Below are 288,358 nucleotides of genomic sequence, written 5' to 3'. Positions count from 1 at the left end.
ATCGGGACTTCTCTTTTGTCTTTTTCATTCCCAATTCCTCATATTTAATTCTCTATATTGAAATAACTCATGAGATTTCTATTTTCCTAGCTTAATATGAGGTTTTGAATGCTAATATGCTCCCCTTGCTTTATTATCTCTCTGATTCTTTCTTTTTGTTTTGTAAATATTGGAGGGAGAAGGACCATCAGCCTTCAGGGCACTCAAGGGAAAGTTGATAAGCAAAATACACACACAAAAAAGGAGCGGATTCTTACTTTGAGACCTAGACCACATAATTATTTCCATAATTTATATAACACTTCTACTTAATTCATGTACTGGGTTGAATTGTGTCCCCCTAAAAACGTATGTTCAGATCCTAACTCTTGGTACCTGTGAATATAATACTATTTAGAAAAAGGATATTCGATGTGGAGAAAAAAACACTTCTGCACTGTTGGTGGAACTCTAAATTAGCACAACCACTATGGAAATCAGTATGGAGTTTCCTCAAAAGGCTAAGGAGTGGACCCACCCCATGGCCCACTACATGGGCCAGGCTACATGAACAATGACCAAACAGACTCCATTTTGCCCTGAGACTCCACGTCATGTAAGAAATGCTTCTCCCAGGGAAAGCTCCACCTCTGTACCCAGCAACAGTTGCTTAGCATCGCATGTTTGGCAACACAAAATGGCAATTCTTATACAATGTAGAAGTGTTCTCTCTTTGGTTCCCATTTTTCTTGGATACTGTACCTTGTCAGAGATTCATTGTCTACATGCTAGTGACCATTCTTTAACTTGTACACAACTAGGGACGTTTTGGCCCTCTCTCTTTTAGCTCTCATGACATTTGTTGATGGTTTTGAATCATTGCAACAGCCACTTATGCTTTAACATGTATAGCGATACAGGGTCGGCACAATCCCCAGGTCAAGGTGTACTCAAGGTGTACCCCAGGTAAAGGTGTTGTCAAACATCAGGAGGGGGTCTTGCAGCCTAGCCCTTGGCCCAGCAGCTGGTGAATATGGGCTTCCAGTTGGTGAACAAAGTTTCCATCTCTTGCTTTAAGATTGATTACGGTGATTTATTGCAATCTCACCTTAACAGTACGACTTCTCAGTATTTACCCTGAAGAATGAAAGTCATCTTATTGTTGTGATTCATGCATACCCATGTTTACAGCAGCACAATGTGCAATAGCCAAACCATGGAACTCGGCAGGTAACCATCAATGGAAGAATGGATAAAGAAAATGTGGTATATATACACGATGGAGTTTTATTCAGCCATAAATAAAAATGAAATTATGGCATTTGCAGGAAAATGCATGGAACTAGAGACCATCATGTTAAGTGAAGTAAGTCAAACTCAGAATGTTAAGGATCATACATTTTCTCTCATATGCAGAAGCTAGGTATGAAAAAGGAAAACCAAGGTGGGGTAGATCTCCTAAAAATTAAAGGGATGTCAATAGAGGAAAGGGACCAAGGAATGGGAGGCAGGGAGGGAGGGGGAAATGCTAAAAGTGAAACTGGCCAAATTATATTTTTACATTGTGTGCGTGTATGGATATGCAACAACAAATTCCATCAATACGTACAACTATAACGCACCAATTAATAATGAGGGGGAAAAAAGAAATAGAATTTTTGAAGATGAATTATGTTAAGATTAGGACATGCTGGATTAGCGTGGGTCCTGGTACAGTGATAAATGTCCTTATAACAAGAAGAAAAATTGAGGTGGCAATGAAGAATCTTCCATGAGAGTCTCCCGAGGGTACTGCACTGTTGAGAGCCTGATTTCAGACTTTTAGCATTCAAAACTGAGAGAGAATAAATTCTTTTGTTTTTAGCCACCAAGTTTGTGGCAATATGTTAGGTCAGCTCTGGGAAGCTAATACAATCTCAAATTTTTAAAAATCCATTAAAATATTTGTTTCTTACTTATGTGGATGGCTTCCACATTATCTGGGCAAATCCTCTTTGTTTCAGAAACAGTTTTTACTTTCACTAAAGTGACAGTGAAGCTAATATTAATGCCTACCTTTCCCCTGGTTCTGAATGAATGATTCCCAATCATTATAAAACTTAAATACAGGGTTTTTTGAACTAAGCTTTTTACAGCTGTGCATTAAATTCTTACACAATTCCTTAAGCATTCTGAAAATGCACATATTTATTTCTCTATTTACAGCCCACCCAAACAATGCAAAGTATTATCTAAACAAGGAAACAGAGACAAATAAACCATTTTTGACTTTGCCACTTACTTGTGCTTCATTTTAAATCAGTAACCTTCTATTAAGTTTGTTATTCTCTCTTATCTAATGGATCCTTTGGGTAATAATAAGAAAAGAAGAATTTCGACCTTAAGAGCCAGAGAAAAACATTGTCGCCAAAGTACTTTGCCATATTAGTTAATTGCAAAACTTGGGAGCTTCTATTGCTTGTCATTCAGCCGCACGACCAGCACGCTAGCTTTATACAAGAGGTTCGAAGCATAGAAGTCAACTAGTGAGATCAAAATAAACACACATAAACTCAAATTACCTTTTTCTTTGACCAGGTCTGAGACGGCTCTCCCTCTGGCTCCTGCCTCGAGCCACCCAGTGGGGCAGCGAGGTTACACAAGGGACTATCAGGAGAGAGAGAGAGAGCACGCCAGAGGATGGCCTTTTATTGGGGAACAAGAAATTCAGGGGAAAATTCCATCCAATGAAGGTCGAGGGGGACAGCATTCCAAGGTCAGGGTCAGCAATTGGTCTCAGGGTCAATGGTCAGTCACACCCCCACATGGATGGGCTCTCGCACCTGGAAAGGGTGGGGATTAGTTCTGACACAGTTTAGCCGGAACGCCTCACACCCAGTCAGGGAGGTGCCCAATCACATGCGAGAACGGCTTCCCACACTTGTCAGTCCAACCAAGTTCAAAGAACTGAAAGGCAGTTACTGCAGTCAGATACTCAATTAAACCAGGGCAAAGTGTGCTTCACTCAGTCCACTGAGGCTAGTTAGAGGCCAGATGTTTCTCCAGATGTACATCCCTGGACTTGGTCTGCAGCCCTTGTTATGAATTGCCTTTGTTCTTCCACTGGCCCATGGCAAGTCCATCGGTGTAGAGGAGACCAGTAGCCTGTCCATGAGAAGAGGGACAGAACGTCTTCATCTTTGATATTGAGTCATATTTGCATTTATTTAGACCTAAGTAGATTGTGGCAATCTTGTATTCCAGTGAGGCCTAAAACTCACTGGAATACTAAATTTTAGAGCAAATAAAAACCCCCATTTTTTTTTCACCCATTGATTATAGTATATCCACACAAGGGCACTGTCAGTATACAGGAAATGAATAATCTTTTTTTATACATGGAACAATAGGGAATTATAGTAGGTTAGATACCAGCTTTCAAAATACACTGTTTTTACACAAAAGACAAATGAGAGGAAAAATTTAAAATAAATATATTCAGTGAGATCCGTAGCCATCTTCTGCTCATCTTGGTTGTCAGTGTGCTTTTGATTTTGCTTTTATTTTTTTCTGCAGAACAGTAAGGATGTTGAATTTTGCTCTGGAAATTGAACCAAGAGAGGCAGAAATTGTTCTTTCTCCTCTGAGAAATATTGCATATTATTGTGTTCCATGAATAGTATAATTACTTCCACAATAACAGAAGACTGAGCAGTCACAGGTGTTGAGTTTTACATTGCAAACTGTGGGTGAAACCATCATTAAAAGCTTTGTTCTCTGTGTCACCAAAACCAGGCATCACTGTGTGCCTCACAGTTGCCAACACTTGAGTGTATTCATAGAGTCAGACTCTCTCAAATATCTCAAAACAACCTCTCCTGGAGGAGGAAACCCATTTTAGAATGCAACTTTGATCAAGCCTTTCTCTCCCTCATCCACAGACCTGACAAGAAAAGCAGGTGTCCAGAACTACAGGAGTCTTCTTGAAAGGCTCACTCATGATGAGTCTTAATGTCAAATACCTCCTCCGAGCACAGACTTTCTAAGGCTTCCTATGATCCTTCAATCTATGCATGTCCTCCATCCCCCTCCCACACCTCTGTCAGGCATCCTGTCCCCCTTGCAATGATTAGAGAAGCAGTAGAGTCAAGCATGACTCCAATAGCTTTGACCTAAGCAAATGAAGGATGGTGTTGTCATTAACTTAGATGGGGACGAAAGCACAACAAGCTGGTTTTAAGGGAAGGGTATGAAGTCTTTCAGAAAAGGAGTTTTAGTTATTAGGTTTGAAACATCAATTTTGTATTCATATGGAGAGATACGATAGTATATGAGTTCTTGAGAGAGGTAAGAGAAGGTGATATAAGTGTGACAGTTGCCAGTAATAGATGTTCCTTGAAGCCATGAGACCTGACGTAATGAGCGCTGAAGTTAGGAAAGATGGAAAAGAGAGAAGAACAAAGAAGTGAATGCGGTGAGCATTTAGCAATAGTAAGATATAAGAGAACTGAGAAGGAATAAGCAGTTACTGTAAGTCATTATACATTTCATTTTCTTCTCCAGGACAAATAATCCCAGGTTTTCCATTCATTCATTTGAGACACATTTGCCTGAACCCAGTACCACATTTCATTTCCCACATGAGAAGTAAATAAACCTCTTATAACTTTGCAAGCAGAATAGAATAATCAGATTGACCTCTATAGAGGAAGAAGAGATCAATAGGTTTCATGATCTGAATCCAAAATTTTATTAGACCATTGTTGTGGGTTTGGATCTCAGTAAATGTACCCCAAAAGGTCAAGTGCTGAGATATTGGTCCCCACTACTATGGGGTGGTGTTAGAAACTTCAGAAGATGGGGTCTGGTTGGAGGAAGTAGGTCAGCCAGTAGTGGTGTGCCTCTGATGTGTGTGTTTTGTCCAGTTTGCTGTTGATCATTTGTGTGTAAATTTTCTCTTTCTAGCCCTCTACTATCCAGCCTCCATGAGATAAGCAGTTCTGGGCTGGGGTTGTAGCTCAGTGGTAGAGCACTTACTTAGCATGTGTGAGGCACTGGGTTTGATTCTCAGCACTGCATATAAATAAATAAATTAAATAAAGGTCCATTCACAACTAAAAATTCTAAAAAATTTTTTTAAATAATTAGCAGTCCAGCTCCGCTACCTGCTCTCTGCCATGATGTTCTGTGTCACTGCAGTCCCAGAATCAACAGAGCCAAGTGGCCATGGCCTGAAATTTCTGAAACCATGAGCCCAAATAGATCTTTCTCTCTTTAAATTGATTTTCTCAGTTTTTTTGTCACAATAGCAGAAAACTGACTAACACAACCATGTTTCATTATTGTCTTTGGAAAACAAATCACTCTGTTTTAAGTGTCAGTATGATACTTAAAATCCTCTTTTTATACTTTGATCATTGCAACTTTATATCTCTTCAAAGAGGTACTTATCAGTGTAAATTCTTGACCTTATTTTTTAATTTTTCTTATTTTTTCTGTTTGCTAGTAATTTATTTTCTTTTGGTATTGAATCTCTTTAGTTATACACGATGGTAGAATCTGTTCAGACATAATATTAAAATCATGGAATATATCATGTTCTAGTTCAAAGCCTCTGCTTTCCCTTCCCTTTCCTCACCCTCAGCTTCCTTCCCTCTATTGCTATTTCTGCCATTTACCTATAGTTATCTTTTAAAATTAACTTATTGTGGATACACTCGATGGTGAGATTCACTGTGGTATATTCATGTGTGTGCTTAGGAAAGTTATTTCAAATTCATTCCATTCTTTTTCCTTTTCCCATAGCCGTCTTCCCTTCAATACCCATTGTCCATGCCACTGAACTTCTATCCCCCTTGACCCTTATTGTGGGTTAGCATCCACATATCAGTGAAAACATTTGTGAATTTTGGTTTTTGGGGATTGGCTTATTTTACTTAGCATGATAGTCTCCAGATCCATTCATTTATTGGCAAAAGTCACAAAGCCATTCTTTATGGCAGAGTAATACTCCATTGTGTATATATACAATATTTTCTTTATCCATTCATCTGTTGAAGGACACCTAGGTTGGTTACATAGCTTAGCTATTGTGAATTGTGTTGCTATAAACATTGATGTGACTATGTCACTCTAGTATGCTGATTTTAAATCCTTTGGATATATACTGAGGAATGGAATCACTGGGTCAAATGGTGGTTCCATTACTAGTTTTTTGAGGAATCTCATACTGCTTTCCAGAGAGGTTGAACCAATTTGCATTCCAACTGATAATGTACAATTGTACCCTTTTCCTCACATCCTTGTCAACATTTATTGTTACTTGTTTTTTTGATAAATGCCATTCTGACTGGAGTGAGATGAAATCTCAATGTAGTTTAAATTTGCATTTCCCTAATCACTAGAGATGTTGAACATTATTTTCATTTATTTGTTGACCATATTTCTTTTGAAAAGTGTCTGATTAGGTACTTTGCCTATTTGTCGATTGTTTTTTTTTTTTTTTTGGGGGGGGGGCGTTCTTTTGAGTTTTATGTATATCCTGGATATTAATGCCCTATCTGAGGTGCGGGTGGCAAAGATTTTTTTCCCATTCATTAGGCTCTCTCTTCATGTTCTTGATTGTTTCCTTTGCTGTGAAGAGACTTTTTAATTTGATGCTATCTCATTTATTGATTTTTGATTTTATTTCCTATGCTTTAGGAGTCTTGTTAAGGAAGTTAGTTCCTATGCTGATATGTTGGAGTGTTGGGCCTACATTTTCTTGTAGCAGGTACTGGGTTTCTGATTTAATTCCTAGGTCTTTGATCCACTTTTAATTGAGTTTTGTGCAGGGAAAGAGATAGGGGTTAAATTTCATCCCCCTACATATGGATATCCAGCTTTCTCAACACCATCTGTTTAAAAAATGCAGTCTTTTCTCCAATATATATATATATATATATATATATATATATATATATATATATATATATATTTAAATATTTATTTATTTAGTTTTCTGCGGACACAACATCTTTGTTTGTATGTGGTGCTGAGGATCGAACCCGGGCCACATGCATGCCAGGCGAGCGAGCTACTGCTTGAGCCACATCCCGCCCCTCCAACATATATTTTTGGCACCTTTGTCTAGTATGAGATAATTGTATTTATGTGGGTTCATCTCTTTGTCTTCAATTTTATTCCATTGGTGCCAATTCCCTGCTGTACTTGTTACTATCACCCTGTGCTATGATTTGAGGTCTGGAATTGTGATGGCTCCTGCTTTGTATTTCTTGCTAAGGTTTGTTTTTTGTTTCTGGGCCCCTTAATTTTCCAGATGAATTTCGTGACTGCTCTTTCTATTTCTATGAAGAACATCATTTGAATTTTGATGGTAATTGCATTGAATCTGTCTAGTGCTTTTAGTAGTATGATCATTTGACAATATTAATTCTGCCCTTCCAAGAACATAGGAGATCTTTCCATCTTCAGTCTTCTACAATTTTTGTCTTTAGCGTTCTGTAGTTTTCATTGTAGAAATTCTTCACCTCTTTTGTTAAATTGATTTCCAAGTATTTCATTTCTTTTGAGGCTATTGTGAATGGCACAGTTTTCCTAATTTCTCTTTCAGCAAATTCATCATTGGAGTATAAGAAATTGTTTTATGGGTGTTGATTTTATATCCTTACTTTGCTGAATTAGTTTATGAGTTCTAGAAGTTTCCTGTTGGAATTTTTTTCCCCTAAATATATGATCATGTTTTTGACAAACAGAGATAGTTTGAGTTTTTCTTTTTCTATTCATATCCCTTTAATTTCTTTCTTTTGCATAATTGCTTTGGTTAGAGTTTTAAGGACCAGATTGAATAGAAGTGGTGAAAGAGGATATCCTTGTCTTATTTCAGTTTTCAGAGGGAATACTTTTAGTTTATATCCATTCAGAATGATGTTGGCCTTAGGTTTGCCATATATAGCCTTTACATAATGTTTTAAACATTAATGGATGCCGTATTTTGTCAAATGCTTTTTTATCATCTTGAAATAATCATGTGACTCTTGTCTTTAAGTTTATTTAAGTGATGAATTACATTCATTGAGTTCTATATGTTGAACCATCCTTGAATTCCTGAAATAAAACCTACTTGGTCATGATGCACTGTCTTTTCAATGTGTTTTTGTATGCAATTTACCAGTATTTTGTTGAGAATTTTTGCATCTATGTTCATCCAAGATATTGGTCTGAAGCTTTCTTTTTTTGATGTGTGCTTGTCTGGTTTTGGTATCAAGGTGATACTGGCTTTATAAAATAAGTTTGAAAAATTTCTCTCCTTTTATATTTAATGGAATAATTCGAGGAGGATTGGTAGTACTTCTTCTTTAAGGGTCTAAAAGTACTTAGCTGAGAATCCACCTGGTCCTGAACTTTTCCTTGTTGGCAAGTTTTTTTTTTTTTCTTTTCTTTTTTTTTTTTTTGGTGTGTGTGTGTGTAGTACTGGGGATTGAAGCCAGGGCCTTGTGTGTGCAAGGCAAGCACTCTACCAACTGGGCTACATCACTAGCTGGTTGGTAGGCTTTTGATGGCTTCTTCAATTTCATTACTTGATATTAATCTGTTTAAATTTTCTATGCCCTCTTGATTCAATTTGGGTAGGACCTATGTCAGTAGAAATATGTTGATGTCTTCAAGATTTTCTAGCTCATTGGAGTATACATTTCCAAAATAGTTTCTGATAATCCTCTGGAATTCAGTAGTGTCTATGGTGATATTTCCTTTTTCATCACAGATTTTTTTCTGTCTTTTGGTTAGCTTGGCTAAGGGTTTATCAATTTTTTAATTTTTTCAAAATACCAACTTTTGTTTCATTAATCTTTTAAAATTTTTTAATCTCAAATTCATTAATTTTTGTCTCTGATTTTGATTATTTCTTGCCTTCTACTGACTTTGGTGTTGGTTTGGTCTTCTTTTTCTAAGGCCTTAAAGTGTAATGTTAGATTATTTATCAATTCTTTCAATGTATGAGCTCAATGCTATGAGCTTTCCTCATAGAACTGCCTTCATGGTGTCCCAGAGATTTTGATATAATGTATCATTATTCTCATTTATCTCTAAATGTTTTTAAATTTCTCTCCTGTTTTCTTCTGTTGTCCATTCATCATTCAAAAGTATATTATTTAGTCTTCAGTTGTTAGAGTGGTTTTTATTTTTTTAATCTTTTCATTGATTTGTAATTTCATTGCATTATGATTTGATAGAATGCAAGTGTCATCTCTACTTTTTGTATTTGCTAAGATTTGCTTTGTGGCTTAAAATATGGTCTATTTTAGAAAATGTTCCATGAAGCACTATATTTTTAATCTTAGAGCTAGATATTCACAGCATCAAATTTTCTTAGTTTTGTGTTACCATATATGAGAAAAATGACCTCTGTTTCTACTTATTTCTCTTCCTATATGGAACTTTATATTTGCCATTAGTATGCAGCAGGATATCATGTCATGTCCTAGGCTTCATGTTCAATTCCCAGCACCAATAAATAAATAAATAAATAAATAAAAAAGAAAGAATTCTACCATAAAAATTAATGTTATTACTGTCAACCAAAACTTTCTTACCTCTTTCTTATTCAAAGACATTACCCTTTGCTTTGTCTTGAACAACAAATAAGAACTATCAATAGTGAATAGACTGACTTGACAATAAAATTTTAACTAGAAGTGCCAGATGAAAATCTCAAAGTATCTACTCTATGGTAGGTTTCTTTTTTCTCTCTCAGTTAAGCTGTATACAAACAGTGTAATTTTTTTTTGTAATTACAACTTTTATTACTATGAAAAACAATCTCTTAGGAGAAAAATGCAATGTTGATATTTTCAGCATGAATCCTGAAAGGCAAAGTAACTTACTTCCATAGCAGATCAGAGACAGAGTTGTGAATCCCCTGCTGTTCATATAGTGCCTTATCTACTATTGGATCCCTCTGGTGCAAATTAAAGAGCCTAAATTTACTTAAATTATAAATATTTGTTCTCTTGTCTTGTACACCTGGATCTTCAGTTGGTAACAGAGTGAAACTAGGCCAAAAGAAAATTAGTGGTCAACAAGTTTCAAGATACCTGAAGCATAAAGTGAACATCAACTTCAGCAGCAGCACCATAATCACTATCTTTACAAGATAAATATCTGCCTTAATTATGTAGGGATGGTCCTAAAGGCTAAATGTATGAGTTAATAAGCAACAGCATGAAAGAAAAATTTTAATTTTCTTTCCAGATAAGCAGATAACACAGAGAAGTGTCTTTCTCTCTGTATTTACCCTGCTGAGTCATAACATGTGATAAAAAAATTGTTTATCTTTAGATTTTAATTTTGTAAAATGCAGTTGTTCATAGCAGATGATTTGCTTAGTGACCAACCTTGATGGCAAATGTCCACCTTCATTCACCCAGCATCTGACAAAGATTAAACAGTATGAATTAAGCAAGTATGAACACAAATTTAAAAGCTGAGGAAGTGTTTTTTAAAAGATATTTAAACAAGTCATGAGTTAGCAAAGACAATTGCTAATTTAACTAAGGCAGAATTAACTGAAGGTAGGGACTCTAGGATGTAGGCACAAGACAAAGCCAGTATTCTCTCTGAGAGTATCTGCTGAAACATGGAAGCTTTGCACTTCTGCTCTGAAGGACAATACGAATTCTTGGAAATGGAAATAAAGCTTATGGCTTTCTAATAAGATACCCAGACAAAGCTGGGTAAAAAATGCAATGCTGACTAAAAGATGCAATGCAAAGTTAAATAAAGGACTATATCTTCTGAATAGGATAAACAGGAAATAAGTCTCCTGTGCAGAAAAAGACAGCCAGGAAAGTTACCTCTCTTTATCTTGGTGTTGGATGGGAAAGGATAAACTATTCCTCAAGAATCTGCCAATGTATATGACTACATTCTCCTGTGTGGACTCCAGCAGGGAGAGGGGCAGGAAGAAACACTTAAGGTAAGAATGTAAAGTGGTCAAAGATGTAGAAAGGATTGGACTTAAAAGTCTCTCTAAAAAAAGGGGAAGTCCTGGGGGATGAAATTGACTAAATTATGGTATGTGCATGTGCAAATGTATAACAACGAATTCCACCATATGTATAATTATAATATAGCAATACCATTTTAAATGAAATTTCAATCAAGTTCTCAAGAGAATTCCCAAAGATTATATTCCTAAGATCTTGTGCTTATGGCCAAAATATACAAACAATAAACAGCAGATACTATATAAGAAATACCTCAATTATTGAAATCATCATACACCTGATATAAACTATTCACAGTTAATAGAGGTTTAGGACACACACACACACACACACACACACACACACACACACAAAGTCCTGAAGGTATAAGCAGGACACAGTGACTAAAAAATGCAATGCAAAGTTAAATAAGAACCAAACAAAATTTCAAGAAGTAAGGAACATAATGACTTGAATTAAAACCTCAAAGCATGGGGATAACAGCAAATTACATATAACCAAAGAAAAATTATAGAACTAAAAGAAAGATCTGAAAGAATTATTTACAATTCAACTTATAGAGATAAATATAGAAAATAAGAAAAGGAGGTTAAAATACATAGAAGCCAAAATAAAATAATTGAGGAAATGAAGAAAATCTAACATCTGAATGGACAACATCCTAGAATTTTCCAGAACTGTTGAAAAATATTAAGACAAAGAATTGTAAACACAAAAATTTTCATACCTACAAATATTATGGATAAACTACAGAACACCACAAAGAGGATCCTTAAATAAAAGCAGCCAAAAATTATCTAAACAAGGAATTGCAATTGGTGTAACAGCTCTGAACAAGCAATAAGAAGAACCAGAAAATGGTAAAATGATATATTTATAGGGCTAAAAATTCACTCACCTGGATGTCTATTTTGACAGTATATTTCATGAAATGCATCTCTCATGAATTAGAATGACACTACTTTTCAAAGATTAGGGTATATTTGATTAAAATAACTGTTTACTGAAAATAAAAATCCCTAAAGAAAATTTAAAATGTGTATTTCCATCAAAAAGAAAATAATTCTAGATGTTTATGTCAGGGTTATCTCAGAAAAAGAATCAATAGGGGACACATATGTATCAGGTGGGAGAGGGAGCAATATAAATATATAAGGAAGGATATATTAGAGGAATTGGCTCATACCATCAGAGAGGCTGAAAAGTTCCACAGAAAGTTGTTTATGTAAGCAGGAGACCCAAGGATGCCCATAGGGTGGCTGAGTTCAAGTCTGAAAACCTCAGAATAAAGGAAGCTGATGGTGTAATTTTCAATATGAGAACAAAGGCATGAAAATACGGGTTGGGGGTGGGGGTGAAGGGTGTTAGAGCAAGTTCTAGAGACCAAAAGCCAAAAAGCTCTGGGGGGGGGGCAGACAAAGCTGGGGATGGGGGGGTAGAGAGAGAGAGAGAGAGAGAGAGAGAGAATGAATTTGCCTTCTCCTCCCTTTTGTCTTATCCCTGCTCCATGCTTTCAGCTGACTGCCCACCTTGAGGGCGTAGTATCTTCCTCATTCAATCCAAAGTCTCACATGCCAATCTCCTCTGGGAATAAAATCCATAAATAATGCTTTACCACTTATCTAGGTGTGTCTTTATCCAGGCAAGTTGGCACCTAAATTTTTTTTTGTTGTTTTAAGCCTAAGTAGATTTTGGAAATCATCTGAGCTTCCACCTCTCCTTTCTCGAAAGTCTAGAGATATTTTCTTGTCTGCATGAAATCATGACCCTTTCCTGATTACACCCTGCTTTCACTTCTGGTGAATTTCCTCTTTGCCCTAGCAGGTACTTTGGTGTGGAAGAAGTCAAGGTGTCCTTCTCATTTCTATGAGACGGACCTGGGCCCAATTTGGGTGTTTCAGACACTTTCTTGTAGGATTTTGAATTTTGAAGGGAAGAAGACGTAGGGTGAATATCACAGTTTAGCCATTCATTGCCTGCTTACCTAAACTGCATGGTTAAGAAGATCCTGCTGCTTGTGCTCCAATGTTTTACCTGGTTTCTGATTTGGTTCTCTAGAGTCTGGCATATTCATAATTTACCTGAATTATGAATTAAAAATTCATAATTTTTACCTGAAGTAAAAAGATAGACGTTTAGGAGTGTCAAGTAAGAAATAACAGAATAATAGGTGAAATTATGTCCAAATACCCACTCTAACTTATAAGTTAGCTTTCTTGAAAGGGACGGAGAGTAAATATCTCAGGATTTGAGGGTGCTATGGTATGAATATTTGTGTCTCCCCAACTGCAATTTATATATTGACTACTAAGCCCCAAGGTGGTAGGGCTTTTGGGGTGACTAGATCATGAAAGTTCTGCTCAGTATGGGATTTGAGCTCTTAGGAAAGAGGCCTGAGGAAGTTTGGTTGCCCCTTGTATTACTTCCTACACAGCTAGAAAGAGACGTCTATGAGGAACAGGTTCTCACCAGACACCAAATCTGCTGGTGTCTTGATCTTGGACTTACCACCTCCAGAACTGTGAGAAGTAAATATTTGCTATTTTTTAGTATTTTTGTTATAGCAGCACAAACTGACAAACAATGAGGACCAGGCAGTCTTTGTCATAAAGTTTTCACTTCTAACATTAGGGTTCGAAAGCACTTATAGACAATATGAGCCAAAGAATGTGTCTCTTTTCTCTTGAATGCACTATGTTAACAACACAGACCATGATACTTGTATCAGTCCACAATGGCAGCATTTATTGAATATCAATAGCTTTACAAGCTACATAGTTTATAAACTTTACTTCACCTAGCACCTTGGTTTCCTTTGGAATCATGACCATGGCAGTCTCAAGTTCTTTGTTCCATTCTAATCTTAATTACTAATATCTATATTCATGTACACACACACACATATGTATGCATGTGTGTGAGTGTGTGTTTGTGTGTGTGTATGTAAACAGGCCATAGGATTTAAAGGAGCAGTACAGATGCAGAGTCTGCAGGTGGTCAGGTATTGTGCTAAAGAACTAATGGAGGAAATGTTGGAACAAAGGGTGTATGGACCACATTATAAAAGTGGGCGGGGCCGTCAGCAGGGAAGCTTATGCTGAGCTGAGCCCATGGACAGTCAGACAGTTAGATGTTTGTGGCCTGGCAATCTCGTGGCAGCAGCTGTGAAGAGTATACCAACTGGTACGTGGAAGAGGTGTGCTGTACTGCAGTCTAGGGTGTCTCTCCTTTTAAGTGTCTTGAATGAGGGAGTTTCCTCATTTATTGATCTGGTGTGTCTGATAAGCTCACAGGTAACTTTTTATTAGCAGTCTAGTTTATTAGTGGACTAGTCCATCACTTACCAGTTTGTGATTTGTGGTTGTATTGGGAAGACTGTGGTTGTTTACTTGTACAAACAAGATGCCCAATTATTCTACCTTAGCGTTTGTACCTACAATGGAGCCATTCAGGATAAGCTGCAACTCCATGCAGTTCTGCTCCAACAAAGCTTTATTTCCAAATATAGACAGCACATAGGATTTGGTCCATGAGCCACAATTTGCTGATGGTTGCTTTAGAGCTATGCTTGGCATATATGAGGTTTGAAATAAATATTCATTGGTCGACTGAATGAAAACAAGGTCTGTCTGTAGATGTGCTCCTTTCATGTCTGATGGCTTCTATTTTCTCTGAGTATTTGCAGTGTGAGTTCAGCTAGTAATGGTGGGAGAGAGTTGGGGCTTTGAGATCATTGGCAAAGTTCTGAAATAACTGCTTCTTAGGGACAATGTGTGAATCCAAAATGTAATTTCTAGACTTCATTAGTAACAGTTTACTGGAAGGAAAAGGAAAGGGAATTAGCATCCATTAAGAGGCTGATGTAGTGTGTGCTCTTTGGAAAATTTGAGTCCGAATTACCTGAGGTGTTCTGTTAATAGATATGTATTCTCGGGCATCTCCCTAAACCTTTTGAACTTCTTTTGGAACTTCTGATTGCACTGCTTTTTTTTTTTTAATCAAACTCTTAATGTGATTCTTAAGCAAATTAACATTTAAGACTCACTAGCTTAGTTGACATGAGGAGCTTAAAATATATTAAGTAATCTTCACAACAGACATATTTAATAGGCATTCACCCTCATTTTATAGAAGGAGATGCAAGAGCTTTAAGAGGCAAGGAGAATTGTCCAAAGTCACATAGACAGTAAATGAAAGCGTGGAATCTTATACCCACATTTGTCCTCATTAAAACATACATTTCCCCTTGATGCCATTTAATCTCTAGGAGCAACAATAAAAATGAATATATGAATTAAATTCTAGTACATTATCTAATTGGCACCACCTGTGAAAAAAGCTAAAATACAGCTGGTATATGATTTGAAAATGAAAGATCTGAAGCCAGACTATTTTGAACTGAGACTTTAATATTGTATAAGTTAAGCAGAGGCAAGAACATGCTACTCCGGAAGTCACTGGTGTTGGGGATGGATTTGGAATAAGGAGGAAAATATGTAATGATTTTCTTTTAAACAACCTTCTACAAAGGAAATATATACTAGAGAAAATTTTCAGAGGCCCTCACTGAAATCAATTTGATGTAACCTGTTTTTGATTTGTAAAACTTAAGTTTATTCATACTATGAACGAGATCCAAGTTGGCTTCTTTTATGTCATGTTTTATTTTATTTGAATGTAACATATTTATATGTGTATCACATAGACCATGTTTCAGTCCAAATAATTCACTTAATTTTCATTTGTTTCTAGATATATATTATATCACTTTGAACTGGGATTTCTGTTCTAGCTCTATGATACAGGCAGCTGGAAGCCACGATGTGGCTATGAACTTTCTTCTGTCCAGTGGGCGTCCCTAAGATGAACCTGGTGACGGCTCTACCTGAAGACAAAAGAAACCGCTATGCACTTTTATTGAACATGAGGTATATTGGGGGTCTTCATAAACCCCCTGTGTGTTTTCAACTCCCAGGCTAATTTTATTCTAGTGTTTTAAAAACTACTGTTTTTGCTCAATATGTGGGGAAATAAGCCAACAATGAGAATTCAGGGGCTGTTCCATGCTGTGGAGCATTAATGGCATGGTAGTCCACATTAACTCTGCAAGGAAAAGTACCTATTCTGAATATATGTGTGTGTGTGTATGTATATATATATATATATTTTTTTTCAAAGTAATGTATATCAAAAGCATGAACTTTATTGTCAAATTTTAAGAAAGCTTCAGAATAATGCTGATTATATGCAAATTTGGTTCATGGGATACTCATCTGAAAGTTGCCTTCCTATATGATGTGACTCCACTCTTTTAAAATGTTTGACATAGGCTGAATGGCACTTTAATTAAGTTACTTTATGTGTTGTTAGATCTAAAGCACAATCAGCACTTCATAAACTATATGAATTTTTCTCCACCAATTTGAAAAATCATAACTTGGGTTTTACTTGGCACCTCCCTGTTCCCCATAAAACTGCAGGCAGTGGCTGTGTGCTCATCGTAATACCACCTGGGGTAAAACATAGATGGAAAAAAATCATATCTATTTTAAAAATTGCCCATTATAATATGCTTCCAAATTCTCATCTGAGTAGTATATTGTAAACCAGGATTCAGCTCTTTTTTGCATGGAAAATGGAGAATGAACTAGATGAAAGTTACAATGTTTACAAAAGACAACTTTATGAGCCAGAAAGAAACTGCCCTAAATTCTTGCCAATGGCAGGAAAGAATGCCTTCCTCCACAGCCATAGGTTCCATCTGCCAGGTGATACCACAGTGCCAAGGAACAGATGACGCCACAGTCTGCTCTGATTCCCCACCTCTGCAGGGATCTAATGTATAGGATTTAACAGGAGGAAAGGGCGAGAGCTCAAATCCTGAATAAGACATGCCTGTCCAAAGATACTTCAAGGTCAGTATCCTGCTGATCAATGTCCTTTGAAAGAAGTAGAAGACACAAAGTATCTTTCCTAAGGGTAAGTACAAGAAAGCTGTCAGAGTTATAAGGAAGAGAAAAACTAGTGGCTGCAAACAAGTATTGGGACTCCTCCTGAACTTTTATCCTGAAGAATACAGGTCCTCCTGTCTTATGAACACTCATATAAAGAACAGATGACCTATTCTAGGTACAGGTTTCGGGAAAAAAAAGAGTTCTTTGCTCTCAATTGGAGGCAAAGTGAGCCAAATCATAATAGGGGCTTGGAAACAACAGACCCTAATCCATAGACGAAAGCAATATAGACAGTTTTGAGTGGTGAGGAGCCAAGCACCTCATCAATGTTTTTTAAGAAGTGACAAGAGTTAACACTGCTGGGGTGCCTAGAGTACGGGCAGGACTCCAGATTTCAGAATTGTGGGCAGAAAGATAAAAATTCCAGCTCCAAAAGGGCCAAGTTAGAGATCAGACTCAGGAAAATACAATATTGTTTTCAAGATCAGGAGGAGTGTCTTAATCATTTGAAGATCCTATTTTCTAGCTTCCTACCTGGCACACAGGAAGTGGGACGGATGCAGCTCACTATCCACATCAAAATCCAATGTTCTTCTGGTTCATTTTCAAAACTACTTTTTTTTTTTTTTTTAATGCTGATTGCAGTTGGGCCACCTCAATCTTTTGCTCTATATGACTACTAAATATTCTGGCTTCCAGTGCATTATTTCTATCATAGATAGGTGGATCTTTTAAACTCACAGGTCTAATCAAGGCTCTTCTTGCTTAAATATTTTGGTTCTCTATTGTTCTTGGGTTTACACATTAATAGTAAAGTCTCAATTCTTAAAATAATTATAAAGTTTTTCTTGATTTGCCTTCTGATTACTTCTCCAGTCTCCTCTTTCAACTACCTCTCCTTTCATGTGCCCTTCACCCTCTTCCAAATTTATTCTGGAACCTGTGACAATATGCTGTTAATAAAAATGTAAGTCCTCAGCAAATTTTAGGCTCTCTGCCTTTAATTCTCTTCTCTTTTTGATTGACTAGTTGTTATTCATTTTGCAGGTGATCCCTTCATGTCACCTCTTTTGGAACATGCTTCCTGTTCCAAACACCTCATCATAGAACTAGTCAGAGCATGGTAGTTGCTTTATACTTTCTTATTATTTTTCACCATATAATATGTATAAAAGAAAAAATGCCCATTTGCTTTGCTTACCTTTATTACCAGGGTCAGGCACTATCCTGACACATTATTTTCCCTAGGGAATAGTACATGACAAGTACTTATTGAACTCACTTGAAGAAATATAAGTATAAAAGTAGAGTTCGAACATTAAAAAAAAAAAAAGGCAAGATGCTAGAGTCATGACCATTTGGAGGGTGTGGCTCTGTGGAGACTCCTTTTGAGACACTAATGAATTGAGAACAGCAGCACACTCTTTGACACATCCCTCCCCCCGCCCCTACCGTCCCCATGGGAGGGTGAAGGCCTATTTCATCTCCCTTTAAAATCTGGGCTGGGCTCTATCAGTTTGATCATAGTATATGGTAGAACTGATGCTTTGCCAACTTGGACCTAGCTTTTGAGAAGGTTGGTATTTTCTACCTTATTCTCTTTGAGTCCTGACATGCCACATAAGAAGTCTGATTGCCCTACTAAGCAGACTATAAAGAAAGAGTGATGGGCCCAGCTGAGCCCAGCTCATAGTCATTCTTGCTGAACCTCCAGACATGTAAGCAAAGCCTTAAGGAACTGGACTACCATGTGCAAGTGGCCCCCATACACTTCTTTTTCTGAATGTGGTGTTGAAGATCAAACCCAGTGCCTCACACATGCTAGTTCTTCCTCTGAGCCACAATCCCAGCCCCTGCCAAAATTCTTGACTCTCATAATCATTATATAGAATACAATGATTTTATATGGTAACAAAGTTTTGGGGTGGTTAGCTACGGAGCTACAGATAACCAGTGCACACAGTGCTTCCTTTCTGCTGGCTATTAGAGACGCAAGGCAGAGGAGGGGATTTTTTTCATCTTGCTATGCTCTCTCTGCAGTTGCTGTGGCTTCATCCTTGAGGGTGGGAGGTATGTGCTTAGAGTCCTGAGGTCCGACTCACAGCACAGTTTCCTGTAGCAGCAACTTCCTTTGTGGCTGGGTTTCCAGACCAATTCATAAAACCTTACTAAACTCAGGTATATTTTAGATACCTCATGTGAGCAAATATTTTAAACCTGACCTGGTGAAAACAGGGAATTGGGCATAAAGAGCCTCTTCTTCGTTAAGGAGAAGCAAAAAGAGACGGCACACCTAACTCTCATTTGATATCAGGCCTACAGAAAAAAATAACAATTTTTGGAGAGGAAAATGGCAGAGGTTGTAGATACTTGTCTTTGCTACTTGTTCAGTTTCATACTAGATTCTGGGAACAATGGAATTCTTCAGTGGAGTGAATATAATAATTGAAAGAATCCATTATGATTGGTCTTTTGCTTGGTATTCTCCTAAATACTTGTGGCTCATTTTCCAGTGTCCTGTGGTTATCTATTAACCCATTTCCTTAAAGAAAATTTCCTTTTTTTTTTAACTGACTAAAATTCCAGGATTCCCAGTATCTCAAAGATCAGGTCTCTGACACCTACTGGCATATATCTCTGGTTGTTATCTTTTTTCTGTTAGGACCTCTGTAATTCCTCTCTAATACTTAGAAGCATTTCAACTTTCCCCCGTGATCCTTGAACTCAGATAATACCATAGCTCCCCTCCCGCATAAAAAGGATAAATCTCCAGTTGATTGCATGTGACAGAATGCCAAAGGCTTATGCTTGACTTGGTTCTCGGTATCCTACCCTTTGTATATTAGGATATTTCTGTTGTAAGACAGACAGACAGACACACACACACACACACACACACACACACATTCTGGTTTAATCTACAAGGGAGACTTTATTGTTATTTGGATTCAACAGGAAGAAGGGCTGTTCTGTAGGGCAGTCTAGGGAGTGATCCAAAGTTTTACTTATTGATCTCTGGCATGTGCTTTTCTCATTTCCTTTTTGTTATAAATGGGCAAGGAAGCACAGTTTGGGGCTGATATCATTTTAGTAGGAAACCAGAGAAAGCAGAAGAGGTTTTTTTCGTAGTGTGATTTCCTGTGCCAAAACTGAAAAAATACCTGTAGTGCAAAGCACACAGCTGTCTCTTCCTGGATGGTCTGTGTACCCTGCAACCTGAGGGCTCTGTTACCCATGAGGGGCTGCCCAAGAGCCAAGACTCAGAGGTGGCTGGTATGAGACCAGCAGACGCCCAGACCTTTATCCAAAACTCTTGCTGGGTTCTCTGTGTCAACTGGGGGTGATCTGGGGAGTAATCTGAAGAGGTATGGAGAGTGAGATTGTGGCAGACTGAGAAATGAACATGGGTTGTAAGGAAGAGCCATGTAGGAGTATCCCATCTGAACACGTGGCTGAATCTGGACCAAATGGGACAAAGGTAAAGAGGATCTCATTATAGAGATCCAGATCTTAACCATATCATCTAAATATTTGTGGCCCTCCTACCCCCAAGTCATATGTTGAAATCTTAACCCCAAAGATGATGTTATTAGGAGGTGGTACTTTTTGGGAGGTGATTAGGCATTTATTCTAATCCCTAATTGAAGAAGCCCCAAGAAACCCATGTTCTTTCTGTCATGTAAGGACATGGCAAGAAGGGGCCCTCTATATACCAACTTCATGACCTTTGGCTTCTCAGCCTCCTCAACCATGAGAAATGTATTTATATTGTTTATAAAACCTCTCAATTTATGACATTTTGTTAAAGTAACTTGAACAAATGAGCTAAAACAACCCTATGGACATTTGTAGAGATATTTATTGAGACAGAAACATCAAAAATAAGCATTAGAGGACGGGGTGAACTTGATGTTGAGCTATTTGTTGCTGGTACTAAACTATTTCCTGCAAGTAATTCTGTTGTTTTGAATTCTGTTTGTTTATTGATATTGTTCTCTAAAGATAATGGATGAACTTAATTTGAGCTCTTAGTGGATACAGAAGGAAGAACCTGACCTGAAATAGAGTATAAATACAGCTGAATATATATATTCTTTTCTGGGAAAATTAGCTAAAGAGATGATATGTGATTTTAAAATAGCTGTGTAAAATAATGAAGGGAAGGCAGGCAGGGTAAAGTTGTTTTTTTTTCCTCTTCAGAAGGAAATGAAATATTTTGAATGGATGGCCTGATTACATTGTTTAAGAATGTCTTTTAAACTAATAAAATAAACATATTTAAGTCAATTAGGAGTCAATAAGTCACACACACAAAAAAAGACTTTAAAAACAAAAGCAAGCCAGGAGCAGTGACAAATGTCTTTTATCCCAGCTACTCCAGAGGCTGAGGCAGGGGGAGCACAGTTCCAGACCCCACCCTGGACCTCTTAATGAGACCCTCATAAGAAAAAATAAAAAGATCTGAGAATATAGTCAAGGTAAAGCACCCTTGGGTAGTTCAAGCACTGTGCCAAAAAGCAAACGAACAACAAAAACCAAAACCAAAATCAAAACCAAAAGCAAAGGCATTGCATTTTGCGACAAATTAGAATACTTTTATCTAATTTGTTAATTTGTATATAGCATAACTGAATTGATTGTCTAGTATATCCTTCCCATTCTATTGATGAAAGCTTAAGTATTTTCACTAGCAAGGTGATTGATTTTGGAAATTAGCTCTTTTAGATCTTAGAATCTATGTCTGCATGTATTAAGTTAAATATTTGGATCTCATTCTACTAGAAGATAATCCTAAAACGGATGTACCTTTTCCATTATCTATCTTAATTTTGATTCTAAAGTTGTGTAAACAAAGTTTGAGTTTTGAGATGAAAGAATATTCTTTGTGTGGAAATACTTCTGTCTCCACAGAAGGGAAGGACATGGTAGTTGAATGTTTTTCACAAAACCTGTTCTGGTATTTATTGAGCACACCTATATTTATGACAAATTAAGTTTCCAGAGCAGTTTTGATTTCAAATGTAAAATTCCAGTGAATGCATTCATCCATGGTAGACTATGTGCCTGGGCTTAACATTTGGAAAATGTGGATGCTATATTCAGACAGTAAGAGTTGTGTAGATTTTACCAATTTTCCAATTTTTACTTAAGGCTTAGTTCAAATTGGCTGACAGGGGAAAGCTGTCACACAGTAAAAAAATGATTTATAGTACATCAGGAATATGCTTAAAATGGACACAGAAGTTAGTTCCTGAACCACATCTAGAATTCAGCTTATTAGATGCAGATTGGACTAGAGAAAAATGATTGCAAATAGCATTTCTCAATAGGCGTGAAACTCACCAATCAGCTAGCAGAAAGAAGCACAGGTTGAAAGGTAATTTAAGCTATCCAGTATGTGCTGGGTAGAATGCACATCTCAGACAGTCTCAGGGAAACAGTGAGAAAAGGCGGTAGGAAAGCAAAGGGTTTGAGGTGTATTTTGAGAGGCAGCTTCCATCTCAGGCTGTCAAGTGACAACTGGTAAGGTGATAATGCCATTGTGCAAAGCCACCATGCGAAACAGGCAACAAATAATACTCAGAGCAGTGTCCCAAGAAGGTATGCACCCCCTTGGCTTTTTTCTTCCCTTGTTGTGCTTCTATAAAGTTGCATATGGAGTTGTACAGTGCCTCCATCCTCCCAAATCTCATGTCCAACCAGGACCTCAGATGTGGCCTTATTTAGAAATGTGGTCTGAGCAGAAGTAATTAGTTAAGAACTTTGAAAGGAAATCATCCTGGATTTAGGGTAGGTCCTCAATTCAAAGACTGCCATCCTATAAAAAGAGAAGACACACAGATACACAGGGAAGGGGTCATGTGTAGACAGGCAGAGATTAGAGGTATGCTGTCACATACCAAGAAATGTGAGGTGCTAGAAAAGGTAAGGAAGCACTCTTCAGAGCAAGTGTGGCTCTGCTGACATCTTGATTTCAGGCTCCTGGCCTCCAGCGTGGGAGAGAATTAATTTCTGTTCTTTTAAACCACTAAATTTGTAGTAATTTGTTATAAAAACACCAGAAAGTTAATTCAAAGAGTAATCCTGTAAAAGTGCCCAAGACAACAGCAGGTCCCCATTAGGCCATAGCATCTTGATTACATATAAACAGACTTTCTCAGATTCATTGAAAATACTCATTTGTCAGTAGAGAGAGATCTAGAGCAGATAGATATTCCCTGCATGGGTGGTGTGAAGCTAGCAAAGTAAAAGTCTTGTACACAGTCTCATTTTTAAAAATTGCATGTATTGGGGGTGTAGTATGTGGGAAAGAATTCATAAGCAAATTTTGTATCAATTCCCAAGCGGTTTAGCATACAGATAAAATTTGGTTAAAATTGACAAATTTCAAGATATATCTGATTTCCCCATGTGTTACCGGGGTGGGGATCAGGCATTGAGAGTATCACTATAGCAAACCAGTGCAGTGAGAACAGTTAAGAGGAGCTAGAGGCTTCCAAGAGAGACAGCTTTGAAAGCAAGGTGCAGGAATCCAATATGAGTTTGGAGAAATGTAAGTGAAATATTTTAAAAATGCATGGAATATGATGGTTATGATAGATACAACAAATATAAATTCTCACCCTGCCTCCCTTCTTATATTTCTAAGAATGAATCAATCCTACAGAAGTATATGTCTTGCATATGAACTAATTTTAGAGCAGCACCATATCTAAACTAATCAGATTCCAACACAAATTCTAATCTTTACTTGCCTTTGTCTCTTAAGGAAGATCCAAATTCACAAAGGCAGCTCTTAAAATCTCCTGTTTCTAGTACCCTCTACCCCCAAATTGGCGGTATTTCCTTCTACCCTGAGCAACTTTGCTGTTCATGTTATCCAGCCCCTATTACCTTAATTCTAAGACCAACTCTTTTGTCTGTGCCATTTGTGGCCTTATGTCATACTTCTGATGTTTCAAGTTCCCAAGGTGTGGTCAGATCCATGGGGAAATATAGTGCTTCCTTTTGTACTATTTTCTCAAGAAACTACACATGGGGAAACGTCATCATTTTTTTTTTTTTTTCTTGAAGAAGGAAAAAAGAAAATAATCAGGCCAAAGGAGTCAGGGAAGTTCTGCAAATCTCTTTACATTAAATATTTTATTCAATTATATGCAATCTAGTAAAACAATATTTGACTGTCTTGAGTAGCCCATTTCTCTTTGCATTTCATCTGATTTATATGGATAGTGAACCTTCATTTGCAACCTATCAGCCAAAATTACTTGAGGGTATATGGTAGGTGACATATGCTATGCAAGGGAAACAAGACTGAACTTGCCTACAAAGGTATCACACCAAGAGAAAATGGAAATGTTACTACATTTTCATCTGCCCTGAAATATCATTGTTCCTGCTATACCTATTCAACTTCAGTTGATTCTTTAAAGCCCCCTTTCATATTGAGCGTCTGCTGTGAACTCCTTTCTATCTCCCCCAGGGATAATCTCTATCATTGTCACTCTACATCATTTATCACACAGTATTTCTGTGCTAATGCTTTGTAAATTCTTTGTAAATTGTTGATGTATCTATCTGTTGGCCCTTTGTGAGTGAGGACTTTTATCCTTATAGACAAGCACATATCTGGCAAATATAAATATTGGATATAGCTTGAATATTTCTGTATTTCAGCTGTATTAAGTTATCTGTGCTTTTCCATGTACTCCCAGCCACTTAATGAAGGCAATTGATCCTACCTAATTCCAATAAGGGTAATCACTTAACTCCCTGTAGTTTTTGCCTTTAGTGGGTTTCAACATTTGGCCTTCCATCACATGGTATGATTGAAGAAATGTCCTTTGTGTGGCTGTTAAATTTCATGGCCCGAATAACCAGATACTAATAATGAAGATTATTTTAGTAGGGATACTTAGTGACTGCTACCTGTAAATGAGTAGCTTTTCCCTAGGAGATAAGAGGAGCTCAGAGAGAAGAGGAGACTGCAGGTAACATACAATCCACGAAAATAAGACAACAAACCTGAAATGTGACTCTTGGAGAAAGCCATTCACCTGTGACACTGACACTCAGGCCTCTACCTTTTTCTTTTCAAGGACTATCCTCATCTTCAGAACAAACCAAGAGCTTCTTTTGCTTGGTCCCTGATGGTTTCTTTTACCCCACAGGCTTACTTTTAAGAGGTTCATGATTAAAATGGACTGAGATTAAAACTAACTCGAAGACTCTGAGACACAAGAGGGCAATATGGAAAAGTAGTGACCCGAGTTGAGAAATTTTTCTTTGTGAATGCGATGGGGTGGAAAGCTAAGCAAAATTTGAGACGGGGAAAACATCCTTAGGAAACATTGGAAATTGTGAAAATTGAGAAATTTATAGAAGAAGGACCTGTTTTATTGTGGAACAAAGGTTAGTTTGTTGTTAATACACAAAGTGTAAACATGACAATATCATATCAGAAAACCTAGAAGTTTGCTTCAAACTGCATCATCTTCTTTTTAAAATATTTCCTAAGTTGCCTGCCACTCTGCTATTAATTTTCATGAGGAATGCTCAGTACATAGGACTGAGTGGCCCAAAGTACTGCCTCATAGGGTAACACCCTGACTGTTCCCAGAGCAGTTAGTTTACAGATGTGTTCTTTCAGCTAAGAAGATACTTATAGTTTACAAAAATGTGGGTGTTTTCCAGGTGATTGAATCAAAGTGCAGCTGTTGTATTGCTGCCATATGATAATAGCAACAATTTCTTCTGTTAATTCCAGGCACCCCAGAAAGCTAAGAGGACTTTAAAAGTAAAATTCAGTTGAAGCTGAAATTGCAGGAAGAAAAATTAAGCTCATTTTCTTTGATATCCCCTTTAGTCCTCTTCTGAAAAGAGTAGAGGGGCAAACCTTCGGGTCAAACTGTTTTTTTTTTTTTTTTTTGTATGCAGTGGTTATACAGAAAGTACATCAAATGACTTACCTACCTTTTCCACAGACTACAAATCAGGGTGAAGCTTTTTTGGATGTTTTATCCCCTCAAAGAACCAGGTCCTCTATTGCCTACTAAGAACTTTTGGAATCCACAGCTTTGCAGAACAGATTAGCTTAAAAGAAAACATTATTATCTGGCTTTACAGAGACTTTCAGCTTTGCTTCAAGTCATGTGGATTTTTTTCCCTTAAAAAATAAATGCAAAGGGCAGAAAGGCAGATATGTAGAAGGTCAAATGCTTTGCTAAAGGTAAAGTGTGTGAACTTTCTCAGTATAACCTGCAAATTTCCTCAGCATCCTCTGTTGGCTTGAGGTATAGCTGGTAGGTGAGACACGGAACAGAAGTTCTGGAGGAGATGAGTATCGGAAGTGTGGGGAGTAATGGGAAATATTGTGAAGGAAGCTATTGTAGTCCATAAAAAGCTTCCAAGATGAGATAATATGTAAGAAGAAACCTGAAGGTTGACTTTGAATAAATGTTCCAAGGGAGAGGGCAAGGTGTACAAAGTATATCATCAGAGAAAGAGAAACAAAACCCACTTGGGCAGAATGTGTTGAGGGGAGAGAGATGAGAAAACGGTTTGAAGAGGTAAATTGACCTTAAAGGGAACTTGAATACATTTTAAATGTTTTGTACTTGGCCTATGGTAATGGAAAATGACTGAAGAGTTTTGCTTAGGGAAATTATGATCAGATAATTTATACTTTGAGAAGATCACTGTAAATAATTGGTATAGATGGTGACCATCAGTGAATGCTGTGATGGTTTTATGTGTCACCTGGGCTAGGTTAGAGGGCTCAGTTGAGTAAATTATCTTCCATAATACAAGTGGGTCTCATCCAGTCAGTCAAAGACTGAGATTTCCTGAAGAAGAAATTCTTTCTCAAGCCTGTAACAGAGTAAATCCACCTTAGTTTCCAACCTGCTGTCTTTCTGAATTTAGAATTAACATTACCACATCCTATCATGTTAGCCAGCCCTAGAGATTTCAAATATGGTCGCCTCCCACAGTCACATGAACCATTTTCTTAAAATCAACCTCTCTTGCTCTCTCTCTCTCTCTCTCTCTCTCTCTCTCTCTCAGTAATTGTGGGGAATAAGTTCCAGAAAGCCCTTCAGATACCCAAAAAATGTGAATACTTAAGTTCCTGTATCTTAACATAGCCCAGTTGTGCCTGGGCAGTATAGGTTGTGGGAAAGCCAATCAAAGTGCAGGGAGACAACATGGAGGATGTATGGTTTACAGGAGAATGCTTTTGACAGATCAGTGACTGCTCCAAGCAGAGTTCAGTGGTGATAGGCTGGCACATAGCACTCCATCCCTCACAGTACTTGGCCAAGCAGTGCCTCCTCCCACTCACAGTGTTCTGTCCAGTGGCAGCTGACTAGATAAGTAATGCTTATCCTTTCCACCATATCCTCTGTTCTGTGCCTGTCCCTCGGAGAGAGGGATTCTTATGTTAGGCTACAGAAGCAGTGACATCATCAGCATTAGCTTGCTCAGTTAGCCTGTATGACCAGCATCCCGAGGAGCAATTATCCTGGCATACATGCAAGAAAATGGCTTTTAATAGATAACACTAACTCATTCTGTTTCCCAGTGTGCATAAGAGAAGCCAGTGTCCTTCAAGATAATATATATCTGAACTTTCTAGCCCAGACTTGCTCTCATTGTTCCCTTGTCTTGACTGGGCTTTTGGGAACAGAAAGGGGGCTTTCAGGGACATGAGGTTTTACTGTTCTTTTCTTTAGGGATGATACACCCTTATATAAAATAATATAGTATTTGCATATGACCTACCTACATCCTCCCATGTACTTTAAATCCTTTTTAAATCATTTCTAATACTTAATACAATATAAATGATAAATAGTTATTATACTGTATTGTTTAGGGGATAATGATAAGAAAAACTATCTTCACAAGTTCAGTACAGATGTATTTTATCTCAAATAATCTCTGAGTTTGACTGAATCCATAAATGCGGAAACTACAGATACAGAGAGCCAATTGTGTGTGTGTGTGTGTGTGTGTGTACAATTTAATTTCCAGAAGCACAAATAAAAATATCAATATATAAGCATATATCAAAAGAGTAAAATAAAGCAAACATGAACAGTACTAAAAATTGTGGCATACAAATTAAAAGTATACACATGTTCATCATACATGGTAAAATTTCTTTGCAGATTTTCATAATTAAATGTGAATAATTGAATGAAGAAATGCTATGACTTGAGAGAAATTAACAAGTTAAGTATGGATGTGGAAGTCAATTAGATTATTGCAATAGTTCAGGTAAGACCTAGTGTGTAAACTTTTGGGGTGCTAGAGGAGCAGATTGCATAAATTTGATTACTATTTAGGCTGCAGAATGATTAAAAAGAAAAAGTAAGAAATGATTGTTTGGATTATACTTACCTCTTTAGACCTTCAGTTGTGTAAAGAAATAAAAGAATGGAAGCATAGCATAATATTAATCAAGCGAGAGAGGAGTAAGAATGCCTTCCAGATTCTTTGCTTTAAGAACTAGATACATGATAAGACCGTTAATTAGAATAAAAAAGAACAGGAGAAAGAGCACATTTTGGAAGAATTGTAGAAATTAGTTAGGTTTGAGGTTGCTCATAAAGCATCAGAATGGAAGCCTCAGGTTGACAGGTATGTAGAAAGCTCAGGAACTGTTGGTCAATAAAAGAAACTGAAGCTTTTGAAACAGCCAAAACTTGGCCAGGCAGAGTTTTTAGAGTGAGAGATAAATGAAAAATGGGCTAGGATAAAGCTCTAAAACATTAACAATTTGTGTTTAGATAGAGATGGGAAGCCAAGAAGATTGGGGAGAAAGTTGGAGAGAATTGAGAAAAAAATAGCCACAAGGAAACCAAGAGTATTTTCGGAAGAAGATAGAGTTAATGAGTGTCAAATGTTACTGGAAGTTAAAGCAAGATGGGAATGAAATGTGTATTAAAGGTCTAGGAGCCTTTGGTTATTGTCCTGAGACAACACTTTTGGAAAAAAATTAAGGGTAGGTATTAGACTACATTGGGTTGCAAAGTTGAGGAGAAGTAAGGAAATGGGGAGAGTGAGTGCCTTTAACTTCTTAAAGAAACTGGGCTGTGAGAAGAAATGTAGACTAGGATTTGGAGGAAGATATAGATAGAGGAAGGGATTTATTTTTAAAGGTGGAAGACATTTGAGTATATATAAATGCAAATTTTACAGAGTACATTGTGAGGCAAAATTGCAGCTACAGAAGAGAAAGGGAATAATTGATAGTTCTAGGTGTCTCAGAAGAATGGTAATTTAGAGATCCAGAGCAGAGGTGTGGAAGGAGACCTTGAAAAGGAGAGACAGCCCTTCTGTTCCCACAAGAGGAACAGAAAAGTATGGATGCAGAGGCTTGTTAATTGCGTAAGTTCTAGAACAGGAAAATCAGTGGCTCATTGGACACCTTCTATTTTCCCTGGATCATAGGAGGCAAGGCCATTTGCTAACAATGAAAAGGAAGTCCAGGAGTTGAAAGTTCATGGCAAGTATAAGCAGTTTCAGATAACCGCTGCTGAAGGGAGAATGAATTGGAAGAATAGCAGTGTTCAAGGTCTAGAGAGATGGGCGGGCCCAAACCTGGAGCTCGATGCCTGCTTTTGTTCTTAAAAAGCTTGATTCCAGTTGTCTGGGTGAGGTGCAGTGGCAGGAGATGGCTGAGTTCATCAGTGTTTGAGGTTTTCTTAGGAGCATCCAGGGTACATGAGCTCGGGACACTGAAAAGGATGGTTGATATGTTGCTGCTGAATTCTAAGCTTGAAAGGAGGGATTTGATGATAAAAGATTAATAATAATGAGAATATGAAGGTAACTGGTAAAATAAGAATTTGAATAAGTATGAAAAGAAGATATTGAAGCTAAAGAGAGTGACCATGGATAAATTATTTAACCATGTTGGGTTTCATGCTCTTCATTGGTGAAATGAGGGCATGAATTGAACGGTTTCCAGTCTCTTTCTAGCTCTAACAATGTGTATTTCTGAGTGTCTAGAGGGAGGTCAAAGACTTAGAAGATGGATCCTATTCCATTTCAAGGGGGTTTGAAGGTCACAGAATACTATTAAATCATAAGATCAGGAATGACCATCTTGGGGTGCTGGTGTTCCTGGGGTATCACCTCTACAGGGCTGACAGGAACGAATGAGCATCTGTAAAAAGCACTGTAAACCCTGACATGCTCATTGATACTATTCCCATCTAAACAATGTCAGAAAGAGACAGAAATAATTTATTTTATCTTTGGTTATTCTTGTGATGGTCAACTCTTTAGAGTCAGTTTGAAGATTTTTTCAACTGACAGCTGAATTTAAAATAGCTTCCTTCTAGGATGGTTCATATATGCAACTCTAGTAAAAGGTTGTGACCCTCCCAAACTTTTTTTTTTCCCCTGATCACTTCTCTGATGATTGTCTGATATAAAAATGTAGGAAAAAGTACACATTTGAATAAGGAAATGGTTAAAAGAAGGACTGGGGACCAAGGTATAAATGTCAATGTAGTAAACAGGATAAAATGGTGAGATGAGGAATTGCAAGGGTTGAAACTGATTATGGCTTCTGTAGGTATTCAAGAGTCAATTTTCATTAATGCTAATGTGAGTGACAATAAAAATAATTACCATGTATTGAGGACTTACAATAGGACAAGCACCCTGAAAACTAAACTGTTCACTGTCTCATGTAATTCTCAAAATAATCCTATGGGGGTACAATTATTGTTCTTGTTTTTAAAATCATCGTAAAATATACATGACATGTATTTACATAAATAAAATAATCATAAACTTTGCCATTTTAATCATGAAACAATAATATCCTGAAAAAAAAAAAAAACTAAAAAACTGTACTTTTCCTTATGATTTTAGTTTGGTTTTGATTTTTATGCCTTTCTGCTTCCTCTCTCTTAACCTCCTTCTATAAAGTCATTCTTACCTACAGAATATACATACATCAGTTGGAAGAACACTTTAAAATGTTGCTTGGATACAGATGTTTGGAAATATAGGAGCATAATTTGTATATGGTTCTGTTGCTAAGGAAACTGGGGAAACTTTGGGATTTTCCTTTGGGAATCAAACCCCAAAATGGAAAAAAAAAAAAAAAACATTAAGAGTTTTAGAAGAAGAAAAAATATTTCAGACATGGTTTAATTGTATTTCTACACTAGGAAGTTAATATTTATAAAGCTTCTGTAGCCTTTTTCTGCCTGTGGTATAAATATTGCTTCGTAAGTCTTTTTTAGTGAGTTTGATCACATTACATGGCATGTGGGGGTGGTCAGCATATTGAAATATAAACACAAACCACACTTGTAAAACATTTCCTAAGACAGGCTATAAATAAAGTCATTCGCACTTTAAGGGATAACACTTAAAAGGATATTATTTCTATAAACCTTCCCCTTCATAATCAGAGCATGGGATTTGCAGGAGAAATTCTTTCCTTAGGTGAACTCTACTGGAAAATCATCTCCAGGAAAAACAAACAAGAAGTTAATTTGCAGAATCTATTTTGTTTCTCCAGATACAAGGAAACATTATGCCTGTCTGAGAGTTCCTTCAAACCAAACCCTGACAGGCATCCTTAATATTATTGAGGTTGATGGTGTGAGAGGTCAGTTTAGCACAGCAGGGGAAGCTCCGCCCGCCCAGGCTAGCTGATTTGAACCTTTTAACAGGAAGATATTATGTGCTGAAACATAGCTTCTCACGAAAGTGAGAATGTTCTCTTCCAGACGGCGTCTTTAACAAAGCTCAGTGTTCTTGTTATAGCTCATTGTCTTCTAAAAACTGCTGCAGCCCGACGGTAGGAAGTACCTCGTCTCTTGTCTCTGCACACAGAGCCCAAACAGTCTAAAAAGGGAAATGGAACATATGGTAATACACTCTCCAAAGCTTCGATGCCGTGTTGTAATCAGCAACCAGGGTGAGAGAGACACTGGCAACCATGATCTCTTCCCCTAGGGCCTCATTAACCAGGCCAACTGTGCCGCAGTGGAGGAAAAGAGGATCACATCCTTGAAGGAGACTGCAGCCTTTCAGGGCAAACTCCAGCTTTCCCTTTAGCTGGGAGGGGGATGAACTGGGATGAGGGGAAACTAACAAGAAGCTGGAAGAAAACTACTTCCTCAGTGGCCCCTTTACGAGAAGAGTCTTTGTTCATTTGGAAACAACACTGATGGGCTTTTGAGAGTTTGTTGATGTCAGAGGTTGTCTGTAGCAACCTCTGAGGGGGCTCTAGATTGACACTCTAGCTCATCCCCGCTCTGGACATGTGGAGGTGGGAAGTCATTATTTTCTTCAGCTTTCCCATTGGTGGCAGGGGGATGTCAGTGTTGGACATTGGGTGAGTGTTATCTAGGCACCTCCAACACCCCCTTAAGATCCTCTTCCATGCAACAGCTCTGACTGGCAGACATTTTTTTCTCTGGGGATGAAAAGCGCAAAAGAGGATTTTATGGATGCTGCCAAGACCGTGTTTCTGCATTTCATTTTAAGTTTCAAAAGACTTATGTAAAGTTGTTCTGAGGTGTATGTATTTCTTTATCTACTGTGCACACCCACCACCTCTTGTTACTCCTCTTCCTCATCTTCTTTTAATTTGTTAAAGATAATTTCCAAAATTCTTGGTACTACGTGCTAAAGATAGTTCACCAAAACAGGGTATGAAATATTCAAAGTTGTATAATATCCCTGGTGTTGCCAATTATTTTAGGCACAGTAGTCTCTAATTACCCATTAACTATCATATTTACTTACCTTTTTTTATACAGGGCTGGTTTTTTTTTTTTTTAAACCTTTCAGTCTATAGTTATATTGTACCCTTTTGTTAGTTTGAGCGTTACTTCATTTTGCAGTTTCCTTTGATGATAATAAATAATCATTATTAACAGATGTTATTTGTTTTGTACTTTGTGCACTCTTTAAACATTTCATCAAAATTAATTATCAAAACAAGGCTCCCTGTTTCCCTGATTCTTTATCATCTATTTTCAACAGCAGAGAGGTCCTATTAAGATCAGGTCATATTAACCTCCGGTCAAAATGTTTCCAAGGATTTCATCTCGCTTCTTAAAGTTTTTACAATCTGATTTTCCCATTTTCAGAACTTATCTTCTCCTACTTTACTCCTTGTTCACACTGCTTCAAATATTTGAGCTTTCTTACAGTTCTTTGAACATGCATGATACATTCCACAGGGCCTTTGCATCTGCTCTCAACTAATTATCCCCTGGATGTCATCCTCATCTTCAGATCTTTACTTACAAGTCTCCCTTTTAGTCAGACTTCCTTTGGCAATTCTGTTTCATACTACATATCCCCTTTCTACCTCCACCTGCACACAGCCTCTTGAGTCTCTCTGCTTAATTTTTCTCATAGAATGTGTTATGAGCTGAATTGTTTCCGCAAAACAATATTTTGAAGTCTCAAGACCAATGCCTGTGAAAGTAGTCTTGTTTGGAAATAGAGGTTTAGAGATTTACCTCCAGTTCAGATGAAGTCATCAGGGAGGGTCCTGATCCAATGAGGCTTGTGTCTTTATAGGAAGAGAAAGGTACCAGGTGAGGACAGAGACCCACAGGGAGAACATCATGTGATGGCCGAAGCTGGCAGCTGCAGGCCAGGGAGTACCAAGGATTTATAGTTACCACCTAGAGCTCTAGTTTCTTTTTATTGTTTAAGTCACCTAGTTTGTGGTACTTTAATTTGGAGACCTAAGAAATGCATGTTTCTCACTACCTGAAATACTACATATTTTACTTATTGTGTTGGTTGTCTCCCCAACATTGTAATGAAAGCTCTAGGGGGACACATACCTTCTGGCTGTTGTCTCATACTTCCATGAAGTTTGCTGCATTCTGTCCAATGTGACGTCCACCTAAAGACTGGTCATAATGCTTCACGAGTGAATCTACAGAGCACTCTCCAGAGGATAAGGCCTGATCTCAAAACAAGAAGAGGCAGTTCTAGTTCCCTTCCAAGGATAATGGAAGAGGGATTTGGGATTAGATAGAACCTTGGAGACAGATAGACTATGGTGCTACCCCACAGAAAGTCATCCATCTGGGCTCCATCTAAAGCTGACTATGGGCCCAGAACAGGTGGTGAAGGAACAAGTGCCTGCAGATGAAGAAAATAATGGTGGATCCGAGGGTATCAGAATACACATGCCACAGAGAAATCAGGAGAATTACACAGATACCTTGTCAAAAATTTACTCATCTTTATTTCTTTCTCATGCTGTCAGTTTTAATGACTTTTATTTTTTTTCACAGTACTCAAAGTATCTCAATAACACTATGCCCCAAAGGAAAATGTATGATCTTTGTAACACAATATTCTATGTAGTATTGAATTCGGAAGCTAACCATGTTAGAAAAGCAATGCATGTTGTACAGAAAAAGTCTCTAGAATGCTTTAAAGAATTTAAAATGACAACAAAAGGAAATATCCCGCACCCAGGAGCTATTCCTATATCCTGCTCTAAGGCTATAAATATAAAAGGAAATGTTAAGGGAAGATAAGGTAAGGAACCCCAAAAGAAAGAAAACAAAGACTCTCAGGGTGATGCAGTATAGTGGTTGAGTGAATAGACATTGGACTTAGAGCTGAATTTGAATTATTGTCTGAAGACTCAGTAGCTGTGGATGGTCACTAACTACTTATTCTAACTTCCCAGCAATAATACCTATCTCCAAGTGTTGTCATGGTTTGTAAATGAAACACAAATAGCTCAGTTCTCAGCACAAGGTACCCAGTATCGATGTCTCCCAGTGCAGTTGCTACCCATTAGTGAGATGTATTTTAGCATGTTGACAAAGAGCAGCTAGTGATAGAAAGATAGTGCAGTGCTACAGAGCAGCTCAGACTCTCCTTTCAGGCAATGAACTGCGTGCGCTTGTCGACAGTAACTCTTATAATGGGAGAGGAATCATTCACAGCCTTCCTGATTAACAACTGTACCACTTCCCATCATTATCCTTTTCATCTTTCTTGAGTTTAAATATATAATCTTATGGTCCTTTTACTTAAATAGTTCCTTTGATGGTGGGACTTTCAAAGTGCTTTTCAGTCATCCATTAATTAGTCATCCACCCATTTTCTGGAGCTTATCACTGAGAAACTTGAAGAGTTGCAGGGGGAATAGAAAATTTTCTACTGGAGACAGAGAGATTTTCCAGAGGACACAGAGGCAGTCTTGCAAAATTCCATGTAGAAGAGAAAAAAAGTAATTCCAGGAGTTAAACATATCACTATTGCCTTACTGTTTTGTTTCTTTGTGAGTTCCCTTGTAAAACTTTTGCCAAATGCTTGAGTGACCAGGGTTCGTGACATGATATTTAATCTGTCTTGGAAGTTAACCCTCTCTATTTTAATTATCTTCCTCTTTAAGTTGTTATGAATTCCGATTTCTCAGCATTATCGTTACCTCTTTTATTTCACGCAACAGTAAACAATTATCCAGCAGAGCATTCAGTTCTCCCCTTAACTAGGTAAGAATGGCTACTGTATAACCGTGAATCTAAAATTACATGGCTAACGGAAAATACCAACTGTAAATGAACCAGGCACTTGATCGGGTCTGAGCTTTAGCTGTCAATATGAATGGGGAGCTTGGCTGTTCCTAATTGAGACACGGTTCCCATAAGGATTCTTGTGACATCATAACTAAGTGTGTGACAGAATAGTTCTGGAAGTTCTGTGCTAGTTACTTACATTGGCTGTCCCACTGAGAGGCTCCTTTTAGAATCAACTGTGACATTCTGGAAAATGATGAGAAAGAAAATGTGCTAACTTCCTCAACTTGCTCAGTGGTTAAGAAATAAGATTCTGTGAAATTGCCAATAAAGTGTCTCTCTTCAGAATGCTTGTTTTTAAGAAAAGGAGTCTGCAATTATTTCTATGGACCCCACAGGGAATATGCACCCCAAGAATGTGTGGCATGCTCCTTACTTTAAGTCTACATTGCAATGCTTCTTCTTTGTGGCATGTATCATGCATTTATTACTGCATTCCACATATTTTTAAGCCATTCATTGTCACTCTCCCCTACTAGAACCTGAACTCTGAGAGTGGGGATTGCAGATGGTCACTGCTCATTCCTAGTCAATGGCTGTTCAATGAAAGTTGACTGTGAAGGAGATGGTAGAAAGGCAAAGTCAAAGACAGATGGTATGAAATAATGAAATGAACATGACTAGTTGGTTTTAGTGTTATCGGGCCTGGTTTCATGGAATTTTAGAAAACAGACTTAAAAGAAGAGTCTAGTTTCTGCAACTGTGGTAATGAGCAGCAGGAATGATTACAATCTGCTGACAGTCCTGAATCCCTCTTGAATTTAGCCAATAGTTTAATTTCTCTGTCAGTTGACTTCTGTCTGATTTTCTGCATTGTGTTTTTTTTTTTTTTCCTCAGCTCAGGCAGGTAATAGAAAGAGCTGAGAAAAATGAATAGTAAAAGATGGGCATTGGGTTTTTGGGACTGGGAGGTGCTTTGTGAGTGGCAGGTGTTGAGGCTTGTTCTACCTCTAACGGTGGCTGGCAACAGCAGCTTGATACCGTGGCACGTGGATGGTTCTCCTGTCTCCATGATGTCTTGTTACACCTTGTGGGAATTTTCTGCCTTGGCTTTTCTTCTTTATCAGTGTTTTAGTCAGCCTTTTCATTGCTGTGACTTAAGGACCCAACCAGAACAGTTGTAAAGGAGGAAAAGTTTATTTGGGGGGTGTCTCATGGTTTCAGAGGTCTCAATCCCCTAGACAGCAGGCTCTATTCCTGGGGGCTTGAGGTGAGGCAGAAGTTCATGGCAGAAGAGTGTGGAAGAGGCAAGCAGCCTACATGATGACCAGGAAGCTGAGAGAGAGACTCCAATTGCCAGATACAAATATATAGCCCAAAGCCCCACACCCAACGTCCTACCCCGTCCAACCTTGGGTTAAGTCTCTTGTAACCCAATCATTTCTCCTGAAAAACCTTCTTGCATTGTCTCACACATGAGCTTTTGGGGGACATCTCACATTCATACCATAACAAACCATAACAATCAGTGTATTTCTTTCCATCTTGACTTTTCTTTTGGTACTGGGGATTGAATTCAGAGGCACTTAACCACTGAACCACACCCCCAGCCCTGTGTTGTATTTTAGTTACAGATAGGGTCTCACTGAGTTGCTTAGCATGTCACTTTTTCTGAGGCTGGCTTTGAGCTTGTGATCTTCTTGCCTCAGCCTTCTGAGCTGCTGGGATTATAGGCGTCAGTCACCACACCCAGCTCCACCCTGCCTTTATGAATGATGACTCAGTTTCTTCTGATAAAAGTCAAAGTGTAAGATTTGGAGCTAAGGGCAGAGAAACTAAAATATTATGCTCATGCTGGTGTTAGCTGAGATGCCTGGGTTCTGCAGTTGAGTGGTTGGTTATAAATCATTTTGATTTTTCCAGTAAGTTAAAGATGGAAAGATTTTCAAATTCCATATCAAAAAGCATATTTATGAGCATTATGTTTGCTTTTCATAAATTTATTGCTTACTGCAAGCTTTATTTAAAAAATATCAGATGGTTGGGCTGGGGATGTGGCTCAAGTGGTAGCATGCTTGCCTGGCATGCGCGGGGCACTGGGTTCCATACTCAGCACCACATAAAAATAAAGATGTTGTGTCCACTGAAAACTAAAAAATAAATATTAAAAAAATTCTCTCTCTCTTAAAAAAAATATCTGATGGTGATGATCATGGGGATGATGTTAATGACTACATTTAAATGTCGAGGCATAGTACTAAGTATTATATTTGCATAGTTTATTTAATATTTTCAATGATGAAGATAGATATCAGTATTGGCTCCACTTTGCAGAAAACTGAAATTTCAGCAAATTGTTTGAATTAGCTAATAATATATAGCTAATAAAAGCAAAATTGGTGGTTCAACATGGAAATTAATCAATGAAATATACCATTCAATAGGACAAAAATTAAAAGTATTTGATTATCTCAATTGATGCAGAAAAACATTTTTATTTATCCCATGATAAATAAAAAATAGAAGGGAACTATTTCAACAATCTGTAGACCACATGTGAAAAACCCATAGTTATGTTGTACTCAATGATAAAAGATTGAAAGCTTTTCTCCTGAGATCAGGAACAAGACAAAGATGCCTAATTTTACCATTTCTATTCAAAATTATTCAAATATCCTAGCCAGAGCAATTAGATAAGAAATAAAAACCATCAAAATTGGAATGGAAGAAATAATGTTATTTCCTTTCACAAATGATCTGATCTTGTATGTGGAAAACTCTAAAGCACACATGCACACATACAAACACTGTTATAACAAATAAAACTACATCAAAGTTGCATGATGCCGCAGTTCGGCTGCAGCAAAATAACGGGGGTGGGGGGGGGTGGGGGGATGGGTGACGAACAACTTGTGTAGATTGATACCGCAGGAGTGGAAGCCATTTATTGTAGGACAGGAGTGGTATTTATACATTCCACACAGCTTATCTTAATTAACATAAACTAGATACAGCAGTCAACCAATAAGGAATCTCCACACTTAATGGCTCGCTGGGGTTACTTCATAAACCACTCCCTCTGGCATTTTGCCAGGCGCCATCCAGACTTGTTTACAGACCTTAACAGCATGATACAAAATCAATACAAAAACAAGTTGTATATCTACACTTTGACATGAGTAATTGTTAAGAAGCGAAATAAAAATGCAATTTGATTTATAATTTCACAAAGAACAAAATGTTTAGGATTATAATTGACCAAGGTGACAAAGGTTTATTTACTGACAACTACAAAATATTGCTGAAATAGCATTATAGATAAGATACGAATAAATGAAAGAAATAATATTTTTGCATTGGAAGATTTAACATAATGTCCATACTACCCAAAATTATCTAAAGACTGAATGCAATCCCTATCAAAATCCCATGGATGGTTTTTGTAGAAATAATAATCCATCCTGAAGTTTGTATGAAATCTCAAGAGGCTTTGAATAACTCTATCATTCAGAGCAAGTTTTGAGGTCTTGCCCTTTCTTTTTTCAAAATTTATTACAAAATTATGTGTTCCTTACATAGAGCTAGAATAAAGAGCTATGATATAAACCTTAACATATGTGGGCAAATAATTTTTTATAAGGGTGCCAAGATGATTCAATGAGAAAAGGATTGCCTTTCAACAAAAGGTGTTGGGAAAACTGGACATGAATAAAGTTGGACCCTGAATTTATACCATGCACAAAAATTAAGTCAAATTGGGTCAGAGACCTAAACATAAGAGTTAAACCACAAAACTCTTAGAGTAAAACAGGAGAAAAACTTCATGACATTGAATTTGACAATGATTTCTTGGATGTGATATCAAAAGCACAGATAACCCAAAAATGATAAATTGGGCTACATCAAAATTAAAAATTTTGTCCTCAAAAGGCACTATCAACAGAGTTGAAATGGTGAACCACAGAATGGTAGCAAAACATAAAGAATGCCTACAACTCAACAAACACAAGTCACCCAGTTAAAAGATGGGCAAAGGACCTCAGTAGACATTTCTCTAAAGAAGATAGACAATAGCGCCACAAACACACAAAAATATGCTGAAAATGACTAATTATTAGGAAAATGCAACTGGAAACCACAATGAGAACGACTCCATATCTATTAGCATGACTATATTATCAAACATACAGAAAATAAAAATTGCTGATGAAGATTTGGAAAAATTGGAACTCAGGCATTGTTTACAGAAAGGCTGCAGTGAGAATACTAAGATGTTCTTAAAAAAACTAAAAATGGAATTACCATGTGGCCTAGTAAGGCTATTTATGAGCATATACTCTGCTATGTCTGAAATTTTTTCCCCAAACCTTCATGTTCTCCAGTGTGGCAGTGTTGGGAGATAGAAACTTTGGGAAAGTCTTCACCTTCCTAAATGGATTAATGCCTCTATAAATGGATTTGTGGGAGTGGGTTCTCTCTCATTCACAAAATTTCACTTTTCACCATGTAAAAGTAAGAAGGTGTACATCAGTTGCTGGTGTGCAGATCTTAGACTTCCAGCCTCCAGAACTGTGAGAAAAGAAATTTCTGTTCTTTTTGAATCACTCAGTCCTAGATATTCTGTTAGGGCAGCACAAGACAGACTTAAGACATACCCCAAAAATCTGAAATCACAGACTTGAAATCAGATATTTTATACTCAGGTTTAGAGCAGAATTATTCACAAAAAAAAAGCAGAAGTGCCAGAGCATCCATAGATAGATAAAGAAAATCTACTCTGTGCATGTAATTAAACCTTATTCAGTCCATAAAAGGATAGAAATCCAGACACATTACACCACATATGAACCTTTAAGATATTGAGGTCAATCTTAAAAGGACAAATATTCTACAATTCCACTTACATGAAATAAACAAAATAATTAAATTTATAGAAACAGAAAGAAGAATGGCAGTCTCCAAGTGTTGAAGGGAAGGAAGAATGGGAAATTATTATTTAATGGTTATGGAGTTTCAGTTGGAAAGATGAAAAAGGCTCTGGAGATGGTGGATGTACAATTATTGTATGCATTTAATGCCATTGTATGATACACCTAAAATGGCTAAAATGGTAAATTTTAAGTCATACATATTTTATCACAATTTAAAAAGTAAAATTAGGATTTAGACCTAAACCTTTCAAAAAGAAGAAAAATCCACTGAGAACCCAACTTGTTTGGACACTTGGAAAATTATCAAGGAACTATTCTGTTTGAGCTCCTGAATCCTCTGTCAATCTTCTCTGCTTTGGTCCCAGATGCTTTAGCCAGTACAATACAAAAGTTGGCATTTAAAATGGTTAATATGTGGGTCTGGAGTCAGGCTGCCTAGTTTAAATCCTAGAGTTCATGCCTGAGGTCATGCTCTCTATTTGGCTATCTTCCCTCTCTGGCTGTGGTGTTGGTGATCATTTCAGAAGCTCATTTGGTAAGAACACACTACTTTAGAGATTAAATAATAATTGCAGTGCTTATTTGGACATAGTTCAAGTGTGGTCTGTTTGTGCGTGAGTTTTTAGACAACAGCTATCTGTAACATCTCATGCTTTCAAAGGTAAAAAACATCTTGTTGACAAATTTAGTAGACGGTGGGGTGGAGTCAATTGGTACATATAGTCTCAGCAAAGTCTAGAGTTAACAATATGTGATAATTCATGATGAGGTATTATGTTTTCTTGAATCTGGTCACCAAAAAATAAAAGTCCAAAATCAGCTTTCTGATTCTCCTTTAATGACTTTCAATCAACAAGAAAGAAAATGATGTCCAGAAGAGCACTGGGGAAATTAAAACTGTTCAAAGAATAGAGAGGAGCCTGCACACCCATTCTGTTTGTGTCTTCTATACTACTTGTTGGCTATGTGATTAAGCCAGTTATATCACTTCCCAATTTCTCCATCTTAAAATTATGATGGTATCTACTCACAGGGTGGTTATGAGGATTGAATGAATTATTCTAAGCAGTCTTTTTTCTATCCTTCCTCCCTTAAAACTAATTCAACACAGCCCTCATGGTTGTGGGTGTGCTTTTAAGCTAGAGTGTGTCACTTTATGGCTGAGCTATTAGAATGTCTTCAGTATTTCACTCAGTGCAAAAGCCAAAGCCTTCAAAGTGGCCTACCTGTTCTGCCCTCTGGTCACCTCTCCAGCATCTCTCTTACTACCTTCCATTTCCCTCCCCTTGGCAATGCTGGCTTCGAACGTGCTGGGAATTCTCCTGCCCCAAGACCTATATCTTTCCTGAGACTCACTTTACCCACGTATCTGCATGGTTCATGCTTTTACCTGCTTCAAGCTTGATCTCATATGCTGCCTTTCAGTGAAGTCTATTATAATTGCCCTAATTAAAATTGAACATTACCTTCCCAGGAAATCTGTCCTCTTAGCTTCTGCTGAGTTTTATTATTTATTTTTTTGATAGCACTTGGCACCTTATATCATGCAATTTACTTCTGTATTATGTATTCAAGCCCATGATGACAGATACTTATCTGTTTATTCACTACTGAAGCCCAAGTACCTAGAACAGTAGGTTAAGGGAAAGTCTTGGGAAAGTCTTCACCTTCCTAAATGGGTGAATATAGTTTTTAATAATAGTTTTGAGTAAATGGGTGAATTCATATAAAGCACTTACCACAGCTACTAGCAAATACTAAGTACTCATATAGTTGCTATTTTAAGGACTGAACATTAAGTTCAAATTTGAAATTAGATGTGGTGCTTTTCATCTCTATTGTAAGGAACATGAGGAGAGCAAATTTATCAGATACTAATTTAAGGAGGGCCTCTGATTTAAAGTCTGAGTAAATATTTTTTTTTTCTTTTTCCTAACTGTAGAGAGTAGAGAGCTGGGATTTATTTTTGAATGTTTAAAACAAGGGTCTTAATAAAGTATATTATCATTATTATGGAGCAGATTTTTGGAAAGATTATTAAGTTTGGGATTAATCTTTTAAAGAGCAGCTTTTCACTAACGGTATAATGTTGTTCGAGTCATTAGTGTCACTGGACATCTCTTTACTCATCTATAAAAGAGGATCTAAGAGAAAACTTGAGATTGAGGGCCCATCTGAGTCACAGCTATGAGTATAGTACTCCAGGACAGGAAGTTGTACTATTCCAAGTTTTCATGGGATAAGAAGTCTGAAGATCTTCATGTGGACCCACTCCAGACAGGCCCAAAACTTGGAAAAAAGAGCCTCCGACCAGGTGTGCTACCATATCACTGTTTTGTTTTAGTCAAACTTAACCTCGGATGTTGGCACTCCATAAACTTGTTGCAATGGCTTTGTGTCTGTATGTTGTTGTTAGTTTTCTCTCTTTCCCTCTTCTAAACCCACCATTCTTTCTTCTTAAGATGTTGCCTTTGCTTTGTATGCAACCTGGTATTTGGGGAGCCTATTTTTATGTCTACTCTCAAGATAGGAAAGTACACATTCATATCTAGTCATAAAGATTTTCCCTAAAGACAATAAAATAATATGCAAATAAGTTTGAGAACTTAGATAAAACAGAAAAAAAAGTTAAAGCACAACTTATCAAGACTGATATGAAGTAGAAGATCTGAATAGGTTTTTATCGGCCAAATAATAATGATAACCCATAATAAAATCCTTTCCAGAAAGAAAACTCCAGGCCTAAGTGATGTCAAGATTTATTTCCTCTAACTTTAAGGAGTAAATATTACCATGTTTCCAGTTTATTTTTTAAAAATTTTTCTTAGTTATACATGGACACAATATCTTTATTGCGTTTATTTATTTTTATGTGGTGCTGAGGATCGAACCCAGTGTTTCACATGTGGGATGCAAGTGCTCTGCCACTGAGCCACACCCCAGCCTTCCAGTTTCTTTTATAGAAAAAATAAAAAGAACACTTCTCACTTCATTTTGTGAGGTCAGCATTATCTTAATACTAAAACATTTTCGGGACATTATAGGGACATTATCAGAAAATCTCATTTCCCTTTCTCATAAATATAGATTCAAAATTTCTACACACAATATTGACAAATGGAATATAGCAGTATGAAAATAATACAATACTACTTGACAAAGCAATATTTATTTCAGAAATGCAATAATGGTTTCATTTTCGAAAGTCAGGTAATCAGTATAATTTCACAAATAACTAAACAGAAAAAGTCATATCATCTTAGTAGTTCAAGAAAGGCATTTGAGCCATGTGTGGTGGCACATGCTTGTAATCCCAGACCCTGGAGGCTGAGGCAGGAGGAGGATTGAAAGTGTGAGGTCAGCCTCAACACCTTAGTGATGCCCTAAGCAATTTATCAAGACTCTCATTTCAAAATGAAAAATAAAAAGGTATATGGATGTGGCTCAGGGGCTATGCATCCTTGGGTTAAATCCCTAGCACATCCCCCACCAAAAAGAAAGGCATTTGACAAAATCCAATTCCATTCATTATTTTACACACACACACACACACACACATGCTTGCACACACAAACTCTGAAAGAACTGGGAATAGAAGGGAACTTTTTCAATGTGATAAACCATTTATAATAGCCTAGAACTGATATAACGTTTAAAAGCATAATATTGAACCCTTTCTTTAAATTTGGGGAAAAGACAAGAGGTCCATGATTACCATATGTATTCAACATAAATCTGAATGTTTCACTCAGTAGGAAAAAAATTATTAAGATATTAAAGAAAGTATATGAAATTACTTTTATTTATAAATGATATAATCATATATACAATAAATCCAAAAATTTATGAACTATTAGAAATAATAAATTAAAAGCTTGATAATGGAATGCCAATATAGAAAAATCTTTTACTTCTGCTTATCAAAAAGGGCAAATTTGACAAAAATATAATTTAACACATCACCTAAAGTTCATGTACCTGTGTGTTAAACTTAATAAAAAGTATGCAAGACATCTATAATTAAACAACAAAGTGATACTATAAGAAATCAAAAAACTTTCCTGTGTACATGTACATATATGAATATACACAGTGAATCTCACCATTGTGTACATCCCTAAGATTGGGATCCTAATTGGGATAAGATATACTCCATGTTTGTATAAATATGTCAAAATATGTATAACTAAAGAGAACACATAAAAAATTGAAAAGAAATTAAATAAAACCAAAGAAATGGAAATATATGCTATGTTTTTGAATTGGAAGACTCAATATTTTTAAGATGTCATTTTCCCAAAATTGATCTATATATTTAATGCAACCCCAATCATAATTCTAGAAAATGTTTGCGAAGAAATTGACAAACTAATCCTAAAATTTATGGAAATGAAAGAACTTAAAAAAGATTCATAGTATTGAAGAATAAAGCAGAAAGGCTTATGCTCCCAGATTTCAAGATTTTCTATTAAGATGCAGTAATTAAAACTGTGTGGCATTATGCAAAGGGGAGACAAACACACAAATAGGCAGAACTGGGAATCCAGAAATAGGCTGATAAATACAGATTCTCTTGATTTATCATAAAGGTAACACAATAATTAAGTGAGGGAATGGGAAAACTATTCATTAAATTGTGCTGCAGCATTAAACTTTCTCGAATATTACAATATACACTAAAATTAATTTGGGATTAATGATTGAATATAGGCTTATATAAAAAATACAGAAATATAAAACTTCAAGAAGAAAACATAAACATGTTTTTATGATGTTAGGGTAAACATGAATTTTTTTAAAGCAAGGTACTTAAAAGGCATTCACTACAAAAACAAAAAATGTGATAAATCAACCAATAAAATAAACACTTTCAATTCATCAAAATATATCAATCATTAGGAGAATGAGAAGGCAAGCCATATACTGGGAGAAGATTTTTGCAATGTACATATGCAACAAATGACTGACATCCTGAATATATGCAGAGTTAATGCAAATTAATATGAGAAACAAGCCAGGCAAACTTTAAAATTCAAACATTTAATAAATAAGAATCAAATAGCCAATAAGCATACCTCAAGATAATCAATATTAATACTCAGAAAAATTTAAATTAAAACCACAATAACACTATGCTGAAGTGTTAAAGGATTTATAGAGTCAAGCCCCAGTTTTATTTTTATCATTTAAAAAAATTAAATTTGTTTTAATTAGTTATACATGACAGTAGAATGTATTTATGCACTTTGATATGTTATACATAGATGGAGTATTACTTCTCATTTTTCTGATTGTACATGTTGTAGAATCACATTGGTCATGCAGTCATATATGTACATAAAGTAATAATGTCTGTTTCATTCCACTATCCTTCCTATCCCCGTATCCCCTCCCCTCCCCTCCCTTCACTCCCCTCTACTTAATCTAAAATAACTATTCTTCTCTAGTGCCCCCACCCATTGTGAGTTAGCATCTGCTAATCCCAAGCCTCGTTTTTTTATACATTGTTAGTGGGAATATAAACTGGTAGACACATCTTGAAAAACTTACAGTAGCTACTTAAATTTCATTCTCTATAATTCAAGAACTTTACTGTTGAAAAAAAGAGTAAAATAGAAATGTATATCAAAAGATCTTGCTAGGTGTGGTGGTGCACTCCTGCGATCCCAGCAGCCCAGGAAGCTGAGGCAAGAGGATCATGAGTTCAAAGTCAGCCTCAGCAAATTATATATATGGGCCTGGGTGTGTGGCTCAGTGGTGAAGCACCCCTGAGTTGAATTTCTGGTACAAAAATAAAAATCTCTACAATAATAATCTCTCCCATAATAGCTAATACCAAGAAACAACTTCAGTGTCTATCAACATAATGGATTTAAAAACAACCACCACCCATGGTGCAGATAATAGTTGATCTCTGGGGGAGTGTAACTATTGGGAGGATACACAAAAGAAATTCCATGGAGGCTAGAGATACTCTCTACCTTGATTCAGATGTTTATACAGGGATATACATATGTAAAAACATACTCAGTTGCCATCAAGATTCACATAGATGCACAGTTTCTTTTAATTAAAAAGAAAGCAAATTAAAATCTGATTCTAGTGAAAGTAAATAGTGCCAATTAAAAGAATATAACAAGACAGGTGAAAACAATACTGAGACAGATGAATTCTTATCTTTGTGGAATAATACAAACTACAAATTCTTACACCTCGTGCAGATATAGGCATATAACCAAGTTGCAGAGCTATGCTGCAATAGTAAGCAGCATACACTGTGGTCTGTGCAGGATTTAGGTTCACTGGAGGTCAGCTAACCTCCTAGCAGTGGACTTCAGAGGCTACAGCTCTTTAGCTCCTATTGAAGGCTCAGCTGAAACCAAAAAGGCAATAATACTTCAAAGAGAACACAGCATCATAAAACCTCAGGCAGCCCAGCTGAACTCTCTGCAGTCCAGTAGCCTTTAACAACCAGAAAAGAGCTTTTGGCACTTGGCTTTCCTTTTTCCCACCAGAAGACCTCTGGAGGACACCTCTTGCACAGACTGATGTGGGACTTTGCCCCCCGCCCCCTCCCCCACCCTTATACAAAAAAAAAAAGCAGTTTCATTCTGGACAGACCTTCTTTCTCATGGTAGATTTCCAAGCATAGCAAATGAATGACCTTTAGGTAATCTACTTAAGGACATTAGAAAACTATTTTCAACCTGTTTTACTGAAACAATTTGTTTAAGAACCGAAAGAATACGTTAAACTTTGTGTTTGGGTTTCTTATCATAGCCTCAAGTTTTGATATACATATTGGATAAAATTAACAACCATAGAACCCTGACCAAATTATTGCTTTTTGTAGCCCTACACTTGCTCAGTGTGGATATTGACCCCGATGGATGTTGAGCTGAACCAACAAAATCATCATACACTTCTGTCTTTGGTGTTATATAACCCATAATAACTAAAATAATAGCTCTGCTTGATGCTGTCTGTCTCAGACTTATATTCCTCTCACACTGTAGAAGGAGGCACATTAGTACTTGTGGTCATGAAACAACTGGTTAAAACCTCATAGATTACTTTCAAAAGTAAGTCAAAAAGTGATTTGAGGGAAGATACACTGTAAAAAGAAACAACATGGTAATTGTAGCTTTTAGTATGCAGGTATTCTTAGTTACTAATATCCTTATGTTTGTTTGGAACTTCACATTTTCAACATGCTTCTATACAACTTGTCTCAATTGTTCCTCAGAAATTTGCATAAAGTAGATACCACCTGAGTGGAAATCTATCAAGGTCACCCAGTAAGTGGAGGAATTGGGACCACAACTCATATTTATAGCCACTAGAGTCCAATTTCTGTGGTTGGTGGGGCTGGACATTCACAAGTATAATCTGCTGGAGTGGAACTCATAAATCTGAAAGTTTGAATGAATAAATATCCTTTACTCCTACCTCATGTTGGCACAGAACTTTGCAACTCCTGACATTTGTACAGGGGCTGTTAATCACAGAATTCTATGAGGTAGATCATACAAAGAACATGGATCACTTGAAGATCTTGTATTTCCTCAAATTGTTAGACATCTGTGATCAAGGAGGGGACCCTATAAAAAATATTCCACATTTTGCTTCAGATTTAGAAAGGGTCAGGAAAATTTTACTAAGGTATAGCTGCCATCTCAAACACTTGAGAAGTGACACTATTTATTTTTATAAAGTGTTAAACATAAGACCTAATTCTAAGAAGGAAATGAGTCAAAAGAAAATTAAGTTCTCTCTTAATCCATTCACCATCTGAAGTGATTAATGATAGATATAATTCATGAACTATCACTATTTTCTACACTTTGTAACTTACTTTTCTTCTGCGTTATTAAGACATAATTTACATTCAGCAAAGTGCTGCTTCTTTAAGGTTCATTGGTACAAGTTTTGGCTAACACACAGTTGCAAAACCACCACTGCAATCAAGATTCAGAAGAGTTTAATCACTGCCAACCTTTCTACAATTACCTAAACTGTGTTTACAAATAATGACATCCACAAACAGAGAGATTAAGTAGCAAGTGCTAAATCTGCATTGTTCGACCTAAATTTACAGGTTGGGAAATTGAGGCTCAGGGAAGTTGCTATGTTCTAAATATTTGTGTTATCCTCAAATTCATACATTGAAACCTAGTACTAGTGTGATGGTATTAGGAAGTGGAGCTTGGGGAGGTGATAAGGTCATAAGGGCAGAGCCTTATGAATAGGACTAGTTCCTTTATAAAAGATACCAGAGAGCTCCTCCCTCCTCTCTTCCATATAAGAATATATCAAGAAGGCTCATCTGTTAATCATAAAGCAGGCCCTCATCAAGCACCAAATCTCCCAGTGCCATGATCTTGGAATTCCTTGCCTCTAGAACTATGAAAAGTGAGCTTTTGTTGTTTATAAGCTACCTACTCTATGGCATTTTGTTGTAGCAGCCCAAATGGACAAAGAAGGAAGGAATTTATCAAAGTAGTGGATCCCTGGTTGAAACCATATTTGTTAGACTCCCCAGCTCTAATCATTGTCTGTCCTGTTTTCTCCAGGGTACACACTGTAGAGATCTGGACATATAAATGATCCCCTAGCTTATGTAGAAGGAGATAAGAAAGACCCTCTAGCCAGGGAAATGAGATGTGCTGGAAGACTATGGCTCTCTGATTGTTACAGGTGTTGCTCTACTTTTTCTTGGACAACAGAAACCTTATTTTATCAATAATTTTTAACTTAGCCCAACGTGAGACTTTTCTCTCCTATGTGAATACTGCTTTGATCTTACTGCAGAAAATTGTTAGGGAACAGAATTTATGGAACTGTGTTATACTTGTAGAAATAATCGATTCCACAATTCTATTCCAATTGCAACTTGACCATAAAGGGATGCCTAGTTTTACCAATGGGCACCCTCTCCTGAATTGAAATCCCATGGAGAAAGAGGAGACAATTAATCAGACAAATGAACATTTGCTTCTTATAGCATTATCCAACTGTGCATATTGCAAGCATTGATATTTTAACATGCTGGGAACACTCATCTTGATTGAATGATAGTCAATAAAAATTTCCTTTCAAAGAATTGCTACTGTGTGTTATGTGCTTGCTTCTAGATGCTTCAGAGAAGTCAAAGGAACATACGTTGCACAATAAAGTGACATAAAGTACCAAAGAGGTACAGTCCTTTTTCCACTAAAAAATACAGTGGACTTTTCTGAAAATTAGATAATATATTTTTTCTTCTTAAAAACCACACATTATTTAAATATATTCATTAGATCTGCAATAAGTTGACATGATAAAGATAATTAAATGAAAAATTATAGTTATTCATTGGATATCAGGAGAAAAAGGAGAGGGGGATTTATAATAAAAATGAAACTCAGAGGAATTCAACTTCATTCTATTTCTAATTATAGCACACATTTAAGTCACTAGGTTATTCAGCCTTGGCAGACTAGCTGAGTTAATTTATAGGTATTTAATTAACTCCATGGGGTGAAGTGTCCTCTTATTGCTTTGGGAGTGTAAAATTTATATCGATAATTAGAAAACTAGTTTTAAATACTAAAGGACACCTAAATGAATATGGTAAAGCCCATTCATTCTTAGACCCCCAAATGGTCCATATCAAGTTGCAAAATTCAACGTAGTATTCTGCAGCATCTTCATTTGGGAGAGGAAGAAATTGGCAGAGGAAGAGAAGAAAATGAAGCAAAATTGTTTTATTTTCTTTGCTAGTGGGGGTGTGATCTAGAGAGTGACATGTTTTCATTTTTCAGTCTTGACTGAAATAGCATAGGATTCGCAACAATGTCATATTCTTTAAGAGAAGCAGACCATTGGCAAATCAGTCACCACTTCAATTATATTTATTTAATGTGTATTTTTTAGCCTTCTCTCGTTTATCAAGTTCCTAAATAAATACTTTTCCCCCGTTTTATTTTTAAGAAATGACTCAATTCTAAAGTTCTCCCAAGAATTAGCCTACACAAGATATCCAACTCAGAGGATATGGGAATGCCTGTTTTCAACATCAAAGGACAATGTGGTTGAGTTTAGGAGCACAATTCTCTAAATAAAGAATCTAATCTAATCACTATAACTGATTCATAATGGGGATGGGAGGGATCATGAGAGGAATAGACAAACTTTAGACAGGGCAAAGGGGATGGAGGGAAAAGAAGGGGGAATAGGGGTAGAAAAATGGTAGAATGAGATGGACATCATTACTCTAAGTACACATATGAAGACAAGAATGGTGTGACTCTACTTTGTGTATAATCAGAGACATGAAAAAATTGTGCTGTATATGTCTAATAGGAATGGAATCACATTCTGCTGTCATATATAACAAATTAGAATAAATAAAAGTTTTTAAAATGACAAAAAAAAAAAAAAGAATCTAAGAACCCAGCATGGTGGCAGATGCCTGCAGTTCTAGCTACTTGAGAGGTTGAGACAAGAGAATCACTTGAGTCCATGAATTTGATACCAGTAAATATAGTGAGAATCTGTCTCAGAGGAAAAAAAAAAGAATTCAACCTAAGCATTTATTGACAAATGAATATATATATGGAGAAAATGGGATATAATTGTATACCATTCAACCATAAAAAATGAATAGAATTCTATCATCTTTGGCAATGTGAATGGGGCTTGAGATGATTATGCAATGTGAAATAAGCCAGGCAAGTACTGTGTGATCTAACTAATATGTAGAATCTAAAAAGGTTTATGTCATAGAAGCTGCAAGAGGTCATAGAGGTTACCAGAGACTGGGGACAGTAAGGGGAAGGGTGGGGTGGGGAGAGATTGATCAGTGGGTACTAAAGATGGGAGGAAGAGTTTTACTGTGCAATTATGGCACAAGGAGTTGACTATGGATAATAATAAAATGTACTATTTCCAAAATCTGTAAGAAAGAATTTTGACTGCTTTAACTACAGAGAGGAGTTTGGCCTGATTTAAACATTACACAATGCGCATATGTATATATTAAACATCACATGGTTGGTACCCCATAAATTTTTTCATGTTTATATGTCAGCTAGTCATTTAATTAAAATTCCACTAAAACTTCTTAGAGGAAGTTCAAATATAGGAATTGGGAATATAAAAAAGTTATTCTTTGATGATACTTACTGAGCACTCAGTAGATACAGCATGGTGTCTATAGGATTGAAGCTTCATTTTGACTGTCATTGGAGATCAGGGTGGAAAGTTTTTCATTTTAAAAATTTTCTTCAGTTAAAGCTGGATGAATAACAAAACATTAGAGAAATTATCAGTAAATATTTTTTTAAAAAATAAAAAAGCTTTACTATTCAGAAATGTGTACTTGTAGCTACATAATATCACTCCCAAATCACAGAAATAAGGTACAAGAAGTTTCCAGTAATTAGCAATTCTTTAAATAAAATTAAAGTTATTAACATAGAATTTAATCAAATTTTAATGGATGTTTCCAGCCTCATCTTCTCCAATTTTCTGTGAAGAAGGAATAGTATAAACCTTCTCTTTGAGAAGGAAAATAGGGAAATAAAAATATGGGATGACATTGGAGAAGGAAACTAAATTTATTTATTGAAAAAGTCTCAAGCAATCACCTTGAGTTTTATTTATTCAGGTACAGCAAACCTTTCCCAAAATATTTATAATAATAGATCTCCGTCTATTATTATCTCAGGAGGTTAAAGCTCCTGAGATAAATTTATTAGACAAATAATAATGGTTTTAGTCCAGATCACATTTTCCCTTACTTTGTTTTTTCTCACATGAAGTGTCAACAACACTTGGTGTTCTGATGATTGAAGTCCAAGAATAAGCTTCTGTGAAGAATAACAAAGTATACCTGTGACTGGCACCTTCAAAATAATAGGTACTAAAAAAAAATCACCTAATTATAATATTTATTTTGGGTATGTAATAGGTCTAGGCTGTAATACTAAGTTCAGTCAAAAGGTATTCTCCATCCTAAATTTTGTTTAAGCTTATATAAAATGGATTAATTATGTATCTTCCTATATCTATCTACCTATGTATCTATCTATCTAAATAAAATTAGGATTATTTTTACATATTACAAATGTTACCTGGAATATATCACAGGTGACTCTCAAAGATCTAAAGGGTTTTGAGTAACAAAAACTACTAGCAGTATCTTTCAGTACTCTGACACTTTTTATGACGTAAGACTTTCTTCATGACTGTTATAGGGGAAGCATTTGGGCCTCAAAGGAAAATACAGTATATACAGTTGGAAATTTATAACTAATGGGCAAAATGAAGAGGTCAGTGGATATATCCACTAAAGGAGACCTTACAGATTTGGGAATTCTTGCTAAACTGATTTAACAGGATTCCTGCCAAGAAGGTTCTCAATCTATCTTTAAAAATAAAATAGAATTTATAAACTGTAAAACATGTAGATCTTTAGCATACTATTTGATGAGTTTTGACACATGTGCACTATGTTTTGACAACAGTATAACCATCACTCAAATCAAAATATAGAGCATCCCCATAATCTCAGTTTTGCTCACAACTTTTTTATGGTTAATTTCCACAACTCAAGATCCCAAGATAATCAGTGTTCTAACTTTTTCCCTTAAACTTTTTTGTGTCTGACTGATACACTTTGGCTAATACTTTACTAATCTGCTCCCACTCCCAGCCCCTGTCAACCACCATTCAACTCCCTGTCTTAAGAAATTTGACATTTTTATATCTACACATAAGTGAGATTATGCTGTTTGTATGTGTTCATCCATTTTTGTTGCAAATGATAATATTTTCTCTTTTATGGCCAATGAGTGTTCATTCATATATATATATATATATATATATATATATATATATATATATATATATTTATCCATTCATCTCCCAATGGGCACTTATGTTGATTTCATGTCTTTGCTATTGTGAATAATGCTGCGATGAACACGGAAGTGGAGACATCTCTTCAACATACAAATTTTAAACACAAGAATGAAACTGGGGCCAACATCGCAGCAGAAATGTTATATATGTGCACATATCTTTATCACATATTATATATATATATATATATATATATATATATATATATATATATTTATATGCATTATAATATGTATATGTTTATGCATATATATTCAGTTGTGGAATTGCTGGATTATATAGTAGTTCTATTTTAAATTTTTTGGTGGAAACTCCATGAAGTTTTTCATAAATGTACAAATTTACATTCTGTCTCTCTTTTTTTTTCAAATTTACATTCTCCTGAACAGTGAGAAGGGTTCCCTTTTCTCTACAGCCTAACCTGCCCTTGTTATCATTTTTCTTTTAGATAATAGCCATTCTGACATGTATAGGATGTCATTTCTTTGTGATTTTAAGAGGCATTTTTCTGATGACTAGTGATTCGTGGGTTTTTTTTTTTTCACGTACCTATTTATTTGTTCATTTTTTGAGAGATGAAATGGGTGTTCAGGTCCTTTAACCATTTTAAAAATGAGTTGTTTCCTTGCTATTGAGTTATTTAGCTTCCTTATATACTATGGATATTAACCCCTTATCAGATATATAGCTTGCAAACATTCTTCCATTGTTTAGTTTGTTTCTTCACTTTGTTAAGTGTTGCACAGACTTTTAGTTTTATGTAATCCCATTTGTCCATTTTTTCTGTTGTTGCCTGATGATATCAAAAAAGTCATCATGCAGGCTAATGTTAAAAAAACTTTCCTCATTTTTTCCTAGTGATTTTACATTCTTGTCTTATGTTTGAGACTTTAATCCATTTTGAGTTGATTTTTTATGTAGTATGAGATAAGGGTCCAATTTCATTTTTATGTGTGTAAATATCTTGTTTGCTTAACATAATTTAAAAAATGTTTACTTTCATTTATTCATACCTGTTATAATCATAATGAAATAAAAACCTAATAAACACAAGAATGAAACTGGGGCCAACATAGCAGCAGAAGCACATGAACTTGGTGTTTTTGCCTCTTTAGAGGTTCCAGTCTTTGACCTTGATAATAATCCAACATCACTTTTTGAAGAAACTTTTCTTCCTCATTGTGTGTTTTTGTCACTTTTGTCAAAGGTCTGATGGTAAACTACTGAATTTATATGTGGGCTCGCTATTCTGTTCCATTGGTCTATGTTTATTTTGAAACCAATAATATGCAGTTTGTAATACTACGGCTCTGTAGTGCAGTTCAAAATCAGATGGAGTGATGCATACAGCTTTATTCCTTTTGCTGATTATTGTTTTGGCTATCTACTGTTGTAATTTTTATCATCAGATTTCAGTTGGCTGTTCCTTAACTTTATTGGTTAACTGCTATTGCATAAAACTCAAAATTTCAACTCAAAACTCAGTAATTTCAAACAACTTTTTATTCATTTTGAAAATTTGTTCTGGACTCATTTATGTGTTTCTTCTTGTTTCAGTCGGAATATTTATGAGTTTGTGTGAGCTGCTCGATCTTTATGTCTAGAATGGCCTTGGTATGGCATTTCATCTTTACTTCAGGTGGTCACTCATTCTCTAGCAGTCTCTCTTGGGATTGCTCAAACAGTGACTGAGTATGGTTGGAAGAGAGATTTGGGTGTCTGAATTCCCCAATCTGAGACCTGGCACACATCACTACCTTTAATTGACAAAAGTTATATTTCAGGCAAAATTAAAAGTAATGGATGGTTTGCCATCTTTGATGGATGGTGGGAGAAAACATTGCTAAAGGCATGGCTAGGGGGATAAATTATATGGCCATTTTTGGAATTTATAAGATACAGAGAATCATACAGTATGTGCTCTTTCAAGTGCTGGGATTCTTTTCCCTCTAAATATAAAGTTTTGGAGAGATATCTGTATTGTTAAATCAATCATTAGTTCGTCCATTTGTATTGATGAGTAGTGTTTCATTAGACAAATAGACCAAAGTATATTTATTTATTTGCTCATTGGTAGACAGTTGTATTGTTGTAATTTGGAGTTTGTATAAATTTCCTAATGCTTCTAGAACAAAGAACCACAAATTGGTTGGCCTTAAACAACAGAAATGTGTTATCTTATTGTTCTGGGAGTGAGAAATCTGAAATCAAGATGCTGGAAGGGCCATGTTCTCTCCATTTGTTCTAGTGGAGAATTGTTCTTGCCTCTTCTAGTGTCTGATATTAGCCAGAAACCACTGACGTTCCTTGGCTTGTATTTATATCACTCCAATCATGTCTATCTTCTCGCTGTGCCTGTTCCTATCATCTTCACTCTGTGCATCTCAGTCTCTGTGTCCAAATTTCCCTCTTTTGTAAGAACACCAAGTATAATGAATTAGGGCTTATCTTCATGACTTCATTTTAACTTAATTATTTCTGTAATGTCCTTATGTCCAAGTAAGTTCACATTCTGAGGTATCAGAGGGTATAACTTCAGAATATCCATTTTGTGGGAAGAACACAATTCAACCCATAACAGGATCACTATGAGTAAAGTCTTAAGGGACTAACAGCAAGCTGCTTTCTTTTTGGAGGTTCTAGGAAGCCATCTATTTCCTGGCCTTTTCCAGCTTCTATAAGCTTCCATAATACCTTGGCTCATCCCCTTCCTCTATCTTTAAAGCCAGGGGTATAGCATCTTTAAGACCATCAACCTCCCTCCATTCCTTCCTTCCTCCTTTCATTTCCTTTTAGCATCTGTCTTCACATCTTCTTCTTTGACTCTTGACTCTTGCCTTTCTCTTATGAGGACCTCTGTAATTCCATTGACCCCCCCTCCCCATTTAGATGATTGAAAATAACTTTTCCATCTCAAGATTCTTAACTTATTTACACCTGCAACTTAAGGTAATATATTCACCATTTTCAAGGATTTTTATGTGAACATCTTTGGGGACATCATTATCTTGCCCATCACACATGTCAACTGATTGGCTATTTTTCCTTGTCACAAATATACTCTTCTATGTCTCTGATTTCAGATAATGTAAATGTGTAACATATATATATATATATATATATATATATATATATATATATATATATATATATTGCTTGACCTGCTAGTTCCTGTTATGTCTATAAGGCCACTAAAGGAAGTTAGGAAGAGAAAGGGACTTTATCCTGTTTAGCTGGATGGTATTATTGGCATTGTCTCTCTCATTGGCAGCAGCGGAGGATGCAGATCACAGCTTTTTTCTCACATTCCCAGAACAGTCACACTTCAAGTGTGAGACTCATCACTTTAAGAGTTGCCCACAAAAGTTGAGCAATCCTGCTCTTCAGAGGTCTGACTCCTTATTCTTCAGAGCCACTGCTCCAAGCACCTGGGTTCTGATAACTCCAGATTATTGTCTTTACTTCCCCAGTTCTGGAAATGATAGCAGGCTTGTTCAATTATTATCACAGTGTACATTTTTAGATGTTTTTTTTTTTAGTTCTCCAATATCTGCTTAGCCATTTCCCTTTAATAAAATCTCTTGAAAGATCTCATATACATTTGTTTTTCTGGTACATTTGCACAATGATTAGATACTCAACTCCCTCAATACATGGGTACAAAATTAAAGAGTGACAATAATGTAGGAAAAAATGGATATGAATGGCTGTAAGAGAGGCTTGAGGCTAATCTCAAGCCTGATTGATGATGGTGAGTCTTTAGGAAACATCATGGTATGAAAAGATAAAACTGTCTTCCCCACAAATACATTTCATAAGACAGCAAATCAAATTTTCTTCTCAATGCAGAGCAATCAAAATCCAAGTGCCATTCATGTTGGTTTTAATATTTTTTGAGACAGAAAAAATTATTTAAAGGAATACAATACAGAGTCATTAGAAAATTTTATCCAGCTTGAAGTTTAAACTGATTTAGTTTTGTCAAATTTCAAATGCTGAAAACTGATTTTGTTTGGTCAAATTTAATTCAGTATTTTTGTTCTTTTGGGTACCAGTAGTTGAATGGTTCCTCTCAATGAAGATCTTAATAGACTTTCAAACACTGGGTGTGTGTATGCACACTAAAAAAGGAGAGAAAGTGTGAAATAGAGAGAGATTTATAAATTATATAGTTTCACATACTTCAAATAAGCTGCCAAAAGAGATTATCTTTGTGAATTTATAGATCTGTGCTACAGTGAAACAACACTTAAAATTTATGAACTCATTTGTTACATGTTTAAACATTCTTTAGAGTATACTCTTGCCAGAGACAAATGTATTAAACATAAAATAATAATGTTTCAATCATGGAAATGTGATCCCAATCATGTTTAATTCTGCCTTTAATGCTGTAACATTAATTAGCAATTCAGAGACCTTTCTAAACCTCCACACCCAGTCTTTGAAGATGTTATTCATCAGATAGGAAAGGACATTTTTCTAGGAGTGTACTTTTTCTTAATGAACTTAATATGATTATTTTTAAATGTCCATATCCTTATCTTTTCTCTCCCATGTATTTTCAATGGTCTCTAGAGTTTTGTAATGTCATAGGAACACTGGGAAGAGGTGATGTGGCACAAATCTATCAGAGGTCACAGCATTCATGACATAATGGTCTAAAACAACACCTTGGAGACTGAGTGGGAGGAACTAGGGCATAGTATAAGTCACAGTTAAGGTTATTGTATTTCTGAAGTTGTGCTAAAATGAATAAAGATAATTTAAAGGGAAAATTAGTTCTACAAAGAAAAAAGAAAATACCAAAATGAATGTGTGTGTGTGTGTGTGTGTGTACACGCACGTGTGCGTGTGTTATAATAAAAGTTGAAAGTGTTATTGTGTTTTAATCTGACATCTGGTGCTAGTGATCAGGATACCAAATAATGTAACAGAATCTCATATGTGTAGAAGGATTCTTAAAAGAAAATCATAAAGAGAATCATACAGTATGTGCTCTTTCAGTGTTGGGAATTAGTTATACCATTGTCTAATATGCTGCCCAATCATAGAACTGACTGTAACAATCTGAATTAGCACACAGTATAAGAGATGAATAATGGATGACAGAGAGAAAAGGAAGGAGAGGTATTGTGGAGAAAACATTAGTTCAGACTAGGAAAAACAGAGGTTAACTCAGTAAACACAGACCTTGTCTTTGAAGTTTAAATTCTATAGAAAGAATGTTAGACTTAAAGATATTTTGGATTGAAAATAAGAATCTCAAGTATAAAGAAGAATAATTTCAACCGATAAATTAATTTCAGGTTTATGAACCAAATGCTTTAAACTATGGGCAAAAGTCTAACTGGAAACCTTGGTGCTATGCCCAGATTCCTATATGAGATTATTGGAAAAGCACATATGCAGTGTTACAAAAGGGCTATGGTTGTAGAGGGCAGCTTTGGAAATATTAAACACTTTGGCAAAAAACAACAACAACAACAACAACAACAACAACAACAACAAAACCATGAAATGTGGATATGGTGAGCCAAGGGTAAAGAAATTTGAATGGTAAGGGTTTAATCATTGTGACCTTTGCATTTCTTTGAGGACTTAACTGCAAGGTCAAGCCTAGCTTGGGGCCTTGGGCATCAATTAAGTATCTTAATTCCCAGGTGAGAATAAAACAGGCTTATGTACTTATCCTAGTGCCCACAGGGCATACTAAGTTCTAGGTAACTATTACCCAATATTGTTTTGCTGCCTTGGTATCTTCCCTCATAACGATTTTTTAGATAGCAGTGAGTCTGTGTCTCTGAGTGAAATATGGCTGAATAATTTCTGTTGTAATTATTATATCAGATGATGGTAAATTTTCTGATTTTTTTAAAAAGTACTTTAAAAATATAAATTTCCTGGAAAAGCTATTTTAATTTTTTATTTAAACTATTTTTTTCCTCAAAAATATTATTCTACCCATTTCTCACTGAGATAGAGGATATAACACTAGAATTAGAAAAACTAGGAAGACAGATAAATGCAATCAACCTAAAGATATGAAAAAGGAACATGATAACAAAGAACTGAAAACTTTATAAAATTTAATTAAATTAATATGAAATTATAATTTGAAAATTATACATCTCAAAGCAAACTTGCTCAATTATTTTTACCAACAGTGTTTTATGACTTTAATATACCGGTTCTTCAAAAAAAATCTCATTTTAAATATTTTAATTTTTTAAAAATAAGCCTGTGTTTAGGTATAAATTTCTTCCTAAACTCTGATTGTATTTCTTTTATTTTAATAAAAATATAATTTCTATGGGATTAGAAATGATGGTGAAATGTGATGGACATTATTATCCAAAGTACATTTATGAAGACACAAATTGGTGTGAATATGCTTTGTATACAACCAGATATATGAAAAATTGTGCTCTATATGTGTAATATGAATTGTAATGCATTTTGCTGTCATATATAAATAAAAAATAAAAAAATAAAAAAGAACATAAAACATAAAAAAAGTACTTGAACTTCTGGATGGTTATCCACTTTAAAACTCCTGCTTATAGAAGTGCCTTACTAAATAGTAGTGTTAGACACTGTTAGAAAAATGCCAATATGAACTGGGAAAGGCTTCTTATTATTTTTTAAGTAAATAAACCCCAGAATGGAAAAAAAAGAAAATATAATTTCTGATGGCATGAAATGCAAAATTAAAAAAACTTATGTGGCTTTTTTTTGTTACTTAAATCCAACCACAAAATTTTAATAATTATTTACAATGTGGATCTGGTTTCTGTTGAAATATGTAAATGATATTTCTATATTTTACTGTTGAAATATCTAAATGAAAAAAGGAAAAACTCAAGCTTTACTGATATTGGCCAAACACCTCAATAATTGAATGAATCGCCCTCTTTTCATTTGGTTGTTTTATTAGGGGGTAGTGTTAGGCAGTATTCATAGAGCAGAGGAATGAGCTCTTCAGTGTCAAGTAAGCAAAAGTCTAGAGATGACAAATTTGGTATCTTGATCCAAATTAAACAATTAGTTTATAATTGTGTTAACTGAATAATTTCTAACTTTCTGTTTTTGGTTGTTGTATAGATTGGTCCAAAAAAGTTCATCATTTATTTCTTAGTTATTGTATCTCACCCTTTATCATGTTTTAATTCTCTCTCTCTCTCTCTCTCTCTCTCTCTTTCTCCCTTCCCCCTCCTGTCTTCCTTCCTTCCTTCCCCCCCACCCTCTCTCTCTCTCCTTGGTTTCCTTTTGCAGTCCGTTGTTGTGAGCACTGATTATACAATGATATAGCCTTGTTATAAACTAATTTAAAATTGGTTACTCAGCCATGTGTCTGGGTGCACTCCTGTTATTCTAGCATCTCAGGAGGCTGGGCAGGAGAATTGGAAGTTCAAGGCCAGCCTCTACAATTTAGTGAGAATCTATCTCAAAAAGAAAAAAAAAAAATAGGAGAGGCTGTAGGTGTAGCTCAGTGGTAGAACACCCTGGGGTCAATTCCCAGTAACACATACACACACACACAAATAAAAAATTAAAAAAACAAATAAAGTACAATGGTTAATTTTTATTAGTGATATGTAAAATTATCCTTTCTTAGTCTAAACCATTGTATCATATTATCTGACAATATTTACTTTATATGAAATATGTCTACATTATTTAAGAATTTTTATAATATTTTTATTCTCTTGTAGTTGTCAATTTTAGCAGGTATCCTACTATCAAATCATCTCATTGAACAAATTGCATGTGCAAATATGTACTTCCTTAACTTTACCTTGTTAATATTTCCAACAGCTATTTACTATAATTTATTTTAAAATGCTTTTGACTAGGTGAAGGCCTGTCCATTCCCTTTATACCCATTAAAATGAACTAAGGTCAATTCAAACACATTCTTATCTAACATCAAATTTATCAAACCCTGTGTCTCTTCCCTGAAAGCCACATCACAGATTTTTTGTTGCTGGTGAAAGAAAGCAAAAGTGGCAGGAATATATATACAGTAGATGTATTTTTTTTCAATTTTAGTTATCAAAGTTAATAAGTAGGTAAAAATGAATAATTTTATTAATAATTAATTTTATGTGGGGATCTCTTCTGTTACATTTTCTTATCTGTCTATTCTTTTCCCACTGTGCTTCATAAATTACAATCATTCAGCCAGGGAAATAAGGCATCAAGACCTTTACTGTCTCCTTTTGGACTTTTCTGTCAGTTGCTATGTGATTTGTGATAGATTTTGGCATTTATCTCTTCTGGGCCCACACTTGTCTTTGTTGGGGCCAAGGAAGCTGCTCCTAAGCCATCTTGTACTACTAATAATTTATTCTTATTTGATGTAGTATAAATTTTGTAATAATTTCTTCAGTGTGTGAGAAGGCTAATTTATGTATGCATATTTTTATTTTTTAATTGTAGATGGATATAATACCTTTATTTTATTTATTTATATGTGGTGCTGAGAATTAAACCCAATGCCTCACAGGTGCTAGGCAAGCACACTACCACTGAGCTACAACCCTAGCCCCTCTATGCTTTCTTTATATACATGCTTTCAAAGATACATTGATTCCAAATGTAGCCATTTAGCACTCAGTACAAATATTATACAACTATCAGAGAGAATATATGTCTGTATCTTAGAAATATTTATTTTTCTGTAACAGTGAAGAGGTCTTTACATGTATTTACAGAGACATCTGCAAATGTATTTTTAGTATTTTGTTAAATGTTATTTCAAGCTTAATGAATTAACTAAATAAAATTATATTATTGCCTGTATGTAATTTTTTAAAAAAAGTCTTAAGTAAATGAGGCATGTAAAATAATTTAGCAGTCATATGGTTATTTGGTGTGTAGTGGATTAAATGAAGTCTAGGTCTTAGGTTTGTTTATTGGAGTTGTATAATTTCCTTTGCTTATTTTTTAAAAAAGGACTCATATGATGATTAAAAATAAAGAGCCTTCAAGCTTTTCAATCTTTAAAACAGAAAGGCTTTATAATCTAAAGCCTTTAGGTTATTCAGAATAAATGCAATGATAACAATAGTTCATATAGGTACAGGGAAATTGATTATCTTCAATAGTGAATGCTAAAATAATCATGTCAGAATATAACCAGAATGTATGGTTACTTTGAATTTGAGGTGGTCTGTTTAAAAAGATTTAGTTTTGCTTTTTATAATTTCCTTCTGATATAAATTATATTATTTTTCCTATATGGAAATTGAGAGAAATAAAAGAATCTAAAATTTCACATTTATATTATATCTAGATTATCAATCTGTCATGTCAGAAAAAATTCAGTTTATTTAATTAACCATTAATAATTTTATAGGTCTGAACTCACTGCTTGATTAGCCATCAATTTAAAATATTGAAATATTATGAATTAAATGCTATAATATATGGTATCTACTTTTAAATAAACTAGTTTAGAAAGGAAGTATGTGAAAAAATAAAAATTGCACATGAGCTGATAATAATTGAGATTGATTGATGGTCACATGGAAATTTGCTAACTGGTTTTTCCATTTTATTAAGTATTTGAAAGTTTTTATGATAAAAATTTTTAAGACATGAAGTCAAAAGTCAGTTGGGAATGTAAGCAATGAAATCTTGGTATTTGCCACTAACTATAATAACAGGCTTATAATAACAGGCCATGATAAACATGCCCAGAGCTATTATGAATCTGTCTATGTTCAGCACTAGAATTGTGGACAGCTACTTTGGGCTTTTTCTAGTAGTTTTTGGCATAGCTGTAGCAAGCCTTAATTTTTTGTATTTACTAAAACAAATGCAGGATCTGGGCATTTTATTACATATTTTTATTCTTATATTTTTGAAAATATAAATAATTTTTGTTTATATAGCTTTCTTCATAAAGTAAAAAAAAAATGAATTTCATCTTACTTTCCCCTGCTCTCACAATTATATTTTCTTTGACAGATGGTCAAATATTACAGTGTTGATTAACAAAAATCAAGGCACTATAAACAATGTGGAATTAACCTTTCAAATAAATGGAATATGGTAACATTTCTGCCATGCACGGTTACATTTGAGCCACTGAGTTCAAGCATGGAAAGGAGGAACTTCAATTTGTACATTGTTTACATGATAAAAAACAAAAGGAAAGAAATCAGGTTTCAGTGTCGAGTGTTACACAGAATTGTAAGTAAATATTTAACTGTCTTAAGACAACTGTCCAATATTCAAAATAAACTTTTATTAGGCAAGCAGTAGTCTTAACTGATGCTAGATTGATAGAAAAAAAATGAATACACATAACAAATCATAGTCTCACATTGTTCTTTGTTTGCCAGTGTTGAACACTTCCCAGAGCTCCCTGAATAGCCAGAAGCCTGTCCTGCCTCTTCCACCATGTCCATATTCTGGCACATCTACAGACTGATCTGCAGTTCTAGAACAAGGGCTAGACTGAGAGCTTATTATGTGAATTTTCTTCTCAGAATCTTTTCTCTATGGTGTTAGTAGTGTTCCACAACATTACCTGGTGCCTGTCAGACAGCTCTAGATATAGATAATCGCCTTTGGGATTTGCACAAAAGAGCCTGCGAAGAAGTAAAAATTGAGTGAGTTACCTTGCAGCAAGGATTATCTTTGCTTCTGTGTATCTACCAGACTCTTTGAGAATGTTAGGATTATACAAAAGGTTTCACAGGGCATACTTGTGCAAGAAGATCTATGAACTTGTGTACACAGTCACATAATTTATTTCATTATATCAACTTATTCTTTCTACAAGAGAAAATGAAAATGTCATTGGTGGGAAGTACATGTCAAATTTGCCAATGATATCTAGCATTGTTAAAGTTCTACTAGACAAGGACTCTTGGAACCCGAGGTCAGTTGGACTTGGCTGAATTCTTCTACTTATTGATGAGAATAAGGAAAATAGTTCTTGGCATCTTGGCGTTGTCCTGGTACTTTAGCTGCATCTTACTGTTCACATGTTGAATATAAATGTGTTCTAAAACATCAACATCTTAAAGGTATACTCCATAACCTTGATGAATCCAGAGGAAGAACATGATCCTCTACAATCATGCCTGAAAACAAACAAAGCATTAATATTGTGCATGCACAAATATCACCCACTATCCTTCTACTCCAATCAGTGATTCCTGCTTCTTTATCAATTACAGATTTAGTCTGGTCCTTCAACGTAAGAATTATCATGATACTCAATTATAGAATTATCCTCTACTCACTTACTGATAGCATTTTAACTCAGAGCAAAGCCACTTCTTCAAGCCATTCACTAAATTACCTAACATTAACTGAAAATCCTGTAAGTCTTTTCTACACCCTCTTATCGAAATGTCCTGGGTTATCATGATGCTTTTCCCCCCTCATTTGCAAGTAGTAACAGATGAAATTTGTTCAATTTCAGGTTTGATCCTGGTAGTTCTTGGCTAGAGGATAAAGTATCAGCAAATGGAACTCTGTCATTGATAAAAACAAGTGTGGTTCTTCTATCCAAGAGAATAATTGGTCATTTTTTCGTGTAGTAAAGTATACATCACATAAAATTAACCATCTTAACCAAGTGTTAAGTGTGTGGCTGAGTGGCATTAAATACCTTCAGAAGCACTACAACTGTATAGCTGCCTACAGAATCATTTAATAATTCAAAACTGGAACTCTACCATTAAAGTTTTTGTTTCTTCCTGCCCCAGCTCATGAAAATTACTATTCTATTTTGTCCATAAATTTGACCATTTTAGGTGCCTCATATATGGGTAATCACACAATATTTATTGTTTAGTGCCTGGCTTACTTTATTTAATATAATATCTTCAAGTTTCATGTGTTGTAGCAGGCCTTAGAATTTCATTACTTTTTAAAAGTAAATAATATCACATTGTATGTGTATAGCACATTTTGTTTACCTATCCATCTATCCATGGTTATTTAGTTGTTTTTACCTTGTGGCAGCTGTGAATAATGTTGTTATGAGCATTGTATAAATGGTCATAGGTATTTTTTTTAGCAGTAACAGAATAATTCCAGCATTTTTCTATTCTGAACATGAACCTAAAACAGCCTTTCATTTCCTTCCAAGGATACCCCCATTTCTACCAACCCGTTTGCTCCAAGATGCCAAATATTTTCTAGCAATTACCCTCTGGATGAGAGGGTCTGGATAGAGGGTCATTACTAGAAAAAAAATAATGCCATTTCCAAATGTTACCACTGACTTTACCAAGATAGCAATAGGTTGGGGAAGGACTGGGGAAAAAGTGGAGAAAGGCAAAGCAATTGTGAACCAATTTTTACTTCAAAATGTATTTTCAAAAGTAAGGTATAAATCTTTGGCGATGTGCTACTTAATGAAGTGTTAAAAAATAGGCATGTTGCAGAAGGTTTTCCCATTGAGGTGAAAGATAACATTTATTTCTTTAGCCATTGAGCTATCATTAGACATTTTCTTCCTGGAACATACACTCAAAGAGTTCAGGGACTTTCTGCTCCCTCTCCTCTCTCTAGGAGAGAGCCCATAATAGGCACTCAATAAATATTTATGAAATAAGTGAGTAAAATGAATGATTAGAAGAAGCCCTTAGTATGTCCTAAGCACTGTGCAAGATGTTATGGAGTGTCAAATAACACCACCGCCTACACAATGCTTAAAACTAGGTAGGGAAACGCACCATGAAATGGCTGTAAAAAAACTGTAATGGATGTGCAGAAGAAGGAAAGATTACCTCTTAGGGATGGTAAGGGAAGTTATGAAGTGAAGATGGTTAGCAGGAAAAGCTTTGACAGATGGAAAATTGAATTATGTAACATGGGGACAATCAAAGTCATGGTGACAGCAAGCAGCATAACAATGAAGTATTGGTTTTAGAGCTTTCATTCTGTTCAATAAACTTTAATTTTTTTTTACTTAATTTAAATTTCATAGTATCTTTCATTTGCCCATCTCCAGGAGGAAATAATCATTCTTTATATTTCAGATAAGGAAATAAACACAGTAATTAACTGCTAAATCCTGGCTATAAGTCTAGGCTTTCAGAACTCATAATTGGTTACTCCAACAAATAGATTGCATTCTTGTGTTTTCATTGGCTTATTTTGGGCTGGCACATAAGATGTAAGTATAGGGGAGGAGAAAAAGAAAAAAAAAAAACAGAAAACTCTGCAAGGTTAAAGTACAGGAATAAATCAGGGGGTATTACTTTTTTTCTACATTTCCAAAGAACTTTACCATATTTTAAGTACAACTGCTTGTACAGAAGAATTATTTTATTAGTTCTTTTTAGTTCATAAAAATTAAAAAAATTAAGTATAATTGTTCTTGGACAGAATATTGGGATAGAAGTTGTAGAGAATATTATAAAAACCTTGATCATTAATTGTTAATTTTGTTATGATTCTTTCATGCCTTTCTTTATGTTTTTAAGTTTGACTACAAATGTATATTTATGAGTTCTGTTTCTAAAATAATTTGGATGAATATTTTGAACAAAGATCCTCGTTTAAAATATTATTCAACTGAAATGTGTTCTAATGTTTTCTTGCCTATAAGAATCCTTGTTTTTTTTTTGGAAAATAATTCATAATCAATTTAGGTGCAAAAAATAATACATATTTCTAACAAGAAGGATGATGAACTAATGAAAGAAAATACATGGCAAAGAGCGCTTTTATTTTTATGGATGGAAGAAGATATGAATTAAAGAGATGCTCCAGATGAGTATCAATGTTTATATTCTTCTCATAATATGAGTTTGATGGACATGAGAAGGTTACTGGAACAGTTTTAATGGTAGCATGAATCCACAGCAATAGGCCAGCTTTTACTTATGTTTATAATAATTCAATTTTTAAAGGCAGACTACTATCAACACTACATTTAAAAATCATTGACATTTCTCATGTTTGGGGATAAAAATGTTGATCTGTACCTTGAATTGTCTGCATGGATTAAAAATCCAAGGTTCATATTTATTTCCAGCAACTATATGTATGAGAAAGAATCATAAAAGGAACAGAATTTAAAATAATAGAGTTGAAAAAGGCCTAAGATTGGTATCAACTCCTACTATAGTTTGCCAGCAGATGTGATGGTTTATTTTATCTGTCAACTTGGCTATGTTATCTATGATGCCTGATTGTCTGGTCAAACACTAGAATGGATGTTGCTATGAAGATGTTTATGGATGAGATTAGCATTTACAACTGTTGACTCTGGGTAAAGCAGATTACCTGCTATAATAGGGGTAGGCCTCATTCAATAAGTTGAAGGCCCTCAGAGCAAGCACTGAAATTTACTGAAGAAGCTATTCTACCTCAGGACTAAAACATACAACTCCTTCCCAGCTTTTGCTGCAAATTTCAGACTTGCCAGCTCTCACAATCATGTGAACCAATTTCTTAAAACAAACCTCTTTCTCTCTGTATATACTACTGGTTCTGTTTTACTGAAGAACTCTAATACAGTGGCCAAACTAAAACCCAGATTAATTGTGTGATTTTTCCTGATGTCATTTAGTAAATGATATCAGGGCTTGTGAGAGAAAGATGAGGAAATTAGGTAATAAAATATTATTCAAAATATTGATTACAGGCCAAGAAAGAAATTTGGAACTATCAACTTTCAGCCTTGTCTTTCCTGGTAGATTACATGCTCACAATATTAATGGCTAATGTTAGCATAAAAACCAACACATTTGAAAATCCCGGTATTCAAAACAGATAAAAGAGAGAAGGAAGTTTTCTGTGCTTTCCCAAAAGACAGTGTGTGATTCTTTACAGAAAGAGTTTTTTTTTCAACATTTAAGGTGGGTCAATAATTATTTTACCCTCTTGAAAAAGAATACTTTAAAAGGCTAGGACTGGCTAGGAAAGACAGAGAGGTAAACACAAATATCTTATTATTTCAGTGAACATGCATACACTCTCCCGAAAGCTTCACTGCAAATCTCTGAGTTTTTATCATCATCTTATAATGGAGAAAATGAGCCTTTGGAAAGCAGAGAGTTTGCTCAATCTACTCAGAAAAAGAGCAACTAACTCTCAGATCTAACTTTTCCTTGTTTCCCTGCAATGATACTTTGAGAGTAACAGCATTAGTCAGAAGGGTGTTTATTACAGGTCTCTTGACTAAGAATCCTATGGAAAAAAATAAAATTCTCATTTTAATTAAAAGGATATGTGGGTTCTGTTGTGCTAAAATGAATATTAAGATTTGCTAGGGGGAAAAATTTCAGTACATCTAATTCTCATTCCAAAAGATAACCCTACTATGTCTTCTTGAAGATATGAACTGATTCTATAAGGAGAATGAAAAATTCTACCAAAATGATACAACATTATCTTTCTTTTCTCCATCTTTTCCACACTGTTCCCCAATTGATGGTGAATATTCTTTAGTCTTAGCATCCTTGTACAAAATAAGTAGGTTCTAGGGTTTAAAAATGCCAAATAGGTTTGCTGAACTAAAATGATTATTCTAATGTTTCATATCTATCTATCTATCTATCTATCTATCTATCTATCTATCTATCTCCAACCTTGATTTTTATTTCTCCAACCCAAGAATTTCCTTTGGGAAAAGAATTTATATACCACTGGATGTAAGAATAGGAGCACCTTTGTTTCATCTCCATTCTCTGGACTGCATAGGCCCAACACACTTAAAAAAATTTTTTTTTAGTCGTAGATGAACACAAATCTTTATTTTATTTATTTATTTTTATGTAGTGCTGAGGATTAATGCATTGCCTCACGTGAGCTAAGCAAGTACTCTACCACTAAGCTACATCTAATCCATCTCTATATATTCCCACTCAGGCCACCTGGCTTGTCTCCAGAACGTGAATAAGACTTGATCTCTCTCCTCTTTCTCATTGGAAAGTATGTGGACCCAGTTCTTTGGAGATTCTGTGAGAGATTTCTCCTGAGAAATATCTTTCTAGGCTGCCAAAAAAAAAAAAAAAAAAAGGAGAATTCAGACAATCACATAGATCACTTCAAATGGTGCCGAACACATGAACACGTTTCACCAAATGCTCCAGGCAGTCATTACAGCGTGCCATTGGGAGATGTGGTGGTTTTCTTCCTGCATCAGGCTTCAGTCTTGCCCTGAGTGCCATGAAACCAAGAGAGAGGCCAGAGGCAGCTTTCTTCCGCTATCTGGTGCAATGCTTCTTTACTACCAAATGTCTGAAGCAGGGTTCCAGGGATAAGTAGGAACCATCTAGAATTTACTGCCCTTCCCTGACACCACAGTTGTCAGCTACTCCAAGAATTGGGCAAATTGGTAACTAAAGACCACCATTTTGTGTAAGCAGGGTTGTGGGCTCTTCCTGAGGAAATTCATATCCAGAAAGCTTACGGAAAGGAAGACTCTTCACTAAGAATGGAAAGTCCTGAAAATCAGCGTGAAAGTCTGGCCCTCAAGAGACAGTTACACCCCCGAAGTAAGCTAGGATTCTAGGTTCAACCCCAAGACTGTCATTCATACAAAAAGGACCAGGAAGTCACACCAGTGGACGGAGAAGGACCATGGACAGAGCAAGACCATGGGCCCACCGGCGGGGTGCATCAAGTTAAAAAATAAAATAGAAAAGGCTCATCATAAGAAGCCAGGGAAAGCTGCAGAATGGCGAGGAAAGGCAGAGCCGCCTCGCAGGAGTAAGACTGGAGGAAAGAGTCAGGAGGGAGGGGAGAGCGAGGAGAGCTGAGCACGGACGTCAGGAACAAAAGCTCCGGCTGAGTCTGGCGGAGGCACCGAGGGAGCTCGGGGTGTTTTGAATAATTATTAAAATTAGCATGTGTCTGCGCCATCCTGTGGGTGTGGCGCAGAGCGGAGTGTAAACTCCAGCGGGGCTCGAGCAAACATTGGATTAGCCGTAGCAGCCTGCCAGCCTGCCCGAGGAGTGCGGGGACCCGCTCGCGGCACGTCGACCAGCACGATGGCCTCGTCTCAGGGGAAAAACGAGCTGAAATTCGCCGACTGGATGGCAACTCTGCCGGAGAGCATCCACAGCATCCCCCTCACCAATTTAGCCATCCCAGGTAGGCGCGCAGGGGCTGCTCGCCCAGCGCTTGGCGCCCGCTCCACCGGCCCCGCCCTGCTTTATCTGCCACTAAGTGGTAACTTGCCACGAGGCCCGCGGGAGGGAAACTCGTCTTCAGGGGTGGGTCTCAGGCCAGGCGAGTGCATGCCTGGTGACCTGGGGCTTCCGGGCATTTTCCGAACCTCTGGGGACCGTGGCGCCAGGAGTCAAGGTGACTGCTTCCCCCCAGGGTTATTGAAGCCGGCTGTTTGCGCAGGACTGGGGTAGAAAAGAAGCCGGGCTTTAGGATGGCGCCTCGCGCCCCCTCCCATGGTTTTCCCTGCAGACTTGGGGAGCACAGGGCGGTTTCTGAAGCTGAGGGGTGATAGTGCGCGGTGAGTAAGAGCTGGTGTCCGAGGGACTCTGCTCCCGCGAGTGGACCTGAGTCTATCCCTAGCAGGGAATGGAACAGATTTGGTAGATTCTCGGTTAAAACCGACTCGAGTCATTACTCTTCGTTCCCAGACTCCTTTAAAAAGACAAAGCGCTTCTCAAGAGTGATGAAAGTTCAGGGACAGGCGGCAGCGTGATCGCTGCCCTTGACAGAGAGCTGAAGGGGGCGAGAAGCTGGCACCGTCTCCTGATCTGCGTGTCCTCTGAGGACCTGGCCGAGTGGCCACCATCTGGAGTCTGGTCCAAGTGCACGTTAGCAACGCTCAGGCACTCGGGTCAAGAAAGCAGCCCCGTGCGAGCCTGGCGTTTGCTGCTCCGGACAGAAACTGGGCTTGGGGACCTGCGTGAGCAGGGGCGGAGGGGTGGGATTAATGCGCAAATGGTGGGAGAAAGGTGAGTGAGCCGAGTCCAAACAGCTTAGAAGGAAGGAAGCGTGGGGGAGAAATACGAGGAAAAGACGTGGGGTATCAAGAGGTTTCAGTATGGCGCGCGCGACTTGGACCAGAGCACTCGGCAGGTTTCTGGGTTGGGGGGGGAGCGCGCAGCCGTCCCTAGCTCCAGTAGCCATTGAGGGTGGGTCTTTTCAGGACAGTTTACAAGGATGACAGCTGGGAACCCGGCCACACTTCCCTAGCAATTTGGCTATGCACATGGACTGAGGGAGCGCACACCTGATCCTTTCAGGACCTGGCTGGAGGGCAGTTTCCGGATAGAAGAGAACTGGGTTATTAAATTTAACCTTCTGGGCTATCTCTTCTTGGTCTGCCCCATCCAGCGCCCTTTCCAGCCACTGATGGAAGACATAATATATAAAGAAAGAAAGGTGGGGGCTAACCCAGGAAAAAAACGGGGCGGGGGGAGAGTTCTCCTGAAAACCCCAAGAAGATCCAACAAACAGTGCTGAAATTGATCAGTAACTCAAATCAAGGGTTGTTGGTAAAGTGGGTGCTTGGTGGCTATAAAAGACACTGGCTGCCCTGAGTGCCTTCTACAGAAAGGGTTGTTTCTTTTTGCCATTCTTCAACACCTGTCTTCCCAAGGGCCTGGAGATCCCCAAGGGAAAGAATAACCCAGCTTCTCCACTCTGCACTTACTCGGCTACCTGGCTGAGCCTGGGGATTGCGCTTTTGAAGGAGATAGTAGAAAGAACACAACTTTGTTGGCAAAATTCCACTATCACTTACACAGGCATTCTTATCCCTTTTCTTCCTCTATTTTTATTTGAATTTTAGACAGTTACTTTCACTTGGTCTAACCTGAGTTACTTTTTCTTTTTCTTTTTTTTATTCCACACATGAAGAAGGGCAAGGACTGAGATGGCAGGTTTTTGATAGGGTATTCTCCAGAGATTAAGGAAAATTAAAAGACTGAGTTGGTATAAATAGTAATGAGTGTTGATACCACATCTGAATCTACCTTACATTTCTGTAATACTGCACTTTTCATAGTCCTGGTATATATTTCAACTCACATCCTCCCCAAAATCTGTGAAGTAGACAATACTGTATTATTATCTCCTTTTCCTAGAAGAAAAAAAAAAAAAAACTGAAACACTGTAGGCAAATGACATACAATCAGTTCAGTAAACTGATCGTAAAACTGGATGTTAAGGAAAATCTTCTAGGAATTTGGGAGGGAAATGCTTTATGATTTGTGTCTAGATGATTCAGCACCAACAGGTACTAACCAACATGAGTAGACTATGAACTAGGCATTAGCAAGAACAGGATAAATCTCCCAGGTGGGCAGGGAGGGGAAACTTGAGGTCTAAGAGTTAGATATTCTGGAGATCTTTGACAAGAGACATAAAGATGATGGTATTGGAATGCCATGGGAGCTTCTACTGCTTTCCCAAACCCTGTTAGCATGATATTCAATGTGAATCCACTGCAAAGTCTCACATTTTCACCCAAAGTACTTCCGAGAAATACACACATCAACACACAACATATTTTACCAAATCTGTACTCCTAAATACTCCCATAACTCTGTAGATACGGCATGTTTGGGTGTGTATGTGATATATCTGTATCTATATATACATATGATTTATTCATATTTATCTATATATATCACATAAACACACATATATGACAGATCTCTCCCTCTCTCTGATCTGTCCCTCTCATTCTCTCTCCCTTCCTCCTCTTTCTCTCTCTATACATATATATATACACACAGATATACATATATATCACCAAGATTAAAAATAGGTTTAGTACTTTTCTGCATTACTCAACACTGAAAATTTTTGGAGGAAAGAAGACATTCAAACTTAGATAGTCAGAGAAGACTAATTGGAGACTATTAAACACTAATGGAATAATTGCCTTAAAATCATGCTAATAGCTTCCTGGCTGCTACATGTTTACTTGGCCAGTTGCTACAGCTTGAATTAAGCAATTATCTCCACCATTTAAAACCACGCCTGGTGCACCACACAAGTGTTTCTGTAGAGGAGAGCTGCTGCTCAGCCGTCCTCAAAGCTTCAGGTTTCTTAGGTGAAGCAGCAACAAAGTGGAGAACTGCCTAATTATGAGGCCACGTACTTGGGGCACCTGACACAAATTACCCAGAACTAGAGCAAAGAACAATCTTCATGTGTATGATATTACCCACCATGTGTGCAGTTCTGGCATCTCTAAATGTTTCTCAAGTGTCTGCATCTTGAATGCTTTCAGTCTCCCAGTGCTGTTTTGCATTTAAATGGCTTCATGATTTTGTATTGACTGGGCTGAAGAATTAAGTTAGTCATTGATATTAGTAATTTTATTTTCATTTTTTCCCAAGGGAATGATACTGCTAGAACACATAAATTGTTATTCAAATTTCAGTTTTATTTATCATTTCTCTCTCTCTCTCTGATGAAACCAAACTAAGTTTTCATTCATCTATATTTATTAACAATGGCATTTGGCATTATGAATGATGATTCTTCTTACTGTAAGCAGGTAAGGAATGATAAACAGAGATGGAAACAGGAAAATGAAGTATAAGTTCAGGTAAAGGTGAGTGATGAATATTTAGCATCTTTGAAGCAGAGTTCTAAATATACAATCACGGTGGCTTCAGAACCTTTGAAGAGAGATGCATCACAGCATCAGAGTTGGCAATCTGAATCTGGGGCAGGGTGTCATTCTGTGCAAAATTTAAAAGATGGGGAAGGATTTAGCTCATGTAAAGGATGTGCTATACATTTTGGATAGATGATAAAAATCTCATATACACCATAGCAACAAACTGACCATGCAATAATTAAAAATTGGCCAAAATATAGTGGGGCTGGAACCTCAGAGAGAATTATGTTTTCTTGAGCAGGCAGTTGTTGGTTATATTTTAGATAAAGAAAACAGAAAGGCTTTCTAAGTCAATGATTATACCTATGAATTTGTTCATTTCCTTTAGAAAATGCCAACTCCAATAAATAAAAATAACAGTTTTACTTAGGAAAACCAGACATTTAGCCAGCTCTGACTTGTGTGAATGGATGTTTATGTGTGTCTACTTTTGTTTATTTTTGTTTGTTTGTTTTATGCAGTCCTAGGGCTTAAACCAGGACCTCACACATGCTAGACAAGAGCTTTATCACTGAGCCATACTCTAGCCTTTATAACCACACCTTGTTAGTTTTTAATTTCTTTCCTCACAATAATCCCTTCTTGTTGCCAGTGATTTTGGATGTCTTTTTCCTGTTCTTTGTAATTTACTATTTCTATTTTAATTGGCATTAGACACTCTATAGAATGAAGGTTGAACTGAATCTAGTTGTATTCTAACAAAAGCAGGGTTTTTTCTATATTTTTAGTCAGTACAGTGACTACAGTGATACCACAATCAAAGTGATAGGCAATCAAAATGAAAGAAAGTTTAGAATGAATATCCCTCCTGTGTTGCCTCTCTAATTCCTAGTTTAGTTTTCATTTTGCTAAGAAAAGAAAATGAAGAATATCCTGTATTTTATGACTTTTTAAAATTTATGTTTTAATTGACACAAATTGTAAATATTTATGGAATGCCACACAATGTTTTGATACCTGTGTAATGTTCAAATCACCTTATATATCTCTCTCTCTCTTCAGATGTCTATCATTTCTTTGTGGTGAAAATATTCAAAATCCTTTCTTCTCGATTTTTTGGAATACACCATACATTATTATTATTATCTGTAGTCACCCTACTGTGCAATAGAACACCAGAACATGCTGTCATCTACCTATAACATAGTACCGGACAACCAACCTTTCCCCATCCCTTCTTCCTCCCTACTCTCCCTGAAGAATATCTGAAATAATTTGTTCCACTAGGATGTTTTTCTTTATGATTTGAATTCAATCTCCAACTATCTCCACTATTTCAATCAATGTAAAGTGAAATATCATTTAGGAGGTATTCTTCTATGCACTCATGAGTTTTGCATACTCCATCAATAATCTTCTAATGCCTTGCTACTCAGAATTGGTCCAGGGACAAACAGCATTGGTGTACAAGGGAGCTTAGTAGAAATGCAGGAAGCATCTCAGATCCCACCCCTCAGATTCATCTAATTTTACTTTACATTTTACATTTTAACAAGATTCCTATCCCTCAGATTTATATACACATTTAAAGTCAGAGGAACAGTGTTTTATTACATTTCTAAGGGGGACCTTTGTGTAAGTGGCAGAGCCAAACTTAAATATACATCTTTCTACTGGGTTCTTTCTGTTTTACCATCAATTTTATCTGTGAGCTTAAAGCCAGAACTCCATACTTGTCTCAAGGCTAATGGCTCAGGCTGGGAACATTTCTGATAACTGACATTACAGTTCCTCATGCACCTTGAGCATAAATGTTATTTAATTGCTACTTAAGTGTTCAGATTAGATCACTCTGATAAATGTAAAACCTTTCCCTTCATTTCTTTAAAGTCCTGATGCTCATTGATATTGGCCATCAGCACCACTTAAAATGAGCCATCTGGTGATGCTAGTGGACACTAACACCAGTTTAGCAAACTTCCCTATGTTGGTTCTTTGTCCATTTGGTTTCATTCTTTATTGTACACAGGTCCAGATACTGTTGTTATATCTACACATTGCAGGTTTATTCATTTTATGTGTAAGCTAGAACTTTTCAATATTGTTTTTCATTAAAAGTGGCATCATACATGCAAAATGTATGATGGTTTACTGATCATGCAAAATGTATGATGGTTAACTGATCATCGCATCGGAAAACCATCAAAAGAAAAGACAAATAGTAAATTGGTTTTTGATATAAAGAAATTATTAATCTTGCTTGTATTTGCAAGACACTTTGATTATTTGAAGCATGATTTACAGGGAATAGAAATAGGTATAAATGTGGTTATAACTTACTTGTTTGAATTTCAGTTATTTGACATAATAAATTTTCTAAAATAGTTAAAACATTACACACACACAAGCACACACGAACACAGCTCTAGAATTGCTAAAATGGATAACACAATGTTTATATGTTAAGGCTCATGCCCTATTTGCATATGAAAATTTATCATACCCGTATTTAGAGTTTTCTCTTATTTAATTCTAACCTTACCCAATCAGAACAGAAAGAGTAAATTACAAAGAGGAGAAAGAATGTTGGGTGCCTTATTGCAACAATAAAAGTAGGGAATATTTGTGAAGGAACACTAATGAAGACACACTGACACCAAAGGTAGTGTTCTCTAAGGTCTACCAGCTCAGCTGCAAAATCAAAGTCATAATAATTGTCCCTTTTAATTCATTCCAAATACTTCCTCAGTGGATTTCCAAATAGTTTTAAAAAATCTTTGGATAGATTCTTGAGTATGTCTCTGAGCCAGCTCTTTGGCTGGAATGGATAAGCCAGTACTTTGGGCTGCCATGTTATCTCTGCCATTTTCTTTCTTTCTTTTGGTGGAAGTTTTATAGAGTTGTCACTGATGCTACTTTAATAGATAGAGAGAAATCTTGCTCCCATAGGCTTCAGCACAAGACATCACAGCCACTTGGGAGCTCACCAGAATTTGTGCTGTGTCTGCAGAGGTTCTATATTGAGAACGTTAATGTCTAACAAGGGTCAAAGGCTTCCAGAACTGCGTCCCCCACTGGGAAACTGCTGAGGCCAACTTCTACTACTCCTGACTCTGCCATGGCTGCTGAAGCCTGAGTTTCAGCACTGCTCAAACCTACATGTCTTGTTGTTTTGTTGCTTTTGTTGTTACCCTCTGGACTTGGGACTCAGGTATGAGTTTAAGATGAGAGGGCAGAGGACAATATGTGGGATATTTTGTTCTATTCTCAGTGTTAGTTCACTGTGTGTGTGTGTGTGTGTGTGTGTATACACACACACACATATGTGTGGGTGCATTTGTCTATCTACTTTCTCTTAAGGTAACTTTTTTTTCAGGGAGCTTTTGATTTCTCCTATAAGTAAACCTCTGGTGGATGCTACCTAATCATTCCTATATATGTCTAGAGTAGAAATACAAGAAAGATCTGTATTTTTTTCCCAGTAAGCATCCTGGGACAATGTAAATATATCAGCCTATTGCCATGTGCTAGCCAAATAATCTGACAGACTTAGAATGATCTCTAAGGGCTCCATTGAATTGAAGTACAGAGTAATTGATGTACTCTGACCCCATTGAGAAAAGAGAAAATCACACACACCACACACATACACACACACACACACACACACACACACACACACACACATTTTAATTCTTGTTGCTTAAAGGGTTAAGCTCCATTTCCTGGAAAATTTGCCAATTCCCACCAGTCTGGATGCCCTTTAACGACAAGCATTAATTTTTGGAAAGCAGGGAACATGCCTCCATGATGTGCATTCAAAGATCTCTTAGACATAGTCATATGGAATTTAATCTACTCAAGTCTCAGAAGACTGCATACCAGAAAATTATCTAAATCATATATTCCAAAAAGGAAGGGGAAAAAATCTACCATAGTTCAGAATTGCTGCCAAAAGCTTTATACAGCACCATATGTTTTTAATATGCTCTATTAAGAGGGGAGGATAGGTCAGGAAGAGAGGGGCTGAAGGAGAGGGTCTAACACTCTGGAGAAGCATCCATGATTAGTCACCTCCGGAAATCAGGTACTGAAACAGATGGCCCTTGGGCTTGTTGGATGTGCTCTTGTTATGTTTCTATGTTTCATTGCAGATCCTGGTAGTGGACAGCTCTTGTGACACATCATTTTAAATGCCAGTTAATGATATGTTTTACATAGAAGAAGAATTCTGGCGAGTTAATGTTTATGAAGCAATTTTGTTATCCTTAGTCAACATTAGAAATGATAATTTGGTTCCTTAATTCACTTAGGAAATTTTTATTTCATGAAAGAAAGTGGGCTAAGGTGAATGGTAATCTTAGCTGTCTGCCAAGCTTTCCTGGAGGCCCCTTCTGGCATTTGGTGATGAAGAGGAAAATGCACTTCCCAGAATCCCGATGGACAAATGGGAACATGCTTCAGTGCACACCTCAGGCCAGACACCCCTGTTGCCATGTGGTGGACTAAGAAGAGGTTCGGAGCTGCCTTAGGCAGAGTAGCCTCTAAGCTCACTGACCTGCCTTGAATTTTTCTCAAGATAAAAGGTGGTTAAGAAGGTCTAAAGATAAAGATAATGGAAGGGTGCAGAATGTGAAGTTTTGAATAGCCTTCACAACCCCCTCACATCCTCATTTCTCTTTTTATCAGGTCAAATTCCTTTTATCGACATTTTAATTGCCCCCTTGAAAATGTCCTTAACTTTCTCATCTCACTCTTTCCTATTCTCTTTACCTGGAAAAACCTAGGTCAATTAAACTCAAACTTGTGCCTATTAAAATCTGAGAAAACTTCAGTGGATAAATGTTGCTGGAGAAAAATCACACAGACTATATGACAGGATTCACTAGAAATTTCTGAACATGAATTTTAAATGGGCATTCAGTACTGCCAGAGACTCTTAATTACACTTACCAAGTAACTTCATTTTCCTTGTCTCTGAGATGACAGTTTCATAGCTATTCTTATTTCTCAAATCAACATCTACTGCCCACCTGATTTAAGCTGCTTATCTCACCTCTTATTTAGTAGAAAAAAAATTAGATGCTAACAAGTAAGAACTTTCTCACCACTGAAACCGCTAGTCCACCTGCGCCTATTTTTGTGAAGATTGGATTTCATTTAGATACGTGGAAGACAAAATCGGCTCCCAACAAAATCCAGCTTCTTCTCTTGTGCTACAAATCCTATCCACTCAAATCTCCTCAAAGTTTACTCTTGAATTATCCACTCTCTACTGAGTGGTCTTTTTTCTTTACCTCTCTGGGATCACTCAATCAGCACACAAACATGTTAATAATACCCTCTTTGGGGGAAAGTCCTCTTTGATACCACATCTGCCTCTCTATCTGTCATACTATTTCTCTGATACATGTAAAAATATCCTTTCTTTCTTTAGATTGTTTTTTCTCTTCCTCTCCTTAGCTCATCCAAATCTTATTATTTCTTCACCACTGCACTAAAATTGTTCTTATCAGAGTTATGAATGATCATATTTTGCCCAAGCTAAAGACTGTCTCTATTATCCTATTTGACTTCTCAGCAGCATTTGATGTGGCCCACCTCATGCCACTTCTTGAAACATATTCCTCCTTTGGTATTTTACCCAACTTTAACTTTTCTCTGTGTGTGTGTGGTTAAAACACACAACATGTTATTTACTCTCTTAATAAATCTTTAACTGTGCAATATAATATTTGCTAGCTCAAAGTGCAATGTGGATACATAAAACTTTTTCAGTTCGCACAACTGAAACTTTATACCCATTGGACAGAAACTCCCCATTCCATCGGTTGTTACCAGTCTTTGGTAACCACCATTCTACTCTGTGCCTTTAAGAGGTTGACTATATACATCATATGAGTGAAATCATGAATGTTTTTGTCCTCCTGTAGCTGGTTTATTTCACTTAACATAATGTTCTCAATGTTCATCTAAGTTGTAGCATATGACAGTATCCTTTTTTTATGGTGGAATTATCATTTATTTGTATGAATGTGCCATATTTTCTTTATCCATTCATCCATTGATGAACATTTAAGTTGTGAACAGTGCAATGAGCATTGGGGTGTAAATCTTGATTCAAGATCCTGATACCAATTCTATTGGAAAAATACCCCAAAGTGGGTCTGCTAGGTCAGTATGGCTCTCTTTCTAATTTTTAAAGGAACCTCCATACTGTTTTCGATACAGGCTACATCATTTTGTATTCTCATCAATAGTGTTCAATGATTCCAATTTTTCCACATTTTCAGCAACTTGGTATTTTCTGCAATTTTCATAAAATTTGGTAGCCATTCTAACAGGTGTGAGGCAATGTCCCACTGAGGATTTGATTTTCCTTTCCTGGTAGTTAGTGATGTTGAGCATCTCTTTATATGCCACTTGGCCATTTTATGAGACATTGTAAATCTATCCTTTTTCCTCTGTTTTTAATCTGGTTGTATGGTTTTGTTGCTATTGGATCATAGGAATTCCATATATATTTTGAAATTAACCCCTTATCAAATAAATGATTTGCAAATATTTTCTCCCATTCTATGGGATGTCCCTTCACTCTGTTGATAGTTCCCTTTGCTGCACAGAAGCTTTTTAGTAAGATACAGTCTCATTTGACTATTTTTGCTTTTAGTGCTTGGGCTTTTGGTATCATATCAAAAAAATTATCACCAAGCATATTTTCGTGAAGATTTTAGCCTATGTTTTCTTCTGGAAGTTTTAGAGTTTCAGGTTTTTTAATTTGATTTTTGTGTATGGTGTAAGACAAAGGTCCAATTTCATTATTTCACATGGATGTCCAGTTTTTCAAACATCGCTTGTTGAAGACACTGTTCTTTCCTTATTGCTATTGTGTATTCCTGAGTTGCATGTCTAAGGTAAGTTGACAATACATTTGTGAATTTATTTTGGGCTATTAGGTTGCACTGGTTTATATGACTATTTTTATGCCAGTTTTATACTATTTTGATGTCTGTGTTCTGTAGTATAGTTTGAAATCAAAAAATGTGAGGCCTCCAGCTTTGTTCTTCTATCTCAAGATTGTGTCCTTTCAAGTCCTAGGTGGTTCCAAATGAATTTAGGATTGCTTTTTCTATTTCTGCAAAAGATGCCTTGGGAATTTGAAGGGGATTGCATTGCATCTACAGATTGCTTTGGGTAGTATGAACCTTTGAGTGATAGTGTTCCAATTCAAGAAAACATCATGATGGGTTTCATTTGCTTGTATCTTTTAATTATTTTATGCAGGGTTACGTAATTTTCAGCTTATAAATCTCTTCGCCTACTTGGCTAAGTTTTTTTTCTAAATAATACATTCTTTTGGATGATATTAGAAGTGTGATTGTTCTTAATTTTCCTTTTGAACTGTTCATTGTGAGTGCATAGAAACACAAGTAATTTTTGTACATTGATTAGGAATCCTGCAACTTTATTCAATGTATTTGCTAATCATAAGAGGTTTAATTTGGGGATCTTTGGGTTTTCTACATATAAGATCATGTTCTTTACAAACAGATATGATTTTACTTCTCCCTCTTTCATTTGGCTGCCTTTAATTTCTATTTTCTTCCCTAATTGCTCTGGCTAGGAAATATAGTAGTATGTTGAATAGGAACGGTAAGAGTGGACACCCTTAGCTTGTTCCTGATATCAAAGGACAAAGCTTTCAGATTTTGACATTGAATATGGCTATAGCCTAGTCATATATGGCCTTTACTGTGTTGGGGTACATTTCTTATATACCTAATTTGTTGAAAATTGTGATCATAAGAAGATGTTGATGTTGTCAAATACTTTGTCTGCATCTATCGATATGATCACAAGATGTTTATTCTTTGTTATGTTAATGTGATGTATCACATGAATAGTTTTTTATATGTTGAACCATTCTTGCTTCTCAGGGATAAATCACACTCAATCATCATGTATTCTTTTAATGTGCTGTTTGGTTTGTTAGGATTTGTTGAGGATTCTCACATCAATGTTCATTAGGGATATGGATCTCAAGTTTTCTTGTAGCATTTTTGTTTGCCTTTGATATTAAGGTAATGCTGGCCTCAAAAAATGAGTTTGGAAGCATTCACTTATTGAATTTTTTTGGAAGAGTTTGAGAAGGATTGGCATTAATGCTAATTAAATATTTGGTAGATTTCTCCTGTGAAGCCTTGGGATTCTGGGCTTTTATTTGTTGAGAGGTTTTTACTGAATCAATCCTTTTACTTGTTATAGGACTCTTCAGATTTTTTATTTCTTCATTATTTAATCTGGATTGGTAACACAATTTTAATAATTTATGTATTTCTTATAGGTTATCTCAATTGTTGGCAAATAATTGTTCATAGTAGTCTCTTAGGATTCCTTGTATTTCTGTGGCTTTAGTTGTAATGTCTTTTCTTTCATTTAAAATTCTGTTAAGTCCTCTGGTTTTTTTGTCTTGGTGTAGTTAAATGTTTGCTAATTTTATGTTTCAAAGAATTAAGGCTTATTTTATGATTTTTCTATTCTCTATTTTATTTATTTCTCCTTTTATCTTTATTATTTCCTTCCTTCTACTAACAAGGAGCATAGTTTTTTCTTTTTCTAGTTCCTTGAAGTGTATGATTAGGTCATTGAAATTTCTTCTCCATTTTTTTTCTCTTTCTTTCTCTCATTTTTCTCTTTTTGTGGTAGGGGGAGAAAGGGAAGGGTACTGGGGATTGAACCAGGGATACTTTACTTCTAAGCTACATCCCAGCCCATTTTATCTTATTTTATTTTGAGACAAGTTCTTGCTAAGTTGACCAGACTGACCTTGAACTAATAATCCTCCTGCCTCAGGCTCCCGAGTTGCTGGTGTTACAGGCATGTGCCACCATGCCTGGTTTTTCATGTAGGCCTTTATCTTTATAAGATTTCTTTTTGTACTGCTTTTGTTACATCCTGTAAGTTTTGTGTCTTCATTCTTTTTTTCTTTTTCTCAAGGTAATCTCTATATTCTCTGTTGATTTCATCTTCCCATTGGTTTCTTTCTTCCCATTGGTTGTTTAAAATGTGTTTAATTTCCATGTATTTGTTCATTTTCCAGTTTTCTTTCTGCCGTTGTTTACTAATTTCATTCCATTGTGGTCACAGAAGAGACTTGTTATGATTTTCATTTTAAAATTGCTAATTTTAAATCAGAAATACTACCAAATTTGAAACGTGTTTAGTTCCAACACAATATTCAAAAATTTTCAGATTTCAGAGTATTTCAGAATTTGGATTTTTCAGATTAGAGATGCTCAGTCAATAATATATAGGCAAATATTCCAACATCCAAAAAACTATGACATCTGAATATTTCTAGTCCCAAAGCATTTTGAATAAGAGACACTTAACTGGTACTGTTACTGTGTGGAATTTCTCCCTTTAGTTCTGTTATTGTTTGCTTCATCTACTTGGGCACTCTGATATTAGGTACACATATATTTGTAATTGTGTTCTCCTGGTTATTTGGCACTTTTATGATTTTTTAACATTTCTCTTTTTCTTTTCTGACAATTTTTGACTTAAAGTCTGCTTGGTTTGATATATGTATGACTATTCCTACTTTGTTTTTTGCTTACTATTTGCCTGGACTATCTTTTCTCAGTGTTTAACTTTCAGAATGAGTGTTCATAAATCTAATGTGTATCTTCTATACAGCATGTAGTTGGAGTATATATTTTCATTCAACCTCTCTGTCCTTTGATTGAGGAGTTTAGTTCTTTTATGATTAAAGTAAATTCTTATAGAGAAAAACCTAAATATTACCATTTTGTTAACTGCTTTCTTTCTGTTCTATAGCTTTTCTGTCCCTCTTTTATCATTCTTGTTTTGTTGTGACATACTTTGGCTCTTTTCTCATTTTCGTTACTTCTTTTCCTTCTCCTTCATATGTGTAACATCAGTAAATGCTTTATGAACAGTTACCATGTTTACATGACACATCTTATAGTTTTAACACTACTCAGCCCTATTTAGAAATTCAATGATTTTTATTTCCTCTCTACCTATAAACTTTGTTATTAACGTTCCAGATTTTGTTTCCATTAACATATTTTACAGTATTTATATTTTTGTCTTTTAATTCCTATACATGAGTAAAAAGTGATTTACATATGAACATCATGATTGCAGTTTTTTTATATATTTTCCTTTACCAGTTAGCTGTATATTTGCATACAATTTCATGTTGCTGTCTAGCATGTTTTCATTTTAACTTGAAGGATTACCTTTACCATTTTGTGTAAGGCAGATCCAATGGTGATGAACTCTCTAAGCTTTTGTTTGTCTGAGAAAATATTAAAATCTCTGTCATTTTTGAAGAACAGATCTCCCAGTTATAGTATTCTTGGTTGACCATTATCACCCCATTGTATGGCTGGCAAGTTTTCCACTAAGGAATCCACTGATAGTTTTATAGCATTTCCCACATTCGTGAAGAGTCAGTTTTTGCTTGTGGATTTAAAAGTTCTCTGTCTTTGCCTTTTAAAATTTGATTATAATCTGTCTTGGTATGGACTTCTTTGGTTGAGTTTCTCTGATTTTTTGAATCTGGATGTCTATTTCCTTGCCCAGATTTGGGAAGTGTTTGATGGTTATTTTTTGAAATAACTTTCTGATTTTTGTTAATCTTTTCCTTCTCTCCCCTTAAATTCCATGATACATATATTGGTCCTCTTGATTCAGTCCCATATGTTTTGCAGACTTTCTTTACTCTTTTATTCTTTTTATTTCTCTGACTGGATAATTTTATATGATTTGTCCTCGAGTTAACTGATTCTTTTTTCTGTTTGATCAAATCTATTGTTGAATACATCCTGTAAAATTTTCAATTCAGCTATTGCATTCTTCAGGTCCGAAATTTGTTTGATTCTTTTTATATTTTCTCTTTGTTGAAATTCTCATTTTGTTCATGTGTTGTTTACCTGAGCTCATTGAGCATCTTTACAAAGGGTATTTTATTTTTTGGTCATGTAATTTATATGTTTTAATTTCTTCAGAATTGGTTTCCGGAGATTTATTTTATTCCTTAGAATGGACCATTTTCCTATTTCTTCACATTTCTTGTACTTTTGCATTGGTACATAAGCTTTTGAAAACAGTTACCTCATATCTTTACAGACTGACTTCATATAGGAAAGACCTTGACCAATAGCCCAGTCAGGGATTCCTGAGGTCTCTTAAACTTTTTCTGTGGACGTGCCTTCTCTGGACTCATGTGTGTTTTATAATTAGAAGGATTTACTGGATTCTTTTTTTACGGAAGCTTGTAATCTCTCACTCCCTCTGGTGTCAGTGTTCTGTACTGTGGGTCCCCTGAAGCAGCCGCACACCATAGCTGTTTGTGTTTTCAGAAGCCCCCAGGCATTTAGAACTTGCTATGCTCACCAGCACTCCAAATCGGGCTAAATGAACTAGTATCTTGGATAGCCATTCAGAAAGCTGGAACATTGGATGCATATTCTACTTTTCATTCTTTACAGAGACATTGGAAAGCTGTTGTGTGCTGTGAGGGAACTGGGGATGGAGGATTAGAATTGAAGGGGAAGATTTTAATGGGTTATTATTCTGAAGATTCTGGAAGTCACATCAAATGAGAATATACCATCTCTCTTCAAAAACACAAAGAAGAAAGTCTATGGAGTTCTAAATGAAAGCAGCCAAAGAATAGCATTTAAAAGAATGAGGATTTTGACGAATTGAAAGAAAGGAAAGAACATTTTATCAAGGTGATTTTAAGTAGAAAAATGCATCCTCTATAGTAGAAGTAACAAAGAGGCTGGATGGCCATCTTTTGAACATCCACATTGCTACAGGATTTGAGCTTGATCATCTCTGAGGGTTTTTTGGCTCTAAGATAATATGTGATTTGAGGCATGTCATTTAGCCTCTACGAACTTAAATTTTCTTATCTGGAAAAGGAAGTCAGAATGTGATCCATCTTCATAAGATTGTTATGTGAGTTAAATGGAATAATCAGTGTGAAATATTTAGTACAATGCCTGACACCTAATAAGTTCTCAATGAATGAGTTATAAGTGATATAAGGTAACCTAGTGAATTTTTGACAGACTGAATAAATCAAACCCCACTAATCACTACTGCTACCTTACTTATTCCCTATCATAGTGTGTTTTTGGTCTCTACTTTCATCTTTTATAAAATCTTATTTATTGTTTAATTGCCTAGAAGGATTTAGCAATTTCTTAGCAGGTGGGATATGAACTGAAAATTTAATGCAGCAAGAACAAGTCTCAATGTAGGATCTGAATTTTATTTTCAAAGTTATTAGATTCAGAACATTATTTTAGCATGCCAGAAGTTGGAATTTATTTTTCTTTATGAAAGTGTAATTACTGAGACTGACTTCCTGTGATAAAAGTTAAGCAGACTCCAGGCTATGAGCATGCCATTATCTATGCACAGGTTGGGGCCCCTGGATCATTCCTGGTGTCAGGATGCTCAAGTGACCCTTAGGGCTTGACTTCAAGCAAGGTTCTTCAGGGAGAAAACAAAAAAATCTTGAGTTTGAAATAGTCTGAACAGTGTGTTTCTCCTCAAAGCCAGCTTACCTTCAGACATTTCATGCTAACAAACAACTCCTCTAAGGGCCATTTAAACAATTTAGCAGGGCATACAATATTTAGCAACAATATTTGCTTATTAAATGTTGATGAAAGGAGAAGTGGGAAAGAGAAAAAGCTCAACCTGAAGCCTCGAAATGTAAGAATAAACATTTTACAAAAAGTTGTTCAAAAATAAAGGCTGTGACTCATGCAGACAGTAACTTAAATATGGATCATCTATTTTGATCACAACTGCTCAATAAATGTATGTGTAAGTACTTTAGAACATGTGTGTGTATTCCAGGATCTTAAGTCACACACTTTTTAAGTATCAAGAATTTACAAAGATGACTTGATTCAACATTGGGAATCATGTATGTAGAATTAACTTCCCATCCTACCATGTACATTTAAAAATCAGCATTACTTTTGGGGATTCATTATTGATAGTTTGGATTCCTGAGGTAGAACAAGTCACTAACGTTGTGTGCTTATGTTTTTCCACATGTTAGATAAAGACATCAAAAATTGCTTTCTCAACAGAAGAATATAAGATTCCTATACTAATGTATTTTGTGCCTTTAAAAATATGTACAAGAATACCAAGATCAAGAAAATCACATTATTTAATTGTGTGTGTGTGTGTGTGTGTGTATGTGTGTGTGTGTATATTACTGATAGTATTTTAGAGAACTCAAAATGGCAATTCAAAATGGAAACACACAGGACTATTAACTTAAATAGAAAAATAATGTGAATTTCTACATCTGAAATGTTATCTAATTCAGCAATCATTTTTCAATTTAAATACAATTATGTCTATTTAAATATAATTTACTTTAGTGATTGTAGTAAAATACACACAACACAAAGTTTACCACTTTAACCATTTTTAATTGTGCAGTTTAGTAGTACTAAGTACATTCACATTATTGTACAGACGCTACTACCATCCTTCCACAGAATATTTTTTATCTTGCAAAACAGAAACTCTGTATCCATTAAACAATGACATGTTTTTTTTTGGGTGGGGGGCACCAGGAATTGAACTTAGGGGAACTTGACCATTGAACCACACTCTCGCATCCTATTCTGTATTTTATTTAGAGACAGGGTCTCATTGAGTTGCTTAGCGCCTCTCTTTTGCTGAGGTTGGCTTTGAACTTGCGATCCCCTTGCCTTGGCCTCCTGAGCCACTAGGATTATAGGTATGTGCCACCACACCCAGGTTAAACAATAACCCTTAAACTTACTTTTAAAATAATTTTCTTTTGCCCATAAAGTACCTTAAGTATTACATAGATCTAGCATATATTGTATCTACTTTGCTCAACAGCAGTCTTTTTAGAAAGATAGGGACTCAAGACTCAGATGCCTATAGGTTGCTGTTGCTCCTTTGTTTAATTGGAGAACTTGAACTTGGGCCATTTGGCACCCATTCCAGTATTCTTTACTGCTTTTTCCCATAGGCTGTGCAAAACTAAATCCTGTGTTTTATCTGATCTCTCAAATGAGGGGGGTCATGTGTCTTGGATTGTGAAAACGTATTTTAAACTTTGTGCTTGCTTTCCAGATTCTCTTTTAATACTAAATACTTGAGATTTATGATATTTTTTCCCTTGAGATCATATAAGGTTCAATTTGAAATCATTAATTCTTTAAATGATTTATGTAAAAATTGACCTCAAAATAAACTTTACCAATGGATGAACTCTAAGAACATTACGATTAGTGACATAAGCCAGTCACTGTAAGACATACTGTATCTTCCATTTATATTAGGTATGTGAAGTAGTTAAATTCACAGAAACAAAAAGTAAAATGGATTCTAGGGTCTGGGGGAGGATTTGAGTTTCATAAAAATTATATAAAAAATCGTGAAAAAGTTCTGAAGATTACTTGCATAACAGTGTGAATATAATCAGGACCATTTAAGATCACACTTAAAAATGGTTAGGATGATAAGTTTTAAGTATTTTTTTTGTTCTTGTTGTTGTTATTTTACCACAGTTGGAGAAAAAAGAACAGGCGTTGCCCAGTCAGATTCAGTTTTATGATTTTTGACATAAACACCCTGAGGTTTGTTCTGTAGATTTTACAATGTTCATAATTCTTTCAGGCTCTCGCACTATGAAAGGCCATCCTCTTTAGCTTTGCTGGCAGCTATGAGGTCAATAAACTCGTTTTTTCCTCTTCTTATTTCATTCATGATTTAACTGATCAAAGATGGCCAAATCATATTACCTTCTTAGGTCTCTGTTTCTTTAGTGTGCTATCAGACTAATGTACTTTGTCCTCTTAAGTATCCTGATGGTAAGGGTTAAGAAATAATATATGGGAGGCTTTCAAATTCTTTATATTGAAAACATCCTCCTCAGGGTATGAATATGTTAGGATTCACAGAGCATGGAGATACCCTCCATGGAAAATTTCTGTTCTTAAAAAGAATTGGTGGCACCATAATGCAAGTTGAGTTCAGGATGCAGTCATTCAGAAATTGTACATTAGTTACTAAATCCTGAGCTAAGGGCTAGAAATGGAGGTGAACGAACTAGATTAGACATTTTCATTCTATTGGCAGGAAGGATACCATAAAAATTATCAAGAAAAAGACCTATTGGAAGAATAAAACAGAAGAATATGTTGACTTTTTATTTAAATACCTGAGTTTCAGGTTAAAAAAAAATCTTTCTTGCAAGACTTCACTTTTCATTTTCATGTTAAAATGTAAAATATTGGCAGAATTGTTTGGAGCCTGTCATATGTCCCCATGCCATAAATATTCTTAGGTCTTTATCCACATGGCTTGGTATCTGAAGAGCCAATTAAACAATGAAAAGGCAATATTTTTGATAGGCCTAGATATCCAGATGGGGACCTAAATTCTTGACCTTTCTTGACCTTTGATGGTTTTGTGGACTCATTTCCTGCTCTTCATGACAGAGGAGAAAGAAGAGAAGGACCCTGTGGCTGAGATATCCATCCCAGAGGGCAGAGGAGTCCCATGAGCTTCTGTCTCTCTCTTCCTCTACCATTTAACCTGTTCAACACAATTCTTCTGTTTCTTTAACAGTCTCCTTCCAGACCTGGTAATAGTTGCTTACAATCATTATGCTTTTTATTTACCTGCATCCTCAATTTTGATTCTGATGGAGATAATCATATTGAAAGAAAGTATCTGTGATTTGAATTGGCCCTGCCAGAATCTCTTGGCCTTGTTGAAGAGTAATTACTGAGTTTTAGGGACATCCTCTAGATTCTGGAAGGGACTTATTTCAAAGGTGTTGAAGAGACAGTTGTTAGTTTTGTTGCATATGTGTGATTCCAAAAGTATGATGTGACTCATCTTTAATGGGCTGGAAATCTCTCCTGTAGGCCAAAGTCCAGTTCTGGGAGCTCTAAGTAAATGTATCCCAGCCTTACGTTCATGGAAAGAAATCATAGTAATAGCTACCATTTATCAATGCCTTCTGACAGCCACATACATATATTATTAACTCTATAATAACACTGTACAGTCAATATTATCCCCACTTTGCAAATACAGAGAGATTAAGTACTCAGGTTTAAGTACTTAGGTTTAAGTTATAGAGACAAAGAGATGGCAAGTTTTCAAGTCCAAACGTGTTTTTTTAATTAAGTCTTTATTATTTTTTAACATTCCCTCCATTAACAATTTTATAAATTTCATCTTCTGCAATGTTTTGACTTGAGTAGTTAAGTAATATTGATTTGAGCTATTTTAGAACAATCAGTATTTGTATAGTTTAATGTTTTAACTTCCCTTTCCATTATGCTTTAAAAATAGACCTAGATATTTTCTTAAATCCTTTAACATGTGAAAGATCAAACCTAATGGTACTGAACTTCAGCAAGAGTGAGATCAAAAGTTTGCTTTATGCCTTAAGCTTGGAATTGTGTTTGCTTCTGTACCCTAACCCTTGTTGCAAAATGTCATCCTACCATTTTCTATTAGATGGGAAAAAAGCAAATGTTATTTTTTAAAAAAAGTACATCTCAGCTATATCAGCCTCTAAAGTACCTCAGTGAAACTTTATCATATTCAAAAGAACATTGCTGTGTTGTGAGGCTCAGAGTCTCTCAGTGGGTGACATGTTGGTCCTTGACCCCAGAAGTTGACATTTTGATTTTGATTGCTTTTTTTATTGGGGTTAGAACTTTTTCCGGAACAGTACTTTTCAGGGGACTTTCCTTGGCTAATGCTTTCCTTGGATAATGAGCAAAAAGTCATTTTTATTTCTGTTGAAATGAATATTTTTCACCCAAATTCAGAACAGAACATGACAAACTTTGGCTTACGTCCATCTAAAATGGCTTCCTTTCATTGTAATCTTTGCTAGTAACTGTAAGAAATGCACTTTCCCACACTTTATGAAAGTATTTGAATAGAAATTTTAATCAAAGAAGATTTACTAGTTTATTTTTTCCATGAAAAAGATATCAAATGGAACCATCATTTAATGATTAAATTCTAATCATTAGAAATTAACTAAGCAATGTATTAGGTGCTTTAGCATATACAGGCTAACATTAATATGTAATAATTCCACGGGGTCATTGTCTAATTTGTAAAATTTGACTCTTTAAGATGACACCAGGCTTAATTTTAGCTATTTTGTACAAAATTTTAATACAACTCTGTTTTTTTCCTCTCTCTTTGTTATGTAGAATTGATTTGTTATGTAGAATTGATATTAGAGACATTGATATTAGAAACATAGATATTAGAAACATTGAATTATATGTCATATAGAGGTATTTTGAAGAATCTATTGGTAAGGACACCACTACTCATGAACACACTCACTCATGGAGACATGTGTGTTTTTAGGATTTTGTTTGAAGTGTTATAGTCTCTGTTATAGGTTTTTTTTTTTAATTGTGGTAAAATAGACTTAAAATTTTCCATTTTAAACCATTTTAAGTCTACAGTTCGGTTCCATTAAGTACATTCCCATCGGGTGCACCCATCACCATGGTCCACCTCCTGCACATTTTGTCTCCCCTAACTGAAACTCTATACCCATTAAACAGTAACTCCCACTCCTCCCTCTTCATAAGCCCCGAAGCCACTATTCTTTCTGTAGCTATGAATTTGACTATATTCTAGATCCATCATATGATTGGAATCATATTTGTATTTTTGTGCCTGGCTCATTTCACTTAGTATAACGTCTGCAATTTTTGCCCATGCTTGTAGCATGTATGTATCAGCATATTCTTCCTTTTTTAAGATTAGAATTGCATTGTATGTGTATGCCACATTCTTTTTACCTCTTCACCTGTTGGTAAGTTGCTTCCAACTTTTAGCTTTTTCTTCTTTTTTTTCCAGTACTGGACATTGACTATGCCTCACACATGCTAGGCAAGGACTCTACCATGGAACAATACTTCAGCCCTTTTATTTATTTATTTTTTAAATTTTGAGGCAGGATTTGACTGGGCTGGTCTTAGACTTGCAATCCTCCTGACCTAGCCTCCTAAATAGCTGAGATTATTGGTGTGTGCCACCATTCCTGGTCTAGTTTTTGACTTTTTAAAATAATGCTGTTATGAACATGGATGCACATATATCAAGTTTAAGTCCTTGCTTTCACTGTGAAGTATAATTGAATTGAACAGAAGCAGAGATGCTGGATCAGGCAATACTTCCGTTTAATTTTTTAAGTAACCTAATTGTTACAATTTTGATTTAGTTTCTCTTGCTTCTATTTCTTTATATTTTTGATGTGCCTGCCTCCAACAAACTGTATTTATCTCCTTATATCACTTTCTGCTTTGCTGTTTATTATTCTTAGCTAAAGAATGATTTAGCTAAGTTGATCTCAATTGTGCTTAGTACAGAAGTAAATAGACTCTAAGGGATATTTAATTAAGTAAAGTACATCAGCTTTAGTAAATGTATTATATCTATTTTAATCACTGAAAGGGCATCCTATTTTATGTGCTTTTAACTTATTAATGGTATTTTAGATAATTAGGACTGTGAAAGTAGTGACTTCTAGAAAAGAAAGTTATTATAGTTATTTGACTTCGGATTCCTTAATCCAGATGTTAACTGTGTGGTTATATGTATTGTTAGTGAACTTAACATTAGATAACATTTAAAGCAGAAACTTTTCTTGAAAAGTCATGAAATATTAATAGTTATAGATATTAATTATGCACTAATCAGGTCTGAAGCGCGATTTGCATTGGTGAGTAGAAATATAAAGTGATTCCAAATCTGGGCTGTGAAATTCAAATAGAATTCTTTGTACACCTGCCAAAAAATAGAACAAAACATAATTGACTCATGGGATAAATGGCTTTACTAATAGCCCATGATTGGATTTAAAATAAATCCTAATATATAAGAAAGACATGTGGATAAACAATTAATAATTAGGTATGATTATTATATATTAGATATTCAGGCATGATAAATGCAGATAAGATCCAGTACCTATCAACTAAGCATGACTGTCAAGAGCTCTTTATAATGGGTGATTTTGATCAATATTTCTGAGTTCTTAATCCTTTAGAAGGTAGACATGGCATATGTGATTCATTAGTTCATTAATAAATATTTCTTGTGACTAATTGTTACTTGTCCTGGTTCTCACATTTCTTGTCTTTAAAACTTAGGGTTTGGTGTAAGTAATCTCTAGGATCTGGATGGTGGTCTTATCTCCTGACTTTGTAGCAGATTGAAACACTGACTCAAATTCTTCACCCCTCCATGTATTTACTTGACATTACCTTATCAGGAGCAGAGGACACTTCTTTACCCCTTGACTTCAGAATTGGCCATGGGACTTGCTGACAATAGGGTAGAAAGTACAGTATGCTAGTTCTAAGCCTAACTTTAAAGATACCTCCCTCTTTCAGTTTTGCCATTTTCATGAGAGTTGTTTTCCTTGGCAGCCTGCCATTGCCCCGGAGAGGTGAGAGGCACAAAGCACTGAGCCACCTCAGTTATTGATGAGTCCCGCCTTTCCAGCCACATCACCATGGTGAACAAGAAGTTATCTCTTAGTGTGTGCTACTAACACTTTGAAGTTGATTTATTATTTTGGGAAAACCAAATGATACAGTCTCCACAACTATAGTGTCTTACACATAGTAGACTTGATAAGTATTGATTGAATGATTCTACTATTGAGGATTGTTTTACTGAACCCATTTTTGCATGAAGTACAAAGGTCAAAACAAAATGCCTCTTACATTCAGGCATTATCAACCGGAAGATCAGTGACTGGAGGTTCTTAAAATGGTTTTCTAAGGGAGAGTGGGGTAGTTAGCCATTGTTGTACTTTGTCAGGGATTTATTGAGTCCCTTTACCCTTAGGAGCACCTCAAAATCCACCCTTAGCCAGTACATGTCTGTCACTGATCTCACAGACTCTCCTCCTTGCAAGCTCCTTTCAGAAGGTTTTTGAGTGGCTTTGTAATGTTCCCAGCTATTTGTATTGGGCCATTTTGACCTAGATCATTTGGGGGAAGAAAGAGAGGCAGCTAAAAGATGAAGGCTTTTAATGAGCTCTTTTGAAGGGAGTCTTCACAAATTAGGTCAGTTGCAATCTGAGAAAAGCAAAGGCTAATCTGCAGTGGATAAGTAGGAAACTGCACTGAGATATAGGACGGGCTCTTCAAAATGACTTCTAATGCCTAGATGACTTCTAATGCCTATATATATATATATATATATATATATATATATATAAAGCAAACAGTGATAGTGAGAAATCCCGAATTTGGAAGTAACTGTGATATGGGGAGTGGGAACTGGAATTTAAGAATAATGGAAGGGACTTTCTGATTTCACATACTATTGCAGACTAAGGAACTGGGAAAAATACACCTGATTCTTTAACATGCCCTTCAAAGTGACACCAGGCAAATGTCAGTGGCCTATTAGCAAGGAGGATACTGACACTCAGAGAAGAGATTAAACTGGCCCAAATTCTCAGAACAATCTGGGAATTGTATCTAAGTATTCTGAATTCAGAATCCTGGTTACTTTCTATTACATCATGCTAATAAAAAGGTGTTTTTTATTTTTAAGTTTCATTTATCATCTATAATAAGGCCTACATTATACAAAGGGATAAAGTGTTGGATAGTTTAGTAATTGCAACAACTACTAGTAATAAGTACCATATTTTTAGTTCTTACTTCAAATTAAATTATTCTAATCTGTGCTATTTTATTTAAATTTTGTAGCTATACCGTTAGGCTAACACATTTTTCTGATGAGGAAACTAAGGCTCAGAAAAAGAAAGTGATTTTTCTCCAAGTTCACACTGACAGAAATATATAACACAAGTTCTGGCTTGCAATTGATTAATGGGGTTTTCTGAGGATCCCAAGTCTAGGAAAATGCTGAGAGAGGAAGGCCTTGAAAGGTCTAGAGCAAGGGTTTCAAACTTTTTCTGCAAAGAGCTTTGCAGCCAGAAGGTTTGCTGCAAGTATTCAACTCTGTCATTGTAGCATGAAAGCAACGATAGAAATACAGAGAACAGGTTCAGTGGTAGAGCACTTACCTTGCATGTGTGAGGCACAGCGTTCGATCCTCAGCATCACATAAATAAATAAATAGAAATATGTTCGACTAAAAAAATTTTTAAAAAGAAATACACAGAACAATGGGTGTGCTCTAATAAAATATTATATATGGGTACTGAAATTTTAATATATCACAAAATATTATTTTTCTTTACCTTTTTTTCTTTAACCAATCAGTGGGAAAAATATTCTTAGAATGCAAGTGATACAAAAACAGGTAACAGGCTCTATTTGGCACACCAACTGTAGTTTGCTGACTGGGTTACACTTCTTCCAAAAGGAAATAGGAAGAATGTTGACCTGGACAGTATAACAGAAAAATCTGTGGAAACCACAACTTATAACCGTCTCAAAAGCAGTAGAAAATTAAGGTGGTATATGCTATGTCCCTGTGGGATAATTTTTGACTCTTACTGAAAGCCTAAATGAAAACTTGTGTATTTCTTTAGACTTTTTGCCCTTTCATTTTATTCTCCGTAAAATGTGGACAATAAGAATACTTGCCTTTAGTTTAGGGATCCCTAGGTACAACCTTAGACACTATGACACAGCAGGAGGAATCACAAGACTCAAGCTATGGTGACCTCACAGCTATGGTCTAAGGGAAAAGGTGCTGAGGGCAAAGTCTGGGGGAAATCATTTGGAAGCTTACGGCAGTCCTCCTTCTAGTGGAGTCACACAGGGTGTGATTAATCCCCTCAGCAAGGAGAGCTGGGAGAACACACATAAGATGTTGCCAACCAGGGAAGCTGATCAGATTCTCAGCACTTAGGGCTTTTATCGGGGTCTAAGTGTGCAGGCCACCTCCACTTAGCATATATTAAACTCCACACACCCAGAAGGCAAGCATGTTTTCAATATAAACCATATTGTTTATACAAATATTTTGGACACAATTCTGGCCATGGTGATAACTCTTCTATAATCCCCAGTCCTGGATGTCAGCTAAGGGTGAACTCTGAATAGATCTTTATATGAATAGTGGTGAGTTCTGCTATGTTAAATTTTTTTTTTTCTGCACACTTTCCCAACATGGTGAAGATTAAATGAGATAATATATTATACTTTTATGATATTTGGCAGATAACGAGTCCCCCCAAACTGCATACTTCACTCTCAGCAGATGAACCAGGAGGCAAGAAGTGCGTACAGTGTAAATCTCACAGGGTTTCCTATATGGCACATTCTTTTGTGGATATATTTCTGTGTTAGGAATCGTTATGCACACATATCACCATGCAGAAAAGTGTCATTTCACCTGTCAAGATGTAGCAGTGAAAAATATGGCCTCCCCAATTATCTCTTGAGTATTATGTCTTATTGGCCAAATAGAGAGGACCATCTACAAGAGACAATGTCATCCTGAGGTTCAGTATTCCCATGAAAGTAGAGGATACTCATTCCTAGGACTCCTGAAGGTTTGCAGACTCATTTAACATTAATAAGGGGAAGAGACCTCTTGTAAGTTTCCAAGGGGAGGGAGACACAGCTAAGTCCTTTAATAGTAATGGTGGGGGTTACCTTTGTGGACAGCTCCACATGTGCATCTCTTCTGAGGAAGACTGAATATGGAAGGGTTCTACCACCAGTTTAGGCATTGCGTTACTCATGGCACCATGAGAGGATGACAAATGCACTATCAGTTTGAATGGAGGAGCAAATTATTACTTTGTGTTGTGCTATGGGAATCCCAGCAATTGTAATTGATTCATTAAGGTCCCAAGATGTCAGAGTTCCTTCTCTAGTCTTTTGAGGTGCTGTTAATCCTCAATTATCTGCCAATGGATTTTCCACTTTATGGTTAATTTACATGCTAATTTTTAATGCCAGGAAGGATCTCTTCACTCATAGTATTTTTCTACTTGTGAAATATTTTTTCCTAGGCAATAAAAATGCTGAAGAAGGTTAAAAAAATTAAAATAACTCTTTTGCATAAAATATATGAAATATTAAAGAGATAGAAGCAACATGTAGTTTCATTAATTACTTTGGATTATTTACAAATGATGTGGATATTTGAGTCAACCATGAGTTTTTTCTGGTTTTTGCCTTTCTCACAAAGGGAAAAACATGATTATTATGTTCTTCAAATGGAGTGAAATAATTATCCTCTTATAATAGAGCTGCAATGTAAGGTTTATATTAGCATCTACAATGAGTGGTTTTCCCTTTTGGTCATTTAATGAATCCCCTAAGGATTGAGGAACCAAGATCAAGCTAAAGATCATCAACTCTCTAATAATAGCACTTTGCTGACAAAACCATTGTTACTTCTTAAAATCATATCCTTAAGTCACTGCAGTGTCTTCTCTGAAAAAGAAAAAGTGGGTAGCCTAACATGAGATCCCTGTTACTTTATTATAGAGAAATTATGGTTTACATTGTTTAATTATTTTCTTTTAACTTCCTGCTTTAATTATTTGAGACCTTTAAAAGAATCCACTTGAATAAAAACTCAATAACATAACCATTTCCAATTCTATCACATACAATTTAATATAGCTTATATGCTTCTTTATCACCTTAAATCACTTGCTATTTTTTACACTGGGAAATCTAGAGTCATGAGAGAAACATACTGTCAGAGAGAAAGAAAATACATGGTTTAGCCAATTCTGAGACCTTACTCTACTTGTATTAAATTTTTGTGATATATATATATGGTTTTGAAATATATATAATTCAAAACCATATTTTCAAAAGTTAATTTACCTAGAAAAAGCAAATGGGTTTGCCACCTGTTCATACTCCTATGCATTGTTCTTGAATGCATTGACATTTATCATCAAACTGTATCCTATTAAGTGTCTTCTGTTCAATTCCCTCACTAATTTGTGAACTCCTTACTTAGGCTTGAGACTGTCTTTGAATTTTAACATCTAACATGACTTGAATACAGTAGTGGTTCAATAATGACCACATTTTTTATGTGCCATGCCTCCCTTGGGTCACTGTTTTTAGTTTTTACTTTGTTATTTGTGATAATCAATTTGTCAACAAAGTAGTAGCTAAACATTATATAGTACAAAAGGCTTGTATCTTTCCCTGTCCCCATCTATTCTCTTCCTATAGAGAACACTACTCTGAACATTCTTTCAGCAGCATCTTCTGACATTTACCCCTGTATCACTAAATACTAATCTTTTGTTGATGCTTACTGATTTGTCAATTTTAGGTAAAGTCCATTGACTTCTTGGTATAGCCCTGGAAGTCTTAGCTCTCTTATTGATTCCTGCTGCCTCTCATCCTTACTCTGTATCATTCTCTTATTATACTTACATTACTATTTCTGGTTAAATTATTTAGTTATTTACACAACTGAAAGTATTATCCTTCATTAAGCCAAGTAATATACTGTGGTGATATTTCATACAGATTTTTTCTAAAGTTCTAAATCTTAAGGATTGAATCCAAAAATTAGATTTTCCTTGTGTATATGGCTATGCTGTTCTGAATGTTCAAAAAGATTTGTCACTTGCCTATAATAGTCTTTTCCAAATGCTCACGGTCCTAAGTACTGCATCAGTCCCAGTTTCCCCTGGAAACCTTGTTCCTGAGACCTCCAATTTACTGTTCTAGAAAAGATTTCTTTTCTCGACAGCTGTTACTTAAGCTTCCCTTTTTGATCCTGGGTAGAATTTCCTATATCCTGGATATTAATTCCTTATCTTCTGTGATTTAATAAAGAAAATAATACCAATTGGTATTTATATACTGTATACATGTATGTATTCACTGAATCATGACAGATTCATGAAGTAGCTACTATTATTATCCCACTTCACAGATGGGGAAATTCACAGATTGCTCAATAGCATGCAGCTAGAAACTGGAATTCAAGCCAAGGATTCTTATTGCACCATCTATATCAATCATTTTAATATCCTGCTATTTGTTCTTTAGGTGTGTCTTTATTATCTCTGAAAAAAATGTATCTTAGTTTATAGGATTTCAAATCCTTGAATGTTGGAAAATATGTTATTTTATACTCATGATTGATGGATATATTTGCTAGGAGTAGAATTCTAAGTTGAATGTTATTTTAACCAGAAACTTGGAGGCCTTGGGACATCATCTTTTAGCATCAGTATTTACTTTACCTATTGGTATGTAAACTCTTAGGGTCTTCTTTTTATGTCTAGTATTTTGAACTCTGATGATTATTTCCTTTCAGTTTTTCACTTTGCTGGGTAATTGGTTGTTCTTCCTATAAACTTAAGCTTTTGATTCTCAGAAATTTCTTTTTTGCTAATTTCCTCTTTGTTCCTTTTATTCGTTTCTTTATAAATATCATGTTAGTCTGTGTCTCTTTTCTGATGTTTCTTAATCTCTTTCATGTTGGAGGCTCATTCAAATGTCTGGTAGTCCCCAGGTGCTCACTCATATTTAGAAGTAAGGCTTGATAAAAGGTAATTGGAAGCTCCATAATAATGATGACGGTGTGTGCATGTGTTAGGAATGACAAAGAATCCCTCTTTGAGCCAACCCTGGTCCGGCCACTGTAAGCCATCTGACCCTTGACCTTCAGCATTCATCCTACCAAGCCCACACAGCCCAGTTTTAGCAAGAACCCTGCTAAGTCAGTTTAGGAGAAACCTGTACCCTCAATATCTCATCAAATCCTCCTGTTGCAGTCTCCCAGGAGGTTCCTGCCTTCAGCAAGAATCCTGTCAGGCTGTTTTAGCTTACCCCGATGTTTTCTCTTGGAAATTTTTCATCTACTGACCCTGTGTCTTGATTCTAAATCCAACTTGTCCAAGTCATATTTGAAATTGAGCCCAGTTCTGTCCTGAGGTATCTGCTTCTCAGTTGTAATAGTATCTGATAAATACTAGAGGTAGATCACTCCCCAGGTTGTTTGGTGGAAGCTTTTTGTTGTTGCTGTTTGTATGCTTTTCTCAGAAGTTCTTTGGGTTATCCAGGAAGGGATATTCTAGTCTTTTGCCTGTTCAGCCTTCTAGAATTAGGAGAACGAGGCTACAATAAAAGCTGGCATTTTTACTGCTTAGTGAAAGTTGACCACTTCAATCTTCACATCATACATTTGATATCTTGTATGGATTTCCCCAGACCCACGCCTTGGTTCTCTTCCTGTTCTGGGGGAGGAATCCTTGTCCACTTGTGTGGGCTGGAGGAAGATACCTGTAGATCTGACTGCTCTGTTAATAGATTTTGGGCTCATGTTCCACCCCAGTTTCCAGCTTGTCACCTCAATGCATCTTCCACGACGCTTGGTGCTTCTAAATCTGACATTCAGGATAGTGTGTGGTGACTGACCTTCCTTTCATCAGTATCCTCATCTTCATGTTCTTGAGTTTCAGTTATTTTTGTTGTTCTGTTGCTTATCAATCACGTGTTTATCCACTTTCTTTCTTTTACATTTTGTTTATGTCTCTTTGTCTCCTTCCACATTCACATTATTCTTATACTTTTTTAAACACCTCTCTCCTCCTACAGCATTTCAGAAAGTTGGGAAAGAGTATATAAAGGAGCAATACTTTTTTTTTTTTTTGAGTGTTCATTAATGAGATCTAGGGAGAAAGATGAAAGAAATGGATTCTCTTTTGTATTTCACAAGAATAAAGAAAGGAAAAAAAAACTTGGACAATTCTTTTCTTATTCAAGATCTTGTTTCTTTGGTTAGGAAGATTTAGAACTTAAAAACTCTTGGCCAATTTCATAGCAGAAGTATATTTTCAAATTGAATTGAGGGGAAAGGTTAGTAAGGATCATCAGTAAGGGAGCCGAGACAGCAGATTTTCCCTCAGGCTGTTTCAAAAGTCAGAGCAGAGCTAAAAATAGATGTTTGTAATGGCCAGTCCATTTTTCTGACCACAGGCACATACATACCCCCTGATCCCTATGCTCGCTTAGAGCATCATCTTAGGATATGCAGTGGCTGGTTAGCTCTAAAGAGACTGAGTCACTTCCTTACCCAGCCTCAATTTTAAAAAATCCCCCTGGTTCATAACTGAATTAAAAACAAAACTGAGATAGGGACCAAGGAAAGCCTTCTGATTCAAGAAAATGAATTAATAATTAATCACTTGTTGAATTCTCCGCCATCTGAAAAATACTCATGAAAAATACTAGGCAAATACACAAATTAACATAGTTATTTTTAAACTTCAGAAAAGGAAAATCTCTAGAGACTACAAATAGAGAGGCTAAAAAAGGAACCTACGGGAAGAAGGAACTGAATTTGAGAGACATTAAATGATATCCTCAACTGAATTTCTTTAGCAGGCAGAGTGCTGAGCCCTATACAGATAATGCTGGGGCCTCCGTGAAGCTACTACAGTTACACAGAAGACTACCACACAATCAAGATACCCAGAGTCCCAGAGAAAGGCCAAAGGATGGAATATCTGCCATGAATTTATCAAATTTAAGAATCTAAGGGCTGGTGCTACAGCTGAGTGGTAGAGGGCTTGCCTAACAGGTGTGAGACACTAGGTTTGATTCTTAGTACTACATATGAATAAACAAAATAAAGGTCCATTGATATCCAAAAAACTTATAAAAAATAATCTATATCACATAAAATATAGATAAATGAGTAAACAAAAAAAGTTAAACATTTTTACTATCCTTTAAAAAAGAATGGAATGGGAACACTAAAATGTCAGAATATAATAAAAAAAGAACAAATGGTGATGAAACAAGAAGCAGGTGTTTTGAAAATTACCATTACACTTCATAGAACTTGGTAATGTTGTTATTGAAATAAAAAGAAAAGGTAATTGCAGGCATTGAAAAGAAGACTGAACATAACCAGGGAGAGAGTAATGAACTAAAATGACAGTACTAAGATACAGAATTAAAGAATCTGCGGGAGGAGTTAGTAGATATGGTATATCCGTAAAATCCAATAAACATATGCTACAAATTCAAAAAGGGGAACATACAGAGAATAGTAGAGCAACAATATTTCAAGAGATAATGGTTGATAATTCCCCAGAATATAAGGCATAAATCTTCATATTAGGAATAACTCCTGACTACGGAATAAAATAAGCAAGGACCAAGGGAAACTAAAATGAGTTTTGGAAGTAGAGACTAGAAGTAAATATAATTTTTACCCATTTATTTCACCTCATCATTTCATCTTTTTTAACACATGCATCATACGTATGCAGGTAGTACATGTAAGTACTTTCTTTTTCTACTGATAGTGATGCACAAATAAGTTTGGAACTCACTGGTATTTATTTCTCAGGAGCTTTTTTGTTGTTGTTGTTGTTACTAAATAGATCATTGAGCACAACCAAAACTCTGATAACTCAGTTAATGGCTCTTGCTAGTGTCCTGATACATTGACCATGGAGCTCTTCATATCAAAGCTGATATAAAAGTGAATCTACTAAGGGATGCTGTCAGAATACAATATGGGCCAATAATCATTTCATGACCAGCACTAGGTGTGATGTTGGATTGGCAAATAAGTGACAATCAAACAACACATTTATGGTAGCCTAAGTGGTCAGCAAGCACCTGACAGAAAGTGTCCAGAACAAGGTCTAGAGTATAATTGCTAATAAATTATTACATTGAAAACTGTTGTTACTGCTTTTGTTTTTGTTTTAGTTTCTAAGGATTTAGGAGAACTAATTCTCCTTGTAAGAATAAGTATTCAAAGAGGAAAGATCCAGGAGTAGTGATACACCTCTATGATCCCAACAAGTCAGGAGGCAGAGGTAGGAGAAGTGAATCTCAAAAACAAATTTGTTAGGAGTTTATAACATGCTCCTTGCTTACTTTTCATTTTTATTCTTTTACTCAAGTCAATGTGACTAGTATCCTTCCATTTCCCTGCCCCCCCCACACACACAAATGCTTTCCATGTCATTTATAAGCCCAGGTTGGTCAAGCCAACAAACACTTATAATATTCACCTTGCCATTGTTTCAGAGTTGAGCTCATCCTCTTTCTTGAAGCAGGAACCTTGTTCTAGAAGCTTCTGCCACATGACACTCTTGTGTGTTTCTGCCAAACTTCTTCAGCTACTTTTCTTCAGTCCTCTGCTACTCTCAGATTTTTAAATATTAGATTTAGGATTTCTCCTGGACCTTCTTCTCTCTTTAGACAAAATCTTTGTTCCCACAGGATTGAACTCCACCTATACTCAAATAGCTCCTGTATTTAGATTGAACTCCACCTATACTTAGCTAGCTCCTGTATTTATATTTATATTTCCAGCCAAATTAACCAGCTGCATCCCAGGACTGTCCAACTGTCCATATACTGTTTCCATTGGATTGTCCCATCGAGATTGCAAATGCATCCAAATGATACTTCTGATTGTACCCCATTTCCTTCGGGGCATCAGAATCTGACTTTTTATTCCTTGATAAAATGTCAACTCTATCTTTAGGCAGAATGACTTATGATAAAATGATCCTGGATTTCTAAACTGGATCTGGACTAGCAGCAAGTCTAAATGCCTAATGTGAACATCCTAATTTGGAACTTTCCTGAATATGGTTACTCTCAAAACTGTGTGTGTCCTTTACAGGAGTATGACAAATGCTGGCTGGACTAAATGTGATGCCAAAAAATGTAGCCTGAGTGCCCATGTGACCTCAAAACTCTTTCTGGATAGTGGGTGAGGTTTTACTCTAGTTAGTTCTTCAAAACTATGGCTAGGACAAAGTTGTCAATTATGAGGGACCTGCTTCTTCAGTAGATTTGGTATTTAAATTAATATTGACCATTAATGGAAAATATACAAACATTATTAAATCATCACAAATCAATCTTTAATGAGTTGTCCCTGTGACAAGCGTGGAATACAATTGGGTTATGACCACACATTGGACTGCCCTGTTGCTATGATTTGGGAGTGGAATTAGCTGCTTCATTTTCCCACATACTCCTTAGGTGGAATAGCTTCTCCCTCTCCCCTTCCATCTCCATTGTCTTCTCAATCACGTGAAAGATGATCAGAAACTTCTGAAACGCTGTAAAAACAAGGCTAAAAGTAGAAATCTCAGTGTAGGTTAACAAAGGGGGCAGTGATGAGAAATGTTCCTGTGACCTATTATCTTTGAAAGAAACCACCCTTGTCTTACAGCACACATGATAGTGGAGCAAAGAAAAAGAAATTCCCAAGTTACTGTATAGGAAACAGATTTGCAATGACTAGTGGGGAGTTACTACTTTAAAGCATAAACAATCACTGTCATGTGTAACTAATTAGAACAACCAAAAAAATTTTTTAAAAATCTACCTCAGTCCAGAAAATAAATAAATAAACAATTCTTCCTCACCTTTTACATGTTTTTGAGGTAGGTGGTATATTTTCTTGCACTTCAGAAGAATACAAAAGGAAGGGAAGAAGGAAAGAAAGCAGGAAGGAATTATTCCAGTTATGTGTTACATGGTTTCTGTAGAGTTAATTTAGGATTCTCTTCTCTTCATTCCCAATGCGCAACACACTAATGCTCCCCTTTTGGATTTGTCTGCTGAGTCCATTTATGAAGTTTGTCCCAGCACCATGTGTAATAGTTTTCTGTGTTTTATTTCCCATAAGCCAATATAATACCAAAATGTATTACATATTTGATTATTCATTTTCTAAATGTAATGCAGATTAACTTTTGGTTCTTTTAGAAAATAACAAGCCCATTGTAATAAGACAAGGAAAAACACTACTGAGAATATTCTAAATGAATTCTCAGATAAAATATTTTAAAAAATTAACCTTATACCACATTTGGAAGCTAGAACTTGTTATAAGCTCTTTGATCAAAGGGATAAAACATTTAGGCTACAATTGCAACAAGAGAAAAAAGACAGTTCCCTGGATAGTTCCAATAACTTAGAACATTCATAAACAAGAATTTTAAAACACTTATAGAATAGAAACTGTGAGAAATTAGGTGATAACACAAGAAACAGCAGAAATTAACTCTGGGATTTCCATGTTGACATTTTAAGCACTCACTCTAAGGTTTCTTCAACTTTGAAAAAAAAAAGTAGATCTGGTCATGCACATATGTTGTTTTCAGATGAGAAGCACATTTGTATTAATTGAACACATCAAAATAAGTCTGTACATCAGAACACCTCTATTCCCCCTGGTTTTGAATGGCTTAAACACAGTTTAAAGACTGAAGGTGAATTACAATAATAATCATCTAACATTATTGAAAATTAACAGCATGATCACCAATAAAGTAAGCACTGAAGTGCTAGAAGTGAAAATTTCTCCTTGTGAAAGGTTTACAACAAATAAGAAGACGAAATGCCCACAGAGGTACACTTTAGTGAAGACTGGAAGACCAGGGGCCATGATGTTTATATTCTGTACCACATATCTTTGTTGGAAAACATAGGTTAATGAATTCTTCTGAATTGTAGTTCCTTTTTTCTTGGCTATGCATAGGGAAGTCCTTTGTTACATATGGCCTTAATCTGGTACAGTTTATTGGTACTGTGTTATCATGAATGTTATCTTAGTTCACTGCTTATAGGACTTGTATTTAATTATTTAGTCATCCCTCCATCCTGTCACCTCTTTTGTACCTTAGTCCAATGCTAGGCTCCAAATATATGTTTAGTGAATAGTTAAACTTGCTTGATTATGTACTTAATGAAAGTAAGCTTTGAATCAGGTACAAACAAAAGTTGGTGAGAAGAGGTATGAATGTGACAGGTGAATCCACTGTCTAGACCAAAGATATTAGCAAAGAGCATGAAGGTAGATTTGAGCAATCGTTGTAAGAGATTGTCTGATGGTATGCAGTAGAACATGCTAGGAAGAAGTAGGAGATAAGGCTGTTATCCATTTGACAGTCTTGATGCCAAGATTATGAAATTTTGTTGCCGAATTTACAAATGTGGTATTTTGGGAATACTATCTTCGACATTGGTATGCTAAAGAGACTTGAGTAGAGTAATTCCACTTCAACATGATCCATATATTTTACTAATATAAATTTAACATTTTTCAGGATTAGCAAGATTAGGTTGGACTTGTAATATTTATTTATTGCACCATTATTTTTCGTTCCAGTTTGTGTTGATTGATTTTTCACCTCTGTTTATAGCAATGGAATCAAATTGTAGGGCATTTAAATTATTCTGCCACATTTATGTGGGTGTTTTTTTATAGCATTTCTGTAATCCTAGAGACTATTTTTTCCTTTTGTCTAGTCTGAATGCCATTTATATTTGGAAGAATCAAGACATGATCCTCCCAATCTGTTTAAACACAAAAGTAGCTGCAAATATATTTTTGTCATCTGTGTGTGTTTTTTTTTTAAGTTTTCTGTAGTCTTGAACCTAGGTGATGAGATGAAGAGAAGGGAATATCTAATCAATAGCTTTACTATTCTTCTGTTTAGACATTTGAAATAGTAGTTGGCATTTAAGGAAAATACTTTTCTTAAAAATAATAGATAAAGAAGAAATTAAAAAATCAAGTCATAACCTGTGGTAAAGTCTTAACAAAAAATTATTTTCATGAAGAAGTAAAATTATAGAAATAGGTACTTGAAAAATATTACTATATCTATAGCTAAAGTGTAGTATGTGTTGAATATGTGTGTACAACATATTATTTTACAAGATGCAAGAGGAACCTTTCTTGTTGAATGTGTTTGTAGCTCCTAAAATAGATGCAACTTATTTAAAATAGTTGAGTTGTTTCCTTCCAAACCCTTGGTTTTTAAAATTTTGGCCCAATCTTTCTGGTTTAGTTTTCATAGTACAAAGAAAAACACTTGTGTTTTCAGGGTAATTCAGCATCAGTGTGAAATGAGGCATCCCTTTGCCCTGGCTAATCACTTGAAAGTACTGTTTTCTATAACACCTTAAGTGTATGAAACAGTACCGAGTGCAGAATCAGCCTTCAATTATTAATTAAGTTAAAATTATTAAACTTCCATATTTTGCCCCAGCTCTCCTTATCACTGACAAATGTTTGATGATTAAGGCAAATAACTTTGACATCATCCTGGTCACATTTCTTCTCTTCTCTTACTACTAAAATTATATTCATTAATTCTGGTTTTATTTTAAACTTTTTCTATTTCTACTCTTTTCATTTCTATTGAGGATTCTAAATCTGTTACTTTGTTATTTATTTCTGCTATATTTAATATATTTTTCTGCTATATTCAGTTCTTCAGTTATAGAATCTCTAAAGCTTCAGGTATTAAGTCATCTGAATCTGTTTTCAAAACTATTATACTTATGTCCCTGACTTTCTCCATCCTACCTAATCTTCATCACTACTGACACTGTTAGAGGAAAGAGGGACAACTTACCCATGCGTGCTGGTTAAACATTTTCCCAGTGATAACCACCATTTAGTCTTTCCCTTTTAAATCATTGTTGTGACTCAAACACATTCTGAACAATGATTGTTGATTCTTCCCTCAGTTGAACTTATTTTTCTTTCCCCACATATCTACAGTTTTCTTTCGTATCATTCCATAAACAGTCCTGTATTTCTGTGGCCATTGACTGTTTTCTCCCCTCCCCCTCCCACCCCTCTTTTTCTCTTATTTTTGTTGTTTTGTTTTTTGGTACCAGGGATTAAACCCAGAGGACTTCAACCACTGAGCCACCCCCAGCCCTCTTTTGTATTTTTATTTAAAGACAGGGTCTGCTTAAGTTGCTTAAGGCCTCACTAAGTTGCTAAGACTGGCTTTGAACTCACAATGCTCCTGCTTCAGCCTCCAGAGCTTCTGGGATAATAGGTGTGCACTAGCACACCCAGCCCCAGAACTGTTTTCTTTTGTACAACTGTAAAACATAATTTGGAGGAGAATGAGCAGAAACATCATGGGTGGTATAGAGAATAGGGAAGAGCTAGTCTTCTCGCATATCCTCAGGGTCCTTCCCTACAATGAGTGGCCTGTTAGTGTTATCTTCCATGCTTCTCCCAGACATCAAGGACCTGAGTTCCATGGAAAGTTTCCAAAACAAGTCAAAGGAGTTTATGTAAAATTTTTCTTTTCTTTTTCTTTTCTTTTTTTTTTTTTTTTTGTGGTGCTGGGTATTGAACTCAGGGCCTTTTACCTGTGAAGCAAGCACTCTACCAACTGAGCTATATCCCCAGCCCAATGTGAAGTATTTAAAGGGTACCATTTTGGATGTAGTCACATTTTGCTGGGAGCAAATGTCCCTTGACTACAACCACTTTGAGTACTGATGTCCTCCCAGTATTAATATCTGAGACAGTGTTGTAGATATATATTCTTGGGTGTGGGCCATCCTCCCACAGGTAGACCATGCTGAAAAAGATGGATCCTGGGTTCCAGTCACTTGAGAAGAGACTAGAAACTGCCTTGACCAAGATTAAGTCCTGGTGTCTATTTTGTGGAGTCACCCCCATCTCCAATATGCATGAGCTTCTCATAGATAGCTGACTATATCTACCACAGTCACTTAAATGTGTATCTCCCTTTACTTTAGGTATAATGTGCTATTGGTCATGGCTATAATTACTTTTCATATCATTTTTAAAAAGAAAGTGTAGAGTTCTAAGGTGTAGGCTGCTGTCTCTGTGAAGACAAGGGTGGACACCAGGACTCCGGACTGATGGATATCAACAGCTCATTAACTCAGTTGTCCAATGAAAATGAATTATATATCTAACGTATTTACTTTGAATTGATATTTTTCAGGTTTATAAGATGGAAAAACTTGCCCAAGATGTGGTTTTACAGAAAGTTCTTATATCTCATTGGTTCATATGTGCTAGTATGTGTATTTTCCCATTAGTGCTAATGTATTCTAATAAGTCACCATTCTTCTAAAAAGAGTAAGAATACAGTGGTAATGTGATCTTCTTTAGTTGTCTCACTAAGGGACATAATGCCATTTTGTTATAGCATTATAACAAAATGCCATAAATGGTGTGGTTTATAAATAACGAATATTTGTTTCTCACAGTCCTGAAGGCTAAGAAATCTAAGATCAGGGCAATTGGTAGATTGGGCATCTGGGGAGGTTCTGCTTCCTGGTTCACAGATAGCTGTCTTTTTCCTGTATCCTTACGTGGTGGAAGGGGCACTAATCTCACTAATGAGGGTCTGCTCCAAAACCTACTCACCTCCCGAAGTCCTCCCAGTCAAACACCCTTCCAGTTGGGAGCAGGTGTCAACATGACAGTAAAGTGTATTTTGACATATCTTACATACATGGCATATAACTTCCCATTCTTGTGGTTGTACATGATGTGGAGTTACACTGGTCATGTATTCATATATGAACATAAGTTATATCCATTTCATTCTATTGCCTTTCCTATTCTCATTGCCCCTTCCCTTCTTCCCCTTTGTCAAATCCAATGGACTTCTATTCCTCTCTACCTCCCCCACTTATTGTGTGTTAGCATTTGCATATCGGAGAGAATGTTCAGCCTTTGTGTTTTTGGAATTGGCTTAGAGTAAAAGAGCATTGCTAAAAGAGTTGATTTTATATGTTCTCACTACAAATAAATGATAAGTACTTAAGGTATTGCATGTTGATTACCTTGATTTAGCCATTTTACAATGTATACATATTTCAAAACATCATTTGTGCACTATAAATGTGCACTATTTATTTGTCAATTAGAAATAAAGAAGAAGAAAAATAAAGTAAGTATAATGGTACTTAGGATAGAGACAGCTTATGGGAGCCTCAAAAGTGTATTCTTTTAGGTGCAAATGCTTTTAAATTTCTGGTATTAGCTAGGCTTGCCAACATTGCTCAAGAAAATCATTAACCATTATTGAAGTAAATATGTCTCTGCCCACATTGACCTTGAAGGAAGCTATTACAGAGATGCTCTTAGATGGGATTAGGGGAAGCTTAACCTTTCATTTGGAGGTCATTTTTAACCCTATTTTTTATTGTTTGTTGTATTTTCTCTGTAGTCTATGGCATGCTACCTTAAAAGTAGGTACACAGGGTTCTTGAAGTACTTCACATGTGCTAGGGTATCAGTGCCTACTTATTTTAGATCTGCCCTATGTGAAAGCTTTATACCCTCCATTTGTAAAGTGTAGACCATTTCAAGTGTACCTTCTGGATTTGGTGAAGAGCTAACTAGCTTCAAGTTATGTATATAGATTGTTCTTAAATTAATTCCCCATGACTCATCCTTCATGAAAAATAAGGCATCACACTTTGGATATTCTGATGGTATAGAAGTGAGGGGGGTTTCAAAAATTTAACAGAGACAAGGTCAGGAAAATTCAAAAGACAAAAATGGCAAGAACAGGGTAAATTTGGGAGACAAAATCAGGGCTTTTCGGACTGCTTTGCCATCAAGCTCCTCCTGGCACCATTATCTTGTGGTCGTTGGTATTATTTCAATTAGAACAGCAGTCCCTTGAGAGGAAAGCAAGATTTGGCTGACAGCATGACAATCAAAGTCTCACTGCTTTGTAACATGACTACAAACAGTCCTCATCTGAGGGTTGGGTAAATAGACTCCAAGGGTCAGACAGGCCTTGGGAAGCCTTCAAATCAACAGGAAAATGGTATTTTATCTTATTGCTCAGTGAATCTGTTAATTATATTGTTTAAAGAAAATTGCTGTTTGAAAACTTTAGAATAAAGTAACAAATGTGAAATGAGGAGGAAGCCCATGGAGAGCTGGTTCTTAAGGTAGAGTTTCCCTCTAATATCTATCATGAGGTGAGTTCATGAGGTCCCTCACTCATACCTAAAATTAGTGTTTATACACAGTGTGAAATAAAAGGAGTTCAGCTCTACCAGACAAAACAATCACACTATTTCTCTTCAGAGGTGTTTCTCAGATGCCTTGGCAACATAGTGCTTTTCTTCTTTGCATGCATCTTTGGATATACCCCCTATATTATCAGTCATCTATGCCCATCTTTCCTACTACAGTGTGACCCTGTTGACATCAGGGACAGTTCTGTGCTCACTTTGCAATAATAGCACTTAATTATCTATCAAATTTAATTGTAAATAAAGTCCTACTATCTCTTTTCTCATGCAGAGATCTTTTATACATTTCCCAATGATCATCATATGGTAAATAATCTGTGTATTTCCAATATCAGGGAATTCCCAGGCTTATAAGATATTCTACATACCTGTTGTAGGAGTAAAAAAATAATAATCAAACAATTATATGTTCATTTCTACTTTTAACTGAGATCCCTTAGGACTTTTTGAGGTGTGTACAACCTTAAGCCTGCATGATCTTCTGAAGAGTCTGCTCTAGGGTAAAACTTTTTGTTCAAAATGCATCAAAAGAACATGGTTTCCCCAGATTTCATTTATTTCATCTGACATGATTGCCAGAGGAACATGGTCCTGACTTGTAGGCCACACCCAGACCAGAGATGAAGGCTCAGTGCGGTACTCCAGTGTCTTCTTTCTTTAGTGTAGGGATAGCCAAGGTCCCTACTCCATCCTTGTGAGTCAGCTTCCTTATTCCTTGTCCTTTCTTCTGCTCTGTCCCTCCCAGTGCTCATTCTGCCACTCACCATCACCTCCGTGTTCCTCTTCCCACGTCTCTTCTCCCTGTTCATCTGTCTCTGTGGAATTGCTTGAATGGGGAGAAGTGAAAGCGTTGATGCCTCCAGCCCTTCTCCACATACTCATGGAGAAGGGGGATCTGCCTGCGGTCATTAGAGGCCACCCAAGGACTGTATTTAGAAAATGTAGCATTTTTTAAATAATAAAAATGTAACATTTATTTAATCAAAGATTTTTATGATGTGAGAGCTTTCAGAAATGGAGACACAAAGACCCAGGGAAAATGGTCCATTTGATGAAGAATGTGCCTGGATCTAGGAGTCTGACTTGCTGGAATGGGCTGAGGGGGACCCCACAGGCCTGTCTGTCTGAATCTTTTTTTTTTTTTTTTTTTGGTAAGTGTATCACTGAGAAGGGGCTTCTATAAAAAGTTTTAATAACTGAAGTTTTTTGGAAAGATTAAGTGAAATTGGAAAAGAGTAAATTTGCCTCTCTTTGCTGCTAGAGAGAACTGAAGTTAGGTATGTCTTTGGGAGAAACTTCCAGCCTCCTTCCATCAATATTGTCAGTCTGGTAAAATCTGTGAAAACTTGAGAGGTGCTCTCATGCTAGCCACCTTTTCTAACCACTACCCAGGGAACTTAATCTTTAAACTATTGATGAAAAAAATGTTGAATTTTAATTTTTTAACATTGAAACTTGCTAATTAAATTCCATGCCCTTTATTTTGGAGAACTTTGAACAATGGGATGTAGACACTTGTTTAGAAATAATTTAGCTGTCACCTGCTTGGAAGCTTTTTTATCTAAGATGCAATGAATGTCAATTTCCTGTCAATTCATACTTGCAAGAAAATCAGCATGCTTTCTGTTGTCTTTTATACAATGTCTTTCCAGGCCTGTCCTTTGTCCTTACTTTCAACAGGCTCCTCCATCATCTTCCTTTGGAGAAATCAAGCTAAAATCAAGGGCAGCTTTGAAAAGGAAAGAAAGGATGGAGCTCTATAGGACACAGTCATTGTCTTTTCTTTCAGTTTGCTTTCAAGAGTACCATTTCTGTGCGTAAACACACTTATTATGTTGTTATTCTCTTTCACACTTCTCCAAAGAAAGCCCCTGGTAGCTTCTTTAGAATTAAAATGATAGATGCACTCTCTGTCAATACCACTTCTCTGAAAGGGGAGGTACTAGACAATGTCTCCAATACTTATGCATTTAAAATACATGCTCCAGCAGGCACTATGGATGTCTGCTCATATTCCCTTGCCACTCCCCATTTCTGTTCCTATCAATGGGTTTTTAATATAAAGTTGGGGTTGGGGGTAGAGGGATGAACCTTAACCAATGATCAAAAGAAATTTGCAAATATTGCAGCCTCCTCAATCCCCTGGTGTGACAGCTATGAGGCACATTTTATATATCCTGGATGTCCACAGTGGGATGGAGCCCAAATCCTCACAACCTGCCTATCAGTGCACCTAGCACTGGTTTCTTTCCTTTCTCTGCCTCACTTCCCACTCTCCTACTTGTGCCCCTGAGATTGCTTTCCACATAAGACACTTTCAGTAGAATCTTACTCTCAAGGTTTGATTTTTTTATTATTTTTGCTTCTTAATTTTTGAACATGAAAATGTGTTGTCACTGGTAACAGAAAAATCTGTACATAGTTTAGAAAATTGGAAAGTTACTTGGAAGTTTGATCTGGGCCCTAAGATTTCTGCTTTTTAATCTCAGCACAATCTTCTTTATTCACTCATTTAAGTTTTTTTCTTGAGATCTGATAGGAAAGGCATTAACACAAATGGCTATGAAAATATCAATCAATGTAATACCCTTTTCTATTAGTAAATTAGATTGTACTATCAGTAAGAATGAGAACACTCATAAAAAAGTTAAATGATAACACAGTACACAAAAATGTCAAGGAGAATAAATGATAAAATTTAACATGAAAATAAGGACAACATGTCCCATAGGATTCTAAAGAGGAAAACACCAATATGAAAAACCTTCTGGTAAACATTGTGGGCTAGGAACTCAGACGGGTGTAGAGGAGGCCTTGCAGGTATGGAAAGGAGAACTTGGACAGTAGGGTTTGGCTGAAAAGGAGGATTCTTTTAGAGAACACAGAAGTTTAAAACATGTAAGTACATTTTTTTCTAGGTGTGTGTGTGTGTGTGTGTGTGTGTGTGTGTGTGTGTGGTGCTGGGCATAGAACCCCGGGCCTCTCATGCAGTTGGCATATGCTCTACCACTGAGCTGTACCCATGTTCCAAATTTCAGAAGAATATCAAACTAAGGTGCTTGGAAAGTGAATACTATTTCTTTCTCTCTCTCTTTTTTTTTTAAGTAGTAGCATTCATTCATTTTCTCACTCATCCATTTTTTCCATTCATTAAGCAACACACTGCTTTTACTTTAGTTAAAGGCATATATTAGTCTTTGTTACCTGATAAAAAAAGATGAAGAGAAAGGAAAAAAGAATGACTTCAAATTTGGATGATTGAGAAGTTAAAAATGTAAGAAGGGAGGATTAAGTTTGGTTTTGAACAAATCACATATTTACTTATCAACTAACTTTTCTGGAAAGATTTAAGTCAGGCCACACTGAATCCATCCTTGTGCGGTTTTATAATGTGAGGTCTTATATATTTATCTCAGTCTCTGATTCTATCCATTTTCTCAATTACTCTTGGAACACTTAATTGGCACCAATTCCCAAGGGCTTTTTCTAAGGATTACAGCCTTGGCTAGTAGCCAGTTTGTGAGAAGTTAGAAGGCACCAGTCAAATAAATCTGCCTGAGTGTGGCCTCAGACCTCTCTTGTTCAAGGGCAGATGACTTTTTATCCTCTGAGCTTGTTGAAGTCAACAGTGTTTCTGATTAGGATCAGCTTGTCAGGTCCCAGAAGCAATGGGAAAAACGGGCTGCTAGTGCCAGTGAGGAACACCTTGTCAGATGCATCGATTCCATAAAACCTTTGATGTCTGTTTTGATCCTGGAGATCTGGGGGAATGTGATCTATACTGACGATATTCCAACTCTTTATGGTATTTTAAGAGCTGTTATGGGGCTCTCGTTACAGCTGTATCAGGGCCTAAGGACAGGCTTCTCTCTTTATTCTTTCTTTGTCCTCCACAATTTTGTTGTGTGAATGATCTGTGGTATTTGCACTGCTATATTGCATGTCAACCAACAACAGGCAGACTGCCTCTGAATCCGCTTTTAATTTATTCACAGCACAGTGTGCAGGCAGATGATGACAGCAAGTTAATGGACTTTGCCTTAATGAGATAACTGTTTGCCTCCCACGTTTGGAGATTCATGATAGTTTTATTTGTCAGCCCTACCTAAGCGGATATAAGAAGAAATTGTTATCAGGTCCATTTGCAGAGACAGGCAGATACTATAACCTCAGCCTCCTGCTCTTTCTTTGGGCCATTTCAAGTTTTCCCCGCCTCTAATTTTGGCAATTATATGCAACAGCCTCTGGGGTTCACTTATGTGGTTTGGAAGAAGTAGCTTTTCAAATTGCCATATTTTCACGGAGTTGTATCTTAATTCCACTACGCTGCTAACAAACAGGGTCTCTAAGTGTACTAGCTCTGTATCTATGTACAACACCCTCGATCCCCATATTTTTCTTCTTTCTTTTAAACCAGCAGTATTTAGCACTCTGGGGATAGATCACATGTCATGAAAACTTGCTACCTTCCAAAGAAAGAAACATTATCAAGATGCTTGACCTTAGCTTTTTAAATATTTTAGCCTTGTCTTTTTTCCCTCCCCAATAATTTTTTCTCCATTTACTTCAATTACAACTGAATTTTTAACCTCAGCTAATGACCACCTGTTTCCCAGTCTTCCTCTCTGCTAACTTATTAATGCTTAGCAATGAGAAGAAAAGGGCAACAGCTCTATTAACACAACCAAATTGATTCATAATCAGACATGAACCAGGAACTGGGTAAGAGTTTTACAAGCAATAAAGGTTAATAGAACCGTTTTCCAACCTAATCTCCAAACCAACCTGCATGAAGTTTTCTGACCTCTACCCCAAGACATACAACCATTGCATAAGAGCTTTGGGCATGGGTGGTATGTGGGTGGAAGTTATTTCTGAACATTAATAGCTTTTTCAACTCTTGAACAATTATTATAGCACCCCTACGTGTAGCCCCAGCTAGGTTCAGAATAAAGCAATTATATAGTTAATTTAGCATTTATCTGGAAGATTGGCTTCAAAATTAAAAAGCTTGTTCAGTTCAAACTATCACTTATTCATTCCATGGGGATTTTTACACTGGCTCCATTTGCTGGTATGAAATGCCCAAGTGAAACTCCCTTTCAGTATTGACTCCTTTAGTCAAATCACAGCCTAATCAATTTTAGAATGAACAGCCAACTAGATAAAAGCCACGCTTTCCATTACTGGTTAAACTTTTTTGCTATGAACATGATTGGCTAATCTGTCCTCTAAAGACAAAGAGATTTTAGAAGAAATCAAACAACGGTGCTTTCCACAGTGGATTCTAATTTCACCTTCTTTCCTCTCCCTGCACTCACTTTGTGTTGAAGTTTACTTTCTACAGACTTTATTTCACTGGTCTCTTCTTCAAAGAAGACTCATAGACTATTTCAGAGGAAGATAGAGTTGAGGAAATCTTTCCTTGCCAAGTTTTAACATTAAATTATTTATTTATTCTAGTTTGTTATACATGATGGCAGAATGCAATTCATTTCATATTATACATATAGAGCAGTTTTTCAAGTCACTGATTGTACACAAAGTATTTACACACCATTCATGCTTTGCTTCCTGGAGAGGGAGGTTGGTGGCATTTCTGCCATATTCCCATAGATAAGAGTCTCTGCCCTCTGAATGCGAACTTGCTGGCCTGCCTTTGAGGGGTGCTATTACTTTTCCTTTGACTTGCTGGATAAAAGTGTCATAAGAACATCCCAATCAGCATGATACCCATTATGGAAACCAGGAGAATCTGACTTATGTGTACTTCCTTAATGAGAGACCCTGAACACACTGCGTATAATAAATTGGTACTTGAAAATAGTCTGTCATTAGGAATTACTCTCAGAAATGCAATAAGCCAGCTTTGTTATGAATTCAGTCAGTAGGTTCCTCCAAGTCACAAATCAAAATTGACCTTCCCCCTTGTTGACTGTGCTCAGTACTTTAATATAAAAAAACAGGTTTCTACTGAGGGCCATGGATTTAGAGTCTCATTAATGGAGAATTTTTTTCTAGAACTGCTTCCAAAGGGAGCTTGTTGTATATTTACACATTGTTACTATGTTGACAAAAGTGTGTCAAATAGGCTCTACCTTTCATTTCAAAAATAGGAACTAATTATTATTTCCCTTCCCCAATTTTTCTTTTTTTAAAAATAAAATATCTCAAAATATTCTTATAATTAATCACCAAACAAAAACGCATACTAATATCAATGTGTTATATATAGCCTACTATAGCCTACCACCATAATAAAAAAATCCTGCCAGAGGTTAACTGTGGCACAGCTTTCCTATGACTAATTTGCTTTTTTTTTTTGCTTTGATGCACAAATAGTTAGTGGGTTTCAGTTGACAGTAGCTATTTAAAATGGAATTGGTCATTAGATCATTTATTTTTATTAATATCATTATCTGTAGCTATGGATCTTCTGCTTCAAATGTGTCCTCTTTTATTAATTCATGTGTTATTAGCTTTCTAGCATGCATTGCAACTTAACTGGTATTATAGGACTGGCATCATTTGTTTAAGTAATGAGGATAAAATAGGAATTGGCTTCCATTTCAGCAAGAGAAATTTAGTTCAATTATTCTTGCAAAGATGGTGTTACTACCCAGGTATAAGATATTGGCTGATATTATCTGAGCACTGAATGTGCTTCTCTAACTCAAACCAAAAATTGTACTCTGTTTCTCCTGAAGTGCTATCGTTAGGATTCTTTCTCTTTTATTCTAGCTCTTTCATGTTAAGGTAGAAATAGCTACATTACCAATACTCCTAAGAAAGTTGAAGGAGTTGTGGGAACATGTGTGAAGAAACATTAACCTGAGGGAGATACCCATGCGTAGGCTAGGGAACATTAGGCCAGACAAATCCCCTAATGCCTGTTCTATGAGAAATATGGTTGTCACCACAGTTTACCTGTAATTAAGGTTTCTACTTATAGGAAGGACTTAATTAAAAGTACTGGCTTAGAAAGGAATAACAAAACCTAAGAAGAAAGTATATTCATAGACTTATTAGCACTTAACTGATTTTCCCATTTAAAGACTATTTAGAATAACTAAACTAGGAAAAAACCCCAACGGAGTCCAACATTTTATCATCAAAATACCAGACAACACATGGTTAAAAGAAAAGCTAAAAGGTCTTAAATAATAAATATGGATTCTCAGATCAACTTGTAACAGCACAATGACAGCTGTCCTAGGACTTACAACTGAGTCTGCTCTGTCTGTGCTTCACCAAGCCTGCCCTGAAATGTTTGTCAAAAAATCATAATCCGCCCAGTGCTGTGGCACATGCCTGTAATCCCAGTTGCCTGACTCAGGAGGCTGAGGCAGGAAGATTCAAAATTAGCCTCAGCAACTTAACAAGACCCTAAGCAATTCAGCAAGACCTTGTCTTTAAATAAAAAGGGGGGCTAGGGATGTGGCTCGGTGGTTAAGTGCCCCTGGGTTCAATCCCCAGTTCCATAAAAGTAATAATAATCACTTTGTTTTATGAACACATTCCAAATACCAGTAAAGGGAAGGCTCATTCAGATATCCTCTTTCAGGCCAAGCAGCCTTTTGAACATTCTTGCAAAATGTCAGATCAGTCTTTTTACCCTCCATTCTGCATGATGATAACTGAAAACACACACACACAATAGTGTATGAAATATAAAATTCGTGTTTAGATTTGGATTCCATCCCCAAGATATCTCAATAAAGTCAGGCATCCTATTGGTGGAATATACTCTAAGAGATGAGTCATTAGACAATTTAATAATGGTGCAAGCATCTTGCACCATAATGCTCTCAAGTTCCATTTATTGTCCTGCAAATGACATAATTTTATTCTTCCTATGGCTGAATAGCACTTCATGTGTATATACACCACATTTTCTTTATCCACTCATCTGTTGGTGGACATACAGAATACTTCCCTAATTTGCTCTTGTGTTTAGAGTAACTTCTATATTGATTTCTATATTGATTTCCATATTGGTTAAATAAATTTACAGTCTCACCAATAGTATAAAAGTGCTCCCTCCACATTCTCTCCTATATTCAGTATTGTTTATCTTTTTGATTGCTGCCATCCTAACTGGAATGAGATGAAATTTCAATGTAGTTTTGATTTGCATTTCTCCCTAATTGCTAAAGATTTTGAACTTTTTTCAAGTATTTGTTGTCTATTTATATATGTTCTTTTGAGAAATGTCTGTTTGTTCATTTGCCTATTTATTGATCAGGCTATTTGTTTTTGGGGGGTGGGGCAGGGGTTAGTTTCTTGAGTTCTTTTTATATTCTGAATATTAACTTGCTATCAGAAGAGTAGCTAGCAAAGATTTTCTGCTATTCTGTAGGTTCTCTCTTCACATTCTTATTTGTTCCTTTTCTGGGCAGAAGCTTTGTAATTTGATGCCATCCCATTTATTAATTCTTGGTAGTATATCCTGAGTTTTAGAAGTCCTATTAAGAAGGTTGTTGCCCATGCCTAGATGTTGGAGTGTTGACTATATGTTTTCTTCAAGCAGTTGCAAAGTTTCTGGTCTAATCTCTAGGTCTTTGTCCCATTATGAGCTGACATTTGTGCAGGGTTGGAGACAGGGATCTATTCTCATCTGGTCTCCTACATATGGGCAACAAGTTTTCTCATGTATGTGCCATACTTTCATGTGATAGAAATACAGTAGGTTGGTGTAAAATAGCATCACCACAAGCATATAAGTGATGCACTGTGATGTGACATTTCATCAGCTATGACATCACTAATCAAAGGAAGGCTTTATATCCATTATGATCAAATGGGATCATCATCATTAATGTAGTAGGTCTGCTGTTGACTGAAATGTTGTTATGCAGTACAAAATTGTATGTATATGTCTATATTCCAAACTCTAAAAAAATCTGAACTTTGAAACATTTCTTGTTCTAAGCATTTCAGAGAAGGAATACTCAACTCAGTTCACACACACACACACTCACACACAATATGTGATTATGATTATATGATTATATTATACATAAATATACATATATGTGGACAAATATCACTTGTGAGGATTCTCCATGTCTTCTTCTCCTGTTCCTCCTCACATATGATACAGAGAACTCTATCTTTACTGTCTTTATTTTTGTGACTTGTATAGTTTGAGGGAAAAAGAAGGGGAAGGACTAAAACAAACCACAACAAGTAGATTAAATCACGTGGTAACCAGGAGAAGGTGGGAGAAGAAGGGACAAAAAGACAAGAAAACAAAAGTGGGTTTGATTTGAGGTGTTTGGGTAAGGAAAAGGGTTCTAGGGACAGCTAATGATATAAGGATAAACGGCTGTAATAGAGGTTTACCTGTGTGGTGAATGAAACTCCCCTTGGACATTGTTTTGCCACCACTACACAATTTTTCAAGCTTGTTAGTTTATTTTTTTAAATAATAAATAATTATTTAATCATGATTATTTCCAACATCCTACTTTGGATGTTGGAAAAGTATTGCTTCTCAGTGTGACTCTCATGCTCAGGCAAGCCACAGAACACCTCAATAGGTGGTTTACACCTTCATTGTCTCATTTAATCCTCAGAATGACCTTTTCATGTTGATTTTTACTTTTCTCCTTCTTTATAAGTGATTAAATTGTGGCTTAGAAGTGTACTGATTTGGGCAGGTTGGCAGTAGGCTGGTCCTATATTTATTATCATTTTAACATGTCATGATGATATAATAAAAGTACTTGGATGCATCAATATATCAGAACATACTAAAGAACTTCTTTGTCACTGGAAACTGTCTAAAGAACTTGGAAGAGTATAGAATATTGTCCAGTAAGCCATACAGCATGCCTGCTATTCACCTTCCCTTCCAGTTAATACCTGTCTTGGTTGTTTATTCATTAATACTTATCAGAGTTAAGGGATTCACTTAATCATGGCATATCAAAAGCTTGCTCTTCTTAATAGTAATTATTTTTATTCCATTTACCAAATGAAATAAATTTAAAAATATCTATCTAAACAATAGTCTGTAAAATTTTATGGATCTGCATAATGTTCTTTAATTGAGTTGACTTAGGGAAGAATATAAAATGGTCTGCTACTCATAATCTAAAATTTACTTTTGTAAACACAGTAAGAGTTTTAAAACGTAATAAATTCACTCCAGATGTTGAGACCTCTATAAAAATCAGACTGCGTATAGACTTATTTTTTTTCTGATTATTTAGTAGAGATACTCTAAATATTATATTACAGTTTGTATTGTTATTTTATTGTACAAGCAGGGAACATAAAATGCAAGAAGGTAAGACAATCTCTTCATGTTCACTTGGCAGAACTGAGATTATCTCCAAGAGTTAGTTTGGACTTCTCCTGTGGGTCTTATGTAAGACCTAGGCAGAGAGATAAAAGAATCAAGGAAAAAACCCTAAAAGTAGATGATGATGTCCAGAATATGTAAATCTGTGCAAGATGCGGTAGTGCACGGGCAAAATGGGGATATTCTGGAGACATCTCTTGGCTCTAATAAGTGCTCCCACTAGAAAGAGGCTCCTCCAAGAGAATGCTTAGAGAAATTTGTCCCGGTGAGGAACTTCTCTTGGCCATAAAAACAGAAGCTACCTGAGTTCTCAGGAGAATGAGGAGAGGATGAGAATCTGAGCAGAATGGATGTGTCCTGTTGCATTTGTCTTCTTCCCTGTGAGAGCTGATGAGCTTGCAAACTGTCACAGAGCATACCCTCTCTCTACTCGAGGACTCAGGATTGATAGTTCATGGTGACTTTTCTACACACATCCTCTTCTGTGACTTGGCGAGCACTATTCCTTTCTGTCAGGTCTGCACTCACCTTTCACTGCACAGCTCTTCAAGGCTTGTTTTTCAGGTTTGTTATCTTTTCAGTATCAAAAGATCAATTAAAAAAAACTAAATGAATGAGTTGATGGGTGGATGGATAGATGGATGGATAGATGGACAGATGAACAAATGGGCAGAATTTAGTGGCAAAAGGTTGAGATCTACAGAATCAGGCATCGCTGGTTCTGTGGGCCTGGAGTACCACTAGAATGGTCTGTTTTTGTCTCTGCCTCTCTGTTTACTTTGACTTTCAAAGTTACTGTTAGCTTAACCCATGCTCATGCTATCCCATGAAAGAAATATAGCAATAGGCAGGAAAATCATGAGGGATAGGGATGTAGCTCAGTGGTAACATGCTTACTGAGCATTATAATGTCCTAAGTTCAATCCAAAATATCACAAACAAAAACAGACAGCAAAACCAAGCAGAAGGACCACAGAACCAGGGCTTGGGCATGAGACCTCGGGATGACCACATCGCTACAAATCATAGACCTATTCAGAACCTTGAACCCCCCCTATAGGTAGGGAGAGAGGGCTCAAGAGAACCCCAAAGAAGTGAATCAGAGACCTGGGATATATGAGCTCAGTGTCCACCCAGATGGCACTGATAGTCATACGCAGCTGGTCCCAGACACCGGAGGGATTCAAGGGACACACTTTGAAGTACAGGGTCTTCTGAGGCATGTAGCTGGGTTCAGTGGCCATGTGTACTTCAAACTATTGGCCTTTTTCTCAACCCGTTTTCTCTCTTCCTCAGCCTTTTTTGTAAAAATTCTGGGGAACATCCTTTGTGTCATAAGGCATGTGTTTCCTTTTTAGAATAATCAAAGTGGTCAGAGGGTAAGGTATTTGGCCCAGCTTGGGTCCTTTCGTTCACCTGTAGGGTGGTTGGGGAAAGGAGTAAAGTTTACCATGAGGTATGAGCAATTTCTTACAATGAAGAAATGGACCTTATCAGAAAAGGGATCCAAATCAGAATCAGAGTCATAATGGCTAACATATTTAAAGCAGTTATTATACACTATACAGCTCTCTGTGGAGAGAATGGGATCAGTATGTATGGAATCATTACAACTCTACAAGGTTTATATATCTTCTGTTTTTTAGATTAGAGATCTGAGCCTGAGATATAATACAACCTGCTCAAGGCTGTATAGCTGACAAGTAAGAGATGAACTAAGATCTGAACCCAAATAGTCTGATCTCTGATCTAGAGACTCACTCACTATTCTCCATTACTCCCTATCATGCACACCAAGCCCAAGTCCCACCAGTCTACAAATCCTTCCCTTTCTATCCTTGAACCAAGTGATTATTTTCCACTTCTTAAAACTCACAGTCACTGATTTCAACCTAGTAATGTTACTATCACTTTTCACTTTTATTCTCCATATTCTTCCTGCCCAATTAGTCTGAGTGAATGTCTGAAGACAGACCATGTTATGTGGTTGTTTTATGCCTCTGGGAGAATCTAGTACATGACAAATGTCCGATTAACCAATCAATAGAATCATGAGATACTGATGTCTCAGAAATTAGTTTTTAATCCATGGAAGATTGTCAGTTTAAGTTTCACTACATATGACAGGAAAAAATCCAAAGAAAAGTGCTTAAATAAGATATATATTTTTTCTCTCACCTAAAAACATGTGAAAGAAGTTAGTCTGAGGCTGAAATGCAGTTGTATGATTTCTCCAGGGACCCCAGTTCCTGCATGTGTTTTGCTACCCTTTGCATACAGGAAGAACCCACAAGGCTATCTCCTGACCAAATACTACACTTGCAGTCCAGATAGCAATGAGGAGTAAGAGCATTATTCAATGAGAAAACTCCTTTTAAAGAGATTTCCTGAAAGCCTCCAACCAATGTTTAGCTCACATCTCATTGTATGAAACTTTTCACATGGCTATAGTAGCTGCAGTGTGATTTAGCATATTAATATACCCACCAAAACACCAAGATTCTAGTGCTAAGTCAGAAGAGGAGAACAGATATTAGGCAAGTCCTACACTTGGCCACAGAGAGGAATGAAAGTCTTCTGTTGATTTCTCCTTAGCAACGTTTAATTTTTGGTGGACAAATTTTTATTCATGATTTATGTAAGAAATTTAAAATGTGCTCTGATTGGTTCACAAGAGATGATACCTGGAGATCAGTCTGGTCTCCTTTCTATAGAAACAGAACGTCAGAAAATATCCCTGAGCACTACTGTATATCACCAGCAGTGCTTTGTTCAACTTCTTAGATTGCTCAGGGGCTTTCCTGCATTAAAATAAACAAGCAAACAACCTTGAAATTGTATTTTGATAGTTATAGAAATTAACATGTATAAAGCTCTGCTTTTTGGGGACTGTTTTCTAAGGAGAGAAACGTTTGATTGATCACTTAGATTTATATATATATATATATATATATATATATATATTTTTTTTTTTTTTTTTTTTTTTAGTTGCTATAGGTGGTAGTTTGTGAAGTCTCTTTTCTAACCATAGGGTCAATGCTAAATAAGTTCCAAAGGAGACTGCCTAGGTCAACAACCTTGGAAATCTCTTGTGAAGATACTTTCACATGTGTCAACATGCTTCTTTTATTGCCTTTTCATCATTAAATAAGGCAAATTGAACTACTAAAATAAGAAACCCAACCATATTTAAAAGGGAGCAATTTAATTTCCCTGTCACATAAAAGTCTGACATCAATGTTCTAAATTGTGGCAGTTCTGCTCCACATACACATTCAGGGATTCACAATTTCTACAGTGGTTATCTTTACAGCTGACTCAAGGCAGAACAAACAAAGGCCCAGGACTAGGGATTTGTTCTCATGACAGTGAAGATGGAATTGCACACAATTCTGTTATCACATTCAAATGATACGCACTACACAGGGCTGAAAGTGAGAGTTGGAAATGTATGACAACCTCTGTCCAGGAAAAAGAAAAATTGGATTTTGGCCAAAAGTTAGCTGTATTTATCACACATTGATGGACAGTAGTTAGTCTTCCTTCTGCTCTTTGAACCTCACAATCCAGTCTCCACTAAAGCGAAGAGGGCTTTTGAAAAGATAAATTAGATGGCACCATTCTCCTGATCCAAGCTCTCCAATGGCTACCCCTAATGCTTGAATAAGTCCAAACTTTTGCCCTATTTCCCAGACATGACCTCTCTTGGGCTTGAGACTCTCCTGCGTCCTCTCTGTTCTTGTACCAGTTGCATTTGGCCACATTGGCTTCTTTATATTTCTTGAACTTGCCAAGTTCTTTCCTATTTCAAGGCATATGAGTTTGCTCTGCCATAGATCTGAAATGGACCATCCTGAGATGCTCTTACTCAGGATTCCTTTTCTAAATTCCACTTGCTCTTCAAATGTCACTACTGTATGACAGTCTTCTCCAATAATTTCCCCCACTATCGGTTACTATCATAAGGTTCTGATATCATAATCTTCTTCAATACTTAATATTTTGTAAAATAGCCTTCTTTTATGTGACTACTCATGTACAGTAATTGCAGTGTTTATTTGCTCAATGTTCAGAACTATTTGTTTGAATTCAAAATCACTGTGGCCAGAACCTCCATATACCTGGCTCATTGTTTTACCAAAATCCACATCCATTTCTGGCAAGTTCACTATTTCAGGAATTCCATATTTCTATTAGTCTCACATTTAGTGGCTTATCATTGTATTTAGAGTATAAACTTTCCAAAGACAGAGGTGATATTTTCTAATTTAATCACCTCTTTAAATTCCTACTAGGACAAGCTTACTAAATGAAAGATAAAAGGGAAGAAATAAAAAGAAATTTAAGTGAAAATAGACCAAAAATGTCAGTCAGAGTTTAAATTTTATATCACCCTTTTGAGATTCTGAGAACAGGCTAGCCCATGTGATGCTAAAGTAAAAGAACCTTCAGAAATAATTAAGGGGGCATTTAATTTCAAATTCATATCCCTTGGCTATGCTAACTATGCACAAAATATATGAAATGTCATAACTGAACTTTAACTGAATCCATAGATGAATTATTTTGATTTTCAGTACCTCAAGTTTGCTTTTGAAAAATCTATTCCTAAGTAGGTTTTTATCTTTTGTCCAATAGCCCATGGACATGTGAAGTAGTTTTCTGCTTTTTGAAAGCTCTGGATTTGGCCCCCTACATACTCTTGTTATGTACCTTCTAAGTGCTTAGTAAGTGGTAGTTTTGTAAAATTATGGCTATTTATCATGGTGGGTAGTGTTGGAGGGCTTCGGCAATTGAAATTTCTTAATAGAACACCTGCCGATGCCATTACAAAAAAAAAAAAGTGCTTAATAAGACATTTTCAACTAACTCAGCAATAGTAATGACTAACATTTATTGAATGCATTAAGTAGCAAGTTCTGAACTAATCTTTTTTTATGTAACTTTGCTGTTTCAACTCCCTGCTTGGAGATGATGCAACCAAGGCTTAGAGACATTAAGTAAGTTGCAAAAGCTCACACGTAATGAAAGATGAAGACAGGATATGAACCCAACTTGATTCCATTTTCTTAAGCAGTAACACATTGTCTTATATTATTGGTTATTCACAAGGATGTTGTTCAGTGATAGATATCTTAGAAAACATTCTACTTGTTAATCATTAAGGTATCTTTCATGGTTGGCATTTATGATTCTAATGAGGTTTAAAATTCAAAATAGGTATCATCATTCAGCCAAAATGGTTGCCTAATGAATCCAAAGGGATATGGCCAATATATCTTATCTGCTTCATGCTTTGTGAATATCAGTCCAATCCCAACACCTCTTTCAATATTTCACCTTTCTCAGAGGACATACCAAGACCCTCTCAGTCCAACCACTGTGTTATGATTAGGTGGAATCCCCGGGGCAAGCCAGGCCAGGCTGCCAGGTGCAGAGATCTATCTGGCAAGTGGTATCTAGAGACCTTAAAAGCCATGAGACCACAAAAGAATTCTGTCTGGTGTGATACTGAATAGCAGATCCTGCTTCTTCATAGGAAAAAGGTTTCCTTTATTTGCTAAATTCTGATAAAAGTCTTAACATTCTTACTCTCCTTAAATCTCATTTTTCAAACTCTATCCAGTATATTGGAAACTTATTATGCAATAAGGGTCCCCTATGAATATTTAGCAAAGGATTCCTTATCATAACCAAAGCTCAGAAATCAATTATCATCAATATTTTTAATAATCATCAATATATAAATTGTGGTACAATAATATGGTGGCATCCACCATCTTTATAAAAATGATCAGATTTGTACATTTATTGAATTGTAGCAATACCCAGGGCATAGAAAAAGTCATAAATGTAGATTACAATTAATATACTAAATATATCCTTTAATATACTAAATATATCCTTTAATAGCACATAAAATCATATGTGCATTCTCTATACATGTGGGCACATGTGGATGTGAATAAAAATAGCCAGAATCTTATATGCCAAAATACCAATAGGTTATTTATTTGAATGTTGGCATTTTATATATTTTTTGTTCTCTTCTTGTACTTCTTATATTTATTACACTACTGAACAATTTTTATGAACATGAATAGTTGTTTAAATAAGAGGGAAAACCCACGTTGCTGGGTTCACTTTGTAAAACAAAACATTAGATTCATTTCCTTCCTTGTCTATCAGTTGCAATCCCACTCCATTTTTTTTTTTTTTTTTGGTACTGCATCATAACACCAGATCCAGGCACAGGTGGGAGCCTTCTGGAGACCTTTGCTCCATTCCCTTTCCACAATGTTTAGTTTTACCTACCTTATTATTAAGCCGTCTCCTAGTATTTTCCACTATATTATCTCTAGTCATGAAATTTCTGTCCATATTTTAAGATCTATTCCAAGTTTCTCCCTGGCTAACTCAGACTCTTGATATCCTGGAAATCATCCCACCAGTAATGTTTTTATTTTGCCTCTTCAAGATTTCCTATTACAGGGTTGAATGCAGGGTCTCTGTGCTCTTTGTGCCCTACAGAAAGGCAAGCAACTGAAAGAAAGAGTGGAAAATAAAAGCCAGGCTTCAATCTGGTTACCCAGCTTAGCTCCCTGACTTCCTTCCTAGGCCAGACCCTTCTGTTATTAGCTATGTATGGTCCCAGGTGTAGCTATTCATTGTCAATGTTGTCTTCTCATTGTCTACCAAGAAGAAGGAGAAGGTCTCCTTCAGATCACTATCCTAATCCCAGCACCTAGTACAGTGTCTAGCACCTACAAGGTGCTCAACAAATATTTACTGAGTCAATTAATAAATGAGTGAGAGGTCAAGTGAATTGACCCAAATCACTCAACTCAAACCCAGCATGCTTTGAAATAGGACAACTTGAGTAGAAGCCAGAGGCAAATGGAGATAAGCAAAGGTCTATGCAAGAATCATAAGGGTTTACTGCTTTTCTCATGTAGTCCTGGGATCTTCATCAGCTGCTGCTTGTTCGTCTCCTGCTGTTTCCCTTTGCAGTGAAGTAAGAATGGATAACCCTATCTCTGCTCCTGAACCGTGTTTGCAGTCCATGTTCCACGACTGCTGAAATGCTCCATCCTCTTGGCTGCTATCAGATCTTACTGCATCAGAGCTGCACCAGTCTCCCGTTCTTTTCCCTTCTCATCCATAGGCTTTTGAGGTAAAGAGATGCAGAGGGAATCATATTACCTCAAGGGAAAAGAGTCATTTATGTTTCTGTTTCTGTTTCTGTGCATCACAGAATTGATTTGCAAAATTTTAATGTATTACTTGATATTGCAGCAGTGTTTTTTCTCTCTATTGATAGGGTGCTGATTAGATCAACTGAGGTAAGCAAGGCTGGATTCAGGCCACTTGAATCATTCTTAGGATGAGCATTTTATTTCTTGATTTCTACTGTCACCTTTGTAAGTCAGTAATAGAAGAAATACTTCAGCACCAAGAGCTCAGGTCTTGTTTCTCCTGCGCCAGAGCAAACATGGAAAAATCTATAAAATTGCTCTCAGAGGTTACTGAGAAATTAATCTGACTGCTTCTATCTCCAGAGCAGTACAAGAGGTTTTAGGTAATAACAGAATGGAATGCCTTATAATAAAGAGGTTTGGGGATCCAGTGTCAGAGGTTATCTGGCTTTTTCTTCAGCAGGACTTAAGTATCTCGTGGGTAGAAAAAAGAGGCAAGAGGGAAGGACATGAGTATCATTTAATGTATACTGACCATATTCCAAGTCAAAGCATTAGGAAATTACTATCAAATAACCCTCACACAAGGAATGGGTTAGTGTGATCATTTTTACTTGGGGTTGAGCTCTGAGGTTTATAGAAGCTCAGATTTGCCCCAGGTTACCTGGAAGGTAAATGGCAGAGTCCAAATTCTTGTTCTGGTCTGAATCCGGCCAAGGAGTAGACACAAAGGCTAGGGAAGAAGCTGGTGCCCTGCACTTTACTTCTGAGCTCCTCCTTCATGTAGTGAAGAGAACTGGTCTCTGCACAGACTGCTTGGATAGAGCTCTGAGAGTGCAGCATTCTGACCTCAGCGTCAGCAGCAGCTCACTGCTCTGGGACCTTGAAAATAAGATCAAGTTCCTTGTGATGTAGGAAAATGGTCTGGGCTGAAAGAAAGCTATAGGCAACCCAATGAGACACAGACCAAGGAGGCAGCCCCTTTAGTCCTTCCACAGGGGAAGAAACACACAATGTTCAGCCATTTTAACCTGAAAACAGGTCAGTTCAATGAAAATATCAAGAAAGCTAGTAAAACTGGTCTGTGTATTTGAGGCAAAACAATGTATTGACATTTTTTTCTTTCTATTCCTTGTGTTATTTTTTAGTTGCATTGTTATATCAAAATAAACAGATTCTTCTGGCTCCCATTTATTTATTCAGCAAATATCTATTATTCACTATGGTTGCACCGGGTGCTAACGCATTACAAACATGCTCCTTTCCTTTTGGGAACCTCTATTAACTTGTTTTTCTCTGGCAAACTCTACTTTGAAAACGACAGTTTTAAAATTTTAAAAATTTTGTAATTTTGAATTTTGAAAAACAGCGCACGCTTCATTACCAAAAATGTTTTGGACCCTGTCAAATAAATAAGGCATAAGCCACCTTAATTTAATACATGTTCTCCCTATGTACTCCTCCCTTTCTCTTCCATTGCCTTCTTTCTTTTCTGTATCTTTTCAATAAAACCATGCTGGATACCAGAGAAAATAGTGGTAGCTAAAAAAATGAAAGTTTGGGTTTTTTTTTTTTTTTTAGCTCTAATGATCTTACCAGAATTTTTCAGTTGGCATATTAGAAAGAAGTTCCTCTACTTTCAGTCCAAGTAGGAGAATTGCAATTTCTGCATTAAAAATGTGTTCTATTTTGAATTTCATAGCAGGGCTTCAGGATGGAGGGCTTCTGAGATGTTTTAATCTGCTTTGGATTATGAAATTAGTTTAAACAATTTCATACCATACAAACGTCAAAAGCCAGGAAAAGCTGGGTACCTTGTGAGTAGACACAGCATAGTTGGAAAACACTCTTGTCTCCCACCTCTGCTGGACCTGCTGTCTCCTCTAGGGTTCTCCCCTCTGCCTAGCTACCCCTGTCCTGGGCTCTTCCATGCACAGCAGACCTCCCGGACCAGCTATGTGAGACTGCCCTGAAGCCATGTGTCAACACAATGCCTTTGCCCTCTGCTTTTCTAAGAAAGGTTTTCTAAAAACCTGAATTTTGAAATTAACTGCTTTTTATTTTCAAATGCCTTGCTTCTGCAAGAGATTTTCGAGCGGCTCACCAAGACAGCTTAGGCTGTCATGGGTTTTAAGATAAAATTCTCCACATTTATTCTGAAAAACAATCAAAAAGGGTAAAGAGTTTGTTCTGATATCTTTCTTTCTTTTCAAATGAAGAACCAAAATGTACAATGTCTGAACAGGAAGACAGCCATCATGTAGATAATAATTTTCTTTGCAATTAATGTTGTATGATTTCTGGAACTTCTCTATGAAATTGTCTATTTTGGCTTGAAAATTTAGGATGAACTCATCCTAAAAATGACTATGTTGCATAAATAAATTTAGAAGCTAGTAACAAAAGTAACCCTAAGGAAAATGTAAGAATTTTAAAATCTAAAAATCAGGAATTTTGAATATTCAGTGTGATTTTTACCTTTGCAAACTCTTAGCATGGCCTCTAATGTATATTCAGAAGAGTGTGCATAAATAACTCTTTTTTTCCTAATTATTTTTAAAAATATTTTCATAGTTGTGGATGGACAGCATGCCCTTAATTTTATTTATATATTTATGTGGTGCTGAGGATTGAACCCAGTGCCTCACACATGCTAGGCAAATGCTTTGCCACTGAGCTACAGCCTCAGCCCTTTTTTTTCTATTTAAACCAGAGAATAGGACGTCATTTCCACACACAGTCATTTTTCAATAAATAAAAATTTAAGAAGAACCCCAAATCTAGTGCTTGGACTTCAAAACATCATTACTGAGAAATAGAGTCTCTACATAGATAGAGATGATTTATTTCAGTCCAGGAAATTGGCCTGTATCTTCCCTAACTCTGATAATCTGTGCACCTGCAAGGTCAATCTTGCCCATGTTATAATGAGCTTCTCAAAAGAGAATTTGTTTCTTACATGCTTCCAAGTGAAGACACATTGGTCAAATATCCCTTCATGGACAACCAATTGGTCAGCCCAAAGCTGGAGGGAAATCATTCCTGGATCCAGTGTGGATAAGCAGCAGATGGAAATGCCTTGATTGGCTGTGGTACAGAGGCTGGAGGTGCCAAATTTTCCTCTTTCATTTTAACTTGATTGTCATTTTTATACTTGGAAATAAGATTTTAAGGATGATTTTATAATTTAAGTATTTCATTTTCCCCCAAAAGCTTTTGGACAATTTATATTCTCAAATTCTGACAGTCACTGTCCCCCTTGAAGGTATCCAGGAGAGAGGTGCAGAAAGGAAGAAATGAATGATTTCCCTAGACACCCAGCACACATTAGATCAGGGAATTCCCTTGCAGTCTCTTTAAGTCAATTTGAACAGTAATGTCCACGCAGAGAGGCATGTGAAAACCCAGGCGCACTGTGAAGCTTTGGGTCTTTCCTAAACTTCCTCTGCAGTCCTAAGCCAGGAGAGCAGAAGTTGTGCAACTGCAGCTCTTTCCAATAAATTGAGTTAGCATTATTTTCATATTTAACCATAGAAAACTATAGACAGAGGGCTGGGGTTGTGGCTCAGCAGTAGAGCGCTCACCTAGTATGTGCTTGGTGCTGGGTTCGATCCTCAGTACCACATAAAAATAAAAAAATAAAATAAAGGTATTGTGCCCAAGTACAACACACACACACACACACACACACACACACACACACACACGTATGTATATATACATTTTTTAAAGAAAACTATATACAGGCCAATTCTTGTAATTCTTGATGATTTTACTACTTTGACTTTATGATCTAATCCTACCAGGGTTCCAGTCAACTATTTAATTCCCTTTAATTCAACCAATGTTTCTTGGGTTTATTCTTCTCTCATGGAAAGCAAATTAATTAGGTATTTGTATTTACCAATGGCTTACATGGTATTTGCTATATGCAAGGAATTGGTAAAAGTGCTTTGCAAATATTACTCAATGAATTAATGAGGATTCTGTTAAGTACTATGACTACTATAAGTAAGGCAACAAAAGCACAGAAACATCAATCAACTTGCTCAAGTTTGCACAGCTAGCAAGTGGCAAAGCTATGATCCAAATTCATATAGTGTGACTCTAGAGTTGGTCCTTTTGTTTTAGATCACTGGAAAATACCTTATCAACTTGGCATTAAATCTCCTTTGTGACATTTGCTTTCATATTTCCTTGTACCATTTTGTTCAAAGGCATTTATTTACAAAGCACCAGCATACTCATGGCCCCTGTTCCCAATAAACTGACTTGTGTTTTCTTTTATTATTTGAAATAATATTAACACACATTTATATTCAATTAGGCTTGGGACCCTGATTCTTTTACATAGAAACCCAGATCCTATAATACACAAACCCATACAATTTTCCTTAAGTCATTTGGCATATACGCCTGTTTAATTGTTCTTTCTAATTCCATCGGACTGTTTTCATGGCTAAGATGGCAAGAAACAGTATCATTTGTTTTTCTCTCTCTTTCTCCTTCCCCACCCCTTCTCCTTTCCCTTTCTTTCTTCCTCCCTCCGTACACACTTCATAGTCTTCAGATACTAACCAAGCCTTCTCTACCTCTGATAGCAGTGTCTTTCATCTTCATCCTCTTCCATTTTGTTCTCAGTCCCATCCATTCTGACTTTTGGAAGATCATGTGGTCTTTCCTCAGCAAGCCCTAATAGAAACAAGTAATGAGTCAAATGACTTCTCTGTGATTTACGTTTCACTAGGTAATATTTTGTTTTTGTTTTAATGATTGACAATGTGCTTCACATGATAGAAGGTGTAATTTTCCCTTTGTAGGTCAGGTCCTTTCAAAGTTTGGGCTAGTTGTCACAGCCTGAGTAGTGAAGATATTGAAAGACCTTCTAAGAAGTTGGATAATTCAGCATTTCTCTAGGATAGATTATGCCCCTTCTTCCAGTTCCTCTAAGTAAACCTGAAACCTGTTTATTTGGATCTCTGGAAACCACTGGAACTCAAGGTGTCTTTGAAATATTATATGAAGTTGTTTTATCCCATTTCATTTATCTTACTATGAAATCAATTTTAAACTATTTTTTCTCACCATCTGTTTCTTTGTTTTGTAATAGTATACACAACTTCTATCAAGTACTGCTGTGTGTATAAAAATGTCCTAAAATTTATGGGGTGAAATATGGGGGATGAGGGGATTGATTTAATTTTTAATTTTTAAGATTGAACAATTTCTGGAAAAACATCAGACCAGACTAGGTCAGAAATGCTGGTGCCAAGACAATAAATTTGTTTATAGTGTTACCCTAAAGCAATACCACAGAGAAGCTTAAAACACAGACATTTATTTTCTCTTGGTTCCAGAGGCTCAAATTTCAAGATCAGGTCTTGAAGGTTTGCTACCTTCTGAGCTCCTCTCCTCAGCTTGCAGATGGCTACCTTCTTGCTGTGTTCACACATGGCATTTCCTCCATGCCACATGCTCTGGTGACTCTTCTGTGTGTCCCAACTTTCACTTCTTATAATGACACTAGTCAGATTGGATTAGAACCCACTCAAAAGACCTCATTTCTTTTGTTGGGGGGTGGGGAGGATATCAGAGATTGAACTCAGAGGTACTCGACCACTGAGCCACATCCCCAGTCCTATTTTGTGTTTTATTTAGAGACAGGATCTCACTGAGTTGCTTAGCGCCTCACTTTTGCTGAGGCTGGCTTTGAACTCTTGAATCTATGACCTCAAACTCCCGAGCTGCTGGGATTACAGGCATGTGCCATGGTGCCTGGCCCTCACTTCTTAACCATCTCTTTAAAGGCCTGATTTCCAAATATAACCGCATTCTGAGGTGATGGAGGTTAGGGGCTTCAACATATGAAGTTTGGAACACATGATTTAGCACATAATGAACACCGAGGGATGGTGACTTTTAATACAGGTTCTTTAAAAAATAAATGTCTGAGTCAATGGAAAAGATAAATTCCTGTGTTTCAGAGGCAGAAAGGGATCTGAAAGCCAGAGAAACTGGCCTCCATTTAATCCATGACACCTTGGGGTGCAAAGTGTGAGCAGAGGACAAAGCTTAGGTCTTCATGTCTTCACAAGGATGGAGGACAAGTCAGCTCCTTACAGAAGGTGGAAAATAGGAACACAGATCCCTGACTAAAGATGAAGACCTTGAAAAGATGCTTTCCTAAGAAAAGAGGGAGTAAGTGTATTCTTTACTTGGTTTGGAAAAAATGCAAGATGTTTGTTTGCATCTGGTTTTGAACAGATTTTTAAAAATCTTTCCCATGTGCCTTCAATGTTATTGAAACTTAAATGTATCTTTTCTAAATGGTGCTTTAAACCCTAGGCTGAAAGATTAGCATAAATGTTGTTCCCATGTGGATGACACTACTAGGGCAAACGGATGAATAAATGCCAAACCATTTGGGAATGACACTTTGACAACCCAGACTACCATAGGATAGTGGGCCTAGATTCCCTTAGGAAAAATAATGCTTGCTTAAAATAACTTCAGAGTAAAACATCTCAAAACACACATGCAGGTCTGTGGCTGTGTGGCTCAGTGGTAGAGCACTTGCCTCACACATGTAAGGCACTGGGTTCAATCCTCAGCACCACATCAAAATAAATACATAAAAAATTATGTCTATTTAAAATTTAAAACATATTTTAAAAAAACATGCTTGGAAATGATTTCTCATGATTATAAGGCAGCAGGCACTTGTAAGCCTGGCTATAGGATAAGTAACCACAAAATTTCAGTTAATGGACAACTAATCAGAAAGAGATATTCTTTCATAATCACACCCATACAAAGGACCACTGAGACACATTTTATTTTGAGTCAGGGTCTCCCTAAGTTGCTTAGGGCCTCTCTAAGTTGCTGAGGCTGCTTTGAACTTGTGATCCTCCTGCTGCAGACTCCTGAGCCACTGGGCTGGGCTTGGCCAAGTATTTTTTTTTTTTTTTTTTAGATAAAGGTGGATGCAATGTCTTTGTTTTATTTTATGTGGTGCTGAGACTCAAACCAGTCTTAACACACACTTCACTAAAAAAGATAGACACATGGCGAACACATGGGAAAATGCTCCACATTACAGGGGAAAAATAAAATAAAACAACAATGCAACAGTACTTACCTATTATGATAGCCAAAATCCAGAACACTGCTAGCACCAAGTACTGGAAAGGTCATGGAGAAGAAAGGACCTCTCATACATTGTTGTTGGCAATTCAAAATCGTACAGCTGCCTTTGAAGACAATCTAGGAATTTCTTAGAAAGCTAAATATGGTCTTACTTTATGATCCGGCAATCATATTCTTCAATATTTACCCAAAGAAATTGAAACCTTCTGTATACACAAAACCCACATGCCAATAATTATAGCAAGTTTATTCATAATTGTCCAAACTTGGTAGTAACTAAGATGTCCTTCACAAGTTGAGTGGGTAAATGTATTATGGTACATCCAGGCAATGGAGTATTTTTTCAGTGCTAAAAATTAATGAGCTATGGAACCATTAAAAGTCATGAAGGATTCCTAGATACACAAAATTCAGTGAAAAAGTCAGTTTGGAAGGGCTACACTCTGAATGATTCTAACTGTATGATGTTCTGCAAAATGCAATATTAAAGAGAATAAAAATATCAATAGTTGTCAGGGATCAAGGGGAGGAAGAGATGGATAGGGAGAACACAGGATTTTTAGGGCAGTGAAATTACTCTTTATATTATAGTGGTGGATACATGCCACTATATATTTGTTCAAACCCATAGAGTGCACAAAGTCAAAAATGAATCCTAATGTGAACTATGGAAATGGGTCATAATGATGTGTCAACTTAGGTTCTCAACTGTAACAAAACCCCACCCTGGGGAGGATGTTGACAATGGAGTAAGTGATGTGGGGGCTGGGGGCATATGGGAAATCTCTGTGACTTCTGTTCACTTCTGCTGTGAGCCTAAAATTTCTCTAAAAATGAGGGAAAAGATAGATTTAAAAAAAATCTGTTTTGTAATTTTGCCAGACCAAGTCAAAGAATTCCTCTTTTGCAATCTTTATGAGAGATGAAGCTGGTACATAAAAATGCGGATAAGTTGAAAGTAAAAGAATGAAAACATATAAGTAAGTACTAAAACAGAAAAGTTAGTGTGGCTATATTAACCATCACACAACTTTGATCGTAAGGCAGAAAACACTACCAAGAGAGAAAGATGGTTATTATGCAATGGTTGAAACAACAATTCACCAAGAATTCTAACTATCCCAAAGTTGCATACACCTGCCAAAATAGCCTCAAAATATGTGAAATTGTTTTCAATAACAGAATTCATGATTTTTTAGTTAAGATATATTTGTATCATAATTCTCATATGCTAGATCATATATTTAGAAAATTAGTAAGGCTAGGTATGGATTGACATGACAATAAACATGTTTGCCAGATTGAATATAGAATATAGGGGCCAGGGTTGTGGCTCAGTTGTAAAGCGCTTTCCTAGCATGTGTGAGGCACTGGGTTCAATCCCCAGCACCATATAAAAATAAATAAATAAAATAAAGGTACTGTGTCCATCTACAACTAAAAAGATATTTTAAAAAAGAATATAGAATATAGAATCTCCTCCAAACATATTATTAAATAATATTTTCCCCCAAAACACTTGGAATATATTTATTAACTACATATTAGGTTACAGAGAAGGCATCAATAAATACTATACCAGGCAGAATGAACACCTGATTCCTTATTTATAATGAAAAACAATAAAAAAATTATAAAAAATAAAAGAAGAAAAATGGTAACGATATGAGGTTATGGATATGCAAAAAATGATATGATATGATATAAAAAAATCAATAAACAATGTCAAAACATCAAGTTGTATACCTGAAATGTATACAATATTTACTTGTCAATGATAACCTCAATAAAGATGAGAAGAAAACCAAAACCAAAGAAAGGAGGAAAAATGATAAGAATAGAAACTGGTTAAATAAAATCAGAGTCAACAAAATCAAAATCTATTTCTTTTATTAAGATTGACTAATTTTGGAAAAATTGATAAGAAAAAAGGGAGGACAAAAGAATTATAGAAATGAAGAAAAGGTCATGGCTACCGATGCAGTAGCATTGTGTCATAGTTCTATGAACTATCTTATGTAATATATTTGAATAAATGTTTTAGAAAAATAATAATTGCTGAAAATGGACTCAACTGGAAATAGAAAACATAAAAGGCTTACAATGATTAACTGTATAAAACAAATCTTCAAAAATCTTTCCTAACTGACAAATACCATATTTAGACCAGATTATAGTAGCAAGCATAATCTACTAAGTCATCAAAAACCACAAAGGCTGTACTATATAAACTGTTCTTGGAGAAAAGGAAAGATTTGAAATAATAAATCAAAGTCAGATAAGGCATATGCCAAGAATGCACAAATATTTTGAACTTAGAAAAATCTTTTAACCCAGTGATTTGGGAGGCTGAGTCAGGAGGGTTGTAAGTTAGAGGTCAGCTTTGGTAACTTATCAAGACCCTGTCTCAAAATACAAAATAAAAAGATGTAGCTCAGTGTTGAAGCACTCCAAAAACACTGCGAAATGAAAAAAAAAAAGTCTGTTAATGTCATTTACCACATTAAGGGAATATAAAAAGGAAAACACAAATTTGATAAATTCTCAAATACAGAAAAAGCATGTGATAAAATTCAACTCTTGTTCATAATAACTCTAAAAAAAATCAACAGGTTTTAATAAACTAAGGAAACTAAGTAGAGATATTCTCTTATCAGATAAAGTATATCTACAAAATGCCTAATCCTAGTATTCTATTTCAAGATGAATGAGGCTTTCTTTTTAAATTTAGAAAGAAGGCAAAAATGTTGTTTTCATATCTGTTGTCCATTACTGTGTTGGAAGACCAGCTAGTTTATTAAGAAAACATACATACATTAAAAAAGTAAAGGATTAGAACACAATTTTGTAGCTAACCAAGCTCCAACATACTTGGGAAAACTCTTTAAAACTCAAACTTAATTAATTAAGTATAAAACTTTATGGAAGACATAAAAAAAACTTGAATAAGTGAACATAAGTGTGATGCTAGATGGTTAGGAAAGTCAGTATTATAAAGATGTGCAATTATTATGATAATTTGTGTCATTGGCAGAAAAATGGATGGAACCTGAGAACATTATGTTAAGTGAAATCAGCCAAACTCAGAAGGTCAAGGGTCACATGTTTTCTCTCAAATGTAGAAGCCAGAGAGGAAAAAGGGAAAAGTGGGATGTGTGGATCCCCTAAAAATCAAAGGAGATCAGGAGAGTAGAGCAAGGGGTCTAGGGGAGGGAAACGAGTATTGTTGGGGAATGATATTGGCCCAGTGATTTTGTTATATAGTAAGCATGTGCAGATATGTAACAATGAATTGTAATAATATAATTTATAGTTTATATTATATACAACTAAAATGCACCAATTAGAATTATGGAAAAAATAAAACCAAAACTGATAATTTTTTCAAAATTATTCTATCAATTAATACAACCCCAGTAAAAATTTTAGTAAGTTGTTCAGTATATCTAATAATGTATTCTAACATGAATATGAAAGATAAAACTCCATGATTAGCCAAGGAAAATTTAACCAAGAAAGGAAAAAGGAAGAGTAAAACCCATCCTACCCAAATATACAAAGATACTGGTGATAAACTTTCTAAGGCCAAAGACCCTGGCAAAAGGCCTCACACCCTGGTTCCTGTTGCTGTCAAGTCGGCATCCCTGCCTCCCCCACACCATGTTACTCAAGGAGGTGTAAGTCATACTTTAAAGCCACTTCCAGTGTTGTTAACATGGAGAAGATGCACATGAAGGAACAGATGAGGAAGTTTCATATATATATGAAAAGAATCTAAGTCATTTTCCTTTATGATTGATACAGAGGATTATAGTAAATAAATGAAGAGAGGCATATTATATGGAAATTATTTTTAAATGGGTAACTAAGACTTAAGATCTTATTGCTTTTCTACAGAACTACAAAAGTTCTTTGGGATACCTGAGCTGATTTGAGTCTGAATATTTTTTTCAAACAGTTGAAATTAGAATGTGCATGTATTTCAACTTTCCATTCATCTAGTTTTCACCAACCAGTATTTCTTTAAGGATGTACTAAACATCCAAACACTATAATACTATACAGACTATTGTAAGAAATATAACACATGGACCCTATCTACTCTCACATTTCATATATTTTAATTAGAGAGATATGATTCAGAATACAATTAAAGAGGAATTAAGAACTGAGCAATGTGACACTGATGATAAATTTTACAAGAAATACAAACACAAATGTAATGGGGAAGAATTTAATATTCATTTTTAGTGTTTGGAGACCTGATATTAAGCATATTTTTTTCATTTTTGTCTTATCATAAAACAAATTCTTTTGGGCTTTAAGAATCAGATATTATGACTGGAAGTGTGTTCTGCTCACTGTGGCGGGGGGGAAGGTTTTATTAATGAATAAGATTCAACTGAAAGAACTCACAATGCAGTGTAAAAATATCTCTGTCTATGAGCACAATAAATAGTAGGATTTTATTACCTATAGTGTCACATAATGGAGTTATCTGGCCACATCTGGTTGCACAGAGAAACTTCCTGTAAGAGTGAGGATAACCAATTACTTGCAGACAATGCAAAGGCAATGTGAAAAAAAAAAAATTAGGGGGTAAGAGGGTAAGAAAAAGACTAACAATATAGGAACAATGTCACTTTGTATCTGTATACCATGTCCCAACTTATTGTCTGCTGTTAATCTTGCTATGCAAAAGATAAATTCTCTCCATAAGTAGTAAAGGAGATGCTTGCCACAGAGAAGCAGAAGGAATTAGATTACTAAACACGGCTGGCTTGGCAGAAGCTCAGCCTAAGAGATGAAATCCATCTGCTGACTATCAAGGTAAGGGGCTTGGTAGGTAGTCGCATTCCTTTGCATCTTTTCTTGATACTCTTTACATTCCTAAAAGAAAACGTGATTACCGTAATCTTGTTGCATGTGACACCTGAAGGTGGCTATTTTGTAAAGGTGAGGAACACTGGATTTTTGCCAATGTATCACTGGATTGTTGCCTAGCTTGGCCTAGGATTTCCACAATGGCCACATGAATATAAAAGATGTGTATTTCTGGACTGAGAAAGAGTTAGCCAGACATGCTACATTCATTTCCATTAAGTCCAATTTAGTGACTTGCGTGAGTTTTCTTCTATTCTTATTTGTTATGTTCCCTAATTAGTATATATCCAGAAGTTCTTTCTCATTCTGTGGGTAATCATTTGACATAAAAAGTAATCCATTCAAAAACTGATAGATGAGATACTTGATATAGTTAAATCCTGGTTTGTGTTCTTATTTAATTTATATCCCATATACTTTTAAAAAAGATTTGAAGCATATTATAGCAATAACAACACATTTGACACAGAATGATTACAATTCAAAAAATTTAAAAGATATTATAGGAAAAAGAAAATACCATGTAACTCTAACAAGGAACTTTTTAGCCACTAAAGGAACTTGGTATAAAAGTTTAGAGAAATGGTTTTCTAACAACAATCATAGTTATGATAATTATTTGGCACTTAAGCACTGTGATAAGTGTTTTGTGTGCATTACCTCATTTAATTTTTACAACAACCTGTTGATTGTGATTGGTCTGTGGTACTTTATACAATTTACAACTAAAGAAATTGAGGTACAAAGACATTAAGAAATTTAACTTTTGCCACATACCTAAGAATTAGTGGAAGAGGGCAATCAATTTCTAGAATCCATGTCATTTTACCCTAGTATGACTGTTCATGTGGGCTGGTTTGGTGAACAATATAATTGTATTATTCTAAGAAATCAGAAATCAGGGTGTTTCCAGGTATATTGACAGTCTTGGTTTTTTTTTTTTTTTTTTTTTTTTTTTTTTTTTTTTTTTTTTTTTAAATATTTATTTATTTATTTTTTAGTTATCGGCAGACACAACATCTTTGTTGGTATGTGGTTCTGAGGATCGAACCCAGGCTGCACGCATGCCAGACGAGCGCGCTACCACTTGAGCCACATCCCCAGCCCCAGTCTTGGTTTTTTAAAAAATTATTTTATGATGAACATGGAATAGGAATACTAGCTTCCATCTTTCCAAATATTGACTAATGTCTTGACATCTTAGAGATTTATCTGACTTGCAATATGATGGGCGAAAATTTCATGTCTTAGGAAACATCTTAAATATTCTCTTAACTCTTTGATTTGAAAATTCCAAGAAATTATTATACATTATAGTCCACTGAATAATATTTTTACAAAGCCTTTTCTATTATAAATCCTTAAAAATATTGATGTTAGGGAGCTTTTTCCGATTTGGAGAGATCTATGGCTATAAAGTCTTGAGCAGAACTGGAAAGCCTACATGCTTCTATTTTCTCTTTGGATACCCCTCCAAGTGCATTTTCCTCTAAAAACATGGCCTCTCTGTCCCACCCCCTGCCTCTGCCAAACTTTCATGTCTCTAGTCTGCAGAGAATGTGAAGGGGAAACTAATATAACATAAAGTAAAACCCATCATCTATCAACCAAAGATTGTGGCCTCCATCACTCCCACAAGGAGGTGGAAGGGAAAGCAATTGGCTGCCTGTTCTGCGGCACTGTGCCACTTCTTCTGCCTTCTACTGCAACATTTGTGATAAACAGTGTAACCTTTTGGGGTGCAATGGCTCACTATTTGTTTATGAATCACAGGAAGTGAGCAAATATTTTGGGGTCATTTTCTTCCAAAAAAAAAATCTGGTAAACAATTTAATGCCATTATTGGAATAACAGAAGATTAAGGTAGTTTAAGAGTGAATGTGTTCTCAGTTGGTAGCTAGGGTGGGAGGTGAGGGAGCCAGTGTGGCAGGAAGGAGAAAAAAAAAACCCCAGACATCATCTCCACTGAAGGACCCCTTCATCTAGTTTAATTCATAAACTGGAGGATTTGCACGTGAGATATGTACTATTCGGCTTTGTGTTTGGTTCAGTGTCTGAGATATGGTCAGTCACAGAGTAAATGTTAAGTTTGCCAAAAAAATTAATGTAAGTCTTATGGGCTTTTTAGTTTGTTTTTGTCTTCAGTTTCTAGGTTGGTAAACGACCTTAAGGACTCTCTACTTCCTTTCTCTTGGCTTCTACATAGGGATGTATGTGACCAGAGTTCCTTGGAATTTTCCATCCAAGTAATTCAAATGTCTGTATGTGCACAGCAGACCCCAAGATGTGGGCCTGTGTGTCATTCAAAGTTATCTTGTCTTTGAAGCTTCATGTTTTATCTTAAAAACAAAGATAGAAGCAATTCCTTAATGCACGTGTAGAGAGTAGTTTTATATGAAAACAACCTCTTCTTTCAAATATCAAGTAAAATTGATATTTTAGAAATGTGCACAATGCATCTTGTATTGGGTTCTAGCACACTACCCTACTGTGTACCTATATTGAAGTTTGGAAAAAATATCCTGACATCCTGGGCAATTTTTTCCCGACTGGCAAAGAGGCAACTACATTTGTTGTTGGATTATTTGATGGGATTTCATTTCAGACATTACCATATGCCATTTGAATTCTGAGAAACAATACATAGATAATTCCATACTGTTAGTAAGTTGCAAGATGAAATATCATCTGGAATACTGCCTTCCCTTTGGCCCATAGATCTTAATTTCTAAAGTCCTGCTTAGTCAACTCAGTCAATGTGACATGCAGCAGATCTGGCCCTGCTGTGGCAAGTTTCCTGGTTGGCCCTCGGGAGGCATCCACTGTTGCCTTGCCCAAGTATCCCTGACACTTTGTAAAAGTCTATCTTCACAGGTCTGTGCAGCACAGGTCTGGGCCGTAACCTGACAGCTTTGTGATGGCAATGTTCTCCTACCTGTCAGAGAAAAGGTCAGTAAACTTATTTGCAACAATTAGCAGCTAATCAGAGAGTGAATAATATTAATGTGTTATTCTGTTCCAGGAATTTTTTTCCTTCCTTGGGATTTCTCTAAGGACTTCTCAGAGGCCTGATTTACCCTCTCTTGTTGATTCTTCTCTCACTGGCTCCATGTTCTTGTTTTTGAAGGGTAGAAAAAGAGGCAAGGGAGTGACATTTCACTGTCTGATCAAACAGTACCCTGATTCTTTCTCTTGGTATTGAGTCAAATCTTGTCCTCTGCTTCTAGCTTGTAGTCTGAGGAATGGGAACAAGGAAGCTGATCCAGGAATTCAGCAGGGACTTCTCAAGTGATATATATCAAGACATAGTCACCCAACTCCAATGGAGAAATTCTTTGTAATACAGCCTTCCACAATGGAAACATCCTCCAGGAAGTGGACTTCGTGAGAGGCAGAAATGAATTCTCTTTCCTGGGACTCTTAGTCCACAATGGATGAAATAGAAATGGTCATGTACAGTGGCCCCTACATTTTACAGAGTATTATTTCACTTGATTATCATAGCCCAATGGGGTATGTCTATAGAGGAATAACAAGCATGATAGTGTTTTCCATAGGTTTGAGGGAAAGAAAAAGGGACACCTTCTAGGTGATCCTGAAACATTCCCACCATTGTTGTCATGGTCCATGAATGGCAGGGTCCTCAGGCTGATGATGGTCTTGGGAAGTATCTTTGTTCATTGGTGTGTCTCTTCCCCCCCAAAAAATTTTCAAAGGTGAATTTATTTTCTTATGCATGCTAGGGCTTGCTGCAGTGGAGGTTTAGGAGAGGTGCCTTCAAGCCTAGAAAGTGGTGTGCTTCTGCTTTTGCTTTCCAGAGTTCAGTTCCACGTGCAATAGAACCCTGGGTCTTAGGCATGGCAAAAGGTCATTGTGATTCTTGAGCTTTTTCAACCTATTATATATCTTCTTTCATGGAATGATACCTCACAGAGTCAATTCCTCAGTACTAAAAACTAGCACAATCCCTTTTAAACCAGGCCAGATCTGTCCTTGGCGATGGTCCCACACTTCACACAGTGTCCAGCCTGCCATATGCTGGGTTGTGTCACTGTTTAGCAAAAGAGGATGCTGAGTGGGTTTGGGTGTGTGGAACATTCCACTCCCTCAGCCTCAGGCACTGCACTGCCTTCCATATGCTTCTGAGTACAGCTTTTGAATCCGATTCCAATTCTGAAAGTAGGAGGTGGTCTGAGATCCATAGTATTGGTCAATCTCAGACAAGGTCTCTTACTGGGTGCTGACTCACCGTGAAGTGCCCAGGCCTTCCCTCTTGTTTGGAAATTTTCATCCAGTTAATAATCAACTCAATTCATTGGTCACTTTTTTTTAAAACTAGTGAGAAGAATTATATTCTGGTTGAAAGTGGATTTGGAGTTGCGAAACCTTGATTCCATCCAAAGCAATATGTCCTTGCTATTGTCTTTTCTCCTCTAGATCTTTCCAGACTTCTTCACTCTGCCCTTGACTCTGGAAAGCTGATTGTTATAAAATTAATTAATGAGCTTCTTTTTTTCTTAGGTATGCAAATGGGTGTTAACCAATGGAAGTACTCCAAGTAAGAAAAGGGAGGTTGGGATATTTATTCCTTTGATCCTTCTCTAAGATCTTGCTTGGGGATGGCTGAGTCTTCACTGAAAGTCCTTTTTCTTCTCGAGATACCTTCATTAGAGCCTATTCCTTCCAGTTTCCTTACCTACCCTTTGCTACCTAGAAGTGGTAACAATTCAATTACAACTAGACTTCAGACACTGCTGTAATCTGTGTTTCCTCTATGCCCCATTCACACGGCCCCATTATAAATAAACTTTCCTTGAATTATCCTGTTGGATTGTGCCATTTGCTTTCTGAAGATACTTTGACAGATACACAGTGTGATATTGGAAAAGTCACTTCTTACTACTAGTTACCTGAAACACAATAACTGAGATTTTAGATCAGATAATAAACAATATCCATTCCTGCTCTAAATTTGCTTGGTAGTGTGTAGTGACTGCAAAATGAATCTCCCCCTTAGGAACTCTGGATTCATTGAAGAAATAATCTATATACCTATGAAAAGCAAAATAGAACTAAGTATCCAAGTAATTAGAATACATGATAAATGCTCTAAGTTCATAAATGGGCAAAGTTAGTATGATTGAATGATCAAATAAAATATATGGATCTGTCACTATATTCTACCTCAACATCATTTGGTGGTAGATTTTCTAACATAGATGCAGGATAGATGTTGTATTCAAGGGTGTACCAAAGCAGATGGCCTGTCATGGAGCTATGCCAAAGAGCTTGCTTGCATAGTATTGGTCAATCTCAGACAAGGCTCTTGGAAATTATTAACTCTGGAGAGTGGACTCAGTGATTCCCACAGTAAAATATGAAATTTACAGAAATTTTTCAATTGAAACATTATATATATATATATATATATATATATATATATATATATATATATATATAGTGATTGGGGTGGGAAGATTGGCATTTTCATCTTAACTGTTACTAATTAGCTAGATTTAAAAAATTTTTTTAGTCTGAGAATAATTTCTATCTTTGATTCAAAGATATTAGAAATATTTGCAATGCTATAAGAATTGTATGATAATCACCTGCATATTCACCAACCGGGTTAAGAAATAAAATATACTCAATACAACAGAAGTCCACAGTGTATCCTTCCCTAATTAGAAACTTCTCTTTTTCCATTAAAGATAATGCCCAGTTCCTCTTTCACCCACCATCCTCCACGTACAGCCAAGGCCAGAACACATGAATGGCTCTGTCATCTCCCTTCAGAGTAGCAATGCCTTGCTATCACTGAGTTAGCACAGTGTGGGGCTATACTCTGCTCTCAGAGACTCTGAACTGTGTGTAAGTACTGTTTGCCCAGGTCTAGGCCTTTCTCCTGTGTGTCTCTAAAAAGCCAATGTGTGGGTTTTTGATTTAATAAATGGCCCCAGGACATCCAAATTCAGGGCTGGTTTACCACGTTGAATTCTATCTACTACTTGGTTTGATTTTGACCCTTGGAGATTTTCCTAGTTTCTTTACTAGTTCAGCTGTGCATTTTTAATAAGAGACATCAAAAATACCTTTTCATGTTTCCTTGCAGTAGGATATTTTAAAAAAATCTATTTTCATATTGTAAAGTACAGAAAAGACACTTTTCATCACACTGAGAATCAAAGACTACACACAATGGGGATTTGAAAACCCTTCTCCCAACACATAGGCATGAGACCATTGCATAAACTATAAAAATAGAAAAACTTTTATAGCCAATGAGCTAATCCAGTTAACTCAAATCTGCTGCAATTCAAGTACATTGACTGTTGGAAATGAATAAGGGAAAAGTGAAATGATAGCCTTTTTGGAAGTTGTCAGAATTTTTTTTATTATTTAAAGTTTCTTAAAGGCAGGGACCATTCTTTTAAAATATTCAAAAATTCACTGAGTTTGAGTTTACTGGGGCCAGAGATTGTCTTGTTTATTTTTTGTATCTTTCACAGTGTTCAGAATGCTTCCTTTCACATTGCAGGTGTTCTGTACGAATTTGCTCATTTGATTTGAACTGAGTCTTCCAAGTTCTGTGAGAAAACTAAATGGTGCTGATATTTCCTCTTGCTTTGCCTACCCTGACACTGGACTTGAGCCAGCCCAGTGCAATCACTTCCTTATGTTCCCCAGAATTTGTTACTTTTATAATCCTATCTCAGGCTCATTTGCTTGCAACTTATTTGCTTGGTTAGTATAAAAATAAATACATTGTAACTAGGCAGTTTTTTAATTATTTGCAATCTTGTGTGGTCAAGCATGAACTCCCAAATTAAACAGAAGCACTAACAAGTGTAACTTAGTACATTGGCAGGATTTATTATTATTTTGTTTTGTTTTCATTTCAATGTGGGATCATTAAGACATGACTGTTTGTCATGGGAGATCATTCCAACACTCATTATTTCTTTTTTCCTGAAGAGACCAAAAGTGAGTAAAAACATGGGGTGCATATTTGTCTGCAATTTAAATTCAATCTGAACAATTTCTCCCAGAAAGCAAATAGACTGGTAAAATAAAAAAGACTTTTAAAAAAGGAAGGAAGGAAGGAGGGAGGGAGGAAAGAAAGGAGGGAGGAAGAGAGGGAGGAAGGAAGGGAGGGAGGGAGGGGAGGAAGGATTTCCTAAGAAATAAAACAATTGTTTGAAATAGTTTGTGACTATATGAGCTCTGAAAGATCTGTAGCTAAGAGCAGATGATACTGAGCTCTTTGACAATGAGGAAATCTTTGAGATGAGGTATTGAGTAACTAGACACAAGAAATCAGAACCAATGATAAAGAAGATAATATAATAGAGATGTGAGACCTCAAGACTGAAACAAGAAATGCCTCTGTTCTAGGGAAGAGTAAATTTTAAAAGGCAAGTGTCTAGAAGAGGGTTATTACTAAGAGGAAATCATTCATTTCAGCCAGCCTTGAGTGTACTTCATGTAAGGTCACATAACTCTAAGGGGAGGCAGGAAGCAATAATGAAGTGGAGGAGGAGAAAGAGTTTGGTAAGTCACCTGCTAACAAATGGAACTATAGAGTGTCAGAAGAATTACTAAAAAACAAATAAAAGAAAGAAAATAGGAAGAGGTTCATTTCAATATATTTTATATGAAAGGAAAATAAAAATGCATATTGGTAGAGGCATTGTTGACATATTTATTAGTATATGCCACACAATGCAATCAGTTAAACAATGCTCAAAGATTATGTAACACCATGGAAAAACATTGATGAGAGCCAGTGCATTTACTAAATTTGTGTGTGTGTGTGTGTGTATGTGCGTGCAAGCGCGCACACACGCATGTAGGTTCCATAATGGATACTCTATATAACCAAAACTACTGCAAAAATCATGCTTCATAACTGACATATATTTGAGGGTGAGTGATTTGGGAATATTTGTGTGCCACGTATCATTTATGGGACAAAATATCATGTAGCATCAAGGCAATGTTATTCAGAATCCTCTTAGGATCTATCCAGTTGTGGTACCTGTGTTCTAATTTTTAGAAAACAGACTGTGTGTGTACACCAGTTCTCCAGGAATTGCTTATTATCTACATTGTTATCTATGTATCCAAATCTCAAATCCCAATGCTGTAGGAGGAGAAAGGGAGCTGGGAAGGAAGAGCCAAGGAGTAATCCCCAGGCCTCAAACCCTTCTTTGGAAGAAAAAAGATCCAGCTGTTGGCAAGAAGTGGTGTTTTGTGGGGACCCGATAGAATCAAAGCTTGAATTTCATGGAGGTTTTTTTTTTTTTTTTCTGTAACACAAACATGAATAAGGGTAATGTGTGTTATTTTGGTTTTTCATTACTCATAAAAGGAAAACAAATAGTGCCAGACATGCAAGGAACAAAGCTAAATAGTGGGACTTCAGAGAACTCTGTATCTCAAATCTAAGAGAATTTAATGATTGGACTGTTTATATGCTATGTTTCATATTTGTTTTCTTCATAAAGGAAAAATACAAAACAGTTATTTTGTTATTTTTTTTTCCTTTAGAATAGTCGGATTTAGCTGTTTGGATTTGGTTTTATCTGAATGGATCCTTCCCTTTTCTCTAGCTATTCACTCTGTGTGCCCAGTGCTGCTTCTGGGGTTCCACATATTCAAGGTTGCCCCCCACTCTGGAATCTGCTGCTACAGAGAGGCTTCAGGGGAGGAGTAGCATTAAAAAGACTTTGGCATCATACACACTAAGCTCCTAAAAAGAACTGGAGAAAACCTGGTCGACTATTTGGCAACAGCAGCCCCCTTCCCAACTGTCTGTCATGCTTTGTGATGTTTGTTACCTGTCTGGGACACTAAGTCTCCTTTCTCCTCCCTCAGCGGTGCTATGGATGCTCAGTTTTTACTGAGCATCAAAAGACCTATCAAAGGCTAGAACTTTTAGGGGAAGAGATGGTTTGGAGTAACTCCTCTACACTTGAGCCCCCGACAGGTGGGCTGGTAGAGGAAAAGCTGTTAGTGGGGCTCTGTGTCTCAGAAGACGCCAACACTCCTGGTTAGAACCTTGAATGGCATGGGCATATGGAGCAGGACCTTCCAGAACTGGCAGGACTTGGCATTGCTGCATGTGGTCATGGCCCAGGAATATAAAAGGGGAGGATTTTAGATACATTTTTCTATTCAAAGTTCTGCTGGAGGCTGTGGCAATATTTTGAGTAGTTCTAAGAACTTGTGACAGCAAAAGACATTTGCAATTTTTTGGTACAATTCTTATTCATTCTTTCACTCATTTAGTCAATATTTTGGTGAGAACCTAGTATATATGAGGCACTTAGATCTCAGTGTTAATCATATAGAAAAAATAATTCATAGGGATAATAAATGCTAAGGCTTCTTAAGTATTTTCTGTGTAACCCATATTCAGGGCTTATTACTTATATAAGTAGATAGTGTTATCAGTTCCATTTATGGATGAGAATATTGAGGTTTAGAGATATGGAAATATATTATTTCATACTGCAAGTATTTATTGAGTATCTTTTATGTAACAATTACTGTGCCTTTTGTTAGGGACACAGTAGTGAGAAAGAGAGATTCAATTCCTATTTTCATGGAATTTAAAAGTTAGTGAGGGAGATAGACAGAAAGTAATTTAAAAAAATGAAACACAAAGTTAGAAATAAATGCTATGAAGAAATGTTATGGGATCAGGTAGTAGAGAATAACCGGCTGCAGGGGAGGGCTGGATGAGTTAGACACTGTGGATCAGGACAATTTATTTAAGATGAGACATTTAGGTTGAAATTTGGTTGAAAATGTGCTAGCCACACACACAACTAGGGGCAGAGCATCGTAGGCCTTAGGAGCAGCCAGTGCAGGAATTAAGTTGGAATGAGAATGGTGTATTCAATAAGCAGAAAGAAACCTGGTGTGCTGGAGCCCAGCCAGCAAAGGGAGAGCCATCCGTTTTAAGTGGCCTTGGGACCCTGGACTAAACACTACTGAAGGCTGCTGGGAGTTCAATTTCCTGTGACTTCATGGGGCTACTTTGGGGGCAGCGAATTGGGAAGACTCAGACAGCTTGTTGTGCAGAACAGGTTTTCTTTTGTTATCTCACTGATAAAACACATTTGTTTCTTAGGTCCAGATTTTCTCACTTTTCTTGGGCTGCCCAGGCCCTTTGGAGACTAAAGCAGAGCCAAATGCCAAGAGGAACCAGGTATTCTGGTTCTTCCAATGGAAATGTCCCTTTTGAATTCCTGTCTGAGCTTTGCTAAAATAGCCAAGGCCATTCATTATCGATAATAAAATATGCTATTTTTCTCCTGCCACTTTGTCACAATTCTTTCTTGGACAGTCCCTCACCCTCTGCTTTTCTGATTATTTAGTATATTTAGTCATCCTTGATTCAGCCTTGTCCCTGACTCACTGCATGTGGAAAGGTGATCATTATAAATCTGTAAATAAAGGTATTTGAAAGGCAATTTAGCTTGGTGGCCTTAAGGATAAAAGGAACCAAGCTTACCAGTGCTCAGATATGCTATTCGTTGTTCTTAGGGTCATAGGCTTTGTTTAGATTTTTAAATAAGATGTATAGATTTGACTTTGAGAGTTTTTATATAAAGGATCTCAGAAAATTTATCAAAATAAATGATTTATTTCAAAAATATATTAACAAATGTTTTGGACTGGGATGTGGCTCAGTAGTAGAGTGCTTGTCCAGCATGTGTAAGGCACTGGATTTGATCCTCAGCACCACATTAAAAAATAAATACATAAAATGAAGCTATTGTGTCCATCTACAACTAAGAAAATATTTACAGAATAAATGCTGTATTCATAGATTAAAAAGAAAGGTAAGTTCAGAAATGTTTCTTTGTGATTCAGCAAAGTATTTAACCAACAGCCCACAATGCAGGAATTATAACATCTCTGCAAACTTGGAAAATTTTCATAAAACTATAACTCAGATCACATAAGCAGAACTGTGCATCAATATGTTTGTGCATGTGTGTGTGTCTGTGTGTCTGTGTGCATCTGCTTCCACATGTGTGTCTGCATGGGTCTGAGTATCTGGAGGGATAGGGACTGAGAGTAGGAAAGCAGAGGAGACAGGAATTGATGGCAAAAAGACAGGAGTTGATGGTGCTTTAACACCCCAAAGTGTGTTCCTTGAAACAATGGCATTTATAATACCAGGACGCTTGCTAGATGTACAGAAGCTCACACCCCATCCCAAGTGATCTATATACATGTTACATTGGAGAATCATCTTAAGGATTTAATATATTGTGGGTTTTATTCCTACCTTTTGTTTGGGTTGTTAATTTTCTTTAGAAGATCATGTCTCACTCAGGAATGAACTACTGCTTTATCAAAAAGCATCACCTACAGTTTATCATAGCATTTATCATACTTTGTGATAATGTTTTTTCTTGCCTCTCTCTCCCCACTATGGTATGAACTCCACAAGGACAGATGCCAGATAAATCTTACACACTATTTTATTTCCATATCCCTAACCTATTCCATATCATTTCCATGATTTATAATAGATATTCAATAAATGTCTATTAAATCCTTAATACTACAAAGCAGGAGACACACTTGATAGGAATCGCAGCCTTCCTTTCCTTGCTTGATAACACTGTTATCTGAATCTTCCCCCATCCCCGCCAGTTCTCAGCCAGACACAGAACCATGCCAGTGTCTTGCACACGACAGGTGATTGGTTAATGAATAATTATAAAAAAGAGAAGGACAAACATTTCCCCCATAGAACTTGTGCCACACAGAAGTTTCTGGGGTAGAGATGGAGATCAATGACTAAAAGATGCCTACCTTGATGATTTAATTTTGGCCCAAACAATGTATTATCTTGAGAAGGTGTCATAAAAATTAAAAGAGATTTTTGAAAGAAAAATCAAGAGATTAGTAGAAATAAGTTCTTCAAAGCCACACATTCTGTTGAGTTTCTAACAAAGCCAGATGCAATCCCTTACGTGCAATGGTTTCAAGTTGCTGTGGGCATTTAGAATGGTTTGAGAGCAGAATGGCACATTGCAGGCAGGGAGAACAAGGATCAGAGGTGGAGGGTGCAGAGAGTTTGGCTTCTGTTTCTGAGGTTTTCACTAAAGCAAGATTTCTCAGTCTTAACTGACATGTAAAGCCAGATAATTCTTGGTCCTGGGGGCTGGCGATATAGGATACTAACTGAATCACTGGTCCTCTACCCACTAGATGTCAGGAGCAGCCCTCTTCAGTTGCTTGAAATCCCAAATGTCTTCACATTTTGTCAAATACCCTTGAATCAAAATCACCCCTGGTTAAGTGCCACCTCTCTAGGGTTTCAATGGCTTAGGGCAGAAGGGTCTACTGCTGTTTCTCATTTTCTAAAAAAAAATAATGCTGTCCTATTGATATTCCTTTTAAATTTTTGTAACTTGAATATAGATTTTTTTTTCAGGTCCCAGGACCTTCCTATTTTGAAAATTGCCTTCCCCAATGCTGTGAGGCTGGAAGGTTGTGATGCTGTTCCTATCAGGCTCAGCATATTGTGCACGGCAAAACCTCAGCGTTTGAGTCCTTTCGACTCTGCTGAGAAGCTTCATCAATGGGCACACTGCAATTAAAAGGGAGAGTGCCTGGCTGAGCTGGTTTGCAGGAAGTTAGACCTAAATTAGGCATGCTCTATTTATTGGGGTCTCTTGCAATTGTTTTTCTAGTAATATTGATAATCTTTAAAATGCAATTCATATGAAAAGAGGCTTAGCAGTTCCACCGAGGGTGGTAATTGGAGCTAGCTAAATTTTCTGGAATACTGCTGCTTTAAAGGAATGCAGTATCAGCTCATCTATTGGTTTAAGGAAACAACCCAGAAAGTTTATAGAAATTATGATGAATATTGAGCTTCTCTACCTCTAGGAGGCATTAGTGTAATAAGGCTTTTCAGATTTAGCATCCGGGACCCTGGATCAAAACAGTGAGGAAAACCAAACTCCTTTACTTCAGCTTACTGTCTCCAGGATGGGCTGAAGGAAAAGGATTTATATAATATGAAAGATACAGATTTACTCTAAGAGAAATTAAAGCATGACAATTTTTTTCATTAGAAAAGGATTAATCACAGTGCTTCACTAGATATGTCAGGTTTAATTTAATATTCAAAGTGCATTTTCTATACACTTATTATGTCTGGTGAAGTATACACATTAAGTTGCAAGTTGTGTGTGTTTTTAATTATTTGTTCAACTTTTAGAAGTGTGGTGGCTCAAATTTGGCAGTGTGATGTGCATCATCTCTGTTGAAAAAAAAAAAAAATTCTTGTTTTGTTCACAAAGACCTAATCATATGCTGAAGGGCTGAAGCAAGATTATGTGCCAGGAATAGGAAGTGATTCTTTCTGCTTAAGGTTTAGAGTTTGTCTTCAAAAATCTAAACAACTTATCAGTTTAATCAATGTGATAAACAAAATTAATGAGATTAATTGTAGGCTGTCAGGTACGAACAAAGTGATTAATTTCAAAGTTTTTTTTTTTTTTCTCTGTCAGATTGAGCATCATGTAGTCCCACTTGGAGAGAGCTTGCCTTCCAAACCAAGTAAAAGTGATTTGACTATTAGTATTATTTTCACAATCTGTACTTTCTTTCCTCCTTTGCAGTTAGAGGGCAGGCATGGGTTCTATTTATTTTAATACTGTTGGGAAAGGGGCAGTACAAATTCACTTATTGAGAGAACCATGTACTGAGGTCCTAACTCTTAGATCCTCACAAATGGTGGTGTTTAGGGATTTAGCACAAGGTGACAAGGAGTGGATCCAGCTGATGCATACTCTGGAGACAGAGGTATTGAAGGAAAGATGGATTCTGCATACAACAAGGCTCTAGTTATCAGGAGAGCATCTAGTGATGGGATTTCAGTCTTCTGGGAGTGGCAGAAAGCTATAAGAGTAAATTGTTCCTTTAGAGGAGGTAATTTACAAAGGATAAATTACCCACTCAAAATATCTGTTAATGAAAATGAGACAAAGAGCAAGAGGATCTTGTGAATGACTGTAGTGTTTGGAGCTGGAGCCAATTATTATTTTTTTTCTCAAGATCAAATCCATTGTAGAGGCTGAAGCTGGATAATGGCTGTGGATGATGTGTAAATATTGACTGCTAAAGGGAAACAGCAGAGATTGGAATACAAGCAGTACCTGAAAGCTATTTCAGTTGTCCCCACAAGAAAGCAGGCCAGTAGCAACAGAACAGAAGAGGACAGATCTGAGAGAAATCTGGAGAGAGAGGATTTGTACCTCTACATAGTGTGTATCTTGACACAACAGAATGACTAAATGTCATGCTTGAAGGGTAAGGAAGAGTTGAATATGAACTGAAGGATGAGATAGAAGGATAATAAGATAATTAAATATAATAGTGTTCCTAAGAGAAGAGCATGTTTCAAGGGGAATACTAAGTTTCAGTGCAGACACCTAATCTCATGATGCCCATGGAGCAATAAAATTTATTTGCTTGGTAGGCAGGCAGGGGTCCTGAAAGGCAAGACAAATTAGATGGTATCAATTTTTGATGCATCCATAGGAAAGAAAAAGAAGCTAAAGAAATAAATGAGATAACCAAAAATATGGAGCAAGTTGACATCCTGAACAGAGCTTTGGATACGCCTTTACTTAGAAGCTGGAGGCACAACACGAGGCAGTGTAGAAGATGGGGGAGGAACAAAACTTGAAACAAGTTGTGTCACAAAAGACAAAAGAGGAAATACTATAAGAAGGAAGCACAGAGTACCAAATGTTCCAGAAAGGCTAGCAGGATTCACTCATTTGTTTAATCAGTGGCATTATCTATATACCTATGAAGCTGTGTGCTAGGATTTAGGAATGAATTCACTGAGGTGACTGGTGAGTTTTCTTTTGTAGTCATCAGATGATATCTCATCGTGCTTTTATGTGGGTCATAATAGTGATATTATGATTATTTGTTTCCATCTTTAATCCACTCATTACAGTGGATTAAAGATGGAAACAATTTTGGAATAAAGAGAGCCAGACTGCATAGAATAATCTGAGATAGTTGAGTGGAAATGATAAAGACAAAGAGAGCCAAATGGAGGTCCTTTGTCAAAGAGTCTAATCAGGCTTAATATTATTAGGCCTAATATTAGAGGCAGAAGTAGTTATTTTGCTCTTGTAGCATATCCCATGTGAACAATTTTGACTCACTGACTTAAGCTACAAGTCATAATGGACACAGGATCCATAAGGTACAGATATTTTTCCCCCCTCTTGGTAGCTTACACTCTAGTGTAAAATCAAGTGTATATATGTGAGGAGTTTTAGGTGTAGAACATGATGTAAAGACTGAGAAAATTTCAAAGAACATGACAAGAATTTCTAGCAACATCCGATAACAAAATGTATTGCAGACCAGATATACTGTGAATTCAGAGAAAACATAACCATGAGTGAAAAAAAACTTCAGTGCACAGGAGGAAATAAGAGGAGGTCACAAAATAAGACTAGCTTAGGACTTTCATGAGGGAAAGACTAGAGGCGGACTTCACTCCAGAATCCTATCTCTTCTCCTGTAAAGTGGAAATAGTGCCACCTGCCTTTCTTCAAATAGAAAAGGGCCTCAAAAATGAATGTACCCTTCCACGTCCTTACCAGAGACTTCTTTTAGTTCAGAGATGAAAGGTACTCATGCTTCACCACTGTAGCATCAGTCATATGAGAACAAAGCTATCAAAAATGCTAGAAAGTAGGAGCCTTAGAAACTCCTGCACTGTGACAAATAACAGGAATAGAACAGGAAAAGAGACAGATGCCTACATAGGGACTGTCACCAGCCATCTCAGTGCTCCACTGAGGCAAGGAGAGAAGCAGTTCCTACTTTGACCTAGTCAGAGCCTGAATTCTAAGGTAAGGATACAGACATTGGAATTGAACAGTCATACACATGTCAGCTTTTAACCCACAGGGCCTTTTGGTCTATAGGTTTACAGATTAAATTGATTTGGTAAATTTCCTTTTGTTTGTTTATTAAATCCAAAATTTTATAGAATTTTGAGAGACCAACCTAAAGTTCGTCCAAAGAGCTCATATACATAATACAGTAAAGATGTTGCATGAGGAGGGTTAGAACTTACAGTATGTCACATATCAATTTAATGAATATGACAGAATGTGAGTCTTTATATACTGTTCAAAGCCATAAGAAAATGGGGTAATGTTGATTGTTTCCATTTTCAACCTTTTAGACAAATTAGTGGATAGATTCATGTTTTCATTAAATATTTCCACATCTAAACCCTGCAACTTAAATAATTTCTGTCCCTTTTCTTCTTCCATACACTCACATAGTCATCCAATGTGTATTTGTCTGGGTGATATTTTCTTAGTCTCAAGTAAATCAATGTTTCACTACTTATAACACTATAATAAAATAACAGCAATTTAAATTTGATAGTCTTCTTATGGGACATTCATGAAACATTATTTCATTCATTCTTTAAGAAAATTCTGTGATATTTTAACTTAACACATCAGATCAGAAAATCAAAGCTGTGTATGGATGATGATCTGATAATCCTCCTGTGTTAAACTGTGAGTTACTGATGGAATTTAAACTTAAACCTGTCTCCATGTACTGCATTGCCTAATGCATTCTAATCTAAATGCCAATTTAAATGCATGATTTTCTTAGAGAATAGAGGTTAATACATTTTGATGCACCATTTTAATTTATCAAATAGCCATTTTTTGTCTTTGATTTACATTAATAAAAATTAAATTATAGACATGCTGTATTTTATTTATTCTTAAAGAATTGTTATTGTAAAAACTCCTCTCTACCAACTTTGTTTTTAATATGAAAAGAATGCCTAAAGTGACATTTAAAATTATCACATATATAATTTATGATTTGCAGAATATCAAGATCCTTTGCAAATTTTTTTTCTACCTACTACTCTGCTTTGATGATTCCTATGGGCTTTTGAAGCTACACAGATATAAATCCATAATTTAGTAAACAAATTACATCATTGCAATAACCCACACAGCAACAAAGGATCTTGAGTAGGGGTGACTAAAGATGGACAAAAATACAGACCAAAAAAACAACAACAACAACAAAAAAAAACAAAGACATTTTCAAGCTAAGCTGAGGCCAGGTGGGACACTGCATTCTGATGAAGGAACAGTGACCCAGAACTAGCTCTGCAATTTTATTGTATAGGATTTCATAATCAGGAAGATAAACTATAGGGGAATTGCTTGTGAGTTATCAGAGGCTTCTTTGTGCACTAAAAAAGTTACAGAACTAGAAACATTTTCCCAGCTATCCTACTGTTGCAGTGCTAGGAACATTCTGCTGCACCCAGGAAACACATTGTCCTGGGACATCTGATCACTGTTAGTGTCAGAGCCAAGAATCAAGGCTGATAACATCCTTGCCTTTGGCAAGAAATGTTTCCCAGGTTTGGCTTTTGCTGATACCCCAGGATCAGCTGATGACCAGGGCTCATCTGCTCTCCACACATCATATCCACAAATTAACCTTTGTTAATAAGGTCAAAATAGACAGTCCATTTAATAAGCCAATAATTAAGATGGAATACTAAGAATCCTTCAACTAATCCATGAGAAGAAAGGAAAAAAGAAAAAATGTGAATGAAGAACAGGGCTGACATTTTCTTCATATACCATATAGTAAAGATAAATATACCACACAGTTTCAAATTAAATTAAAATTGAATTTCTGTGTATTAGGTTACCTTTCTTATTTTTAAAAAACCTAATAATCCTGAGAAGTTATCTGTTCTAAATCTTAATTTATGATTTGCAGAGTATCAAGATACTTTGCAAAAATTTTTATTCTACCAACTACCATGATGTTTGAAATCCCTGCTTTGATGATTCCTGTGGGCTTTTGAAGCTACACAGAGACATATGGACATGTGTATAGCTGGAGATAGAGGTATAAATAAGTATGGTATGGAATATAGATATAGATATATATTGCATTCCTGAAAAAAATTGCTTCAAATAGCTTTTCAGACAAAGGCCCAATGGATAAAGATTCAATGGATAAACTCAGGGAGGTGTGTATGTATGTTTGTATGGGGGAGTTTTGTGTTAGGAAATTGAAAAATCTAGAAAATGCTGTGCCTTAAAGGACATACCTCAGGACTCAGGCAACAATATGTACTCAGGAAAAGCCTGAATAACAGATGGAGAGTGACAGTCCTGGAACAAGGTCATGAAAGAGGGAAGAAAAGGTGTCAGAATTGGAAGTACATCTGCTGCTTCCAATGTGTGAAACACCCAGGATACATTAATTTAATTTTAGCTATTCAGTAGATCGTGTCCAAGAATTAAAGGAGAATTTGAAAAGTAAAGCTCAACCTTGAACTAATTTTTCTTCACTGGGTTCCAATTATGTTTTTAATTGTACTCTCTGCTCTTAGATGATGGATACACATGTTCATCACTGCATTCGTGGAGTTTTGATACTTATAACTGCCAAAAATAACTGAATAAATAATTCTTGGTCCGAGGAAGAAATCTTTTTAAATTTGGAAGCCAACTCCAAAGTGTTAGCTGTTGAGTGAAAATATCAGTGAATAACAGAGTCTATTAGTTAATTTTAAAATGTTGTCTGTTGTATTAACTGCAAAAAAAAAAAAAAATCACCATGTATTCAGTATGTGAAAAGTACTTAGTCTCCTCTAAGTTCACACAAGGTCAGGAGTGAAGTTAAATACACCAGCATTGTGCTGTACTCTTGTCTTATTTCTCTGCTGTCTCCTGTATCTCTTATGCTTCCTGAAGTGCATGAGGTAAAGATTCATACATTGATTTCCAGTGAAAGGGGCTTTTTTTCCTTCTTTAATATAATCCCTTTATGGTTAAAAACAACCCGCAATGAGGGAAAGAGTAAAATTACAAGCAAAGTGTTGGAAACTGGTGAGTGCCCATACATCTTTCTTATGAATGATGACTTATACCACCTACATGGACAGCCAGTCCCAGTGAATACACTAAATTCATTGTTCAAAGAAGCAAATGACTATTTAAATTTCAAAATATCGATCCAAAGGAAATGTTTCTAATTAATTTGCAAGCAGGTTAGTCAATTAAAGTAGTCTGTGTCCTACATTAGGACATAAGAGTAGGTTATAAAAAAAGATCCCCCTAAAGTACAAAATTTAAATAACTTGTGCTTAGCATTTTCATTGACTTATTTAAGGGAAAACTTGTAGTGACAAGAAGGAAGAAGGTGGGAAGGATGGAGGACTGGACATTAACCACATTGTGCTTGTTATTCCCCCAGGGTCCCATGATTCCTTCAGCTTCTACATTGATGAAGCCTCTCCAGTAGGCCCTGAACAGCCAGAAACTGTCCAGAATTTTGTCTCTGTGTTTGGAACTGTAGCTAAGAAGCTGATGCGGAAATGGCTAGCCACTCAAACAATGAATTTCACTGGTCAGCTAGGAGCTGGAATCCGTTATTTTGATCTTCGAATTTCCACCAAGCCCAGAGACCCCGATAACGAACTCTACTTTGCTCATGGTTTGTTCAGTGCCAAAGTCAATGAGGGCCTTGAAGAGATCAATGCATTCCTCACGGATCACCATAAGGAGGTGGTATTCTTGGACTTCAACCATTTTTATGGGATGCAGAAATATCACCATGAAAAACTGGTCCAAATGCTGAAAGATATCTATGGAAACAAAATGTGCCCAGCAATTTTTGCCCAGGAAGTTAGTTTAAAGTACCTGTGGGAGAAGGACTACCAAGTGCTGGTCTTCTACCACAGTCCAGTCGCTCTGGAAGTGCCCTTTCTCTGGCCTGGGCAGATGATGCCAGCACCCTGGGCCAACACCACAGACCCTGAAAAACTGATCCAGTTTCTTCAGGCATCCATCACTGAGAGAAGAAAGAAGGGCTCGTTTTTCATTTCTCAGGTGGTGCTAACCCCCAAAGCTAGCACTGTGGTCAAAGGTGTGGCAAGTGGCCTCAGAGAAACAATCACAGAAAGGTAAGTGTCCTCAGAGTATCCAGGGGAAATGCAAATAACTTAAGTCAATTCCATAGAGTCACAGAGTGGTCAAGCAACAATCCATACTGACAAGTATCCTTTTTCTGGGGCTGCCATAACCAAGGGCCACAAACTGGGTATCTTAAAACAATCGAAAAGCATTTTCTCACAGATATGGAAGCGAGGAGTCTGAAATCAAGGCGTCAGCAGAGTTGGTTGCTTCTGGGGACTCTGAGGGAAGATCTCTGCCTCTCTCCTACTTTCTGGTGATGGCTGATGATTCTTAGAGTGGTTTTCAGCTGCATCTCTCCTGATCGTCCTCCTTCTTCCCAAGGTCTTCTCCCCATGTGCCTCTATCTTCTTTTCTTATAGGGACAACAGTCATGTTGCATTAAAACCCACCTTCATGACCTCATCTTAGCTTAATTACTTCTGAACATACCCTGTTTCCAAATGAAGTCACACTCAGAGGTACTGAGGTGGACTTGAAGATGCTTCTTGTAGGACACAGATCAACCCCTAACACCATGTATTTTTGACTCTATCTCTAGTTCTCTTCTCACAGCATTCCTTTCACTTTGTCTAGTTCTTTATAGATTTCAAAGCCACTTTTCTACTGACTATAGAGTCTTTTAACGTATCAAATGTCATTTGATCTGCTAACAATCCTAGGAAGTAAATACTGTCTTACAGATTTAAGAAAATGAGATTCAGAAAAATGAAATGTTTTGCCTAAGGTCCTTTGTACAGTAAATGATGAAATCTACTTGGTCTCCATTCTCAAGTCACATGCTAGGCCCTCTACATTGCTATCCTGCCCATAACGAAGGCTTACTCTGCAGTGAGGGAGTGCACCCTTCCATCTGTCAAGCCCAGCCATGTAGAGTGGTGGGTACCTGCAAGGTACGATTTGAAAAATCATCAAAGATCTCTGCAGCTCTTTCCTATCAGTGTGACAGAACATGCAGAATCACCCATATTATTTATTCTTTTGAATTACCCATGTTAAGCAATGTAAACAGTACCTGAAAAGAGAATACAAACCCTTGTCAGATATCTTATTTTTATGTTTAATTAATAATTCTAATTATGATAAAGAGACAAAGCATTAAGGTTTTGCTTTCGTTCAAGGACAAGAAAACAAGGAGAAAGATTTTGAGATGAAAATAGGATGGGTGACCTTCTAGAGCAGAATACAAGGTGGGGATGACAGGAGAAGCTTATAACAGCAGGCAAGAATACACTTGCCACAGATCTCTTAGTCAGGCTACAGTGAACGTCATCCTTCGAGCAATGGGGAGCTGGATAATGATGTTTAGCAGCTGAATGACCAAATCTGAATTTATAGATTATAATTAATGCAACCTGAAAAATAGATGGAGAGAGTGGGACATTGAGAGGGGCTTAGAACTGTTTTAGCAAGAGGGAGTGCAAGCTAAACTAAGGAAGAAAGAAAACTTAGAATGTGATAAGTGAGCTGTGAAAATTTAGACTAATTAGTGATCAATTAGCTATGTGGTATGAATGACAAAAAGAGGTAAGAATGTAGTTTCTGATTGAGAATTAAAGTGGGTGAAGGAAATATTCACAGAGGCAGAAAACCAAGACACAAGGACTTAGAAAGGAAGCAGAGAAGATAGAATTAGGGTCATGCTTAGTTTCGAGTGCCAGTAATGCATACAAGTATATATGTAGACAATCGATCATTAGGATTATAATCCCAATGGCCAACTCATGGGGATTATTGGCATTATGGGGTAATGAGAGCCACAAATCACTGAAATGGAAGGTTCTTCCTTGCAAAAAAGCTTCCTTTCATTATTCAGATATCAGCTGGGATCTCCTTTTTTCTTGAAATTTAAATAAATTTGCCTATCCTATGTTGTACACCAATTTCAAGCACAAGGATTTCCCAGTGATTTCTGCTATTGTCTAGATTATGCTCTGATGGTTCTCACCCTCACTTCTGCTGGAGAGCATCATTTGATGGGTCAATTCTCCCATTTGATCTGCGTCTGTTCCATTCTGAGACATGAAACGTGCCTCATGCTTCTACATGTTCCTACAATGGATTTAACCCTTTCCTGGAGATCTAAGGAGATCAGGGAAGTTTTATAATGACTGTAATGTACAGAATTTAGAATTAAATTTTTAGATTTTTCTGTAATCACAAACCTTCTGTCCTGGGATATCTTCCCTGGTGACATATGAACCTCTTTGCCCCTCAGCCTCACTCCTCTGACTAGATCCCTCTTCTTCCTTTTTCTTTATTTTTTTTCTCATTACTTTTCTCCCCCTACATTCAGATTGCTTTGGGGACATCCTTTTCCAGGTTATTGTACCTAACAATAGTCACTTCTCTCCAGCCTTCCTATGCCCAAACCCAGCTAGTTCCATCAAAACAAGAAGGCTTTTTTAAATTTACTAAAGGCACAGTACAAACATTCATTGTTCTGGTAATTAACAATTTATCCCCTCTCTCACCAGATTAGAAAACGAGGGAGATATGTACACATGAATGTGTTATTGTTAGCCTTATCCCTTAGGGTCTCCAAAATTTTGAGGAGTTCCCGGGGACCCAGTAAAGGTGGAGAAGAGGCAGCAAGAGCTGGGAGAGGAACTGGTTCCAACTCGTTGCATTCTTTCTAATTGAATGCAAGGTGTCTTACTTTTAACTTTTACGTATTTTGCATGACACAAGTCTTCCCCTGGTCTCTTACAGCTGAACCATACCTCTCTACTCAGGAAAGCACTTTCTAGTACAACAAGCCCACTTTAGCCAAAATGGGTTTCAGCCAATTTTTCCCAGGGTAGGAACCAGCCTTTGAAGAAGCCAAGGAGAATTCACTCGGGGAATAAATGGCTTTCCTTTTATGGCACCTGATAGACTTTGGGAGCTTTCAAGTCACGATTAAACTTCTTTTTGGCTATTCATGCACTAGTATACAATACTAAAGTTGGGGATTTGTGGAGGAGAAAGTCAAAATAAGTTAAGAAAATGTGGAAAATTGTATTTTACACAATTCTCCCCAAAAGATTCCCAATGCACATTAGCATATAAAAGGCACTAACAAGTCTTTTAGTGAGGAAGCCTATTTAAATTTAACTAATACAGTGTTTTCCACGCACCTTTTCTTTCAGATAACACTTATTAACAGCCCATGGAATTAATTTTGAAAAACTGTCCTCAGCCATCTGTTCTAGTTCAGAACTTGCTTCTGGCTCTATCTATCTGCAATGGTAAAGCTGTAATATTGAAAAGAGAAAGAGAAGTGGCAAGGGTGGGGGTATTAAAAAGACCTAATAGGGGGCTGGGGATGTGGCTCAAGCAGTAACACGCACGCCTGGCATTAGCGGGCGCTGGGTTCGATCCTCAGCACCACATAAAAATAAAATAAAATAAAGATGTTGTGTCCACCGAAAACTGAAAATAAATATTAAAAAAATTCTCTCTCTCTCTTAAAAAAAAGATCTAGTAGGAAGAATAAATTTTTTTCCTCTCTGATATTATGCAAATTACTTGCTAATAATTTGCAAAAATATTGAACTTTGTCATTATATTTGTGCTATAGCTTTCTCCTTTGGAATTTAGTCTTATACCCACTAGAAAGACAAACTTTTTAACCATTGCAAAGCTGTATTCTGAGTGTGGAGTTAATGGCCAAGGATTTTTATTTTATTGTCTTGTTTTGTTACTTTTTTTAAAAAATCCAGCCTTATGAATAAGCCTTTTAGACAAGGTCATTGTCAGCTATTGAATTGTGCCTTGCAAAGGCAATTTACTTAGCTCTGAAGAAACAGTGCAGGGACATTTGACTCCAGAGAATTCATTTCCTTTTTCTTCTTACCAAGTGAAGAGTCCTGAAACATACTAAAAAGTAGACTGATTGTGCCTCTGTCCTATGAGCTTTGTGCCAGAAACCTTCATTCAGAAAGTGGCATGTTGGCACCAAGAGATTATAATGAGTCCCCTTGTACCATCTAAAAAGAGTCACCAGGCAGTTTTGAGATCTCTAGGCCTTAAGTATTTTCTTCTCCAAAATCCAGAGTTTGAACTAGATTCTGCATTTGACTAGCTAGTTTCTGTATAACTTTTCAAATCTTTTCTAATATTTGGGTTAACAAAAACCCTGAGCATATGCATTTAGAAAATACTCTTTGAAGTTGTGGGTGGCTTTCAGGGAAACTAAATCCAGCCTGAGTTTAGGTACTGTATCTTTCAATCTGGCCATTGGTGCCAAATACTGCAGATGTGTTTTCTACATTTTAGCAATGCCAAAAGACACAGATTTTTATTTCTTAAAGACCTATTTTTAATCTACTTTTCAAACACTAGTTTTCACACATTTCCCCCACAGAATTCACACATTCTTAAAAAGAAGGTGTGCAACTTGTCATGTCTTTCCCTAATTTGTGGAAGTTTATTAATTAATAGATTTTTTTAAAAACTCCAGCTAAAAAAACTGCAGTCATATCGCCTGTCAGAATGTTTAGGAAGCAATGCATCTTTGCAAGTAAATTGATGCAGAATTAAGTTGGATGATGTTTATACAGGCTAACAATTTAGATGTTAATGACAATAATAATAATATTGTGATATTATTATTAGCAGTTTTTAAGTGCTGTCAGATATTATACTATTTTATATGTATTCTTTGATTTAATATTCAGAAAAAGTAGGTACTATTGCTAGCCATCTTTAAAATGAAGGAATTGAGCCTTACAAGTATTAGGCAACTTACCCGGATAACACCACTCAGGAAAGGTAGAACCATGGTTCTGGGATTTAAGTCAATGGTGCAGTGCATGCTTACCACGCCCAATCCCCTGGGTTTAATCCCCAGTGCATGTGTGCACACATCCACATGAGGTGCATTTAGGATTTAAATTCAGGTTGTTCTGTTTGTTGTTCTGTTTTAGACACTGTACTTCAAGTGTGTGACCTCAAATATGTGCTCTTAAAACTATCACACCATCTTATCTCTCTGCTATTTGTGAGATTCCAAAGAGGTGATGGCAACTTTGTTTTCATTTCATTAAATGACAAGATCTAGACTCAATTTGGCAGTATATTCAAGTAGACTAAGTTCAAGTTAGTACTTACCCTGTTGGACAGCTCCTGTGTGCAGGGCTCTGAGTTCAGTGCTGTGAGGCATTCTAAAACTGGTAAGATGCCATTGTTTCTGTCAAGTATCAAGTAAGTTTGAAAAGTCAGGCACATACATGACCTAAATAAAATTAAAGAAAACTGAGAGGATTAAAGATCAAAGATTTTTAGAGGTGATTTAGAGGCAATAGAGACCTGGAAAGATTTTGTTTGGCTCTCAGAAAGGATGGTATAGTGACCGGCCAGATGGGTGGAGGTGGCTTCTAAGACTGAGAAAAAAACAAAAGAATGGAGACAAGAAATCCAGAGGACAAGAGAAGTCAGGGTTGGCCATAGTGGACTGATGTCAAAGGAATCTGGGAGATGGGTCTAGGCAAAGGGAAGGAAAAGATTATAGGACGCTAGTCTTAATTAAAGATGTATTAGAAAGATACTGAAGATGGATAGGCCAAATCAAAATCAGACCTTAGGTAGTAAAACTGACTGGATTACATAGGTTGAATAAAGAAGGTAGAAACTAAAGATGGCTACAAGTTCAAAGAGGGAAACAAAATAGGATGTCAGCAAGTGGTTGGGAACAAAGAGGAAAAAAGATGTCAACATAATGTGATTTCAGCTCTACCAACAGCCTGCCCTTTGGAATACTGGGGATACCATTCCCTGTATCATTCCGTATAAATGTGGAGTTGGACAATGGGCAGCCCTGCCCACTTAATCTCATGATTGCTCTTATTGCCATCAGTGTAAGGTAAAAATTTCAGGACATTGTTGTTTGTGTGTACCCTTATTACCCAGCTGGGAAATGCACAGAAGTCATCTACAGCTGCTGAGGCTCCCATAATGTGCCAGGCACATTTATGGTCTGCTTTTTCCATAAATTATATCCATTTAATCCTACCTACAACCTTTTAAGGTAGGCATTGTTAATCTATTAGAGATGCAAAATTGAGCCCGAGATGCATAGTACCATACTCAAAAATTCCAATATTAAATTAATACCATAGCTCATGAATTAAGATTATTATGTGGATTTGTTTGACTATAAGTCCAGTGCTTACTCTTGCAAATTACATTAAAGTGATATGACTTAGTACTGGGTACCTGTAATACATTATCTGTTTATCTTGGGAGGCAAAATCATGCCTCAGGGTTTGGAAAGATAAATTATGTGGAAGATAGGGTTGACAAAGTCATGAGAAGAGAAGGTCTGAGGTGTGTGTCTTTGCCTCCACAGAGCAAACCCAGGTGGGATGCTGGCATAGGAAGCCCTGGCATAGGATAATGGAACAGGAAAGAAACTTAGAGAGGTCCTCTTTGGCTCATGCCTAACTCCCTTTCAACCCTTTTTCAGCCAGTGCTGGGATCCATTCTAAATCTAGATCATTAGAACCACTAAAAGAGGAGGCTGGTTGATAAATTGAAAGGAAGCTCCAGAAAGCAAACCCTTTTCCCAATCCTGGGTTTGGCAAACTGGAACATGCTAATGAAGACTATTAAAATGAAATTCCTGGATTCCACCCCCATAGATTCTGATTCAACAGTCTGTGACTCAAAGTTTTTGTATTTTTAACAGACTCCAGTGAGATTCACTTTGAGTAGCCCTGCTCACATCTGCAGACAAGCTGTACCTCAACCTGGGCTTAGTCAGTCTGAGTCAACCTCAAGATTTATCAGTGCCCTCCTTTCCAGGCTCAGATAGTTCTTTCTTAAATTGAAGCTATGACTCCTCTACCATGGAGCCTGCCAGATTTCAGTTCATCTCTGATTGTTTTGTCCCAAACAGAGCTTCCCATCAAAGATTTCCAAAAAGTAGACCTCTCCTGTTGGCATCTTCTCTTTCACGTCACTTAGTTTGATCCTAGGATTTTTGTGCTGATAGGAAGAGGCAAAGTCTCCTTTAGAGGAATTGTTTGTGCCCTTGAGCTAGGAAAAAATGTGTTCATTTCCATGGAAGAAGCCTTAATAACTTCCAGACTTAGTATCTCTCACGAAAGCCATTAACATGGCTGCACTTTGCATCCCAACTGCCTCGCCAAGCTGATTTCACAGTATGAAGAAGGGGGAGATTTTTATGTAACAACTTGCAACCATGAGGCTTTGTGACAGAAAGGTAATTTCAGTCTGGTTCTTCTGAGGTATGGTAGGAAAAGGCTTGTCTGTAATTCTTTTGGTTTTAGCAGTGTTTGACCCAAGAATTTTTGAAAGAAGTATGCACATAAAAGCTCTTTCGCTTTCATTTGGCCACTGTTGTACAGGTAAATACATAAAGGAACTTTTTATTATCTGTATTAGGGGAATAAAAGATTGGAGGGGTTTCCAAGCTTCTGGGAAGTCAGATCCATAAAGTGCATGGTGAGCGTGTATGGGCATGAGAGGGAGAGAAAATGCACACATTTTTCTAATATGAGATATAGATTCACTCACCTTAGTATACCCTTCCGGATCTGTTCTATGTAGAACTGTGGGGCCAACAGAGTTCACTGTCTTAAAAACACTACCCTAGTATGTAACTAGAATGTATACAGCTAGTACTCATAAAACATTGAGAAGAAGTAGGTTGATGGAGCATAGAGAGAACAAAGATGACAAGTGTCCAGGAAACCAAGATATTTAAGTAGGTGGTAACAATATTTGGGTACTTAAGTCACCAGCTAAGGGGAGAGGGAGATTTGTTTGATCATGACACAATCATGATCAGTAGATGAGTAAGAAAGAGGTGTCTGATTCCAGAATTCAAATGGACCATCTCAGCTCACACTCTGAGGCCATGAGGAGGAGGAGGCCTTCAGACCACCTCTTTCCTTCCGCTCTCTGCAGGCAGGGCTCCTGAGGAGGTCACCTGCCCATCCAGCTTAAAAAAAATAAAAAAATTATCCAAGGAGCAACAATTCCATTATGAAGATAACTTTTTTCTTTTAAACTGTAGAGAGAGATGTCATAGAAGTTCTATAATCCCTAAGAAAAAGATCTCCAGGTGGAAAGGTCTAGTGGAATGTCCCAGGTTGAATACAGATACAGCGAGGACACTCACTGAGGGCCGTGGGATGACCCAGTGCGAGGAGGCAAGAAAGAACTGAAAAGGATTGGGGTTCAGGTTGGGTGATTTGGTGGAAAGTTTAAAGAAGTAGAGCTCCTCTTTAGATCAGTGTCAGAAAGTAAGGACGATTCTACAACTGGGTATCTTGATAAGTCTTATCACAGGCCAGATCAAAACTGAACTCTAATTGGTGAAGAAGTCATTGTCACTCGTCTTGGTTAAGAGAGCTACATGTTTGGAACAGTGTCTTTTTTCTGTGCTTAAACAAAAATAGGTCCAGCTTTTTTTAAAAAAAAAAAAAAAAAAAAAAACCCATATATTCTATATGATGATTCAGAATGACCTTATCTGAGGAGGGCGTTCTGAGAAATTGTTATGTCCAACAAGTGACTAGAATGACCTGATTGTGAGTATCAGGGCAGTTTCTCATGGTCAGGGGCTATTGCTACTTTCATTTAGTTTGAAACCTTTTACATGTTAAGCTTCCCATGTGCTTTTTGTGTGTTTCTTTATTATTTTGTTAAAATAAATAATGTGATAATGGTATCAAAAGTCAGTTATGAATGTAGCTCTTTCTATTTTTGTGGTTCAGTTTTGGAGCGCTGAATTCAGAGAACAACTGAGGCTATGTCTAACTCAAAAGCCTAGACCATTCTGATAATAGGAGAATGATAATAAGAGAGAATGTACCACAACCTGGAGGTTGCCTACTAAAAATGCAAACTCTTTTTATTGAGCCATATTGAGAATCAACTTGACTTTCTTTTTCTGTGATCTTAAATTTCTCCCTACATCTTTGGATGACTCTGGGAATTGATTGATAGGTATAGAGAATTCCAGTTAGAGGGGATTGAGAAGTTGTGTGTGGATGGGAAAGAAATGTGAGAACATGGCTCTTTGTAAAAAGAATTTCTGATCCTTTAAGATTTGTGAACATTCCAACTTCCTTCCAGGGAGGTTTCATAACTTGCTCAGAGTACAAAGTAGAAGATAGGATGGCAGAGTATCATATTTACAACGGAATCATTTTGTTACCAGGGCTTGTTTGAATGAATGACTCTTAAGGCTTGTAATCCAGATGTTTGTTTTGCGTGTACTTGGTAGATACAACTTTGGGTGACTGATCTACTGATTATCAAGGTGATCTTGAGAAGTATCAAAGTTTGGTTGGGTGAGGTGATATAAACCAAGTTCTCTCCACCAAAGGTAAAGGGACTAGGAATTGCTTTAAATGTACCCTCCTAATCAAATTGTTAAATAAATCTCCAAAAACTTATCAACAACATGGTAGGCAATGACAGTTCAGCTTTTAACGGAACCATATTCAGTGGAAAAATGTTTTCTTCACTAGTAATTTCAATATAAAAACAACAGCAAAAAGCTGGAAAGAGAAATTTTTCTCAGAATATCAGACCTTGGAGGATTTTAGAAGAAAATACTGCTTGCATTGCCTGTAGACATGAATATTTGGCTTCATTGATTAGAGCACAAATCTTTTGGCTCTTGCTCTGTGTGTCTGGGATTGTAGCCTATTGCTAATTAGCTTATTTTAAAGTACTAAAAATAATTAGATGAGAATAGCTAGAAACTTGCTTGTCATAATTAATTTTTTTTTGCCGAAATCACAAGTATAGCTTGAATTTTTGCTTTAAAATATTCCTTCCTCCCACCCCCTCATCACTTATTTCCCTGTGGCCTCAGCTGTTAAAAGAAAAAAAGCTTACAAGTTCTTTCAAAGGCTGTGACATCCTATCTGGAAGAAGCAGTATGTGGCAGTGAGACCATAATGTGTGATTTCATTAGTGAATGCTAAAAGCACAGGCTGCCCTTTGGAAATGTATGTGAGCTCTAGTCAGCAAATTCATTGTGTGGTTGCTAGTTGACTGAATATCAAATAGAAAAGCCATTGCCTGTGTTATTTAACTCACTTTAAAAAATGAACCAGTCAAGAAAACAAATAACATAACAAAGCTACCAATAGCTATTTATGAATGTAAATCTTTCTATTTGCATGGTTCATTTTTGGAGGTCTTAATTCAGGTTGCCTGTTTTTCCAAATAAAATACTTGCACAAATTAGATTGTAATGAATAGATTATAGGGAAACTTAATGGAGTATGTATTCAACCGGAATTCACTCTCTTAATAGAGACCATGCGAAGATTTAGGAGAGACCTGGTGGATCTGTTTCTAAGCAGACTGGAAGCTTAGTTTTATTTATCTTACATTTACATTTACCAGCTAGTTGTTAAAGGGTTATGTGATGGATCTGACACAAACAGAGCAGATTGCCACGGGCATCCTTGTCTGTGTCAACATGACAGGAGAATTTCACATACTTGCACACACACCATTCAACACCTTGCCCATGTACCCCCAGGCCAGTAGCTCCCAAAGGAACATGGTCCAGGACTATTGTATCTGATCAAGATTGAGTAGTTCCTTAGTGCCATGAGCAATGATATTTTCATGTCTTCATGACATGGGCTGTGTATAAAAAGGCTATTTCAATAGTACCCCCATTTGCTTGCTAGTCCAACTAACACAGGTGGTCAGATTGAGACTGACAAATATGTGTGTGTGTGTGTGTGTGTTTTCAAAAGGATGAAAGAAATGTAATGAAAATAAGTAGTAAAACCTATTCTTCTCTCTCCACCTGTAAAATTGCATTTCTTTCTTCCTGCTCATAAAGTAAAGAAGAATTTTATCTGCTGGGTATTCCTATCACCCAGTTGAGCATGGAGATGATGGTCTCCTGAAAATGCTTAAATACCCACTGTGGTACTTTCTCTCCTAGGTTCATGATTGTTTGAGAGCATGCATTTATATTCTCTCCATTGCTCTGGACCCCATGTTCCCTTTTAGTGTTTTATCTGAGGGATTTCTTTGGTAGTATAGCTGTTAAAGTTTGTTGCTTCCAACACTGTATGGTTTATATTTGTGATTTTTTTTCTTTCTTTGACTCTTGTTAACAATTCAGAACTAATGAATGTCGGGTGTAGAAGGAAAGAATGCAACATAGTCACTTGATGACTGTGATAATACTCATGCTTTTTAATTTTTTTATTATTCTAGTTGTAGGCAGACAACATGCCTTTATTTTATTTGTTCATTTTATGTGGTGCTAAGGAAGTGCTAGGCAAGTGCTCTGCCACTGAGCTACAGTCCCAGCCCTGATATTTATGCTTTGATTTCTATAATTTCTATTATTCAAAGTAGGCTAAAGTATTTTTTCCCCTAGGTCTCAAGACTCTTTCGGTTACCCAAGGACAGAAACAATAATCTATCCATTTATTGAGTCAACCATCACTCAACCAACAAGAACATGTAAAGAATGTGCTGAGGACTTAGAACAGGGATAAGAGAAGCATGATGTAGTATCTTGTGAAATTTTGCCTCAGGATCTTTGTCCTTGAGTTCTAGGATATTCTCCTTGAGGTATGAGATTTATAGAAGAGACTGAGATGTTGACCTGTAGATAATATATCCCCCAGGGCTTAAAAGAAAGATGACAAAACTGACTCCTCTAAAATCTCAGGACAATGCACTGACATTTCCTGCCCCTTCCTTTTCTTCAAAACATTGTAATTTGGGGTCCAAATATTGTGAGTGCATCTATTTTCTCCACTCGGTTGTGATCCACTCTTATGTTTGTCTAATCTTTGGCCATTGAACATAGTAAAAAGCATTTTTTTCTATGAAGGAAAATTGTTCTTGGTTGGGGGAACATTTCTAGATAGTAAGGTTCAGACTAGGTCAACAAGCAAGAGTTCTGTGAGGATTTGAAAGACCCAGCTCTCTCTCACACACGCACGCGCACGCGCGCGCACACACACACACACACACACACACACACACACATGCACTTTGTGTGACTTATTGGTATTAGTAATAGCTTCTGTAAGAGAGGGGAGAACAAAGAATTGGGCAAAAAGACCAGTTTTCTACCACAAAATCCAGAAAGTTCCCCGAGAAAATCTGATAACTGCATGCTACACATTTAATATTTTTAAGTTTGAGGTGGAAAACTATGTTTTTAGATTTGACATTCTGTCCTACACAACTTATATGCCAAGATACAGTCTTTGATTATCAAGTGAAGCACATTCCTTCCTTTGTTGAACTAACATGACAATGAGGGAGCCACAGTGGAGACTTCTGAAGGACACCCTGAGAAGCACATTTTGACAAGTGGGGTTGGCCTGCTTGCTGTTTTTCCCTTTCTTCTTTCTCAGTTTTGCAGTGAGAAGGGAAAAATTTTTAGCACTTGGCAAAAGGGTAGTGCAGGAAGTCCCAGCTGTTCTGGCCCCGGCTGTCTCTGAGATCTAATAATACAGGGTGGGAATAGCGCCTTTCACTAAATAACACACACATTTTAGTTGTTTTAATTTTCCTGCCAATTAGACTTTTTAGATGTCAAGTGCATCTCCAGGCATCTTCTGTGACAGTTTAGTATTCTCTGATAAGGAAGCCTAAGGCAAAGGGTGATTTTTCAATTGGCAAATAAAATGGGAAAAGAAAGGTTGCTCATACATTATCACAGAAAAATACATGCACACATTTTTGTTTATGGAAACATGAAGTCACATATTAATGTTAGCATTGATTGTAGTAAAGGATGATTAAGAGACTGGGAATCAGAATATTTAGCCTAGAGCAAAGTTTTGAAGTCTTGGCACGATCAATACCTGAAACAGGATGATTGTTTTGGGAAGATGTCTTCCACATTGTGGGGTGCTCATCAGGCGTCGGTGTCTTCTGCTCAGTGGATTCTAGTATTGCCTTCCCCCAGTCATGACTGTGAAAAATGTCTTCAGACATTGCCCAGTCCTCCCCACCCAAGAGAGAGGGTGCACTGGCCTAAAGCTGCCTGGGAACAAAAGATCTTGCGACATTAATTTACTTTTCCTAGAGGTTAATTTCTTGTTACACAGATGAGACCAACTGCCCTGGGGTTAGGGAAACATAAAAGAACCAGCTATATGGCTTGTTTTCTGTTTTAAAAGCATAACAGAACTTTACACCTTTAATGTCTGCTATTACCTTCCTCTTAGTCATCTGGGGAATTTACTCAACTAGCCAAGTAATGCTGAAGCAATTTTCAGAATAATTTCAGGGGGTGCAGGGTGGTGGTAGTGGTAAATCCTTTTCCTTCAAGGTGAATTGGTTTCTGAAACAAGCTAAATTCATTCAGATCCATGTTCAGTAAACAAGATAGGTAGCAAAGCTGATGATGAAGTCAAAACCCAGTGGAGCAGTAATGAGATTGATTTTTCACCTGTGCTTCATGAACTAACCCCAAAGTCAATCCTAATAGAAGAGTCATAAACAGACTTTGAATCATTCTGCCATGAAGGGGGTAGTCAGCAGATAGCTCCATGGGTCACTATTCTGAATGATAGCTCACTTTCAGTTTTTAAGTTTTGGGCTGTTATAATAGCATCTCACTTCTTTAGAGTCAAACCTCATAGAATAAAAAAATAGAAAAGGAAACTTTCTAGGTTCTTGAAAAAAATATTTTTCTTTGGATTTATTTATCATTATTTGTATTTCTTGGGTCAAATAGATATTTACAGAGTTTTTTCAGTCTACACAAAGTCTGCACTTCAAAATGACCAAGACATGGTCTCTGGTTCCCAAGGAGGTTACTTTCTAGGGGAAGGAAGATACAAGTTCATAACTTTTTTTTTTTCAGTCTAGTGTGGTCAATGCTAAGGTAAATCATAACCAGATGTTCATTTGATTTTTTTCAACAACACTTCCATTTAAAAACTGTGTAACCTAGAATTCACTTAATTTCTTCTCGCTTTAGTTTCCTGCTCTGCATAGTACAGGTATCAACAAGTCTTTGTCCCCTCTTCTAGCATCAATACACTGATTCTATGGTAATACTGATAGTTTCTTTGAACATAGGTGTTACAATATTTTATAAAGAAAATCTGATCTAATAATATCTAAATACATTGGTTTCATTCAAATCATTATCAAAACAGGAAGAGAACCAATTAGACACTTATGAAGACCAAATATTGACAAATCTGACTTATTTTTAAATAATGATTATAAGCCAAATGAATTGTTCTTACTTTTTTCTTCCTGAACTATACAGAGTTAAAATGATCTACATGTAGTCTTGATTGACTAGGAATTGTGGTATCTTAGGAATGGCATGCAGATGGAAAATGAAGTAAAAAGTAAAATACCTATATTCAAAGCTTAACTTATAAATCCTTTTTGATTTAAATTGCATTATTGTAAAACATATGAGTGACATGTGTGATCTCAGGTTATAATCTGTATGACTTTCAGGAGGTCAGATTCTGACTTTAATATACTCATTTGCAATATACAGAGATTGGAATTGGAAATAATACATTTTGAATGACTGAATTAGACCCAACAAATATATTCTCGTTGTCCTCCTAACAACTGAATGGTGCATAAATTTTCCATTTTACATATGGAAAAATGAGGCTTATCTTGCCTAATCTCAACAGCATCTCTTTTTCTGACAGCTGTATTTCTTTATTCCAAGGAGGAAAGACTAGCTATAATTAATGAATGGTTGAGATACCTGTCTTTCATGAGGTTGTTGACAGGTTGGTTAGCTGGGCAATGTTGACCAAAGCACTGCTCTGAGAAAGACACTTGTAGTCATTAGCCACATTTCTGTTATTTAAATACATCAACCATCTCAGCAGATTCTATTGCAAGTGAGCATATGTCCATCTCGGGATTAGGTCAAGAATGTCTGCATACACGTGGTTATTATAATAAAACTGAAAATGTTTCATTAAGTCGCCTCTAGGATCTCTGTCACCCATGGAAAAAAATTGTTGTGGCTGGTAATTGTGCAGCTAATTCCAGCAGCCAATGGTGGACCCCTGGGATGAGTGTTTTTTCCATACTCCTCTGCAGCCTGTCCTGTTTGCCATGTATCTTATGATAACAACATGCTGCCCTCCAGATGGCATGGCCTAGCGAGTCTTCCCAGCTCAGCCCATGAGCAGACACCTGGGAAGGAGAAATATGTTTCTGATCTCTTGGGGTCACTTCATCAGGAGGTTTTGGTAAGAGTCCATATTTTGTTTTCAGTAAGTATTCATAACACAAAGGTTTACTCACACATAATACTGTATAAGGTGGATTAAAATGAGAGGCCATTCTTTTTTTATAAGCAGGGATCCACATAGTTTGGGAACTATGAATCCTCAATGACCAGAAGCTCAGTATTTGCATTAAAGAATAAGTAAAGAGAGCGAACTAAAATTTAGCTAATAACAAGATTTGATAATTAATGATGCCTGTGCTCTTAGATCAGCACTCATGAAATGACTTGTCTAAAGTCACCTTGCTAATTTTTGCCTAGAATGAAAAATCCTGTAATCACCCCAGTTGTTTTCTCCACTGACATGAAGCCATCTCCTAGTAGCACCATCAAGCATTGCACTTCTTATGATGTTATGAGGCTTAGATTTGTTGGGGGGAGAATAGCTTGGTTGCACAAACTACCATTTCATATATGTTAAAATAGAAGGCAAAGTAAGCCACTTGATATAAAAAAAAGATGCTAGTGATAAGATAAGCAATCCCTGATGTGTATTGAGCAGAAGTTAATTTCTTCTTCTCTTAATATCATCTTCATCTGTCCTAAAAATTCAGTCTAACATTCCCTGTGCTCATTCACTGTGAAACCAGAATATTGTCCTATGTGAAACACACTCTCGTGACTAGAGCAGCTTGAATGGAGTAGGAGACATGATTAGGTGAATGAAAGCAAATATGTTCCTTTCCTTTACATGTATATGGTCCATATCAGAGTAGTTGAAGGAAAATACCTTGGCATGGTTTCCTAGTTCCACTTCAGGAGTGGCAGGGAAAGGGTGGAGCATAAGTAGACATTAGTATTCCATGACAGATGGAGAACCAAAAACAGGTGGAGCTTCAGGTTGAAGCAGGAGCATGAAGGTTGGAATAAAGTTGGACTACAGTGTAATTTTTTCAGAAGATCCTTATGTGAGTTCAAAGTGTGCTAGAATACATCATCCTCATTCTGGTTGGGAAAGTGTTGTTCCAGGTGCTATGTATTTCTTTGTGGCTCTGTGCATTTGAAAATATGATATCTAAAGACAGAAGAATCATTTACCTCATGCATTCCAGATGTTGGGTTAGGAGCTGTGATTTATACAACTTCACATATCTGTCATAGATCTGAGAGACCATCTCTTCTCCATCCTTGATAGTGTCCTGGGGTTAGGATACTGTTAAGAAAGGGAAGAAATTGTAAAACAGTAAGATTTGTCCTGGAGTACACAGAAACACAGTTGGAATGTCAAAATCATGTTGTGCTGTATCCTGAGAGACTTATTTCTTTAGTCACAGAGAACTGCAAGTACCTGGAAGTAAGATAAACACAGAGTGCCTTCAGGAAACTGCAAGTGGTTCTGTACACTGAAACAGTATTTGGAATTTAGCAAATGATTGGTCTAGAGAAGGAAACACCAGAGCATATCATGTAGACTCTTTCTTGTATTTCATACCAAGTTGAAGAAGAAGAAGAAGAGGAGGAGGAGGAGGAGGAGGAGGAGGAGGAGGAGGAAGAGGAAGAGGAAGAGGAGGAGGAGGAGGAGGAGGAAGAGGAGGGAAAGAAAGAAAGAAAGGAAGAAGAAAGAAAGAAAAGAAAGAAAGAAAGAAAGAAAGAAAGAAAGAAAGAAAGAAAGAAAGAAAGAAAGAAAGAAAAGGAAAAGCTTCCCTGAGAATACTGGGAGATAATTAAATGGTTATATACAAAGAAATAATATGATCAGATTTGGATTTTGGATTTTGGAAAGGATTTTCCAGACCCAAGTGTCCTGTGGAGCAGGGACTTTGTGTATCTTTTCTCCCTAAGATCTAGGCACATAATAGGTAGTCCATGTATATTTGTCACTGAGTGAGGCCATGGTAGTAGTTTAGGTATTATATGCTAATAGACTAAACTAACATGTGGCAGTGAGGATGTCATGAGGTGAATCGAGATTCTGAATATGTTGGTGGGTATCTGCAGCAGGAGGAGAATTCACTTGTGGCAGGGATTGAGGAGGGAAGGGATTCAAGGAATCAAAATAAGGACAGGTTTCTGGCATATGGCACTTCTGATCCCTTTTACTGAGGCCAGAAACATTAAACACAGAGCAAGTTGAGGGAGGAAAGATGGCAGGTTACATCAATATCCGGATTTTGAGATGTTTTGGGGACATTTGAGTTCTGATTTAAATAAGGCATCCTGGATTGAAGATTTCTATTTCCTAGGGTCCAGAGAGATGTCTGTTTACAAAATAGTTTGCAAGGAAAGCTGTGGGAAGAGTGAAATCACTGAGACAGGAAATGAGAATCCAAAAAGAAGTGGATGGAAGTTTGTCTGACAATCACCAATATTTTAGGCTTGGGCAGAACAAAAGTTGTAGTAGAAAAACAGAGGAGCTAGTGGTGGGAAGAAAACAGAAAAAGGGTTGGAAGGAAATAGGAAAAGGCTGGCAGGATTATGGCTTCTTAGAATCCAAATGACATTACTTAAAGAAAGTACATATCTTCCAGATGCAGAAAATGTAAAGATAACAGAAACAGTCCTTCTCTGGAGAAGTGCCGCAGTCTCTGGCTGGGCACAAATCACGAGCCACTCACAACTTGTAGATTCAAACAGCAATTCTTTATTCCCGATCTCACACCGGCCTTCTACAAACACGTTCTGGGGAAATCCACGTTCTCTGCCCAAATCCACTACTCCACTGGGCTTCTGTCTCCCAAAATATACTGTCTGACCCTAAGAACTCAAGAGGAACTCAGGCAGCAGGATACGCCCTATTCTAAACGGGGAACACCCTAATCTCATATTATGCTAAACCAGGAACACCCTAAACACGGATCCGCCCTGGTCCTTGAGCAAGGTCACCTTACATGCAATGTAGCTGCAAAATGTCCTATTTCCATGAGTCCTTCCACTAAAGAAACATGGGGGTACGCTGGCAAGGAAATTGTCATACCTACTTGGCTGATGGCTCCCAGCAGAGAAGTTCAAAAATTCTAGTGAGACAGGAAAGTAGATAATTCAGAACCATTAACATCCATAGTAGACAAATAAGGAATTGCTGAGGTCCAGAAGAAAAAGTGTCTCTACCAATCCCGCCACTCCTAAGGCTCCAAACAAAACAAACTCAGAAGTAGAAGAATCCTGAACAACTGTTTTCCAAGCAAGTGGTTTTATAACATAGCATAACTGTATTTTACCTGGTAATTTATTATCTGTTTCCCTTCAATAAAAGGGAAGGTCCACAAAATTCATTAAAGGCATTATTTTTTGTCTTTTGCTCACTCTTGTATCCCTAGTCCTAAAAAAAAAAAGTCTGACATGTACTATATGCTCAGTAAATAATTGTTGCATGCATAAAATGCCAATCATACAACTGATATGACCTCAAACCATATCCTAGATAAGCCTATTTATGTAGAATTCCTGATATAAATTTGTTTTCTTGCATTTGGCTTTCTCCCTTTCAAACTGAGGGCTCAAAATACTGGTTTGGGATGAATGTTCCATTATGTAATGCTTTAATTAACCAAGAGTTCACTGTGTTATGCTGATTATCCAACACCTCCAGTAGTCTTCTTAGCTATGATATTCATTATCCTTAAATCATGAGATAAAATTTTCTTGCTTTGTAAAATACAAATCTCTTTCAGATAAATCCAATTTTGGAACATCTGGTACAGCCAGTGATAAAATGATGGGTCATCCTTCAAACTAACCCCATTCATTTAGAACCCTCCTAGAAAATTACTTGAAACTTAAAAATATTCCTATACTCCAAAGAGAGTGATTTTTTTTTAATGTCTCATTTTAAGCTTTCTAAACAAAGTATTTTTCAGCTGTCAAGAACTGTTTAGATATGTGTTTGATTTTTACTTGGATAACTCAAAGATAGCTAGATCTTTAAAAAATTCAGACTTTATTAGTGAAGATTTCCAACTAGAGAAAGAATGGATTGCTATCTTATTTCAAACAAGTACATTAAGAAACATGGTTGAGACTTAAGACTGAGCTAATTATCATTCATTCATTTCTCGAAGAGCATCTGCTTCTGCCAGAATTTGCTAGATATTGCCAATTGATTTAAAGTTAAATAAGATACTGTTCCTGTTCTCACAAACCCAGGGATTTCCAGGAAACTTTTACAAAGTGATTTTTAATCAGAGAACTAAATAGAGTAGAAAATTTTCCAGATGAAAATTATAACTCTTGAAATAGAAGGAATACATATATATGAAATAGGAAAGGATATTTGTGTTCAAGATGTTTAATGAATATTAAACCTAAGTTTATATGTGTACAATCCAGATGAAGAGCTAAGAGTCTGAAAGAGATCAGATGATGCAGTCCATTGTATGCTGAGCCTTTCAATTCACAAAGGAAATAGTTTTCTATTTCTTAATTTCAAGTGACATGAACATTGGGAGGGAGTATCTATGGCAATTACCTCACTGAGACCAGTTTTATCATAAACCAAGTTCATTGATTAAAATTCTCAGGACTGGGCCATTGTTGGTGCATTAGTCAGTCTTCTGTCACCATGACTAAATGCCTGAGGTGATCAATTTGTAATAAAGAAAGGTTTATTTGTGGCTAACATTTCTGGAGTCTTTGAGTCATTTGGATTCATTGCTTTTAGGCCTGTGTTGAGACAGAATGCCATGGCCAGGAGTATATAGTAGAGAAAAACTTCCCACTTTTTTTTTTTTTTTTTTTTTTTGTAGCTGGGAAGCAGAGACAGAAAGGGGCCAGGGTCTTGATATACTCTTCCAAGGCATGCCCCAGTGACCTAACTTTCTTCCATTAGGTCCCACCTCTCAAAGGTTCCACCATCTGCTAATAGTGCCAAACTGAGGTCAAAACACATGGGCAATAAACGGGTAGATCCAAACTACAATAGTTGTTAAACAACTATTGTTAAACAACTATTGTAGGCCTTGTTGAGCTTCATAAACTTACATATATCAATGCTATAATAGATAAATTAAGTAAGAAGTATGTAGATCTTTAATGAAATAGTCTCCATGAAATGTAATATTCACCAAAACATTGCATCATTGTGTTCTTTTCTCAGATATTTCCTCAAAAAAAAAAAAATGGCATGTTTCTCACACATTTCAAAACTGAAAAGAGAAGTCTGGGAATTGAGTAATACGAATTAATTGAAAAACAATACAAGTCAGTCTTAGCAATATGCAGTGGCATCATCATTAGCATTGCTTGTTCCTTAAATGAATAAGCAGCCGAGCTCATTCATTAAATGAATGAGTGAACAAGAACTCTACTGCCCTGATATGAGGGAGAATCATGGGATTTGACTTGGATGTTTGTGGTTCCCTTTATAGTAGTGGTGTCATTTTTAAAATGTGAAAACTCAGGGCTGCAAACTGAAGGGCAGTTTTGCAAAGCTGGACCTAGACTTCAGCCCTTGGGGCTTAGTCCAGTGGCTCCTTTCCACTGTATGACTCTTCTCATGACTCATATAGTCTCTTTGAACTGTCCTTGTTCTACCAAGAGAATGTAGAGAGCGAGATGAGAACTGCTCATCTCTTGTATGCACTAAAGTCTACTGTGGCTCAGGCCCTTCTGCCAGGTCTGGTAATAAGATAATGGACCAAAGGAAACAGGAATCCTACTAGCCTGAAGCTCACACTCCCATGGAACAGACATATTAATAAAGTCATGCTGAGGTGAAATGGCAAATCACAGGAAGTAGTAAGTGGGAAAAGAGCATGGCCCAATGAAAGTCGCATATCAGAGGGCCCGAAAGAATCAGGATATATTCTAGTCTGATTGGTTTGTCGTCTTAAAAATTGAAGAGCTGCAAAACTACTCTAAGATTTTATTTCACTCCCGTCAGAATGACAGTTATCAATAATATGAGCAACAATAAGTGCTTTTGAGGATGTGGGGGAAAGGTACACTCATACGTTGCTGGTGGGACTGCAAATTGATGCAACCATATGGAAAGCAGTATGGAGATTCCTCAGAAAACTCAGAATGAAAACACCATTTGACCCAGCTATCCCACTCCTCAGTTTATATCCAAAGGACTTAAAATTAGCATAGTACAGTGACACAGCCGCATCAGTGTTTATAGCAGTGCAATTCACAATAGCTAAGCTACGGAACCAATGTAGGTGCCCTTCAACAGATGAATGGATAAAGAAAATATGATGTGTATATATCACATTTATTAAATTAGATATATATCTATATATAATGTTCAACATAAATTATATATTAAATATATATTTAATATAAATATATACTTTTAATATAAATTATATATATATCAATTTAAGAAGGCATACTTAACCTGATTTACATCTATCACATTATCTATGCATATATATACATTCATATATATATACATTCATATATATATATATATATATATATATATATGATGAAATATTACTCAGCTTTAAAAAAAATAAAATATGGTATTTACCAATCAATGGATGGAACTGGAAAATATCATGCTAAGCTAAATAATCCAACCCCCCAAAACCAAAGGCCAAATGTTTGTTTTCTCTAATATGCAGATGCTATTTCATATTAAGTGGAGGACAGTTTGGAAGAATAGTTACTTTAGGTAGTGGGAGTGAAGGAGGGGAGGGGATATGGGGGTAGAAAGGATAATGGAATGAATCAGACATTATTTCCTTATGTACATATATAACTATATGACTGGTGGGATTCTACATCACGTACAACCAAAAGATTGAGAAATTATACTCCATCTATGTATGACGTATCAAAGTACATTCTACTATCATGTATAACTAAATAGAACAAATAAAATTTAAAAAAAAAAGAAAAAAAGAGTTGTGTACAGTGGTACAGGTCTGTAATCACAGCTAATCAGGAGGCTGAAGCAGGAGGATCATGAGTTTGAGGTTAGCCTGAGCAACTTAGTGAGACTCTTTCTCAAAATAGAGTTGTAAAGACCCAGGTGTTGCTTGGTGGTAGGGTGCTTGCCTAGCATGGCAACACCCTGAGTAAAATTCCGAGTGCCGAGAAGTGGGGGGTGACCCAAAGATTAGAGAACGTTTGCCTCAAAAAATGATCTGTTCTTAAGACCTCAGATTTCTTTGATAGTTTATGAGACCTAATTTAATGATTATTTCAATTCCTGCTGCAAATAATTATGACGTATGATTTGGTGGATTTTACCCACTGTAAGAGCAGAAATCATTGGGGTTTTTTGTTTGTCTGGGTTTTTGGCAGAATTTTTCATTCAAGCTGACAGTAAAGGCATAAAGTTGTCAAAACTAGATAAATGATAGCTTATATTATCAGTCCTAAATTCCATAAATTAGCAAAAAACAACAAACAACAAAGATCTAAAAATGAATTTAATAATAAGTGATTGTGTACAGTGTGTCTCTCAGATTTTTCACAAGCACTCTTTGGAACTGTTTTTTTTTTTTTTCTTTCCTACTAAGTGTTCTAGAGTGGATAGCCAGACAAGTTTTTTTGACCTTGCTTTTGGACAGAATTATACTGGATTTTTCCAATTCATGGTACATATACATATCACTTCTAATTTATTCTTCTAAGTATAATTTAAGCAAGTCAAAGTTTGTGTGTAATTATCCAGTTCTGCAGAAGATTCTTTCTAATGGAATACATCTAAGTGCGAAGAAGAAATTCCCATAAAAATCAATAGTATCGTCTGCATGATGGAGGTAGGACCTAATATCCTAACATTATTTTCCCTATTGTTACAGCTTCAGACGGAAAGAAAGGAAGAAATGGGAAAGAAGTACAAGTGAATGGAAAGATGGTCAAAGAGAGACGGGAATGTGGTGGACTTAGGGTCAGTGGTGGGAACTCCAGCCAGCAGAGCTCTCCAGCACCTCCCTTATGAGCCCGTCTATAGATTAGGCTGAAATAGAATACACCTCTTTCAATATCTAAGAGTAAACAGACTGGAAAGGCTAAAAGGATAAAGAAATTGGGCTCATAAAGATGGAAGAGGGGATAGTACTTAAACCAGGTTTAGGATGCTTTTTAGTCCTAGGATTTTCACTGTGAAAATGACCTTGAATATTTTAAAGCAAGTTTACCCAACCAGCATGTTGCAAAACTGCACACTGAGCTGCCAAATTTGATTGATGTATAGAATTTACTTAGACTTTGTTTTAAAAATAAAGAAAGCAAACTTCCCCTCATGTTCACTGCTAATCTACATGATGACAATACAGCAGATGTCTCAGAAGAGAATGGTTTAGATTTCCAAGTTCCTTAGCACCTTAAGTAAAATATATTCTATGTGGAAGATTTTTAAAACTTGAGCAAGAAGATTCTGTATGCAGATTATGGCATTTGGTAACCTAGGAGACAGTGGAAACTTCTGGTGCAGGAGATGGAAGTGGAGTCTTCTTTGTCACCTTCAACCACTATGCACTCATCCACTGACAGATATTAACTCACCTGAGCAAGGGGGAAAACAGTGAAGAGCTGGATAAAGTTTTCTGCAAAAAAAAAAAAAAAAAAAAAAAAAATGTTTTACAGCACTGAGAGAAAAATTCCCTAACTTTATTTTGGGAGTTTACAGGTATAGTCAGGGCAGTAAACGTAGTCAGAGAGCTGAAGGACAGCCCAGGGACTAGTGCTCTGCAACTATAAATGATTTACAGACACTGTGATACCTGTGGTTGTGTGGTAATAACTAATGCCTAGCTGAATGCTTTTTTGAGTTCATAAATCTCAAATGTGCAGAAAAACAACAAAAAAAGTCTAAAAAATCTAAGATTTTGAAGTGTTATTGAAACCTTCAAAATACAAAAATGACTGTTTTGGAAAACTGGGTGAAATTTGAGAACATTATGTTAAGCAAAGTAAGCCGAACTTAAGAGGTCAAGGGTCACGTGTCTTCTGTCACTTGTGGAAAGGCAGAGAGAAAAAAGAAAAAGAAAGTTTGAGGGGGACCTCAAGAAAATGGAAGAGAGATTCACAGAGTAGAGGAAGGGACCAGGTGGAAGGAGGATGGGAGAGAAAGGGGAAATATTGGGGAATGATGGTGACCACATTGTATTGTTGTAGTGGGTGTATGCAACAACAAATTACACCATTATGTGCAACTGTAATGCACCAATAAAAATATGGAAAAAAGAACCACTGCTTTAATCTCTTGGACCATCCCATGTGGGAAAGTGTGGGTGCTTTTGCCAACTCTTCACTCCCAACCTCACACCCTGAGTGAAGTGAAATGCTGCTGCAATTTAAAGGAATGTTTTCTCAGGGATGACGACCTTTTAACACAATCCATGGCAGCAGTTAGTATAATTAAACTTTAAAGAACTCTCTATATTTTTCCCAGCAAGAGCATGTGACTATCTCAGAATTTGTGGGGAGATTTTTCTCTAAGAGTAACAGCCCTCCTTAGGAGCTATTTTATGTTCACAATGACATTTTTTCATCCTGGACACAATATTTGGAACTTCTGATTGCTTCTTTGCTCCTAAAGCCATGCTTAGCAAACTAACAGCCTCTAATGAGCCCAGCCATGCTTTTAAAAACTAAATCTTGCTTTGGAAATAAAAGACTGAACATAAGAACAATTTCCTGACCATTTAAACAACTACTGGACAAAACTAGAAATCTTCATCTTGCATATGAAGAACTGGCAACATGATGGTATCTTGTACTAGCTGTCACTATTGGTGGTAGATGACAATAAATCATAGAAAACAGAAGTAAATAACTTTATAATAATTTAAGAATTTTGAATTAAATATTTTAGATCAAGCTACTGGATAATTAGAGGAAATACTTGTGTATGTGATTATTATTTGACCTTCTTAGACACTACAATGTTTCACTGCCAAGGACAGAGCTCAAAATTTTTGTAATTGCTCTCAAAGAGTTGGTTTGTACTCATTCCCAAGTAGTTCTTTTTATGTTGAACAATTTATTGTATTTTATTATTATTTTTTATTTGTTCTCATTAGTTATACATGATAGCAGAATACATTTCAATTTATTGTACACAAATGGAGCACAACTTTTCATTTCTTTGGTTGTACACTATGTAGAGTCACGCCACATGTGCAGTCATACGTGCCCCTGGGGTAATGATGTTCATCTCTTTCCATCTTTGTTCTTGCTCCATGACCCCTCCCCTTCCTTCCCTCCCCTTTGCCCAGAGTTTCTCCATTCTCCCCATGCCCCCTCTCCCATTGTGAATGAGCATCCATCCACTTATCAAAGAGAACATTCGGCCTTTCGTTTTGGGGGATTGTCTAATTTTGCTTAACAGAATATTCTCCAACTCCATCCATTTACCTGCAAATGCCATAATTTTATTCTCTTTTACTGCCAAGTAGAATTCCATTGTGTATATGTACCACAGTTTCTTTATCCATTCATTTATTGAAGGGCATCTAGGTTGCTTATATAGTTTAGCTATTGTGAATTGAGCTGCTATGAACATTGATGTGACTCTGTCACTATAATATGCTGATTTTAAATCCTTTGAGCATAGACCGAGGAGAAGGATAACTGGATCAAATGGTGGTTCCATTTCAAGTTTTCTGAGGAATCTCCATACTGCTTTCCATAATGGTTTCACCAATTTATGGTCCCATCAGCAATGTAAGAGTATATATACCATTTCCCCCACATCCCGCCAACATTTATTGTTGTTTGTATTCTTGATAATTGCCATTGTGACTAGAAATGAAATCTTAGAGTCATTTTGATTTGCATTTCTCTAATTACTAGATGAGATAAGCATTTTTTGTCATATATTTGTTGATCTATTATATATCTTCTTCTGAGAAATGTCTGTTTTTCTATATCATGTTGTCTCTGTATCTCTCAGTCTTTTTTCTACCATATTTGATGATTTTTTTTTTTTTTTTAGTAACCATGCCTCATATCATCTGTTTGGTCTGGGAACAACTGGACCAATGGCAACTCAGGGCAAAATTGTTACAGAGAAAATAATGAAGCTGAAGGCCAGGATAAGTCTGAATTGGTCTCCAAAATCCTCCACTGACCTCCATCATCATCTTGAGCAACTTCATGTTGATAACCCCAAGGCATAGATCCTGTGCTTGCCACCGGGACAAAGATGTGGCCACATCAATCCTTCTGCCTTTTAAGACCTCGAAGTCCAGTTAGGAAGACTGGCATTGCAATAAGTTGCTTCAGTGTAGTATGATAATCATATAATACAAGTCTGTCTAAGGTGCTGTGGGAGCTATAAAAGTTCAGCAGAAAGAAAAATCCTTTGCCTTGGAGAAAGAAGTTTCTAAAGAACCACAAAACATGATTTAATAAATATCCAGAGCAGACCCAAACTAGCAGGTGGCAAGCTTTGTAATAATGAATCAGAAGTAATTTTAATAGGTGAAGAATTTTCTCTAACTCCCTTTTCTTTTTCTGAGACTTCTTTTCAACAATTAATTTGGTTAAGTTCTAAAAGATCTGTTTATTAAAATGAGATATCACCAGATTAATATGGCTGAAATCCAAAACAATGACAATACCAACTGTTCCACCAAATATGGAAAAACAGGAACTCTTATTCATTGCTGCTGGAAATGCAAAATGGTACGCTTATTTTGGGAGACAGTTGGCAGTTTCGTTTTCTAAAGCTCAGCTTACCATGTGATTCAGTAACTGCACTCATGGGTATTTACTAAAATGAATGGAAAATTTGGTTCACACAAAAACCTGTACATGAATGTTTATAGAAGCTTTGTGCATAAAATTACCAAACTGTGGAGGCAACTAAGATCATTGGTAAGTCATCCTTCAGTAGCTAAATAGATAAGTGAACTCTTACATCCATTGAATGGGATACTATTCAGTAATAAAAATAAATGTGCCACAAAAAGACCTTCAGAAATCTTAAAAGCATATTGATAAGTAAAAAAAAAAAACTGAAAAGTCAACTTAGTGTATAATTCTAACTATCTTGCATTTTGGATGAGCCAAAACTATGGGGAGAGTTGGATAGTGGTGATAGTTGTACAACCATTTGAATGTACTTAATACCACAAACTATACATATAAAATGGTTAATGTTACATTATATACATATATTTTTATCACAACACATAGACATAACCAGACACATACAACTATAGAGACAGTAAAAGATTGGTGATTGTCAGGGGACTAAGGGATGAGAGATGAATAGGTGAAAAACAGAAAATTCAGGTCAATAAAACTATGATAAAGTAATGATGATTCAGGACACTATGTATTTGTCAAAATCTATAAAACCATACAACACATATTTAACCTAATTCATGCATCACTATTGGTTTATGAAAACATAGCTTACTCTGAAAATATTAGGAAATTTTTCTAAATGATAGAATATTTGAGCAGAAAATTTCCTAGCAAGAATTTAGGAATTTTACTTTTTAGTAATCAGTGCTAATTTATTGCATACAAATACTCTTCTGTTAATTGACATGAGTCACAAGCATCAGTTGCATTTATATTTTTCATAGCTAGAATATTTTGTAGACAAACTAATGACTTAAAATAACGTTATAAAAGCACAGTAATGATAACTATTCTGAATATAAACTTGTAACAAAATTAATTACTTAAGTGACAAATGGAGATGAGTTTTACCTTCTAGATTAAAATATTTCTTTAATTGATGAATTGACCATTTGGGTCAGATTTTCATTTTGCTGTGAAAGAAAAAAATCTAAAAAATAAAAATAAAAATTCCTACCTTGTATTTGATTAAGAGCTGAAGAAATCAGAAACCTCAATTATTGAGTCTACTCTTTCTAAAAATATATTGCATATCTAATGATAGTCTTGGCACTTAGTTTTGGTCAAATATGTCAATGAATCCCAGAGGCTTGGGAGGCTGAGGCAGGAGGATCCTGAATTCAAATCCAGCCTTAGCAATTTAGCAAGGCTCTAAGCAACTCAGTGAGACCCTGTCTCTAAATAAAATACAAAATAGGGCTGGGGATGTGGCTCAGTGGTCGAGTGCCCCTAAGTTTAATCCCTGGTATGTATATGTGTGTGTGTGTGTGTGTGTGTGTGTGTGTGTGTGTGTATGTATGTATTTTAATGAAATATTGGACAGACTATCTTTTGCCTTCTGTCTTGTGTCCTGGAGATGATTGTAAATGCCAGTTTAATGTTTTCTCTTTATAATCAATTTATTATTCATGTTTTAGAAATCATTTCTTTAAAACATGCTTATTAATTTAGAAAATCAATTTAGACAGTGTGTTCTTCAAAGATTATGTTTTATGGTGAATAGATACTCATAGATGCCACTTAAAATTTAAAATAAATACAAGATGTCAAAAAAATACGTTTTTTGTTATTTATCTGAAAGTAAAATAGAAGACTGAGGTGTAAAAAATAATAATAATATTTTCAAGCAAACAAATCATCCAATTCAGCTTAAGTAAGAAAATAACACAATTCATGGAAATGTTTGCCTTGTGTACAGCAAATACAATGCCTGGGCTTTAGGGGAAAATGTTTTAATATGAATGTGACTTGACATAGAAATAGAACAACATTTTCATTAAGATCAGAAAAATGTCAGAATTCACCACTAGCAGATACCATACTTTATTTTCTCCAGATTTAAGTATATTGGATTTTCAATGTGACTAAAAATGTCCTCAGTCTAGACATTATGTTATGGCTTTACATTATCTGGATTCGAAGCTCAGGATGTAGATTCAAACTGTGTTTAGTAACGCTCATGATAGCACAACGTGAAACTGTCTGTGAGGTTAGACATTCTGTCTCAAGAATTGGATTGGCCATTTAGTTTAGTAAAATGGAAGGCATTTACTTTGCATATAAACAACCTTAGCTTTCCTTTTGCCTAATAGTAATTGATTTTCAAAATATTTGTGAGGTGTATGGAGATGTTTTGTTTAGGCTTCAGATTGATTTTTTTTCTATTTATATAAAAGTGATTTTTGAAGCAAAACAACTAGATTTCAAGTAATCATAAAATTTTAAAATTGCATAAAAAGGACAGTCATTCCATGTAAAAGGAAAAGCATGCTTTTATTTTTATTCTAATTCAGTTGTCCTCATATACTTATATACCAAGGGGCCCAGAAAGTGGTAAGGACCAGGGCAGGAACAGGTGGAGCTACCTGGGCTCAGCTCTGAGAATCCTACAGCTTGTGTGAGAAGGTGTAGCAGCTTTGGGAGCATGGGCTTGTTAATGATAGTGAGTTGATTATCATTAAATTTTTACATTCTTCTAATGAAAAGGAAATGTACTTGATCTACATTTACATTCAGGTAAGTATAGACTTTTGAGATTACTGAAAATTTTTTCCGTTTACTGAAATAACTAAATATACTTCAGATTTCTTATATACTTACATCACATCTTGATTTCCTAATGACCCCATGGCAGAGTGAGGCATTTCTGTTCCATACATTTCACAGAGGGGGTCAGTGACTTGCAGACATGGTTCAAATACAGTTACAACCTTTTTTAAAAAATTAATTAATTATTTTTTGCATTACAATTCTTAATATACCTTTATGCCACAATTTATCATCTCTATGATTGTAAATAAGGTATGTTGACACCAAAATCACATCTTCATACATGTATTTTGTATAATGATGTGTTTTTAGAATGACTTTGCACAGACAGGAAAGATGCGATCCCTTCTGGACATTCACGTCAATATAGAGACATGACACTGATGGTCCTGTCTTCCATGGGAATCCTGTTAGAACCAGGTTTAGAATCAATGATTTATAAAATCTTAAGTTATCTCCTACTGATTATGCTTTTCACTTAGTTTGACCAGGTATAATATTAGTAACTAAGAAAAACAGATTAGCATTGTGAAGCATCATTTGTCATCTGAAATAGCAAGAGCAGACTTCAAAACATGACAAGTATTTTGTCAGCAACACCATTTACATTTATTTAGAACACCTTACTTTGGTGGAACATTAACAGAAATTTCTTTTTTTTTCTTTTATTTCAAACCCTTTTTATTGCCTAAATTGAAATTGAGTGCCAGGAATATAATCAGTTATAAAATACATTCTATTTTTGGTAACTAAGAAAAGTCACAGATTAGAAGATATTTTCAAATGATTTCTGCTTAATGACTTCCAGTGGGACATAAGTTTCTAATAAAATTAGCAAAAAAATTCTTTAGTTTTTTTTTCCTGCTGACTTAGATATTTAGTTGGAAAGTATTTATTAATTCTTTCATTTAAAAATAATGCTATGCCTCTGAAACAGTTCCCTGTCAGAGAGACTTTTAACACTTTAGGAGAGGGCTCTTTATAGGCCATGGCCCCAGCTAGGTTCAGGACTCATAAAAAATGATGAGCGCCGACCCTCCACTGGTGCTACTGTCTGGCTCACACCGTTTGCAAGGTGAGTCCCTTCCCAATTTGAACCCCAACTCTTGAATGAAAAAGCTTTTAATCTAGTGGTGAAGAATGCATGGGATTTTTAAAAATGGTCCTTCTGGGCTAGAACAGAAAACCTGAGAACACAGGGCTTTCAAGTTATTTTTACTACTTTTTATTAATTGATAAGCGAATATATGATAGTTACCTCTAAGATGTTTTTGCAATTTCACTGCATTAGTTATTCAACTGAGTCATTTAATAGAATCTTATTATTCATTTTTAGGATGGTGTGTGTGGTCATATATAAATTCAGTTGTAGGCAAATGCACTGATATAGGGGTGATTGTGGTACATAACTCTCATTTCATTCCCTAAATTAAACAGCCTCCTGATTATCTCACAAAAGAAATGCTGTGTGTGCGGGGGTGTGTGCTGGAGTTGTAGCTCAGTGGTAGAGCACTTGCCTTGAAAGTGTGAGGCACTGGGTTCAATCCTAGCACCACATAAAAACAAATAAAGGCATTAAATCCATATACAACTAAAAATAAAAAAATGATGGGAGAAGGTCCCAGGCCAGCAGCATCAATATAAAATCATGCAGTTAATATAATGGTAGGTGTGACTCTATGAAACTTTAAAATTAATTGAATTTCCAGACACACACACACGTGTACACATGCAACACAGAGCCTCTTCTCTGAATTTTCAACAGCTCTCTATGGACTCCCCAGAAGGCTCCTGTGGCATTCTCTATGACTAGTGACTTTCCTCCTATTCCAACAAGAATCAAGCCTATCGTAACTTAAAATAAATAAATAAATAAAAACAGAATTGAGTATGGCCTACCACAATGGAAATATTTTAGCCTTTTGGGATAATTTTTATAGCATTATAGATTAATGCAAAAAAAAATTAAGGAAGAAGTGCAGCGAGAATTCTTTAAGGACTATTTTTTCTAATTATCTTCTAAAAATAATAGATGCAGTTGTTGATAATACTTCTCTTTCACGTAGCATATTTTATAGGCAATGACCCTTAGAATAAATGCTAGTTAATTAAGACTATAAAGTGTGCACCAGCCCTGAGGAAGGGCAGCATTATTGTCTTTACTTCACCTTGAAAATCCTACTTCTGTATTTGTTAAGAGCAAATTCAGTCTCACAGCTGTATAACTTTCACCACCAAATATCCATATGCATATATGATTCCAATTTCGAAAAAAAAGAATTATAATTACTCACATAATTCCTCTGTATCCATTGACATCTTCACTGGAAATCAATTCAGAGAATGTTTACCTGGAAAGCTATGATCCCCTGACAATATCATTGCTACTACCAGCTGGAATGTAACCTGCAAGAGGTTACAAACTTTATATTCTTCATTTGTTTCATTCCTATTTCCAACTACTGTTCAGCCTTGGACTTGGACTGCTCTCCAAAGCTTTTTTTTAAACAGTTTTGGTGGGATCTCAGCTCCTGCATGCTATAAACCATCTTTAGGAGCAGAGAGGAGATTCTCTGAGCTAGAGACAGAAGAATATGTAAGATAGCAAGCATATGGGGACTCATCTAAGGTGGAACTGCTTCCCATTAACTCCTTCCTGTAGTACTGCCTAATGCATGCCTGCTCCCTTTAGAATAAATCCAAGAAAAGGGTAATCATGGAACTACTGGAAAATGTTAATAGGGAAATTATAAATAATCATCATCTTTGTCATCGTCATCATTGTTGTTGTCGTCACCATCATCATCATCATTTGTGGCCATAATCATAATAACAGAAACAGAAGGAAGTTCTTTTGAATTATTTATGACAGTAGATACTCTGTTATACTCTATACTCATATTAGAAAAATTGTGTTATTTTGGGGGGTATCTTTTTTTTGAGAATGTATAAGTAGAGTTCTCAAAATAGACTGACAAAAACAATAAGAAAGTTCTAAGCTGAATTATGTAAGAAAAAGAGGAGGGAGAAGGGAAGATACACGTGGTAGAGATATGTGAATGATAATCATGTTCATATGTTTAAAGGAATATTGTGTTGAAGAAGAATAGACATATTCAGGATGAATCTAAATGAGACTACTGGATGGTCAGAAAGAACCTTCTAAGAAGAGAAGGAGTCCAAATGTGGGAAGGTCAAATTCGAGCAGCTGTAAGAATTCTAAGACCCTGAAATAAATGTCATAGTCAATCCCTTGAAAAGGATGCTGGACTGGAACATTTTCAGAACAGTGTTCTGTAGGACATGAAGTCTACAAGATGTCCACTGGTGGTTTGTGAGTTTGAGCATGTGCGTCCACACATACATGTATGTTAGCAGGGGTGGTAATGGTGGGGATGTTCCTAGATCGCCTAAGTTTGGGTAACAGCTTACAAATGGAGAAGTTCATTCTTAAATCTAGGCTATCTCAATATCCTTAATATGACAATAGAGTTGGTATGCCATTGTATGTATTGGGAACAGTAAAGGGGTTTCAATATTCCCTAAACTTATTTGGCCAAGAAAATATTTTGCCTTTGGGAATATCTGCTAAAATCTCATAAGATGTTTTTTTCTATGAAATTTTGCTTAGGAAACAGTATTTGTAGAGAATTTTATTCATCACTTATGAATTCTTACGGATGTTTTCAAACCTGATGTTTTCTGTCACTTTTCTTTTTCTTCTTTTAAATTTTTATTTGTTCTTTTTTGAGTTATATATGACAGTAGAGTCTATTTTGATATATTTATACAAACATGGAGTCTCTGTCACTTTTCTAAGCTATCAAGGAAAATATAGGAAGAGGGTAGAATCTATATGATTTTTCAATACTTGTTGTATATTATTAAGTTCCCAGGAATTTTCCATATTGCCAAAAAATGCAAAAGTGGTCAAACAATTTTAAAAGTGTCAGGTTTATCCACAAGATAAAACCAATACACAACACAATGAAAAGTACTCTTTTAAGTCAGACTAAGTGACTTAAAATTTTGCTATCTTCTGGTCCTATTAAGAGACTCTAACTTTCAAAGTCTACCGTCTGGAGAAAATCAAAGAATTAACAGTACAATGAATATTATTTTCTTATATGACAGATGATATATTCTTTTATCCTATGCACCTGCAGTTGCTGCTGACGAAAAGGGAAAAGGCCAAAGAAATTACCCCTGATAATTGCACATGATTACACAGTCCCACAGACAAACTAACACATTAGCACCTGGGGTATTCAGATCAAATTAAAGCCAGCTTATTTTCACTTCTGCCTGTTAGCACTTTCTCTAAGGAATATAAAATTTCAGAATTTGGCTTTTTTAATTGAACATTGATTTGGATGATACAAGCATGCTCATCTTTGAAAGGCCATGTCAGGGACATGGAGCTGCAGCAGAGAGTACTAGGCACAAAAGCTCTGCTGGGCACTTTGGACTAGAGTCACCATGGCAGGTATTTCCTTTAGAAGTAAGGTTAGATTTCTGAGCCTTTTTTACATTATTCATAGCTTAATGGTATCCAGAGGGAAATCCTGGCAAAAACCTGAAATAATACTCTGTGGTCACTGCCAATAATATCTAGTTTGGGCAGCCTTTCTGCTTCACCAGATAAAACAGATGACCCAACATGAATCTGTGCTGTCCACCACACCGAGCATAAATGCAATATCTCCCAGGTGACCTTTCCCCAGAATACTCTTAAATTAACTGAAGACGTCTCCTGGTTTCATTCTGGACATGCAAGAGTGTTGTTAACTTCTCTACCTCACTAAGTTTATCAGAGGCTACTCTTGATTCCTACTATGTATGAAGAAAAATTTTTATGCTGACTGGATCTCCTGCTATCTAAACTGGAGAGTTATCTCCAGGAAGGGTGTGACCCTCTTTGGGTGAAGTGGCTCTCTTTGGCTAAGGCAATTGTTGGACAGAAACCTAGCAGGGAGTTGACACCAGAAACACTCCAGAAGCTGGGATAATGAGCATCGTGGATCCAGAAAAGAGGATGTGGCTGTTCACCCCAGCAGTCACCACACATCTGAGTATAGAGGGGCTTGTGTCAATCACCTGCCTTAACATCACCCCACACTAATAAAAAGAAGGTCTCTACATTTAATTACTGCCTACTATGCCTGAGACGCTTCAGATATTAACACTAATCATGGAGTACTAACTAACCATCAGTGAATTTTTGTATGTCAGGCATTATGCTAAATTTCATGAGCATGTTATTTCATTTATTTTTCACAATCTGCACTTATTTTCTGAGAGTGCCAGAATCTTGATTTGGACCGGTTGCTCTGAGGGCCTCACTTGTAATTGCTAAGCTCCTCCAACTTTTTTTTTTTTGTATTTTTATTATTATGGTTTTATTCCTACATACTGTGAAGCATGTATGGTTATTAACCTCACTTTACAATGAGAAAAGAGAGCATTGGAGGTTAAGTCATCTTCCAGGTATCACTTGGTATTATAACACAAATAGGGCTCTGATTCCTAAGCTGCTGCTCTTTCTGTTGCCCCTCTGTTGATTGTAGGGTGTCCACTGAAACTCAACAATGCTCACTTATGAGTCTGTGGAGAGTGGTTTTCATTTAGCTTCATAGATTTGTCAGAATCCGTGAAATATATTCTTTGGAACTGGAATGTGCGAAAGACTGGCAGCCAGTTCATGAGGCCAAAGGAGGCTTCAGGAACATCGCCATTTCCAATGCTTTCAGGAGAGACGATTCAGAGCAACGAAGCACTTTCTATTTTCAGTAGTTCAGGTAATTCTGGAATTAATTCCATAACCAAGGCAGGAATTCATTCCTGTGTGCTCTCTGACAACTACCATATAATAGGCACTCAATGAAAATTTACTGTAGACCATGTAAGAGAAAATGTGAATGCCACTCAGACAAGTAGTTCCCAGAGTTTCACTATCAAAGACCTCTCACTATTGACCCTATAGAACCCTCTCTTTTTAGTAAATGAATATTTTACAAGTAATACTTTATATTCTCATTGTTAAAATTAAAGACATATAGGATCCACTAGAACTTCCAATAAGCAACAGATAGTAAATACCAAACCTGAAATGAGGTTCTAGCACTTCCATCTTTATTGTAGCACTCTCCATAATAGCCAAGACATGGAATCAACCACGATGTTCACTGATGGTGGAATGAATAAAGAAAACATGTTTTATATAAATGCAATGGAAAATATATCAGCTTTTTTTAAAAAGAAAAAAAAATGAAAACTTGGCTTTTGTGGCAAAATGGATGGAACTAAAAGACTTTGTTAAGTGAGATAATTCGGACAAAGAAAGACAAATATACTGCATGATCTTTCTCATATAGAGAATCTAAAAAAGATTATTTCAAAGTAGAGGGAAATAGAATAATGGTAATTAGAGGCTGGGAAGGTAGATACGAGGCAGAAATAGATAACGAGGACCAAAACACACTTATGTAGGAGGAATAAGTTATTATATTCTTCAGCACAGTGAGGTAGCTATAGGTCATAATCACCTATTATGAATTTGAGAAGAACTGGAAGAGAGGCAAATGAAGTTTTCAACAGAGAAATGATAACATAAATGGAAATGTTACACACTCTGATTTGATCAGTGGACTCCAGATATACATATTAAACTATAACACTGTATCCCACAAATATGTACAAATGTTACATCTTAATTAAAAAGAAAAACTAAAACTAAAAATTGAATTGATAAAAGCAGCATTTTAGTTTACTCATGTGACAACAGACGGAGGGCAATTGATTTCTGCATACCTTTCCATATTACTGCCTCTGATATTCCTAGGTCCCAGGTCCTCAACTTGGGAACACTGAAGAACCAAGGGATAAACCCAGATAGTCCTTGAGATGCTTCTTCTAAGCACACCCAGAAATGTCAAAATCTCTTTTTAGCACAAGCTCAGCAACAGCTCTTTCTTAGAAAATGGAAATTTTTCTAAAGAGGAGAAAGGATGGACAGGTGCTAGCAGATAGAAGATACCATCTTGTGCACTGAGGAAGAAATTGCTTGTGTGCATCCAGTACCCAAATTCCCTGTCCATTTGCATTGAGTGAGGGGCTATTGGTTCTGAGGAAGAGACTGTGAAGTGAGAACACTTGATCCCCCACAGAAGTGCTCATTATATTGAGATTCTACCTTTGAAAGAAAACCCATTATCTGTCTCCTGGCAATCTAAATCTTGTTAATGTATTGAAGGGTCTCCTTGTTTAGAATTTGCAAAGCTTTCTTTCTTCCTTGGTTCCCTTGGTAATTCAGCAGATAGAACAGTCTTCTCTCGCCAGGAGGCCCTGTCACAGGGCTGGCTGTGCTCACATTCTGCCTCCTGGCAGGGTGCATGACTCATTCTGAAACACTGCCTTGGAGCAAAGGAAGAGCCCGAGGACACAGTACATTTTATAAACTCTCAACACCATGTTTCTAGAGTTTATATGATCTTATTTTAATTGAAAATGGATTTTTAACTGTTTTTCTAGCCATAAGAAGATAGGTTGCTGTCACTGTCATCAAAGAAACATGAACGGTCTGTTTTGCTTTGCGTTGATTCAATTATTTTTTGTTAAACAAAAAAATTCAAAACTAAGAACTTACCAGGAATGTATGTCTCATAAACTTCTGAAAGCTTGGAATTTCCCACTAGAATACTTGATTCTACTGATATAGCTAGGGTGAGAGTGAATTTGGTCAGTCCCTGTCTCCCACTGTTTCTGTTGTGACAGATGCATTTGTGTTCATATCCTGCAGCACCCAGAACACATCTGCACTAAGGCTATGACCGATTTTTTAACAACCCTGGGCTGCATTTGCCTAATGCTATTATAGACAGTATCATGGGGGTGCGCAAGGGACCCTGGCTATTGTTATTTTTAACTTTTTTCTGGGGAAAATTGATATTCAGAGGGCATGAAACCATAGAGTGCAATTGGGGGGGAAATACAAGAATTTCAGTATTTTTGTAGAAAAAAAAAATAGGTAGGAATAAATAACACATGGTACCAAAGAGGGCTATTTGTGGCAGCTAATATGATGGAGATAAAGAATTGACTTGTGCTGTAAAGAAAGGAGTTGGCTGCAGAGAAGGGAGAAGACTTTCTGTTTTTTTAATGCAGAGCAATCATAATGCTCAGATGTATTTGAGAAAGATTATTTTGACTATAGTGTATAAAAGGCATGAATAGCAATATGGGGATAAGACTGTGACAGATCTCAAAGAGAGATGAGGATTTGAGCTCTGGGGGTGGCTAACAGGAGCTACAAGTAATACCCTGTTTTCCACAGGTATGCAGTACATCTTTGTTGGTTGGATGGATAGATTAGTGGATGAATCATTCTAAAATGTTAAATCTCAACTGGTTTGTCCTTGCATGGGGGTGGATGTTTGTGTGCCCCCAAATTTCCCATGTTGAAATTTCATTACTCCAAGGCGAAGCCTTTAGAAGTCATTAGATTCTGAGGGTGGAACCCTCATAAATGGCACAAGTGCCATTATAACAGAGGCCACTAAGGCTTATTTGACCTTTTACCATGAGAGGGCACAGAAATCAGGAAATGAGCCCTCATCAGCACCTGAATCTGTCAGCACCTTGATCTTGGACTTTCCAGTCCTCAAAACTATGAAAAATAACTCTGTTGTTTATAACTCTATCCAAGTTATGGTAGTTTATTATATCAACCCCGAACTGACTAAAAAAGATCTCATACCATGAAAATTGTTACATTGGTAGTAGGAATTTTATCACAACCAGAATGAACTTGTCATTTCTTCCTAATTCTCTGTTCAATGCTAAGTATAATTGAGAACTTGTCAACTAGCTGTAAATCATGCATTATATATATATATTTTTTTGTATACTGGGGATTGCATTCAGGGGCACTCAACCCCTGCACGGAGCCACATCCCCAGCCCTATTTTGTATTTTAGTTAGAGACAGGGTTTCACTGAGTTCCTTAGCACCTCACTTTTGCTGAGGTTGGCTTTGAACTCATGATCCTCCTGCCTCATCCTCCCGAGCTGCTGGGATCACAAGCATGTACAACTGTAAAATCCTGCATTCTTAATAGAAAAATTGGCCCCTGGGGGACAGAAAGTGGTTCTTGTGAAAGCTAGTTAAAATTTACATACGTATATATGTATGTGTATACATAAGTAAATGTACATGCATATACATACACATACATATATGGCATATATATGTATGTGACATATATGTCACAGATAAACAGTATTAAAGTACAGATATATAAACAGAATAAACAAATATGCAATATATCTGTGGTATTAAACTATCTTGAAGGCTGAGGTTGTGGCTCAGCAGTAGAGTGCTTGCCTAGCACGTGTGAGGCTCTAGGTTTGATCCTCAGCACCACATAAAAGAAATAAAGGCATTGTTTCCAACTACAATAAAAAATAAATATTAAAAAAAGTATCATGAAAGAGGATGAAAAATAGGAAAAAATATCTAAAACACTCCCTGGTGGGAACAATGAAAAGGAGTTAAGAAATGCTACTTGAAGTAAATGTTCAATGACATTTGCTAGTTTCACCCAGCATAGTAAGTACTTTTCCTTAACATAATCCTACTTCTGAGTATTAGAGAGTCAACTGGGCACAATTGCTTGTTTTGTTTTTGTGTCATATTGACTTAGGAAAATAAGTCTGCACAGAAAATAGAAATATTCCCATGACTCAGAGGAATAATATTTTAAGTGTAATTCTCATATTTTATCTGAGGACTACACACTCTTCCAAAAGAACATTTCATCAATCCTCCAAGAATACAGAGAAACAGAGAAGAGCACTCTTAGGTTCTCTTAACCTGTCTCCATGGGGATAACAATTAATTGTTCTAATTCAGGCCTGGGAATTTTCGTCTCAGAGTGGTAGAGAGCATCATTGGAGCTCTTTCTGCAGTAGGTCATGGCTCTCAGGTGAGGATTGCCTAGGAATCTCTGATGACCTCTTACCCAAGGGATCTGATGAATGAACCGCTCAGTAAAGGTCCATGCAGAATCAGTGTTGTCCTCAATGTCACTCTTACCTCCTCTCTCACTACTCAAGGCAAGTTGTCTCACTTCTCCTGGGAAATGCACTGGTTGTTAAGATGGTTTCCAAAGGATAACTGCCTTTTCTCAAATGCAAAGGTGATGCTACATTCACAACAGAAAACTCATCTGTTGTAGCAAGTCCAGAAGAGAAAGTAATGGAATTCAAACATGAGTGATTACACACATGGCAATAGCAGCTGTCTTTCCAATGAATTTGAATACACTTGTGTCTGGGCTCCAGAGATACAGATTTCTCATTTTAAGATAGAATTCTCTTCTGGAACTCTTCCTGTGAGAACATTTCCCCACCCACCCCCATCTATGTTCTGAAGGCACTGAGCCTTTTAGATCCATATTATGCCCTTTTAGAAGCAATGGTACTCTTCGATTGGTTTCTAATGGGAAAATACATATGCTAAAAAATATGGATCAGAATTTTTCAAAGTATCACCTATAGGGTCCATGTAGTCCAACATAATTGCCCCAGTTTCACCTGTATGGGTTGAGTTTCATAGATATACTTTCTGATAACAGGAGATATGTACATGGATTGCATTCCATGCTTAAACCCCACTGGTCTCTCAAGCTTGAAAAGGAGCATTACCTCATTCTTTCCTTGATTTCATGACCTTATGTCCTCCTAATTTTTTTTTTTAAGAGAGAGAGGTAGAGAGAGAGAGAGAGAGAGAGAGAGAGAGAGAGAGAGAGACAGAGAGAGAGAGAGAGAGAGAATTTTAATATTTATTTTTTAGTGATCGGCAGGCACAACATCTTTGTTTGTATATGGTGCTGAGGATCGAACCGGGCCGCACGCACGCCAGGTGAGCGCGCTACCACTTGAGCCACATCCCCAGCCCATGTCCTCCTAAATTTCATGCTTAACTTCTTCTTTCTTGTTGACTCAAGATTTCTGCCCATTTCTTAAATGCTGTTGTCTTCAAATTTTCTCTTTTTTCTCTCTCTACAAAATATTTTGAAGTGATCTTATCCACCAAATTTCTTTATATGTAATGGTTTCTGACCAGTCTTTTCCCTGAATATCAGACCTTCATTTAACAGCCACTTGAGATATTAACTCACGTGTTCCAAAATTCTCAAAATCAATGTCTCTCACTGAGCTTATCACATCTGCTGGAGAGCCATCACCTCTATCCTTCCCAAGATTAATGAATAATGTACATGCCAAAATTTTGCTAGAAGTTTAGGTATAATCCATGGCCTCTTTCTCCCTTTCCATCTATATCCAATCACACACCAAATGTCCCTTTCACATATATTCACTATTGCTAAAGCAATTCAGTTTACCACTATCTTTAGCCTGAGTGAATATATCAGCCCCTTAACTGTTTTATTGCTTAGTTTATACATAAAATTGTACACATTTATGGGGTACAAGATGATGCTTCAATATACATATACATTATGTGATGTGCAGATGAGAATAAACATATCTATCTCTTCAATATCGTTTACCATTTATTTATGGAGGAAACAGTCAAATCCTTTCTTGTAGCATTTTTTGAAATACACAATACATTATTGTTATCTACAGTCACTTACTATGTGTTAGAACATCAGAACTTCTTTTTCCTAACTAACTATAACTTAGTTCCCATTGATTAACTTCTCCCCCTCCCCACTGCTCCCATATTCTCCCAGCCTCTGGTAACCACCATTCTACCATCAACTTCACAAGATTACCTTCAGATTCCACATGTGAATGTGATCATGTGGTATTGTTCTTCTGTGCCTGGATTATTTCACTTACAATGATCTCTAGTTCCATCCCTATCATTGAGAATGACAAGATTTTATTCTTTCTTATGAACAAACGGTATTCCATTCTGTACATATTTACTTTATCCATTCATCTATTGATGGACACTTAAATTGTTTCCACTCTTGGTTTTTGTGAATAGTGCTGGACAAAGGCAGTTGACTCTTCAATATAATGTCACCGAATGGTATGGTATTACTGTTTTTAATTTTTTTTCAGGAAACTCCATTTTGTCTTCCATAATAGTTATACTAACTTTCATTCCCACCAACAGTGTGCAAGCATTCCCTTTTTTCTCTATATACTTGCCAGCCCTTGTTATCGTGTGTGTGTGTGTGTGTGTGTGTGTGTGTGCGCGCGCGCGTGCGCACCTATGCATGCACATGCACTGGGGAATAAATTCAGGGCTTCACACATGCAAAGCAAGTGCTCTAACATGGAGCTACATCCCCAGTCTGTATCTTTTTGTTAATAGCCATTCTATCAAGAGTGAGGTGATATCTCATTATGGCTTCAACTTGCTTTTCCCTGGTGATTAGTGATGTTAAACACATTTTTATATGCCTTTAGCCATTCATACATATTCTTTAAGGTCTGTTACTCATTTTAAAATCAAATTATTTGTTTTTTGTGTGGGTTTTGTTTGTTTTACTATTGTAATGTGTGTATTATTTGTATATTTTTAATATTAATCCCTTGTCAGATATATAGTTTGCAAATATTTTCTCCCATTCTGAAGGTTGTTTCTTTGCTGTGTTAATTTTTTTTTCTTAATGGTGCAGAAGATTGATATAATCCCACTTGTTTATTTTTACTTCCGGGAAAGAAATCTCTTTCCAAAAAAAATCTTTTTTATTCTAACGTTTGGAACTGGTTTTGTATCTTTTCTTCTAGTAGTTTTCTTTTTTCTGGTATTTTTATAGTTTCAAGTCTTACATTTAGATCTTTAACTCATTTTGTGTTGATTTTTATAAGAAGAGATACAGATCTGGCATTGTTCTTCTGCATGTGGATATCCCATTCTCCTCCCACCATTAACTGAAAAAAAAAATCCTTTCTCCAATGCATGTTCTTAACACTTTTTAAAAAAAAAAAAATCATTTGGCTTTAGATGCATGAATTTATTTCTAGGCTTTCTTTTCTGTTCCACTGGGCCTATGTGACTTATTATTATTATTATTTTTACTAAGACCATGCTGTTTTGATTATTATAGCTTCATAGCATTGCTTTCTTCTCTCTTTCTTCTCTTTCTTCTTTTCTTTTCTCTTTCTTCTCTCTCCAGTATTGCTCCTGTAACTTTGTTACATAATTTCTTCAGGATTCTTAACTCATCATTTTCTCTTCTCCACTAATCACTTATCTCCCATTTCCTCTTCATGTCTTCCAGGAATTTAATGTTCAAGTGTATTTCATTAAATTTTATTAATATACCATCATCTCTCTTGTCTTAGTTTATTTATGCTTTCATCATGGAGAGCTCCCTTCCTGCTGCCCTCAAGACACAGCAGATTTCACTGCAGTATGCTGTCATAGTACACACCATCACTAACATCAGTAACATGGCTGTTTGCATCCCCTGTTCCTAAGCATATATCATGCTTCTATCAATGAAGGAAAAATGCATTAGAGCAACCAGGCAAGAGAAAAAAATAAAGGACATCCAAATGGGAAAAGATGAAGCCAAATTGTCACATTTTCCACATAATATGGAACATTTACTTTAAAAAATTAGAAAATTAAAGAGAAGCTTGAGAATTATAGACCTTGGGAGATAATATCTTGCTTTCTGTGACTTCTCTCTCTTTTTTTCTTTCTCAGAGCTCTTCCTGCCATGATGCAATGGGTCCGCACGCAGAAGCCAGGAGAGAGTGGCATCAATATTGTCACTGCTGATTTTGTAGAACTTGGTGATTTTATCAGCACTGTCATAAAGCTCAACTATATCTTTGATGAAGGTGAAGCCAACACTTGATAGTTCTATTTGGAGTGGCCATGAATAAGATAGAGAAGACTCATTGTATTAGGTGTATTATCTGTAAACACTCTGATTTTCCTTTTCCACTGAGTCTTGGAAAGGATTAGGGCTTGTAGTGGGTGGGGAAAAGGGGAAATCATTTCTTCAGTGATTATGTCACAATTTACTATAAATATTTCATTTCCTATTTGATGAGCGAAATCTACTTCTAGTGTTAGGGATAAAAAAGTATAGTGAATTTTGTTTTTTGAAATTAGTCTTTTAACGTACAACTCATGAGTGGTTACTTGATTGCATTTTATAATTTCAACTTAGGGCTCCTTTACTGTCTAAACTCTCTAACCTTTCCACTCCCTCTGTTGCTCGCTCTTTCTAATCAGATGCTGTATGGTACTCAAAACAACTGAATGTCCAACATAATGTGTATTACCTTGTTGTACTGAAATTTATTTGTTTTGTGGGACTTGATATAATATTCTGTAGTCGTCTGCAATTGGGCAATCATAGCCAATTTTTGGTCATAGAAAATGTGCATCCAATCAGTTTCCCTGCATCAGTGATATTGGAGGCCATAATCAGTGATATTTGTGTTATATAAAAACAATAGTGTGTCACAGTGTTTCCATTTAAGGCAGCTATAACTATAGTGTAAAAATTTTTTTGATAGGACTGAGTGCCAACTCCCTAGTAAAAAATGAGGAGTGAGGTATGTGGGGGGAGATGGATGTCACTTTAGTTCAGCAACCCCTAGAAGTAATAATACCCTGCAAATACCCAGTAAATGATGTTATAGCAAATGCATTAAAATCAGAAATCTGGATTCTTCCAATAACTTTCTTAACAATTTTGATTTAAATAAAAGGAAGAACAAAGAAAGATATAAGTCAGGATTTCCAAATATGTTCTGAATCCCAGGTTTTCAGGAACATTTCTCAAGAAGTTTCAATTGACAGGAAGAAAGGAGAAAGGAAGAGTAGCGGAAGAGTGTTTTAGAGCAATGTCTTCAAAACTACATCCACCAAACCACAACGATCCATAAAATATCTCTAGGAAATCCTTGAAATACGTGTGATCTGGACAGACTTGTTTCAAATTGGCAATCACTCATCACTTCTGGGATCTATCCTGTTCTAGAGGTTAGATGAAGGCAGGGGGCAAAAGTGTCATACAAAGATTCTGTGACCTAACTTTTGATAATTCAAGCCCTTAGGAAAGGACAGTGATAACACAGTTTGAGCACTGCCTCCTTTTGGTGTCTTTACAACAGTTGACAATTCCAAAAATTAGTTTTCAAAAGCACAATGCCCCCTTACCTGTATGCATCACAGGAATATTGTGAGGCATTTATAAAAATCTATGAAATTTGTTGAAATACTTACAATTTTGAAGTATTTTTATCTTCATATTTAGAAATAATCGCACCTCCATATTTTTCTGGGACAGTGCAATTCCATACAAATTGAGACTATGGAGAAATAAGAAGCATGCCCTCAGCTTTTAATTAATCCAAGTGCAAGATGTATAACTTAATATCTTAGACCTAGGTAAGGGAGTTGATTACATATGTCAAGATTATGGATAATCAAGATTTGATTTTGAGATTATGAATATTCATTGTCAGAAAACAGTACTTAACAGTAACTGCAGAGAGGGAATAAAAGATTTTTTATACTGAACAGAATGTTCATGAAAAATGTAGTACCTGTTTAGACCAAGTAGCACACATTTACATTTTATAAGCAACAGATACATTTGGACATTCCAGTTGAGTGTATATTCTTTGTCATACACAATATACCTACACATACCCACTCCTATGCAAGTAGCAGATACAAATATACACAAACACACAAAAAAATAGACAGATACAGTATAATTCTTTTCAAGTGAAAACATCATTATTAAATAATTTAATTTTAACACTTAGTCTCTTAACAATGTAAAAAAAGGATGGACACAACCTTTGAAAATTGAGTAACTGATCATATTAAAATATTTTTGTAAAAATATTATAGTTTAGAACTCAAATATTTACAAAATATAGTTCTTTTCTTCTATTTTCTCTTCCATTACAGTTTTTTTCCCTTTTTACCTGCTCTTTATGTGCAACCGAACATGAATTCTTTTTAAAAGGTTATGGGCTATTGAAGTTTATGTCCTGTAAATTTGCTTTTTGAACAGACTTTTTTTTGCTGATTCTTCATCATTCATCACTCCAGATATTTCAGCAATTACACTTGTTATGACACAGGATTTAACTTATAAATATGACAGAAAACAGATCTTTCAGCCTATTAACGAAAATGAATAAAATATAGAGGTAACTATATTGTATTTTCTTGAAATTAAATGCTTTCCTATAATGTTTGCTTAGAATTAACTTTGTTATATTTGTCATTTGGGTGCCGGAAATAACAAACTTGAGGAAGCATTCGACAGTGCAGTTTGTAAACTGAGGAAAGCTTCTGATTGCCATTAGCGATATGCACACAAAGACCTTGTTAGACAAAAGGTACTTTCAATCTAATGTTCTGATTTCCACGTGGACATACAGTGCCACCTCTGTAGCAGGCACTAAGAGTAAACAGACTTGCCTTAATTCTAAAGGAGGGTAGAGATAGTAAAGAACCCTGAGAGAATTCACTAAAGATTCCTTGGAGAGGGAATGGCAAGGAGGTGCCTTTGGCTGTGTCTGTTCATTGGTCCTGCCCTGGAGCACACTTAGGAAGCAGGCTATGGTTCTTACATGGAGAACCGGGGATGCATTTCAAGTTTACCCTCCCCCTATGCTCCTTTGTCTCCGCTGGGCATTGTGTTTTCAGAGAGGTAGGAGCACAAGGGCTACAAAGAGGCCCCAAGATGTAGTAAACACATCTTGGTGCATTTTTTTGCTTTGCTTCTTAAGACTTTATGTCACAAGTCCTACAAGGCAAAAAACTAAAATAAAATCCAACTTTTACCCAGTCTTCATCAGGAAATCAAAGGAGTGGGTGAAGTGAGGGGAAATAAGCAAAGGATATCATTTATACATTTGCCTTCCTGTCAGCAGTTTTGGAGCACCAATATGGTGAATACTTCTCCTGCCATAGTCATTTATGTTTCCTTTATTAGTACGTAGTCATGTGAACATAAGGAATGAGGAAGCATCCTTTAAAAGCCTTAGGATTTTCTATATGATGACCTCAATATTCACTTTCAGCCATACTGGGAAAACTCACTTTTCATGGAGCGCCACCTAACAGTGAATGTACTAGAATACAAAGTGTTTGGCATGATGCACCTGTGTGTATGTATACACACACACACACATAAACACACACACACACACACACACACACACACACACTCAAGTAAGAACTGCATCTAATTATCCAACCTGGTTCTTTTGCAATTTTGATTCTTAAAATCAATCATCTCCTATGTTAGTAGGCATAAACATAGCTCAAGTATTTAAATATTTAAGGGGAGAAAAATTATTTGAAAACCAATGAAAAGTGAGACCATCAGAAATAGGACACACGTGGCACTAGTGGTCTAACTACATTGTCAATGACACTTGAAGCTAGAGAATCTAAGCTGGACAATGGACTTTGAATATGCATTACACACACATATACATCTTCACTTAAAGGTGTCAAAAGTCCTTTGAGGTTCTGACATGTTTTAGCAAAGCAAGGTTACATGTTGTTCTCCCCTTTTAGGATTCCAGACTAGAAAATTGGAAGTCTCAGGAAATGCATGTTTTCATGAGTTTTTCAATTCTACAGTTTTACAAATATTCAGTGACACAATCTTTTAACCTTTGATTACACAACTAAACAGGAGCTCCGTAGAAAGAGTGTTCACCTTTTGAATTGCTAAGAGAAAATAATGCAGTGCACCTCAGGCTATGCTAAATATGATTTTTGAAGTGTTTTATTTTGCAGCACTTTGTTTTCTCAACTAGGTTCAGTAACACCGTGGTGTAAATGCTATATTTGCCATAACTTATTGGTGGCTCCTGTGTTCCATATGGTTTCAAATAATGCTTCAAATTGTTTGTTTTCCCAATGACAGTGATAAAATGTTCTGTAGAATTTGTAAAAGGTGTTGACTGAATCTGTTAAAACTTGTGTAATTTTTATTTCACTTGTGATACTATTTTATAGTTATTAGTTCTAAATGTATATTTGTATGAGTCAAAGCTATGTGCTTGTCAGTGGTATGTGTAAATATATTGTACCTTACTAAATATCAAACATATCCTAAAGAAAAAGGGCACATTATGACCAGCCTTAATTTGTCACCATTTTTTTTTTTTGGTTGTCATTGCTGCAATTTGGATTTAAACCTTAAACAGAAATTATGTTTTTGTTAAAGATGACTTTTTTAAAAAAGAAAAATCTTATGTGGTATGTGCTTTAGAAGTTTTCTGAGTTCCCACAAGCAAACAGTCCAGTTTGCAAAGCACCTATGTTTTTCAAAACGACCAAGCATTGATTAATTCACTAAATTCATCATCATACAAATAGAATAAATTCACATTTTGCTTCCATCAGAACCAGTGCATTGCTAAAGTTCTTATTCCCAACATGGAACTCTGTAAAAAGATTTTTGCTTTAATGATAACTTTTTCATTACAAATAGTTTTTCTCTAGACCATTATTTTTGAAAACTGGATCTTCTGAAGTAAAATGAACCACCTTGGCTCTGTGAAAGTTGCTGAAGCTCCATCAACATGATGTGGTTCCAATATGGTTCTCTTTTCAAAAAATAAGCATTCAGCACTCACACTATTCCTGTCTGCCCTGTGTGCATCCCACCGGTAGAAAGCTCATGATTTTAAGAATCTATCCTGGCAGTTATGCTCAAAACAAAAATCTTACAATCTTCTTTAGACTGGGATCCGGATATGAAATATTAATTAAACTTTTTATTTCCTCCATCTCCAAGAATTTGTTTTTAATATTTAGTGTTGCCAAATAATACAGGACATTGGTAACATTCTAATTTTGGATAAATAATTATGTTAGTGTATTTCTTATATATTTCATCAAATATACTAAAAACTGCTTATATGAAATTCAAATTAAAATGGATATATTCTGTATTTTTTCCTAAATCTGGCACCCTATCCACACTGCCTCTCTATCTTTTCCAACTGGGCTACCCATGAGGAGTGAGATCTACCTCCCTCTGTGTCATTATGTTAAGACACCTTGTGCAAATCTGCTGTTGGTGTACCTTTCATGAAGGAAAATATTGTTCCACACCAGGTCCCGGAAATGTTTTATGAAGGACCAATTCAAAACTAGAAGGGAATAGCTGGACCTGCTGGCACAACCCATAATCCCAGCTACTCAGGAGACTAAGGCAGGAGGCTCACAAGTTCAAAGCCAACTTCAGCAGTTTAGTGAGGCCCTGAGCAACATAGTGAGACACTGTCTCAAAAAAAAAAAGATGGGAATAATCAAGCAATTATCTTCATTAGTGCTATATCATTCAAAATTTCCCGTCATTAGCCTGTTTTGAAGCACATAGTCTCCCCATTTATTCCTTAAGAAACATTACCCAGTAATTGAGAAAATGAAAAACATACCCGTGTTAAAAATGCTCTTGTAAAGTAGCAGTACCTTCTAACTTAGTACCAGAACCACTTTTAAAATTCAGTTTCTTTTTCTTTCAGAAAGGTGACAAATTAATCCATTATCCCTTCACTCCCATTAACACTGTACCACAAAATATAAAATTTGAAGTAGAAAAGAACTCTTCACTTTGGGAAGAGAGGAGTCTGAGCTATGGCCCTGTCAAGTACTTCACTAAAACAGGTGAAGTTGGTCAGCTGTTCTGGAACAGAACACCAGCACCTGCCAGGGACACTGGCTAAAGAAAATTATAATGACTAGTCCATTTTTATAGAAATTGAAAACCCAAGAATCCCTGGATTATGAATAAAGAGATGCACAAATGGTTTCTAGAAGTTTTCAGAGAATAGAACCATGTTGGAATTCCTAGAACAAAGCTTTCTAACACTATTGTTTCCAACACTGAATCCTTGACAAAACTGAAGGTGAATGAAGTCCTAGAACAGCATTCCTCCAAATGATATAGGAAAACCTAAATCCCTTAACATTTCCATCTCTTGATTCCTGCCTATACAAATTTGTGTTGATTTGCTTCATTCTGGAGAATGAGAACCTTCAAAGCTGGTGACATTTCCTTTATCAGATGCCAGAAATTCACCAGAGTGAGACAGATCTGTGCCTTCTCTTTTTAGGATCTGGTCATTGACACTTTAATAAACGTGTTGTGAAAAAAAAAATTAATGCTTACAGTCTGTATAGCAAATGTGGATTTTTTTGATATTATTGTGTTCTTAATGTAAAAACAGTTTCTTTGTATCCAGTGAAATGCTAATAAAGTCCTGGCACCAGTTATCTTTATTTTTTTTCCTTAATTCATATTCATCAATGCTTCATTATACACCCCAAAGTATGGATCACTTAAATAGAACATGACTCAGAACATCAGAAAATAATCTCATTTTTTAAAAATTGTGATCATCATATTAGAATTTCCTCCACAAATATTGTACATATTTTCTACCAATAAAGGCACTGCCACGAGAGCTTTGATATTTCAAAATTAGGAATCTCTGAGATCCAATAATGTTAGCTTCTGATATGATCAAAAAGAAGGTCAATATCAACACAGCAATAATACAACAAACAGCAATAATACAATAAAATATCATATTTCTGTTGCAAAACACCATCAAGTTAAAATCTTAAAGTGAAGAAAAATCTCCTTTGCTGAGACATCACTGTATCTAACACATGAGACATGATTCCAGAGATGGAATTGCATTTGTATTTCACCAAATAAAACCTATATGTTGGGGTACACATCATGCTTTAATATAAAATTTAAGCATGATAATGTAATTATAATGGAAGTCCAGTAAATAAATATGGTTCAAGTTATCTTTGGTGTTCACTTGGATATAAGACCCTCAAAAGGCTCTACTTGTTATATAAACTATCACATTCATGACATTTCTGTTTCTAAAGCTGTACTGATCTGTGTGTCTACATATAATATCTGACATGATTACTGTGTGTCCTTAATATAACATTTCTTTAGTTTCATTCAGCAAACATTTGGCTACTATGTGGCAGGCCTCTGATAAGCACAATAAGACATTTCCAAAAAAGTTCCTTAAAAGAAAGAACAAAGGGTGTTTTAATTAGCTTTTTTGCTGCTGTGACCAAAAGAGACCTAACAAGAACAATTTTAGAGGAGAAAAATTTATTTGGCACTCACGATTTCAGAGGTCTCAGTCTATAGTCTTGCTCCGGGTCCGAGGTGAGGTAGAACATCATGGCAGAAGAGTGTGGAAGAGGAAAGCAGCTCAGGATATGGACATCAGGAAGTGGGGGCATGAAGGTGGGAGAGACAGAGAGAGAGAGAGAGAGAGCACTTTGCTCACCAGGAATGAAATACATGCCCCCAGTAACCCAATTTGTGCAGCCACATCCTACCTGCCTATAGTTTCCACCCAGTTAATCCGTTCGAGCAGATTAATGCATTGACTCTGTTAAGGCTCTCATAACCCAGTCATTTCACCTCTAAAGTTTCTTGCCTCGTCTAACATATGAGTTTGCAGGGGAACACCGCAGATCCAGACCATAACAAAGGGCATCTTCCTTGGGAGTTTCTCACTAGAGCTAATAGGTGGTATTATTCTGTCCCCTTAAAGAATATAAAAAAAAAACAAGAACTCATTCTCAATGACCTTTTCAAAGAAATATCTCCAAGTAGTAAAATTGTTCAAACACAGATATTCCTGAGACCCTGGGGAAAAAAACGATAACTTATAAAATAAGCATAATTGGAAATAAGTCACAGAAACAGATGGTAAAGAGCAGATGCCCACTCACTCCCTCATTCTAACTGCCACTATGTTCATGACTCTGTACATGGGCAAATCCAGAGGCTCCATCCCTTCACCTGCCCCCCCCCCACTTCTAGGCTACAGCAGAAATGATTCACACTCCAAAGAGGAAGCTGATATAGCTTTAGGATGACAACAAGTAGACTTTTATATTTCAGGTAAGCAGAGCACAACAAGTAAAGAAGTATCTCCTCCACAGAGGGTAAAAACAGTGATGCTATCAGGACCGATGGAGTAAAAACATCATCTGGAATTAAAGCAGATATTTCTTTTTAAATGGAAGGAAATACTGTTGCATGGTAGAATATTTTAACGATGGCTCACCATGTGGATTTCAATATATGTCCTTAAAAGTTAGTCATAATAATGACCGTGCTGAGATTAGGTAGGAAGAAGTGATCCTAAATATAATGGGGCACCTGCTACCGAAATTCATCCTTCAGTCCTGTGGGTAGAAAATTTCTTGGAAGCATCTGGAGCTATTAGGCAAAGGCAAACCACATTAAAACCACGTTAAATTCTCAGAAGTGGGATTTGGTGTCATTAAGTGACAAGAAGAATAGGTAGGGGAGAACTCCGCTGCTGGGAGTTAATAAGCACTCCCTGCCTAACTTTTATTCTCCACATACTTTTTTTTTCCCATAATAACATGAAGTTTGACTTCTGGTGGTTTTGCACAGAAATAATTAAGAAAAAAATCTTTGTGTCAACATAACTGCTCATATATTAAACTGTATTCTTTAATTTCTGAACAACAATAAAAATCTTTAACTTAAGCCTTGAAAGTTCTATTTTTGTATTCCCAGGGTGCAACAAGGTATTGAAACATGTTTGGAAACAATGAAATAAAATTGTGCCTGGTTGTGACTTAATTGAATTGTGGACAAATGCCTGATAAATACCATGAATGTACCAAGACGCTTGAGAGATGAGGGTTCATTAAAGAATACCCCTTGAATTCCTTGGAGGAATACTAAGAATATGAGGAAGATTTAGGGGGGAAATACACTGCATGGTGTTCTCTCCAAGTCTAAAAATCTCCTACCTCTTAGTTATAAAGTCAAAAAAATATTTGTGGAGAATATTCATTCAGGGGAACTTGGTTTATAATGGATGTATTTTAAAAGAACCAAGAAAGGATGGGGGAAGAGATTATATTTCGAATGTCAGCAAAATCTCTTCCTCAATTTTCCTGTCCCTCACCTGCCAGTAGATACATATGGGTTTGCATGAATATGTTAATTAAATTCCACGGATGCCTGCTCCCACATGAGTCCCCAGCTCCCATTCCCTTTTGGAAGACCCTCTCCTTCCCTACACTTGTTTGAGTATGCAGATGATGTCTCCTATGTGCTTAATACAAAAACCTCCATGCCCTCCCCTGTCTACCAGCTGCTGGAGACTACAGTATCTGCCCCTTCTCTGCCAGGCCAAGCAACCTACCAGTAGGCCCTGCTTATGCCCACCTGGGCATCCCTATGAAGGTAGAGTCCTCAGGTGGCAAAGGGATGAATGGTTTGGGCCATGTGAAGGTAGGTGAGGAAATGCTTCTCTCTCAGGATGCATTCTAATATAGGGCCTTCACAGTTCCATTTCCATTCCCCTCCAAGGACCAATGCTTTCTTCTTAGTCAAATTCATTTTTTTGGTTTTTTGGCTTTTCCTTTTCTCAAGACATTATCCTAGTAGGATCCTTGGGTTTTATACAAATAGGTCTTTGAAAAACCACCTCCAAATTCATTCTAGAACCCCAGATGCATGTAGTCTAAAAGAACCAGCTGTTCCTGCCAGAAGCCCTTTCTGTACAGATGGAAAAATGAGGAAATTGAGTAGAAGATTGTGTTTGAATTCCCAAATTTCTCTTAGTAGGATTCTTCTTCACCTGGTGCACAGAAAACAAAACTTATTCCCTTACACACAATTTAATGAGCTCATTCACCATGAAATAGTAATGTGGCTTATAATAGTAGTTTTTCAAATGATTTTTATTTTAATTAAGTATTCACAGAAAAGTGACACTCACATAGCAATATATTACAGGAGGGCTTTCTTCAATGAAAGGTTAATAGTTTGGTGTCTCCTTTCCTTGCCCCTAGGTTTTCCTGAGGAACCCCATAGAAACTTTTGGAACTCTCCAGAGCAATACTTCTTGAACTTTGTCATTCATACAATTACCTTGAGATCTTAATTAAATACAAGCAAGTTAGGAATAAAACTAGATTCTGCCTTCAAAACAAGCTTCCAACGATGAAGATTTACTGTGACATGTGTGCCTCTTAGATGAGTCTATGGAGCCCAACTCTAAACACTTTCTCTTGTAATTATTCTCTAGACAATATAATATAACTATTATTACATATAAGTTCAATCTCTCAAATTCCCCATGAAATTTACTAAGGGGGAGGAATTAATGACCAGATCTTTAATTATCAAATCTGAGTGGTAGAATTATTGTAAGGAAGGAAGTTATATAACTAAAATCTTTAAGTTTTTCAAGCTTTGTCTACCTAAAATCATCAGTAACTACTTACAGTCCGATAAAGTCATTTGTTTACCTACTACAAAGAGACAGACCACCCGGAAGATGAAACAAGGGTCATCTCACTAAAATTGTAATGTGCAAGAATGGAGTGCAGATGGGATTTAAACACCAGTGTTTTGATAGATTCTAAGAAAAATAAGACTCTGTAAAAGGGGTCAAGTCAGGTCTAGACTGCAAAGGAGAGTCTGAATCCTGCTTCCTTTGACCCTATTACTTTGCAGGCAGCTGTCATGTGGTGTGTGGAAACTCATGTGAAGCTCTGGTCCTGGACTGAGAAGAGGCTGCTTCTCTATATCAAAGTAACTTAAATCCCTGCACACAAGAACGGAGTCTTTTATTCTTACTTATAGAATTTCAAACAGCCACCCTCACTCAAGAAGAGGGTTACTATGACACCCCCTCAGAGCTGCAGGGTCCTCATGAAAGAGAGTTCTGACTTTGCAGAGCTGACTTTACATTTGTCTATTATTCCAACCTGGTGAACGGCCATCCAAATATTAATTTTTCATCCCAAGCTAATTTTAACATGCTCAGTTTCTAAGTGACAGAAGTCCAACTCAAATGATTTTAAGCCACAACAGAGGAGGAGAAAGTGTATTACTTTGCAAACTAATGGGGGCCCAAAGAAGAGATAGTGTTGGGCTAACAATATCATCAGGGCTTGATTTTTCTGTTTCTCAGGTTTTTTTCTTTTTTTCTCTCTTCAGTGACTGTTTAAGTGGAACCCTTTCAGACTGAGTCGAGATTATCAAAGATACTTTATCCCAGTAAGTAGTTTGAAACAAGAAACAGAATCGAGTCTCATTGGTCTGCTGTGGGCCTGAAACCAATTTCCCAAACAAGCACTGACCATTAGTCTTGTGTACCCACAGCTGAGCTTGTGGAGGTTCCTATGTGGGTTCTGACATTGGTGGGTTCCAGCAAAAGTGGGGTATAGCATCTGTGGATTCAAACCATGGATCAAAAGTATTCACAGAAAAAGAAATATACTTATATTGAACAAGCACACCTTTTCTCTTGTAATTATTCTCCAGACAACATAATATAACTACTATTACATATAATTTATCTTATATTAGGTACTATACATAAGCAAGAGATTATTCAAAATATACACAAAGATATGCATAAGTTATATGCAAACACTGTGCAGTTTACACAACAGATCTGACTGTCCACAGATTTTTGTGTCCCCAGATTTTGTATCCACAGGGGTCTGGAACCAAGACTCCATGGATACCAGTGACAACTATATACTGGTTGGTCCTATGGCAGCCCCACTCCTAGCTGTGACTGAACATGGGTTAGCAGTGGTAGGAAAGGAAAATAGAAACTCTGCTATTAGAAGATGTACTAGAAGATGTAAAAGGTGCTCTAGTCAGACATAAGTAGAAGGTGCCCTCTGCAAAGAATTTCTTATACCTCTGAAACCATGCCATGTAGGTAGGCATTCTATTAATTTATTCTGTAACTTCACCTTGAATTTGCTTTGAGTTCAATTCTGAATCTGTAGGAAGTTGAAATGTAAAATCAAATATTAAGGTAATTTCTAGCTTTAACTTGTTCATACTATTTAATTTTAAATTATTTCAAACTTAGAGAAAAGTTTCAAAAATATTAGAAGAAATTTCCACATACACTTTCCCTGGAGTCATTTTAATTAATGTATTTCAACATTAAATACTTATCTAGGAAAAAGTCTGTTTTTAAAAGTATTATTCATGTTCCAGAAACAAAGTTTTTATTATGATGTTAGAATTAAAAACTAGAAATCCATATTCCTGCAGTCATTATTAAAATAAAGTCACATTATGCTAAAATTCACATTATACTAAGGCATTACAAGCAATATAAAAATAAAGTCATTGTTCCATATAAAAAAGAGTGGAAAGAAACATCTCTAAGATACACACGATGTAAGAGAATATTAGATGTATCATTTAATCTGAATATATGTGGACTAGGATTCTTACTGTACGGGAAGCAACAGGCAGTTCTGAGAGACAATTTTTAGAAGAGGTTGCTAATGTAGTTGAATTAATAGTTTGACAATGAGAGAAAGTTATAGCTTTGGTAGCACCAAATTATTTCTCCCAAATCAATACTAATTGAAGGAGATCATGTAGTCCTCAGCTGAGTTCTTAAAGTCGTTTTTGAAATGATTGGCTGAATTCAATCTGTACGTTACATGAGATAAGCCACTTCTGAATTAGGAAGGGAGATGAAGTTCACAGTGGTATGTACATGTGTGTGCGTCTTACTATTTAGGAATTCCATAAGATTTTCTGTAGGGTGTCCTTTTAACAGTATTTTTAAAATATACTTTGATGCTCCTATCTAAACAGGCCCCCTAACCCCCAAGGCCACTTTTCCAAATTTTGACCTATTTCAGCAGCTGCAATTTATGAGGTTGTGAGAAGAGAAAGATCTTCTAAGTTAAAAAATGTACCCTGTAAAAACATGTTTTTAAATTAAATGAAAAATAACAGAAGATGAGCAGTAGCTCCATATGCCCAGTAAGGATTTTTGTCTGATTTATCAGTGAACTCCAAACAACTAGTCGAGTAACTGAGTATTGGTTTACTAGGACTATTTCAACAATCTGATGGCTTAGAAGAACAGAAATGAAGAGTGGAAGTCTGAAATCACAGATGTGAAGAGTGGAAGTCTGAGATCAAGGTGTTGGCAGGATTGACTCCTTCAGAAGGCTCTGAGGAAGAAACTGCTCCTAGCAGTCCTCAGCTTTCCTTGGCTGGTTAATAACTAGTCTCTGCCTCTATCTTTAGGGCACCTGATTTTTCTGTGTTTTCTCTTCTTCTGAAAGCACCAGTGACTGGGTTAGTGTACGTTGTATCCTAGTACAACTTCATCTTAACTAATCACATCTGCAAAGACCCTGTTTCCATACCGTATCACACTCTTGGATTTGGTGTAGGCATGGGTATTGAGAGTAAGGGTGCGGGAAGTATCTGCATTCAGGTTACTAAAACTTGGTACACATCTTGAAGAAATGCTGTAAAAGCCACTGCATGTTTTAAAATCGTATAATTTATTATCAATCTCTTTTATTTTATAGATTCCTCTACCATTTAGTAGGCTAGTTGTTTATTGAATTTAAGACAAAATAATGTAAAATAAAAATAAGATTACTAGTGGGTAAAAAACTCATTTGTGGTATTTTTTCCTTGTAATGTCACCATGAACAACATTCTCACATTTTTCATAGACATTTTTAAAACAATGTTTTTAGCACACTTTGCTCAAATAGTGTGTCTTTTCCCCTGCAACTTTTCTTTTGTTACATTTTTTCTACAGACTTTTCATGTGAAATAATTACGTGATCAATATCCTTTTTAATTTTTTTTTTACCATTTTATAAAAGGCTTACTTCCAAAGAGAAAACAGAAAAATCCCTCTGTTAACAAATTTACAGAATGTCATCTAGACGAAACAGGTTTATTGTTTCATTGTCCCATGTAGACAATAGACTCTGGTGTATCCATCAAGATCAAACAAAGAGACAGAACACACACAGTAGTTTTAACAGGGAAGTTTTAATATATAATTATTAACTATAACAAAGGATTATAATAATGGGGTATTGGCTAGCATAAAGTAAGGAGAACTAGAACTATAGGGAATTTAGGAATAGCAGAAATAAAGGATAGTACCTATCCTTAGAGCTCAAACAGAGCATCCAAAGAAGGCGAAGATCTATACTTCACTGGGAAGGGCACAACTGTGGCTCTGTGGATATAAGAAGAGTTGCTGAGACCCTTTGCCATTAGAACTTGATGACATTTGCCATCCGGAGAAAGTCATCAGAAGGAGATGTCATACCCCCAAATTCACTGCAGTGTTGCACAAGTGGGTTCAGAGGAAGATTTGCTCAAGGACATGCCCATTCAAGGATGCATCGTTGCAAAATTATCGGCAAGGCTCTTAGGAGAACCTGCTAGCCAATGGATGCTTCTGGATACTCTGCACTACAGGGCCTGGGCACTGGAGAAGGAGGGCAATGAAAACTCAGCACTGAAGAAACTGTGCCACGGGAGCCTGGCTAGAGGAATAAGACGGGACCAGGCAGAGAATAACATGCTCTTCCTGTAATTTCCCCCCAAAGTCTTCCACTGATAAAGCTAAACATTATGCCAGATGACAAAGAAAATTCATTTAAAGGGCCCAGCTGTATTTTCATGAGGCAGGCAATGAACTGCGATGTGGAACTGAGGTAGTAAATTGATAATTGCTGCATCTGTCACTAATTTTCTTAGTTTGCAAACTGGTCCGGTTACTCCTGCATTGCTTAATAACATTTTAGATCACTAGGTCCCTAACTTTTTTTTTTGGAGAAGAGAGAATTTCTCTAAACTATGAGAGTGTTAAAGGAACACTATAATACTATTGTGGACATTTATCCTATTGAAGAAAGATTCTAAACTCTTCAGTCAATGGAAATAGACCCTTTATGACTACAACACGAGAAACGGTATTTTTCTAGTTATTAATATGCTTAAGGAAGTTTTACATTTCTCTAAATTATAGAATTCTGTAGAATCTGCAAGACATAATTTTAGACACTATCCTGGAAATTAAAGAAAGTCACCAAGGTCTTTATAGAGCAGGAAGATGAAGACAAAGGAGAAATAAAAGGGAAATTAAAGCATAGTGTGCAGAAGAAAAGCTAAGAGGTATTCTGCTTCTATTACTTTCATGCTATTTGTTTCAACCCTGATGACCTTGCAGTAGAAGAATCAGGGCCTCCCAAAGGTCAGAAATTATTTCACCATTATAAAGTTTGTAAATAGCATTTAAAACTAGGAGCACATGACTCCAAAACTCATGCTATTTGCACTGAAATGGAAAATAAAAAGGAAGAAAGAAATGGAGGGAGGGAGGAAGGATGGAAAGAAGAAAGGAAAAGGGGAAGGAAGGGTTATTCTGTTCCCAGGTGTCCTGAAATACTTATCAATAACAGCATGGTTACAGTAAATCTATTTAAGCCAAAAATGCAATCAAAGAGTTCTAAAACAGGTCAGACAACATCAAGTCCATGTCACTCCTTCCTGTAATTGCTTTTAGACAACCTTATTGATTTGATCTGATTGCTCTGCATTTTCCGTTGACAGTTGCCTAGTGGTGAAGCTCAGTGATTAGCTATAATATTATCTGCACAACAAGATATAAACATGTTTATTGAGGCATTTAAAAGAACAAGGTCTGACTTCCCATTGATGTGCTAACCTAGACAATTAACCAACACAAGTTCAAAATCACAAGACCTCGTATCTTGAGAGTCCCTTGAGAAAGCCTGCTATCTTCCTGTACATGTTGTTTTCAAGTGTGAAAAGTTTCTTACCAAGGCCGGTAAGGGGAAGGTAATTACACCAAAAAGAGTAGTATGTAGTACAACGTTTAACTTATTTTCATCAATCAAGCAAGACAGAAGTTAACTGCTTACTCAAGCCCAGATTAAAAACTTAGTCCCAACTAATAACTGAACTCTCATGAAGAAATGACATTCACTCATTCATGGACTTAATATTTTAACTTAATATCACTATTTCCAGGTACTTTTCTAGTTCCTAAAGATACAGAGGTACACAAGATACAACTATACTTGTTAATTGGTCTCTGGCTTGGATGTGGTTAAAAGATGTGAAAGCAGTGGAGCACCACCCAGGGAGACACTGCCCATGGTTAAATAAGAGGCTAACATGATCATGTGGGTATTTAGAAGGATTGCGACTGAGGTATGGTGAAAGACACAGTGGAGATATGTTGGTCAGGGGTCAGGAGGGCATTCTTCTATGGAAGTGCAAGAAAGAGTTGATAAAGGTCCTAGATAGGCAATGACTGTAAACTGGAGCAGCCTGCCTAGGAAGGAAAGGGAAAGAAAATTAATGCTAGAGAGTTCAAGCAAGACGTCATCAGGTGCATTGGAAGGACAGGTCAAATTTAACTTGATAGCAAGAAAAATGAGGGGAATCCATCCTGGAGAGAAGGACTGGCAGAACTTTTTATGGGATAGCAAATTTTGCAGACTCCTAATTCTGGTCCCCCGTGACATTTTTATATTCATGTCTGGCTGCTGGTATGAGTTCCAACTCTTAGAAAGAATGCATACATGGGCCTTAGTACCACATTGGTTACCATTAAAATTTCAGGGACTTCCTGCCTCAGTCATGGCTAGAAGTTCCAGGACAAAGGCTGTCATTGGAAACCAATAAAATTATACAAGGGTCTACTGAGAAATTTTCAAAGGTCTTTAAAAATCCATTCCTGCCACATTCACAGAATTTAAATCCTTCCCACATGGGGCTGAACTTTTGTACAAGATTATGCACCATGCTGTAGTGCAAAGAACTTAAACATTGACCACATATTTGCTAAATGACTGATGATAATTGCCTAGCAATAGGAAGAGATGGCTGTTAGTCAAAAAGAAAAAAAAATGATATCTCTTTAAGTCTGCACACTGAGCTTCAGTAGCTTCAACGGAGACATTCTGCAGGCTGGTCACTGCTTTTTAATGATTCCATTGACGTCAGATAGTGTCTAGTGCAACCAGCTATTTTTATAAATCAATTGAAAATGCAGCAGCTACCTCTTGTCTGAATTAGATCACAGAGCAACAATGAAATGTGTGCCTCAGCCATAAGGTAGATGAACAGGCACTTCTGGGTTATGTTAAGGAGAATATGAGTTTCTATCAATCTGTCCTGGAACAGTGGCTGCAGTTGTCAATTGTACAAACCACAAGATGCTTCTACTTGCAGTATTTGTAAGGAAGGAAGAAAAGGAATGCTTTGCTTTGCTGATCTGAGGGTAACTGTAAGAAAGCTGATCATAATACACAGAAAAAGCCATTCTTTACAAGAGGAGAGGAGCTGAACTATCAATGCCAGACAAGAAAAAGAGTAAACATTGTAATGGCTGATGCCCATTCTGTTTCTCAATCTTAATGCTGATTTCTTTAAAGAGAAGTGAAGTGGCTGATCAAATTTAGGGTCTCAAGTCATCTGGGTTCCAGGACTTTTAGGGGGACCTTCTGGGACTTCTGAGACTATAGGAATGTAGAATCCCAGAAGTTAGATATATACTGACGCAGATACTATTGAAAATACCTCCTGATGTTACCAGATAGGAGTCCCTGGCCAGGAAAACCTTATGTATAAGTGTACAACAACATCATGATTATTATTGACATTCCAAGTAGAATTCCCATAACATATTTAAACATATTTTATGTTCCTTTATGTTTTATTGTTTAATATTTTTATTTTTATTATGTATTTGCATTATTTAACTGATACACAAAAACATAAAACTTGTACATATTAATGGGTTACCACGTGATGTTTCAATATAAATACATTATATTTTGTAATGTCCAAAACAGGGTAAAATTATTGATCTCCTAAATTATCTATCACTTTTCTTCATGTTGAAGACATTCAATATCCTTTATTCTGATGTTTTGAAATATACAATATACAATTATAATTTAGGATTATCCCCCTATGCCAGAGCTCACACCAGCACTTCTTACTCCTACCTAACCATACACTTAGTACTCATTAATCAACCTTTCCCCATCCCTAAATCTCCTCATTTCTCCCAAGTTTGATTAAAAATAAACTATGTCATCAATAAAGATCACATGATACATGGTCAAGAAAATTCTCTTAACCATGGGTGAAAAGTCATATGTTGGATTTTTAAAGTCAGCTTCTTTTAAATGCATTTTTATTTTTGCAGAAGGCAGAAATTCATTATTTTATAACATTTGAATGTGAGATAGGGAGGCATAAACATTCAAATTCAAAACCATCAACTTTTTGTAACTCTTTTGTTTTCCCAGATAAATACATATATTTCAGTAAGACCCTTTGAATGTGGTTATCATTTCTGAATTTTAAATTGCAAATGATAGTAAAACTTTGAAATGTCAGGCATTATGATGAATTGGCTTTTCACCTTTTTAAGCCATTTGCTTTTCTTGCTTCCAAAATGTCAAACATAAAGGCTCCTGATAACAAAGTTGTGCAAAGCATGGATTTTTAAGCAACAATATTTAATAGACAATTCTTCCAAAGATAATTTTGTATGTAAAAGCTAATGTTCTTTGCTGTATAATTTTACAGATCAAGTCATCTTTCAGTAAATATTTAGTAAAATCAAAACACTCCAATATAACACATTGGAAATGATTGATTTTACCACCTCTACAATGCTCAGATTTATGTTTGTCAATTAAATGCTTAATTAATCCCACATTTTAATTTGCCTTTTGTTTCAGATACACAGATGTTCATTTATACTTTTGGAGAGTAAAGGCAGAACAACTGGAAGAAAAATGTCAGGCTTCATGACTTTTCTTCATTAACATTTTAATTTACAAAATTGATGTAGGAATTGCCACCTTGGATTACACAGAATGTTACCATACAGCAGAACTAAAAATTGAACTATTATGCCTTTTTTTTTGTATTTTAATCAAAACTCAATGGAAATACTGTTGAAAGCACAGAAACAAAACCACTGATTGATAGACACATTGATTTATTTACAAATGTAATCATTTGGTTACTCACTTGTCATAGAGTATCTATCATGCTCTAAATATTGCTAGGTAGAAAATACAAAGATGAAACATAGGTTTACATCTTAAGGAGTTAGAATTTGAGAAATAAAATAATTCCATAAGAATTCAATAGGTCAAGCCCAGATCCACCCACACCAGCCTCTGCGGAACTTGGACTCACAGGAGGCCTAGGTCCACCCCTCCCCTGGCAAACACTCTACAGAGCCCAGCCTCCAGCACATGGTTTCCTCTTCCAAACAGCAGACTATTGCTGGAGCCCAGGCCCAGCCCAGATCTGCCCATACCAACTTGTGCAAGACCCAGGTACAGAGTAGGTCCGAGTTTGCCACAACCACCCCCCACCTGGAAGCCTAAGCCTAACCCACTTCCATCTTGGGACACTGCAGTCATCGCCATAGCCTTTCCCATGCAGTACCCCATGCAGTTTTTGACAACAGATGGGGCCTAGAAGCAGCTGCAAGTCAGAGCAGATATCCTAAAAAGAGTGTGAGGCCCACACTTTCACCGCCATTCCTGTAAGACATTGCTTCCATCTTGGGGCACCTCAACTATTATCTTGAGTTACCTCAGTTATTGCTGCCACCAGCTTTAGATGTAGTGGCATACATTGAGGGACACCAGCAGGGTCTGGAAACTCAACATCAAGGAGAGGTTCAGACACTCTGCACAGGTACTAGAAGAATATAGGGTAGAAACTGTAGTATCCCAGATTCACACTGCAAGAAAGGATGACACACAGACAACATGAACAAGGGAGGAAAGTGCCCCAAACAAACCAGGACACTACAATAACAGAACCCATGGACAGTGAAGTTGATGATATATCAGGGAAGAAATTCAGAAGGTTCATACTTAAAATGATCTGTGAATTAAGGAATTATCTAAATGAGCAAATACAGGCAAAAAATGATCACTCCAACAAAGAGAGAAAATACAGGAGCAAAAAATTACTTCAAGAAAGAGATAGAAATTCTGAAAAAAAGACCAGTTAGAAATCTTTGAAATGAAGGATACAATAAACCAAATTAAAAAAAAAAACACAATAGAAAGTTTAACCAGCAGACTAGATCACTTGGAAGAAAGAACATCAGATAATGCAGACAAAGTATACAATCTGGAATATAAAGCTGATTAAACAGTGAAGATATTTAGAAACCATGAACAGAACATTCAAGAATTATGGGACAGCATCAAAAGACCAAATCTAAGAGTTATTGGAATAGAGGAAGGCACAGAGTTTCAAACCAGAGGAATGCACAATCTCTTCAATGAGGTAATATCACAAAATTTCCCAAGCATGAAAAACAAAATGGAAAACCAAATACAAGATGTACAAAATTACAAAAAGACACATTATAATGAAAATGCCTAGCATATATAATAAGGATAGAATCTTAAAAACCACATAAGAGAGGAATCAGATCACATATAGGAGGAGACCAATTTGTTTTTTTTTTTGTTTTGTTTTGTTTTTTTTATTTATTTATTTATTTTATTTTATTTTTTTTATTCAAAACATTACAAAGATTTCAGAATCACATCAGTTACACATCCACATTTTTACATAATACCATAATAGTAACTGTTGTATTCTGCTACCTTTCCTATCCTTTACTATCCCCCCTCCCCTCCCCTCCCATCTTCTCTCTCTACCCCATCTACTGTAATTCATTTCTCTTCTTATTTTTTTCCCATTCCCCTCACAAACTCTTATATGTAATTTTGCATAACAATGAGGGTCTCCTTTCATTTCCAAGCAATTTCCCTTTTCTCTCCCTTTCCCTCCCACTTCATGACTCTGCTTAATGTTAATCTTTTCCTCCTGCTCTTCTTCCCTGCTCTGTTCTTGGTTGCTCTCATTATATCAAAGAAGACATTTGGCATTTGTTTTTTAGGGATTGGCTAGCTTCACTTAGCATAATCTGCTCTAGTGCCATCCATTTCCCTGCAAATTCCATGATTTTGTCATTTCTTAGTGCTGCGTAGTACTCCATTGTGTATAAATGCCACATTTTTTTTATCCATTCATCTATTGAGGGGCATCAGGGTTGGTTCCACAGTCTAGCTATTGTGAATTGTGCTGCTATGAACATCGATGTGGCAGTATCCCTGTAGTACGCTCTTTTGAGGTCTTCAGGGAATAGTCCGAGAAGGGCAATAACTGGGTCAAATGGTGGTTCCATTCCCAGCTTTCCCAGGAATCTCCATACTGCTTTCCATATTGGCCTCACCATTTTGCAGTCCCACCAGCAATGTACAAGAGTACCCTTTTCCCCACATCCTCGCCAGCACTTGTTATTGTTCGACTTCATAATGGCTGCCAATCTTACTGGAGTGAGATGGTATCTTAGGGTGGTTTTGATTTGCATTTCTCTGACTGCTAGAGATGGTAAGCATTTTTTCATGTACTTGTTGATTGATTGTATGTCCTCCTCTGAGAAGTGTCTGTTCAGGTCTTTGGCCCATTTGTTGATTGGGTTATTTGTTTTCTTATTGTTTAATTTTTTGAGTTCTTTGTATACTCTGGATATTAGGGCTCTATCTGAAGTGTGAGGAGGAGACCAATTTGTATATCAGCAGACTTTTCAACCCAGACAGACTCGCAAAGCCAGGGGATCAGGAACAACATATACCAAGCTCTGAAAGAAAATGGATGCCAATCAAGAATCTTTATCCAGCAAAACTAAGCTTTAGATTTTATTTGATGATGAAATAAAAACCTTCCATGATAAACAAAAGTTAAAAGAATTTACAACTAGAAAGCCTGCACTACAGAACCTCCTCAGCAAAATATTCCACAAAGAGGAAATGAAAAACAACAATGAAAATCATCAGGGGGAGGTATTACACTAAAGAAAAATTAATTAGAGGAGAAATCAAGTCATGTTAAATACCAAAAATAAACAAAAATGGCTGGGATTACAAATCATGTCTCAATAATAACCCTGAATATTAATGGCCTAAACTCACAAAACAAAAGACATAGACTAGTAAATTGGATTAAAAAAAATAAAAAGATCCAACAATATCCTGCCTGCAAGAGACTCATCTCATAGAAAAAGATATCCACAGACTGCAGGTGAAGAGTTGGGAAAAGTCATACCATTCACATGGACTGCAGAAGCAAGCAGGGGTTTCCATCCTCATATCAAATAAAGTAGACTTCAAACTAAAGTCAATCAAAAAGGATAAAGAAGGCACTACATACTGCTCAAGGGAATCATACACCAACAAGATTTAACAATTATAAATATATATGCCCCAAACAATGGAGCATCTATGTTCATCAAACAAACTCTTCTCAAGTTCAAGAATCAAATAGACCACAACACAATAATTTTGGGTGACTTTCACAAACCTTTTTCATCACTAGATATATCTTTCAAACAAAAGCTGAACAAAGAATCTATAGACCTCAATAATACATTCAATAAGTTAGACTTAACTGACATAGAATATTTTATCCTTCAATGAGAGAATACACTTTCTTCTCAGCAGCACATGGATCCTTCTCTAAAATAGACCATATACTTTGCCACAAAGCAACTCTTATCAAGTATAAAAAAAGTAGAGATACTACCCTGCATTCTATTAGATCATCATGGAATGAAATTAGAAATCAATGATAAAATAAGAAATAAAATCCACTCCAACACCTAGAGACTAAATAATATGCTACTGAATAAACAATTGGTTCCAGAAGAAATCAAAGAGAAGATTAAAAAATTTTAGAGGTGAATGAGAACAGAGATACAACATATCAAAATCTCTGGGACATTATGAAAGCAGTTCTAAGAGGAAAGTTCATTGTATGGATTTCATTCCTTAAAAGAAGAAAAAGTCAACAAATAAATGACTTGGCATTACATCTCAAAGCCCTAGAAAAAGAATAACAAATCTACACCAAAAAAGCAGTAGAAGACAGAAAATAATTAAAATCAGAGCTGAAATCAATGAAATTGAAACAAAAGAAACAATTGAAAAAATTGACAAAACAAAAAGTTGGTTCTTTGAAAAAATAAATAAAATTGACAGACCCTTAGCCATGCTAATGAAGAGAAGGAGATAGAAAACTCAAATTACTAACATACATGATGAAAAAGAAAATATCACAACAGACACTACAGAAATACAGAAGAGAATTAGAAATTATTTTGAAAACTTGTACTCCAATAAAATAGAAAATATTGAAGACATCAAAATATTTCTAGAGTCATAAAATTTGCCCAAAGTGAATCAGGATGACATACACAATTTAATCAGATCAATTTCAAGCAATAAAATAAAAGATGCCACCAGAAATCTACCAACCAAGAAAAGCCCAGGTCTGACTGGATACACAGCTGAGTTCTACAAGACCTTTAAAGAAGAACTAATACCAATACTCTACAATTTATTTCAGGAAATAGAAAAGGAGGGAACATTTCCAAACTCACTCTATAAAGCCAATATCACCCTGATTCCAAAACCAGATAAAGACACATAAAAAAAAGAAAGAAAGAAAAAAGAAAAGAAAAGAAAACTTCAGACAAATATCTCTAATGAACATAGATGCAAAATTTCTCAATAAAATTCTGGCAAATTGAATACAAAAACATATCAAAAAGATAGTGCACCACAATCAAGTGGGATTCATCCCAGATATATAAGGTTGGTTCATCAATAAGTGTAATTCATCACATCAATAAACTTAAAGATAAGAATCATATGATCATCTAAATAGACACAGAAAAATCATTTGACAAAATACAGCCCCCTTCATGTTCAAAACACTAGAAAAAGTAGGGATAACAGGAACATATCTCAACATCATAAAGGTTACCTATGCTAAGCCCCAGGCCAACATCATTCTAAATGGAGAAAAATTGAAGGCATTCCATCTAAAAACTGGAACAAGACAGGGATGTCATCTTTCACCACTTGTATTCAACATAGTTCTTGAAACACTGGCCAGAGCAATTAGATATACGAAAGAAATTAAAGGGATACACATAGGAAAAGAAGAACTCAAACTGGCACTATTTGCTGATGATATGATTCTATACTGAAGACCCTAAAAATTCCACCAGAAAACTTCTAGAACTAGTAAATGAATTCAGCAAAGTAGAAGGATATAAAATCAACACCCATAAATCAAAGTCATTTCTGTATATCAGTAACAAATCCTTAGTAAGGGAAATGAGGAAAACTACACTTTTTACAATAGCCTCAAAAATAAACAAACAAAAAAAAATACTCGGGAATCAACTTAATGAAAGAAGTGAGAGATCTATATAATGAAAATTGCAGAACCCTAAAGAAAGAAATCGAAGAAGACCTTAGATGATGGAAAGATCTACCTTGCTCTTGGATAGGCAGAATTAATATTATCAAAGTAACCATACTACCAAAATCACTACACAGATTTAATGCAATTCCAATCAAAATTCCAATGACATTCCCCATAGAAATAGAAAAGGCAGTCATGAAATTCACCTGGAAAAATAAGAGATCCAGAATAGCTAAAGCAATCCTTAGCAGGAAGAGTAAAGCAGGTGGCATCATTACACCAGACCTTAAACTATACTACAGAGCAATAGTAACAAAAATAGCATGGTATTGGTTCCAAAACAGACTGGTAGACCAATGGTACAGAATAGAGGACACAGAGACAAACCCACATAACTACAGCTATCTTAAATTAGACAAAGGCACCAAAAACATACATTGGAGAAAAGATAGTCTCTTCAACAAATGGTGCTGGGAAAACTGGAAATCTTTATGTAACAAAATGAAATTAAACCCCTATCTCTCACCATATACAAAACTCAACTCAAAATGGATCAAGGACCTAGGACTAAAACTAGAGACCCTGCATCTAATAGAAGAAAAAAATAGGCCCTAATCTTCATCATGTGGGATTAGTCCCCAATATCCTTAATAAGACTCCCATGGCACAAGAATTAAAATCAAGAATCAAAAAATGGAATGGACTCAAACTAAAAAGTTTCTTCTCAGCAAAAGAAACTATCTGTGAGATGAATAGAAAGCCTATATCTTGGGAGGAAATCTTTACCCCTCACACATCAGATAGAGCACTAATCTCTAGGATATATAAAAAATTCAAAAAGCTAGGCACCAAAAAAACAAATAGCCCAATTAACAAATGGGCCAAGGACCTGAACAGACACTGCTCAAAAGGTGATATATAATCAATCAACAAATTTATGAAAAAATGTTCATAATCGCTAGCAATTAGAGAAATGCAAATCAAAACCCACTCTAAGATTTCATCTCACTCCAGTCAGAATGGCAGCTATTATGAAGACAAACAACAATAAGTGTTGGCAAGGATGTGGGGAAAAGGTAAACTCTATACACTGCTGGTGGGGCTGCAAATTGGTGCAGCCAATATAGAAAGCAATATGGAGATTTCTTGGAAAATTGGGAATGGAATCACCATTTGACCCAGCTATCCCTCTCCTTGGTCTATACTCAAAGGACTTAAAAACAGCATATTACATGGACACAGCCACATCAGTGTTTATAGCAGCACATTTCACAACAGCTAAAATGTGGAAGCAACCTAGATGCCCTTCAATGATGAATGGATAAAAAAAATGGGCATATATACATAAAGGAATATTACTCAGCAATAAAAGAGAATAAAATCATGGCATTTGCAGGTGAATGGGTAGAGTTAAAGAAGATAATGCTAAGTAAAGTTAGCCAATCTCAAAAAAGAAAAGCCAAATGTTTTCTCTGATATAAGGAGGCTGATTCATGGTTTGGTAGGGAGAGAGAGCATGGGAGGAATAGATGAACTCTAGATAGGGCAGAGAGATGGGAGGGGAAGAAAGAAGGGAGCATGGGGTTAGAAATGATAGTGGAATATTATGGACATTATTATTCAAGTACATGTATGAAGACATGAAATGGTTTGAATACAACCAGAGATATGAAAAAATGTGTTCTTACATGTGTAATAAGAATTGTAATGCATTCCACTGTCATATATAAATTAAAAAATTAATTTAACAAAAAGTATCCAAACTCAATAAAAAAATGAAGTTATCAAGAGAAAAGTGGGTAAAGATATGACAGATATTTTAGGAAAGGAAATTCAAATGGCTCTTAAAATTACAAAAACTTGCTGGCAACCATGGTTCATGCCTGTAATCCCAGCATCTGGGGAGGCTGAGGCAGGAGGATCATGAGTTCAACGCCAGCCTCAGCAACTTAGTGAGGCCCTAAGCAACTTAGTGAGAGCCTATGTCTAAATAAAATATGAAAAGGGCTGAGGATGTGGCTTGGGGTTTTAAGTGCTCCTGGGTGCAATCTCCATTGCAAAAAAAAAAAAAAAAAAAAAAAAAAAAAGAAGAAGAAGAAGAAAAAGAAAGAAAGAAAGAAAATCACAAAAACACATTCAATTTCACTCACAATTGGAAAAATGAATATGAGAATCAAGTTCCTATATTTATACATTTGTTTATATTTCATTCACTTACTTCCTTACTATCCAGTGGGCAAAGATCAGAAATGTTGGATAATGCACTGTCTCAGATGGTGGTAGGAAAATATGTGTGTGCGTGCTGGGAATAGAGAAAATTATGACTATTCTAACAGCAACGAAGACCAAAGTGTATGTTTTCCTTTAATTCAGAAATTCTTTCTCCGGAAATGTAGCCATGAAATACACTTACAGAATTGTGAACTAACAAAGATACAAGTTCATTATAATACAATTTACAGTAGCAAAAGAATTAAAACAAATATGTGCCAGCAGGATGTGAGCTAAATATATATGCCTACAATCCTACAATCCCCAGCTTTCCATTTCTCCCACCTCATCCCACCCCCTTTGACCTTCTGCCTAAGACAGTTCAAATGCTCTAAGAAGCTGCCTAGGTTGACCAAGTCAGGGGAGCACTATTTTTGAGAACCTGCACAATGACTGCTCCTACCCTGTACTTCTGATCCTTCCCATCCATAGAAGTAAATTGTCATTACAGAATAAATTTAAATATTAGTGGAAATGAAAAGCATGTAAATTTTGTCAATCCTTCTCTGGCTGTCTCCATATTAATCTGTGATCCTTGGTGCAGTCACTCTCAAGTTCAAGGATGACTTAAAAACACATCATCTTGAGGGTGAAGGTGATCAGCCTTTCTGACCTGCCCCCAAGATGTCAGTAAGGTGGGATGCTTCTTCTTCCTGATGAAGGAGTTTTCAAGGCCACGTAATTTATTTCCCATCTAAGATAACTAGTAAGTAATCTAAGAAAGTATTTTTTCTCCATCTAATATTTAAAAAGTAGTTCTTTTTTTAAGTCTTTATTTCCTTTTATAGAGAATCTTGCTACCTTTGCTGATTTGAGTCCAGGGACTTGACTATTAAATCTAAAATGACATTTTAAATGAAACATTAGTCATCTATATCAGAAAAGAAGTGCCTTTCTTTTAAGTGATACTCTATTTTGGGTGAGTGCCAGAGACTGTGAATACAGAATATGGGAAAAATCTATTGTAATCTTTTGAGATTTCAACAGAGAGAAAAGGAAAGAAACATTTCTGCTTAATGAGATCCACAGGAGTATTACCTTTGTAGATTTCATTCTAAAAGAAACTGGATATACTGTGGCTTTCCTTTTAAAGAGGATTGCAAGGCGCCTTATTATTAGAACTTCGTTTGCTGCTAAAAAATTAGGGACAATATAATTATATCACTAAATTAGATCTGGCGTATTTAACTTTTAAACCATTTAGCAAGGTATACAGTAGGGAGTTTTTATATTATGTTTTGAGCCATTGTTTAAATTGTGCCTTGTGAATTTTATGTCTTGTCTCTCCAAATACATTACATGCTCCTTGAAGAAGGGAACCAAATCTTATTTAACACACAACATCTGTCTCAGTGTCTGACATATAATAAATCTTCAAGAAATTGTTGTTAAATAACTTTTCAAACTATAAGGAAGTAGCAATATACAGCATGGAGGAGAAACATCTGGGCTCCTATGAATAAGTCATTTTCAATTATGGATTAATATTCTTAAAAGGAAAAACAATTGAGAACTCAAAATCACAAAGGTAGAGGAAAATATTAAGTCCACCTGCTTTTAAAAGTGAAAATGGATCTATTAAATATGCACCATAAATTCTCAGGAACTGTGAATGACTGCAGGTTCTCAAATCATGATCAATTAAAGCAACAGATCTAAAGATGCAGAAGAGTAAAAAAGAGGTGGAATGTAAGGGAGGAAAGAAGGGCCGGTTTAAGGGAGAAACTAACAAAGGGAGTAAACGGTGGGTGTTTAGGGCCAAGGTAAAGGCACAAAGGGGCAGAGATCTGCAGCATGTGGGTTGTACATTTTTACTGTTTAGTTAAAGGGAAGCTTAGAATAAAGTACTACTGATCAGCTTAGAGAGCTATTTGACATTTTGAAAGGAAAAATATTACCTTTCCTTCTTGTTGACTTTGTTAACTGACCACTGTTCAGTACTTGCCTGCTTGAGTTTTGAAGGGTCAGCTCCTGCCTTCCACTACTGAATTTCAGTAACAGAACTAGTAGCTCCATGTCCTTATGAAATCACCCCAATAACTGGCCTGTCCCAAGAATCTGGCTATCATCCCTGATTTAGCCTTGTTCCCCAAATTCTGATTCTGGGGGCTTCTGTATTCAAAACCATCTACACCAGAAGAATAGAAAGACTCAACATTTTTTCTCCATGAGAAAAGCAATATCAATTGAAAATTATTTAAAACATTACCTAACCCTTATTAAGTGACTCGTGTGTACTTATTTTCAGATATCATGATTTGTCTCTTACATTTGCCATCTCATTCCACCTTCCCAAGAGCTCCCATTTTCATTCTTACAACCCTAAAAACTGGTCATATGACAATGGCCCAGTGAAGTAAGGACATCCACAGATGAGCACAGCTGGTGTCCAGATATGCAGTTCAAAGCACCTTGAGTATGCCAAGGGCGTCAGGGCCAAAGAGGGGTTTGCTGTACTCCATTTTAATGCAGAAAACCCCAGCAAAGTTGCTCATGGTTGAGAGGAGATTAACAAGAGTGGAAATAGGAATGATGCTACCAAGAAAATGTCCCCCATGGTTGGTGACCAAAGGACTTAACATCTCAAACATGTCTGCTATTTAATTTAATTTAAATTTTTTCATGTATACATACTATAATTCTCTATTCTGGTGTATTTCAGAAAAGTCTTTGACTCACACAAAATAACTTCGGGAGTTTGGGTTTGGTTTTGTTGTTTTGGTTCGGTGTGTGTGCATGTATGTGTAAAACGAGAAAAATATCCAAGTCCTAGGTCAATATCTACAAAGCATGGAAGAGAACCAACATGATCAAGTTGATCCATAAAAACAGGGACACCTGGTGGAAGCAGGTGATCAAAGCCAGATGTAAATCTGAGAACAAAAGTCCTTCCAAAGCTCATGGCAATCATGCAAAGGGCTCTGGTTTTCCACAGTCCAAGGAACGGGGCTTAAATCCATCCACATTAGAATTAAAGGGTTCAGAGAGCTCCTGATGCCTGGGTTACATATGTGCTTTGAACAAAGCATTTTCTTCATAACTAAGTTATTAGAGAAATTATAGGCAAAAGTTTGGGGTATCTCTTGCCTGTGAGATGCTCAGAGAAATATGACCATGCATTGATTAAATCCCCTGATAAGAACTAGATTTGTGTTTTTCCATTAGAACTTCCTTTTTTTAAAAATGTAGGTTGGTCCTCAAGGGAAGTTCACTGGATCCAACATATTAAGCATGTAATTATTTCTCTAGACCTACAGCATTCTCTTTTCTTGGAGAAAGCAGAGACCAGAGTAAGAGTAGAATAGATGCAATAATACCTTATGGTCACAGGACTTGATTCTCTTGCCTCTGATAAAAAAAAAAAAATTCTGGAAAATTCATATCTGAGTTTTCTATAAAATTCTCATTGAAGATGTTGTCCCTTCTGTTATTCCCTGACTATAGACTATGAGTTGCCTGGCCAAATATTTGTACATTACTCTGCAGAAAGATCACACTTCTCAGCTACCCATACACCCTTCCATGATGTGGCCCCCTACCAAATTCAAACCAACAAAATAGATGCAGAAGTGTTGTGTGAGACTTCTGGAAATTTTTCTTAAATGGAAAGGGACAAATAACTTGTAGTTTTCCCTTTTTGAGCTGACAACCTAAACTCAAATGTGATGCCTGGTATTTTTAAGAGTCATCTTGGGCCATGAGCTTTGAGTATAAAAGACACAAATCGTGAAGCTGATGGATAGGAACTTAGGAACCTGGGCCCTTGGTGACCTCATGAAGATTCCCCCTGCAAGTATGGGATTCCCTACTCTAATCTTTTTTTAATATGAGAGAAACAGTTGCTACTTTGTTGAATTATTTTTATTCGAGGTTTACCTGTTTCATGCAACAATCTAACATCCTCTGACATTCATATAAGTGTATCTATTACAAGGTTTTTGTAGAGTTTAGAATCAGAGAAGACAGCTTCCTCCCTAAGAAGCACACCTTACCTCTTTCAGTTTTTCTAGCCTTGTCTTCCATGAAAACCAGTTATATTTGAGGTTGGCTGCAATAATCACTTTTTCCCAGGCTGTTGGTGTAACGATATTGATCTCTTACTATAGTACTCTTCCTGGTATTCCTGCATCTTCTGATAGTTTACTTATTTTTAATAGTGCAGTTGCAATTTTGTATGCTTCTTAAATAACGTTTTAAAAATGTAATCACAGGATTTTGCATGATCTTCTGGTTAGGTTACTTATTGCATTTCAGAAAGGGAGAATGTAGAGAAAGGAAGCTGTGACTTAAATTACCAATATTTAAATTTTAAAACAGCATTGTTGCCTGTAGCTGAAGGACATTTTCCCTCTGCCCAACAAAAATATCAAAGCCCAAGGAGATATACAATTTAGATGATAAATAATATGGTTCTACTACTTTTGCTTCCTTTGTATACACATGGTTATTTACAGGTATTAAATTAGTTGGTGTCAGATAATGAATTTCTTTTTTTTATATGTTTATTTATTTTTAAGTGGTGCTGAGCATCAAACCCAGTGCCTCACATGTGCTAGAAGAGCATCCTACCACTGAGCCAAAGACCAGCCTTAGATAATGAATTTCTATCATAACACCTAGTAAGTGGCAGAGCTAGGATCCACATCCAAATCCAAAATCTCTGATTCCTGTATGCAGAAAATAATTATCTATAAGGCATAGTCCCCTCAAATAATAGTACATGCTAACAGCAACCACCTCCTTTCCTTGTCAAAAATAAACAGAAAATAAGCCTACACAAATTTCATAGTTGTGCCTCTGTATCTGGTCTGGGGTCCTGGCATCCTGAAATTGTTGATCTCAGATCCACACACCCGCTCCTCTCCCTGTTCTCCTTTTGCTTCCTCTGAGATACTATGGAAACATTTCAAATGTACAGAGACTTGCTTCAGACAGAATGCATGGTAGAGAAGTCTGGAGTGATTTTTACTATGTTGTATACATAAATGCAGAACACAGAAGCTTCATTTTTCACAACACAGGTGTGACTCTGATCTCTTGTGGTGGATGAAGCTGGAGTCCTAGTAGATAATTTTGATAAACTGCTGTCTGTGGGAGGATAAAGCTATATTCCTTTTTAGCAATCTCCCTCTTAAACATAAAGATTTTCTTAAGCAGATTATTTGAAAAACATAGCTCAGTTTAATAACACATGATTATTATTTTTTCCTAAGAAATATCCTTAAATAACCGGTTATAAGTCTAGAGAGAGAAATGGCTTACCTTCTTCTGGACACAGTTTTCAGCTTCTAGAATTACACTGGCTCTCTTATATCCACTCCTGTTAGCGCTTACCTTAGGATAGGGATCTCATGTTGTTTCCATCAGTATCTCCCACAGTTAGTTCTTACGGGGGCAGGCAGTATAGCATAGTGCCAGAAATACACAGAGTAGGGATTCAATAATGGCTGAAATGAGGCAAGTTTTTAATTTAGAGCCTCCTACCATTTCCCTATTCTGTACAGAATGAGAGATTTTCTCATATCCATGTTTAAGCTATTCTTTTGATTGAAAATTTATCACTAGTGACTCTTTTCCAAGTCATTAGTGTATGTTTAATTATATTATTCTTTCCTGGTTTGACATTGTTCTTAGTCCTTTGAAATTATCCCCTCCCTTTGAGTGAGTGGGAAACCAACTCACTTCTACATTGACAAACTAAAAGCAGTTAAAACAGCAACCCATAGGTCATGAGAATTAAAATGTAAAGGAGGTTAGTAGACTGGCAAGCATGTTCATTTCCCACAAGACCTTCTCATCACTGAGCATTCAGGGCCAGAAAACTGACAACAGTTCTTCTGTCTCCCTGTTACATGGTGAGTATTATATGAAATTTTGTTAATAGTCAGGCATCTTAATGAAGAAAGATTAGTCTAGTTCCTAAATGGACTGCCAGTTTCCAAAGATTGTGAATACAATAAAATATAATAAATAGAAAAAATATATATTGTGCAGACAATGGAATTTTACTCAGCAATAAAAGAGAATAAAATCATGACATTTGCAGGTAAATGGATGGTGTTGGGGAAGATAATGCTAAGTAAAGTTAGCCAATCCCAAAAAAACAAATTCAGAATGTTTTCTCTGATATAAGGAGGCTGACTCATAGTGGGGTAGGGAGGGGGAGCATGGGAGGAATAGATGAATTCTAGATAGGGAAGAGGGGTAGGAGGGAAAGGGAGGGGGCAGGGGATTAGCAAGGATGGGGGAATGTGAGAGACATCATTATCCAACATACACGTATGAAGACACGAATTGGGTATCAAAATCCTTTATATACAGAGATATGAAAAATTATGGTATATATGTGTGATAAGAATTGCAATGCATTCTGCTGTCATTTATTTATTTATTTAAAAATCAATTAAAAATAAAATAAAAATCAAGGGGATTCTGAAACAAATAAAAAAATATATTGTGCAGAAATTTTTTTCCAAAATGCAGAATGCATCTCAAGATTGTGGGTCAAGTATTCTGTGCAGGCCCTGGAAAATTCTCAACTTTACATGGAATTAACTTTTTATATCACACTGGGATTGTTACATATGGATGTGTAAGTTAACAAAAGGGTATACATAACAGAGAAATTATTATATTTAATCAGACTCAAAAAGTTGTTGTGACAACACCTTAAAATCAAATTGGATGCACAAAAAAAAAAAGAAAAAAGAAAAGAAAAAGAAAAATTGTAACAAGGAAGGGCCAAACTGAGGAAGGAACTGACTAAGTCATGACTAGACAGATATCTATTTTTAAGGAACTTCTTTCAGTAACAATTTACCAAATTAAACTATTAGGATATCCAAAATACTGATAGAATTATTGAATCCCAATGCTTTCATGATGCCTTAAAAAAGTTTGAGTAATAAACTATATATTAAAAAACAATATTGCTGTTTGAATCTACAAAGCTGTGAGTGGCTCGTGATTTGTGCCCAGCCAGACTGCGGCAGTATAAGGCAAAATGTAAAAGAAAAACTTGTAGGAACAGCCACAAAGCCCTTTATAGGTCAGATTGGAAAAGTTTTTCTCATAGCAAATCTCATAGGTCACCTAGCAAGTTCGAATAATTCCACCTATCAGAAGCTAAAGCTTCCAGGACTCAAGTCTGTCCTCTTTCTGGTGGTCCAATCCCTCTATCCCGAAACCCACCTTTCTCCCTTGCCTCGGTCACTGAACAAACCATATTTAGTCTCCAAAATTTACCATCTGGAACTCAGGACTTTTGTTACAGACCTGGAATAGAGATCAACGTATAAGATACTCATTAAGGAGTTGTCCTAAGACTCACACCTGTAGGGAAGGAAGAGGAAGTAATTTTGAATAGAAGAAGAATGTGCAGTTTGGTGTGTTCAAATCCAGGTCTTGGTTCACCCTACAGGAATTTTGCTGGAAGTCTGTAATAATTGCCCCAAGTTGGATCAAGAGGCCAGGGTACCCCATCATCAGGCCAACAGTCTGTGGAGCAAGCTGCACTTGAGAATAGGGTGCAACATTGAGCAAGGTTGGCTATCTTATGCAAGGCAACCCCAACAGAGATCAGGCAGAATCTCACAGCTAGAAGAATCAATCTTTCAGTGCAGGGACGTGATCAGACCAGCATCCACACAGGTTAGATGTTTTATCCAATTAAATTTTCCAAAGGAAATTAGTATTTTAAGAATTATCCCTACTCACTCTATGAGCATAATCAATATATTGATGTCTCCTGGTTATTATTATAATTAACCAATTCTTAGTAATAAAAAATACCATAACTTTGTAGATGATAAAACTTGAAAGCATCAAATTGATCACCATGTTCTTATGTCTTTTTTCAAACAGAGTAGCTCTCCCTTCCCTCTTGCCCAGCTGTTTTCAAATAATTTACAGCACATGAAAGGCTAATGGAGGTATAAACAATGCACAGATATCTCTCTGATTTCCTTTAGTGTGTTCCTCTGGGAGGTGTTATAGATATCACTTGTTGGCTTCTTTGCCAGTTTGTTGAGGAGGGGGATAAAATGCAAACAAACATGGGCAAACAGAAGGCATTCCTTTTCTTTCCATCAGAGGAGGTGATTGGAAGTACCATGTCAAGAGGCCATCCAAAGTTGGACTTCAGGAAAATCAGTTCATAGAGAATTTAACTGGTACACATGAGTAACCGTTTATTTCACAGAACAAGAAGAAATGTGATAGTAGTTGCCTGAGTTTCTTAATAACTTGCTTAGTTCACCAACAAATTGTGTGCATGCACTAAGAACCCTTGAGAAACAACAATAACACAGCTGATAGAGTAGAGGAGACTGCAGAATAGAGGGTGAAGTAAACATTTTAAACAAAAAAAACAGAATAAAATGCAGGACTTATGCTTCTTGTGGTAAGAATCCTTCTGAACTGAGGGATTCCTACAGGTTTCCAAAAGGAAGTGAACTTTAAGCTAAGACCTAAAATATGAGGAGGGTTTAGACTTTCACAGAGGTTGGAGAAAAAAAGTCTAAGGAAAGGGAATAGCATGTGCAGAGATTCAGAGATAAAAGAAAGAATGGGAAAGTTGAAAAACAATCAAAAGAACATTATATGCACAAAGGAAATAGTGAGGGGAATGGAGTTGAGGGGTCAAGAATGAGGAGAAGAAAATAATGAGGGACAAAATCATGAAGGCCACCATAAACCATGTTAAAGAGCTTAGAGTTTATTGTGATAGCATAAGAAAGTCATGGAATGGTTCGAAACAGAGAAAACATATTATCGTAATTTAGTTTTATAAATATAATTTTGGTGACGGTGTGGAGAGTAAAATGGAGCAGAATAAGACTGTAGGCATCAGTGAGGGAAAAGGAGAGAGATGATCATATACGTTAACTGGAATAACAGAAGGATAGGAAAGAAATTATTCAATTTAAGAGATATTTAACCACTAGAATTATCAAGGCTTAATGATTTATTGGATGATGAGGAAAGGGCAGGAGGAGCTAGGAAGCACTCCTACTAGGTCTCTGATTTGGTATGATTTGTGATCGGTGTCACTACATCAGGAAAGGAGAGAAGACGCAGGATAGAGTGGAAGAGCTCAATTTCATATATTTGACATGGGCGTGATACTGCTGGTTACCGGTGACAAGTTCTGCTCTCTCACATGTTGAAGTATATCATTAGAGAAGCACACCGAGGCAATCATATAAAGCAGGGTTTATTTAAAAAGGGTTAACATAGACTTCTCTCAGGACGGAGAAGGGAGCCATAGCTGGTATCGTGGTACCCCAAGAAGCGAGGTGTTCTACCTTTTTTTGTATGTCCTAGGCTTCTTTTGTTCATCTGCTCTCTTCCCCTTATCTTTCTCCTTCCTGTGTAAGCAACTAGGCCCAGGAGATGCTCATGGAATGGTCAAAAGGTGAGGGGGATGGGAGAAGGGTCAGATGGAGCAGCTCAGGACATTAATTAACAACTTTAACTCCCTCTAGGGAGGGACAATCTCTGGGACAGGTTACCTTAGCAACAGGTGGGACCAGGGGCAGGCTATCTTGATAGGGTGGAGGAAGGGCTCTGAATGCATTTCAGTCTCTCAGGGGGCAGTCTCCAACTCCTGAGACTCACTCAAATTGGCCTCCTTGATCCGACCTGACTCAATTTACCTATCTATACTGACAGCCTGTCTAACTCTGGCTTCAGATGCATCTTTGAGACATTGAGGGCAGAGTTTCAGTGACAACTGAACTTGCATTTGAGGGCTTTGTAGGCTAGAAACATACATTAAAACAGGGGAAAGAGGAAGGTTGCCGCACAATATTTGAAGACCAAATTGAGGAGAAGACTTAGAACAGAGCCATGAGGAAAATCAATGTTTCAGGGCTGGACCGAGAACAAAAAGTCACAAATGCATCTGAGTAAGAGCTTTCTTATGGTTTCATTAAGTGCAATCCAAAAATTTATGTGTGAGACCATGCAAGAAAGTTTAGAGATGAAATGATTGGGTTAGAAGAGGTTTAGCCCAATCATTGCATTAATCCCCTGATAGGGATTAGTTTGGTGGTAACTATAGACAGGCAGTTTGGCTAGAGAAGGGGGGACCCTGAGGGCATGCCTTTGGGGTTTGCATTTTGTCCTTGCTGAGCAGATCTCTCTTTCTGTTTCCTGGTGCCATGTTCCCAGCTGTTTTCCTCCTCAAAAATTGCTCTTGTCGGGTCTTTGGTCACAGCAGCAGAAACAACAACAACAACAACTCTGACTAAAACAAGCTTGAAAAAAGATAGTTTGGAAAACAAGGAGGGTTTGGTCTAGAGCGTTGGCTGAGCACCAGCCTTCTTACTCTTCTTTCTAGGCTGGGCTGTTTCACAGTCTTCCAGGCAACTCGGTATTGCCATCCAGTTGAGGTCCAGGTAATGGAATAAGAGCAACAGTGACGATGGCCACTTTCAAAGCCAATTCACGGAAATCTCTCAATTTCTTCTCTATATAGTGCCTAAATGTCAACCATCAGCAGAAGCCAGAAATCTTTCTCATCCTTGTGAGAAAACACTGGTAGAGTTCACATGAGAGAAAATACACTTCTCTGTGTTAGGCCCATAAGATGTGGAGTCTGTATATTGCAACAGAAGCATTAACTTTGCTTAGATCATGTGGAATCACAGGAGCCCAGAGAGGGACTATTCCAAAAAGAAGAGAATATTCAATAATTTCAAAAACCTACTGAGAAATCAGGCGAGGACTGAAGAGAGTCCATAGACTTAGCAACACATACATCCTGAGTGAGTTACTGTATTGATCTTTCATTCAAAGGTTTGTTTTTCTGCTACTGAATATTTTAGTATAAACCTAAGCATATTTATGACCTTAGTAGTGCTTGTTTTAAGGATATTTCTGCACTCAGAGGTCAATTCAACTATCTTGACACTTGTATATGGATTGTTTTAAATGTCTTTTTTTTTCAGTTGGACAATCTTCTGAGATTAATTACATGATGGGACTTTGATTTATTGACTTGCTCCTTAGTGTTTGAGTTAGATGACTTGATTCTCTTGACTCAATTAGTATGAAGAAACAAAGCCTATCCAATATGTAAGAGAAAAACCTGGAATTTACAGTAATAAATCAGTCAGTGGCTTTTTTTCCTGGCCTCAACGATTCATATTGCAAATTCTTTAAATTTTCTACATCAGTGATTTAAAACTACATTTTACAAACATTAAACTTTAGTGTGTGTAAATGTCATTAAGGACCTTGTTAAAAATATACAGACCCAGGCCTGGCATAGAAATGTTGTAATTTAGTAAACAAGTCTGGGGCCCCCAAAATTCACATTGTTTAATAACTAGCTCAGGTGATTCTGATAGGCATGATCCTTAGTTCGTATTTTGCTAAATGGACTGATCTGCATCTACTGAAATGTTAAATTCCAAATTTGTTCTCAAAAGAGTAACTATAAATTTCAGGTATTTGACACTGAAAAGAAATCAGGAATTCATTTTGTTATTTTTTAAAAAGTGAAAGTAGAGTTATAAAAGGCAAAGCACATTTTTCTTGCCTTGTAAATTGATAAGCATTTTATTCCAATTTTATACATTCTCTCCTCATTATGAAATTTCAAATAAAATGCTAATTCAATGATGCAATTTTTTCCTTCCAGAGCCCCAGAATACAAACATCGGGTGACATGGCAAGTTCTTGTAGTGCTTTGTTATTATGAACTCATTATGAAAGCAAGAAAGATTTTCACTAATATTTAGATTCACAGAAAGGCATCTGAGGATAATGTCACCTACCACTTTCTGTAGGTGCCTGAAACCCAGGCTATAAGCAGCTCAAATACAATGACTCCTATCCATTAAAATTTCATTAACTCCCATTAAATCAATTTCTTAAACAATTTCTCTATATGAAGCAGTGTCATTCATAGGGAAATAAACAAACAAACCTTGCCAAAGCTTTAATGCAAGAGTTTCATGGGGTCTCCATATTCATTGCCTGTTCTGACTTTGTGCTGAACTAATCTCAGTAGTTAATGTAACTTGGGCAGGGGGGGCAGAGGAAAGGAGAGAAATGGAAGTTGCAGTTGATGAACAAAAAGTGACCAAAGAAACCAGTTTTCATGGTATGCATCTGTGCAACCACTGTGGTTCCTTACACATAGCATCACATCATATAAAATATCTATCAACAACTTAATTAAAAGTCTGAAAGGAGTAATATATATATCATTGAGTTGAAAAGGAAATTGTTTCTGCATTAAAACAGGTGGCAAAGCTCAGAAAGCTAGTTTTGGGGGCTGGAGTTGTAGCAGATTGGTAGAGCACTTGCCTAGAATGTGTGAGGTATTGGGTTCAATCCTCAGCACCATGTAAAAATAAATAAAATAAAATAAAGATTTTGTGTTCATCTACAACAAAAAAAATATATACATTTTTAAAAAGGACTAGTTTTCATCTGGTAAAGTTGTATGCTGCCTTCTACATGTTAGTCTCATTCTAACAGAAGCTTATTTCCTAACAAACTCAACTCTTGTAGTCATCTGTCCATATCTCTAACTTAAAGCATAAGACCTCTTCTCCCTTCTCACCCCCGCCAGATTTGTACTCCCTTAAAATATTCATCTTTGCTGTGCATTTCTTCTCTCTACGCCTTGGTTTCCTCATTTGTAAAAAGAAGATGTTAATAGAACCAACCTCATTAAGTTGTTCCAAGGATTAAATAAGTTTGTGTATATAAAACATTCAGAAAAACGTATTTTCTGGTATTTGGTAAGTGTTATACAAATGTTGTTTAAGAAAAACACTAGACACAGGTGTTTCTGTCATACCACTGTATCTATGTGTTCTCACATTTTGCAGAATTATACACTAACCATAACAGGGCTCATGGAGAAAATAGGGTTAGGAACAGATTCCTCAGAAGGTATGGCACTTTTTAACCAGGGCATTAGCAAAAGCAGCAACAGTCCTCAAGCTAATAGTATCACAGTCTGTCCGCACTGGTCTTTGCCCCTAGAACCGACCCCGTCTGCCCTTTGACGTCTTGAATCCTGGAAATGAGACTTTCTCCTTGGAGATAGAGGCCTGTGAAATCAGACACTTTAATACAGGCTGGTTTCATACAAAATAAAAATGTAATTCAGGAGTTTATCTCTTTTGTTGTTTTCTTTCAATACAGGAAATTGTCTTTCCAGGTTCCAGTCTACGCTTAGCCTTCCACCCAACAGTGAGACACAATGGGCAGTCAAAGTGGGTCTAACAGCCATCATTTCTCAAATCCAACAGGAGACATTGGAGACTTTTCAGCTATTTCTGAATATTATGCAAATATCATTAAAGTTTTTTTTTTCTTTTCTTAATTCAGCTGTGAAGCAGTTTACCCTTGATCACCTCAAGCCTTAAACATACTGGGGGAAAAATATGTTTGGTTCCATTTATCTGATTTGTTATGCTGACATCACTACCCTAATTACCAATTGCTTATGAGTTGATCTGCATTAAAAATATGTATTATGGCAGAACAGAATGTAGATATAATGAAAAACAAATCAGAGGATTTGAGAATTATACTATGATAAACATTTCTTTATAGGTTCAACATTCCTGAATAGTTTTTTTTGTTTGTTTGTTTTTTTGTTTTTTGTTTTTTGTTTTTTTTTTTTGAAAGGTGGATAGAATCCAATTTTGAAGGGCTTAACAAACTTTGATTTTGTGAAGTTTGGAAGTATGTTCAATGGTGCACCCTGGTGGCAAGCAGAGGAGTGTCAGGCGCCAAGTATTTGGTTAGTGTATTAACTAGAGAAGGCAACTCTATGGTTTTTGTGATTTTGTATCTCATCCCATAATAAGCAAATAAATAAGACTCAACCCTGAGCTTCCTTGGAGGACAACACGTTCTTCTTGTTGCTTTCCTTCTTTGGTCAACAATCATTGTTTGTTTTTTCTTCTCATTTCTCCTAAACTATGGTAGAAAATAAGTAAAAATTTCTATCATTGTCCTAAAGGCAAGAACTTGCTCTTCTAATAGATTGTGGGGCTCCGATCTTTGGAGGGGAACTAATGGGGATGAGGCACTGCAGCAAGCAGTGATTCTGAAGTAGCCTGTGAACCCCTTGAAAGAAAACAGATCTGCTATAGAACACTAGCCACACCACTCTCCCCTACAGTGTCACAGATACAAGAGACACCAAGGATTTCTATGAGGAAGGCACCAACTCCTTCTCCAGCATCAAGAAAATAAGTCTTGTTTTGGAGGACCTCGTAAACACACTCTGGGGATTCCGAGGGAGAAAAACCATATTGCAACAGCTAGCTCACTTGACTCCGTCATTCCACAGCCCCATGCTGATACCGATGATGACCAGAATCAATCAGAGCCAAGTTCTGCTTCCTCAGAGGTGAGGACTGAACACCCCAGAAACACCGAGGCAAGCATAGAAAGCAAGTTTTATTTAAAAGATGGAATAGAGCTAGACTTTTCCCAGGAGGAAGAAGGGGACCCAGAGCTGGTATCCAAACAAGTGGGGATGTTCTGCCCCTTTCATACATTTAGATTTCCTTTGTTCTCAGGCCCTCCTTCTTCCCTTTTCTTGCCTTCATGACCGAAAGGTGGGCCATTGATCCTGGGCAGGAAGGGAACAGCCCAGGAGGCATTAATTAACAACTTCTATAACTCCCTGCAGGGAGGAGCAATCCCCTGGAAGTAGGTCACCAGCAGACTGGAGGAGGAGTGAAGGGCTTTGGAGATATCAGCATTTTATTCCTTTCTTTTCCAACCAGCCTCCATCTTCCTGATGGGACCCAATGATTTATTACCTACGCTGACTGTCCTTTTCCCCCTGTCCTCAATGTTACACTAATGTCTTTGAAAATGAAATTTTCTGAAGTGCTGTGTCAAATCTTTCGATATATGAAGATCACTGACACTAAAGTGGGAACTTGTTGAGTTTTAAATAGATGAAGTGAATGGAATGTGACCACAACTAAAGGAGAAGGCCACAAATCTAATCCCAGACCAGGGGAGAGCTCAGCTCACACCTCACACTAGTGGAAGCTGAGTAGAAGAGAGGGAAGACAATCCCACCCTGAGGTCCTTGGAGAGACACAGCCTGCGTGAACAGCTGTTGAATTTCCTCAGCCTAAAGCTTTTTCTCATCACCACGCCAGTTGTTAGGAAGTCATTATTATCCATTGTGTCTTGTGTGCTTTATTTCTTTATGCCACAGAGACACAGAACTCCTAGTAATAATGCCTGGACTTTGGCCACAAGTGCCCTGAGAAGCAGTCTTTCTAACACCAGTAATAATTGTCAGATCCAGTGCACAAGACCAAATCCCCACCTGGCTGATGCCTGTCTCTACCACATTTGGCCTGATTGTCTAATCCTGTATCCTTCTCCCAGAAATGTTCTTCTTGCCCTGGCTCTTTTGACAGGTCTCCATCTGCTTCTCTCTCACTCTCATTTTTACTCAGATTATATGGCTCTTCTTCCCTCCTCTTCTCTCAGCATGTTAGCTCCACTTTCCAAGCCACAGACTGGAGCATCAGGCCTGCAGTAGTTCTGCCACCCTGTGTTATTAATGTATTAACTGTATTGTGGCTTGGTCTTGCCATGAAGCCAGAACTGACCATCTGAATATATGATCATTTGATCTGGTGTACATGTGATAAGGTCAGGCATAGTCACTGAATAGGTCTCTTAAGGCAAATATCGAAGGTCAAGGATCTGCTTGGTCAAAAACAAACCAAATGATAAACGGGCAGTGGTTACCCACCTCTGTCTCATCAGTTGTGGACAGGAGTGGGCATGCCACCTACACAGTAGGACTTTGGGAGGCACTGGGTGAAGGTTGACTGTTCATGGCATAAGACTTCTTCACTCCGTTCCTCCCAAACCATTCCCACCATCATCCATTACTTTCTCTCATTATTCCCTTATCCTCCCCTGTCAATCTTTGCTATATGCACAATGGAGGTCTTGTCATTTTTGTCTTACTTTTTTATGCCTTTGTGGATGTCCCATCCTCTCTGCCTAAAACGTCATCTCTTTTTTTCTTTATCTGGAAAATTTACTTTTTAAACTCATAATCATCTCCTCTGGGATAACTTTCTCTCTGGCACTATTTCTCATCTCCAAGTCTCCATTGACCAGTGTACTTACTTCCATTTTCAAAATTATTGTACCCCGTGGACCTCATTTATCAATACATTTATCTTCCCTAGTAGAATACATATTCCTCAAGGTACTTGTGTCTCTTCATCATTAGAAGCTCCTTGCCCATGCCTAAGACTCCCTCAGCAAGGTAGCAGGGGTTCAGTAAAGGTTTTCTGAAAGAATCCACACATCCATGAATGATTGGAATCCACACATTGGAACTGAACATTGAAATAGTAATTCAGCGATCAGGAAAAGGGGAAGAAAGCTGAGGGTAGGATGCAGGCAAATTTTTACTGCTTCACTTGACTATAAAAGATAGGGATATATTTATAGGGAAGGAAATTTGAACTGTACCTTATATGCTATGAATCACATTGAAATTAATTATTAATTTCCTTTCTATAAAATAAAGAAGTTAGTCAAACTTTTCTTAATGGTGATATTCTGAGCAAATTCTTAACATAGCAAAGCTTGAAACTGGTCAACATTATTAGATCTTTTTAACTTACATTTATCTGGAATAAGAGTAGACAGTCAGAAAAAAAATTATTTATGGAAAATATAAAATCATATACTTTTAAACTAAGGAAATTTTTAAGGTATTTACTGCTGCATTACAAATTATCCCCAAACTAGGTGCCTCCTGATCCTCAGAGCGTTAATATCCAAAATATATAAAAACTTAAAAAATGTAATGCCGGGAAAAAAATTACTCAATAAATGGGCAAAAGAACTAAACAGACACTTGTCAAAAAAAAGAAATACAAAGGGCTAACAAATACTTGACAAAAATATTCAACAGCTCCAGTAATTAAGGAAATGCAAGTCAAAACCATACTGAGAATCCATCCCTCTCCAGTCAGAATGGCAATTATCAAAAAGATAAATAATAACAAATGTTGGTGAGGATATGGGGAAAAGGTACACTCATATGTTGTTGGTGGCACTGTGAATTGGTGCAACTACTCTGGAAGACAGTATGAAGATTCCTCAAAGAACTAAGAATGAAACCACCATATGACCTAGCTATTCCACTCCTCAGTATATACCACAAAGACCTAAAATCAACATACTATAAGGATGCAGTCACATCGACGCTTATAGCAGCACAATTCAAGTTAAGGAACCAACCTTGGTGCCCTTTAACAGATAAACGGATAAAGAAAATGTGGTATACATATACAATGGAATAGCGCTCAGTCATAAAGAATAATGAAACTATGTCATATGCTGGTAAAGGGATGGAACTGGAGACGACTATACTAAGTAAAATAAGCCAGACACAGAAAGTCAAAGGTGAAAGTTTTTCTCTGGTATGCAGAAGCTAGTCTGAAATAAGGGGGTTGGAGAAAGAGAGAAAAGAAGTGTTGGGGGAGGGAAATTCCATCAAAATAAAAGAAAGATCTGGGGAGTAGATGAAGGGGATCGACAAGGAGGGAGGAGGATCAGGATAAGGGATAAACTGGAGTGAATCTGGACTAATTTTCCTATGTACATGTATGATTATACTACAGTGAATCTCACCATTATGTGTATCCACAAGACTAAAGGAAAGATATATAAGAATATAGCAGAAAGATCCATAGAGTAGAGGGAAGGGAAGGGGGCGGGGGGCGGGGGGGAAGCCCTGGAGACTCAACTGGAGTGAATTATATTCCATGCATTTATAATTATGTCAAAATGAGTCCTAATGTTAAGTATAACAGTATGAACCATTTAAAAAAATAGATGTATTATAACAACTTTTTACTGTATTTGCAGATTTCATCTTGAAGCCATGAATTCAAGCGGGGCTCAACTCTGAGACTCTTTGGCTCCATGAGGCATCCACAGTGTGTGGTCAGCTTGTGATATTTGTCTAGAAGATGACCTCTTCTGGAGAGATGACCTCTTCAAGTCAGCTTTCTCCACAATCCAGGGGCTAGGAGGGTACAACCGAAATTGTGGGTTCAGCTGGACTCCTCTGCCCCTCCCTCTTCCTCTCCATGCAGTCTTGGGTCCTCTTCAGCACTGGGGGAGGGCGCGCTGAGATAAAGGCTCTGGCCTCCGAAACACAAGGCGAGTGCTACTGAAGTCCTCAAGGTTAGGACCAGAAGTGATGCAGTGTCTTCACTGCTGTTTTCTGTAGGTCGCCGCAGTGACAGGCTGAGTGAGCTTCAAGGGCGTGGAGGAGTAGGCTTCACCTCTTAGTTGGGGAGTAGAGCATGGCAAGGCAGAGAAGAAATAGTCAACTTGGGATGCTACCACAGAAATAGGATTTTATGACCTTTGTCTGTTCCATTCTATTTGACTTGACATAAGTCATTTGAAGGCCTCTTTTCATGAATAGATACCTTTGTTAATGATGCTTTTTGGTAATACTCTCTAAATTTGTCCTTAAACAATAAGCCCTCCCTGAGTTGGGCCTCGTGAAAGAAAGAGAGGGATGCTCCATCCTAGCTGCCTACAAGACTTTGGGCAGTTCAGCAAATTTTCAGATTTCTCATTCTTTTCCTGCAAAATATTCTTAACTAACCCTTACTTAGTACCTATCCTATATCTGTACTGGTGTAAGCACTGATGATATGAAGACAAACAAACTATTTATGCCCTCAATGAACTCAAAGACAGAATCACATTCACAAATAATCATGATGCACAGTGATGTGCCAGTTCAATAAAGATATCTGGGGTCTTTTTAGGACCAATGTCATGTGACTCTATGGGTTTTAATTATGAACTGTTTGTGTGCTAATGAGAATCTAGAAACGTGGGTTCTATGAGCTCCCTTTTCTGTCTCTGAGTTATCAAGGAGAAGCAGGGATTTCTGGAATGTCAGCCCTGGAAGGGAACTTAGAATAGCTTCATGTTTTAGAGATGTGGAAGCTGAAGTTAGGGGTTAGCAGTCTGTTATACGTTTCTACTATCACTAGAGCTTAACTCAGTCCAGCATTTTGATTCGCAGGCAGTGCCCTGTTTAAAGAGAGGACCTTTGCTACAACATCCTAAGAAAAACCTGTATTCCCATTGTGAATGAATGCAAGAATGCAATTGAGGTTATACTCCTGCAAAGAGAAGTGACAGTGTTTGCTATACGTCATGGAAAAGCTCTCAAAATAACCCTGATCTCACTGTTCCAATAACATTTTTTCCTTCTCAAGTGATTCCTTTGCTCTGTGAAGATATGTTCCAGATGATGGGTAAGCATTCAATTTGTCCTAATAAAAGTAAAACAAAGAGGAGGGAACTTTTCTACTTGTGTTAATATATAGCTGACATCAAAATGGTTTGCTACGAAAAATTTCTGACCTCAGATGGTTTCCTCAAAGTTTTCCAAATTAAGGAATTGATGACATTATATTTTAAAGAAAAACATTTGTGAAAACCACATTTTCCTTTAACTTCAGCCACGAGTAAAGAAAACACCTGCACTCTAAAAAATATATATCTGTTTCTCACTGCTAGGAAGAAGGACTGTTGGATTAACTTGATTGGTGGGGCACAAACCCCTACAGCTATCAATCACTCTGCTCCATAGGGTTTGCTGATCTTTTTCTCAGTTGCTTATAGAGTCTCAACTCGCATCTTTAGTTTCTTAAAAATGAAATAGCAAAAGCCAAAATCTAGTCTCAAGAATATATAAACAAGAGACCAGACACATCATTTTGGCAAGCTGAAAAATCTCCATTTATTTGTGGCAACAGGCCTGATGAGAAGAAAGCCATTGGTTAAGAAGGAAAATATGGCAATTTGATCAGAGGAAGCAATATAGGCAGCAGCACATGAGCCAGCTCCTAGTCCTTTTTAGGACAGAATGACACATGTTCTAAGAAGTCGGTTTGGTTCCATGGAAACTTCCTGAGAAAGAACTTCAGAGTTTATGTGCCTCAATTGCCAGCTCATCCTGCACTGTAGCTTCACCTCAGAGCTTAAGGGTTACTGTAACATTCTAATCTTCTACATTAACATGAGGAGAAACTGAAAAACAAAGAATATTAATCCCAGGATTTAGGGGATACTTCACCTAGAAAAATTCTCTTGGCCTTTTCCTTAGAGGACTTCTCCTGATGGTTCCCACAACCTGGTGTCTCATTAGGACCCCCCATTCTAGGTCCTGTCTTCCCTCCACTGCACCTTCGTGGTGGAGATGAACACTGTTTTTCTCTATTATCTTGTCCCTAGCACAGCTGTGGTATCTCGTTGGACTCTGGCCTAATGGTTTTTATGGAGTCAGATAATTATTCACAGGACTTATCTTCAATGAACACATGCTGGAGAGAAAAATAATAGCAGGATACAGGAAACATTATCTGCCTTGGATTCAAAATTGGCTTTCAACTGTTTGTTTCTGGTCATTCATGTTATGAAAGAGAAATGAATAGTCTGCCTTTCATTGCTAGGAAAGCTTTTGCTTAACCCCTACACCATAACTTCACAATCATTCATCAGAAACAGCAGGTGCTTCATGCTGTTTTCCAGGGATGGAATAGATAATAGAACTATCTATATTGAACTAATGGCATATATTTGTGCCATGATATTGAAGAAAAGGAGTCCAGCCAATATTTAAGCTTATGTGTTCTGCCTCCAGGTCATCTCTGTAAAAACACAGCAATGTTACCTGGAAGAGAGGCATGCCAAACCTATTGATCCCTAAGAGTACTTTAGCAGGTTTCGTTAAGATTAAGTAGCCATAAAGAGAGGCAAGATTTTATGACAGAAAAGTACAATAAGTTTTCTTAGCAGTTCAGAATTTTGTTGGTGGGAAAAGCAAGGACACTATACACTTGGGAGCTGTCACACAGGCTCTGAGGACTTCGGAAATGTTTAGAGAGAAACTGAGAAGTTCAGGAGGAGGGGAACCATGAGCAAAGTTTCCCAACTTTGATGATAATTGTGATGAGAGATTAGACCCAAAGGCAAATCTTGGCTGGAACTCTACTTGGGTTTGAATTTGAACTTTAAAGAAATCAAATCACCTTAAAAGAAGTAAACATTGCGCAGATAGATTACGTGAAATTTGTATTTAGGCTTTTATTTTATTTTTTTAAAGAGAGAGAGAGAGAGAGAGAGAGAGAGAGAGAGAGAGAGAATTTTAATATTTATTTTTTAGTTTTCGGCGGACACAACATCTTTGTTTGTATGTGGTGCTGAGGATCGAACCCGGGCCGCACACATGCCAGGCGAACGCGCTACCGCTTCAGCCACATACCCAGCCCTGTATTTAGGCTTTTAAAAAGTCAAGCAATCTTAAGTTAGCAAACATCTTAGAGCCAATTTTCATGAAGATTTGCCTCATCCTTCTCAAATGGAACAGTGGAACTCAGCCTATCCATTACACAGTTACTTATTCTGTTGGTCACTTTGAGAATCCTCACTGATTCCCATGGTAAATGTCAGAGAGCCACCACCACGGCATAGCCTCCTGCTCCATGATTTATTTTCCTTTTCAATCATTTTGTACCTTTGTTAGTAACTTCATTCTTCAATCCAGTGCCAACTATAAAAGCAAAGACAAGAAAACCATTGACCTATATACTCCAACATTTCATATTGCAATAGTTTCTTTTTCCTTAGGAAACTATTTTTCCTTAGTTGTAACTAACAAAAGATGAAAAAGCTATCTAAAATGAAAACTAAAACTACTTATTTTGCCACATGATCCATAAGTAAAGAATCAAGTACATAGAAAAATCCCTGTTTTTGAAGGAATGCTTTTCAAATAGTGGCTGAAAGTAATTTGTTATGCAATCTACAACTTTTTTTTACAACTTTTTATTTAAACATCTTATCTACTTAAGTAAGTCTTTTCATAATATTGTAATGCCTTTTTTTCCAAAGGGACTCTAAATATCATTCTCATAAGAAGTTCTGTCAGAACTGAATGCCTTTCCATTGATTCTAAGAATGGAAGCTCAAGAAAAGGTTGAATTGCACCCCCAAAATTGGTAATGGAGTTATATATGTCCTGTTCTCATACACATGTGCAGAGTCTTGAAAATGGTCTTTTAAATTGTCCCGGGAGACAAAAACTTCCTGCTCACTAGAGGTCCTCCAAGAGAGAAAGGTAGTGGAATTAAAAACCTTTCTTGTGGAGTCAGAATGCAGGAAGCAGGATGCAAGATGTGCAGTGGCAAGGCACATGGTCTCAAGAAGTGGATTCCTCCCTGACCTTCACACCACAGTACCAACTTCAGCTCCTACTGCATTACAAATTACTTCAAGCAACTTTTACCATCTTGGAGTAAAATTGAAGCCTTTATGTAGAGTCTGTTTGCAAAAATGTTATTCCTCTTTATTCTCTCTCTACATCCTGCCCACCTTAGGTCTTTAATTCTAATTTTGTATAATATACTCCAGGGAAAGCGGATTTGGGAATGAAGGGAGGAAGGAAGGAAAAGAGAGAGGGTGAGAGATTGGGAAAGGAAAAGAAAGAACATAAAAGAAAAGAAAGAATATTTTTGCTCACTTATTATATATCCACAAAATAATTATTAATTTTTTGCTAAAAGTTTTTCACTCCAAAGGAATGTGTCTTGCTTTTTACAATGTACAGTAGATTTCATTCTATAGAATATTTTTAAAATTCAATTTCTGTGCATTTCAAAAATATGTCAGAAACATAAAATTTGAAAAATATTTTGGAAAAAAGAAAAATCATCACCTTCTGCTGTAGTGACATTGCTACTAAAAAGGACAATCTTGAGCCCTGCAGGGTGACCCACACCTGTAATCCCAGTAGCTCAGGAGTCTGAGGCAAGAGGCTGTGGAATTCTAACCTAGCCTCAGCAAAAGTGAGGTGCTAAATAACTCAGTGAGACCCTGTCTCTAATAAAATACAAAATAGGGCTGGGGATGTGGCTTAGTGGTTGAGTGCCCCTGAGTTCAATCCCTAGAACCCCCACAAAAATGATAATCTCATTAAAATTAAAATAAAAGATGCAAGATGCTAATAACAGGGAGTTTAATAAATGACCCTGAAAATTTTAATTAGAAGAAATATTTAGGTGCAACTTCAATCTATTTTTCCTATATTATTTAAAAAAAATAAAGTAGAAAGGTTTTTAATGTTAATTAATTTAATTTATATTTGTTCCACAAAAACTGAAAACTGTTAGAACTATACATGAATTCAGCAACATTGCAAGATACAAAATAACATGCAAAAAGCTAGTAGTGCTACTGTCTGTCAATGTCAATTGTCTGAAATAGAAATCATGAAAGCAATTTCACTAACAATAGCTTTAATGACTCCAGGAATAACTTTAACTAAATGCATGATAGATCTCAACAATAAAAAGCATTGATTAAAAAAAAATGGAAGAGAACAAAAAAAGTTCAAAGAAATCCCATGTTCATGGACTAGCAGAATCAATAGTGTTAACATGTCCATACCTTCCCAAGTATTAAACACAATCACTATTGAAATCACTGTCAAAGTACTATTAACATATGACAATCTTCACAGAACTAGAAAAAAAGAATGTAAAATTTTTATGGAACTACACACACATACACACATACACTGAATAAATAAGACCATCTTGAGCAAAAAGAACAAATCAGGAGACATTACATTACCTAACTTAAAGCTTAAGTAAAAAGCTGTAGTTATCAAAACTGCATGGTATTGGCATAAAAACAGACACATAGACTAATGGAATAGGCTACAACATCTAGAAGTAAACCTATGCAAACACAGTCAACTGATTTAAAACAAAAGTGCAAAGAACACACATTGGAGAAAGAACTGTCTTTACAATAAATTATGCTGAGAATACTGGAAATCCACATGCAAAAGAATAAAACTAGAGACCTATCCACACCAGTTACAAAAATAACACAAATGGATATAAGCATAAGAACTAAAATCATAAAACTAATGAAAGAAAACAAGAGAAAAGCCTTATAACATTTAAATTGGCAAGGATTTCTTGTGCAAAAGCACAAGAAACAGAAATAAAAATAGACAAATGGGATTACATAAAATTAAAAAGATTCTACCCAGCAAGAAATAATTAACAGAGTAAAGAGACACCTGTAGAATGAAAGAAACTATTAGCAAACTACATATCTGACAAGGGGTTGATTTTCAGAATATATAAGGAACTCCAAAAAACTCAATGGTAAAGAAATCAAATAACCTGATTTTTAATAGATTTTTAAATATTTTAAATAATTTTTAGACTGATTTTTTAATAATCTATTTTATAATAGTGCCAGGCATAGTGGTGAGTGCCTATAACCCCAGTTAGTTGGGAGGTTGAGGCAGGAGGATCACAAGCTTAAGAACAGCCTGAGCAACTTATCAAGACCTGGACTCAAAATAAGAATAGAAAGGGCTAGGAATGTAGCTTAGGTAGACAGCTCCTGAGTTCAATCCCTGGTAACATTAAAAAAAAAAAAAAAAGGAGAAGAGAGAGAATAGAAATTTTTCAAAAGAAAATACAAAGATATAAAAGAGGCAAATAGGTATATGAAAAAATACTCCAGATCAGTAATCATTAGAGAAATGCAAATCAAAACCACAATGAGGTATCACCTTACCCCAATAAGAACAGCTATTATCAAAAAGACTAAAGTCAACAAGTGCTGGAAAGGATATGGAGAAAAGGATAAAGGAAGTCCATGTACACTGTTGGTGGGAAAGTAAATTAGTATAGTTATTGTGGAAAAAAAACAGTATGCAGTTTCCTCAAAAAAAATTAAAAGTAAAACTAGAATATGATGTAGCAATTTTATATGGATATACATCCAAAGGAACTTTGTAGGCTGGGAATATAGGTCAGTAGTGGATCCCTGGCCTTGCATATTCAAGGTTTGACATTCAATCCCTAGTATCATCAGAAAGAGAGAGAGAGAGAGAGAGAGAGAGAGAGAGAGAGAGAGAGAGAGAGAGAGACAGAGAGAGAGAGAGAGAGAGACAGAGAGAGACAGAGAGAGACAGAGAGAGAGAGAGAGAGAGAGAGCACTCTCCCATATTCAATGCAGCACTATTGATGATAGTCAAGAAATGAAAAATGTCCATCAACAGATGAATGAAAAAAGAAAATGTGGTACATATACACAATGGACTATTACTCAGCTAGAAAAAGAATGAATCTTGTCATTTCTAACAACATGGATGGAACTGCAGATCATTATGAGTGAAATAAGTCAGGCCCAGATGGATAAGTACCTTGTGATCTGACTCAATTGTAGAAACTGAAAAAGTTTATTTCATATGAGTCAAGAGTAGAATGTGGTTTCCAGCGGCTGAGAGAGTTGGGGAAATATGGGATGGAGAATGATTGATCAATGGCACTAAGTTATGGTTAGACAGGAGCAATAGTTCCAGTGTTACTGCCTACTAGGGTGACTATAGATAACAATAAGGTACTGTTCGTTTAAAAAAGCTGGGCGCAGTGGCACACGCCTGTAATCCCAGTAGCTTGGGAGGCTGAGATAGGAGAATTGTGAGCTCAAAGCCAACCTCAGCGAAAGCGACTCAGTGAGACCCTCTAAATAAAATACAAAATAGGGCTGGGGATGTGGCTTAGTGGTCCAGTGCCTCTGAGTTCAATCCCTGGTACCACTCCCCAACATTAAAAAGATGGAAGAAAATATTTTAACTGTTTTCACATTAAAGAAGTGTTAAATATTGAAGGAAATAAATATGTTTAACCTTACTTAAACATTATACAATGTATGCATACCTGTATCAAAGCATCACATGGTACCACATTAATATGTATAATTTTGTTTTTCTGTATCAGTTAAAATAAATTTAAAATAAATACTAAAAAAAATAAACAGGAGGTGGAGTAGGAAGATGAAGCAGCACAATGTTTGTTTCTCTGTTTGCATAGCCAATATCTTTTTAAAATAAACTTTAAAGATATATATATATATGTGTATATATATATATATATATATATTAAAGAATTTTTTTAGTTGTAGATGGAAACAATAGATCTATTTATTTATTTATTTATTTATTTATTTATTATGTGGTGCTGAGATTAAACCCAGTGCCTCACACATGCTAGGTGAGCATTCTACCACTGAGCCACAACCCCAGCCCCAAGATGTGTACATTTTTAATCAATTTAAGAGTACATAGGAGTTCCTCCTTAAAATACATTTTCTCTTAATGTTGTATAGCTTCTATTTAATATTTATTAAATTTTATTATGAAACTGGGTCTTAAAAACTGGAACACTTTTGGAGAAACATGCTTCTAGCCTAAACACATCAGGACATGATGAAATTTCTGGTAACAGCCCATAAAAAGAAACATGAAGCTAATTACTCTGGATTTGGCCATTGCTGTGCCTGAGTTCTGCTGATGTTTTACCAAAAGTAAATGGTAAGTTTTCCACTTTTATTATTCTCCTTTATTTGTGGACATGTGTGTGAGGTTTGTGGTTTTGTTCTTTGTTTTTGATTTTTGCTTTTTTTAGATGAAAGTTTAGTAAGTTCAGTAGACTGTGTTTCATAGTCCATTCATCCTGGAGTTTTTATGATGCATGATTGCTGTGACAGTGTCTTCAGTAGATACATGGAGATTTCCTTTACACATACTGGAAGCAAACCTTTCTATAGTATCTTTTCATTACTAATTGAAATGCAAGCTCATCAATATAACTTGGTCATGTTTTCATTTGTTAATTCTGCTTTCTCTGAACATCTTATTCATATGTAGGACTGATGGTTAGGACTAGAGAAATTGTGGGGTATTTGGTTTTTTGTTTGCTTGTTAACTGAGCAATTCTGGATATACTGAAGTGGGGAGTCTGAAAACATTAAGAGTTTTGATATTATATATTTGAAATTCAATGCCTCAAATATTTGCCATGTGTCATTTATCTGAAGAAATTTATGTAACTGATCACAAAGCTGTGAATGTGTGTTTCTGTGTGTGTTCATGCCTGTGTACATGTGTCCTATTCAGGTTAACTCTTAGTCCCCAGACATTTGCCCAGACATTGAGAATTTGAAAATATTGAGCTTGTATTTTGAAGCTTGCAATAAGGTTCTGGTGGAAGGGGGAAAAAATTGGCCTAAATTACTTTGGGAAAAAAAAAACTAAAAGAAACTTTGGATGTAACTTATAAATAACATAGAAATCATCTCTGTAGGTGGATAATCAACTGATACATTTTAAAAAATTACTTCCTCCTTTTCCAAGGGTTAGATTTCTAGGTGGGGGTGTTGTGCTCCCTAGAGGACATTTGGAAGTGTGTGGAGGAGGTTTTTATTGTCATAATGACTGGGGACAGCCCCAGGCTCTTGGTTTGTTCAAGCCAGAAATGCCAAATATTCTTCATTCCTATGAGACATTCAGGCTTAATGAACTCTAGCATTAGAATGCCAATAGCACCCCTGTTGAGAAGTTATGGTGCCCCTATTCTTAATAGGCATGACATACGAAAGATATTAGGAATATAAAATAAAATAATTAGGAAACAGAAATCTCTTCTTTCTAAAATTACAGTTAACACCCACTGTAAGCAACTGATGATTTAAGTTCTCAATATGTGTGAAAGGGGTTTTCAGGTTTTATGTGAGGTGCTAATGTGCTAGGAACAGTTTAAATCTTATTGAAGGAAAATGGTACTATTATTTCACAAAACAAAATGCTTCTTATATTTCTAAGATTTTTAAATTGGGATACATATGGAGTTTTTAAGGTATTAAACCTGAACTTAAAAATAGGATTTAAAATCAAAATTAACTCTGTCAAGAGTCCAAGACATCATTTACATCAATGATGAAATGAACATGAGATTCTGGAAACCCATACATATACCAAGCTACAGAAAATAAAATAAACCATCCATTTAATTCACTCATAGGCAATTAAATATTTTACTCTTTGTTTTCTGCATTAAGAAGACTAGGGTTATATTCAGAGATATTCATATATATCTTAAATCTCATCAAATATTTAATTATTTTAAGTTTAAAAAACGATCTTTTTATTAACTCCATTAAAGCAAAATTCCCTAAATGCAACACCAATTTATAGTTACTTAAAGAAAAAATTTTTGAGACTTGAGCCTAAAAAAATGAATAAGGACTAGAGTCTTTCTTCTCCATTTCTTGTAGAGCAAAGTTTATAAAATTTGACTTCACAAATCCCCTTTTGGTCTTTAGACCCACATGGTAATACAATAAGAATAATTTCTAATTTGGTTTTATCTTCATTTTTATCATAACCTATTAATATTACCTTTAAATCAAGATTTAGATATCAAAACTGTGTTATATAATAATGAGGGCAGTTACCAATTTACAATTTTGCTTGCTGTAATGATCTCCTGTTTTATTCTTCTCCCTGCCCCTCAATTTATTATAAGTCATAAAAAAATAAAGTTTTACAAATTTGTAGAAACATACCATTTTATAGAAAAAGTTTGTATTTTTGTAAAATATTTTCTATATGAAGTTTTATTTTTTTTAATTTTTATTATTGGTTGTTCAAAAGATTACATAGTTCTTGACATATCATATTTCATACAATTGATTCAAGTGGGTTAAGAACTCCCATTTTTACCCCGTATACAGATTGCAGAATCACATTGGTTACACATCCACTGTTTTACATATTGCCATACTAGTGTCTGTTGTATTCTGCTGCCTTTCCTATCCTCTACTATCCCCCCTCCCCTCCCCTCGCATCTTCTCTCCCTACCCCATCTACTGTAATTCATTTCTCCACCATGTTTTTTTTTCCCTTTCCCCTCACTTCCTCTTGTATGTAATTTTGTATAACAATGAAAGTTTCCTTCCATTTCCATGCATTTACCCTTCTCTCTCCCTTTCCCTCCCACCTCTCATCCCTGTTTAATGTTAATCTTCTTCTCATGCTCTTCCTCACTACTCTGTTCTTAGTTGCTCTCCTTATATCAAAGAAGACATTTGGCATTTGTTTTTTAGGGATTGGCTAGCTTCACTTAGCATAATCTGCTCTAATGCCATCCATTTCCCTGCAAATTCCATGATTTTGTCATTTTTTAATGCAGAATAATACTCCATTGGGTATAAATGCCACATTTTTTTTTATCCATTCATCTATTGAAGGGCATCTAGGTTGGTTCCACAGTCTAGCCATTGTGAATTGTGCTGCTATGAACATAGATGTAGCAGTGTCCCCGTAGGATGCTCTTTATAGGTCTTTAGGGAATAGACCAAGAAGGGGAATAGCTGGGTCAAATGGTGGTTCCATTCCCAGATTTCCAAGAAATCTCCATACTGCCTTCCAAACTGGCTGCACCAATTTGCAGTCCCACCAGCAATGTACAAGTGTACCCTTTCCCCCACATCTTCGCCAGCACTTGTTGTTGTTTGACTTCATAAGGGCTGCCAATCTTACTGGAGTGAGATGATATCTTAGGGTGGTTTTGATTTGCATTTCTCTGACTGCTAGAGATGGTGAGCATTTTTTCATGTACTTATTGATTGATTGTATGTCCTCCTCTGAGAATTGTCTGTTCAAGTCCTTGGCCCATTTGTTGATTGGGTTATTTGTTTTCTTATTATTTAATTTTTTGAGTTCTTTGTATACTCTGGATATTAGGGCTCTATCTGAAGTGTGAGGAGTAAAAATTTGTTCCCAGGATGTAGGCTCCCTGTTTACCTCTCTTATTGTTTCTCTTGCTGAGAAAAAACTTTTTAGTTTGAGTAAGTCCCATTTGTTGATTCTAGTTATTAACTCTTGTGCTGTGGGTGTCCTATTGAGGAATTTGGAGCCCAACCCCACAATATGTAGATCGGAGCCAACTTTTTCTTCTATCAGATGCCGTGTCTCTGATTTGATATCAAGCTCCTTGATCCATTTTGAGTTAACTTTTGTGCATGGCGAGAGAAAGGGATTCAGTTTCATTTTGTTGCATATGGATTTCCAGTTTTCCCAGCACCATTTGTTGAAGATGCTATCCTTCCTCCATTGCATGCTTTTAGCCCCTTTATCAAATATAAGATAGTGTAATTTTGTGGATTGGTTTCTGTGTCCTCTATTCTGTACCATTGGTCCACCCGCCTGTTTTGGTACCAGGACCATGCTGTTTTTGTTACTAATGCTCTGTAGTACAGTTTGAAGTCTGGTATAGCTATACCGCCTGATTCACACTTCCTGCTTAGAGGTACTTTTGCTATTCTGGGTCTTTTATTTTTCAATATGAATTTCATGATTGCTTTATCTATTTCTACAAGAAATGCTGTTGGGATTTTGATTGGCATTGTATTAAACCTATAGAGAACTTTTGGTAATATCGCCATTTTGATGATGTTAGTTCTGCCTATCCATGAACAGGGTATATTTTTCCATCTTCTAAGATCTTCTTCTATTTCTCTCTTTAGGGTTCTGTAGTTTTCATTGTATAAGTCTTTCACCTCTTTTGTTAGGTTGATTCCCAAGTATTTTATTTTTTTGAGCATATTGTGAATGGGGTGGTTGTCCTCATTTCCATTTCAGAAGATTTGTCGCTGATATACAGGAATGCCTTTGATTTATGCGTGTTGATTTTATATCTTGCCACTTTTCTGAATTCATTTATTAGCTCTAGTAGTTTCTTTGTAGACCCTTTTGGGTCTGCTAGGTATAGAATCATATCATTTTCAAATGGTGATAATTTAAGTTCTTCTTTTCCTATTTTTATGCCTTTAATTTCTTTCATCTAATTGCTCTGGCCAGTGTTTCGAGAACTATGTTGAACAGAAGTGGTGAGAGAGGGCATCCCTGTCTTGTTCCAGATTTTAGAGGGAATGCCTTCAATTTTTCTCCATTCAGAATGATGCTAGCCTGAGGCTTAGCATAGATATCTTTTACAATATTGAGGTATGTTCCTGTTATCCCTAGTTTTTCTGGAGTTTTGAACATAAAGGGATGCTGTACTTTCTCGAATGCTTTTTCTTCTTCTATCGAGATGATCATATGGTTCTTACCCTTAAGTCTATTGATGTGGTGAATAACATTTATTGATTTCCGTATATTGAACCAGCCTTGCATCCCAGGGATGAATCCTACTTGATCATGGTACACAATTTTTTTGATTTGTTTTTGTATCCAATTTGCCAGAATTTTATTGAGGATTTTTGCATCTAGGTTCATTAGAGATATTGGTCTGTGGTTTTCTTTCTTTGAAGTGTCTTTGTCTGGTTTAGGAATCAGGGTGATGTTGGCCTCATAGAATGAATTTGGAAGTTCTCCCTCTTTTTCTATTTCCTGAAATAATTTGAAAAGTATTGGTATTAGTTCTTCTTTAAAGGTTTTGTAAAACTCTGCTGTATACCCATCCAGTTCTGGACTTTTCTTAGTTGGTAGTCTTTTGATGGCTTCTTCTATTTCCTCAATTGAAATTGGTCTGTTTAGGTTGTGTATATCCTTCTGACCTAATCTGGGCAGATCATATGACTTAAGAAATTTATCGATGCCTTCACTATCTTCTATTTTATTGGAGTATAAGGATTCAAAATAATTTCTAATTATCTTCTGTATTTCTGAAGTGTCTGTTGTGATATTGCCTTTTTCATCCCATATGCTAGTAATTTGAGTTCTCTCTCTTCTTCTCTTCATTAGCATTGCTAAGGGTCTGTCGATCTTATTTATTTTTTCAAAGAACCAACTTTTAGTTTTGTCAATTTTTTCAATTGTTTCTTTTGTTTCAATTTCATTGATTTCAGCTCTGATTTTAATTATTTCTTGCCTTCTACCTCTTTTGCTGTTGTTTTACTCTTCTTTTTCTAGGATTTTGAGATGAAGTGTGAGATTATTTACTTGTTGGTTTTTTCTTTTTTTAAGGAATAAACTCCAAGCAATGAATTTTCCTCTTATAACTGCTTTCATTGTGTCCCATAGATTCCGATATGTTGTCTGTGTTTTCATTTATCTCTAAGAATTTTTTAATTTCCTCCTTGATGTCTTCTATAACCCTTTGATCATTCAGTAACCTATTGTTCATTCTCCAAGTGATGCATGATTTTTCCTTCCTTCTTTTATTGTTAATTTCCAGTGTCATTCCATTATGATCAGATAGGATGCATGGTATTATCTCTACTCCTTTATAATTTCTAAGAGTTGCCCTGAGACATAATATATGATCTGTTTTTGAGAAGGATCCATGTGCTGCTGAGAAAAAAATGTAACTGCTTGATGTTGGGTGGTATATTCTATATATGTCAATTAAGTCTAGGTTATTAATTGTATTATTGAGTTCTATAGTTTTTTTATTCAACTTTTGTTTGGAAGATCTGTCCAGTGGTGAGAGAGGTGTGTTGAAGTCTCCCATAATTATTGTATGGTGGTCTATTAGACTCTTGAACTTGAGAAGAATTTGTTTGATAAACATAGCTGCACCATTGTTTGGGACATATATATTTATGATTGTTATGTCTTGTTAGTGTATGGTTCCCTTGAGCAGTATGTAGTGTCCCTCTTTATCCCTTTTGATTAACTTTGGCTTGAAATCTATTTTATTTGATATGAGTATGGACACTCCTGCTTGTTTCCGAAGTCCATATGAGTGATATGATTTTTCCCAACCTTTCACCTTCAGTCTGTGTAGGTCTTTTCCTATCAAATGCATCTCCTGTAGGCAGCATATTGTTGGATCTTTTTTTTTTTTTTTTTTTTGATCCATTCTACTAGCCTGTGTCTCTTAATTGGTGAGTTTAAGCCATTAACATTTAGGGTTATTATTGAGATATGGATTGTTCTTCCAGCCATATTTGTTTATTTATGTTACTTAACATGGTTTGTTTTTCCTCTTTGATTATTTTTCCCTTTACTGTACTACCTCCCACTGTTGGTTTTCATTGTTATTTTCCATTTCCTCTTCCTGTAATGTTTTGCCGAGGATGTTTTGAAGAGATGGTTTTCTAGCTGCAAATTCTTTTAACTTTTGTTTATCATGGAAGGTTTTAATTTCATCTTCCATCCTGAAGCTTAATATTGCTGGATACACAATTCTTGGTTGGAACCTATTTTCTTGCAGCATTTGAAATATGTTGTTCCAGGATCTTCTAGCTTTCAGAGTCTGTGTTGAAAGATTAGCTGTTATCCTGATTGGTTTACCCCTAAATGTAATCTGCTTCCTTTCTCTTGTAGCTTTTAAAATTCTCTCCTTATTCTGTATGTTGGGCATCTTCATTATAATGTGTCTAGGTGTGGATCTCCTATGATTTTGCACATTCGGCATCCTGTAGGCTTCTAGGATTTGGGATTCTGTCTCATTCTTCAAGTCTGGGAAGTTTTCTCCTATTATTTCATTGAACAGATTGCTCATTCCTTTGGTTTGGACCTCTATACCTTCCTGTATCGCAATGACTCTTAAGTTTGGTCTCTTTATGTTATCCCGTATTTCTTGGATGTTCTGCTCATGGTTTCTTAACAGTCTCACTGAGCTGTCTATGTTCTTTTCAAGTTGAAATACTTTGTCTTCATTGTCTGATGTTCTATCTTCTAAGTGTTCTACTCTGCTGGTAGTACTCTCATTTGAGTTTTTAATTTGGTTTATTGCTTCCTGCATTTCTAGGATTTCTGTTTGTTTGTTTTTTATAACCTCTATCTCCCTGTATAGTCGATCTTTTGCTTCTTGTATTTGTTTATGTATTTCATTGTGGAAGTGATCTTTCATTGTCTGATTTTGCTGTCTAATGTCTTCCTTGAGACTCCAGATCATCTGAAGCATGTATATCCTGAATTCTTTATCTGACATTCCATCTGCTGCAGATATTACCACTTCTAAAGTTGAGTTGACCTGCATTGCTTGTGGTCCTTTCTTTCCTTGTCTTTTCATACTGCTTGCGTTTCTTTATGCTTGGTGAAACTGTTGTGTTATTGAATTTTCCCCCTATATATTTATATTGCTCTTGTATACTTGCAAAGTCTCCCTTTTGTGGAGAAAGACAATGTTAACAGTTCTCAATATCAATAGCACATCATCTAAGCACACGTTTTCCTTATTACTACATTTATTTCTAGACTCTATGTCTACAAATGTTGGTTTTGATTATTGTTTACAAATATAGTCATTAGTTTAATGAAAGGCATACCATTTCTGGTAGTTTAAAGAAAACTGAATTTCAGGTGTAGGATGTTATGTTTATGGGTAAAGGAGTGAGGGTATGGGGTTAATCTAACTTAGTACCTTTGGAAAGCTCTAACCAATAGATGGGTAATTTATGGAAAAATGTATAGATTCAAATTCCCATCTGTATTTATAAGATTACCCTACTTATGAATAGTAAAATTTAGGGGGTTGCAAGTGGGATAGTGGGAGTAAGAGGGAGGAAAACAAATAACAAGGAAAGGAAGAGAAAAAAGAGAGCAGGAAAAAGAAAATGCGAGAAAAAAGAAAAGGAATAAAAAAGGCAGAAGGGAGGTGGGGCATATGCAATTCCTCTATAGTATATTATTCTGGTGATTCAGTTGTTAAAGACCTTTTCGTGCACAATTTTTGGTTTCACATATGTTGAGGTTGCGAAGACCCGAGGGGGAAGGGTAGAGGAGACTGGGTGAATGGCTGAAAAAAGAGAGAGAAGAGAGAAAAAGAAAGAAAAAACAATGTCTCTCAGAATTCTGTTTTCATTTCTTCCAGTTGGTGGCGTTGTCTATTCCTAGCTTGAGTCTCTGGGTTCAGGATGGTGGTGGTAGTCAGTGTGAGAGGACTTGAGCTTCCACCTGTGACCTCTCTACTCTTATTCTCTGATATGTAAACCAGGTGCCCGATCAGCTGCAGAACCACACTGGTAGCCACACCAGCCAACTGGTTGGTGGGTTTTAAGGGTTGGTGGGATTTTCCAAAATGAGTTCCATCAGTTTTTCTCATAAGGTGTTTGATGAGGTGGGGGTGTTGGGGAAACCTTATGTTTGTCAAGAGCTCGGTCAGGTGACCGCAAGGGTGGGCGGCAGGGCCCCTCCTCCAGTTGGAGTGGTCTGTCTACCGCACAGGCGGGAGGCTGGGCTCCTCCAACTGGGGAGGTCTGTCTACCACACCGGCGGGCCGCTGGGCCCCTTCTCTGGGACGCTCTGTCTGCCTACCTATATATGAAGTTTTAAATGTGATTAAATGTTTTATACTGAGAGTTGTTAGCTTATTTCTTTTGTTAAAGAAAATCAGATACTTATGTATATGGGAATAGTCCAAGAGAGAGAATTTGATGGTGAATGAAAGAGACGGGAAATATGATAGAGGAATCTGCCTAATTCATCAAGAAAAGAATGGTATTTGGAACACCTGTTGGTGTCAAGTGGACAAATAGTTAAAACTATAAATAGCAGAAGGGGCAAAATCAGTGCACACAGTTGAGGGAGTTGGATAGATGTGGTAGTAGTTGTTTGTGGGTATGTTATTCTGATGGATCCTTAGTAGTAGTTATGTCTTTAACTTAAAGAAGCCTCTCTCAGATATGTATTCATATGAAAGTGTAATAACCACTAAAAGCCTGATGTATTACCCTCTATAGTATTTTTAGTATAACAACAACAACAACAAAAAGCCACCTTTTAAGCAGTGGAAAGTCAAGCTCATTCAGACAACAAGAAAGAGCAAGGTGGACATGGGGGCAGAAGTGGGGGGACATTTGAACCTTCCATTGATATTGCATAATGAAGAGACTATTTCTCTACCCATCTATAAAATCTATTCTGTTTCATCTGATGACCTTCAGTCTCTCTAATAAGCGGTTCAACCATTATATAAAATGAAGAAGCTCAAGAATAAAGTTAGGTTTGGAATATGCTGCAATTATTACACTTTTGTCACTAGAAGAATAAAAAGCAAGAAAGCATGAAGCCTGGGAATTAAAATCCAATGTAGAAACCTCTGTGTTTGCTGCTGCCAAACTGCAAAATATCCTCAGCAGTGGGATTCTCTGAAGCCTAACACTGGAGAGATGGATTTTAGGTACCCTTAGTAGTCTGGATGTTGTGGTCTAGTGTGAAGCCTGCAGAATCTAGAATTCTTACCCCCAAAATCACATTTAATGGAACATTTGTTCTCACCACACAGCCACCCCAGTATAGTAACATTTTGAACTGATAGTGTAAAATTTTACCCCTTTCTATTAACATTTCTAATCCTTAATGTTTAGACATCTTTCATGGTGATTTTTTTCCCTTCTTTGGGAACTGCTCCCTCTGCAGATGCTAATTTCAGAGTCCCCCAGTTCCCTCTGCTTACTCTCTGTGTTCTGAAAATCATAGAGTGCTTTAACCACCTTTGACTCGGCCACTTCAGGATTTTTCCAGCAGCAGGTGTGAGCCCCGGCTGGGGCCTTGAACATCCTCAGGCACTGGTAAAGGTATCCAAGTTGTTGTCCAAAGCATGGAAAGAAAGTGGCCCTGATCTTGAGCCAAATTTCTTGAATATTAATTGAATCCCCAGTCCTGACTCTCACCTGTGAATACTTTCGTAGACTATTCTTGTACTCCCACTGTCCACCATGAGAATACGCTGCAGCATTCTGTAAGTTTTCTTGAGCTAATTTTCTTAGCATTTAGTACTTATTTCTTTGAAATTCCAAAACTTTATCTATCAATCTCTCCACTTGAGGGGCAACTTCAGGTGTAAGGTTAGCAGGAAAACACAGTATCCCACAGGGATAGATTCTATACAAATAATATCTCCTCATTGACCATAAATGCAGTCCTAACCAAGCTGACCATTCATATGTCTTCCTTTGGGAATTAAGAATCAGGTCCCCCAATTTGCCTTTACCTTTAATAGACCAATAATGTATAAATTCACTTATGGATTGCTGTCTTCCCTTCATAGACCACATGCAGAGAAAGGCAGTCAGTGTAGGTACAAGAATATATACGGAGACCAAAGTGAAGAGGTGCTCAGGCTTCATAGTTTCCTATTTCCTGATTATATTCCCCTCCCCAAGCCTAGCCTTGCAGCTGCCATTGATTCAGTGAGATACTCTGGTACTTCTGTGTACAATTACCTTTAAGTTATTAGTTCTGTTACTTGCAGCCAAAAAATTTCAACTTTCTATCTACCAAGAGTATGAAATAATGAAAGTGGATCCTATGGCATCATCTCAAGATACTGATAAATTTCCTTTGCCCTCTCAAATCATTTGTTCTCTGGGAAGAGGATGTGGGTGGCTAGAGTTCAAACGTGAGACCTATGCATCATACTCTAGGTCATTCCTGCAAAATTTGGAGGACCCAGGCTTTAAGTAACTGGTTACTCATTTGTAAAATTATTCTAAGAAATTTAAGTGACTGTCATATAACCCACAGCAGCAGAAATTATATTGCAGGACTGATCACTTGGTGCTCCCTACCAATGCTGTTTTCTGAGTTGCTGCTGTTCTTTCAGTCAAAGATTCATAAAGACTAAGCATTATCAAAGTGATTAAGATCTATTTCAATGCCATGTTATGACTTCCTGGCCAAAAGGAAGCTTTTACCTTCACATTGAACTAAAATACATCTGTAATATATTGATAATCTCTAATCCATCAGATGATAATTTAAATAATCTTGAAAGTGCTGTGAATGGAGGAATCAAGTTTTTTTCCCCTTGTTAGCTATGTAACAAGGCTAGTGATAGAATGTAGAAGGACAATCCTAATTAAACTTAAGAAATGGAGCTGTGGGTATAAGTACTTCTGCCGGAACTCTTCTGCTAGCTGAAGGAAAGGGTATTCGTTCTCTTCTATGTAATAAGTTTCATATATACTACAGGCAGAGACTTACTCTCATATACAACACATCTGTAGAAAAATGTGCTAAATAAAGTTGTGTGACATTTGTCCATATTTGCAACTTTCAAAGTTGGGAGTAGGGGTTGTTTGCTTAGAGAGCTAAAAAAAATTAAAAATTAAAAGAGTCACAGACTCTTAAATTACACATTGTTTGGGGGCATAATCATCAATTATATTTTTTCAGTGCTGCATATAATGCATTTTTACAACTTAAAAATGCCATTAAGAAACACTATCAATTGAATTACCTTTGGAGAAAGAAAAACAAAAATACTATGTTTGCATAGCTGATGTTACAGATAGTAGCACAAATGATTCATATAATCATATCATTCTTTGGGCCAAAAAGGAGTAACAGAGACTCAAAATAACTTAAAAATAAGATAAATAAAACAATGTGGTTTTTTTTCTTTAGATATTGGACTTCAGACAGCATAAAACAGGGATTCCTGAGAAAGGAAAAACAAATGGGGTGATCACTACAATTGCCCACTGAGCTTACAGCCTGGACAAAGGTGTCTAAGTCTCAAGGTAAGGATAAAAACCCAAGTGAAGCCTGAGGGTGTCCCGGAGCTGTGGAAACAGAGGTGGCAGTTAAGGATTTCAAGCCCATTAGAGCTCACAGGGCCATGAAGGGTGTTGCTTCTATTTGTCAACTGAGTTGTTCACATGGGTGAAGAAATTACCCAAAGACCAGCAAGAGCCACACACAAGGATTAGAGGGTACGATCCCCAAGTTCAGGCACAGCTGGGAATATTTGTACCTTTAACAGCTGGAGAGGAAAACCCCAAGCACAAGATGAATGAAGAAAGTATACCATGGCTCTTCATAATCGAATTTCTATTACATACAACTAAGCATAAAATTGTTTGCATCCAAATCTGTTACCTCAAAGATATCCCAACTATTTATCATGAGCTTCTTTGAAATTTCGTCTAAGTTTGTAAATTCATGCTAATTGTTTACATAGTGTCTAAGATGATGAGCTTACAGCAGATAATGGGTTGATTGAATCTCCATGCCTCTGATTTCGCTTCCCTTCCCTGTGATTCTTTGAGAATGTGTACACTGATCCCCAGCTTGATCAAATTATATGTAAGACTATTTTTAGAAGAGACAGCTTGTTAACAGGGAAGACACTTGTTATACTACAGTTGTAAGAAAAACTTTAGTTGTTTGGTTTATTTTTTTTAATAGTAGGAAAGATTCAGCACCCCTGGGGTATTTTAGAATTCCAAGATTGTCGGAATGAAATATTGTCAGATTCTTTTCACAATGTATCTTCAGAGTTTTTACCTTATGGTTGAAAAGGAAAAAAAAAAGATTCATTTTCTTTTTTAGAATGAATTAGATATTCAGAGCGGGTTAAATCACATATTTTCCTTTGCTCTTCTAGGAAAGTTGTTTTTTAAACTACCATACCTATACCTTATATACATTTTCATTGAATATGTTCTAATGTTTTTATGAGTGGTGAGCTGAGTTTCTAAAATTAAACTTGATATTTGCCATTTTTAAAAAAGCTTGGATTTGGGGTGATCTGGAATTCATTTCAGGCTGCCCCTGGCCTGAATTTTCAGCCTCTCCACAGGTTGCTTGAGCTATTCAATCTTGTCTTAAATAAATTCCTTTTACCTACCTCAGCTATTGTCAGTTTCTCAAAGAGCTTGCATGTAGAAGCTTGATTTAATACATAATAACCAAAATATATACACCAAAGGCAGAAGAATGCTATGTAGGATGAACCTAGAGCTTGGGTTAGAAACTCAGAAGTCTTAGTATTTAATTAGGGGTCTACCTGCTGTACTTGGGTAATTTGGGACGAGTAATGAATACTTTGCATCTTAAGTTCTTCAGCTAAGGGTGCCTGGAAAAGTGGATATTGCTATTTTAAAAAAACACACAGTCTACTACAGCTATTGATAGGCAAACACAACATCTTTTATTTTTTTCCTTTCAAAGTCTAAAATATAACTTGGCACAAGTTAAGTATTTGAAAGGTGCTTGCTGAGTGGGATCATGAATTCTAGTGTCATAGACCCAGAGCCAATAACAGTAGAAGAGTTCTTATCCTCCCAGGTAATGGTGAAAAAACAAAAGCTAAGTCCCATAAGGTCATATGATATATGGAAGTTCTCAGCATGTCTAATGACTCTCTATGTTGGAACCCGACTATTAGGTGATGTAACTCCAGTTTTCCTCTGAAGCCTCCAGTGTGGGTGGGAGTGGAAATTCTCCATTCTGGAATGTACAGTCAACTCTATTAAATAGAGCATGATGTGAAAAACTTCAGAGCCTCATATTAAATTCTCCATTTGTCATTAACTATGGATAATTAGCCCCTGATTAGATGCAGTTGTCCACAAGTTGACAAAGAGATGGCTTCCTACATGCAGTTAAATAAAAGCAAATCCACCCCCACTTATAGAATTAGGAACATACACTTTTTTTTCAACTTAAGATGGTAGTACCTGATTTATTATAAGCTGTCCTTCCATGCTTTCCTTTCTTCTTTTCATTAACATGACTCTGAAACACTTCATTGCTGGTTTTCTTAAGAGTACACTTGTAAAGTGTCTGTTCTGCTCATACTCTCAGTTGAATTTCAGATAATCCCTTTCACTATGAAAATTAAAAAGTTAACCAGGAAGATCATATGCACAACTCTATTCAGTGCTGATTTCTAGCATTCAGGCAAAATAGACTTTTTACTCACATGTAAAACTTCAGCCCATTAGTAAGCAATAAAGCAGAGGTATGATAGATTGAGCAATGGAAACAATTTAGCCGGGTGACAAAACACATCTGGCTAATCTCTAATACTAATATCCCTGATGCTTTTCTGGAAGTTATGGAAGAAAGATTATGGATGAAGGAAAATTCTCCTCTGTGGCTCTCAAAACCAGAGATTTAAAAGGCAAAGTGATTTATTAGAGCAGAGCAAAGTAGAGGTTGTGTGAGTGTGTGTGTGTATACATATATACATATATATACATACATACATATACATACATATATATACACACATAGATAGATTTATATATATATATATAAACAAATACAGTTCTATTTTCTTTGGTATTTTCAAGCATTTGATTCTTTTATTAATTTAATTTTTTTTTTACACAATGGAGCACAACTTTTCCTTTCTCTGGTTATACATGATGTAGAGTCACACCATCTGTGCAATCATACCCATACATGGAGTAATAATGTCTATCTCATTCTACACTCTCCCCCCAACACACACACTCCCACTTCTCTCCTCTCTCTCCCCTCTGCTCCATGAAAAGTTCCTCCATTCTTCCCTTGCCCCCCATCCATTATGGATCAATATCCACATCAGAGAAAATATTTGGCTTTTGGATTTTGGGGATTGGCTTACATCACTTATTCTCCAACTATGTCCATTTACCCATAAATACCATAATTTTATTCTTCTTTAAGGCTGAGTAGTATTCCATTGTGTGTTTATATAACACAGTTTCTTTATCCATTCATCTATTTAAGGGCATCTGGGCTGTTTCCACATTTCAGGTATTGTGAATTGAGCTGCTATAAACACTTAGGTGGCTGCATTGCTGTAGCATGCTGCTTTTAAGTCCTTTGGATATAGACCTAGAAGTGGGATAGCTGGGTCAACTGGTGGTTCTATTCTAAGTTTTCTAACATATCTCCATACTGCTTTCCAAAGTGTTTGTACCATTTGCAATCCCACCAGCAATGAATCAGTGTACATTTTTCCCCACACCCTCACCAGCACTTATTGTTGCTTGATTGTTTGATAATTGCCATACTGATTAGAGTGAGATGAAATCTTAAAGTAGTTTTCTTTTGCATTTATCTAATTGCTAGAGATGTTGAACAATTTTTCATAAATTTGTTGATCAATTATATATCTTCATCTCTCTGTTCAGTTCCTTAGCCCATTTATTGATTGGGTTATTTGTTTTTTTGGTGTTAAGTTTTTTGAGTTCTTTATATATCCTGGAGATTAGTGCTCTATCTGATGTGTGTGTGTGTGTGTGTGTGTGTGTGTGTGTGTGTGTGTGTAAGAGAGAGAGAGAGAGAGAGAGAGAGAGAGAGAGAGAGAGAAATTTACTCTCATTCTGTAGTCTCTCTCTTCACTTCATTATTTTTTTTCTTTTGCTGAGAAGAAGCTTTTTGGTTTGAATCCATCCTATCTATTGATTCTTGACTTTACTTCTTATGTTTTAGGTGCCTTGTTAAGTAAGTTAGGTCCTAAGCCGATATGAAGATTTGGGCCTGCTCTTTTTTCTATTAGGTGCAAAGATTCTGGCCTAATTCCTAAGCCCTTGATCAACTTTGAGTTGTGTTTTGGGCATGGTGAGAGATAGAGGTTTAATTTCATTTTGCTGCATATGGATTTCCAGGTTTTTTTAGCACCATTTGTCGAAGAGGCTATATTTTCTCCAATGTTTTTAGCACTTTTGTCTGGTATGAGATAACTGTATTTATGTGGGTTTGTCTCCATGTCTTCTATTCTGTACCATTGGTCTACATGTCTATTTTGGTGCCAATTCCATACCATTTTCATTACTATGGCTCTGTAGTGTAGTTTAAGGTCTGGTAGTGTGATGCTTCCTGCTTCACTCTTCTTGCTAATAATTGCTTTGGCTATTTTGGCTCTCTTATTTTTCCAAATGAATTTCATTATTGCTTTTTCTATTTCTATGAGGAATGTCATTGGGATTTTGCATTAAATCTGTATAATGTTAGCATATGATTTTTAAAATATTATTTTACTATTTGTAAAAAGAATACTCAAGTTTAAAAAAACTAGAATTACCTTCTTTTGGGTAGAATAATCAACATAAATCTGTTGCAGGGTTATTCATATTTGACCTAAAATATATTAGTGTATAACATGTAATCAACATTTTTAGATGTGAGTTATCCCCCAAAAGGTCATGTGTGAGACAATGCAAGAAGGTTTAGAATAGAAATTATTGGGTTATAAGAGCCTTAAGCCAATCAGCAAATTATTCTCCTAGGTGGTAACTGAAGGCGGGTAGGGTAGGGCTGGAGGAAGTGGGTGATTGGGAGTGTACCTATGGGGTATATATTTTATATTTGGAGAGTGGAGTTTCTCTCTGCTTCCTGATCATCATGTGAGCTGCTTCCCTCTGCCACACTCTTCTACCTAATGTTCTACCTCACCTGAATCTCTGAGGAATGTAGCTATCTATCTATGGATCGAGACCTCTGAAACCATAATCCCCCAAATAAACCTTTTCTCCTCCACAGTTGTTCTTGTAGGGTCTTTTAGTCACAGCAGTGAAAAACCTTGCTAAAACAACTGATATCTGTCATTCCTGTATGGATTTAAACTCTTTTCAAGTCTTGTTATAATTTCATTGTCTTACCTCTTAAAGTAAATTGTTTCAATAATCTATTACATTTATTTATCCAAAGTTATAGTTATGATTAGTTTTCAAATGAGTCTGTCTCTCCTATTCTCTTCTGAAACATATAAGGACTTTGTTTAGCTGCTAGAAACAAAGATTCAGCCACAGAAGCTTAAATACATAAGGGTTCCTTCCTCTCACAAAAGGGCAGCCTAGAGTTAAGCACCTGAGAACTGGCTTATGGGTTCCCCAGTGTCCCCAGCCTCCTTTGAAAACTCTTGGATAGACACATCCTAACCTGGTGAGTCACTTGTGACTCATTTGTCAATCTTATACAGCAGATGTTACTTTCAGGGGCATGACTAAGTTTTTCCCACCTGAATACGACTTTGGACACTCTCTACCTGTACATGGCAGAAAGGTTTTTATCAGATGAACGCTCCCACCAAAAATAATTAGAATAGCTGATGCAATTTCAAAACCATCAGTATGAAAGCATCAGTGAGGATGTGAAAGACCAAGATCCCAAAGAGAATCTAAGTGCAGAAATGAACTCAGCATTTGGCCCAGCTTTTAGCATAGAGGCATTTGTTGACTTATAAGCAGTGGCCCAAAGATCCACCCAACACCAAGGTCAAGAGGAAGCTAGGAGGAGAGCAGCAACAAGCACCTGGAGGCTCAGCAGACTTTTCAACTCAGGGTGGGGACAAGGCAAACTGTAGAGCTCATGGCTTGCCAAGGAAGAGAACCTAGTCACCTTTGCTAAACTCTTATCCTTCAAATCTTCTCTACCTTGCAAAGGATTAAGATTTATCCATACCATTAGAATAGGGGAAAGATAAAGAGAGGGGAAGGAGAGGTACTGAGAAATGAAATCAACTGAATTCTGCTATGCTCATGTACAAATATAGCACAATAAATCCAACTTTTGTGCATGTGGTGTGTGGGTGTGTGGCTTTTTTGTTTTTGTTTTTCTTTTTTGCAGTTCTGGAGATTGATCCCAGGTGTGCTCTATCACCAAGCTACAACCCTTTTTATTTTTAATTTGAGATAATCTTGCTAAGTTGCTGAGGTTGGTTTGAATTTGCCATCCTCCTGCCTCAGCCTCCAGATTTACTAAAATTACAAGTATGTACCACCATGTCCAGCTTTTACACATAATTATAATGAACAAATTTCAAAAAAGAAGACCAGCAAAGTAAAGGGAGAAGAAAGAGGTAGGAAGAGAGGAAAAGCAGGGGATAGGGGGTACTGGGGAATGGAGATTGGTCAATTATGTATATGTAGGAATGTCCTAATGAATATTATGTAAAATTATAATGCATCAGTAAAAAAAAATTTAAAAAAAAGTTTACCTCCACCTTAACTACTTTTCAGAAGGGAAGTATACTGTCTTCAGAAAATTGTTGTTTCTCCACTTATTTAGGATTCTAACTTTTTTTTTTTTTTTTTGCGGGTAGAGGGGGGTGCTAGAGATTGAGCTCAGGCCCTTGTACATGTGAGGTAAGCACTCTACCAACTGAGCTATATCCCCAGCCCCAGTCAACATAATCTTGATCCCAAACCTAAAATGGGTATATTACAAGGGGATAAAAGAAAGGAAGGAAGCCAGGGAGGGAGGGAAGGAGGGAGGGAGGGAGGGAAAAAAGATAAAGAAGAAGAAAAGAGGAAAAATTCTAGGCCATCTTTTCTCATGAGCAAAAAATACAAAACTCCTAAATAAACATTCAGAATTTCTAAATAAAATATCATCAAAAACCTGTCATGGTTAAAAAAAAATCATAAAACCAAATTAGATTTACTTCAGATTTCTAAGGTTGATATAAAATTAAAAAACAATCAATGTCAATTACTACAGAATAAAAAAGAAAGATATACTATTACAATTGATGAAGAAAAGGCTTTTGATAGAATTCAATAGCAGGTCATGAGTTTTTTTAAAAAAAAATCTCTTTTCAAATTAAGCTACAAAGTTGAACTTGTGACTAAAAACATACTCAGAATAAAAACTCAAGGCTCAGATGACTGTACTGGTGAATTTTATTAGATTTTTGAGAAATAAATAGTGATGACATTATATACATTTTTCCAAAAAGCAGAGGAGCAAATAATATTCCCCAGTCCATTTTATGAGCTCAACATCATTCTTAACCTTATCAAATCTTAATTTATTCATTTACAAACATAGACTAAATATAGTCATCTAGAGAATCTGATGAACCTCAAAAACGTAACTTTTTTCTTTGAGTTCTTCTTGTCTTCTTGCTCCCGGAAGACATCTTATATTTTTGAATTAACTTTGTTCAAGGAAACTATTCAATCAACTCAAAATGTAACTGCCTTTCAAGACTTTTTTTCTTAATGGCTTACAGGTGTTCTAGTCTACCTTTCCTTTTTAGGATTTATCCAAATAACTATGCAGGTGTTGGAATGGTGTCACTGATCTGCAGACTCATTTCACACCATGCTGGCTGCCATATGATGTGTTTTGTTCTACTAGTTACTAAACATCCTAAACCAGTATTCATCTTAAACCAGTCTTGCCATCTGGTCTATAAGGTTTTATAGTAACACTCACTATGAAACCTGTGTTCCCTGTCATAACATCTAGTCACAGCCTCTTCTGTTTTATCAGTTTTCTCTACATTTTTTTGTCACCCCATCTGGTCAAACAGAGCTTGTGGATACCATAAATAATTTTTGTGTACTTAGGAAAACCATCCCAGATATCCACTTCCTCCAACATTACTGTTTCATGCTGCTCAGCATGTTGCTTATAATGTCATTCTGAGTTCAGGGTTTCTCTGCAAAGTCCATAATCTCAACAGCCTTAAGAAATCAGAGTTCAAGGTCCAATACTTTTGGATTTCTTCAAATTTATTTGCATGTGTTTTGTTCTCTCCCAGGAGTTCAACTCAGAGAGAGAGAATTCAAGATCCGGTGGTGTGTTATAGCCAGCTCATAAAAGTAACCTGTTAAATTTTTAGGGATTTTGTCCACCATACATTAAACATAGATATTATTTTAAGATAATTATATGAATTTGTGTTTAAATTAGTTATATTTTTAGAAACAAAGGTAAATATTCTAATTTATCATATTCTAACAATTTTAATACTACCTCACTAAATTTGTTGGTACTTTATTAGTAAAATAGACAACTGTCATCTCCATCCTTCAGGTTATTGTGTACATTTATTTTTCCTGGTCTCCATGCAATGAAATCAAATTGGTAACTTGAAATTATCTGTGATGTGGGAATTAACACTAAAGAAAGTAGAAAATGCTGTGATTGTTAAACATTTATCAGCACATCACTGCTCAAGTCTCACCTCTTGATCATCATTTCCTTGAATTCATTGTCTCTTCTCCTTGTACTCTTCCCAATGGTCTAAGGGTTTTTTTACTTCTGCTTCACATGTGAAAATCCCTGCCCGTCTCTTTTTCTGGGTCAAAAAAGGCAATAATATAATTTATTACTTATCAATAAAGATGGGCAGCAGAGGACTCAGAGTTTCAAAAATATTAATCCTCATTGCTTGAATACTAAATTGCTTTCCAAACTTCATCTTCATAATCAATAGAAGGACAATTCAATTCTCAGCCAACACTCCAAATCATCCCAAACTTCAAATTAATAAATCCATACGTGACGATTTATTATAGCAACAAGCAGCAATAAAATGTCTACTTTGAGTTCTGAGTAATTCACAGTTGCAAATGGGCCTCCTTACTTTCCTACCTTGGCATTCTTGGTTTCTCATAACTTTCTCAGTTTCCCATGGTAATAAAGCTGATTTGATTTAATAAGCAATTAGTGAACATGAGTAATTGTGTTCCCTTAGCATCTTTAGCAGCTGGAATCACCTTAGTACAGCAATTTCAAGACAGGGGATTTTCTGTTTTTCTGTTTCCATAAATGGTACAGAGGAGGTAGGTGATTGCTTCATTAGTCACTAATAATCATTGTTATAATTGGAGAAGCCAAAAACTAATGAATGATTCAGTTCTCCCAACTCCTAACCTACTCCAATTTAGCTCTGGACTAAATCTCTATTTTCTCAATCTTTTGATTAAATGGACAATTTTCCAGAGACAATTTAAAAACACAAACATGTGGGCAATATATTCATTGCCAAATTCTCTGATATTAGTTCGCTGAGTTTTTCAATTTTTTTTCAAGCAAAAGAAGCTTAGAAACTTAGCATAACAAAATTTTCCTTACTAGAAAATGCTAGTTTTCTCCCCTGACCATGATAGTACAAATTCTTTTGTTAAAACACAGATTCTAGTTTGTCTCTGAGTTATACTGGTACCTTGGAATCTTGTCATACTTTATACCTTTATTCTTCAAAAGAAAAATGTGAAATTTATTGGGAAAAAATGACTTCTGTAGAAAAACATTCTGTAGATGATGCCATGCAACTAGCTTTGCAAATTCTGCCCACCAAAACCTTGACTCTAATGGTTAACAAAAAAACAACTATCCCAGGTGTCATATAGAGTAATATTCAAAGATTAGAATTTCAATCTCAGAAATTTATTATGGAAACATAAATATTTGTGGAAATTCTTGAAGCAATATTTCAAGTTGATAATGCTGCCATATACTTATTATAACAGAGATAATAAAATAATTTAATGTGCATGCACAGATGAGTCTTTTATCACCTGACAATAATCTAGCACCAGAAAAAAATAAATAAATTCTGCACCAGAAAAAATGATCGGGTCTCATCTGAGTTTTTCTGTTTCTCTCACAGTGCTTTTGTTTCAAATCTTCTAAGGTGGGATAGCTTTTTCCCCTTCTTATCCTTTATTAGTAATTACAATTATTTTTTTCAGGAATTTGCTTAGAAGCAATTATTTATTACGTTTTTGCAGATGTGTTTACCTCCTTCCAAAGTGCTTTAAAAAGCTAATTGCCTGCTTTGCTATAATAGAAATGGCTGCCTCTTGTTTTAGCTCTATATTGGTTTTCCCCCCTATTCAATGGTTCCATGACAGATATCACTTTGCCATGATATAAATATTCTTTGTGTGAAGAGTTTTTCCATCTGTGGTGAGGAAGGAAACACTTATACCTTCCTTGGAAATCTGAAGTAAACAAGGACTTCATATCATATAACCGGATTACACTTTTTGTTGACCATCAACATGAGAAGAGTTGGAGATATCATTGTTTAGCCATTTGGGGTCCAATAACTTTTATACCATAAGTTCTTTGTAGATCTAAGATCTCATTTACTTTTAAAAATAATCAGAAACAGAGTTAAAGAGTCATCCTTTCCTTACTTTACAGCTGAGGAAACTGCTAAAAAAAAAACATTAATTGACATTTTCAAAGTAAAAAATAAATGGCCACTGAGCCAGACATGGCACTGCACACCTGTGATCCCAGAGACTCAGGAGGCTGAGGCAGGCAGATTGCAAGTTCAAAACCAGCTGAAGCAATTTAGCAGATGCTAGGGAACTCAGTGAGACCCTGTCTCTATGTAAAATACAAAAAAGGGCTAGGGATGTGTCTCAGAGGTTGAGTGTCCCTGAGCTCAATCTCTAGTAACAAAAAAAAAAAAAAAAATAGAATTGGTGACCGAGCTAATATGAGAAGCAAATCTTCATACAGATAAAGGTTTATATGCTTACAAATTTAAAATATATGGAAACTACAAAATTGCATATGAAGCTTATACATATTAATAGAATTTTAAATAAAAACACATATATGTAAAGAAGAAATAGTGTCAGTAAAACACATATTTATGAAATCACATATCTACTATGTCCTAGGTTTACAAAGATGAGCAGCCATGGTCCTCGCCACAGTGAAACTAATAATTTAATGAGAGAGAAAACTGCTTATCAAATAAAGACAAAAATATATAGCAACACATTGTGAAAAGGGTGAACAATAACCAAGATGCTGTGAATGGCATCTAATAGTATAAATGATGGAAGTTAATTAGGCTGAAAACAAATATGTTTAGGAATTAACAAGGTGAAGATGATGATGTATAAAGTCCTGGAAGATTTTTCTTTAATATTTCTTTATGCATCCTGAATCTCCAAATTTCCACAAAACACATATTACTTTGCTAGTCAGAAATAATGCATAGAAATTGTTTTGTACAACAACCTTGCTTGACATCAAATTCTGTCCTATCAGACCAACCCTCTCAGCACAAGCAACTCTAAAAGCTAAAATTAAAAAAAAAATAATAATCCAAGAAAAAAATATTTTAGCAACTAAGAAACTGAAAGAAGAAAATCCATTAAGACAAATTCCTTGCCATTTTTCATTCTAAAGAATGTTCTAATCTATAAGTAAAGTGGCTGAGAAGACTGTAAAAAGCGAGATGTCAGGGGAGATAAAAATTTCTCAGAAAAACATTTGGTTGTAAAGCAATTCACCAAATATGATACAAGAAATAGATCATCTATATAATCCTGTTTCTATTAAATAGAATCTATATTTAATTAAGTCTTAAACTTTCTACCATCTGAAAGATGAAGAAACACTTCCAACTTTGGAATCATAATCTTAATATTAAATGTTGACAAACCTTCTTCAAGAATGGAAAATTATAGGCTGTTATGGTTTGGATCTGAGGTGTTCCCCAAAAGCTAACCTGTGAAACAATGCAAGAAGGTTCAGAGGAGAAATTATTGGATTGACCCAGTCAGTCTTGACCCAACCAATGGTTTAGTCCTCCTGATAGGGATTAACTGAGTGGTAACTGAAGTGGTAGAGTCTGGCTGAAGGAGATGAGGATTGGGGCATGGCTTTGGGTGTATATTTGTATCTGTGGATTGAAGTCTCTCTCTCTCTGCTTTCTGATGTGTGCTGCTTCCTTCTGATATACTCTCCTGCCATGATGCTCCGTGTCACCTTGATCCCTGAGGAATGGAGCCAGCCTTCTATGGACTAAGACCTCTGAAACCATGAGCCCTCAAATAAACTTTTCCTCTTTTACAATTTTGTTACTTGGGTCTTTAAGTCACAGCAGCGAAAAAACTGACTAAAATACAGTCAATCTTTCATAAACACAGCCACAAAAACACTAAAGATACATTTGCAATTTAAACAGATATTTCCAAACTGCATTTATTCTCAAAAGGTAATGGTTGTTTGAAGAATATTCTAAAAATATCTGACCTTTCTTCTTCAAAATTGTCAATGCTTTGAATGACAATGAAAATTTAGGAAATTCCTCTCTATATTAAAAGAGATAAAGCAACATTGTAACTAAATGAAAAATGTGATCCTGAGCTGAATCTGGACTGGAGAGAAAAACAAATCAACAAAGATATGATAAAACAACTAGCAATATTGAAATATGAACAATATTGACTGTATAATAAATGAAAACATTATCAATTGTTAAAATTTCTAAAATGATTACTGTATTTGGATCAAGATTAGACTATGGAATCTTTATTGTCTTGTATGCATCTATTAAAAGAAAAAAATTACTAAAATTTAGTTATAGATCTAATTGGCTTTTACTTGTGATTCATGTACAGTGTCAGCCCCCACTGCATACAGTAGAATGAGACCTGCCACTTGGCAATAAGCCAAATGATCAGTTTTGCAAGATGAAAACAAGAAAACAGAACAAGTTGGGGGGAAACCTGGTTAACATTAGGTTACTCCAGTTCATTTTTTTTTTTTGTAAAGGATCAATCAAAAGGGACTTTCTTATTTACGCTAATGAAGGTAAACTGGAATCTCACAGTTTTCAGGAAAAAAAAAAGTGTCTGTTTTGCTATCTGCTTACTTAAAGTTTCCGTTTGACTGGCCTTTTGCATGAATGATACCATTTTGTTTTGGTTTGGTCTGTTGGAGCCATCTGCTAGAGCTCAGTCTAAAACAATAACCTTTCATAATTTTTGCTTATCACATCTAAGTTAACAGAATATTGTTTTTATTAAAATAAACTACTTTTCATTCTACCTTCAACTTACCAATTAGAAAATTTGGAGACCGTAAGATTACACAAGAACAATTAGGCATATCTCATGATGCCAAGAAAAGGTTTGTGAGACCTTCTTTTCCATGTGGCACAATGTGAAGGTAGCCCATCCTAGCCATTGTGAGAGTTTTGCATGGTGAGCTGGCATGGGGCTTTTGCACCCACCCGGGCTGCTGTATAATGGTTGTCCCCTGCTGGTTTTCTTATGAGTTACTCTGGAGAGAAAAACAGAAAATTCATTTTATTCAGGCATAGTTTCACTCAACCATCTAGTCTTTGTAGAATAATAAAAGCACAGTTTTGTGACTCTAATTCTCTAGCATTTTTTTTTTTTGTTATGTTTTGTTTTTTTGCCTTCTCTGGCATATATCACCCTGGTCCTGGGACTTAGAAGGTATGATCCCTAAATGTCAGCTATAGGAGAAGCCATAGAAACCAAAGCATTTGTTTATTACAGTAGTGCTTGAGGCAAGTTTGGTTTCAGTCTAAACGCAAATCTTTCTCTCACAGAAATATAAACTGTATTCTTTATATCTGGGATCCAAACAAATTAGAAGACTCATTTTACAATAGAAATTCAAAAGAATTTAAGCATATTTAAAGTGCTTAAGATGGGGAAGGAAGCTAGGGAAAGTATCTGGTTAAATACACATAGTTGAGAGATCAAATTTATCTCCATTTAAAAGGCTTCATGAATTTCTACAGAACATAATAATTGGGCATATGACCTTATTTCATCCATCTCTCATTACAACGTGCAGAATAAAATGTTATAAGCCCAAGGTAACCAGTGAACAGAGGAATTCTCAGTAGACATAACATTTCAACAATTCTGGGGAAATAGAAAGCAGCAGGAGAAATGGTACATGACTTACAACAGCAGAAGAAGCTAAATGCTGAAAGGCATTCAGCAGCAAGTACTAAAATGAGCCAGTTTTCACCTACAGAATCCTGTAGAGGCCAAGAACTCAAAGGACCTGGTTACCTCAACTCAGTTACCTCCCCATTTTCTTCCAGCAGGAAATAGCTGGGAACATCAGATCCTCCTCAAAGAACCAAGAGCATCAGAAATGGTGAATAGGAAGATATTCATAGAAAAATGAACTATTGATACTCTTCATTTATTTTTTTTCTCCTTTTCATTTCTTTAAAATACATATGATAGTTTAAATCATATTCTTAACCTTTATGATTATCCCCAAGAAGACATTTTTTAATTTTATTTTTTTCCACATTTGTATTGGTGTATTATAGTTGTATATAATGATGGGGTTTGTTGTTATGTGTTAATACATGCATATCAATTTAAATTGGCCAATATCACTCCCCAGCAAGCCCCTACCCACCCACTGCCTTCCACCCCCTGATCCCCTCCCTGTACTGATCTCCCTTTCCCAAGGAGACTTTTTAGAGAGTCTTTCCCCCTAACCACTCCACCTTCTCTTATGAAATCTATGTTTATACTTAAAATATATTGTGCATTTGTCTATATGTTGTCTGTATAGCTGGCTTTATACATTAAAACAAAAAAGTATAGAGCCTACATTTTTTGTACAATGCAGGAGTTAGAATAACTTTTTCAATGTTGAAAGTTAAATTGGAAAAACTAAAAAACTATTATCATTTAACTTAATTTTGTAACTGCATGATTATTTCTGAACAAATTTTAATGTCAATTATTTACTTACATATAGTAATGTTTAAGATCAATATGTAAAGTAGTAACATATAAATACAGTTACAGCTTCCCAAACTTAATTTTTACAAAAGTATTAGAATTTTAAAATTAAATGTCTCAAGAACTATTTTTAGGGAACTTATTATTTAACTTTTGTTTCATAAGAGAATAACTTGTAATTATGAGCGGCTAGATATCCATTTGGTTATTGTTGACATTATTATACTAGAACTTGACTTATTGATGGACCAAATAACTTGTTGAGACTTGAATAATTCTTCTAAATAACTGTAGGATAACTCCCAATAAAACTATTTTTGTTTAATTCTCTAAACCTGTCACACACAAAAAACATTAAGGATCAAGCACAAAACATCTCCAAGGTATCTAGTGCTGACCAATAGACAGAAGTAAGTGAACTCTTGCAACATGCCTTCAAGATTAAACAAAAGAAACAGCAATATGCTCAACACAGTTTTATAGCATTGATCTCATATACATTTTGTGTATTTTCCAGGGACTCAATGTCCCTCTTGTAACACCCAAGAAAACTCAAGAGGAAAAATAAAATTTTACAAAATGAGATTATATAAAGTAGGGTTGAGCTTTACAGGAACACAAACATTATAATACCTAAGAATTTTTTACCACCAAATTTACAACCAATTTCTGTCTTCTTGAGGGAAGTACCATTCTTATGAATGCATTGCTTAAAGCAAAAGCTCTAACAATATATTGTGTAGTTTACATGACATCTGTAGCATAAATGCCTAAGATCAAGATAAATGCAAGTAGAAAATATTAAGAAATATGAAGATAAAAAAAGAAAGGAAGAAAACCAGCTGTAATGTGCAAGCAACTGGTGGACTGAAATAGTAGCTTTGGTTTGTTGCATGAATCTTGTGTTGCTATTTTTTTAAAACCTTCATAAATTCATTAGTTTAAATAAAATGAATATTTTAATAAAACATTAAAATAAAACTACTGAGGATGCATATTAGATCCTTGTTCTTCCTTAATCTAGTTTATATAAAGACATTATTTCTGATTTTATACAAAACAGAATCAGTCTATTAGAGACCAAAAGCATGCCAGGATGTCTTGAGGTGACCTGGAGATACTGAAAGACAATAAAAAAGCAAAGTAGGCAAGTTCTACCAGAATGCAAAATACCTCTAATTCCTTTTCTACCAATTATTTATTGTGTTCCATTGACTAATTGCTTAAATGCCCAGGCCTTAAATTCTATTTTATTAATAATATGTTACTTGCTTAAAAATGGGGCCTACACACTAAAGCTTTCTCTTCCTTTCTAGCAGGAAAAAAAATAATTCTATAACTCTCAGTCTTAATCTGTCTCTCCCTACTTCTATCCCCTTTTTATCCAATAGATCCAAGATCAAATGTTTGTCTTCCACCCTTTCTTGACCTCTAATTCTAATCACACCCTTCACACTTTCTCACAGCACCCTATTATTTTTATGGCACACATCTAGCTTATAATGTATTTTTGGTATTTGTTTAATAAAATCAGATTTGCCTAGTATACTATAAGCATGCTCTTGAGATCATGAATAATGTTTATTTTATTCACAATTAAATTCAGGTTTTATAATGAACCTAAAAACCAGACTTTTGAAATACTTCCTGTTTGAGGGTAGAAAATAGATTGAGCTCATTTTCAACTTTAAGATCAAATTTTCAAAGACAGATAAGAGAAAGTGGCTTTTATCCGGACCTAAAAAGATCAACACAGCTAAATGAACAATTCCATTTCTGCAAGCACTGGGAAAACATATCATCTTATATGTGAGACTAGAAAAAAATGTTTTTAAATAAAAAATTTTTAACAGATAACATAAAAGTTGAAAGGTATCTGTTAGGGAAGGAGAATAGATCCAGGGGAGAAGAGCATTAGAGAGGATAGTGGGCACATTATAATCATATATGGAAATGTCACAATGAAACCCATTCATTTGTACAATTAAGATGCACAAATAATTATAATAAAGAAGTCAGGAAACCTGATTAAACAGAAGTTGAATTTTTGTTACAATTAAGATGCACAAATAATTATAATAAAGAAGTCAGGAAACCTGATTCAACAGAAGTTGAATTTTTGTTACAAAATTGCTTCTTTCATCATTTATAAAAAATACTCTTCATGGACAGTTTAGTTATTGAAAAAACTGTCCTTCACAAATACTTTATAATGTGTTCCTTTTCTTTCATTTCCCTCTCTTCTTTGGCCATAGTCCTGGTTATTTGTAGAAGAATGATTTGTGAGAACTGCTGTCTTTCACTGCTGGATTAGATGTGCTGAACACAAGCTGTTAATGGGATTGTCAGACTTCCAAGCATTTGACTAAGACAATCTCCCTCCTTGAAAAACTTGAAAAGAAAAATGCTATTTCTTTGTGTAATCCACATCTCAAAGAGAAGGTGTGTTTTCTCTCTCTTTCACCCTTAAACTGCTTGTTAAAACTTGGAGTTGTTCTCATGCCCCAACACAACACTTTTTCCTTTGCCTCGCAGCCATAAACCTAGCTGAGACTCCAGTAATCTCTGACCTGAGCTGAAGTCTTCCTTCTTTCCTTGCTTCAGGCTTTGCCCTCTGCCCAGAAGATCACATGACTTGCTATCACCAGCTTCCAGTAGTTTTCCACAGCCTCAGAATTCAAAATAATAATAATAAAAAAATCTTCCCTCAAAGCACTTTGTCAGAGCTATTTCAAAGACTCTGCATCTCCCTTCAATTGCTTTTATTGCTTCATTTATTAGCTACTCACAACCCAGAGAATAAACTGTTCAATACAGCTCTCTCCAAGTTCTCTCAACAGTCAGACCTGAACGTAGACTGGCCTTTCCTTTTCAGCCTCCTTTCATCCATAGTATAGACTGATCCTGGTGATCCTGCCCGAAGGAACCTGACCTTATTTGGAAGCATGATTTTAGCTCCCTCTTTCCATACTGCTCTAGGAGGTAAAGCATTTTAGTAGACATTAATTTATCATATTAATTTCCTCAGTTGCTGGTGGCAGCATGAAACTCGTAGAGCGAAGGCAGTGTGCACCCTTGACGTAATTGTCTGCAGGGCTCAGGGTTGACATCAGCCCAGATAAATGGTCTAGATGAAGTGGACAGTATCCATTCCTGTTGAACAGTGCTATATACAGTTGAGAAAGTATTGGAATGTTTCTGAAATTATTTGTATATATATTTTTTAAATCACAAAACTTATTTGTGGATTACTTGTTTTAAAGTAGCACAAGTATAATAAAAATATTAGAAGCAAAAAAAAAAAAAGAGATAATTTCACTCATGGAATGATGGGATATAAGGGAAAGAACTCCGGGGCTTCATGAGGGACATTTGCATTCTCTGGGGCCCCTGGTCTCAAATCTATACATTTCTTCAAGTCCTATCTCATTCTTTCTCTCTGCAGAATGGCCTTCTGCCTCTCCTTGCAAGTGGATTAATCAAGCTCTGTATTATGTTTATCTAGAGTCTGTGAGTCTCACTCATAAAATACAGTCCACCCACACCCAATCCAAACCCATCATCCTTGTTGAAGGGACAGAATTGTGAGATCTGAAAACAACTAAGCAGATCCTGTAGGGTCATATTTTCTGGGATCACACTGAACAGTTTTTCTCCAAGAAAGCAAAGGACTAAGAGAAACTAGAGGCAGAAAGAATAACCTATATTTTTAAAAGGCACAAAATTTAAATAAATATTAAAGAAATGCTTCCAAAACAGCATATAATTGGCTTAGATATTTTCTTATTTTCTGTCCTCTCACTCCAACAGATTATAAATTTCATAAAAGGAGGATTTTTTTTCTACATTATTTTGTTTATTACCTCAGGACCTGTAACAGTGCCTTCTTGTAGTAAATTTTTGTAGAATGAGTGAATATAAACCTCTGGACAATAATAATGGTAGTAATTATAGTGACTATCACCTAAAAACAAGGGAATGAGTGTCCAGTTGTACAAGAGTGGTTTTAATTTCTGTGATAGATTTTTGTAAACTTTCAGAACCTCTTGCTTTATTTTTCTATTAAACTATCATTTTTAAATGAAGTTCTTGAAAGAACTAACCAAAATTATTAATTTTTGAATATTTAGGGCTAGCATAATGCATAGCACATAATTTGAATATTTATGAACTAACTAAATGAACGAATCAAGATACTCTTACTCCTATGGCATTTTTAAAGCCATAAGGTGCTACCTATATTAGATATTAGACTGTTCTTGTCAACCTAGTGAAACTTTAGGAAAATTATCTTGGTAACAATATTCACGATGCATAGGACAATAGAAAATGAAGAATGAACAGTAGGACCAGTCGCAGTGGCGTACACCTGTAATCCCAGTGGCTCAGGTGGCTGAGACAGGAGGATCTTGAGTTCAAAACCAGCCCCAGAAACTTGACAAGGTGCTAAGAAAATCAGTGAGACCCTTTCTCTAAAACAAAAAAAAAAAAAAAATGAGAAAAAAGAAAAATGAAAAAAAGGGATGGGGATGTGGTTCAGTGGGTAAGTGCCCCTGAGTTCAATCTTCAGTATGAAGAAGAAGAAGAAGAAGGAGAAGGAGAAGGAGAAGGAGAAGGAGAAGGAGAAGGAGAAGGAGAAGGAGAAGGAAAAGGAGAAGGAGAAGGAGAAGAAGAAGAAGAAGGGGGAGGGGGAGGGGGAGGGAGGAAGCTGACCCTGGAGTATAGATAAGACCCATCTGACCTTAGTGAACATTTTTTCCTTGCTTCTACCAGAAGGTAGCATCTCTTCTAGGTTTCTCTATAAATCCTAGCGGGGGTAAGTAACTGTCTATGTTAGATCAGTTCTGAAACAGAAGGCTGCTATTCTTTGGATCTGGAAGGTTCCCTAAAGGCCTGTGTGTAAGAATCTTGGTCCCCAGGATAGCATTACTATGAGATGATACAGTGGTTCAGAGTGGGATTTTTCAGGAGGTACTGACTGGGTCAGAGAGGTTATGCCCTTGAAAGGATTGTGGTCTTTTCCTTTACTTTCTCCCCAGCTTGTGATGTGATTGGTTTTGCTTCACCACATGCTCCTTCTATGATGTACTGCTTCACCACAGACCCAAGGCAATGGAACTAATTGATCATAAACTAGAACATTCAAAACTCTGAACCAAAATAAATCTCTCATATAATTTACCTCAGGTATTTTATTATAGTAACAGAAAGCAGACGAACACAGAGCCTACATAGAAGTTTATTTTCTTTT

The 288,358-nt window shown here is 36.3% G+C and overlaps 1 protein-coding gene across 1 annotated transcript; it reads left to right on the top strand.

Annotated features, from left to right (window-relative positions):
* The first annotated feature begins 70,270 nt into the window (after positions 1-70,270).
* Plcxd3 (phosphatidylinositol specific phospholipase C X domain containing 3) lies at positions 70,271-203,634 on the top strand. Its single transcript, XM_076856210.2, has 3 exons — positions 70,271-70,373; positions 159,564-160,272; positions 203,481-203,634. The coding sequence occupies exons 1-3, from the start codon at positions 70,271-70,273 to the stop codon at positions 203,632-203,634; spliced, it is 966 nt and encodes a 321-aa protein (XP_076712325.1).
* Positions 203,635-288,358: the final 84,724 nt, after the last annotated feature.

The sequence above is a fragment of the Callospermophilus lateralis genome, chromosome 5 (genome assembly GCF_048772815.1).
Source record: "Callospermophilus lateralis isolate mCalLat2 chromosome 5, mCalLat2.hap1, whole genome shotgun sequence".
In the NCBI taxonomy this organism is placed as follows: domain Eukaryota; kingdom Metazoa; phylum Chordata; class Mammalia; order Rodentia; family Sciuridae; genus Callospermophilus; species Callospermophilus lateralis.
This window is presented reverse-complemented; position numbering and strand designations above follow the sequence as displayed.

Excerpts from the sequence above, each read along its gene's own strand:
- Plcxd3 (XM_076856210.2), top strand. The coding sequence starts at position 70,271 with ATGGCCTCGTCTCAGGGGAAAAACGAGCTGAAATTCGCCGACTGGATG. Across the intron at positions 70,374-159,563 it reads CACCAATTTAGCCATCCCAG|GGTCCCATGATTCCTTCAGC; the intron begins GTAGGCGCGCAG and ends TTATTCCCCCAG. Across the intron at positions 160,273-203,480 it reads AGAGAAACAATCACAGAAAG|AGCTCTTCCTGCCATGATGC; the intron begins GTAAGTGTCCTC and ends TTTCTTTCTCAG.